Here is a 288,358-nt window from a genome sequence, read left to right as displayed (position 1 = left end):
GCACAGTGTCTTAACCTGTTGCACCACAATGCCAGTTTTAAATTCCACAATTTTTCTGAAATGCAGTTGTAAATAAAAATAATAGTGTGTCATGTCACATCTAACCTCATAAGTTTGCTGTGTCACTCAAATAAGATGTTAAATAATATATGCAGAACTAAAATGTATTGATCATTTATTATGCAGTCTAATTGGTTTACTTTGATTCATTCATTAACCCTAACCCTAACTCTTGCATAATGTGGGTTAATACTATTTTATAGGCAAGGAAACTGAGGCAAAGACAAATTTTTAAACATTAATTAATTAAAGTTTTATTTAATTTATTGGAAAGGCAGATTAAATTTATGGAGAAAAGAGAGAGAAAGATTCTCCACCTGCTGGTTTACTCCTCGAATGGCTGCAACAGCAGGAGCTAAGCTGATCTGAAGCCAGGAGTCAGGAACCTCTTCTAGGTTCTCTCACTTGGGTGCAGGGTCCCAAGGCCTTTGGTCATCCTCCACTGCTTTCCCAGGCCACAGTCAGGGAGCTTAATGGGAAGTGGAACAACTGAGACGTGAACCAGTGTTTGCAAGGTGAAGATTTTAGCCATTGAGCTATTGTGCTAGGCCTGGCAAAGAAAATTTGATCAAGGTTATATACCAGTAAGAAGCAGAGCATGCATTTCAATAAAATGCAACACCAAAGTGTAATATGTTTATTATTTTTCAATGAAAATGATAATTTATTATTTTATTAGATTTTAGTAAAAAATCTAAATTAGACAAGCTTAGTGACCCCTTGGGTCTTCTGTTAGAAGAGGGCCTGGAATTGACGTGCTGTTTTATGGTGTTGAGGAAAACACTCTTGCCAAGTGGGACTCAGATCCGTCAACTTCCTGTCTGTATTTTGTTTTTTGGCACCTCAGTGTCATTTCACACTTCCTGTCTTATTTTGCTGTTGTTTCTGTAATTCATTCAGTCTCAACACATTATTAATTTAAGGCCAATCAGGGAGTTCTAACCTTGAGGAAGCAAATGGCTTGACTTTGTAATGATATGAAAGAAATGAAAAATGCTCTCAGTAGATGCTTTCCTCTGCAGTTCCCGTTTGTTTTTGTTGCTGTGAGCAGTGCTATGTTCAAATGACTGGGTTGCAGAGCAGAGAGGGGCAGACACCTTGTCTGTGATATTTTGAGAAAACCATGAAGGAAACTTTCACCGTGTCTTTCACTCTGATAAACAAGAAACAGTTTGGTTATGAAGAAGATGTGAGGTGCTGGGGGAAGTGATCTTCTGTTCCCCCTTTGAGTTTTTGGTGGTCACTTAGAAAAGTTGTAAAAGGGAGTCCTGTGTTGAGTAAGATAAGGAAGCAAATGACTTCAGCAGTTTAACTGAAATAAGCCATGACTCCACTTAAATCCAGTGTGGGAAAGACCAGACTACCTTCTCATCAGCCTTTTCAGTGATCCCACTCTTTAAAGGTCCTCTGGTCTCTCTGCTCCAAACCGCCTGGTCTCAGCCCCCTTCCTTACCTGCAAGTACAGTGGCCTTGTTGGGAGGCCTTCAGAAGTCATTCCTCACCTACAATGCACTCCCTCAGTGGTTCTCCTTCCCCTTAACCCCCATGCCCCTTTCCCTGAGCAATCCACAGTTCCTGTGCTTCAGTGCATGGGTTCTCCAGCCCAGTGTTGTTTGTGGCATGTGTTCTGGCCTGGGACTGTATCCCTCCACACACCCAAGACTCAGGCCCATTCAGAGTTTCCCAAACCAGGTTCACCTGCCCACTAGGCCAGCATGTTGACCTGGTGCTCTGCCCTCTCCAACCACACCTCCCCACCTAGCACCTAGGGACTAAGCACCTAGGAAAATCCCCAGGCTCGCTCTGCCTACCTGGATGTGAGCCCCCAGATCCCCACATGCCTCCAGTGGCACTATCCCCTTGGCCTCCTGCCAGTCCGCAGCCCAGGCCCCCATGACCTGGCTGGTGTGGGAATAATGGCGGCAGCTGGAGGGAATAATCTCAGACTTGTTTGATTGCTAATGAAGGTTGTTCATCGTTTTGCCTCCATCGTATTTTTCAAACATTTGTTTTATAGTTAAGATGCAGTCCCTTTGCACTGGTTACGCTATGGCCTGGGATGCCTGGGTACCACATCAGAGTACATTGATTGCCTCTCCAGGGTCAGTTCCTGATTTTAGTTTCCTTCTAATGTAGACCCTCAGGGGAAGCATTGATGGCTCAGGGAGTTTGTTCTCTGCTACCCACATAGGAGATCTGAATTGAACTCCTGACATCCAGCTTTGGCCCTGGTCCAACTCTGGCTAGGCATTTGGAGAGTGATTCAGAGGATGGAAAATCTTTTTGTCTCACTTTCTCTCTTAAATTACAAAAAAAGATACGTCTATGAATATCCAAATACTCTCTTTTGAAAATGCTTTACAGAAGTATAATTGGCATAAAATGTACATAGGTGACATGCACACATGTGTCCATGCCTATAAACACCCAGCTACATGAACATATCTATATAACATCTACATGAAAGCAGGGGCACCAAGGTGGGGCTCTCAACTCTGCAAGTGCAAAGCAGCTGACAAATATCAATAGCTGTATTACTAACACATGCTGAATATTCCCAATGTAAATTCTCTTTCTAATATTAGTTAAATTGGGTGCACATTATCTGTATGTTTTTTCATTCCATGTTCTTTGAGAAGAATTGTTTTTAAAAAAATGTTTACCTGAGAGGTGAGAATAACACAGAGACAGACAGAGATCTTCCATCTGGTTATCTGCTGCTTCATTCCATAAATATCTGTTATATCTGGGTTTTGAATTGGACAAGAGCTGACCCCAGGATTCATGAACTCAATCCAAATCTTTCTAGTGGATGGCAGAAATTCAACCATGTGAGCCATCAGCATTGCTTCCCAAGGACTGTATTAACAGGAAGGTGGACCTGGGAATGAGGTAAGCACAGAACCCAGGTACTCTGGCAAGGGATATTGGCATCTTAACCCTTAGCCTAACCACAAGTTAAATGGCCTTAAAAGTTTTTTTTTTTTTTTTTTTTTAAGAATTCTTACATCAACTTGTCTGTCAAAATAGCCCTGTAAACTATTTTCTTCATGTTAAATGAAAGAAGAGTGAAATACAGGGAGGGTAAATTGTGTGATTTAGATTTTTGAATTCCAGTTTTGTGTATTTTTCATTTTTCTATGCTTACCTACTCTGAGTTTATAGACAATAAAACTGAGTCCCAGTGAGGCTCAGTGATAAATCCAGATCACATGGTAACTTAACAGTGCTGTTGGACCAAAAGTTTCCTGACTGACATTCTTGCCCTTATTTCATGACTCTACTTCTACTTCAATGAAACCTTAACAATGACAGCAGCCTGTATAAAAAATGGAGAGGAGGAGAAAAGCTTGTTGGACTTAAGCTCTGAATTGGGAAAGCAGACATGTCATTTGCAGAAGTCTTCCCAGGTGTTTATCTCTTTTTAGATTTATTTGTTTGAAAGACACATACACACACATACAGAGAGAGAGAGAGAGAGAGAAAGAGAGAAAGAGAGAAAGAGAGAGTGAGTGCATGAGAATGAGCATGAGAGCGTGAGCCTGTTAGTTCACTCCCTAAATGGCTACAATATTCAAGGTTGGTCAGGCCTAAGCCAGGAGCCAAGAATGCCATCTGGATTTTCCATGTTGTTGACTTTGGCCATCATATCTGCATTCTTAGGTGAATTACTAGGAAGTTAGATGAGAATTAGAGCAATCCGATGTTGAACCAGCACTCTAGTATGGGATTCCACTGTTGCAAGTGGTGGCTTAATCAGCCATGCCACAATGCTAACTTGCTGAGTCTGATACAACTATTAGTGTCATCACACCAGTGATAAAGTTATGATTGTCTACAACCTGAATGGGAGAAAAAAAAAGAAACATAGCAAGAGGCAGGAGCATGACTGAAAGCTCAGAGGAATCCTCCAGGTCAGTCTCGGTTTGGCTCTGAGCCACAAGCTCAGTGGCCTGTTGAGCAGGGCTGCTGCACACCTGACCTCTGGGCAATCCTTTCTTCTTTTGCAGGAATCGGGAAAGGGAGCTAGGGAGCTGTAACTTTTAACAGTACACCTAGACCTGGCCTGAAACCCATTATCTCCTGAGCAGCTCTTATAGTTAGGGCTCTGGGGTTGTACATGCTGGTGGAGTGAGAACATGTTATTTCCTGGTCTCCATTCCTACTTTGGGGAATTCTAATGAAGATTTGAACATTCTCAAAGGAATGGATCCTGGCACAGAGTTTCCTGGAAATATAAAAATGTCACCTGGGCTTGGTTGAACTTATGTAACCCTTTCTGGAGCAACTTAGCTTGAAAGGAGCTTGGGGAGTTTTTAATTCAAATTTGAAAATCGTTTACTTCTTAAACTTTTGCAAACTTTTATGCTGGTAGTTCTGCAGCAATTGCTTAAAATTCTCCAGTGCTACAATTTCTAGGAAGCTAGCATTTCTTTATGAAACCTTTTGAAAAATGAATGGTCACCTGGATTCCAGGATGATGATGATGATTTGCTATATTCTGTTACTGCCAGGAAATACTGGGGTTAGAAAAATAACTGTTTGGTAGGCAATTAGAATTTCATGTTACATTATACAATTTTCTGGCATTTAAAAAATATGGAGACACTTTTACTGTAGAAACTAGAAACAACTGTCAAAATCTGAATCACAGATTTTGTGTGAAATTGTGTCTTATTCTGTTTCCTTCAAGATGAGGTCTTGACATGCAGCAAGGACAACTTGTAAGGTTAAGAAGTAACTCAGGACATACACAAGGCTGAGGGAAGACTGACTACGTAAGGAAAAGATTCTGAGAAGGTGGAATTCTTTCTTTCCATTAGTGGTGTCTGTTTTTGGTCTCAAAACGACCTTAGGGAGAAGGAGTTCAGAGATTACTCAGTAAAGTTGTTGGGGTTAATTGACTTAGGAAACAATAGATTTGTCACGTGGAAGCTCTTGAACTCTTTTGCAAGCTTTAACCCAGGGAAGCTAGTCGGGTGCCAAAAAGAAAGCAGGAACATTTAACAGACATGTTTGACATCCAAGAAACATCATAGAATGGTAGTTTAAATCGTGGGGATGTCTATATATAAAAAGAGCAAATGAATGGTTACAATGTTTGAATCACCAGAATACCCTAGAATTTCTCATCAGCAGCTCAAATAAAATATCCTTATTCTCAAAGCAATTTGTGGAGATGATTTATTAGCTAAACTGGGAATTACTGAGAGTGAGAGGAATGGACTGGTGAATGGTAATTACATAGACATATAAATAAGATCTGTCATTTGGAAGGTAGGACAATTGGTGACTCTTATGTATCTCCCCCAGCTCCTTCCTCTAATTCATTCAGATTCTGGTGTGCTCTGGGTTTTTTATGTCTTTCCCTCCTAGCTGGTTTGTGAGATTTATTCTGTTTTTCAAGAGGAGCTAGAACATCAGTGACTGTCTGTCAATAGGGTCAGCCTGATAGAAACTCAATAGTTGTTCACATCTCCTCTCTCATCAGCATTCCTTTCTCTTTTATGTTTCAGAAGGAAGACATTTGATCCGGAAGCCAAGCACTTCAGGATCCATGAGCACACCAGGTACCTAGATCTGGTTTTCCAAATACCATTCTCCAACAAAAGGAACCACTACTGGAACATTTTGAACAGTTAAAAAGATGTGGTTTTGGAGTATAGCCCAAAGTACAAAAAATATATACATGAGCATATATAGATAATAAAACAATTAAATGAACAAATTAATTGTGAGAAGGAGAGACAGATTTGCTTTATAAAAATCTTGCAAAAGGTATGGAAATGTAGTTTTTTTTAATCTCCATGGAAACGAAGATAATTCTGCCTCTGCTCTTCCAAGCTGTAATTTAGTGTCTCATTTCTAGTAAGTAAGACATAGAAAGTTAACTATAGTGGTGAAGCCTGATAAGCATTACTTTTTAACCAGTACAGCTAAGGCTTACATAGTAAGTCATGATGTGATGACAAAGGAACTTCATCTCTGGGATTCTTCCCAAAGCACCATTAACTAGATGTGATATGGCATGCTGAATTGGATATTGATGAACCAAAGATATTAGTGGAAAAATGGTAAGCCCTAATGAAATCTGAAGTTCAGTGAGTACTAATTTACAACTGTTAGTTTCTTAGTTTGATAACTATGGCATTGTAATGTAAAATGATATTAATGGGGGAAATTGCCTAAGGGGTGTATGTGAGCTCTCTGCACTATCTGTGTAGGTTTTCTTTATATTTAAAATGATTATACAATAAAAATGTAATATTATTATTATTTTTTGATTTGACCATAGTAGCTATCTTGTAGGGGTGTCCCCTGCAGATACCTAGCATAATCTGGACATACTGTCAACACTGGATTATAATCTAATATATTCAACTAAGATTCATGAGATTCTGCTAATTTAAGCAAGTAAATGAATAAATAAATTTTAGAACTGAGATATTCTGTATGTTATATTGCCAATTCATGAATGTAGAAGGAACAATGGATTTCCAAAATCATCAATGGATACATTTGATTTTAGTCAAAAGACCAAGAAGTCATCAATCAATTGATGCTAGAACTAGTGACTGAAAATTTGATGAAGTACAATGTATTAGCATAATCTTGAAGTGTTTAACTACAGAAGAGGCGCACAGAGAAAATAGGAACTTATTGTTGAAGAAGCTGGATGGGCATCCATGAATGACCATTGCCCATGAATGACCATTAATATTGCTCAAAGTGGTTAAACACAGACCCCATGTTTCTGGAAATGATGTGCTGCAGTCACTTTATCACGTCTGTAGTTTTTCTGTTCCCAAAATACATAACTGGAGTCTAATTATGGAGAAATGATAGACAAACTCAGATTGAGGGCTATCTCCAAAAGAACTGGTCTGTCTTTTTCATAAATATCAATGTCAAGAAGCATAAAAAATAGCTTAGAAATTGTTTCAGATCAAAAGGGATTAAGCAGACATGACAGATAAATATATTTTGTGATATTAGATTGGATCCTGAACTGGGAAAAAATAAATAGCTAATAAAGGATGTTACTGGTATAATTGACAAGATGTTAATGTGGACTATGGACAGGATGATAGCATTATATCAAAGTTAATGTTCTTGAGTTTGATAATTATTCTAGATTATGGAGGATAATAATGTTCTTACAAAATACACACATATTTTCAGGAAAAAAGATGTCCATTGCTGCTTTATGGAGAACAGTATGTAGGTAGATAAAAGTAGAGGGGAATTAGGAGATTATTGTAGTAAAGAAGGTAGAGGACAAGCAACACTCCCATTGGATGGTTGTAGAAGTGATGAGAAATGGCTGGGTTTACTTTGAGAGCAGACAAAGCGATTTGCTGATTAGTGGGCTGTGGGTGAAAGAGAGCCAGGGGTTGCATCTGTAAGAATGGGATGCTCATTGAACTGAAAGAGGAAAATTGTAGAGGACAAGGTTGGGGAGATCTGGAATTTTAGCTACTACGTGTGCAGCTTGATCTGTTTTCCTAAAGTGCGGCTCCGATAATCTCATTTTCCTACTGATCATCTCATTTTTTCCAGTAGTTGAAATGTTACCACCAAAGGATTCAAACTCTAAACTTGGCATTAGAAGTCTTTAACTTGATCTCATTCAGAGTTTACAAGGGCATTTGTTTCAACCTAAAGAAAACTGGTTTCTCTTGTTAATTTTTCTCTTATTGGTGTTTCCTAAAGTAGATGCTGTTAGCTGCTGTTGGTTTGAATGTTTGCTGTAAATTGTGCTTGTGGAAATGTTTTTATTCCAATAGTTTAATGTCAATTTTAATGCATATCAGAAAATTATACCACTCATGCATTAAACCTGTGGCTTCATGAATATTATTATTCATACAAGGCATACAAATAAAGTATATTGGTTTAGAGACAACATAAATAAAAGTGTGTAAGTTATTATACAATTAAACTATTAACATATGGTCAAAGAACCATACTTAAAGCTACTGAGAGGTTGTACATAAAGCCAGAAGTTTGATAAATATTACTCTTGGACTTTAATTTAAAAAACGATTTTCAATCTGTGAAATTTTAAACATGCCCTTCAAAATGCAGAGAATCTTACAGTCATTCAACTTACACTGGCTTCACATCTAGGTAGAAGGACCTTCTGGCTTACCACAGTCTACTACAGTTCAGTAAACCGAAAGAACCCTTGGGAATTCACTGCCAAAAATCCCTGCTTCAAAATGAAGAGCTTTGAACATCTAACAATTGAACTTGATGAAAAGATAATTATAAAATTATTTAAGCAGAGATGATACTTGTAGAAGGATAGCATTTCAGTTTTAAAAGGATATATTTAGACAAAAAATTATCACAAATGGCTGATAGGATTTTTACCTGTCATTTATGTTTTGTAATGTAGTTACAGTTTCAATATGATATTATTGGGAGAAAGGCACCCTTCCTCTTTTCCATGCTAAACCCACTGGGAAGAACAACGGATGTGGAGTCAAGTGGTTTTAAGACTGTAAGGTTCTAGGTCTATGTCATGGTATTTGAAAATTTATTTCAACCCTTTGAGTGTTTCATTCATTTTATTTCTCTCGCTCTCTTTTTTAAGATTTAAATATTTTTATTGGAAAGGCAAATTTTACAGTGAGCAGGAGAGACAGAGAGAAAGATTTTCTATCTGCTGGTTCACTCCTCATGTGGCCGCAACTGCCGATCTGAGCCGATCTGATGTGATCTGATGCCAGGAGCCAGGAGCTTCTTCTGGATCTCCCACACAGGTGCAGGGTCTCAAGACTTTGGACCTCTATTGCTTTCTTAGGTCATAAGCTGGCAGCTGGGTGGGAAGTGAAGCAGCCAGGATATGAACTGGCGACCTTATGGAATCCTGGCAGTTGCAAGGTGAGCATTTAGTCAACTGAGCCATTGGGCTAGGCTCCATTCCTTTTCTTAGTATAGTTTTTTTTTTTCCTTAGTATAGTTTTAGAGACCTAATGACATAAAGATAGCTTTTATGATTATGACAGTGGTCTCTTCTAGAAACTTTCTGCTGTCTTTGGTTGCACCGCTTTGGTTACTTATTGTTTTGTAGTGTGTCTGATTCCTTCATCCATTCTATCCTAGCCCATGTTTTTATTTTAATTTTTTTACACTGATGCATGAGAGCATCACCTGTGGATATGTACCATGTCATTGGTGAAGGAGAAAGAAGTCATAGAAATTTCAATCTTTGTCTTGAAAACCTCTTGCTTCCAGGCAATCAGCAGATTATTCTCAGTTGGTATCTGTTGCAAATTTGGAAATAAATACATCCTGATTGAGAAAAGGGGTCATGTTGGGGAAAGTTCCTCCTTACAGCTGGCAGAAATAAAAATGTATGGAAATGCATAGCATTAATTTTCCTGGCATGCTTCTAATAGGGAAGCAATGGGATCCTTTTTTGGGAATAGTCATGCCTTTGGGAAAGGAGAATTTCCTCAATTAGAGAACATAAAACAGTAATGAGAGTAGGCATTTGGTAAATTCAGGAAATCAACTTGAGCTTGGGAATTCTAAAAAGTAAGCTTGTTTGAGTCATTGAGAGAGGTTTTTTAAGACTGAGTAAAAGAAAACTTATTTTCAGTTTAAAAGTTTCATTGAACCAATTCAAAGTGGAAAAGTGAAAAATCTTTTTCATGAGATTCTTGCTAACTCATTTACATATTGCAAATAAACTGTCTATTGGCTAATAGTGTTAGAATGTTTGGACCTCTGTACAATTATTTCATTTCTTCAACTGATTATGAGTATTCCTTAAATCACTTCTTATAAAGTATGATGAAATAACCATAAGCCAGGTTGAATTTCCTGGATTAAATCTTCATCTGTTTTCAATTAGAAGGTACTGTAGTTAGCCACTAACTAAAAATTTTTTTCAACATACAAAATATGGCACAGAAATGATTTGTTATGGTCTAAACTCAGTTGAGAGTTCTCCTTCTTGGTTATATTTTGATGTCTTTGAGAATCTAATGAAAAGCCTTTGATAGGTATAATTTCAACATAAGAAATATTGCTGGGATAGCCAACTGGCTTGATTTGTCAAAGGTTATCTTCATTTAGACCTGATCCTTCAAGTTCAGTTTTTCCAGTTTGAGGAATTAAATTCTCAGGGACAAACTTTGGGAATTTGACTTAACGTGTTTAGAGAAGTATAGTTATTGGAACTTTACAAATAACATGTCTAATCCAATCTTCGATGTTTTCCACATCTAGTCCCTCACCAACTCTTGTTTCTTTTTTTCTCTGAGCAAATGGAAGTCTTCCTGTCTCACCTGTGGGCCTTTCCATGATTCCACATCCATCTCAGGTTACCCAAGTCACAGCTCTTTCATGTGACCAGCCCCACCGTGGACAGCCTCATAAATTAATCTTTTCTTTCTATTCTTTTGAATGTGATTTCCCAGGGTGATCAAATACTTAACATGGTGTTTGATGTAGGCCTGCCTCTGGTTGGAAGCACCCTTCTGTCTTCTTTAGTCCTTATGATGTGTCAATTCTTATTCATCTTACATAGAGAGCTCACATCATCTTCAAGAATCCCTCATAAGCTACAAAAAGCAGAAATTCATGAAAATAGGATGACTATGAGAAGACAATATTAAAAGAGGACTCTTCCTTTGTTTATTTTGGCTGATGCTCCAGGACAGAGAAGAGTAGTATAGGTGGCAGAGCAGCTGCAAGAAAACTGATTTTATTACCTTCTGCTCATCATTCACTTAAAGGTTATGAAAGATCTTGATGAATATTGAAGGGCATAGTGGAGAGTAAGAGCTCCTGTTGCAAGGCTGTAATATAATCCTAGTCCCTCCCTCTCCCTCATCAGGGATGGGAAGACTGTGAATCTCTGTGGCTTAAGCCAAGTGAAAGTGGCTCAGAGGGATGGGTATATGTTTCCAAGAGTTCAGAAAAAATAAACTCTGCTGTTAGACATCTACTTGTCTTAGAATCTAGTACTGCATTAGTAGAGTTTGAGATATGGTAAATCCAACAGATTAGAATATGGTTATCATCATAAAGGTATTTTAAATTTACAGTTTTCCATGGATACATGCCGCATCACAGGACAGCACATGAGGAAACACTGAGTTGGATAGGAGACTGAGGTGGGGTTGGGGCAGAGGGTTTTATTATGGTTTCTGTCAAAGGAAACAGAGATGGGGTAAGCAGGTTTAACATGGGCTGACAATAATTTCAGTAGGTAGAGAGAGAGAGAGATAGAGAGAGAGAGAGATTCTTTTTACTGGTTCATTTCCTAGATTCCTGCAATAGCTGGAAAGGGGCTGGTCTGAAGCCAGGGTGTATGTGAGAACTCAATTCAAGTTTCTCAGATGGGTGGCAAAGACTCAGCTCTGAGTCATAACCTGCCAAGAGTGTGCAATAGTAGGAAGGTGGAATAAGCAATCAAACCCAGCCAGTCTGTTTTGGGTCATGGGCATCTTTATGTCACTTTAGTCTTGAGGCTAAATACAAATACATGCCCCTTGCCAAAGTTTGCTTAAAGTCCTGTTTATATAGAAAAGCATCCCCAGGGCTGAGGGAATTAAAGTTAAATTGACAGAGTATGTGCCTTTTTAAAAAAAATTTATTTTGCTTATTTAAAAGACAGAGTTATGGCGAGGGAGGGAGGGAGAAGGAGAAAGGGGAGAAGGGAGGATGAGAGAGAGAGAGAGAAAGTCTATGTCTTCCATCTTCCATTCACTGGTTCATTTCCTAAATGACTGTAAAAGCCGGGACTGGGTTAGGTGAAAGCCAGGAGCTTTATCTGGGTCTTCTGCTTCCATTGCTTTCCCAGCCATAGTTACCAGGAAACACATCAGAACTGGAGCAACCAAGACACAAATCTGCAAGTGGTGGCTTAACACATAGTATCTGATCTTAAAGTGTCACCAGTTTAGTGAGATGGAAGAGCATATTAACCCTTGCAGCAAACTTGCCTCTTCCAGATCTCCCAGATGCTGGGTTATCCGCTCTTCAGTCCTCTTTTTCTGGTCATGAGTTATGAGCCCAGATGTATTGACTTCCTGCAGACAGTCTCTGGGCACTGTCACAGCAGTATGGCTACTTACTGGGCTCCTGTGTCCCTGAGAGTTAGCTGGGAAACACTGTCAACTGAGGCTGATTAACCTTATCTTCCTGGTCACTATGTGGAGATATTAAAATCTGTACCTTGGAAAATATATCTTGACAATATTACACTAGCTTTTCTACCTTTGTCTGTGACTCCAATTCCATGATACACTTAAATAGCAGAATGTTAAACTTGTAACTTAGTAAAGGACTATACTAGTATAATAATATGGGGGAAAATGATGGGAGGAGAAAAGTAGAAGGGAGAAAGGAGAGAGAAAGGGGGGAATTCTTATACCTATGAAACTATATCATGGAAAATAATAAAAATAATTAAAAATGAAATCTGTTGGGCTTGTGGACAATAAATGAAATATTTCTTAAGTGTGTATTGGAGTATCTGCATATTGAAGTGCTTCTTTAAGGCAAACTATTATTGAATCAGCTTCTTTCTCCACCTCTCTGTTCTCCGTCCTCATGTATTTGAAACCTACTGGATGGATTTCAAATTCTGGTATTCCGAAGACCAACTCTACGGTTAGATACTTCCTCGAGGAAAGAAATGTAAAACCACTCTTTTAAAAAGTAAACTAAGGCGTAGTGTTGATACCATTCTTAATAAAACTATTAAGGTGGATGCTAAAAGAATTATTATTATTTTATTTTGATGGCCTTCACACAGTTGATTAGGGTTCGAAGGGTCAAGGGCTACGGGAAAGTTGGTAAGAAAGTTATTTCCACATTCTCTTTTTTCTTTTCTATATCTGGGGAAAGGGGGAAAATAAAGGGAGAAGCCACACAACCATCCCAGGGACCCCGATATGGGGCTTGCTACTAGGGCATTGCTTAAGTGGTTTTGGATAGTTAAACAGTTCTGAATTGCTGCCGATCTTGCCATTCCAAGCACAGTGAAATCTCCAGAATTTACTGGCTTACATAGGCCACCATAGAGTCTCTACTTGCCCAGATTTTTGCTGCCAACACTTGGCTGGGGTAGTTGATCAATTTGTTCTGGCCTCTGTGATGGTACCAAGTGTCCTCTGCAGGCTCCAGTGTACTGCCATATCCTCCATGTGCACCTGAATATGCTGTTGGTTTATCCACCTAAACCACTTAGGAGGCCCAGCTCAGACACAAGCACTCCACAGTTGGACCATGGAATCTGCAATTCTCTTCATGATTGGAGTTCTGAGTCCAGCAGTTCAGTTGGGGGGGATCCCCAAAGAAACTGTCTGAAGTGATCCCAGACCAGATTCTTGTGTGTGCTTGCAGTACAGGGTCCAGCCAGACTGTTGCTCCAATCAGCTTATGTGTTAAAAGAATTTTGAAGAATTAAGCTGGAAAGGTTGATAACTGTAGTACATTTCCTTTTCTTTTTAAAGATTTATTTATTTTTATTGCAAAGTCAGATATATGTATATAGAGGAGGGGAGACAGAGAGGAAGATCTTCTGTCCTTCGATTCACTCCTGAAGTAACTGCACGACCAGAGCTGCGCTTATCCAAAGCCAGGAGCCTGGAGCTCTTCCAGGTCTCCCATGCTTTGGGTCATCCTCTACTGCTTTCCCATACCATAAGCAGGGAGCTGGATGGGAAGCGAGGCTGCTGGAATTAGAACTGGTACCCATATGGGATCTTGGTGAGGACTTCAGTGCTAGGCCACTGTGCTGGGCCCTGTAGTATGTTTCTTATGTGTAACTATGCCAATGAGAGTAGGATGTGTCAAAGACATGTGATTTCATTTTTGCTCTGTGCCTGTTGTCCATGAAACTTATTATAGCAGGTATTTACAACAGCTGGTCAATGTGGTGAAATGGAAAAACATGTGAAAAAATTTTGAAAAGAATGTGATTATTTGGCATTCTTGTATCAGGCACTCTTTACCTGTCATCTGGCATATGATAATTAGTTTCCTCAGGGGGCCTTGATGATGTTAGTCTGTTTTTTAGTGTAATCAGGAATAACCTTGCCTCTCCAGCAGATTCTCTTAGGGTAAGAATTGTCTCTTCTTTTTATTTAAGACATTTTCTTCAGGTGAGTATTTGGAATAGTGGCTGAGACATTATTTGGGACACTTCTCTTCCACTTTGGAGTACCTGGGTTTGGGTTCCAGCTCCAGGTTCAATCCAGCTTCCTACTGACACACAACTGGGAAACAACAGGTGATAGTTCCAATAGTTGGGTTCTTGCTGCCCATATAGGAGACCCAGATTGAGTTCTAGGCCTTTGGTTTTGGCGTGGCCCAGCCCTGGCTGTTATGAACTTTTGGCTAGTGAACCAGCTGATGAAAAACATCTGTCTGCCTCTTTCTCTTACAAGTAAAATAAATAAACAAAAATTTAAAGAGCTTCTTTTTTTCCGTAGGATAGGTGCTTGGTGCGGTAGTTGTCTGTGGGATTACTTGTGTCTCTCCTTTGGGTATGTATGCTTGAGTCTGGGGTTTTCTCCTGACTCCAGCTTCTTGATAATATTCATCCTGGGCGGCAGCAGGGGATGGCTCAAGTAGGTGGGTCCCTGTTACCAATGTGGGAGACTTGGATTGAGTTCTTGGCTCTCAGCTTCTGACCTCCAGTCCAGCTCTGGGCATTTGGGGAGTAAAGCATTGGATGAGCTTGCTTTCTTGTGTGTTATGTCTGTATCTGTCTGCAATGGAAATTAATAAAATAAAATAATTTGGGGCCAGTGGTATGGCTTGGCAGAGTAAGCTACTCCCTGTAGTATCATTATCTATATATGTACTGGTTTGAGTCATGACTGCTCTACTTACTAACCATCCAGTTTCATGCTAATGGCCTGAGAAAAACAGTGTAAGATGGCCCAAGTTCTTGGATACACATGAAGGAGTATGGGATGCTCATGAGCCAGAAGACGCTCCTGGCTTCAGGTTCTGGCTTTTGCAGCCATCTTGGGGAGAGAGCAAGAGATGGAAGATCTCTGTCTCTCTTCCATCTCTTTTTGTAGCTATGCCTTTCAAATAAATAAATTTAATTTTTTTTGTATACTGTAGCAATTAAATTATTTAATAACTATTCTCAAATTACTTAATACTCTTAAATTTAAATTATTTAATAATTTACTGTCTTGATTCTTCAATAAAGTTTGAAGTAAGCTTATAACACTACAAGTGTCTCTTTTTATATATTTAAATATAACTATTTTAAAACTAGTAATCTGAATATTTATTAAATAGTTCTGCAGATCCCTGCATTCTTTTTATTTTTATGGCCTGTTAGAAATCAGATGTGTAAATGGCATCTCTTTTCAAACATGTCTCAGAATTTGGACTCACATAGACTCTGAGATGTAGAAGTAATATTGAATTTCAAATTCTGAAGTGAAAATGTGTGCCCACTGAGGATTCTTCTGGGTTTGTTTATAGAAAATAAATATTAATTTTGTGTAACTGCATGAATTTGCTTCATTTTCCCAAATTACCACCGGCTTGCTGAACAGAAGGCAAATGCCCTTCTATTAGTGATTCCTGTGTTTCTTTCAGGCATGTCTTTAATAGATTCTTGTATGAATATGCATATTTAACTCTATGTATTTTAGATATGGGTATATACACACATGTTTCTATGAATTTATTTATGGTATCAGTTTACACTGAGAACTTTCTGATTTTTAATTGTCCAAGTGTGTGATCAACTTGATGAGACAAGTTATGTAAGACATAATGTAAGGTCAAGGCTTGACTGATTCTACTGGCAAAGCATAGCAAGCCACTTTCATATATAGACCATTTGTTATATTGTCATTGAAAAGGCAAAATATTCAAATGTACACAGTTCTGCTGTGGCTGAGTGGATTTATGTACTGCAGCAAGCTTGAAGGAAGCTGGCCAAAAAGCTTCATGTTCTCATCAGAACTGGGAGACCATGAAAAATTGTCTCATGTTAGCTCCCTAGGGCAGACAAGGAGGTGAGTAGGCCATGGCCTTGTGGCAGCATCTTAATGCGGTTCCCATATTCTTCCTATTCTAGAAGGCTCATGCGACAATCTGCAAATAGAGTGAGCTGTGACTCAAGCTTTTTCTTGTGTGCATGGCCACCATGAAGCTGATCTCTTAATACTCTGTTTGGGAAGAGGTTGTCCTCTCTGAATCAGGTTGTAGCAGAATTCATTCACTCCATTTGGAAGGCTCTGGATTGTCCTGCTTGCCTAAATTTCTTACAGCTGCTTGGAATCCATAGTTAATTTTTTAATGAACAGGTCTCAGTTATTAGCCAGAAGAGTTTAGGTCTCACTACACTTGACCCCAAGTTGGTGCCTAAGCTAAGATGTAGAACACTTTCTGAGTGCTTTGCAGAACACTTTGTTGTACAGTGATTTAGTTGCAGATCACAGCTAGTGATTGACAGCTAAAGCTTCACAGTTGGACAATCTTGCCACTTCCTGGCAGAATGTACTTGAGTGAGTTATTCAACCTCTGTGTTTTTGCATTCCGTCATGTATATGGGCATGGCAGCATGAGAAACTTGTATGATGTGTCACACATAGTGTGTGTAGAATGGTGTCTGATACATGATCGTAACCAACAAAGGTAGTCTTATTTGTTACTATGAACATGTTGTGGTGCTGAGTTCTCTACTGAGAACTTAGGAAGGACATAGAAACAAAACTTAAGCATTGTTTATATGCCGTTTGTTTCACTTGCCTTGGGCGAGCAATATAAGTTGCTTAACAGTGGGCATTGAAATGTCTGTTGCAAAGAGGAATCACTGACCTTTTGTCCTTTGGTTGTAGGTTATGTTTAATAACAGCTCTGATTTCTCCTGGAGACTTGTGGCTGAAGGTGGAGAGCAGAAAGCCACTTACGGAAAGCCACCATTAAGAAATGTGTCTATAACATCTTTTTGTATAATGCTTTTGGCAAAGGACCACTCATATACCTTAGCTTTGCTTTCATACTCCTGCCTGAGGAGTGCCTGTACAACTGGTTTGATCATTTTGCCTGAAACAACTGGTCATTTCATACCCTATTGGATTCTTGCAGAGGACATTAAACACAGGTGTGAGAGGATAGAGGGTGAAGAAAGCACAGCCGTTTTCCAATTAGCAGCCCCTCGGTTCCCTGAAACCCAGTCACATGGAGTGAACCAGACACCCCTGTCTGGAGCTCTATATTCAACTCAGGATCCAACTCTCGGTGGAAAATTAAAAACAAAGTCATTATTATATATTAGATTTATTAAAAATGCAACTATTATCCAGAGCCTGTGGGCATGTGTGGAAAATGCTGTAATTAAATTAAATTAAATTAAATTAAATCCAGCAGTTAGAAGTAACATTTTCCACTAAGGAGGAGGAGGAGTAAGAAAAAATAAACCCATCAGAGAATTCCAAACCAGAAAAGCACAAGTGGCCAGGATTCTTCTAGGAGAAGGAAGATGTTGTAACTGTTATTATTATTGATGCCCTGAGATAATGGAAAAATAATATATAAATTTGGAACAAAGATTGTACTTTCCAGGCATTGGGAAATGAGGTTAATTGGGAGGAAGGTGAATGACATTAAAACCAGAAACGAAATTGCTACTATTATAGACAGTTTATTTGCAGCAGTTATCTAGAATAATCTTTCAAATAGCGACTATCAGATCAGTGGGAAAACAGTGCTGTTTTCAACACTGCCAAGATCAGGGAGGGTGAAATTGTCTGCTGGCAGATTCAACTGTCATGCTTTATGTCTGCAGGAACTAGGAGTATGTTAAAATAGGTGATGGGTGAGGCCAGAGTTTTAGTCCTGTCTTACTGTTGCCCGTTCACATGTGGTTTGCATATGATTGAGAAAAGAAGGCAGAGGGTTAGCAGGATGAACTCTATATTTCCCCTTACCCTCCAGAGTCAAAGGCTCTTCCAATTCATTGGGTTGTTGGATCAGAATCTGTGTTGCTTGACTCTTGGCTTCTCCTGCAAGATCAATGTTGGATACAATTGCTGCTTTTTCACAAATTTGACAATTCTTGGATATGTTTTTTAAACAAATGAAGTGGTCCATCAAAACCGCTTGGGCAAAACCCTTGTAGTGTGTGCAACACCGGGATCCTGTGTCCATATGGGTGGCAGTTCCCCATACTGGGCAGTTGGCAGCCTGGCTATAGCTTCTCTCCTTGTTTCCCCCCTTCTTCAGGAAGAAGAAATAGAACACTTGGTAGGATCCCTAACCTTTGATCCTTCCCACCCTAATCAACCATGTAAACATCATAAAAAATAAAAATAAAAAATTAAATCAACAACAGAAAACAAACGAAAAAACAAATGAAGTGGTCCAGGGGTTTGAGGGTGAAGTTGGAGTATAGTTAGTACATCATAGACTGCAGCTCCCTAAATCATCTCATGCCCAGAGGAATCCCCTGGGAAGAACAACCGAAACAACTGCTTTTCTGGAGGTTGGTGGCCACTAACTGTCTGACCACCAATAATGCTCTGTTAGTTTTCTGTCTGACAGTTCTCCCATATCTGGGAAATTTATCCTTCTGAATTCTGCTAAGGGTGTGTCATTGTTCCCAATTGGTTTGTTCTGATTTGGTTGAGCTCATTGGTCACTTGTAATAACAGGTTCGATTGATTTATACTTTGTTAAGTAATCTAGATTAAGTCAGTGAAAATGATTGACCCATATGGTTGAAGTTCAACCTAGGTTGTTCCCAGGAGAGCCAGGGATTTTAATTGAAACCCTGAGGTTCAGAAACGACAGAATTCTTATCTTTCAACCTGACATTTCCACCCCCCTGCCAAGTCTTATTTTTGATGTAAAGATAGATCCACAGAGAGAGAAGGAGATGCAGTGAGAAAGATCCTCTGTCCATTGGTTCACTCCCCAAGCAGGTTTCGATGCCCAGAGTTGAGCTGATCAGCAGCCAGGAGCCTGGAGTCTCCTCTGGGTCTCCCATGCAGACTCCACTGCCTTCTCAGGCCACAAGCAAGTTGCTGGATGGAGAGTGGAGTCAGGACATGAGCCAATGCCCGCATGCGATCCTATTGCATGTAGGATGAGGATTTTGGCAACTGAGCCATTGCTCTGGATCCTCAACCTGGCATTCTTAGGGGATTCTCCACCAAGATTGGCTTTGCTTTGCTCAGGAGAGAAGTCTTTGAGGATTTTTGATGTTTTGAGAATTTTTTTTCTAATGGTGAATTCATTGATTACAGGTCTGAACTAATAAGAACAGCAGGGTGAAGAATTCTGGAATCCAAATCAACCAATCCTGTCATCAGCAAGGCTCGTTGGTTCTGCAACAGGGCTATGTTTGTCTCCTGTTGTGAACAAAGACTTTCCAAGTTTATATAAAAGCAGCTTGCTATTCTCAGCTGCCTTGGTGCCCCCAAGGGATGGATTGGAGAACTCAGGGCTATGTTTTATGATAACACAATTTAAATGAAACACACTCTTGCTTTCTTTATATGCTTAGAGCCTGGGTGTCAAACATCAAACCTTGAGTATATGTTCTATTCTTGTGTAAATTTTCATAGGCATTACTTAGAAAGTGAGGTAGTCTGGTTGGTAACCCTGATCCAAAACAGGTTGCACAGAGGATTTTAATTTTTCTTAAAATTTTTGCACAATAGAAGAAGTCAAGTATTAGAATATGAGGGGAGGGCCTGACAGCGTGGCCCAGCGACTAAAGTCCTCGCATTGAACGCACCGGGATCCCATATGGCGCCAGTTGTAATCCTGGCAGCTCTACTTCCCATCCAGCTCCTGCTTGTGGCCTGGGAAAGCAGTCGAGGACAGCCCAAAGCCTTGGGACCCTGTACCCATGTGGGAGACCCAGAAGAAGTTCCTGGATCCTGGCTTCAGATTGGCATAGCATCGGCCATTGTGGTCACTTGGGGAGTGAATCATCGGATGGAAGATCTTCCTCTCTGTCTCTCCTCCTCTCTGTATATCTGACTTTCCAATAAATAAATAAATCTTTAAAAAAAAAGAATGTGAGGGGAATCAGATACTTTGCAGTCATATTTAATCAGCTTGGTCTTGATCTGTAAAACCACTCGAGAAGCCAATTGGCCGTTTGATGCACCAGTTAGTGCAGTGAAAAGAGCTGGTTCTTCTATATCAATTATCAGTTGAGAGTTTGGCAATTTTCAAAATCTTCTTTGTAGCATGTCTCCTGTTTTTTTTTTCCCTGAGAAGACCAGGGAAAATGAATTCTGTTTCTTTAATTTTTTTGTGTGTATCTATTGCCAATAATAAAAATGGGAAAGAAATAGAAGTGTGACTTGATGGCTGGATGCTTGTTTGCTCCATTTACTCCTTAATGCCTTTATGAAGTCGGGTTAGAGGCTAAAGTAACAAGAAGAGGACTATTATAGAATTGTATGCTGTTTCTAAGGATGTGTGTAATTTTCAAAAAGTACCAGTAGTTTTTTTGATTGTGATGTCTGCATTTCTGACTCTATCTCTCTTTTCCTCTTCTCTCCCCGGTCTGTGTGTGTGTGTGTGTGTGTGTGTGTGTGTGGTGGTGTGTTGAGTTGGGTGGAGTCTGAAAGAGCACAGCCTGAAAGCAACTGTGTGTCTGACCACTAAAGAGGGAAGGCAGGAGGGAGTTGGTATGATTTGAGAAAAATTAATATATCTGTGCAGAGAAGAAAGAGTCAGAATGTCCTAGAATTCCATGACAAGCTCTGAATGCAGTAAGGGAAAATAGGCTGTTACCAGTCCGTTGGCTTTGCTGTCATTCCTGGTGATCCAGTCTCAATAAAGCTTTTAGTGTATGATGGTAGTAGAACATACAAATGTTACTGACACGTCTTCATCCTAGATGTGATTGCATGTAAAGTGGTGTCTGTAAGGTGGAAGGTGGGGTTGATCCTAATCTACAGCAAGAGCACATTCTAGATGTTGTATGTGTTAATTTTGTGTCATTCAGAGGTGATAACATGGATTTAAATATGTTCTCTCATTTCATTCCTCAACTCTGTAAAGGAGAAGGGAAACAGGAAGGAGTATGAATAGATCTAAATTTGAATTCTAATTGTGTTGTGTTTTATTAGATTGACCCTGAGCATGTTGCTTCAGCTGTTTCAGTTTTCAGTTCCCTTATCCATGAGTTGAAAATAACAACAGTGCCTACATTATTTATAGTGAGGATTAAGACACGATTGATCAAAAGGAATAATTTTAAATTTCTAACCATTATGTACAGAGGAAAATATGATTTATGTTATATTTGGCATACCTGGAGGTATACACAGAGAGATACATTATAATTTTAGCTGAAATTTAATGAAACAATGCATTTTTATTATATGTAATGTATCCTGATGTTTTATCTTCTGTTCTCTTTCACATTAAGTAAAGTTCTCATCGCAAGTCAGCAAATTAATTTTAGATTCCCACAGTAGGTCATGACCCATAGTTTTGAAACACGGATCCAGCACTTAGCACAGTCATTGATCAGTAAGCAATATGCCTTGCTCTGGGGAGGGAATGATATCATGCAGTAGATTTGCTAAGGCATAATTCTTCAGCCAGTGGAAGTTTTAATAAAACAGTAAAAGTTTCTTAATGAGGGTAGCAAGAAGTTGGCCAATATGATAAAAGCACTTTCTATTCCTTTTGACTAAGGCACAAAATAGAAGAAAAAATAAAAAAAATTAGAGAATTTAAAAACAAAACACTATTCTTATATTATTAGTGGAATCAAAATTTCTTAACCTAAATATGAATTAAAAATGATAACTATTGAAAATTCTGGGCAATAAATATTTAAAGGAAAGAAAATGCCAGAATGTTGTTTATATTTTATTGCTGCACTTTTAAAGATTTATTTTTATTGGAAAGTCAGATATACAGACAGGAGGACAGACAGAGAGGAAGATCTTCTGTCCGATGTTTTACTCCTCAAACAGCCACAACAGCTGGAGCTGAGCCAATCTGAAGCCAGGAGCCAGAAGCCTCTTCTGGGTCTCCCACACAGGTGCAGGGTCCAAAGGCCCTGGGTCATTCTTGACTACTTTCCTAGGCCACAAACAGGGATCTGGATGGCGAGTGGGGCTGCCAGGATTAGAACTGGCACCCATATGGGATCCTGGCATGTTCAAGGTGAGGACTAGGCTACCGTGCCAGGTCCGATTCCTGTACTTTTAACAAAAGGCAGAAAAGGTGTGGCCTACTGAGTTTCTTTCCTCTAGATAGCAATAGAATATTTATTTCCCCTCTCTTCTTTAGAAACAAGTAGAAAATTAATTTAGGATGGAGGTGATGATAAAGTTTGTTGGTTTTTGACTGCTGCAGTGACAAACTACCATGAATATAGAGGTTTTTAAGAGCACAATGTACCTCATAGTTGCTGTGGGTCAGAAGACAGGGTGCATGGCTCAGTAGGCTCCTGTACCCTGAGAACCCTCACAGACTGATACCCACATGTTGGCAGGGATGCTTCTCTGACATCTGTATGGATGGTTGCATTTACAAGGGCTGATGCCTATTTCGTTTCCTTGCAGTTACAGGACCAAGATTCCTGTTTCGTGCTTGCCTGGCAGCCAGGCCATTTTTGCTCCCAGAGGCTGCAATTCTTCTTCTTGTTTTCTACCCAGCTTCCTCTAGCCAGGTTGGTTGTGTTCTTCTTGCCCCTTGAATCCACCTGACTTTCCCTTTGGCCAGCATCTCTGTTATTCCAACTGAAGAAATTATTCCATTTTAAGGGCTCATGCAGTTAGATTGCAGTCAACCAGATAACTCAAGTCAATGTACCTATTTTTAGGTTCATGATCTGCAGAATCTCTTTTGCAATGTGATGTGGCATATTTGTGGAATCCAGGGATTAGGACAGACACTGGAAAGAGATTTAGACACAAGCAAGTGCACAGAATGGTGAAAGCTTGAAACCAAATAAGGTAGGGAGCAGCGGAAAGGAGACACATAAGAGGCTCTGGCCAGTGCCTTAAAATGTTGGAATAGCCATCATTGGAATGAGGATTTTTTAAAAAAGATTTTTATTTATTTTTTATTGCAAAGACATAGATGTACAGAGAGGAGGAGAGACAGAGAGGAAGATCTTCTGTCTGATGATTCACTTCCCAAGTGGCCGCAATGGCCAGAGCTGAGCTGATCTGAAGCTAGGAGCCAAGAGCCTCTTCCAGGTCTCTCACGTGGGTGCAGGGTCCCAAGGCTTTGGGACATCCTCGACTGTTTTCCCAGGCCACAAGCAGGGAGCCAGATGGTAAGCGGGGCTGCCGGGATTAGAACTGGCACCCATATGGGATCCTGGTGCATGCAAGGCAAGGACCTTAACCATTACACTACTGTGCCAGGCCTGGAATGAGGAGTTTGATCTGTTCTTTTTGATCCCAAGGATAAAACTAGAACTCCCATCTTAAAAAAAGAAAAAAAACACCACAGTTGTAGGGTGATAGATTTCAGGTAGGTGTCACCTGATTTTCTAACAATCAGATTTTCAAAGATTACTTTATCCCTTTTTTTGTGTGTGTGTATCCAACTTTTTAAAAATTGTTAATAACATTGTATTATGTGATACAGTTTTATAGATGCTTGGATTTCCCCCCTCCTCCTACAACCCTCCCCCCATGGTGCATAACCACCGTTCAAGTTCAGTTGAGATTCCTTCATTGCAAGCACATACCCAGCATTGAGTCCAGCATCTTATTGTCCTGATAACATTTAACGGCTTCTTGGGGGAGGCCTTCCCTGGTCTGAAGGCAAAGATAACAGAGTAAAATCCCTTTGAAGAGTCCTTCAGCAACGAAGGTGTTCAAGAAGGAACAGGCAGAATAGAGGAGGAATTCAAACACAGTTCAGGGGCTGGACTAGGTGGCCTTTAAGGTTTTAAACCTGGAAATGCTAAGATTCTGTTCATTAGACATTCAGCCTATTTAGCAGACATCCCTAAATCCCCTAGCATTTGGAAGAGAAGGCAGTGGGAGAGATCATTTCTCCTGGCTCCAAGTACATGCATGTCCATAGAACTGGAAACACTTTGAAATGGCCTCTGCATCCCCAAAGGGAAGCATCATAGAATGTTGGACTTGTAAGTGTGTTGGGAGATTTAGTGTAAATTTTAGGATGATAAAACCCTTCTAAGGTCACACTGCTTGTTTGTGACAGAGCAAGAACTAAAACCACCAACTTTTAAGTTCACAGTTTTCTTTTATAGCATACCTCATTGTCATTCGTATTCCTTGTGGTTATTTCTTCAGCATCTAACTTAAATTTGTCACTGTGTATTTGAATTCCAGTGTCCTACCCTTTCTACTGAGAGTGATGAGTGCTTGCTGATTTTCCTGGCAATATACAGTCTTTTGTCTCTGGTAGCTGTATGTTGTGTTATCCTCTGCTGGTTGGAGTGAGGTCCATGTCACATGTGCACTCATCTAAAGTTAGCAAGAATTTTGAAGAAGAAAAGGCAAAGTTAGCAGTTACTGCTGTTTGCAGTTATTTCTCAAATACTTGCTTTGGGACCAATCTCAAAGTCTGGGATCCACATGCCTGTAGCTTTCATGTGGATGGCTCCTCTCAGAGCACAGATTGTGACCTATTTCAAAACTCACTGATGGCGTTGTTCCTACCAGAGATACTGTGGCCAAGTGGCCAAGTCACCAGAATCCAGAATTTCAAATGGTAGCCTTAGAGCAATCATTTCCCTGCTTCTCAGTGTGACTTTGTGATTGACACTGACATTCTAGAACCCTGGAACCTAGCTTTATAATAATGCTTGCACTGCTGTGGTGTCAGATTGGACACCTTGCCTCCGTCTCCTCCCCCTCCTGCCTCTATTTGGGTGGATCTTTTACTATTTGAAATATGCATGATCAGCTAAAGCCATGGGTTACTGTTAGGGAAATATTTGTAGAAGTACTCTTAGTCCAAGCGTTGTCTTCGTTATTAAGCAAGGAAGGGAATGAGATGCCGTCTGATGCTCATTATATCAGGATTCCCTATGGTGTAGGCAACCCGTGGCTGTAACTCTCCAAAACCACAAGAGGGCAGGAGAGTCTAAAGAATGATAAGAGGATCCACCATGGAAACAAACCGTTTCTGTAGAAGCCCAATCATCAAATGATCTGCAAAACCTGGCAACTCTCAAGAACAGTAAAGGAGGGCTTCACATTAAGTGGCTAACTTGCTAGCCAGACCGTCCATAGGAAAGCAGTGGACTTTTGCATGCAAGATTTGAAAGTTGTGTAGAATATGGAGACGTACCTGACCTGGTTTTTTTTTTTTACAGCTTTTCCCAGTGGTTGGTGACTAGTGCTCAGCATTGGCCTCTTTATTCAATAACAGCTGTCGCTCTATTGAGAAGCTGTCCAGATCTCCCCTTCCAGCTCTCACATTGCCTTGCATCTACGGTTCTGATAGATACAGCTCCTTTGCTTCTCTCTCTCTCTCTCTCTCTCCCTCTCTCCCTCTCTCCCTCTCTCCTCTCTCTCTTTTTAAAACTTCATTTATTTTTACTGCAAAGTCAGATATACAGAGAGGAGGAGAGACAGAAAGGAAGATCTTCCATCTGACGATTCACTCCCCAAGCGGCTGCAATGGCTAGAGCTGAGCCAATCTGAAGCCAGGAGCCAGAAGCCTCTTCCGGGGCTCCTACATGGGTGCAAGGTCTCAAGGTCCTGGGCCGTCCTCAACTGTTTTTCCAGGCTGCAGGCAGGGAGCTGGATGGGAAGCAGGCCCACTGGGATCAGAACCGGTACCCATGTGGGATCCTGGTGAGTTCAAGGTGAGGACTTAAGCCACTAGGTACTGTGCCGGGCCCTCCTTTGCCTATCTCTTCAGTATTTGTTTCCACGACTGCTTAATTTGAAATATGGCTCTTTCAGGGTAGCTACTTTGCAAAGATGCAGTGATTTTATGCATCTCTCCTCCTCTTCTTCTTCCCTCCTTTGACTCCTTTTTTCATTTTTATAGGTCGTTGAGCCAAACACCAGACCAGACATTAGGAGGGACATGGATCCCTGTTCTCTAGGGTTATAGGTTAGATCAACAATATTTCCATTAAAACTATGTGCTGCAACATAATTAACATAATATCTCTATGATTAACAATTGAATATATATTGAAATAAGCAATAGAGTTATGTAAAAGGAGAAGGAAAGATACACTTCATTTGGCCCATATTGGGGGTTAAAAAACTTTTGGCTGTAAATATTAAAAAAGATGTTTTTAAAGAAATCCATGAATTATAAAACAGATGGCTTATTTCTCATTTAATTGGGAACGGGCAGGTGAAAGAGATTTCAAACCTGTCGTAAAATTCAAACAGTTGAGAGTAGTCATGTAGTACTAACGCAGCTGTGCCAAGTGCGAACTGGAATGAATGGCCAAGCACTGGGATTTGGGGCCAAATAGAACAAGCTTCCTTCCTTACCTATGTAGGATAGTGAGCAAAACTATTCATCTTTTAGAACTCTCACACCTTTTTTAAATTAAAGAGTTTTAGAGAAATGAAATGGAAGACTGTTGATCAAAGGTTACGGATCAATCTCATACGCTAGAGAACTCAGTGGAACAGAAGCTGTTACTGTGCTGGTGATCATTTCTAAAAAAGATTTATTCTATTTTTATTGGGAAATCAGATTTACAGAGAGAAGGAGAGACAGAGAAGAAAAGCACTTCTATCTGCTGACTCACTCCCCAAGTGTCCACAACGGCCAGGGCAGAGCTAATCCGAAGCCAGGAGCCAGGAGCCTCTTTCAGGTCTCCCACATGGATGCAGGGTCTCAAGGCTTTGGGTCATCCGCAGTTGCTCTCCCAGGCCATATGCAGAGAGCTAGAAGGGAAGTGGAGCAGCAGCGATTAGAACCGGCACCCATATGGGTTCTTAGTAGATGCAAAGGGATGACTTTTAGCCACTAAGTTACTGCACTAGGTTCCCATTATCTTTTTCTTATTTGATTTTGTTTCATTCAGTGGCTTCCTGCAGAGAACATAACCCTTGGCCAAGTTGACTGAAATTCCCAGGAACCACAGCAGATTTTTCTAGGAAAGCAGTACTCCTTAGCTGTTTTGGAGACCTCACAGGCAGCTCAGGGAGTGTTAGTCCACCAGTGTCTGTACCTGTCTTGTTGGAGACCGAGACTCTCAGGTCTTGGGGGGACCTGGATGTCACCAACATCCTGCACTATCCTCTTCGGATTCAAACATTTATTACAAACTCATTGTGAATCTTCTTTATCTGAGCAGATTTCCTCTTCCTGTTTTATCTTCTGAAGCAGAAGCGTTTCATAAGAGGCTTTACTGCCTCACTGATGGCCAGTTGACCCCAAGGAAACTAAATAAGTAAGTCATTTCAAAGAGAAGCACATCCTTTAATCCCATTTCACTTGTAGAAATGGAACAACTAAGTTAGCTTTTAAAAATAACCATGATCGGGCCCGGCACGGTGGCGCAGTGGTTAAGGTCCTTGCCTTGCACGCCCGGGATTCCATATGGGCACCGGTTCTATCCCGGCAGCCCCGCTTCCCTTCCAGCTCCCTGCCTGTGGCCTGGGAAGACAGTCGAGGACGGCCCAGAGCTTTGAGACCCTGCACCCGCGTGGGAGACCCGGAAGAGGCTCCTGGCTTCGGATTGGCATAGCATCGGCCGTTGTGCTCACTTGGGGAGTGAATCATCGGACGGAAGATCTTCCTCTCTGTCTCTCCTCTCTGTATATCCGCCTTTCCAATAAAAAATAATAAAAATAAATGTTTAAAAAAAAACCATGATCATAAATGTATTGGCTCTCTGAGGCTTTGCAAATGTCTTTTCTTTTCTTAAAAAGTGATTTATATTATTGTTTTTATTTGAAAGGTGGGGTTACAGAGAGAATAAGACAGAGAGAGAGATAGCTTCCATTCACTGGTTCACTCCCCAAGTGGCCACAATAGCTACAGCTGAGCTGATGCGAAGCTAGGAGTCAAGAGCTTTCCCTTGATCTTCTGTGTGGGTTCAGGGGTCCGAGGACTTCACTGCTTTCTGTGGCCATAAACGGAGCAAGAGTGGTAGCAGAGTAGCTGAGACATGACCTGGTGCCCATATGGGATGCCAGTGCTGTAGTTGGAACCTTAGCCTCTTATGCTGTGGTGCCATCTTCCGCAAATGTCTTTTCTAGAATTGTGTGGATTCAGAGGTACATGAGGGGTTCAGTACAAGTTGGAGCACTAGTCCTGTGGTCTTTTGTGAAGTGGAATGCCCTCTAATGCTGTATGGGTTTCTGGGTAGCAAAAGTAGTCAAGTAGAATATTTGAAGATTTCTTGGCTATTGCAGGCTTTTTTAGTTTGAGTGGGAGCGTGCCAGGTTTCAACCTTAACGGCTGGAATTTATTGGCGATTGGAAGCTGCATGGCTGCTGTTGACTGTTCTGGACTACTATGAACAAGTACGAAATATAGTCTTTCCTCTTTTACTGGGTTTTCCAACATATGGCAAAACTGGGTGTGTGGCTTTCTGATCTCCAATGAAGAGTAGGCTTTTCTTTGGCTAGCAGCTCTTGTGCGTAGGAAGTTGAATGCCCTTTTCTCTTGGGAAAGATTGACTTAGTTGTCAGAATGAGAAATTTCAGCCTGGAAGGGTGGGGTCCCCAGGGAGCAGCATGAATGAGAGGCAAGGATCGAAGCAGGAGACTTGGGCACTGGTAAATTTAATGTCTTAATATTTACTAGGGAGCCTAGAGTTTAAATTTGTCATGCATAATGTGTTTGAACCAAGTAAAGGTCAAATGGCACTCCACAAAGCTGCGTGAAAGAAGGCTTTGTAAAAATCTGATTTTAGAACAGTGCCAGAAGTATGTTTTCTTTTTCTTTCCAATTGACAAATAATTGCACATATCCATATATGTGAAGTACAATGTAATGTTTTGGCGTTGAATCATCACACAGCATGGAGTAGTATAAGCGTGGGATGGCAAATGATCCACTCTGCAGGTTCACATGTGACTTCATTTCAGAAAACAGTCTTATTAGGCACCTTCATTAATGTAACTGATTTGAATATCATTTTTACTTTTATTTGGACTTGTTAAAGTTAATTTTATTGATAGTTTATCTTAATACAGTACTTGTTTAGGTAAGATCACAGTGAAAATAATTTAATTTCAGTAATTAGGGAATTGAGTTCATATGTGTCTTCTATTTCAGAAATATACTGTATTAAAAGCATCTGCATGAAGTTTCAACCAAGGAAAAGAGAAGGGTTTAAAGTATGGAATGGGAGTGTCTATTATGGGAATCTGACTTTATTGTATTTGGGAGCTGGTGAAGGAATCAAAGGAAGGCTGTTAATTGTCTGAGCTGATGGTAAACCAAAGTTGCTGTTGGCAGACTTGAAAGTTTGGGAAAATAACGCTGGACTGCAGAGGAAAGCCTAGGACACACACCTACATCTTCAGTGTTGACATTCACAACTGAAGAAGATCAGATAGGAGCTGGAAGAACTGCTGGTTTAACCATAGCCTCATGCCAAGCAATATTTCATCTGCAACAGCCCCTGGTACCTTCACTAAGCTAGTGACACCTGACCACTTTTTACTTTTGTGCTCTGAATTTTAGGCAAATTTTTCTTGGGGTAAATCCTACACTGCATCATAGGGTAGAGGGAATTCTGGAAAGCTTAGTCCTAAACTATCTGCACTCAAATAGCTCAAAGCCATCCTAGTGATTACATTTCAGATATTCTTGGATGAACCTGTAAGCAGAATCTACCACACAATATATATTCAATTAATTATTGAATGCATAAGCAATTTGAAGAATGATACTAAACTTTATTAACTCTTCATATCCTGATGATTCTAGTTTTGGGGTTTAGCATAGGATTTGACCATTGGTTGATGCCTGAAGAATATTTACTGAATAAATTCCCAAATGATGTGGATGAAGGAACAACGAGATGGGAACGAGGAGGCTTTGGAGTGATTCTGGTTTGGCTACTCCTTAGCTGTGAGGACTACAGCAAATCATGCCAGCTTTGTGGCCTCTGTTTGGGTTAAGGGAATCAGATAGGAGATTTTACAGTTCTTTGAGTTTATCAGGTTGTTTTCCAACTAGGGAGGGAGAATCGTCCAAAAATTTGGTGCTTGATAAAAAGAATTAGCACATGTGAGCCATCATTAAAAAGAGCAGAGCTATGAAAGGGCTGAAAATTGCAACTCCTGGAATCCGGCCATTGTCAGTGTGAGGACCAACTTGAAGGATGCTGGATGGGAAATGGCAAGATCATTGCAGAAAAAGGGGCTCTGAGTAAGCTCAGGGCCAACTTTGCTTTTTTGAATATTGTGCTTCAGGATGACTTTGCTCAAAGAAACAGCCTAACTCAATTGCAGCATGGGTTCTCAGTCATGAGAGGTTTTCTGCTGGGCTAATTTTCTCTGTGGAGGATTCCATGTCCTATGGCAAATGCTAAATCCAAGGCTTGCTGGGACACATGCCCTAGCTTGCAAAGTGTCTCTGCTTGGGCACCGGTTTCCTAGAGCTGTCCCAGCTCTGCCAAGTCTGCTCTTACACATGCTGTTTGAACACAGTTGTTTAATGGCTCTAATTTTTTTTTTAACACCTGATGCAAATAGGGCAGAAAACTCCTTTGCTGCATTTTTTTGATGCCATTTCTTTAATCAACTATTCTGTTCTTTCTGATTGTATGAGATATAATTCATAGTTTTTGGGTATTAGGCAAGAAAATCCTGCAGCTAAGGCCCTGGTAAATAAGAAAAACATGGCAAATGCATCATCTTTTTAGTTAGAATAACCATTTACCTCATGCATTCTACCCCCCACCCACATCCCTGAACCTGGGAGGGATGAAGTCCAATTAAGGCTGAGTTCTAGTTTTTCTAGAACTTAAAATCAATCACCAACTCTTTACTGGGCAACTATTCTGCTGTTTGGCTAAACCAGGGTTAGGAGATTCCTGAAATAGATGTAAACATAGCTTTAAAGAACTAATCATCTTCTTGGGACAAGAACAAGACAAACACCTTAATGATTAGGAAACAAAGGTGTATGAAAGGTGGTTGTAAAATGGTAGGGCTCCGGGAATAAGTTTTACAAATCTGTGTGATTTGTGGGGAAGTTTCCTGTGTTTTGCGTGGCACTGGGCTTTTTAACCGTAATCAGGAAGGAGGAGAGGCATTCCAAGATGAAGTTGGGAGAGACACAGCAGGGATTTAAAGCAGAAAGTGAGCAGAGAAAGGAGTAAAAGGGGTGTTGGACAGATGTAGAGTAGGACTTTCATATATCTATATCTGTATCTATATGTATATATCTTTTAAGATCTTTGTCTAATTAATAGAATATATTCTTTACAGCAGTTTGAAGCTCAAAGCAAGATTGGACAGAAAAAACAGAGGACTCTAACATACATCCTGCCCCACCCGCTCATGATTGCTCCACTCACTGTTGGAATCTCTCATCACAGTGGTACAACTTTCTGTTTTTGAATTCATCTGTCATTGATATTACTAGACTTTTTAAAGGCAAAATGTTGGATGGGAGTTTAGGAGCTCCCTGGCACAATCTCGATGGGACATACGTTTCTGTTGTTGGAGAACATTTTCTTTGCAAGAATTTTTATCTGAGATAAATGTTTTATATTCCTGGCCCAGAATCAAATTTATCCTGTTTTTTTTATAGTGCACCCTCTTGCTTCTTGTTTCTTTTTCTGCTAGTAGCCTAGTGTCTACTGATTGAGGCTCTAAAAGGACTTTGCAATGAACTGAAAAAAATATATACCTCTCCTTTTTTTGTTCTACAAAATGCCTCTTTACTTTCTGCCTTTCCATTATCTCATATAGACTTTCAAAAAATAAAACACGCACATAAAGATGAACAGTGCTCAGTATGCTGAATGGATCATGGAGTCAGGGTTTGATCATTAAACAAGGCTCTGTGGAGGAATTAAGCTGTTTGACGTATAGCTCCAGGCCTGGTGAAATAGGTAGTATTTCATTTCAGTCCTTTGTGGGATTCAGGCTGCCAATATCTGGACTTTGAAGTGGTTTCCCCTCCTATGATGTTACTAGATTCCCTTGCTAGGCCTGAGGAGGTGATTCTCATACTCATTTTCCTTGCACTAGGCATTGGGGGTTTGCCAGCCTAGAAATCTGATTTGTCTGCACTTCTGGTTTCCCGAAGTTCTCTCCAAAAGGCTATATTTCCTATACTAGATAATCTGAAAAATAAGATTATGGTACAGTCTACTTGAACATGTGTATTGCATGCACCGAGTGGGAGGGTGTGGTGTTGGGGGCGAGGGCTCTAATTTTAACTCTGAATTTAGTTCTCCTATTTCAACTCAGATATGAGCGGCTTTGCTATTAATACCATATTATTTTATTATTTATCTATTTTTGTATTTACTTCACCCACACGGGTAATAGGGCTTTTTTGATTTCTTCATTTTCCATTGGAGGACATCCACCTTACCACTTTTCTGGTTGAAGAAATGAGTGTTGTGTTAATTGAAGTCATAGGATATTTTTCACTCCAGGGTGTTTCCAGAAGTTTCCAAGTTGAAGTTTTCTGTCTACTCCTTTTCCACGCTGAAGAGCTGTGGTAACTAAAACACAGAATAACAAAAATGTAATCTATAGGTATGGAAGTGGCACTCCGGGATCTGATTAATGTGTGGAGTCCTTGTTCATACACATGAGGAACTGCAGGTTGTTTTGATTCTTTGTTTGCGTATGATTCTTCCCTTTTGTGTGTGTGATTATTATACTTTCTAGTTGCCGTTTGTTGTTATTGATACGTAAGGAAGTGTTAACAATGTGGAAAAAACCAATAAATAAATAATTGAAACCTCCTATGGAGGTTTTTCTGAAAAAATAGAAGCAGGCCATTTTTATGTTACTTTATTTTTGAATAAAATCATATCCCAGAAAGCTATGGATTTTCAGCACACTGGTTTCCTATGTAAGTGCTATCATTGAATTTCATCATGATGTTTTGTCTCCAGTCTGAGAAATTATATAGGGACAGCTGTGTGAAGCCTACTGTGGCTAACAGAAGGAAGTTTTAGAAAATGTTATTTTACATCAGAGACCTTTTAACCAGGACGACATTGAGAACAACAAAAATTTTCTCATCTCTCAAATATATTTCTTCTGCACTGTGGCTTCTTTGGAGAAACTATTTCATAGCAGATATAAATAAAATTTAGTTGGATCTGTCTCTGCTGACGTGAAATTATTGTAGTTTGCACATGTGATTTTGATCTTAAAGTAAGTGTGGCATATTTTGAAACTGATGCTTATGGTACATTTTTTTTTGTCAAAAAATCTTTGGATCATTCATAATCATGTCCTTAATTTGTTGCATCTGATCACTGAATGTTCACTTGTAGCTTACAAAACAATCTGGGGAAAGTAATTGGCATTTGTTTGAAAATAGTTTATGGTTTGAAGTGAAATTGGGTTTGTTCTTCTGTCAACCTACAGCATTCTGTCTGTGTGTGGAAGAGGCCTGCAAATTCCTAAGGAGTTTGATTGCCTGGCAAGTGAGGTATAGGCACAACTACGTTGTCAGTAATTGATAATGGACTTGGAGATGTTCTGGTTGTTCTGCTCTGGTGAGTGACTATATAGTAGAGTGGGGGTGGGCGACAATCTCTGGTTTTAAATCTGAACTCCTGCACTTCTTTCAACTTTAGCCTTTATGCCCAAGGTGCAAAGGTGGGAGCAGGGAAAAGAGAGAACAACTTTTCTCCCCTTATTGTTAAAAGAGCCGGAGTCAAACAAAAAGGCCATAAAAGATGAGAAATCGTAAGCTACTGTGCACTTTGAACTCACCAGCCTCTTATGAGCAGCCGAAGGTGACAGTCTTTGTCATTGCTGAGAAAGTTCTTGACTGCACAGATGCTTTCTCTTTTCCCTTCATGTTCACCTATTTAATTCTTATTTCAAAAATCACGAACAGTTATACAGCAAGTTCCCAGGAGCTGAGTGAAAAGCAACCAGGCACAGAAAGGACTGCCAGAACATGACTCACATTCTCAGCGACTTGACCTCTGAGCAAGGAGATGAATAATGTAATGGTGCCACACAACCCGAGACCGCATCATCCTGTTGGAACCCAGGATGGCTGAGCTAGTGGTCATTATCAGGGAAAAGCTAGCCAGGTGATGCAGCTGTGGGCGTGGTGGGAGATGAAATGACTTAAAAACATTTTCTGTGGCCTAAAGTACATGCAAGCTGCCGTAAAAGCTGCCCTTGAAAGTTAGATGTATATAAAAATTTGCTTTGTGATTAATGTAGTAGACTGGTTTTACCATAATAATTTGCTCTGAAGAGTCTCTGTAATAGAAATGATAGCACCAATAATTGAATTACATTGTATAGTCCATAGTGTACAGGCATTGTCTTCTCTTTAATTAGCATAATAGCATATTCTATTTAATAAGCCCATATTATTTACCAAGTACCATATTTAACACTTGGCATATATGACTTCATCCATGCTTTGTTTCTGGAGCATAAGTTTGCCAGAAGGGGGTTCTGTGGTGCGGGAGCCATATTAAGCTCTGTGGAGTAGAGATCATGTTTATCTATTTACCTTCATTGCATTTCTAGAGTCTAGCATGGTGCCTGGTATTTAATAGGAGTTTTTGACTGAGCGTAGATATGACTTGTTCATGGTAGTATAATGAGTAAGTAGGACAGCTAGTGTGACAAATTAGAGTTAGCATAATTGTAGCTAGACAAAGTCTATTGTTTTTATAATGTGAGAGAGAATTAAGGTTGCTTGATGTCATCTTGGTCTTTGAGCCTTGCTGAAAAAATATTAAGTCTTGATAGTCAGCTGATTTCACTGTAATGATACGGTTCTCAGCTCTTGCATAGAGACTTTTTACCTCTTTTCATCAGCTTTGTATGTTGAGCATAGCAAATGCAATCGATGTTGAACACATCATCCATCCTGGTCTTTTCTTCTTTTCCAGTTAAGCTTCTATGGCTATGCACCTTTTGTTAGTCGTGACTTCTGTGTCAGTGGGTTCAGGGGAGGGAAGAGATATTTTTATCTTTGCTCTTTCAGTGAGATCTGAGGTGGTTTCAAAGATAGAAATAAATGTATTATATTTCTGATGAATTTTCCCTCTCATTCTTAGTTTGATCAAGTAATTTTAGATAAAGACCTATTTATGGCTTCCATTTCTAGTCTTGGAGATCATTCTAGTTGAAGAAAGGTCGTCAAAATTTTGGAAAACTGACTTCATAGCTAAAGAACTATTGAGTTTTAAGGGAGAGTTTTGCTACCTTTGTTTTTTCACTTAAATCAACTTAATTAAATAATTTAGCTAATAGCAATTGATTACTTATTTTTGTAACAATGCAATGATAAGTGCTGAGATATAAAGACAGTAATAAATGAATTTGCTTTCAAAGACAAGAGGTGGAGATGGACTTGTTGGCAGATTACTGTTGCATTTGCTGTGTGAGACTCTGTGAGAGCGTGTTCAAAGGCCTATGGATGCAGAAAAGGAACAGATTCAAAGATCAGTAACATGAAACTAGGGGAAAGTCAAAAGGAGCAAAAGACTTCTGTGTGTGGGGAGGAGAGGTGATTGAACATCTCTACCTGGTGAGAAATGGATAAAAAGGCTCAAATCCCACTGGCAGCAAGCTCAAATCCCACTATGCCTCATCACTTTGATCAAGCAGTGCTAAATGTATTGTTATGGCCTGTTGCATGTTCATGGAAAAGCACAATTTTTAACTGACCTGGATGCCCAAATGAGTCTCAGGTGGAAAGCCTAGAGCATAACTCTTTCTTCTCCCATTGATGGTCCACTGATGCATGCACCTTCCTTGTTCTCCTTACAAGGATAGAGAGTCTTTTTTTCTGCCAAGTGTTATTTCAATATTTTAACATCATTTGTGTGATGCTATAAATTAATATACCATAGGCTTATTGCAATTTTGAATCCTCCCTGCTGTTATCTCAGCAGGGCCAGGGCAAGTAAGTTTACCAGCTTCCTGTGCCCTGTGGGCTGGATGTTCCCCACCCTTGGTAGGTTCTGAGGTACTAATTTGTTTTTAATCACTAATTTTTAGTCTGAGATAGTACTTCTTCTCCTTGCAGCAGCTTCTTCTGTTTTATTATTTAACTTATAACTGAGATGATCTTAATTTTTCTGAGAATGTGGTACAAATGTTAGTGGAAGCCTAAGAACAAAGACTGCTGGGTAGAACTGGTAATCTCTACTTGCTACTGAAGAGTAGAAGATCCCTAGAGAACCATGGACTCCCTGATCAGCTTTCTGCTCTTGAGTCCCAGTTTTAGTTTGACTTCTCTGGTGAAATCCATGACCGTTCCCCTTCATGTTAAACCAATGCCATGTCCAACAACACTAATATAATGGATTGTTTCATTATGAGAAACTAAGGGCAGGTAGCTGCCACTCAGAAAGCCTGAAATGGTAAAGTTGGGGGATTGGGTTTTGAAAATGAGTCACCCAAACCTTTTCTTTCCAAACATCTGCAGGTTGTTAGCCTGATTTATTTTGAATTAAAAATCTTTTGGAGCTGACTGATGGCTTATTTTAATTCCCAGCTGTTAAAAGTTTCAGCAATTGAAATTAGGGGCCATGCCATTGCTTTTGATGTGGTGGGAACAAGTTCAGGATTTAGGTACACCTGGGGGACCTTCCCCTTTGCATCATGACTCTTCATGGTTTTATTTCCTTCTGTTTAAGAGCTTGGTCCTTTGAGCTCATTGCTTATGATCTATCTGCTTGAAGCTTATAGAACTGAGGGCCAAGGGAATTTAGCTCACATTCCAGCATGTGTGGCATTTTTCCAGCACATACTGCTTTATGGTTCTTTTAGATTTTTTGTGAGACAAGTTGGGGAGTAAACAAACACATAAATAAGCGAATTTGTATTTAATATTATCCACTAATTTCCTGAATTATACTGAAATAAGCTTGCTTCTCAGAGCTCTGGCATGCACTAATGCTTTCAAGATTTCACTGCACAGTTTTGATTTGGTAAAGTCCATGCCTTGTTTCCCACTTTCCCCCACTTGTGAACGAGCACCTTTTCTGCTGTAATTTTGACTGAGGTTTCACCTCTTCTCTTCTGATTCCTCCTGCCACAAACATTACTACTACTATCTTCTGTTAACCGCCACCATGAAGCTGCACCTGGTCACTCCTAACTCCTCCATCCAACTCCTAACTGCTTTCATCTTTTTTATTGTCTAATTTCCCTAAAGAATTACTTGTTCTATCAGCTATTTCTTCAGCTTCTTTTTATGTCTCAGTTTTTTCATATGAATTGTGACTCATTTCACAGCACAAATGACGTTGGGCTCTCACAGGTCATTCATGTTTTTTTTTTTTTTTTAAATTTTTGGTGATCTTTACATAGTTGATGAGAGTGCAGAACGTTAAGAGCTGGGAAAGTGGGTAAGATCATTATCCCACATTCTCTTTTTTTCCTTCCTGTATTTGAGGGGAAGGGGGAAGATAAGGGGAGAAGCCACACCCAGCCTCCCAACTATCCCAGGGTCCCTGATGTGGGGCATGCTTTGAGGACACTGCTCAAGTGATTTTGATAGTTCAGCAGTTCTGAATTGCTGCCAATATCACCATTCCAAGCACGATGAAATCTCTCCAGAAGGCTGACATAGTCCACCTTAGAGTCTCTGTTTGCCCAGATTTTCTCTGCTAACACTTGGTTGGGGTAGTTGATCAATTTGTTCTGTTCTCTGTCATGGTACAAGATGTCCTCTGCAGGTTCTAATGTACTGCCATATCCTCCATGTGCAACTGGCTGTGTTGTCCATTATTTCGTCTCAGCTGCTGAGGATGCCCAGCTCTGACACAAGCATTCCATTGTTGGACCATGGAACCTGCAATTCTCTCCATGGTTGGAGTTCTGAGTCCAGTGATTCAGTTGGGGGGATCCCCAAAGAAACTTTGTCTGAGGTAATCCCAGACCTGGTTCTTTTGTGTGTTTGCCAATGCAGGGTCTGGCATAGTTTGTCACCCATCAGCCTACATACACACTGGTGGTTGCAATTGCTGGGTCCGTTCTGTCTTCAGCCTTGTCCTCTACACAAACCAATGGGTGTTGCAGCCCAGCCGGATCCGCCCACACACATTTGGCCATGTCAACAAATGGGAGCTTTAGCCTAGATGGGACAACCCGCAATAATCCCCACCAGGCCCGCCCCCTGCCCTGGTTCCCATGCTTGCCAATATATACAGCAGACTGGTCCAATCTGTCCCACATCCCAATCAGCTCTCGTGCATGTCAATGGGCACTGAAGCCTAGTTAAACCCAGCCAGCCCCACTATCCAGTCCACATTGGTGCTGGCAGGTGCCACTCTCTATCTAGCCATGCCTGCCTCTAATCCTAATTTCTTTTTTTTAATTTTTTTAAAGATTTATTTTTATTATTTTTTCAATGGAAAGGCGGATATACAGAGAGGAGAGACAGAGAGGAAGATCTTCCGTCCGATGATTCACTCCCCAAGTGAGCGCAATGGCCGATACTATGCCGATCCAAAGCCAGGAGCCTCTTCCGGGTCTCCCACGCGGGTGCAGGTTCCCAAAGCTTTGGGCCGTCCTCGACTGCTTTCCCAGGCCACAGGCAGGGAGCTGGAAGGGAAGCGGGGCTGCCGGGATTAGAACCGGCACCCATATGGGATCCCGGGCGTGCAAGGTGAGGACCTTTAACCACTTGCGCCACCGCGCCGGGCCCTCTAATCCTAATTTCTATGCTCACCAGTGGTAGTGGCAACTCAAAGGGGAAGTGCCTATTGTTTCCCTAATGGGCCCACTCATACTCCCGAATGTTGCACTCTGCAGGTAGTTCTGCAGTTTAGCTTGACATCATTAGCCTCCAGTGCCAGCATCTGCCAGCTGATGCTGCAGTAAAGCCCAACCAACCCACACCCACTCTGGCTTATGCTTGTACCAGTAGCAATAATCAACCCAGCTAATACTTTCCCCTGATCCAGCTAACAAGCAGGCATGCAGATATTGTAGCCCTGCCCAGTCTGGTCTGTCCCCAGTCCCAGCTCTTACGCTCACCAGTTGGAGTACTGGTCCAGCAGGGGAATCCCATGCAGTTTCCCTACTGTATATGTTCCCCACCCTCTGGGTCTCATGTGTGCTAGGTGAGTGCTGTGGTACACAGCCTGCCTCACCTCGGCATTTACCAGTGGTATGGCCTGGCGCGGTGCCACCTCAGTTCTAGCTCATGCTGGTAAGCTAGAACAGCCTATCCCAGCCCCAGCCCAGACAGTACCCAGCCCCACCCTAATGTAAACTGGCTGGTTATGCGGCTCGACATGGCATTTCCCACACACCATTCTGGTTCTTGCATTTGCCAGTGGGTGATATGAACTGGCCTAGCCTCACTCACCCCAGACCTGAGCCAGATGTATGCCAGTGGGTACCATTACCTGGTCTGGGCTACTCTGTGTCTTGGTTCTTGTGCTCACCTGCAGGGACTGTGTCCCAACAGAAGAGTTGCCAAGCTCCTCTATCTCTTCCAATGCCAGATATCATGCACACTGGTGGGTTCATGGGCCAGTCCTACATAGTCCTACTTAGTCTACCTCATGTCCTAGCAGGAACAGTGTCCTTTCCTGACTGGCCTTCAGTCTTTCTGGGTGATCCACACCCATACACAACTCACGCATGGCTCAGCAGGGACAGAGACCTAGCCCAGCTCATCCTATACCTATCCTGGTTCTCACGAACTCCAGTGGATACTGGAGTCTAGCCCAGTCTGGCCCCACCCCAGACTCAGCTCGCACCCATGCCAAGGGAGACTGCATTCTCCACTCTGGCTCTCATGCTCACCAGTGGGAACCACAACCCAGCTAGGGCATCCCCTTAGCTCCCAACCAGGCCTATTTTCTGCCACAGATGTCGTGCGTACCTGTGGTTGCCCTGATCCAGCTTGGCATAGCTCCTTACCTGTCTTGGCCTTTGCCTTTGGATGGTACAGCCTGGCCTGACCTGACCTGGCCAGCCCTTGGTCCCAACTCTTGTTGGCTGGTACTGCAACCTGGCCCTGCTCTGTCTGTTCCCACGCCTTGCTCTTGCAAACTGGCAGTTATGGTAGCTTAGCCTAGAATGACCTGCACGCCATCCTAGTTTCTGCACTTGCCAGTGGGCTAAGGTCCGCTAGGCACTGCTCGTTCCGCCCCCTCCAAACATAGCCCACACACTTGTTAAGGATAGCTACCTTGCCCAACCTGTCTGACACCCAGGCCTGGACCATGTGCTTGCCAGTGGGAGCTGTGACTAGTCTTGAGTATGTGCCAGCTGTGACCAATGAGGAAGCTGCCCAGGGTCTGCCACTTGGCTCACTCGCAGACCCAGATCTTATACATGCCAGTAGGTTTAAGGCCCCCACCCAGCACAGCCTGTCCCCTCTGTCCCAGACTTTGTATGAGTTGGTGGATCATGTGACCCGCCCCACACCCTATTTTAGGGTGTACATGCGGGTGCTGCAGCCTATTTCCAGCCCCAATACTAGTGAGTGTTGGCAGATTTCATGGTCATACCTAGCTCAGCCCTTCACCACCCCAACTGTTAAGCTAAACAGCAGGACTTGTATTTCCACAGGCTTAGGCCCACATATCCTAAGATAAGATCTATCTCTGGACCTGGTTCTCTTGCATGCTGGTTGGTGTAATTGCACAGGATAATGTGACCCATCCCCTGTTCTGACACTCACAGTCAGGTACTGGGATCTAGTTCTGCCAGTCAGGCCCCCAGCCCTAGCTTTTATGTGGCCTGGCGTGTGGTGGTCAGTGATGTTCCTTGCTTGACAAGCCTAGCTCAGAACTCCCATGTGGGCTGGAGCACCGGTCTGACCTATAAAGGTCTTCTGGGCTCTCCCCTTCAAACCACCAGGTCTCAGTCCTCTCACTTACATGCAAGTACAGTGAACTTGTCACTGGGAGTCCTTCTTGAGACATTCCACACCTACATTTACTGGTGGCTTTTCCCAGGGATGTCCCTCAGCAGTAATTCCTCACCTGGGCGTGAATCTGCAGGTCATTGTTCCCTCACTTGTTCGATCCCCCAATCTCCCTGCAAATCCGCAACCCCATGTTTCAGGAGTGGACCCCAGCAAGCCCCTGAAGTTGCCTACGGCACCTGATGAGCTTGACTTCAGGCAGGCCCAGCCTGGAGCCACCCCTGCTGCAGCCATCTGGGCAGGTCATTTATGGGTTTTTAGTTGACTCTTAGTCCTCTGGTTACTTGACTTCTTTACTTATTCCTTGACCTTCAGCAGATGTGTTACGGAGAATTTTAAAACCTTGAATAAAATGACAAGTTTGGGTACTATTTCAAAAAGAACTTATACCTTAATTTGGGATGCACTGGGAATTCATACTGTTTATTTCCTTTTTTTTAAAAGATAGAAATAAAAGATATATTGATTTTTATGAAAGAGTTACAAAGGGAGAGAGGGAGAGAGGTCTTTCATTCACTTGTTCACTCCCCAGATGGCTGCAACTGCCAGAGCTGGGCCAGGCTGAAAGCAGAAACCAGGAGTTTGATACAGGTTTCTCACTTGGGTAATGAGGGCATAAACACTAGGACTGCTATTCCTAGGCCATTGGTAGGGAGCTGGGTCGAAAGCGAAGCAGCTGGAACCAGAATTCGCATCCATATGGGATGCTGTTATTGTAGGTAACAGTTTAATGTGTAGAGATTGTGCTTTGATGCTGTTTTGAAGATTATCAGAATACTCTAGGTGGAGAAAGAAACAGATTTTGGTTTAGAATAATGGTAAAGAGAATTGAATGTATGACAGATACTGGAGAGATACTAAAGGAGTCAGACAAATAAGGAGGATGATGAAATGTGTGGAGGGAATGCAGAAATATCTATCTTGAATCATAGTCATTTTTCACCTTTTTGGTTTATATTATTTTTATAAATATTCTTTCTTTTCATTTTTCTTTATTGAACTTCACATTTAAAATCAAAACACTTTTAAAATGTCATTTTCATCAAAATTTTATTGTTTTTGTCAGGTAGATATTCTTCAGTCCATTACAATTCTGTAATATTCTCCCTTTGTCTGTATAGCCCTGACTTTCAAATGAATAAATATTTTAAAAAAAAGTGGAGGGAGGGATGGAAAGAGATTATTTTTCCTTGTTCATTCTTCAGCAACACCTGAACTTGGTCAGGCCAAAGCCCAGAACTGGGAATTCATTCAGGTTTTTATAAACTGACATTTTGTTTTCATATTTTGTGCTTAATTATTATAGTTATTATGGATATCTGGGCTGGCTGCTAGTACATTTTCCCCAAAATAAGAAAACCAAGATGCATCAGCATACCAGAACAAGTTCATGATAGGATCCCGGTATGGCTGTATATACAAGGATACAGAAAACTAGCTCGCTCTTTCTTTCTCTCTCTTTCTTTCTTTCTTTCTTTCTTTCTTTCTTTCTTTCTTTCTTTCTTTCTTTCTTTCTTTCTTCCTTCCTTCCTTCCTTCCTTCCTTCCTTCCTTCCTTCCTTCCTTCCTTCCTTCCTTCCTTTCTTTCTCTCTCTCTTTCTTTCTTTCTCAAAGATTTATTTATTTATATTGGAAAGTCAGATATACAAAGAAGAGGAGAAACAGAGGAAGATCTTCCATCTGCTCATTCACTGCCCAAGTGGCTGCAATGACCAGGGCTGGTCTGATCCGAAGTCAGGAGGTTCCCCTGGGTCTCCCACACAGGTGCAGGGTCCCAAGTCTTGGGCTGTCCTTGATTGCTTTCCAAGGTCACAGTCATAGAACTGGAACACGAACCGGTGTCCATATGTGATCCTGGTGTGTGCAAGATGAGGACTTTAGCCACTAAGCTACTGTGCCCGGCCTCTAGCTATTCTTTATTATGATGTGTCAAGTGTATTAACTTTGGTTAATTTTCCTGATCTTATATGAGTTATATGAAATAATTATACTCACCCCAGGTTTACACAGGAAGAAACTGAGTCTCAGAAGCTAAGTTCCTTGACCACATTGAGGATGGAGTGGTACAGGCAAAATATAAATTTGACCCATGTGTGCAGAATCTGCTATTTGTTTCTCCCCTTCTTACGCTGCTGTGATGCTTCATTCAGGGTTTTTGGTGCTGTCTTAGCATTTTGTTATTGTTGTTGCAATTACAAAGTACCTGATGAGGATATGTTATAAAGAAAATTGTTTTATTTTGGGCATGATTGAAGACCAAAAGTCCAAGACCGGTTGGCTTCATCTGTTTGGCTTCTAGTGAGGACCTCTTATGACATGTCTTATGAAATGGTGTAGAAACAGAAGGGTCAAGTGCATGGGTGGTCTCACTTGCAGGAAGCCACTTTCCTGGAAACCAAGTAGCATACTTGAAAACTTTACCAGTTTCTTCCAAGGGGTGATGCCTTGAGTGAACTAACTACTGCCGACTAGGTTCCAGCTCTGAGACGTCATGTCACTTCTCAACAATTTTGCCACACTGAGGTCCAAACTCTAGTACATGAACCATTTGAGGGACATATTCAAACCACATGTGAAGCGTAGTACAAACCAAGTGAATCAAAATAGGGTTTGGACAGTGAAAACTTTCTGTATGATTCAAAATTTTGAATGCATGACATTAAACATCCATTCAGATCAAATAATATGCATCAAGAGTGAACACTGGGGCCCGGCAAAAAGCCTAGTGGCTAAATCCTAGGCGTGCATCTGCCGGGATCCCATATGGGTGCTGGTTCGTGTCCTGGCTGCTCCTCTTCTTATCCAGCTCCTTGCTTGTGACCTGGGAAATTAGTGGTGGATGGCCAAGGCCTTTGTACCCGAGTGGGAGACATAGAAGAAGCCCCAGGCTCCTGGCTTTGGATTGGCTCAGTTTCAGTCGTTGCAGCCACTTGTGGAGTGATCTACTGGACGGAAGAACTTCCTCTCTGTCACTCTTTTTCTCTGTAAATCTGCCTTTGCAATACAAAATAAATATTTGAAAAAAAAAGAGAAAGGAACGAGCACTAGAGTAAACCATGGACGTTGGGTGATAATGGTATGTCAGTGTGGGTTCATCATTGGTAACAAATGCACCCTCTGGTGGGGATGTTGGTGATAGGGGAGGCTATGCATGTGTAGGGGCCAGAGGCTTATGGGATATTTCTGCACCATCCTCCTAATTTTGCTGTGAACTTAAGACTACTCTGAAAAACACTATGAAAATAGGTTTTTTGTGATTCTGATGGGGAATAGACTTCTAAAGTTATCAGTAGTTGATTGGTTAGTAGATCAGCTCAGTACATGGCTTCTTGGATGGTAATTATGTAAAAAAAAAAGGGGGAGAGAGAGAGGGAGGCAGACAGAATGAAGAACTGAAAGAACTATTTGTTCTTGAAGGGCTACAGTATTGTAATAGGGAAAGTCAGTGAGGGGGAAGGATTAGGGAGGAGGGAAAATCTCAGAGGCTATGGAATTGGATCATAAAATAAGTAAATAAAAATAAATGAAAAATAATCAAATAAAGAGAGAAGTAGAAGTGCTGACATTGGAGAATGCAGTTAGGAAGCTTGTTGGGGTGGGGATGGGTAGCGGGTGAAGGAAATGCACAGAGAAAAAAAAAAGGAGTTATTCAAAGAGTTATAACACCTTTGACCAGCACTGACTTTTTAGGCACAGTTCTGAAATTTCTCTTCCTCTCTCACTCTTTCCAAGACTTCATACTCCTGCAGTTACCCTAATGCTAACCCTTCCTGTTGATGGGCACACCCATTTACAAGGCAGCAGACACCAGACGTGAGAAGCTGACAAAACTACTTTTTAGATGGTTGTTCTTATGCGTTACACATCATGCTCCTGGATAAAGGGTTCTGGTCTGAGAATTTGGTTTCAGAACCACTGAGAAAATAGAATAACTGAAGTGGTGAACTGAAGAGGGTGGGAGAGTCCTCCAGAAAGCCTCATTTGCTCTTTAAATTTGTCTAATGATTTGCAACAGTGGGATTATCTCTGGGGCAAATGTGATGGATTCTCCTAGGAAACTGACTTCACCAGATTGTTCTTTTGAAACTGTTTCTAGCCAGGAGACAAGTGGCATGAATCTATTTACAAAGAGCATCACCTCTGTGCTTGGGATTGGACCACAGACCCCACTGCCATTTTCACTGTAGTGCAACTTAGACATTTGTTCAGGGGTGAGCGCTCACGCTGAGTGATTCTCAAAGCTGTTAAAGGCATTTATCAGGCTTTTAACTCTAGGTGCTCTTTCCCACAGTGCAAATGCAAAGACAAGGGATCCTGGGCTCTCTTCCCCAGTCTCAAGATGGGAATTCAAGGGGAAAAGTTCACCTATTCTTATCCCACAAAAGAAACCTGATTCATCAGTTGTCAAGAAAGGGAGCTTTGGAGTCCACAAATAGGGCAATTGGTCAGAGCTTATCAGTGGCACCCATCCCCCACGTATCAGGGACACAAGGGATGGTGATGGGAAGGCAGTTCAGCTCCTACTTCAGGTACACAGGCTGTTCTTTCCGAGGAGGCCCATTTGCTAAAATTCTCTTCATTTCCAGTAAAGATGTAGCATTCAACAATCATTGTCCTTTTCACTTTGACAGGGTACTTCTTGGGATGGGGAGGGCAAAGAGTGAGTAAAGTAGCCCTAGTAAATTTCCAGTCACTTCTCTAAGTGCCTTTCTTTCAGCACAATATTTGACGATGCAGTTTTCCTTCTTGTCCTTTGAACTGTTATTATATCTGAGGCCTGAGCTTCCTTTCAATCACAAATTAAAGATATAAGGTGGGGCCTGGAAGAAAAGTGTATTTGAAAGTGTTGTTCCATTTGTATTATTAGCAATTAAAACTTTTTGTGGTCTCCGCCCTAATTACAGCAGCTGAGGCCATGAAGCCACCCTGCTGTGAATGAGATCCAGGCAACCAGTTAGGACAGCCATCACATGAAATGAGTGCTGTTAGATCTCAGTTCCCCTTTCCACGGCTCACTGAGCACAGCCTAGGCTTCAGTGGCAGCACGTGTGAGCACGCCCATTCCCACCCTCAACCAAGGCACATACTGAACTCATTGCATGTGTGAACCACACTGCACTTTTGGCCTGGGAATGTCAGAGTAAATCTGGCCATGTCTTGCTCTCTGTAGCAAAGAACTTGAGGCTTCTCTTTTGCTGCAGTAAAAAGTACTTCCTTCTTCGTCCACATCTCTCCACCCCTGTGAAGTTTGCAGTATTGTTTGGATCTGGCCTCTTGGGAGAGGTGAAATATGGTTTCACTTTGGAACAGCTGAGGTTTGCTCATGGAAGCAGAGATGCTGAAGTCACAAGCCTGTGTTGTGGATGATGCCAGCATTTCTTAGTAATGAGCTTGCTGACACATCCCAGGAGAGGAAGTTAGATTAGGGCAAGACAACCAAATGGAATTGTTTAAAAGCTGCAAGGAGATTAAAAAAAAATAATAGTTACTCTTCATTTAGGGGTAGGGTTTTGTGAATTAATCCAGGGGGCAGTGTGGAGTTAGGGCTCCCCAAACTATACATGAAAGGTTTTGTGTCAGAGGAAGTGGGGGATAGAAGAAACTGTGTAGGCACCAGACTGTGATGAGCACTGCTGGCAGAACTGAATGGCCCCCAAAACCTTTATTTAATAGTTAAGAATTACCTGGCATTTGGGAGCAAAGGCTAGTCAGGGTTAGCCATACAGTGGAGGGATGTTGGCTGGTGTTCATATATAGGTGTGCGGTAAGGGCAGGAGAGTATCTTGTACCCAGCAGTCACTCAGTAATTAATTATGTAATAACTGAATGAATGCTACATGGAAATAAACTTTGCTTGAACAGGCTATTGCTCCACAACCATTGAAAATTGTCTCAGTTTTGATGTACACAGATGTTCTCTGTTTCTTAAAGTTCTGTTCAGGGATCATATACTCCTGGTAGGTATGAGGTGTGGCAACAGTCATAGGTGGCTTGGGAAGAGGGATTGGTAAGCAGTATTTTGTCCCTACTTAGTGCTCCAACACAAGCCTTGTTTCTCTATTTTTTTTTTTGAGTGCAGATATTGATTTTTTTTCTCATTTCCTGTAGAGCTGGAGTAACCCCAGGTAAAGAAAGCTTTTGGGAGAGCAAAGCAACTGTAACTCAAAACAAGTTACTGGCATGAGAGACTTCAAGTGGTGCTTTAGGTTTAAGAAGGGAAGGCTGTAATGGTTGGTGTTGTACCAGGATAAAACCACGTATATAACGCTTCTTCTGGGTCTCCTATGTGGTTGCAGGGGCTCAAGTACTTGGGTCATCATTTGATTATTTCCCAGGTGCATAAGTGATAAGCTGGATCAGAAGCTGAGCAGCTGGGTCTCATATGGCATGCCAGAATGATTTTACATGCAGTACCACAATGCCAACTCTGTGGTAGAATCTTTAGTGATAACGAATGACATGGAGAAGGCACATGCTCCGGTCATCCTGATGCAGGGTATAATGCAACTGGAGAGGAGGTCAACAATTCATAGCAATTTTACGTGTGGTACTCCAAAATAGGAGAATTTGGTGGGGCAATGTGTAAGAGCTCCTACATTACAGCAATCTACAAATAGTTTGATAAGAATTGGGAGAGGATAGAGAGAGAATTAACACTAAAGATTATTTTCTCCATCTGAGAAATGATGCTTTGACAAAAGGTTGACTTAGTCCATGTGACTTTTCCTCTTCACTCTCTGCTTCCTGTTACCTAGATCTGGGCAAGCGAGTTCTTCAGTCTGGGCAGCAGTTTGGTGTTTCTAATTCAGCCTTGGATTAATCTGCTGTGTGTGCAAAGCTGAGCACAGTACCCGGGCTTCTTTGACTTGTGGCAGTATCCTGAATGATGAGCTGTAGATAGCAGCTTGAGGGGACTCCTAACAAGAGCTGGCACATGACTCCCACATCACGGAATTTCCTTTCTCTCTTGCCAATGGATGTGACAGCTCAGGATAAGGTGCCTGGAGGACCAAGAGGGCAAATGTGACACAAGGCAGGAGACTGCCCCAAGCCTGCCAGCTGGTTTGTGTTTCTTCATGGGACAGGAGCTTTCTCTTCTAGGGTAGATAGTCATTAAGATCTCGACACTATTTTATGGATCAGTTTTCACTTTTCCAGATGCAACAAGAGGAGTTCTAATTACCTTTCATACATTTTGATAACATCCCTTGGGCCACAGAAAGGGGTAACTCACAACAGATAAACCCTGCTTTTGCTCCTTCGTCTGCAACATGGGGGTGTTGAGTGATGCCACAGGCAGCTGGAAAGGCTCATTTATTTGACCTAATTATTCCCCTTGTAGACCTGACTCATCATGATGGGCTCTTCTTCAAAGGAAATGAGAGCCAGATTGTCTCCTTGGCAGCAATGGAAAACAAATGCTATCCACAGAATGGATGTTAGATTAAAAAAAGGTGCAACTTGCCTTTGGGGCCAGCTGATATTTAATGATGTTACCAAGAATAGAGGACTGGAAAGAGAGCAGTGTCAACTTCTGACATTCTAGCTTTCTAAAAGTGTTCTTAATAAAGTTAACTTACCCTTGGATGCCATGGACAAAAGTAACCCAAAGAAAAATGGAAGCCTTGGGCTGTTTACATTAATTATGAACTGGATTTCTATGAGTATCATGATGGGCTTTTCACATAGGGACTTTATTATTTCTTATTCCTCTTGGATACTTTATTGAAGAGTTAAAATCATCTCTCTTTTTTTAAGGAGTGGGAAGTAGAGTGCGGTTGATTCTACTGTTACCATTAAGCAAATGAAACACAGCATGAAACTAGCATGCAACATTCTCACTGTGAAGCCTTAGAATAAACTTCATTAGCTCAGTAGTGCATTTCTGGATGTTGCAACTTCATCTTTGATCATCACAAATTACCCAAATAAAATGTGGATGTGCTGGATATAATCTTTTATGTTTTCTTTAGTCCTACCTTATGGTTCTACAGTTCTGGTTGAGAATGTCAGTACCAAGAATGCAGGAAAGATGTAGATTTGGCTGATAGATTCCTGTGGTACAGTGTGACACTCTATGTTTTGCAATTCCTGAAGTCCTGGACTGGCTGATTTCTTGTTGACAATGCCATTCAACAGCAGACCTGTTTCTGAAGCTTTAAAGAAAACTGTGCTTGATCTTGGCCTGGATTTTGTCTTGGAAGAGGGAATCCCATGAATGACTTGTCAGGTTCCTGTTATTCACTCTAATCTCCAAGACTCTAACCAGTCATGCAGGTGCATGCAATTGGCATTCTGACACATGTATGTGAGTTTTTCATCTGTTCCCCAGAGTGGAGGCTAAAGCCTGAGGTTCTTTTTGACATGATTCTGAAAAAAACTTGTGGATTTGTATTCCCTTATGCTTTGCAATAACAAACCAGTTTGGTAGTGTGGCCAATGTTTACTTAATTGATGGGATAACATTTTAATATAAAAAAAGAAAATATTCTTTTTGCGCTCCACACAGGCAAGATGTGGTTTTCTCTTCTATAGTACTGAGAATTTGGGGTGGGAAAGAAATGAAGGAAATAAAAAGAATCATTTTTAAAAAAGATTTCTTTGTTTTTATTGGAAAGCCAGATTAACAGAGAGGAAGATTTTCCCTTAAGCTGGTCCACTCCCCAAGTGGCCTCAAATGCCAGAGCTGTACCGAACTGAACCTAGGATCCCAGAGCTTTGTCCCGGTCTCCCATGCTGGTGCAGGGTCCCAAGGCTTTGGGCTGTCTTCAACTGCTTTCCCAGGCCACAAATGGGGAGCTGGATGGGAAGTGGGGCCTCCAGGACTAGAACCAGCACACATATGGGATCCTGGCCCATGCAAGGTAAGGACTTTAGCCGCTAGGCTACTGCACCAGGCCAGTAATCCATTTTTTTTAAAAGGACTAAAGTGATGGATGGGAATGAGCAAGAAAGAAAGTCAAGTAAGGTGAAAGAAGAAAGATAAGACATGTGGTTTGAGACTCAGAGTCAAGACTTAGCATGTGTTTCCTTTGCAATTACTTAAAAAACAGATGATTAGTTGTGAGGAGCAACTGGTTTCTGGTGTTCAACTTCTCAGGGGATCAGTCCATATCATTTGCAACTGTTGGGGTAAGATACAGAGTAGGCTGTATCTAACAGAGATTATTGAGCTTCATGATGTCTTGGATTGGATTTCACAGAGCTATTTAATAGCCCGAAAAAGCTGTTCATGAAGAAAAAAAATTTTACCCAAGGATTAAAAGGGGTTGTAATCTGTGGTGGCCGCTTCAGATACTCTCTATTTAAACAGTTCCAATCTACCAGCAAGTGAGCAGCCTCCAGGAATCTGCGGAGAGAATATGCTGCAGACCACTTAGATGAAGTGGCACTGGAGGGAATTAGTGCTCTAACTTTTCCGTATCTCCAGGATGGGTACTTTGCAGTCCAGAGATTCCTGACCCTCTAATACTACCTTGATAGGAAAGTGACTGAAAGTGCCCTACTCGAGGAAAAGAGCAGTTTTGCTCAAAATTGGAATGTTAAATAATTTGTCAGTTTGACTTTGTTTGTTTCTCCAAAGCAGAATCGTTCAAGGATTTTGTCCAGGATTTTCTGTTAAAACACAATCCAAGACAATTACAGTAAGATAGATGCATCCGAAAAGCTGAGAACAGCCTCAAAAGTGAGAATTTAGCTAGAAGAGACCCTAGTACTGAACACGTGCACAAATTTGGCTTGCTTTCTAGATGCACATAGTGCCTTTACATCTTTTTTAAATGGAGACATTTTTTGAAATGCTTTCAAGTCCTTTGCCAAATGAATTGTTTGCTAAATTAAAATTAGGACAAAAGATCTAACCATATGAGGTCAGGTTAGAGTAAGCCTTGTTGTAGTACTGAAACTGGAAAACGTAGTGACTGAATCTCTCTCTCTCTCTATATATATACAGATATAAATATCTATATTATATTAAATATATTATATTAAATATAGATATATTTATCTTGTTTAAAGAGTTCAGCTTTTTAGGTCAGTTCTTTTCCAAGTAGTAGCATGAATACCGAGTGTGATTGCATTGTAGCCAACTAATCTGTAACCATACTTCTTCAGTTTCTCTTGTAAAGGGAGAAAGGAAGGAGTGGCTGCAGACTGATTCATAAATACTTTAGCCTAGAAATACCCATGTTCCTTTTATTCCTGGTCTTATGGTTACCGGAGTTGGAAATTTGGTTAGCTCCTGGGAATGTGGTGAACATATCACACTTTATTAGTCAGAGCTTGCTAAATGGTGTTGTGATACCGTAGGAAAGTAACTGTTGTTTTCCCACCCTTTGCCCCACCACTTCAGTGCATAATGGTCAACTTCAAAATGCCAACATCTGACTTTCTTTGTTTAAATTCTGCCTTGGGGAGTGATGGTTTTGTTTCCCTTACAGAAGGTTCTCAGTGGCAGAAAACTTTCCTATGCCATGGTGGAATTAATGTTTAATAAGAAATAAAGCAATCATCCATGAGTTTATACCATTCACAGTTCTGTCTCCCTCACTAGATTTTAGGTCATCAAATCCAGTATTTACTCAACCAAGGGCTGATAGGACATGGTGTATAAATATATCAGATCTTTTACTACTCAGCTGAGATCAACTGAGGTATATTTTCTTTATTTTTTAAAGATTTATTTATTTTTATTGAAAAGGCAGATTTAGAGAAAGAAGGAGAAACAGAGAGAAAGACAGTATGTCTACTAGTTTACTCCCCATATCAGCTGGAGTTGAGCCAATCAAAGCCAGGCTCCAGGAGCTTGTTCCGGGTTTTCCACATGGGTGCATGGTCCCAAGGCTTTGGGCTATCCTCACTACTTTCCCAGGCCACAAGCAAGGAGCTGGATGGGAAGTAGAGTGCAGGGTAATGAACCAGAGCCATGGGGGATCCCGGCGGTTGCAAGGTGAAGATTTAAACACTAAGCCATCATGCCATGTCCTGAGATATATTTTCTATGTTGGCTGCTAGAGATATCAATTGGATTAAATTCCAGTTGTCCACACTGGTGAGTTACTTCGTAAGTAATTGTTGGTTCTCTTCCCTTTCTTGTCTCATTTATCCACTCCCTTGATAGTCTTTCTGGGGATTTCATCTAAAATTAACTATTTGTCCTTGAATCTTAATGTCTGAAAATTGAGGAAACCCATCTAAATTGTTCTCTTATCTCTTTCTTTCTGTCTCTCTTTGACAGAGAATAATTTATACAAATATGTCAGGGGCACTGGTGAGGTCTTCTTACTGCATTTGTAGAATTGCCTGGGGAGCTCTAAATAAAGAAGTAAAGAGACACAAATGAGGGGGAGGGAGAGTGCATGTAATAATAGAAGGACTCGCCTCTATCAACACAGACAGCTTGGATTCTATTGTGGAAGTTTTGACTACCTGAAATCTTGGGAAAAAAAGATTTTGTGAAGGCTATCTAAGATGAGCACCTCCTGGAAAGTCAGTATGAAACCTGGGATAACCAGGGCATTTTATTTTTTAAAAATTTAATTAGGGTCCGGCGGCATGGCCTAGCAGCTAAAGTCCTCGCCTTGAAGGTGCCAGGATCCCATATGGGCACTGGTTCTAATCCTGGCTGCTCCATTTCCCCTCCAGCTCCCTGCTTGTGGCCTGGGGAAGCAGTTGAGGACGGCCCAAAGCTTTGGGACCCTGCACCTGTGTGGGAGACCTGGAAGAAGTTCCTGGATCCTGGCTTCAGATTGGCATAGCATCGGCCGTTGTGGTCACTTGGGGAGTGAATCATCGGACGGAAGTTCTTCCTCTCTGTCTCTCCTCCTCTCTGTATATCTGACTTTCCAATAAATAAATAAATCTTTAAAAAATTTTAAGTAAATAATTAATTATTCCCTGGTACAGTTCCATAGGCTCCAGGATTTCACTTCCCCCATTTCTCCCCCCATGAATTTCACCCCATGTCTTTATAATAGTATATTCCTTCTTAACCAGTCATAAATACATTATTCTACTGTTTAAATGTATCCTTACATTGTAGTCATGGAGAATGACACAGTCCAGCGTCCAGTTGTCAAGATGCATTCAACAGTTTCATTGGGGGTCCATCTTTGGTCTGGAAGTAGAGGTGCACACTGCATTGTATCTTCATATCTGGATGTGACAGTTCCTCCTACACAGTTACTATACACTCCCTTAAATGAAAAGCCATAAAAGAAAATCAACAACAGAAAGAAAAATGGAAAATTTACAACATGAAGTTAAATAACATGCTGCTGAATGAACAATGTGTTGCTGAAGAAATTAAAAGAAAATCAAAAACCTTCTTGAAGCAAATTATGCTATTGTGTGACCTATGAGTCAGTGAGGGAATTAATAGAAAAACAAAACCTGTTTTAAAATGCATGAAAATAAAAACAAAAATATCAAACCCTTTGAGATGTAGCAAAAACAGTGTTTAAAGGGCTACTGATCTTGTATTTTGCATGAAGGTTGCCATATATAGAGAGAATATGATAATTGTTCATTTGACATTGACTTGTTTCACTGAGCATAATGTTCTCTAGTTGGGATCATTTGGTTGCAAATGGTAGAATTTCATTCTTTTTAATAGTGGAATAGTATTCAATGTGGTAGGTGTACCACAGTTTCTTTATCTGCTCCATCTGGGTTGTTTTCATGTCTTTGCTATTGTAGATTGTGCTGTAAATATAGGATTACAGATCCCTTTCTCACATGTAGATTGCATTTGCTTTGGATATATTCCCAGAAATGGGATAGCTGAGTTATACAGCAGGTCAATTTTCAGTTCTCTTATCACTCTGCATACTGACTTTCATAGTGGTTATTCTAGCCCACACTCCCCACCAATTTTTTTAAAAAATATTTTTGTAATTTTCCATGATATAGTTTTGTAGCTATTGGATTACCCCCTTTCCCTCCCCTTCTTCCTCGTCTTTACAAATCCTTTCATATTTCTCTTCTTTTTGGGATAGCCAAAGTGTCTTTGGACAAATGTGCACTCAACTGTGGCTCTTCATCCCTGTGACGCAGGTCTCAGAGTCCGGGCTGGGTCAGACACAGAAGAGCTATAGCTTGCCATTAGTGATTCTTCATCTCTCCTGTTAGTGTCTTCTTCTTACTCTTTTTTAAAAAAAGATGTATTTTTTTTATTGGAAAGTCAGATATACAGAGAGGAGGAGAGACAGAGAGAAACATCTTCTATCCACTGATTCTCTGCCTAAGTGGCTGCGATGGCTGGAGCTGAACCGATCTGAAGCTGAGAGCCAGGATCCAGGAGCCAGGAACCTCTTCCAGGTCTCTCATGTTGGTGCAGAGTCCCAAAGCTTTGGGCCATGTTCGACTGCTTTCCCGGACCACAAGCAGGGAGCTGGATGGGTAGCAGGGCTGCCAGGACACCTGCCCATATGGGATCCTGGTGCATGCAAGGCGAGGACTTTAGTTACTAGGCTACCATGCTGGACCCATGTCGTTGTCGTCTTCTTCTTCTTCTTCTCCTTCTTCTCCCTCTTCTTTTTGTGACTTCTTAGACCCCAGAATCAGATAATGCCAAAGTTAACTTATTGGTCAAATAAACCAGAACACTGTTTTTTATTATCTCCCCAGTGAACCCATGAAAAACAAACTAGGAAGACATGCAAGTACTTCCAAAGTTAGTATGTTGTGGTGCCAAGAGAGGGTGGGGTCTATTTGCTATATTATGGCAGTAACATTTCTGTATTGATTTTGGAAAGGCGGAGAAGAAGGGGCTAGGACTTGGGAGTCAGGAGATGCAGAGATGGTCTCAGTTAGTGGCTCACTTACAGGGACCTTTAACAGTGCTTTCCAGTTTTTGGGCTAGTCTAAGTGTGTGGGAAAAAGAGACTTAGGACTTGGTAATAACAGCAATAATTATAGTATCACGATAATTTTCCAAGCACTTAGTCATTTCCCAAAGTAGCTCATGCTATAAAAACTGTGAATTCTGGAGCCAAATAGCCTAGGTCCAATTTTCAGTTTGAATCCTAATATAAGATTTGAGGTCGTATGCTAAAATTTTAAAATACTCTAATTAAAATACTATTAAGATAATATTTATCATATGTAATGTTAAGATTTATATGTATATATGTACATGAAACTACACATATATCCCAGTCTACACAGAACTACCTCTAATATATTCGTGGTGTACTTTCTAATTCTTAAATGTGTCTCAGTTTGCATTTTCATCACTTAGAAGACTTAATATTGTTATGATGTCAGTTCTCTATAGGTTGAGCAATAGAATCAATAAGTTATTGAACTCCCTGACAGTTTTTTTGTGGAAATGTCAAACTGACTTTAAAACATATGGCACTATAAAAGGCCAGGAAGAGCCAAAACAAAGAGCAAAATTGGAGGACTAACAGTATCTTTTGGGTAAAAATATTATAAACCCGTAAGAATCAGTATTTTGTGCTATTGATGTAAAGATAAAAGATATATGGTTATCCTACATTGTGCCTCTAATCATCTCATGTGATGACATCTTAGTAGTGGCATAGTTCCAAGAACTCTCATCTACCCCTGTCAGATTCAAAATGTGTTATGCCTCTTAGTTGTGTTAAGTATAATCTTGGCACAAATATGTCAACAACTAAAACTCTAAAATCAGAGTATCCAATTGGCTGTTTTTTTTTTCCTGCATGGCAAGAGTGACAATGAATTATCATTGTCTTGTTTGATAAAGCAATCCCTAGGAGAGTTATGTGGCATATGTGCTATTCTATTCTATTATTCATTTTCTTTACTCATGAATGCATCCAAAAACATAGATGGTCAATATTCATGTATTGAGCATGGCATTTTGGAATAGTCTAATTTTTAAAGACTAGTTCTAAAAGCTAGTTAGAGAGGAGGCAATTTTAGTAGCTTTAGAACATCCATTGCTGTAAATTAAATACCAGATAGGAAGTGCTTAGTACTATTTTTCATGCATGCCTAGTCCTCCATAATTTCCCCTGCCTGAGAACACATTAAAGCCCTGGACAATCTCTGTGCAGGTTAGGAAAGGCTTTCCTGGAAAGAGAGAAAAGCATGTCAACCCTGTTTTACATGAGCAAATCTCATGTAGAACTGGAAAAAGAATAGTGAAAGTATATTGTAGCAAAAAACCTAATGTGTTCGTTTTGCTATCACTGCCAGCAATCTTGCAAGATGCTTGAAGACATAATCCTAATTGCTCTTTGTTGTCAGACACTGAGAGGTCAGGGCTTGGGTGGAGTAAGGAAGGAGGAGGTGGTAGCTTTGAAGCCTTTTGCCATTATTGTGAGCAGGAAGTGAATATCAAGGATATTGCTCAGGAATTCTCTCTGCTAAGTTCTCTATCCCTGTGGCTTCCTGTGCATGTCTTCTGTACTGTTCCCTTTCCCAGGAGGCGGTGGGGGGAGCGCTCTGAATCCATTCAGTAGGTGAAGATAATTAACTCAACTGGTTAGGTTATGAGGCCAAGGAAATTCTCTGAGCCAGTTCACTCTGCACACAAAGCAGTCTGTCCAAGTTCTCATACTGCCTCAATGATTCCCATCAGCTGGCTTGAAAATATATGCTGTGTAGGGCCTGAAACACGGATGGTTAAATAACAGGCCCATTGCCAGTCCTGGGGAGTTCCCCTTACAGGAGGTCCTCCAGACTTTAGAAACCGCTCATCAGATTCTGAAACTGTTCATTAATCTGGCAGTACTTCACTTCAAGGCCTGGTGTTTATCTTGAAGTAATTTATGAGTGACTGAGGATTTTGCATTGTTGTAAAAATTAGCTGTTGATAGTGTACCAGCCTACTTGATAAATGATTCCTTGCTTCAGTCTGCTGGAATGCACTCTCAACTCCATGGGACTTAAGGAGGGAGGCTATGGGCCAGCAAATGGGGGCTTCAGAGGTTGAGTTATTCACTGAAAAACTTTCATGGAGTGCCTGCCAGGAGTCAGGCACACTTTAAGTACTAGAGATCTAAATATTCATTATTTCCACAAATGTTCTTGTATTTTTTGTATATTCAGCATTTTGTTGGAGCTAAAGACTCAATAAAGTGAGACACCATCAATACCCTCAAGAATTTCTGGGTTTAGGACAAAGGATCTTGAGTTTTTCTGTATCATAGATCCATTTGGCAGTTCAGTAAAGCTGGTGGAAGCCTTGTCAGAACAATGATCACAGCAGGCATAAAATAAAACACATGAGATTACAAAGGAAGCCAGTTGTAATACAATGCAGTTGTCAAAATATTTAACAAGTACATCAGTGGTAAGTGCTAAGTATTGAACATATAAACCATGGTCTATGCCTGCTCACAGCTCCTTTTAAGGGAATTTGCCCCAGTTTAGCTACTATTACAGTCCCAAAAAGGTATCTATTCTCTAACGTACAGCTGAGTAAAGGCATGGAAGCATGAATATGAAGGTTACTCTTCCTGGTCAATCAATTGAAATGCTCTGACCAATGAAAAGGTAACTGCCCTATCAGCGTGCATTCTTAGGCATGTTTTGCTGGGAAGATGTACAAACTTTTTCAAAGGCATGGAAATGAAAATGAAGAAATATTGGGAGTTGTAGTCATGAATTGTCTACAATAAGGACGTGGAGAATGTGAATTGATGAATTAGGCAGATGCAACAAAGAAATAAAGGAAAGAATGAATAAGTTATGAATGGGAGGAAGGGAGTTGGTCTCCTCAGTGGGCAATGAAGCGGAGGAGCAGAGTAGCTAAATGGAGTCAAGGGCAAAGCCTTGGAATGCAAGCCCTGAGCCTTCTCTCTATCTCTCTTTATCTTTAAGATCATATATATATATGCACATGTGTGTGTGTATTTTTTTATTGAAAAATCAGATAAATAGAGAGGAGGAGAGACAGAGAGGAAGATCTTTTGTCAGTTGATTCACTCCCCAAGTGGCCACAATGGCTGGAGCTGTGCCAATCTGAAGCCAGGAGCCTCTTCTGGGTTTTCCAGGCAGGTGCAGGGTCCCAAGGCTTTGGGCTGTCCTTGACTGCTTTCCCAGGCCACAAGCAGAGAGCTGGATGGGAAGCAGGACTACTGGAATTAGAACCAGTGCCCATTTGGGATCCATGAGATGGAAAACAATCTTCTATGAAGAATTGACCTGGAGATGAGATTTGAAAAAGGAAGTAGACTTGCTTGGCCAAAGCCAGAAGCAATGCCTTCCAGCCAGAGGGAACATGAGTTTGGAGAGGAGTGTGTGACAGGAATGTGGAAAGGAAGGGGAATATTTTTTTTAAAGATTTATTTTTATTATTATTATTTTTTTAATTGGAAAGGTGGATACACAGAGAGGAGAGACAGAGAGGAAGATCTTCCGTCCGATGATTCACTCCCCAAGTGAGCGCAATGGCCGATACTATGCCAATCCGAAGCCAGGAGCCTCTTCTGGGTCTCCCACGCTTGTGCAGGGTCCCTAAGCCTTGGGCTGTCCTTGATTGCTTTCTCAGGGCCACTGGCAGGGAGATGGAAGGGAAGCGGGGCTGCTGGGATAGAACCGGCGCCCATATGGGACCTGGGCGTGCAAGGTGAGGACCTTAACCACTTGCGCCACCGCGCCGGGCCCCAAGGAAGGGGAATATTATGAGTAAGCCTGGAGACAGAAGAGGACTATTAGCCCAACATAAACTGATAGAGTGTCCACAATGGGTATGTGCTCTTCTAAGCAAGATAAATGGCCAGGAACAAAATGGACAAAAAAAAAAAAAACTCCATCTTCATAGATGGAGCAGGTTGTAATATTTTCTGTATGTTATAATAAATGTTTGGGTTGTGAAGAGCCTTGAAAGTGCTCAGAGTCTAAGAGTGGCATAATCATGTTTTGATTTTAGAAATATCAACTGTAATATAATATGAGAAATGGTTGGGAGAGGACAGTTGAGAACTAAGGAGGCTCTGAAGGGCTGGTGTAAGAAAGAAGATGCTGTTCTGAATTTGGATAGTAAAGCAGGATGGAAATAAGTGGAGAGATTCAAGAGGTATTTAGAAGGTACCGTGGACAAGATCAGATCGTGGATGCATGAAAGTCTAGAAGGAGACAAAAGTCTAAGATCAGGCTTCTGGCTTCAAGGATTGGATGGATGGTGGTGTTATTTATTTTGCTGGACAAGGCAGGAGAAACACATATTTTGGGAGAAGAATTAAATCATAGCATTTCTATCCTTGATGTTTATGCCTTATTGAGAAGATAAGCAAAACAGAACTAGACCATCAGCCAGTGTACCATCAGAAAACACTAAATGCTGCTGCACTGACTATCTTCAGAATGGCGACTTAATACAAGAAATATATATTTTTTGGTTTTGCTACATTTCTAAAGCAAATAGGGAAGGGAAACGGATCAATCTCAACATAGGTTCCATTGTTATAATATAAAAAAATAAAATGGAAGAGAAGCAGTGAATCATATACTGGTTTTTGAATCTTCTGAGAGACAGTGATTTGTGACATTTATGCTTACATTTCATTGACAAATGCAAGCCACAGGGTCACACCTAATATCAGGAACGTGGAGAAGTGCAATGATTCCATGTCCTGAGGAGAAGGACTGTTTATTCTTGTTATTGCAGTTCAGTTGGTTCTTTGATGGCTTGATTAAGCTGTTGGCTGTCAGATGTCTTACTGTAAAGTTCTTTTCATCATTGAAATTAATAAACACATTGTAGAAAATTATTATGAATTTATGTAAACTTCTCATTCCTTATCAAGCTTCCTTGATTAACAAATTGATATTTGAATGAACTCATTATTTCCTGTTTACTCATTGTCATTCGTTATCATCCATTGCTATCATTATTTACTCCAATGCTCAGTTTGTCTCCAAATTGACCATCAGAGATGCCTGCAATTTTTATATATGTATATATATTTTTTGTTGTCATGACCCCAAACATACTTTGAGCGTTTCCTCATCTCTTGCTCCATGGTCATCTAAAAATTCCCTTGCTCCAGCTTTAGTTTTGGAGCTAGCCATGTCCCTAAAGACTCTTGAATATGTTTAATAGAGAATAGTTTTAGAAATGAAGTTCATTGTGCTGGAAATGAAGTTCATTGTATACAGCTTGCTTTTGAATGTTGGCCTCCTAGGCTCTTGCCATGGGCAGATCTAAAGGATCTATCTATCTCTATCTATCTATCTATCTATCTATCTATCTATCTATCTATCTATCTATCTATCTAGATGCATATACACAGCTGTGTATATGCACATTTATATCTTTACCTACAGCTGTATTTATCTATTACAGATGTTGGCAACCATTAGTTCACATTTATGACTCTAATTCCAATTCTGACGTTTCCTGATTTTCACTTTTTCCAAATCTATGAATCCTTTGTCCTACATAAAGAAAGTTGGTTCTCCTAATACATTTTGCTGTTTTATCAGCCATTGTATTGTCTTGTTCCCAAAATCCCATGTGTAACTGAGCTGTAACTGATTGTCACCACTATCCCCTTCCTCGCATTGGAGCCTTTCTAAGCTTGGACTGCCTCTTCTGGATACTCCTCCTCATGCTGGTGCCCTCCTCACCTGCTTGTGCTTTGATTGCTTTACTGCAGGTTGATGGAAACATTGCATCAACAAAGATGCTAGCATGGTGATATTTCTATATTCTACCAGGTGTCTTCTTGAGCACATTTTCACAGGGAATACATGATCTGAGAATATGTTACAGCCAAGAAAGAGTTAGCCATCCCATTTTTTCTTGATTCCCAGTTCTTTTTCCCTTCAAGTCACTGGCACCAAAAGCCATTAATGGAGTCCATGAAAGGTTTCTGTGGCTTCTCTTTCTCAGCTTCAGCCCCAAATGAATTTATTTTGGAAAGTAAATGTTAGTTCATTTACCCATTTCAGAGTTATCTGAAGTTGAAAAAATGCTATTTTTCTAGCTGTTCATAATGTTTTCAGATTTTTTTTTTTGTCTTCAGACTACTCAAAAGCAGGTTTGTTTGGAAATTCCAAACTTGGCCTCTTCAGTACATAATCCAGAGAGCGGAATGTGTACTTTGCCTTGTTTGAAGAAATTTGGTTTTGAAATAACAAAGTTATGGGTGTTTAAAAAAATACTGCCCTGTGCAGACATGATCGGTTATTTTCCTTAGGCCTTAAAACATGTCCTGTATTGTGAAGCTGGTAACTTTCACGTGTAACATACACTTAGTTGATTCAAATGTGAGATCATTTTATAAGCCATGTGTGGGAATTTGGTTGAGGCATCTTTTCCATTTCCACTCAGGAAGTTCACTTGATCTTTGAATCACAGGGAGTTTTTTGGCCTAGAGTTGGTGTATATATTCAGGTATTCAGTAAATGCTGAGCTGATGTGAACTAAACAGACATATTCCTATTTGACCATGCATTTTCCTTAGCTTTAAGTTGCTAACAATGTTCTATATTGGTACGTATTGGCAAATTATGATCCTAGGGGAAAATTCAGGTTGCAACCAGATTTTCTTCCATGCTCTGCAGGTTAAGAATGGCTTACATTTTTGAATCAAAATGAAAAGCAGAGTAGCATTTCACCGTGTGAAAGTCATATGAAATTATAATTTCAACATCCATAAGTAAAAAGTGTTATCAGAATATGTCATACTCATTCAGTGTGCACCGTCTCACACTATTTCTTGTCATGAGGTCAGAGCTGAGTAATTCCAGCAGATACCCCTGTGACCTTCCAGGCCTAGGATATTTATCATCTTGCCTTCTACAGAAGCAGTTTGCTGACTTTAACCTAGGAGATAGAACATGTGTGTCTGTTTATCTTAAATATCTGCTGTTAGATTTGAAACCTAAACTCCCATTTTACTTTCAACTTATGGCTTACTTCTTTTGAGATTTGATTGTATCCTAACCTAATTTCAGTAATGAACATTACTGTGATAAAAGTACTTATAGACTTTTGATTTTATCATTCAGTCCTTTTGTTAACTGTTTACAGTTTCAAATTAGATGATTAATAAAGAGAATCCTGAGTGAAGAGATCTGGATGGTAACACCCATTATATTTATCTCTGAGTTTGTTCCTAGTTGTGTTAGTTTTGCCTTTTCAAGTTCTATATAATCTTCATGAATGTAGGAAATAATTTCCTTCCTTCCTTCCTTCAAAACTTCTTTTGTGGTTTCATGTAAATGAGTTGTGGCACAGGATTTGGAATCCCGGTTCTCTGATGGCATTGAAGCTGTATCAAGCCCCTGAATACTACTGGGGATAATCACATAACTTGTGAAAAGAAGTCCAATAATCCTACTAAATATCTCCAAAAAGTTTTCTTTCCTATTGTCGCCCTCAGTTGGTTAGCTCATTACACACTGACAGACTTCAGCAGAAAACAGATGAGTTAGGTCCATAACTGTGTCCAGTGTAATTACATCTGTGGTTACACAGTGATTCAGATCATCACCTAACAGTGAGTCTCTTCCCTAAAGACGATAGTCCCTATGCTTTTCTCCAGGACGCTGCTGCCTCTTGCCTTCTAAAGGACTTGGCTCCTTATTTACTGTTTGTCTTCACCACTAGATGTTTTCTTCTTTGTAAATCCAATTAGCACATATACTCATCTGAAGAAGAACTCTTATTTACTTATTTATTTATTCATTGATTTATTCATTCATTCATTTTTTTTTTTAATTTGAGAGGGAGCAATGAAAGAAAATATTGGAGACAGAACACACCCTCATCAACTGATTCAGTCCTTCATGACAGTAGTGGCTGGAACCAGAGTCAGGAAAAGCAATCCTGGTATTCCACATGTGTGGCAGGAACCTAATCAATTGAGCCATTACAATGCCACCCAGGGTCTCCTGGAGTCAGGAGCTGGCACTAAGACTAAGATCAAATGCAGGCCCTTTGATGTGGGGCACCGATGTTTTGATCATTTGGAAAGGCCTGGTCCAGGATCCACCTGCTACAAGTCCTCCCTTTCCCCAGCACCCTGCCTACTTCTTCATGTTTTTGCTACTTTTGAGATCATTTGTTGAAACCACTGACTGTATTTGTTGCCCATGTATTCTCCTGATTGAGCCTCAGCCTGTTTATTATGAACAGACTCTATTTCCTATCACACATGACACTTGCTAAAGTCGCCAGTGACTGTCTTGTTCCCAATCTGTTTGATTGCCAGACCCCAAGCCCCCACCCCTTTGCCTATCAATGGTAGCATCCTTTCCTCTCTAGGATTTGGGACACACCATACTCTCCCAGTTGCCTCCCCACCCCCATCCCTTTTAGTCTTCTTGGGTGATTTTTGTGTTAATCATATATTTTTTTTACTTTGTTTTGGTTCTTTGGCATCTGGTGCCTTGCTGACTTTTGAAGGATTCAGGATTAGTTAATTTCTAGAGATAACTTCTTATTCCAAACTGTGTCTTACATGTGCAAACCAATGAATACAGGGTCTAAATGCTCAAATGCCTCCTTTGTGATCCCTGTCAATTAGCTAAGACTGCACTGGATTCTCAGATGCAACTCCTATACTCCAGGGACAGCTGAAGTTATTGCAAATATTGAGTCCTAAATCTGCTTACCGTGCTGTTCTCATCCCTACCCATGGGCACAAAATTATGGTTCTTGCTCACCACTTCTCCTCACTGTTAAGGATTTTCTCTTGTATCTAATGACCAGTCTATGATAGGAAAAATTCTAAAGTGACCCCCAAATAAGCATGCCTTTTTACTGTCCTATACTCTTCAGTTCAGAGGTCTTGGATATGGCCAATAGAATAAGGTGATTGCAAAGGCACAGCTACTCTTGTTAATCTATTACTTTCCATCTCTGATTTAGGAGATTGGAGGAAGACAGTCTTCTGTTAGCTTGGAATAAGTCATCTGCCTTCTTGTTAGAGGGAAATGCAAGGGCCTTTATTAGGCAGCCAACACTCTTGGCTGACAGTCAACAAGAAATTAGGGACCTCAGTTCTGCAACTTTGAGGTACGGAATCATATCAACTCAGTGAAGTTCATGAAAAGACTACAGCCTGGCTAGTACTCAGTTGGCAGCTTTGTGAGATCTTCAGCAGAGGACCTAGCTAAGCTGTGCTTGACTTCCTAATCTCCAGAAACAATGAGATAGTAAGTGCATCTAATATTTTGAAGCTACGGGCTTTGTGACAGCTTGCTACACAGAAATTGAAGGCTAATACGCAATTATTGGATTCTGTTGTATTTAATCTTCAGAGCATATGAAGAATTCAACTACTTCTCACTGTGGCCACAGCAGCCCTCGCCTAGTTCATGGTGTTTTATCTTCATAATGTCACCTTTCTTATCTCTGCTAACCTTATTTGCAGTCTTGTCCTCCACTCATTCTTCACCAGTTTTCAGAGATTTTTTTTTTAGAACCTAAATCAGATCATCTCACTGTTATGTGCAGATCTCTTCAAGATCTGACCTTTGCCTCTGTCCTCTGATCTGGCTGTTCTGCCCAATGAGCCTGTTGTTCATAACACACGCCAAACCTTGACTCTGCACTTAGAACACTTTTGATGGGCTATAAAATGTGACTTTCCCCCTCAGTTTCAGTGTATCTGTGCTCTTCCTGCATGCCCTTTCTGATAGTAGGCACTTCTAATCATCACTCTTACCTGTTTTCTGACTTTTCTTCTTAGCACTATTGCTGCCAACTGACAGTCATTATACACTCATTTTCTTCATAGGAGAAATTAATGACTTGTCATTTCTAAAGCTTAAGCTCCACAATAGTTCTAATGGTGTTTGTCAGAAAATTAGTCTCAAAAATGTGCTTTCCAGTGAGTTTGCTGGGTTCTCTTGTTCACACCCTTGCATTTGTTGTGTCTTCTTTCCAGAATATTTTCCCTCTTTATCATCATTTAATTCTCAACTCAAGAAGCCCATCCTTGCCAGTTTTCCTTTCCTTGTTTTTTCTTTTTTTAAGATTTATTTATTTATTGGAAAGTCAGATATACAAAGAGGAAGAGAGACAGCGAGGAAGATCTTCCATCCGATGATTCACTCCCCAAGTGAGCGCAACGGCCGATGCTATGCCAATCTGAAGCCAGGATCCAGGAACTTCTTCCAGGTCTCCCACATGGGTGCAGGGTCTCTAAGCCTTGGGCCGTCCTCAATTGCTTTCTCAGGGCACAAGCAGGGAACTGGATGGGAAGTGGAGCTACCGGGATTAGAACCGGTGCCCATATGGGATCCCGGAGCATTGAAGGCAAGGACTTTAGCTGCTAGGCCATGCCGCCGGGTCCCCTTCCTTGGTTTTTTAACTGCAAATGCATTTAGTCTACTTAGTCTACTAACATAAGAGTGTTGCAATACAGTTCATTATAATGTACAAATTATTTTGCCCTTTTGGTTGTGGGGCTGGCCAGACCCTGTGCTCACTGTCACTGCCTAGGTAGGGGAGGAAGGATTGTACTGTAGACCACTAGCCAGGGAGGACCAAACTCTAAATCCAAGATATAGTTTCTATTGGAAGTGCATTGTTTTCACATCAATATAAAGTGGAAAAATAGTTAAGCTGAAGAGAGGGAAGGGAGGAATGCAGTATTGGGGGTAAATCACAGGAGCAAGGGAAGTATGATTATCTTCTTGAGTTATATATGTGGAATGCATAAAATCTGTCCTATTTAAATTAAGAATAAAAATTATAAAATAGTAAGTGTTGGCAACGCCCGCATCGCCACGTACCCCAAGCCGAGCGGAGGGACAAGGGTTATGAAACAGACAAGACAGACAACACACACAACACACCGAGGCTCATTCTTGTGAAGTGAAGCCTTTTATTCAGAGTCGAACTGCTCTTATATAGTCTGCTTGGCCCCTCCTAGCACTTTCCCAATGCTTAAGCAACACCTAAGCTCCCCCAGGATGTGCAAAAAGGGGAAGCAGGAAAGAGGGAAATTGCAGTCAAGCCAGGGGCTAAATGTATCAGGCCATGATTGCCCTTCCTGTTACACCTTGAGAACCAAGCTAAGCTGTGGAGTTTCCCTTTGGAAGACCCAGGCCTATAAGTAAGTTGATGCACTGTAAGTTAGGAGTCATCTGCAGTGTGATAGCATCTGTAGACAGGTTGTCAATGAATGAATCTGCTTGTATTTTAGTAGACACTTAAATTTGAATGCGTGTATTTTTATGTTAAAATATTAATTCTCTTTTGATTTCTTTCCATCATTGGAAGTGTTTTTAGGTGCTGTCAAATAGCTGGGGACACCTGGGATTGTCCTCAAGGTTGTACACAGTTTATAGATTCCTGCTCTGGTACATTCCCTCTTTTATCTTCATGACATTGAATTATCTTATTATCTTATTGAATTATCTTATTTATCCATTTATTTTATTTTTTCCCTCCTTGAACAAAGCATACTTGACATCTCGGGCAAGGGGCTCAATTTATCTTGTTACAGGTGAGTCTCCAGAATCTATCTGATATGAATAACCTGGTGATAAAGGAGACGATAAAGCAGGGATCTCCCTCAATAAATAGTATCAGAGACTTCTAGGTATGAAACTTGACACAGGGAAGGCAAGACTGTCGGCAGCTTTACAGTCAAGTAGATTCACTCTGGGGGTTTACATGGACCTATAGGGAAATGGATCTTGTTAGGTTGATGAACATATGGGGTGCAGGAAGCCTGGCTGATGGAGATATGGGGGAGAGGGATCCTAATCTGCCAAGAACAGAACTCAGGTTTAGATCTTGAGGAACCCACAGGATGGGGCTGAAAGATGGCAAAACAATACTTGAAATTTTAGATCTTGCAACATATTAGAACTGACCTGGAAGCACTAGATATCTGCTGAATAAGGGGTGATTTTGCTTTATTTTATTTCAATATGTATTATGTACCAGGATCTTATGTTAGCTATAGCAGACAAAGAGATGACTACAATACAATTGCATTGTTAGAACTAGACAATAATGGATGGAGTAATAGACACTCTGGTGACAGTATGTCCCAGGATCTGTCAGAATGCCTATCATAGGCCAATATATGGGTAATTTTGGAACAAAAAGTTTTATTGATTAGTTCTGTGTTTTTGGTCTCAATCATTCATTGATTCACCCAGACTTTATTAGGCAGTTGGCATGTATTAGGATAGGCATCTGAACTTTTGATGCTTTGTAATATAATATAGGAGATAACCTGTAATAATGAAACCCAGGGAACAAATTGGGCTTAGCATATGACAAGGGCATACTAACGTGGTCTAAGTGTCTTCTCAGGGCTATGGGAATGTGGAGATGACATGTGTTCCCATGGGGTGTGATGAGTCATGGAACACCATGGAGAGGTCTTTGCAGTTCATAGGAGTGATGGACATGGGCTGGCAATGAGAAGAAGTGAGGTAATCCAGGCCTGAATCACTTGCTGGTTAATTTCCTTGTTGGAAGGGTTTTGCACAGTCAAGAGTCATCTCTTGTCTGTTTTCCTCTGTTGGAATTGCACAGCTTTTGATCACTGTGTGCTTTTGTTTGTGGCAGTTGAAAGCCTATCTTTGCAGCTGAATTTTAGTCAGAGAGAACCTTGAAGGAGCTGAAGCCTGGTTTTAACTGTGTTAACCATGGATGTGTGTGAAATAGAAATCACAACACCGTGGCTGTCCTGGATCAAATTGTTTTTATGATTCGAAAATCCACATTTTCCTCTTTGTGTGGTGGGAATTTGGATAAATATTAATTTATCAAATGCTTGTTGGGTGAATTCCAATTGTACAGTATAGGAAGAGGGCCAAATAATAACATCTATTGCTGGAGAAATTGCCATCTAAGGGAAAGAAATAACAAAAGTGGCAAATAAAATTCAGTACTAACAAAGTACATCACATCAACTCTGAAATCAGAATGCTCTGGGGTTGTTTTGATTCAGTCATTTATAGCTGTCAGACTTTGGAAACTGTTGAGCTTGGAAACAAGCTCATCTTTATGTGGGTTTGACTTTGGAGTTTAAAACTACTTAGGCTAGATCACAACGAAGAGTGATACTAGTGGAAATGCATCTGTTTTTCTAGTCTTCTGAATTAGCTTCTTTAATTAATTCCTAAAAATGATTTATTGTTTTCTAAAATGGAAATAACAATATAATTACTTCATGATATACATTTGATAAGAAATTAGAGCAATGTCTGCTTATAGTAGTGAATAAATGTTTATTATTATTATTACTGCTATGACAGAGATACTTTGAAGTGCAATTAATGTGTATGGGACAGACATCTACCAGTGAGCTAAGGATTGATAAAGGTTTTCTTAGGCATGAGCACACATTAACTCTGGAAGGAGAATATTAACGATAACGAAATTGTATTGAGTGCTTACCTTAGGCTGGGTGCCTATAATCTGAGAATTTAACAATGATATACTTATTTAATTCTCACAGCCACCTTTTGAAAGATGTGCTAATATTATTTCCATTATTACAGATCAAAGAGAAGTAGGACTTAAAAAGACAGAGAGGGGACTTTGGAGAAAGCATTTTGGACAGTGGTACAGATTGAAATATTCAAGCATATGGAAGAACAACAGATGAATGGAAATTAAAACAGTACAATATAGCTGAAATAAAAAAGATGTGTGTAGGAGTGATGGGAGAGGAGGAAGTTGGAGAAACAGCAGGTCAGACTATTGTGTCATCTGAAAGATTTATTGTACCTCCAACTGAATATAGTGCAGCACTGGCTCCAGCAAAGTTCTGGTCATCCACTTCCTGTTGAATTGATGGGAAGCAGATGACATGGGACTGTTTGTCACTGGAATGGGTGCTCCTTATGACTAGAAATGCATTAGGTTTTTCTGGGGGTGCGGTAGGAATTAATTGAAGAAGCAGTGACTGACTTAATTGACTTCCAATCCTCCTAGCAGATATAAACAAACACCCAAAGATGCTTTAAACTAAAACACAGAGATTCATGCAAAAAGGAAAGGAGATAAAGACACTAAATTGATATTGAAGGGAAGTAATAAAAAATCATGTCTATGATTTAGGACTGAGGTTTGAAAGTGACTAGACCCCTTGTAACTCTTAGGAACCCTAAAACGTCAAATCAGGTGGGTGATACATTTGAGCACAGAAATTAGGTCTTGCTTGGTGCCTGGTTCAGGTTACAGCTCATACTGCCCTTCTTGTGTTCCAAGAATCACTGAGAGGCTCCTTATTTCTCTTTCCCGGTCCTCTTCCCTGTACACCACTGGAGAACTTTCATTAACAGCATCTGCCACTTATGACTTTGCATTAACATTGTTTCTTCACTATTTCTCCTTCCTTCCTCTGGTTTTGTAACATTTCTGGACATAGCATACAAAGTTGAAGATACTTCAGTTTAAGAGAACTCAAAAATGGAAAGCATTGATGTTTTTCCTTTATGAGACAAAAATATTCAGGATTAGAAGATACATATACTAAATGAGAGTTTTAGGAGAGCAAAGATGATGGAATAAAGTGAGGACAGATTTAAACAGACAGAAGGATTCGCTGAGGAAATACGAGAGGACAGGCCAATGGCAGAGGGACACCTGGGGACTGGGGGCATGGGGAAACATCAGAGATGGCAGAGCGCTGTTGCAGTTACCAGATACTTCGGCAGTGGATTCTTCTCTTTGGGGCCAGTTTTTAAGCTGTGTTGCCCACAGGTATACAGGTCAACTTTACTGATCCCATTCAGTACTTGATTCATCACTTGCAGCTGCCTATGCCACTCCCCCTAGCGAGTTTTAGTTCCGGGTTCTTTTGACAACATCAGTTGTAAATCAAGAGTAGTGGAGATGATTCTAGCCAATTCAGGAAATTTCCCATGTCTTAATAATTCTGGAGCTAAGATTATGAAAAAATGTTATTCTCAGGAATAACCTAATAGTCTTTCTATGTCTCTTTGCTGTTTTCTTTTAATAAGAATCCAGTCTGTCTGCACTAGGTATCCAAATGTGTATTGTGAAATTAATGCATGATGCTAATTTCAAAGCAAAGTGAGCTATAGTACACATTGATGTTATTTTGGTATTTTCACATATATTTCACTTAATCCTCACTAGAGCATTTGACAATAATTTTACTGTGCTTAGGAAGCCAAGATTGATACGCTTGCTAAAAATCCCCAATAGCACAGGTAGAACATGTTCTGAGCCAAGTCTTGTATTCAGATGTGCTTTCAAAACCCAAGGTCTTTCCAAAATAATACTGTAGGCAATATGTTAATTAGTTTCTGTTTGCGTTTTTCATATCTATTTTATAGGCATACAATCTGTGGTTTATGAGTAGATGACACAATATGTATATAAAGTGAAGCTTACCATATTCAATTTAGAATTTATCCTTATTTTTTTCTCCCTAATTTGATCTACTTTCCTGCCAATCACCCTAGGGCAGTGTTTCTCAGCATTAGTGCTATTAACATTTGGAGTTGGAAATTTGTAACAGGTTTATTTTGTGTATTGTATAATGTTGAGCAAAATCTCTCTCTGGTCTCCACCCCCTAGATGAAAATAGTATCTTTATCATCTCTATCAGCATAATAAAAAATAGTAAATAATATGTTCTCTGGGGGTAAAATTATCCCTGTTTGAGGATCTCTGACTCATTAATTTTTATTTCAGAATTTTTCATCTGTTAATTTTAGGTTGATTGTCTTTTTCTAGTTTTTCAGCTGTTATCAGTTTTTCTAGTTGAGTTATATATTTACTGTGTTAGTTTTGCTTCTTATATGTGTATTTTGAGCTATAGATTTGTCTGTATTACTTTAGTTATATCCAAAGTTTTTTTTTCAAAAAAGTACTTTTTCCCCTTTTTAATATGTAAAGACTTATAACTTTCATTGTGATTTCATGAGTTATTTAGCTAAATGTTATAGAATTTTTCTACATTAACCTTTCAATTTTAATTTTTAACCTTCTTGCTGTCTGATCATCTTTATATATCAATAGCTTAATTTACATGATTTTATGTGGTTAACTTAATTTTAAAATTTTAATAAATATCTTTGCCTAAATACACAAGTATCCACCTCAGATAGTAATAGAAGATGTCTGAGACTTCTCCTCTAAATTACTACTGTGTTTAATGCAGATCGTGTTATGGAGCAAGAATATAGTTTGTTTTAATTTCCCTTTCAAAGGCTGTATTTTTTTTCTTTTGGAAATTCTCTTGACTTATTCATAATTAAATTTATTTTAATTAAATATTTTAAAAGTTTTTTGAAATACAGTATACATACTAAGAAATGCACCTAAGTCTACAGATGAGTTTTTTTTTTTTTTTGGTCATCTCAGCATCACACTCATAACTAATATCCAAACTAGGAAAAAGCATTAATAGTTCTTCATGAGTTCTCAGTATATCACTCCATTTCTTTTTAAAAGTGTGTTAAATAACGACATATTGTAGTTGCAAGGTATGATTCAGTGAAACACTATTTATGGCTATATATTGAATGATGTAACATCTGCATAATTTTTATGTTCTTAGTGTATATTAGCTACCACAAATAAAATAAGACATGGGAAAAGGAAATGGTATCATCAAATCCCAGAGTTATATGGACTGTCATGTTTATAGCAGTTCAATTTACCTATGTGATCCACTGAGATGTTCAATAACTGATAACTGAGTAATAAAAATGTGGTATAGATATGTATGATGAAATATCCTCAGCTATTAAAAAATGAAATCCTGAAATTTACAACAGAATGGATGCAATCGGAGAACAGTATGCTCAGTGAAATCAGCCAACCCCCAAAAGACATTTTTTGTTTGTTTGTGTACTTCTCTAGGTCCTAGCTTTCTCTGAAGTCATGGACTGCTATTTTCCTCTACTTTTTTTGTGGACAGGAAAAGAGAGGCCGTTTTGACAATCCTGAACTTTGCTTATAGCTCACCCAAGAACAGGATTTTTCTTTGTTGATGACTGGCATAATTTGGCTTGTGGAGACGTTATGCCATGGAATAGGCAGTATAAATATGATTTAAGAAATGGTCAAGGTAGCTTATACATTTAGCATTTATCTATGTCCCTAAAGGCAGACTATAATTTGCATAAAATCCTAAATATCACTTTATTAGATGAGTATTCCTTAGCTCCACAATAATCAATATTCCTGTATTACATGTTCTTGTATAATCTCATACTTTTCTTTTGCAGTGCTTTCACTATTCTAATTAAACATTATGATTAATGCATGCTTCCTCTGTTAGGCAGTGTGGGTTACAGGGAAAGATCAATGCCTATGATCTACTATTGAACTACTGGTGTACTGTACTGTGTGCTAGGCATACACAGGACACTTACTAGAGGCAGTGAAATTTCATTTTCATTGTTTAAGATCTAATGAGAGGGATGGGTTAGTATGTTTTTTGAGGGACACATCATTTGAGCCATACCATACAATCAAAGCAATATTATAATGGGGCACTTTAAAATAGTATTTATTCTGTGGTAGATTTATTTATTTTTTAAAATATTTTTTATTGATTACATTGTATTATGTGACACTGTCTCATAGGCTCTGGGATTCCCCCAACCCCTCCCCATACCCTCCCCCCATAGTGGATTCCTCCACCTTATTGCAGCATTACAGTTCAAATTCAATCTTGTTCCTTTCTTTTCAAGCATAGAGTCCAGCATCTTATTGTCCAGATAAATTCAGCAGTTTCTTGGGGAGACCATCTCTGGTCTGAAAGCAGAGCTGGCAGAATATCATCCCGATCAATTAAAAGCCACAACATAACATCAACATCAAATTACAACATTATGGAATTAATTGACATGGTATTGAATAACAAATATGTTAAAAATACAAGTTCTTAACCACATCCTGTGACCACTTAATTGACATTTCAATTTTAATTTATACACAGAACCGGCTGCTATACACCTTAAAATGGCTATAGGGTACTATTCAGCTGTCTTGTGTCTATTTTCATTTTAGCATTCAGCAGTTTATAGTGTTGAAGCTTAATTTTGCTGAACTTGGCAGATTTTGGGATAGTCTAAACAGGCTTATAACTCTAACAAGTCATATGTCAACAGTTGAAATGCAGAACAGTTTTAGGAGGGGTGTGCAGAGAAATCTTCAATAGTCAGGTAGATTTAGAGTGCCATTATAGGAGTATCTTTTGACTAAATGTCCCAAAAGAGAAATGGAATGCTTCATGGGATGTTAAGAAATATGAACAAAATTGTTGGAATGGAAAGATGAAATTTTCTTAGCATTGGAATGGTGCACAGAAGCCAAAAAAAAAAAAAAAAAAGAAACAAAACAAAACAAAACAAAAAACCCCAAAAACAAACGAACTCCAAATAGAAACAATCAAACCTGGTAGGCCTGTCATTCAGATCTGAGCCAAAAGAACACACTTAAGAGAAATTATTCCTAAACCTCTATGTTCTAATGCAGGGGAAAGGTTAAAGTTAGCATGTGTGGCTTCCTTTACACAGGGACTAATCTAAAACAGATATTCTCCAAAGGTCATTTCCAGTGTTTCCTGGCCTTGGGCCAGATACTTCAAAGCTCCATTATCAGTGACTTGTGGTCCCTGTGTTGGGAAAGTTGGGCGATGCTCTGAAGCAGTATCAGCTTGGATCACCGTTTCCTCTCAGTGCAAGGTCAGAAGAGCTTAGGGCTGCCCTTAGTCTGTTCGTCGGCTGAGTTGCCAGTTCTCCCTGTGCATGCTGGAAATTATCTTCAATTTCATCATGAATTAGGATGCTACCTGACAGGAAGCAGAGCTCAAAGTGGCCTCTCCTGGCTGATTGATGATTCTTCGGCAGAAATCTGACTGTCAGGAACGACTCATCTTTTAAATCAAAATATTTCATAAGAGATTCCATGTATTTGGCTTTTCTGTTGTTCCTAGTTGAGTATAGCAGTTATCAGCCCTGAGCACATATGTGGTACTAGGTATTACATGACATGAGTCTTCAACAAGTTCATAGAAAATGTGTATTATAAAAAAACTTTGCACAAATGTCCTTTTTTATATTAAATTAAGCTTATTTTGAAATTCTACTCATATACCATATTATTGAAGTACCCCCATTTATTAGCAAGCTCGTAAGACAGGGGACTTTAAAATCTCTATTTTGAAAATATAAAGATTTGTGGTGGGTGTTTAATTTTGCTCTTAAGATGCTGGTTACAATGCCTGCATCCCATTTTGGAGTGCTTTGGTTTCATCCACTGCTTTGGCATTTGACCTTGCTATTTGCCTGTTAAGACTCTGGGAGACAGTGATAATGGCTCAAGTAATTTGTATTCTGCCACCCATGTGGAATCTCTGGATTGAATTACTGCTTTAAAGCCTTGACCCAGGCCAGCCCTGTTTATTGTGGGAATTTTGGGGGGTCTGAACCAGTGGATGGAAATGCTTTCTGTTTGTCTCTCAGAGTATGAAATCAACACATGAGTTATTTCTACCACCATGTTTATTACAGGTCAATTCACAGTAGCTAATATTTGGAAGCATCCTAGATGTCTATCAATTGATGACTGGAGAAGGAAATGTCACACACACACACAATACTACTCAATCATAAAAAGAATGAAATCTTGTATCTTACACACACAAAAAAAATTCAAATGGAAATCATGATGCTTAGTGAAATAAGTCCATTTCAAAAAGACAATTCTATGTTTTCTCTGCTGTGTCTCAGTTAATACAGAAAACAGAAATATGTACAGGAATGAAATCGTCACTTTGAGATATAATTGTCATTTTTAGCCAATCTTTATACTCCAATGGAAATGTGTTCTTCCTATTTTGTTGACTATTATGATTAGTGGTCATTTAATTCTGTGATTATGGAGTGGATTGAAATGTTGACTTAGCAAAACTGATTAAAAGAGGGAAGGAAGGGAGGGAAATCGGGGTGGACAGGGAAGTGAGAGAAGTGTGGTTATCTTTTTGGAATTATACTTATGAAAGACATAAACTCTGTTCTCTCTGTATTAATGGAAAATTAAAAAAAACCAAAGAAAATATGAGAGCATTATACACTTGTTTTCCCAGTTTCTTGATCCTCCCTTCATTTCTGAGCAACAGAAATGAATTGCAATGCTGAACTTCTTCCCATCTAAAAACTCCTACAAATATACTCTCTGCAGTGCCTGACTTGAATGAGGCATAAAGATGGACTGCATCCATGTAGGAGATCCCCAAGGTAGACCAGGGTCTCAATTCTGGACCTGGTCTCAAAGTTATTCCAAGGCTATCGGCAGTCCCTGTCTTGGCTTGGAATAAATATGAAGTTACTGGTACCAGTTAGGATCCAGCAACTTGTTCTGTTGTTTCTAGGACTGATTGATTCTTGTTTCAGTGACCAGAATGGAGAGGGGACAGAAGTAATGAGTTAACAGGCACAAATCATGTGAAAAATTGGTTCACACCAATTGCCACATCAATACCACCCAGCTGTTTTCAATCCCTAGAGGTTGGTTTGCATGTTCTGCAATTTTATATAATATGATACAAATTCATTTTTGTCTGGCTTCTTTCATATTGGATTCATTTATGTTGTAGCATTTTGCTAATTCTTCCATTGTTGTTATATATTCAATTGTTGATAGACATTTGGATTATTTCTAGCTTTTAGCCACTATGTTTTGTTGTGAACATATCAGCTAGTATGAACATTCTTGCCTAAGATTTTTCATGGACATACAGTTTTACCTGAATTGGAGTGACTAAATTATGTTGTCAAAGAATGCTTAAATCTTTATAAGACTGCAAAATTATTTTCCAAAATGCTTATAGCAATTTGTATTCCTATTAGTTTCTCCAAATCCTCACCAACACTTGGTAGAGTCTATATTTTTACTTTGAGCAATTTTAACACATATGTAAAGATATATTTGTATGCACATATATAATATATATTTGTATACTTTGGTATACTTATAGAATACATACCTATGCACATATGCATATAGTGACTTTATCTTGTATTAGTGAATAATGGGTTGAGCATCTTCAAGTACTTTTTTGCCATCTGTACATCTTCTTTGGTGAAGTGTCTATTCAAACCTTTGCCCATTTTAGAAAAAGATTTTGGTGCTTATTTTTTTTCCCTTGTTACTGAGTTTTGTGATTGCGTCATTGTTTTGGAACCAAGTCCTTTATCAGAGATACTATTTGTAAATATATTTTCCAAGTGTACACATTATCTTTCATTCTCTAAGCAATTTTTAAAAGTAGTATTAAATTTTTTTAAATACATTTTTATTTTGAATTTTGAATTATGTGGTACAATTTTGTATAAGCTGAGATTTCCCCCCCAAACTTCCACCCCTGACAGTTTTCCCCATTTTATAAAGCAGTATTAAATTTTGATAAAGTCCAAATTATAATTTTTTTTCCTTTTTTGGATCTTGTTGTGGTATGTAACTAAAAAATCTTGCCTAATGTAAGGTTATAGAAATTTTTCTTCTATGCCTTTTTCTAGATGTTTTATAGTTTTAGGATTGAGATTGGGGACAATGAGCCATTTGAGTTATTTTTTTCAAGTGGTTTGAATTATGAATAAAAGCTGTTTGTTACTTTTTCACATTTAAATGCTTAATTGTTCCAGCATCTTTTACTGAAAATGTTTTGTTTTATCCACTGAATCAAGTTTTTGGACTATTGTAACAAATCAGTTATTTAGAGGCAAGTGTTGGTTTGAGTCCCAGCTGTGGCTTCTGATTCTAGCTTCCTCATAATGTGTACCTGAAGTGTGTCGGGTAATTTCTCACGTAGCTTGGTCTTTAGCATTCATGTGGGAGATCTAGATTGAGTTTAAGGCTCCTGCTTTTGACCTGGCCCATCCGTGGATATTATGGATGTTTAAATCCATAATATTTAATCATTTAAAGGATGAATGATTTCTTTGCTTTCTCTATTTCTGTGCCTTTCACTTATTTAAAGGCACAATGATAGAGAGAGGGAAACACGCATGAATACATGCACACACAGATCAAAATATCCTCTATCAGTCAGTTCAATCTCCAAGTGCCTGCAATAGCCAGAATGGGGTAGATCAAGGCCAGGATTCAGGAACTCAATTACTTAGCAATTGCCATCTCCTCCCAGGGTTTGTATTAGAAAGAAGAAGAAATCAGGAGTCAGAGACATACATTTAAATTAGCCACTCTGGCAAGGAATGCAAGCCTTTACCCTAAGCACATTGGATATTCAATCCCTTGTGCCATGAAAAGACTTATATGGAAATCTAGTTCTTTTCATCTAATGCCTGGTCTTAAGCATAAATGAAGATATTGAGATGCTTCCAAGCAGGCCACCAGGTGGTGAGACTTCACATGGTGGCCTCTTCATGGAAATAGGCTGGAAGTTAGAAATGAGGAAGCAGCATGGGGTATTGTCCAAAGTCGCAAGCCCACCAATGTTTGTGAAGAAGCCTTTTAGACAACGTGTAGAGTAGGCCAGTGTGTAGGAACCTTGACATCAAGCAAACCAAGGCAGGCTAAAACCCCAGGTTCTTTGTGACCTAACGTAGGATTTAATGAAGTATTTTGAAATTTTGACCAGTGTGAAGGGGTGGAAAAGGCCTACAGTGTTGAAAGGAAAGTTGTGCACTGCAAGGACCAGTGGTGGGAGTTAGGATTACATTTAGATGGCTCTAAGGCAAAAGAATAAGAAGCTAAGGATACAGTTTGAGGCTGCACAGCTATTCATCACTTCAAACTTGGAAATTTGCTTTCTAACAGCCGAAATTTCAAGCTGGTGGTTTTGGCTCTGATCAGGAAAGCTCAGATTCTTTTACAAGATCTCATGTCTTCAGTTGCAAGAACCACTGCCATTGTCAGTACTTCATTTGATAAATTCTATACCCAAAGCTTATTTGTATTCCCTTGTCTGTTAGTGATGACCAAGGGTGTTTTTTGATGAATTACCCTCGATGTTTCTAGGCAGTTATGTTCTGGATCTTGTTTGTAACTGGCTTATGAAAGCCAGTCCTGTGCATCTCTCCTCAACCTTATTTGGCGCCATAACATTGATGAGTTGCAGTGGATTGTGTTGGGAGTATTTACACCACAGAAATTGACAAACTGCAGCTGAAAACTCCCGTCCTCACTCCATTAATGTTTGGATGTTAAACACTCACAGAACTTGTCAGTGCTTTTCCCACTTTTAAAGAAAGAATTGTACTACAAAATTTTAAAAAAAGCCAAACTAAAAAATGTTTTTTCTTATTGAGTGACACACACACAAAAAGAACAAAACAGCTACAGTTGGATAGTTGTTCACTTTCACTCACAAAACCTGGAAGTCTTTTGACAAAGATATTAAAAGTGTTTTTTGGGATTTTCTAGGTTTCTTTGCCTCAGGTTTATTTGAATGTTTTTTGTAGTTAGAGAACCTTGAACTTGGATGTTAACTTAGTATCTTAAGACAGGGAACAAAACATATTACTTAAATTCCCTAAGCCTCAGTTTCTTTACCTCTAAAGTCAGAGTAAAAATCATTTCAAATGCAAATGAGCTTTGTAATTTTACAGTTCTAAAACTGCAATCTACTATTTTTATAGAACTTTGTTCAGTAGGTTATGGAATCATTATTCTATTTGAATGGTAAAATCACCACAAACTGTTTACTTTTTCTAGAATACATGGATATACTTTTTTTTTTTTACAGTTATGAAAGCATTGTACAATAGCCAAACATTTGACTGACCAAGCCCTTCCTTTTCTGAAAAGTTGCAGAAATATTTTGAGTCGCAAATGAGTAATTGTTTAGCATTGTCATTTGAATCCTGGAAACTGTGCAGGCTTATCCTACTGCTGATTGTCAGTCTGTGCAATGGAGGATAGGGTTGTATAAATACACAGAGTTTACAGGGCGATAGAAACAAGAAGAGAAGCTTTTACAGACTCATTTCCCTCTTCCCACACCCAGGCCCTCTTCAGACTGAGCTTCCTTCGTCAGCCTCTTTTGGAGTATGAGTTGCTGATAATGACCTAAATACAGGACTGCTCTTCAGTGGGAGTGCCTGCTATTGATGAAAGCTGTGTTACCAAGCACACCAGTTCAAAGATTTCTGACTCCCTTCCTTATCTTTGGAACTTCTCGTTGCTCACCATTACCCACACCCTTCTTCACTCCAAGTACTTATTTGCAGTAGGAATTCCATTTCATCATTTCTGTGTTCTGGATTTGTCAATTGTTGATCCTCATCAACAATTGCTTTAAGCACCGCCATGTTCTGTTTTTATTTCCTTTGTATTTAAAAGGACAATATAGGTCTTGCTGTGGCCTTACAAGTATTTTTGTGGGTGTGTATTTTGCACTGAAAACTAGGTATAATCTCTTCTATGTTTGCCAACCATCCAGCCTTTGTTTCCTCGGGAAAGAAAAAGAAGGCAGTAACACTTTGCTCTGGATATTGTGTGGTTTAAATGTTGAATCAAACTTTAAGTGTCCCTTACTAGATGTCCAACACTTCATAAATGCTTAAAGCTATCAGATTCCTCTTTTTAGTTTACCTCATTATCCTAAGTTTAAATTTGTTGCCTAGTAGTCACTTGACATACTCTTACGGGGCGAATGATAATAACACCCATTTGAATAGAGAGTGTTCTTCCATTGTCTTGGTGTTTCCCTTAAGATGAAGGATTTATATCAGCAGAACGTGATGTTCTCATGACTGTCTTGGTAAGCAGTGTTTGGTTGGAGAAGAAGTCTGAGATAGGGAAGTGAGAAATTATGAGGAATTATCTCAGTCTGTTTCTTCCTTTTGGGTGTCTGTTTTTGTGGGTGTGTGGCAGGAAGATGAGGACAGAGAAGAGGTTTGGATACTCATGAACACAATCTGTCTTTCTCTTTTGTGCTGAAAGTTTTCCAGGGGAAACCTACCACACAAAAAGACTATTTTTTTTTCAGCATTACATGTGCCCATTTCTGGGATTTATTAATAAGGAATTTATTGTTGTTGCTTACACTGTCATGTGCAATCCATAGTCTCTGATATAAAAATAGAGGTGGCATTTTTGTCTCCATTTACTACTTGTTTTTAAATTTATTCATTGTTTATTTTATTGAAAGGTAGAGTGATGAAGGAAAGGAAAGACAGAGGGAAGAGAGAGAAAGAGAGAGAAAAAGAGAGAGAGAGAAAGATCTCCCATTTGCTGGTTCAATTCCCAAATAGCTAGGGATAGGCTATTCTGAAACCAGGATCTAGAAATTCCATCCAGATTTTACTTTGGTGGCAAGGATCCACATACTTCCATCATCTACATTCTTTCCAGTCAAATTAGCTGGAGGCTGGATCTGAAGTGGAAGAACTTGAAATAACATTGGGGTGTAAGATGTGGGCTCTTAGTAGGCACCTTACTTGCTGTGTCCCATATCTATCCCAATATACTATTTTTGTGCCTCTCGCTTGGATTTGAATTTGGGTTTGTAAACATTAACCCTTCCTTCCTTCTTTCCTTCCTTCCTTCCTTCCTTCCTTCCTTCCTTCCTTCCTTCCTTCCTTCCTTCCTTCCTTCCTTCCTTCCTTCCTTCCTTCCTTCCTCCCTTTTTCTTTCTCTCTTTCTTTCTAAGGGTTTCTGATGTGCTCAGCAGTCTGTCTTTTCGTTTACATAACATGAAACTCTACCAATACAAAAAATATCCTGTTTGTCTTATCCTGTTTTTAAATTATATTTCCTGTGAATTCGCAAGTGTTTTGGAAGCAGTGGAGGCTACCCACTCATATGTGATTTTTATGTTGTAAAACACCATTTATTTCCTTGTTTTATTGGAGATAAATGTTTTTCACTACATGTCCTGAAATAACTTGTTTTTAATTTTTGGGTGCATTTCACCAGTTTGATCTATTAAAATCTTTATTCCCATGTTTTAATCTTTTTTATTGATTATTTTTCTACCTTATATCATTGTTATGTAAATGGAAAGATGGAATGTGATTAGAGACAAAATCTATCAATTTCTGAGTTAATAATTTAATGCTTGTTTGGATTCATTTACCTATTTTTCCTAGTTGTGATTGAACCTGTGTGTAGGCACACAAAGAAGATAAAATGGGAAAGAAATGATGATTATATGAAAAGCAGATATAATAGCTATAGCAACCTATGACTGGGATTGGAGTGAATGTGTTTTTTTTCCACGCCAAACTGGATTTTTATAGCCCAGTGAATGCTGGGATGATTGGTTGTTTTGTTGTGACACCCATGGGAATGAATCACTACCAATTGTTGGGAGGAGTGCAGTTGGTCAAATACAGGGGTATATCAATTCAAAGGGCCAGTCTGTATTTTGTGGCATTTTAATGGAAATAAAGACTGCCAGTTAGCCTCTAACTGAGTTGGTGTACACCAGCCTAAAGGAGAAACATGGCAGACACACTCTCTTTGGAGTTCTGCTGGGTTATGTCTGATTGCAGTTTTCAGAACTGACTCTGGAGCAGCTGCAATAATATGTGCTGCAACTTTTCTTTCAATGCCATGATTCTAGTCACTTAGTCACTGTTCACAGAATTCAGCCACTTAGATAATGAGATGTCAGGGGAACACCAGTTATATGAACTCTTGACCTAACCAATATGTTCAGCATTTTTTTTTAATATTTGAAAGAGCTACAGAAAGAGAGAGGGAGGGAGGGAGACAGACACACACACACACACACACACACACACACACACACACACACACAGAATATCTTTTTATCTTTTGCTTCACTCACCAAATGGTTGCCACACTCAGTGCTATTTAGGCTGAAGACAGGAGCTAGGAGTCTCCTTCAGGTCTTCCTCATGGGTGGATGGGTCCAAATAGTTGGGCTTTCTTTTTTACCAGACTACAAGTAAGGCAATCTAGGTTGAAAGTGGAACAGCTTGGAAACAAACCAGCACCCATATGAGATGCTGGCAATGCAGGTGAAGCTTTGCCCTACTGTACCAGAAGCTACCCCCCAATATGAGTATTTTTTTAAAAAAAAGTTTTTTTTTTCTTACTGGCTTTGCTTATAGAAAACCAATAAGAATGTATTCCCAGGGTCTTATATGTCAGTTTATTAGTTGATTCAGTGTTTATTTATTTGGCACTTTTTGGATCCTGTCATTGGGGTTGATGATGGGAACATGAAATCAAAGAACTGTGGCTCTTGATGGAATTCACAGACTATGGGGGTGGGGAGATAACATGTAAACAAATAAACCTCAAACTCTACAAATGAAGAATAAATTGCTGAAGTAGGCATTCAGCCCAGTGGTTGAAATGCCTGAATCCCACATCAGAGGAACTGGGTTCAATTCCTGGCTCCAGCTGCTGATTCCAGTTTCCTGCCAGCATAGGCCTGGGAGGCAGGCTCATAATTGACTCTCTGACACTCAAGTGGGAGACCTGGATTCTGTTCACAGATCCTGGCTTCAGCCTCAGCCCAGCCCTGATCTTTATGGGCATTTGGGGAGTGAACTGGTGAGTGGTAACTCTCTTTCTACCTCTCTCTCCCTGAGATAACACAAAGAACTTTTTTCTCACAGGCATGAGACAAGTATGATGTGGATTTTTCCAGGGGAAAGGGTAGCTAGCAATGCCCAGGACTCCTAAAAACTGCTTATGATTTGGATATTAGTAGAAAATGTGCCTCCTGCTTCATCAAGTTGTCTCAGTCTGAGAAAAATACATAGAATTAACTGGTGTGAAGGGCTTGTTGGGAACACAAATTATTATATCAGTAATCACTGCAAAGTCTAAGCATGTCAGTAGAAGACAGATACTTGTGCAGGAATCATCTAAAATGTATGGTTGAGCTGGATTATTGTAGTGCTGAAGGAATTTCATTTTTCAAGTGTATTTATAAACCATGCACATGCTTATCTCAGTGACCTCTGGCAGATAGCAGAGGCTAACACTAACTCTGTGTGTCTGGGTGTGGTGGGGGTTGAGTTGTTTAGGCACAGGAAGAGTAATGGGAGATTTTTATTCTCTAGATGCCTCTTATCAGATACAGAATTAGAAGTATCCTGGTAAATCTGGCACTAGTTAAACATCCTCTGAATTATAGGCTCCCATGGGAAAAACCTACCCTTGAGGACTTGGTTTTTTAATTTGCTCTAAAAACTTTAATTGCTGTACTGTACAGTTCCTGAAAGTATCTTGACGGCATGAATTAATTATGAAGATGGTGCAAGTAGCAGTAAAGTTCTGGGGCATTAGGTTATTTGAGTCCTTCATTGTGAGAGGAATCATTGGAACTTTCGCTGAAAGGATGCTCACATGAAGGAAGCACTGTTTCCTTCCAAATCTACAAAGCTTACCGCCAGTATTACTTGCAAGTGTAATACATGGAAGACTTTCTGCAGACTGTATTGCAGTCAATGTTTCTATAAGGAGCTGTGGAAGATGGACATGGTTGTAGAAATGTGGCTGGTCATTATGAACATGGAGGGCAGGGTATAACTCTGTGATTGATTGAAGTATTAGGTAGAAGGAAGAAAAATAACTTTACCAAGCACCTAACATCGATGTGGAAGCTGATGTGGTGGCTCAAAATAGACCAGTCCTCTTCCTGCTGCCCTGGTATTCCATAATGACACCTGCCTGAGTCTCTGTTGCTCAGTTGCTGATCCAGTTTCCTGCTATGGCTTGGAAAGCAGTGGAGGATGGCTAAAGTCTTTGGACTCCTCCACTCAACCGGATAGCCCTGAAAGAAGCTCCTGGCTCCTGGCTCCAGATACACTCAGTTCTGGCCTGTGTGGCCATTTAGAAAGTGAAATCAACAGATGAAAAATCACTCTCATTTCCTGTTTCTCCTTTCTCTGTAAGTTTTCTTCTCAGATAAAAGTAGATGAATTTATAAAAAAGAGATACCCACATAAAATCAATTAACTCAAATGATAGCCAGTTAGAGCCTTGCACCCATTTTCCTGACAGGGAAGCTGACAAATTGATAATTATTGAATTGAGTTACAGTCAGAAGTAGAAAGGACATCACACAAAGAAATAGAACTTGAAATATAAACCCAACTCCTGTTTCTGTGTGATGGTAATCTTGGATAATTACTTAGCCTCTAATTTCTGTGTCATGTCTGAGGCAAATAATTTGAGTAATAACAATTCACCTAGTTAATGATTTATTTTTGTGTTGCTTGCCTCATTTGTTTCCCATCTAATACCTGTACAGTAATTGGAGTATTTGACACAGAACAGTGGAATGTGCTGGAGTTTTGGACTCAAATATTGAATTTCTTTTTAGACTGTCCATTTGAGATTCAATATCATTTTTGGTAAATGGCAGCAGTAATGCCCATCTTGCAGCATTATTGTGAAATATGAAAGAGTTATATATATCTAAGTATGTTAAAAAATGATAGTTCCTTTTCAGAATTTACAGAGAGGAGAGACAGAGAGAGGGATTTCATTTATTAGTTCACTCCCCAAATTGCTGCAGTGGCCAAAAGCAGTGAGCTAGAGCAGAAGTGGAGCAGCTTGGATTAGAAGTGGTAGTCATATGGGATGCCAGCACTTGCAGGTGGAGCACTAGTCTTTTAAGCCACTGTGGTGGTCCCAAGATTCCTTGGCCTTCTTTGAAGAGTGTCCTGGTTCCTTGGACTCGTTTGTCTTACAAACTTTCCCTCTCATAGAACGTTGGTAGCACTTGAGAAATTGAGCTGTTAGAATTTCACCCAATTGGAAATGATCCCATTTTGATTATACCTGTTATAATATCTTGATAATATCCTGAACTACCATCTCTTTGTCTTCATTACTAGTAGCAGGAAGAAAAGCTATAGCTCAAAAGGAACCACAAACATCTTGAAAGTTTTCTACACTTAGCTTAGTTATTATCACCTCTCATGGAACAAATCCTTAGGCAAATTTTGGGAAAATGGCCACTGAAGTGGAAAAAATGAAGAAAAGGAACAAAATGAGATCAGTGAAAACGAATACAGTACAAAGTAAAGTGATGATAGTTACAGGGAGTGCTGTGATTGTGGGTTATTTTCTGAAACCCCAAACAAGGGATTTGGAGAGCTGAAAAGCAAATCTGTGTCTTAGGGTTCCCTGAGAGCTGTGAAGGGAAAGCTAACATCTGCAGCTATTTTGGAGAAGGTCGCCTATTAAATAAGAACTTCCAGCTCTGGATTCATGTGGGATTAGCGTTCAGAGCCCTGGTCTCCATAGTGCAACGTGCTCCTGCCGGTGTGGACTGTTGAAGACTCTGGCATGAGTTTCTTTTGAAGCAATTGGAGTATGATCTTTTCCCCTTGATCTGCAAAGATGTAACTAAACACTGATCAGGAGCTTTCCAGTACATCTGAATAGGATAATTTTGTACATTTGGATGACAGCTTCATTTTAGGTCTGTTTTGTCGCAAGGGATGACCTCAGGGGCCAAGATATGACCCAAAGCCCATGTAATCTTTTTTGAGTAGATGGCATGGTGTGGTGGTGAAGGTCTAAGAAGCTTGGTGTTTGGATTTGAGTACATAGTTGACGCACTAGTATCGCTGGTGGCTGTTTCAGGATTCCGGGTGTAGAAGACTGGTGGAAACATGGCTTCAGAGTTAGGTATGCCTTCTCAAGACATCTTCTAGATAACTGGCTAAGGACAAGTGAAGTATTTTGGAACTTGTCTTGTTTAAAGAAGAGGGAGATAATAATATATATATATTTATATATATAATACATAAAAAATTTTTACTTTTAGTTTTTAAAGATTTATTTTATTTTTAGTAGGATATCAGATAATTATATATATAATTATATATATATAATATACATGTATATTATATATATAATATATATATAATATATATATTATATATATTATATATATAATATATATATTATATTATATATTATATGTATATTATATATTATATATTATATATATAATTATATAATATATAATATACATATATTATATATATAATTATATATATATAATATACATATATATGTACAGCAGAAGTTCGGCAGAAGAAAATTTTATATATATAATATACATATATATGTACATGTATATTATATATATAAAATTTTCTTCTGCCGAACTTGGCCAGAGCAAATACCAGATGTTGTTATGTTACTAATCTCCAACCAGAGAATCATGGAAGGAAGAGGGTCACAGGAGGTGACTAAGAGTAGGCACTTTTTGTTGCCTTTGTATTTTCTCAGGAAACTGTCTTCACATGCAAACTTTTAAGCACTGTACAAATGAAGTGTAGATTCCAAGACAAATCCAGAACATGGGGGAAATGAGGGGCTTTAGCAAAAATTTTTTTGCCTTTCTTCTCATTGTCAGTGTCAGTGGTTTGACTTTTGTGAACTGCTTTGGAGTGTTGTTATACTTGTTTTTGTGGGTAAATACATTCCAAGCTGCAATCGAAACATAAGTTGCTTGTGTTCTGAGCACCATTGGTTCTCATGGAAGATTTTAATTGTGTTAGAAATCAGTACTTTTTATTTTTATTTTTGGTTAATTCTTAAGGCATTTTCTATTGTGTTAGCTCAGGTGCTGGGTGGGAATCTCAGGGTGGAATCAGGCCTATTGTCAGTTTACCCTCTCCATTCTGCCTCCTGTTCTGTCTCCCTCTTCTTCCAGATTCTGAAGTGGTTTCCTGAGTAAACAAGCCATTTCGGAAGGTTGCGTCTAGGCAGCCTTTTAAAATGATAATTCAAAATATTTTTACCAAAGAAAAATATTTTTAATTTTTTTTACTTTTAGTTTTTAAAGATTTATTTATTTAATTAAGTTTTAGTAGGATGTCAGATATACAGAGAGGAGGAGAAGCAGAGAGGAAGATCTTCTGTCTGTTGCCTCACTCCCCAAGTGACCATAACAGCCAGAGTTGAGCCAATCTAAAGCCAGGAGCCATAAGCTTCTCTTGGGTCTCCCACATGGATGCAGGGTCACAAGGATTTGCGCCATCTTTGATTGCTTTCCCAGGCCACAAGCAGGGAGCTGGACAGAAAGTGGGGAATCCAGGATTAGAACCAGCGCCCATATTGGATCCTGATGTATGCAAGGTAAGGACTTTAGCTGCTAGGCTACAGCACCAGGCCTGTCAGTAAAGAAATACTTTTTTAGTAATTTTTTGTCCATGTGTAAATTCAGGCTGTCAGATGTTTTAAATATACCACTTTCCATTTTCTCCTTATTTTGCCAGTCATAGGTGTTGCTATTAATTTTGTCACTGTGATATGTCTTTGATCCAATTTTCATGTCCTTACTAATAAATTGCGGCCTCTTTCCCCCGATTAGATATTTGGAATTATTATTTTCTGTTTTTTAAAAAAGATTTTTGATAATTTTTTGCTAGCTTGTTTTGCTGACAACCAGAAACAACTTCTTAAAAATAACTAGTAGGCACGAAAGTTTTGAATGTACCCTGCATTTGCAAATAAATAGTCTATATCTGGGTTTCTAAACTTGTTAAAATAATGCCATCTAGCCCAATGCTATCTTTTTGTTTGACAAGATTTGGTTTTATATTCTATGTTGAAGCCATTTATCAGCATGAAATTCAGTCTTATTTTCAGCTTGATATATACCCTGCTATGGCTTCATCATCATTTAAATCATCTACCCCTTTCCTGCCTCTGCTTCATTTTTATTTCTTATATATACTGATATCTATTGCTGTCTTTCCAAATGTGTTCCAGTAGTAGACCAGTCTACTTTCACCACTACCAAATCAAGCTGATTACAGTGGTTTTATGAATGTGTGACATATTGTGTTTCTTTCTTATGGTTTGTACTCATTTTGGTTCTTTTTAGACGTTTATTAATTTGTATAAACATAAATATCCCAAATGATTGCCTAAGAATATAATTTAAATTGCATTTTATGTATGTGTTTGGGGAAGATTTTAATAATTTATTTTACTTATATAAAGGGAACAGATTTTGTGCATTTCATACATACAGTTTTAAGAACATATAGAAACTTCCCACTCTCTACTTCCTTTCTCTCCTACTTTTACCCTCCCTTTTCCTTCCTTATTTTTCTTTTAATTCAGTTTGTCTTATAATCACAAGTTTAATCTTGCACTAAATGAAGAGTTCAACAAGTGGCAGTAGAAAAAATGTTGTTTCTCAGGAGTATAAATGAGGGCAATTAATAATAACCAAATTGTTTTATAATGCTAAATTATCCAACAACCAAATTGGAGATTCACACAAACGAAAGGTAAGCAGCTTATTTCTCCTTCTTTTCCATATGTTAATAACCTTGTAGACATAATTAATATTTATCAGAGAAGAAGAATTTGTTTTTATGATAACGTTCAGCAGCAGTTTTTGGAAAATATCAAATACTTTTATTATGTTGAGTTCTTTAAATTGGTTAGAGGCTTATACCAAAAGGTTCTGCTTTGGCCTGAGAATTTCTTCTCTGTCTCTTTTCCTGTGTTTCACAGGAGTCCCTCATGCTTCTAGCAGGACCTATCTGTTTGGATACAATGACAATAGTTCATTTAAAAAAATTACTGATTTGGGCCTGGTGTGATGGCCCAGTGGCTAAATTTTCACCTTGCATGCGCTGGGATCTGATATGAGCACCAGTTTGTGTCACGGCTGCTCCGTTTCCCATTCAGCTCTCTGCTTGTGGCCTAGGAAAGCAGCAGAGGATGCCCAAAAGCCTTGGAACTCTGCACCTGTGTGGGAGACCTGGAGGAAGTTTCGGGCTCTTGGTTTTGGACTGGGTCAGCTTGGGCTGCTGCAGCCTCTTGGGGAATGAACCAACAGATGGATGATCTTTCTCTGTGTCTCTCTCCTTCTCTCTGTAAATCTGACATTCCAATAAAATATATAAGCCTTTAAAAATATTACAGATCTTATTTGAGAGAGGCTCAGAGACAAAAAGAGGGAGAGAGAGAGAAACGGAGAAAGAGGAAGGAGAGAAGAGGGAGGAGGAGAGTGAGCGAGGGCTTTCATCTTTTGGTTCATTTCATAAGTTTTTTTTTAATTTTTTTTTAAAGATTTATTTTTATTATTATTTTTTTTATTGGAAAGGCGGATATACAGAGAGGAGAGACAGAGAGGAAATCTTCTGTCCGATGATTCACTCCCCAAGTGAGCTCAACGGCTGATACTATGCCGATCCGAAGCCAGGAGCCTCTTCCGGGTCTCCCACTCGGGTGCAGGGTCCCAAACTCCTCGACTGCTTTCCCAGGCCACAGGCAGGGAGCTGGAAGGGAAGCGGGGCTGCTGGGATAGAACCGGCGACCATATGGGATCCCGGGCGTGCAAGGCAAGGACCTTAACCACTTGCGCCACTGCGCCGGGCCCCTCCATAAGTTTTCAGAATCCAATAATTCAGTCCAGATTTCCCATGTAAGTTAAGATGGCTAACCATTTACCATGATTTGCTGAATACACTGAACTTTGGAGTGGAATTACTACTCAGATCCACACACTCTGATTTGAAATGTGGATATCCTAAACAATATATTAACTACTGGACCAAAATCCTAATCCTAAAATGATTCTTAAGCATGATTGTGTATCAAGATCACCAGTGAAATTTTACATGCATCAGTGTTGCTTGACTTCTAATCTTCTTGTCAGTTGAGTTCGGCTCTTGTGTTGCTTTGTAGAGGCATTGAGGCAGCTGTCTTATTTGGATACCAGTAATAGGTTCTCTTGCTGGTGGGGTAGAGTCTACTAGGGAGCCTGGCAAGAAGGTAAGCCTGGTATACTCAGTACTGTGGCTCCCTCTTTGTGAGGATCTTGAGATGGCTACAGCCTCAACTGAAGGTCTCTGCTGCTTCAGAATGGTTTCCTTTAGATGGTATGCAATTTCTGGATTTGGCAGCCTCTTCTTCCCCTTATTCCTCTGACTTGGGAGAATGGCTACCTGGTTATCTTGTAGTTGGTCTTTAGCATTGCAAAGAATTCCTTTGTAATTAAAGCCTCTTGGCTGCTCCATGTCTTGAGTATGTCACCTCATTCCCATTGGAATGTTAATCGTGCTCTCTATCCCCTTTAATTGCAATGCTCCTGATCTTCCTAGAATTTTATATATTAAGGAAAAATTGTGAAAATGACAGGATGGTGATTAAACTTTGGAATAGATGGTTGAAGTATGCTTCCCAGAATTTCTTTTCTTTTCTTTTCTTCTTTTTTTTTTTTTTTTTGAAATTCAATTTGTTCCTCCAGTTAGCATGAGTGTGGGTGACAGTTTTCTTCTGTTGGCCATCCCCAGTGGAGAACACTGCATCCAGCATTATGACACCTTGGGCATCTAGTTAAATACAGCGTGGGATCAAAAACTAAGCCTTCCTTCTCCCATATGGGGTTGACTGAAAAACCATTCTGCTTTCTGAGGCCTGCACAATATTGGTTGAGGCATTTGTTGTGTTTGTTCAACTTTTCCTCCTGCCCAGTATTTCTTCCTATATCTCCCTCTAGCTGTTGTTTCTGAATGTTCTATACACAACTCTGAGTCAGAGTCTAGTTTCTCTTGAAGTTCAACCTTGTTTCTTCCTCATTCCCTCCAACACTATTCTTCTGGATCAGTTTCCACATTTTTTCACCTCCAATCTAAAGGAGCATACTTGGGGATCTATACTCTTAAAGTGATTTCTAACACAAATGAAGGAATGATACAAATATGACAGTCAAAAAATGGTGATGATCCTAACCATGAAAATATATGCAGGAATGAGTGAGGTGAGGTGTCTTTTAGGGTCTTCTTAGGATTGGATATCAATTATATATAAAACCCATGGATATGTAATTCCTTTATATAAATATTATACCTGCATATAACCTACATATTTCCTACTTTAAGTAATTTCTAGATGACTTTTAGTATAATATATATGCTGTGCAAATAGTGGCATTGTTTGGGGGAATCATGATTAGAAAACTGGCAAAGATTTGGAGTTTTTGCATGGAACACTTTTAATTGATAGTTGAATCTGTGGATACAGAACCCATGGATGGAAATGAACAGGGGTGATTATGTGTAATTCTGTTCGTAGAACTAGTGTAAAGAGGAGATTTGGGAGTCAGCATAACAATGATAAAAACAAGTAGATGGAAATAGTGGTTCACTGAACTATTTGGGGGTAATTTAGAAGGACAGACTCTCACATGGTGTGTTTAAGATGTTAAACTAAATATGGTTGAGTGCATGCTGTCACATAACCTTTTTCAGACCAGTGTAATCCAGATATGCAGACTGACTCTTTGCTTTGAATAATGCATAGGAGCAGCAAGGATAAATTCCATTTTCAAATTGAAATTTTGCTTTCTTCCTGGAGAGAGAATTCTGGAAACCAGTGCTCTTCGTTCTGTAAGTGCTTATGGAAACTTTTTTAATGGAAATTATGTGTTTTGCCCTTTTAATAGCATTGAATAGGAAAAACTACAGCTTTCAGTTTTAAAGAATCCAAAGCAGAGTAGATCCAACCCTCTGTTGGTTTGGCCAGATTTTCAGGTTTATGACCAAACCACCAATTTGTCACCAAAAGCAAATGGGTAACACTGGACAACTATAGTGTGCTGACTATTTGCTGGAAGGCAGACAGAGTCCCTATTCACTGATCACTTGGAAGCCTTTGAAATCCTCACTCAGAGATAAAAATCCTTCTAGAGATTTTTCTCAAGAATTTGTTTCCCGAGCAGAATATAATTGGCCAGTGTAAAGGGGGTTTACACTGCAGTGTGGGCTTGGTTGAAGAAAACTTTTATTTTATTTTCAGATTTAGTGAAAGACTGGATATTGTGGCTCTGAATAATAACTTGAATAACTTGAAAAGCACAAAATATTGCTGAAAGTTAGAAATGAATGATTGGAACTATGTCTTTAGAATGAACATTAGCTGTATTTCCCCTTTTCAATTGCCCTTTTATATGGTATCTAATTGCTGAGTCTTTTGTACTTAAAATTTAAAAAATCTGCTTAATATTTTGGTGGTGATTTAGACAAACAAGATGATTTCTTTAATTTGCTTTTCTATAGAAGGAATTCAGTACTTTCAATAAAGGAAATGAGTTATCAGAACTTCAACCTTTCTATGATCTCACTCGTTGGCATTTACTAAGGGCATTTTTTTTCCAAACATGTATTATAATCTATTGCTTCTTCTTCACAAGGTTTTAAAGCTTTGATCAAATATTTTAACTCATGACAAATAATGTTCATTTACAATAATATTTACCTATTTTCTCCCATACAAATACCCTAAGCCTCAAAAATTGATTTATTTTCGACTTATAATACAGTGCAAAGTAATGTGCATTATGAAAATAACTTTTGAGTGAAGGAATGCATTTATATGATGCTCTGTAAGTTACATATATATATTGTTATTTTGGCTTTTATTTTTCCAAAAAAATCTAAAACTTTAATTACTGTATTATTTGAAAGGCGGAGAGACCCAGATGAAACAGTGGAGAAAGAGCTATCTCTTACCTTTCCATCTACTGATTCATGTCCCAAATGCCTGTATTGATTGGGGTTGCGCCAAGGTGAAGCTAGGAGCTGGTAACTCAGTCTGTTTGTCTGACACTGGTGGAAGGGACCAAACTGCTTTTATTGTTACCTACTAGCTTACAGAGTGTGTATTAACAGGAATCTGGAATTGGGAGCAGATTTGCAGTTATGATATAGGATGTGAGTATCCTAAGCTGTCTGAATTATAATGCCAAATACACAGCCCCCACTTTTTTTTTGTAGCCTATTATTTCATATAAATGTTGCTGGTAGGTATCACTGCTAACTGAATCAGCATATGAAAACTCAGAGCAGTTTGGTGTTATACTTGTGGTCACATGGCTTTAGGAAACTAAGCAGTGACTCAAATTGTGGCTCGAGGACCAGCAGGACGAGCATCACCTAGGCACTTCTTAGAAATGTGAATTCTCATGTTCCTTTGCCAAACACACTTCAGATAGTAAACTTTTTGGGTGATGTCCAGAAATTCTTCTTTAATAAATGTTCTGGGTGCTTATAACATAGCTAACATCTGAGAACCGGTGGTATAAAGGAAAAGTTTTCACTGGACCTTCTTGATACAAAATTTTATTATTTCTACATTACTGTTTGACCTCTAAACACTTAAATTTTATGTGTTAGATCTTGATTAGACTTTTAATGCCAACCTGAATCTATGAAAAGTACTAGTTTTGATCTAAAATTTATAATAAATGCTGGAAGTATTTGGTGATAAACTAATGATTCTATAAATAAATTTGTTTGGTCATTAGTCTCCTGTTTGTTTTGCCTTTGTTATGTGTTGTTATTAGGACAATAATAGCTTTAGGAACAAGTTAAGGAAGTCTTCCTCCATCCTTTATATTTTAGCAGGGGTTGTTTAGGATTAATATTAATCATTAAGAATTGAGTGGAATTCTCCAGTGATATCATCTAATCCTGCAGATTTCTATTCTGCGTATTTTCATCTTGTGCATTTAATCTCCTGGATTGTTCGAGGCTTTTCATATTGTATCTTTAATAAGGGTGAATTGTGGCAGTTTATATTTTCTGAGGAATTGATCCATGTTGTCTAGGCTGTTAAGTTTAATTATGAAAAATTGTTTATGATTCCCCCTTCTTATTCTTTTGATTCTTGTAGAGTCTGCACTAATGGGTTCCTATTCCTTTTCTTCATTTCTTGATTTGGTAATTTGTGTCTTCTTTCCTCTTTTTTTTTTTTTCAGTCTCAGGTTTGTCCATTTGTTAACATCCTCAAATAACTAATCCTTTATTTAAATGAGCTTTTCTTTATTTCAACTTTTATATTTCATTTATTTTTGCTCCTATTTTCATGATTTCTTCTGCTCTCAATTTTGCTCATCTTCTAGATTCTTGAGCTTGGAGCTATGATAATTGATTTGGGACTTTTCCTTTGTTATTATTATGCATGTTGTGCTATGAATTCCATGTTCAGCATTGTTTTAGCTGACCCCCACATATTTTGACATGTTGTGCTTTCATTTTAATTTGATGTGTTTTTGAAGTTTTGCTCTGAGACTTCCTTTTTCACCTATTTCTTATTTAAAGTGTGTTGTTTAGTTTCAGAGTGTCTGGAGATTCTCTTCTTGTTTTATTATTGATATCTACCGTGATTCCACTGCAGTCATAGGATTGATTCTCTAATTTTAATCCTTTTTAACTTGTTGAGGTTTGTTTTGTCCCAGAATATGATATGTGTTGATATATGCTCCATAGGCACTTAATATAAATGCATATTCTACTGTTGTTATCTTATTGTATAAATGTCTTTTAGATTATATTGCCTAATGGGACACTAGTCTGCCATAATAATGTGTCATAGACCAAGTGGCTTAAATAATAGAAATTTATTTTCTTCCTGTTTTGAAGACTGGAAACTCAAGATGAATATGTTGACAGGTTTTGTTCTCAAAGGCCTCTCTCCTTGTCTAACAGATGATGGTCTGAGTGTCTGCATTTTGAATACTTTTATCTTTCATTTTATTTGTTCTATTTAGATTTGATGTAATTATTGACATATTAGGACAAAAACCTGCTATTTTGCTTTTTACTTTTAATTTCCACTTTTGATTCTGTACTATCTTTTCCCTGCCTTTATGTGAATTACTAGAATATGTTAAAGTTCGTTTATTTATGGAATTCTCAAGTGTATTTCTTAATTTATAAGTTTTTAAATGGTTTACCTATATATTACATTATGTACACATAATGTGTAATAATCCAGTAGTGCCATTAATTTACCAGAAAAGTGAAGTATAGACAGTTTTCTCTTTTTATACTTTTACCTTTCCTCTCATCTTTATAATTTAATCATATTAAGAATTTCCTTTACATACATTTAGATTGTATGATATATAAATCAGTGTTTTAGTTCTTCTTTGGTAGTCAAATATAATATAGACATATAAAAAGAAAAAAATGGTCTGGTTACCTGTATTTTTGCGCACTTTGTTGCTTTTCTTCTTTTCTACTATTCCAAGATTTTTTATGCCTAATTTTTGTTTAGAGAATATTACTATTAATTATTTATTAATATTTAATAAAGTACCATTTGTTGTTTATTAATATTTAAGAAAATTACTATTTATTAAAATATGTCCATTGGGATTAGTTTCTCTTAATTTTACCCTATTGAGTATGGCGTGTTTTGTCCTTCATCTGTGAAACATATTTTACTGGCTATACAATTATATTTATGACTTCTTTAAACATTTTACAGTTGAGGGCAGTGGAGCATTTATTTCAACAGGGAAACTGAGGTTGACTTAATATCAGAAGGAAAGCACTCCTTGGCTTTAAGTTAGTAGCAACGAGTTAACGGCCACAAGTAAAATCTCAAGGAAATTGTTGAGATTGGACAGTGTTGCTTGCAGCCATTCTTAGATGGCATGTGCTTGAATGAGCTTCCTTGGAACTGGCCATCAACTTTATGATGTTTCATTGACTTCTCAGAGAGCACGTGAATGCTTTCTGGGTGAGGATGGGCTCTGGCCATGCTCATTCTATTGTCAAGTTCATCTGAGAAATCAAAACATCATTCTGGCAGCCTCAGCTTTCCCTTGAGCTTTTTCACCACATCAAGAACATTCCTAGCATTTTCAAATATGAGGTTATACTCATTTAAATCATAACTTGCAACAAAAATGTTGACATTTGCATTTATAAAATCTGCACCTTCTGGAATCTCTCTTTTCTTGCTGATGAGAACCATCTGACTTTGGAGGCATTAATTCACAAAAAATGCCTGGCAGCAGAGAACTACCTTTTAGATATTTAGGACTCATTTTCACAGAGTGATCATGTTTTACTTTTTGGGATATTTGTCGTTTGAAATGCCAGCAGTTTGCTTAGTCATAGTAATAATCTCCAAGTTTACCTTTAGGAAAAAGGTTTTGAGGGAACAGAAAGAAATCACCTTAGTTTTGAAAAATGATAGATATGTTTAAAAATGATGACTGAGGGAAATGAATATAGCAGCATCCAGGATGCCTGGGCTAAGGACACTTGGGAATTTCTCATCCTCCTTTCAGCATGATATGCTGAGAATTCATCGATGGCTAAGCCCTATTCAAACTGGCTTTTCATCTCATAAGTAAGGCAGGAATAAAAATATATTAAGTATTCAAAGTATTATTAAAAAGTCTCCCAGGAATTAGTGGGTTCGCAAAAGTAAAAGATTTCTTGAAGAAAGTTATTATTTAGCAAGACTGAGAAGTTGTAATGATGTCCTCTAAACCAGAGTTTTTCTGAGTGACGGGGTATGGATTAAAGGTGTGTTAACGTTGTTTAATTCCTTAGCCTCCAGGATCTTGACACCTCACTCTATATTCTAGCATATTGTATAAATATTGTCACTTTTACATGTGTATGATAGGATGAAAAGACAGGCAGATGGGGAGAGTAAAGAGCATAAGGAGGTGTCAGATGCAGAAGTCTAAAGTATGAATGCTTGTGAATTTTATGGACATCAGAAGAATTTTGGACAGCCGAGAGCAATGCTCAGATCTGCATGGTTGGAAGTTCACTCTTCTCAGGGTATGCAGATTGGATGTGGTTAATGGGATATTGGAAGCATGAAAACATGTTGAGGACTGGTTTACTAGACTTGTGGAATACTGTTAAGCTCTGAATGCAGAGCACCGGGGATGGAGAAATAGAGATGAACATGTCATTGAAGGCATGCTACTCAAGCCCATTGCAGTAGTCATGGTGAGACTTGGAGGTGTCCAGAACTCAGGCAGTGGCATTCAGGATGGAGAGAAACAAATGACTCTAAGAGACAGTGAACTGTTAGAGTCAATACATATGACAGTGCTTTTATTGGTGTGGGAAGTGAGAGACAAAAGTGTATTTGTGGGTTTCTGCCTTGGGTGTTGGTTGGATGATTATTTCATATTTTCTGAAGTTGAAAATATAGCAAAAAGAAATAGTTGTGAGAAGAATGTTGAACTTGTGCTTGTGGCACTATAAGTGGGCATGTTCAATTTTTGTGTAGAACTGAGTATAAGCTATGTGCAGGTGTAGATTTGGTACACATATATCAATATACCTAATATGCATGAAGACTATACAGGGGAAGATGAGAAGAGAATTGAAGGCAGAATTGTGAGCTTATTAGACCATGGGAGAGGGGCCATTGTAGAGATACCATCCACAGAGGGAGGGAAAGAGAAGAAATATCTTCAGTCAACGTCACTGACAACACTAAAAGAGAAAGATTGTTAATATCAAGGAGAGAAGGTGGAGACGCATTGTGTGTTGAATCTTCTATATAAAATGATAGGCTTGGTCTATGAAATATGAAAATAACTCATTAAGAAATGAACTGGTAGATATGCAAGTATCATCAAACATCCTGCTGGACTCTTATTTGTCTTTGAATGTATTCTTTCACTGTTCCTCCCTCTTTTCTGGGTACAGAATACGTAGGCTAAATATCTACAACTGTTTTTACCCCTAAGTTAGATTTATTGAAATCATAAAATAAATAAATTACTAAACCTATTGAATTCAATCAAACAATAAATTCTTCCACCACACATAATCAAAAGCTTATTGACTACCAATGTATAGGATTAGACTGCATTTCCAAGTGTCTCTCCAATAGATTGCTAGATTCTTTTCAGTGGGGACACAGGTCTTGAAACCTTGGAAGGATGTTTAATAAATGCTTCCACTAACTGGATGTCATTGTTGATGATTGATTGAGCATATTAGTTCTGATTGGCCCTCTCTTCAGTCAACACATAGTGATTATGTATCTGTCATTTGTAAGTCATCGTCCAACATTGTAGTGCTCAGTAAGGAATAGAAATTCTGGCTTCCTTCCAGCATAGCCCACATTCACTTTCATTCATGGACCCTCATGATGGCTCCAGCTCCCATTACCATTTCCTTCCTTTCAACTCTTGTTGGACTTTGCATGCTCCTCTAAGATCTAGTCTTAGCGACATGATGGCTCGGAGACACAAGGATTCTGCAATTCTTTCACGACAGAGCTTGGCAGGTTAATTTTAAATTAATCAAAGCCAGATGGGTTTAATAAGACTTGCAGAAAGGTTTAAAAAAAAATCCGGACTCACCAAAATGTCCACCAGCCTGGAAACATTTTGATAAAGATAACAAAGGTTTAAAAACTCAGAGAATATTTTGCATTTGTAGGCTAAGACTCAAAGCCTCCTGATGTAACTACACAAAAGCATTGATCTTCCCAACGTAATCAAGCATTGTGAATCCTACACATGGGTTCATATCTCTCCTGTGTGGTGTAATCTTGTTGTTAGTAAGGAAACAATTCAGTTTTCACAGGCTGTAGGAGTTCATCTATCTCATACAGGTTTGGTTCACATGGAGTTACAGACGAGTTTACTTTTGGGGCCTCCATCTCTATGCCTTTATGCCTTATGCCTTCTTTCTCAGGTGCTATCGTCCTCTGGATTCTCAGCTGCCAGGATTCTGCCTCTACACCCTTTCCCTGGGTGCATCTTCCATCTCCCTTCATCACAGCTTGTCTCAAAGCTCTACCTTTTACTTCTTGAGGAGATATCTAGGCATCTAGATATCTAGTCTAGTTTTTAACCATGAAGAATGATTTAGTGTGTTACTCCTGTCTAGGATATTTAGGATACTTTGAAGAAGTTATAGAAGAATGAAATTACATGAGAAGGTATTTTGGTACAAGAATTTTTGAAATATTTGCATATATTTTTCATAATACACATTTTCCATGAGCTTTTTGAATATTTCTCATATACATGAATTTCAGATGTTTTGCATTAAAATAAATTTATTTTGATTTAATTTTCCATGATTTCTAAATTCTCTCAAAGATACCTGGAATGTAGGATTCTAAATCAAAAGAATTAAACAAATAGCATTTCAGGTACTAGATGGGGAGACAAATGTGGACGGTAGAGCTGAGATTGTACCTATTGACTCATATTTCCTGAACACTAAATACATTTTAATAAGTTTTTTTCTATGATCCAGAGTGTCAAATATTAGTGAATGGCTTTGAAATAAATATGGAAAAATGAGATTCAGAGGGTTGGAATAATTTTTACATAATGTTCAATGTAAATCTGTTGCTTGCTATGATTTTGTTCTTGTTAATCACATGTGCTGCTAATCAAGACTCCATAATATCAGGTAAGCATGACAGGTTTCCTACAATACAGTGATCTGATTAATATTTATTACTTGTATGCTAATTTGTATTTAATGATGCAAATAAAATCTGGTTTAATGACAAACTGTCTCGACTTCCATTTTCTACCTTTTCTATTCATGGGCACTTCATATAACAAACACCAATATGAGAATCAAGATGGCAGAATAGGGTAAGGACACATTTAAATGGACTGAAAAGCATTTAATCAAAATGAAGCAGAGAGGACACATTCCAGGAAATAGGAGAGGACAGAACAAAGGCAGAGGGATACCTGGAGACTGACAGACACAGGAAAGCAGCAAAAATAAAGGTGTGGTGTTGCAGTGACTGATAATCCAGTGGCATTCAGCTAATGGCGATCTGAACTCCACCAGCAGATCAGGAGCTCCACCAGCAACAAGATGGGAAGGGACTTTCACTGGAAGCTTGGGAGGTGAACCCAGACAAAGAACTGTCCGTCTTGCTGGTCCATTTGATTTGACCAGGAGCAGAGACAGAGCAACAGATCCCTGATGGATAGTGCAAGAACAGGGTGGATTTCACAGCACAGTCAACCACCTAGAGCTGAATTGGATGCCATTTTGCCTAAGGAGGCAAAGGCAAGGGAAAGGACTGGGCATAAACTGAGCTCGGAGTGAACTCATTTTTGACTTGGTGAACTGCATCAACATGGCATTCTACAGGTTCCACCCAAGACAGGTCTGGGCAGCCCTCAGATCTGATGGCTAGCAGATCAGGAACTCTAATAGTGGCAAGTCAGGTGCCATTTTGTACACTGTGGCAAAAGTTTTATTAGGACTGTAGGAGACAACAGTGAACTGCGCATGTGCTGAGCTCACAAGAACTCACTGAGCTCTGTGGATTGCACTGGTTCCACAGAAAAATAATACCACCTGTGGCACCGTATGGGTCAAAATAGGTCTGTGTGGCACCCAGACCTAATGGCCAACATGTTCCGGCAAGATCAGCACCACCAACAACCTAACTATATAGGACACCTGGTGTCTTCCTAATCCTGGGACCTGCTCCAACTGGAAGTGGGAGAAAGGTTGCACAGACAATGGTGCAACCTCAGCACGATAGCACAGGAGATGTACTGTGGTGAGCCAGGAGTTGGGGCTACAGAGACCATGGTGGAAATCTAACATAAGAACCTAGACCTGGAACTCGCTGGAGGGAGTGGCACAAATGGCAGCAATCAAAGAGCTGTGTACCAACAACAATAAGTAAAATCAAACTGTAGACCTGTGGATGACACAGCTCAGAAACCTGCTCCAAAGAGAAGACTCTGATAACCAGAAGTAGAATGACCAAGAGCAAAAGAAGACACAAAGGCACAATGAATATTACTGAAGACTCCCCTGTGAAGGAGCAAAGCCTGTGCCAACTGAGTTAACTGAGGAAGACATCGAGAAAATGGAGGATACAGAATTCAAAAAACTCATTTTAAAGCTTCTGATCAACAATGAGAAGCACACACAAGAGTTCAAAGAATTTAAGCAATATGTTACACAAGAAATAACAGCAATAAAGCAAATCAAAGGTGATATATCAGAATTTAAGAACACAGAAGAGCAAATTAAAAGTACAGTGGAGAGTCTCCAAAATAATGAAGCAAGCAGAAAAAAGGAATGTCAGAATTGGAACATATTTTCTTGCACCAGGGGGAAGCAAACAAAAAGCTGGAAGCAGAGCTGGATCAGGTCAAAAAAAGCATTCAAGAATTGAAAGACACTATTAAGAGGCCAAATATAAGAGTTATGGGAGTCCCAGAAGGTGCAGAAAGAGAAACTGATTTTCCACATATATTTAATGAAATAATCAAGGAAAATTTCCCTAATCTAGAGAAAGAATTGGAAAACAAGATCCAGGAGGGGCACAGAACTCCCAACAAGCCTGATCAAAAGCTAGCTTCACCATGACACATGATCATCAAGCTCTCTTCAATTGAACAAAAGGAAAAGATCCTTAAATAAAAAAATCAACTAACATATAAAGAGATGCCAACTAAACTCACAGGAGACCTCTCACAGGAAACTGTACAGTCAAGAAGAGAATGGAGTGGCATATTCCAGATTCTAAAAGAAAAAAAAAATTGTCAGCCTAGGATAACATATCCAGCAGAGCTTTCTTTTGTTTCTACTTTTCTTTTTAAAAAAGATTTATTTATTTTTATTGTAAAGAGGAGGAGAGACAGAGAAGGAAGATCTTCCATCTGATGGTTCACTCCCCAAGCGGCCGCAATGGCTGGAGCTGAGCCAATTCAAAGCCAGGAGCCAGGAGCTCTTCCGGGTCTCTCATGCAGGTGCAGGGTCCCAAAGCCTTTGGGCCATCGTTGACTGCTTCCCTAGGTCACAAGTAGGGAGCTAGATGGGAAGCGGGGCTGCTGGGAATAGAACTGGCGCCCATATGGGATCCCGGTGCATGCAAGACGAGGACTTTAACCACTATGCTATCATGCACCGGGCCCCAAAGCTTTCTTTTGTCTTTGAAAATGAAATAAAATTCTTCCAGAGTAAAGAAAAGTTAAAAAAATTCACCTCTTCCAAACCTGCCCTACAAATGATATCAAGATGTTCTTTTGACAGAGAAGAGGAATAGCATCCAACAAAACCAAAGGCACATGTGAAGAACATCTCAGTAAAATGACAACAGAAAACGAAATCAATGAACAACCAATTCCTAAAATGACATGACCAAAATATCACCTATAGATATTAACCCTGAATGTAATTGGCTTAAGCTCAAACATCATAGATTAGTAGACTGTATTAAAAAAAAAACATCTATTTGTTATCTAGAAGAGACACATTTCATCAACAAAAGTCAGTGGAAGCTATATCTCATGGATTTTGATGTTTTTGTTGTTAGGTTCATCTCTTCAAAATGCGTTCTTCTGATTAAATTATTCAGTGACTCATAGATCATACAGTAGCATCATTTTCTTCAAGAAGTTTCTTCATTTTCATTTATTCAGTGACACATTAGTCATTCAGTAGCATATTATTTAACTCTATGGTGTTGTTTGATTCTTTTTTCTTCCTGTTGTTGATTTTGTTTTGTCCCTTTTCATTTAAGGGGATGTATAATAGCTGTGTAATGGAGACTGTCATGTCTAGTAACATGTTACTTAACTTCATGGCATTGTAAATTTCTGTTTTTCTTCCTATTGTTGATTTTGTATTATGACTTTTCATTTAAGGGGATGTACAGTAACTGTGAAATGGAGACTAACATATCCACATGTGAGGATACAATGTAGTATGCATCTCTACTTCCAGACAAAGATGGACTTACAATGATATCGTTTACTATATCTTTACAATAGCATGCTGCATTCTCTGCCATTGTCCATGCCCGCAATGATGGACATATGACTGTGTATGAAGAACTGTTCTTTAGTAATGATATAGAGAAACTAGGTGGGGAAGGGGGGATTTGGTGAGGGTATAAGGGAAATGTCAGAAGCCTATGGAACTGTGTTATAAAATGATAATAATAATAATAAATAAAAAACCAAACACCAATATACTTAGTTTCTTCCTGTAACTCATTGTGTATTGTCTTCTTTTCTTTCTTTATGGGCTCTGTCCCTCCCTCCTCCCACAGGAATGTGGTATGTGTGCTGTTACAGTGTATCACTGGTTCTGGCACCATTGGGTCCAATCAGAGGATGGATAAGTTCAAAGGATGCTCCTTTCAGAAGCAAAAACCTTCACCACGTCCTCTTCCTGTGGTTTTTCTAGAATCTACTCATTTCATCATAGTAACCAGCCTGACTCAAATTTGTTCTTGGATAGTGTTCACCAGTTATGTGAGCCAGTTCCACAGATTACATTGTGTGAATATCCTCCATTTACCTTGCTATATACAGATGTTTACTGTCATTATGGGGTAGTCACTAAGTGGAGAAGTTAAGTGTTCTGCATGTGTTTTCTGATATAATCCTCACCACAACTCTGTCACCTATTTATAAGAAGAATAATTTACTTACTTGTTTGCTTAAAAAGCAGGGAGGAGAAAGGAAGAGACAGAGAAAGAAAATTTTTCTTCCATTGTCTCATTCTCCAAATGCTCACAATAGCTAGGGCTAGACCAGCCTGAAGCCAGGAGCCAGAAGCCAGAAAATACACCCAGGTATCTCCCATTTGGATGGTAGGGACCCAAGGACTTACACCATCATTTATTTCCTTGCAAGGTGTACATTGTTTGGAAACTGGATCAGAAGCAGAGTAGTTGGGACTTGAACCAAACACTCAAATTGAGAATATTCTTCTCGAGTGATGGCTTAACTGGTATGCCGAATGTACACTCCTAATAAACTATGTTGAGAGAAAAGTGTAGGATAACTCAGAATTTGTATGATCATTTCACAGTCTAAAGTGATATTTTTGAACCTCTAAAAATTTTGCTGCACTGTTTGTATTGCTTCTGCCAATTCAAGGATGACTTTTCTCTCAAAGTTTGACTACACATACGAGATTAAGCATACTGTGACAGAACCAATGTCACTGGTTCCCAGCTACTCACTAAGATATTTTATTTCTCTCTCAAGTCACCTTGGATGTGGACAAGAGAGTCTGACTAATGCAAGTGAGGGAAGTGTGAGCAGGAGACATGTGTATTGTTTCTGGGAGATGGTTTACGTTCCTTCCTCCCTCTTCTGCTAGTCTGCTTGCTGCAAGAATTGGTTTGCAAGATGGTAGAGCAGCATGCTAGAAAGAGTCAGAATCATTGAATCTCCACTTGCGGAACTGTGAACTCTAAGCAGATTGTGATATGAATGAGTAGTGAATTGCGATTTTGGGGAAAAAAAGTTTATTAGAGGGACTTACATTGGTTAATGCTTCTAACATCTATATTGTGACAAAATGGCTGGCGACCATTAGTGTATATGTTTACTCTTTATTCACACCTTTGAGAGGTTCAGAAAGTTCATGGAAAAGTGAGTCATCTTTTAATTTAACCTTTGAAGTACTCTTACTTCTTGAAGCATAATTGTCATCTTCATTGTCACCATCACCATCACCATCATCACTATTACCATCATCGGTCTGGCTGTGATTCAGCTAGGATCCTATGGTTTTGATGCCAAGTCAGTTGTAGCAGTACTTAGCATCTGCCTCTCTGAGCTATGCTTGAGGGCAGTAGGCAAATTCTTTGGTTCTTTTAAAAGTAGCACGTTATTACCTTAGAGCTCCGCATGTTCCATGTGCTTTGAACATTCTTTTCTCCTAGAATTTTGCTGGATGCTCATCTATATATCACTCCGATTACATATCAGTTATGAACTCCTTGAGTTCTGACAGCTCAAACTGAAGTTCCTTTCGCACAATAGCTTTTTTTTGTTTTTTTAAGATTTCTTTATTTTTATTGGAAAGGCATAGATATACAGAGAGGAGGAGAGACAGAGAAGGAAGATCTTCCGTCCGATGGTTCACTCTCCAAGCGGCCGCAATGGCTGGAGCTGAGCCAATTCAAAGCCAGGAGCTCTTCTAGGTCTCCCACATGGGTTCAGGGTCCCAAGCCTTTGGGCCGTCCTCGACTGCTTTCCCAGGCCACAAGTAGGGAGCTGAATGGGAAGCTGGGCTGCCGGTATTTGAACCGGTGCCCATATGGGATCCCGGTGCATGCAAGATGAGGACTTTAACCACTACACTATCACACCGGGCCCAATAGCTATTCTTTTAAAAGTTAATTAATTGATTTTATGGTGCAGTTCCATAGGCTCTGGGCATTCCCTCTCCTCTCCCACCTTTTGGTGTCCTCCTACTGATTTCCCCTATATTATTACAATTGTGAAGTTCTTCAAAAATCATCATAAGTCAATCATTCTGGTTTTTAAGTGTATCCTGAGATTATTGATGTGAAGAATGACAGAGTCCAGCATCCTATTGTCAGGATACAGTTAGCAATTTCATTGGGAATCCACCTTTGATTTGGGAGTAGAGATGCTTACTGCATTGTATATTCACAACTTGATATGATAGTCTCTGTTATACAGTTCTTCTAGATGACTATATGTGCACACGTGTATATATATATATACATATATATATATGTCTCTCTATATAGAAATCTTGTATTTTGTATGAAGATTACAACATATGATATTTATTCTTTTGGGACTGGTTTATTTCACTAAGCATAATGGTCTCTAGTTAGGACCATTTGGTTGCAAATGGTAGAACATCATTATTTTTGATGGCTGAGTAGTATTCCATGGAGTAGATGTACCACAGTTTCTTTATTCATTTTTCTTTTGATGGACATCTGGGTTGTTTCCATGTCTTTGCTATTGTAGATTGTGCTGCTGTAAATATAGGATTACAGATCACTTTTTAAAATATATAATAGCTATTTTATATTTTTTTAGTTCTTATGTAAGATTATCTTGTTTTCTTATAAATTATGTACCTTTTGGTCCATTCCCCACACGATCAATACTTCAACTTCAGTCCTGGAAAAATGTTTGGAAATAATAGGTACTTACTAAAATACTTGTTGAATGAATGTGTGAATTCATGAACCTTATGTGGTAGAAGCTACTGTTGTTTTACTTCCCTTTTTTAAAAGACAGTGCTGCCTATTATAAGAATTTATCTGTGACTGAAGTGAAACATTCAGTTCAACCATGTAAACTTGTCTTATATAAACAATGCTAGACATCTAGATACTTGGAAATGTTAAAAGCTTAGAAAATGCAGGCCTAGCTACTTGACAAATGAATTCAAACCATTTGGATGAACTTAGTACCTAAAAGCATTAAAAATTTCTTTGAAGCACATTTGAACCATATTCACCATTTTAAATGTCTGAACTCTACAAATACTATTTTCTTCCCAAATATAAGCTTTATTTCTCAGTAAACTAAGTTTTGAAAATGTACACACTGTGATTCTCTCTCTGAGATTCATCATGTTTATTAGCATATGTAAGGCCCCAAGAAGTTCTGTGCTTAAGAAACCTGTTTAATTTTATTTAATCCAGCCTTTCTCAATTTATTTGCCCCTGGGATTCCTTTTTCCACATAATGTATTAATATTTCAAACAAAAGTTACTGGGAATGCTCCAGGGTATGCTAAAAATTCATTGTGATTTTAATGGTTGCTACAAAAAGTTTTCCTGCTTAAGTTTCCAACTCTTTTCTCTGTACAAAATTATGTCATTTTATTTCGCAAACCTTGGGCACCCGAATGGAAATAAACTATGCGTTGTTATATATCTACAGCTCTGTCTTGTTGAAAGAATTGTTTATTTATTTATTATTGTAGTCTGCCAAATGGATCATTGATGTGGTCTGACCAACTTTTCTATCATGCATAAAGATTGCCACATCTGTGTGATTACTATATTTTCTTTAAAAATGTTGCACTCACCAACTATTTTCTCTTATCTTAATCCAATACCACAGTGTGGACAGACTTTTTTCATAAATTCAGAAATGAAGTGTTGATGGAGGTATAAGATTATGACTTAGTTGTAAGATCATCTTAGCAAAAGATGTCTTTTCTTCTTAGGGACTTTCTAAATTTGAGATTCTCTATTATTCAAGCAATTGTCAGTTTTGACAAATCTGTTTCGTATATGTGTAGTTTATATTTGTTGCTGAGGCTTATGAAGGAGGTTGAGACTTGTCCCAGTGGAGACTGTTGTCTGCCTGGAGAGAAAGCACAAATATTCACTGAACACCTAGAGTAAACTTCAATCAATAAATGGACGTGTCTAAATGCAAAAGAAAGAAAAATACCTTGATTTAATTAGATTAATGATGTTGTTACATCTGTACAGAACTCCGAATTACTCAATTGCCTTCTGTGCTCAATTTGAATACTTGAATAATTCTTGTGCTATAATGTGTAAATATGTTTGGACCTGTTAAAGCAAAGTTAGAATGTTTCTTTCCATCACAAACATTGATTTGCTCACGGTTTTTGGCCTATTTTCCTTTGCAAATATGTAAGATGACTTCTCATTGTTAAATCTTACTTTCACCACTTACTAATAGGTTTTGATTTCTTTTAGTTAACAACTAAAGTAGTATTTTGGGGGGTCTGGCTCAGTGGCAGACTATCCTCCATAGGTGGTGTTGGCATCCCATATTGGTGCTGGTTTGTGTCCTGGTTGCTCCAGTTCTGATCCTGCTCCCTCCTAATTGCCTGGGAGAGCAGTGGAGGATGGCTCAAAGCTTTGAGAGCCTGTACCTGTGTGGGAAACTTGAAAGGAACTCTTGCTTCTCAGCTTTGAGCCCCTGCGGCCACTTGCAGAGTGAACCAGCAGTTGGAAGATTTCTCTGTGTCTGTCTCTGGAACTCTGACGTTCAAGTAAAATATGTAGATTCATTAAAAAACTATATTAGTATCTTAACTTTCATTTCTCTCATTCTGCATGAACATATATGTGTAGTTTAAAAAATTATTTTCAAAGGACTTGCCATAACCCTGTAAAGTTGGGGAACTAAAGAAAGATGGTGGCAGGAGATAAATAGTCTGAGCTTACAGAGATCCAAGAGTTTTCTTTGGACCTGTAGTATAAGGCAAGGGTGTTAGCTGTGAACATGATCCAAGAAGCCATTAAGCAAAGCAGGCCTACTCCATGAATGAAGGCTGGGCAGGAGACTCATTCACTGGAATATGGGTCGATAGCCATGCCTCCATAGGATCACTCAGGGTAAGCCATTGCATGAATGCAACTGGGAGGCTACAGCATGTTACTTGGCAGCCTTTGAATTGTGTCAAATGCGCACATAAGAATGTGAACATCAAACCATACCAAGAAATGGAGGTTATTAATTTTCTCCTTGTCTTCCCCAGATTGTTACCTGCTCTGAATTGTCTTAATTTTTCATGATTTTGGTAGAAGGTGATGTAAGTGGGAGTACAGAAAATTTTGAGGATTTTCATTTAAAGAACAGCTATTTGAAATTGAATTTTAAGTTAGATTGTGTTGCATCAGGTTCTGTGTTTCTGAGTTGCAATAAAGGATCCAGAGTTGAGATCAATAGTAGAAAAATGAGTTTCCCTTCAGTAACATTGTTATAACCAAAAAACAAAACAAAACAAAACAAAACCCTCATTTTCATTAGAACATAGGAGTGTTCCCTTCAAATTTATCAATATATGATATGAGCTGCTCCAGTCCATCCTGATTCATGTGTTGGCTCATATGTTGGTCTTCTATTGACTTTTTTTGTCAACAAAGATGAATCCTAGGGACAGGCATTTGGTCTAGCAGTTAATATGCCTGTGACCTCCGTGTCAAGGCCTGGGTGTGAAGCCTAGCTTTGCCTCCTGACTCCTGACTTTAACTTGCTGGGAATGAAAAGCCTGAGAGGCAGTAATAATGGCTAAATAATTGCATATCTGTCACACATGTGGGAGACCTCTATTGAGTTTCCAGTGTGACCCAAAGCCACCTGTTGTGGGCATTTTAGGAGTAAATAGGCACACAGTATCTCTGTCTCTTAAATAAGTAAACAAGTAAATAAATATGTAAAATAAATAAAGGTATCAATACAAGAGTGTAAGAACAATGGAAAAAGTGATTCTGGTTGTTCATTTGTGTGCAAAGAAGAAAACAGTGAGAGCAAAGTGGAAGGAGGAAAGAGAGGAGATCCTATAGGTTTATTTTCTCCAGCACATCCCTCTAGAGGGGTTCACCAACAAATTGTAGAATTACTACGTCTTTCACTTACTCACTTATGAAATTTGCTTCACGATAGTACCATTTGGAATCCAATTTTATAGATAATTTTCATAAATGATCACAATATGCTAGAAATGAGGTTTGGCTTTCACACATACTCTAATAAATCCCAACAGACAGTTAAAAATCTTAGGTCCCTTGATGTAATTTCAATAGCTATAAGGTCAAGAGTGATAGAATCAAGACGAAAAATACATGCCGCGTAAATATGATATGGCTCACTGCATCTTCTCATCTTTTAAAAATATTCCTCTAGTAGTATTGGTATTTCTCTCAAGAAAACAGTAAATGGCATTTAAATACTAACTTAGAGACAAGTGCATTTGGAGATATCTCATCTAGGAAATACAGTCAAAATATTTCATAAGAATAGTTTGCTAAAATTTTTGGAAAGCATTGTCTTTTGAAAATGTTATTAACAATCTGGGATGCATTTATAGGCAAGGTGGGAAGGGGAGATACAGGAGTCCATGAAAATCTTTCTTAATTCCGTGGGAAGCATATTACATGATATTTCTCTTCCAAGAGTATACACATGCTAGGTCGGTTGCTCTGCACATGCAGAAGTGGACAGGATCCAGTACACCTGGGAGGCAAACGTTTGGCCTTGGAATTTATGACTACTTTGGATACTGTTTTTCTCATTTTCAGATGTATGAAGGGGTAACAAATACTTGAATAGTTGTAATCTACGTAGTAGGATTTCAGCTGGAGAATCCGAGCTACTTAGCATAGATGTGTCTGGGCATTTCTTAAGATGATAAACGGGGTAGCCACAGTCTTATTTACAATGAGGGATTAGGGTAAATGGAATACAAATGACCTGCATCCTTCCCATCGGGTACTTCCTCTGCATGAAAAATTTGAACCTGCCCTCACTGAGGGCGGGAATATAGTTTCCCACTTCTGCTACCCGAGCTAATCTTTTGACCTGTTTTAGCCAGTCAGATGAAGTTATGGCAGTTGTAAGCTTAGTTTGAGCACATCAAGAATGTTTTTACTGTTCTTGAAATTGCTCCATTACCATTTCAACCAGCCTGTCACAGCCAACTGGGTGATACATGAGCACATGGCGTGGTGGCCCTTGACTGCAGCTGACAATCAGTCGCCCCCAGAGAGATGCAATCAGAGATCAACCCACGTCCAGCAAGTCGACTCAGTTTCATAACGCGTGTTAGATGAAGATTGGCTCAAGTTAGAGGAAATATCTTATTGAACAACAGACTAAACATTATTTTTAGCCACTATTTTTTTCAAAGATTTATTTATTTAAAAATTTATTTTTATTTATTTATTTATTTTTATTGGAAAGACAGATATACAGAGAGGAGGAAAGACAAAGAGGAAGATCTTCCATCCAATGGTTTCCTCCCCAAGCAGCTGCAATGGCTGGAGCTGAGCCAATCCGAAGGCAGGAGCCAGGAACTTCTTCTAGGTCTCCCACGTGGGTGCAGGGTCCCAAAACTTTGGGCTGTCCTCTGCTGCTTTCCCAGGCCACAAGCAGGGAGCTGAATGGGAAGTGGGGCTGCCGGTATTAGAACTGGCACCCATATAGGATCCTGGCATGCTCAAGGCGAGGACCTTAACCACTAGGTTATTGCGCTGGGCCCCAAAGATTAATTAATTAATTAATTATTATTATTATTATTATTGGAAAATCAGGTTTAATGAGAGGAGGAAAAACAGAGAGGAAGATTTTTTGTCTGCTGATTCACTCCCCTAGCGGTAGCAATGGCTGAAGTTGAGCTGATCTGAAACCAGGAGCCAGGAACCTCTTCCAGGTCTCCCACATGGGTGCAGGGTCCCAGGGCTTTGTGGGCCATCCTTGATTGCTTTCCTGGGCCACAAGCAGGGAGCTGGAAGGGAAACAGGGCTACTGGGACACGATGCAGTGCCCATATGATATCCTGGGTGCAAGGCAAAGACCTCAGCCACCAGGCTACTGCGCCAAGCTCCCAGTCACTATATATATATAAAAATGCAATACTTCAGATGATATAGATGTCAGGATGTGTCCTGAAAAGCAAGGATCCTGAAGGTAAAGATTATAATTATTCACTAGCTAGGTCGAAGATAGCAGGTCATTTCAAACTGGAGGATAAGATAAAACAGTGGTTTGCCAAGTGTGATGCTGGGGTCAGCAGCATCAGCATTGCTTGGGAACTCAACAGAAACACAGATTTTAAGTGATACTACTTACTGCATCAGAACCAATAATCTTCATCTAAAAAGGCCTCTCAGTGATTCTGATGCACTTGGAAGTTTGAAAACCATTGAACCAGACAAAAAAGGGGTGAGAGAAGCATAACATTTCTTAATATTATTCCCCTGAAAATTCTTCAGGTGATTATTTATGATTTGGTAATCTAAGTAACCATGTAATTAAAATTTTTATGAGCGATGGGGATTTCTAAATGTTGTTTTAAAGGCAAATAATTTCTTTTCAACTTGGTGCCATTTAAATTACCTTGAGTCTCAGAAATTTATAAGTGGTCTCAAAATTTAAACTAATAAGAATGGTTAAAAGTCAATCTCCAAAGTACTTAAAAAAAATACCTGGGTGTTGCCACAAAAATGCCTATTTCTAGCACATCACTGTGGATGCCTCCACCCTCATCACCAGCTGGTTCCTCTTTGTGAAAATCCTTTATCTCTATTAATGACAACCAAGGGTTTTTTCTTTTAAGATTTATTTTTATTGGAAAGTCAGATTTATGGTGAAAAGGTAAGACAGAGAGAAAGATCTTTTGTCTGCTGATTTACTTCTCAAGAGGCCACAATTGCTGGAGCTGAGATGAGTTGAAGCCAGGAGCCAGGAGCTTCTTTTGGGTTTCCCTCTACTGCTTTCCCAGGCCGCAAAGTAGGGAGCTGGATGCGAAGCATGTCCTCAGGGATATGAACTGGAGCTCATACGGGATCCAAGTGCATGTAAGGTGCGGATTTAGCCACTAGGCTATCACACTGGGCCACTAACAAAGTTTAATTTTAAAGGAAATGTTCATTTGGAAGAAAAAGTGACACATACACACAGTTTATTTTAATCAATTGGTTACCTTCCAAAAATGAACCCAACAGCCAGGTTGGGCCAAATCAAAGCCAGGAACCAAGAACTGCATCCTGGTTTTCCCACATGGTGACAGAAGCCTAAGGCAGGGCCATCTTCTGCTACTTTCCCAGAAGCATTAGCAACTAACTGGATTTGAAGCAGAGTAACTGGGAGTTGCCATGTATGGCTCTAATATGCAATATCGGTGTTGCAAATGGCAACTTAAATTGCAGCACCACAATATCTGTCCATAACTAGTCTTATCAAATAGGAATTGTTATTTACTTTTAGATATGAAGAAGCAGAATGATTAGAGGCATTCAACAATTTGCCAAACATGCCAGTTAGAATCTCTGACCTTCTGCTGGATAGAAGGTCTTTTTTTAAAAACAATTTCAGTGATGAAATAGCAAACATTTAGTAAGTAAGTTTTTTTTTTTTAATCCAACAAGAATATAACAGCCACACTTTGTTATGTTTGCTAATTTCCATAGTGTAAATGTTTATACCATGGTCAATTTCAAACTACCATCTTAAAGACACCATGAAATTGGCTTTTCTATTGCTCTGTGAGTTAGCTCCAGGGCACCATTCTAGGGAAACAGGAATGGAGGCTGCTTTTTTTGTGTCCAAATAACATATTAATATTTTAAAATTTCTCTTTAAAGTAATAATTTTCACTTGTATTTTAAAACCATGTTCAAAACAGAGACTGAGATCGTTTTGCTTTAAGTTTCAATTTTAGCTCCAACTTTATATAGAGAAAATATATTTCTAAAATCAGCTGTTGTATGAACTTTTGAGAGATTTTCATTGTACAGAGTCAGAACTGGGTACAACCTTAGGAAAACATTTGGTTTGCAACCCTTGCTTTAGGCAGATACAACTAATCTGACTAGTTATTTTGTCTCCTTGAAGATGTCTTATTATGAAGGCTTTTCCACATGCCTCAGTATTCCAAATGAGTATCTTAACATCTTTAAGAAGACTCTTTCTTAGACTGATATGAAAAATCTCCAGCTGTAATTTAAGCCTATTTTGTTTTGTTGCTACAGAGACAAAAAGCCATTGATTGGCATTCACCTCTTAGAAACCCTTCTGTGCTGACAGAAGACGTTAAAAGATTCCTTTAGTATCTAATTCCACCTTTTTAAAAAATAACCTTTCATCATTACATAAAGAGGAAGATTTCTAGCTCAGCAGGATGTCATTATTGGCCCTCTGAAAGTACAGTCTTAAGACCTCCTTCTCAAATTTCTAGACAACAATGTCCTGGCCAGTCTTTGACCTCCCCACTTCTTGATTTCATCCCACTATTGAACTTTTTAAAAGTTGTGGTAACAGCATGTAGCATGAGATCTCCCCTCTTAACAAATGGTTCAGTGTTAACAGTGTTGTTAACTGTAGCAACAATAATATACCATAGATCTATAGAACTTATTCATCTTGTATAATTGAAACTTTATGTTTGTATTTTAAAGAGCAACTTGCATCAGGCATACATTTCTAGTGATGTAAATGGATTCTCACTCATCTTTCATTGCAGCTGGATTCATTTCGAACATCTTTGTTGTAATGCTTTTAATTAAATAGGAAAAGTGATACTGTCTTTGACCAACATGGTGAAACTGTATCTACACCAGAGAGGGAAATAGTTTTTTGTGTACAGCAAACTTGACTGTATATGGAAAGGCATGAGAAACCTTAGAACAAGTTGAATTTTTTCAAGATTTATTTTATTGGAGAGGCAGAATGAGAGAGAGAGAGAGAGAGAGAGAGAATGAATGAATGAATGAATGAATGAATGAATCTTCCATCCAGTGGCTGCAATGGCTGGAGGTGAGCAGACCCAAAGCCAGGACAACCAAGGCTCACAAGTGGATACAGGGACCCAAGGACTTGAGCCATCCTCCCCTGCTTTTCCAGGCTACAAGCAGGGAGCTGGATCAGAAGTGGAGCAGCTGGGGCATGAACTGGTGCTCATATGGAATGCCAGTGCTGCAGACAAAGGTTTAACCTGTTAAGCCTCTGTGCTAAAACCCCAGATTTTTATTCTGAATGCTCTTCTCTGCATTCTCATTTCTCCAACAAGACTCAACATTTGAACATGCACAGGCAAATTTTTTACTAAGTGTATAGAAAAAAGGTATTAAAAAGGGTATCATTTTGATATCTCTTAACACCCTCCTACCAACCCTTTCTATCTGAACATTGATTTTGCATCTTTTTCCCCCTGTTTGCTGTGGGAAAACCAAATGCAATTTCCAACTTCATTTTTAGTAGAAGAGGAAGATCTTCTGGGGAAGTTTAGTTCCTGACTTTCAAATGACCAATAGTTATATTCTGGGGACAAGAAGCAGTAGAGAAACCAGTGTTTCTTGTAGGATAAACAAGTCTATTACAATGTTGGATAGTAAAAGACATAACAGAGGGCAAAATGAATGTTGGCACTTCTCCTACTTATTCGGCGCGATTCTTCCCTTACTTTACTTAGTTGGACCTCAGGAAATCATTTAACTTTTCAATACTTTCATGTATAAACTTAGCTCAATATTATATACTGTGAAAGATAAAATGAATTGATTTAGATATTATCTAGTGTAGTTTCTGGTACATAATAACTATTTTAAAATGCAAGTGTATACTCTATGCTCAGAATGCTTAGGCCTCCCAGGATAAATAATAGAACTTTAAAAAGCTCTTGCAAAATGGAATTGAAAGATAAATTAATTTGAGTGCAAAAAATTTTGAAATCCATGCATGGCTTTTAATCTGTAATATGCACATGTGTATTTTCCATGGCACTGGGCTGGATTTGTATGTGTTTTCCTTTTTTTTTAAGGCTTATTTATTCATTTCAAAGGCAGATCAACTGTGAGTAGGAATACAGAGAAATCTTCCATTCACTGGTTCATTTTCCATTGGTTGTCACAGCTATGGCTGGACCAGGGTGAAGTAAAGAGCTGGAATCGGTTACATTTGGGTCTTTGCTATGAGTGCCAGGGGCTCATTCTTTGCTATTTGCCCAGCAAGGAGCTGAACCAGGAGATGAAGAGCCAGGACTTGAGCTAATGTTTAGGTATGGATTGCTGTTGTTGCAAGTGATGGTTAAACTTGAGGTGCCATGTGCAAACTTAGTGTTTTCCTTTGTTGAACAGAGACATTTCATTTAACTCATGGGTCTCTTTGCCCTCTCTGTCAGCTGCTGACTTTTTCAAGTATTGTTAAAATATTGGTTTTTCAGGTAATTTGAATATAGAAAACTTTTTTTGCAGCAGAAAAATGGAATTCTTATTCTATCTAAGCCGTTTTAACTCGATCGTGACAAACTGAATAGAATTCTATGTTAGGTTTCTGGGTAGAGTTTTAGGGAAATCAATTTCCGATTACTTCTGCCCTCTGAAACCTTGAAATGCAAGCCAGATTTAAGGAGGCAAAATCAGTTTACCAAGTATATAAGAGGCAGTATCAGTGTATAAGATAGGTAAGGTATGCTTCTGAAATTCCAAAAAGAAAAACTCATTCCTATACTGCCTGGAATGTAAATATTAGGTAGGTAATTTATACATTAATCCACTGCAGTAATTTATACCACAATGTGAATAAATTTTATAAATCTTAATATCTTTTCCTGAGAGCTAGGTCTGATGGAAGGCATACATATGTCTACCTGGGGAAAGAGATGAGTAGTTAGGCAAGCTGCACAAGTTCTGTTCCCAAATAATTCTTTTTTTAAATAAGATTTGTATATTTTTATTGGAAAATAAATATCCATACAGAGGGATGGAGATACAGAGAGAAAGGTCCTCTGTGTGCTGTTTCATTCCCCAAATGCCTGCAGTGGTGGAGCTGAGTCAATCTGAAGCCAGGAGCCAGGAGTTTCTTCCAGGTTCCCACCTGGGTGCAGAGTCCCAAGGCTTTGGGCCATCTTCAATTGCTTACCTAGGACACAAAAAGGGAGCTGGATAGGAAGCAGAACAGCTAGGACATGAACTGGCACCCATATGGAATCTCTGCTGGTGCAAGGTGAGGATTTAGCCACTGAGTCACTGCACTGGTCTTTATTCCCAGATAATTGTAAGAATAAAGAGCAGAGGTTATATGAGGTTTATAAGCCCTTTTTTTTCTTTTTGCTTTTAGAAAACAAAGTAATTACTCAGTTATTACCTGTTCACCATACAAGAGAAGGAACAATTCACCTATATTACAATAATGTTGTAATTTGTCACAATATAGATTCTTTATTTGTGTGATTGATACTGGCTACTTAATTTTCTAAACCCTCATTATGTGATTTTAAGCAACTGTGAAGTTGTATAAGGATAGTTTTCCTTAACATAATTATTCATAAACAAACAATGATAACTCTAGTTTTTCCACCTGCACATGTAGCTAGCACTACATATTCCTGATGTCTGTTGTAGTCACCAGTTACACTTCAGATTGATAGACTTGGACAAACATGATTTGTAACATACTCTCACCTTGTTTATAAAGATACCTTCCTACACAAATAATTTTCTCACTCTTGTTTGCAAACTGGATATTAAAAAATATGACAGAAACTCATGAAATCATGAATCTTTGATATTAAACTGTTTCAGAGACTTGCATTATGTTTGGAATTTTTGCCCAGACAGCAGTTTTTAGATGTTATTGCCTCATGCATACACAAAGAATAGCTATGTTATACTGATTTGCTGAAGTATTATATATAATTTTATGTAACTGTTTATATCTTTCTCAAATTTTGGAAATGTTTTGTTATTATTTCATTGAACAGATTTTTTAGATCCTTCTGCTTTTCTATTTTTTCAGGTATTTCTAAGACTCATATATTTGCTTGTTTGATGATATCCCGTATATCTTGAGTACTGCTTTAGTTCCTTGAAATTTTTTTTTTTAATTGAGTTGCTCAAAAGACTTGCCTTTTGGAATTTCTTTTACCTCAGCCAGCTTATTGTTAAGGCTATTCACAGTATTTTTGTATTTGTCTACTGCATCTTCTAGTATTTTTGTTGATTTCTTTTCCAATATCTCTATTTGCTAAATTTCTTCATCATGTCATATTCCAATTTAATGATTTAATTTAGCTTTCTCTGAAATTTTTTAGTGACCTTACAATCATTCTTTTGGGTTCCTTTCTAAGCATTTAGGCAATCTCCTTTTCTTCTCAGTCTGATATTAATTCACTACCGCATTCGTTTGGGGAAGTTGTATTGGACTTCTTGGTTGTGTTTCATTGTGTTTTTATATTGATTTTTGTGCATCTGGGGAAACTTGCTCTATCAATAGTAAAGGAGGTTTTGTTGATTGAAGGATTTATTCTTGGTGATGTGTACTGAAGTATTGGTTTAATAGAGTGCTTTATCTTTAGTTTTGGTCATAATTTTACTTTGCATATGAAAACACCATGTTATGTGCCTTAAATAGATATGATGCATATATAAAAGAAATTAATAAAATGTATGTCCATTTTACAAAGTAAATATAATTTTATAAATAAGGATTATAATATCTTTAAAATATTATATAAGAGTTAATATGCTTATAGTATTATAATAATTATACAATCCCTACCCCTCAAATCATGCTTGTCAATATCCTCAAAGCATATTGACATTTTGTGTAGCAAAATATAGTGTATTGTGTCCGAGGATTAAAAAGATAACCTTATCAACTAATATAGAAATTGGTATAAAAATTGTGGGAAAACATCGAATTAACAGTCTGTGGCATTTACCATTTGGATTCCTGACAATGAACAATAGTAAAATTGGTATTTGAATCTGGAAATATGAAAACTCAGTATATTCAATGACAATGTGTTTGGCAAAGCCATTACTCTGTGAGAGTTTAGAAGACAAAGTGTATAGCACTAGGGGAAGGAATTGGAAAATAAGATATTATTAAAGCATGTTGATTTGTTGCTAGCTTCGCTTATCCAGTGTTTCAGAGAAAGAGATGATTCCACGCAAGAACTGATTGGTTTTCAAATAGAAATGCAAAACACAGAGAATAGAAATGTAGTGCTTTAAAATCTTGCCTAAGTCAGTTACTTCTAGTTCTCAAGCAGTCGTCGCTGGCTTAATGAAGACCTCAGTTGTGTTGCAAAGATGAGACCACACTGGGAGATTCTCTATCCATATCTAATAGTCTCAAAAGAATTGCCATTAAAGTGAGAGAAATGGATTTGTCATAACCAGTCAGAAATGAAGCAGGTTGAGAATGACACCTGGCATGCAAAATTGGAGCATCTTCACCAGTACTAATTAAAATCAAATGTCTGTGGAATGCATTCATTTTTGAAGGAATTTTATCATTGACAAAATCATGAGTCTGGGCTTTGTTTTTAGTTTAAGAGCTCTTGGGCTGCCAAAAAGTGTAAGGAAGGCAATGAACTGAAAATTGGATTGTCCCTAAAGAGATCACGCTCTCGTGTGTGCCTTGGAGGATGACACCTGGGAAAGCGTCCCTTGGAGAACAGACTCAGAATCAGCATAATCCTTTAACCTAAGTCTGAGCACGGTAAAAATCTCCCCCTAAGTTTAGTGTTTCATAAATCAATGTTAAGCGTTCCAACTGTTTTGTGACTCATTACCTTTCATAGCACCCTACTAGCTGAGTTTAGTGTTTTTGCCGCCTTTCCAAAACATGCATATTCATGCTGAATATATCCTTCTGCTGCTCAGTTTTATTAGGACAATGAAGCTCATTCATTTCACATTATAATTCTAAAATACAACATGGCTTTGAAATAATAGAATATTTTTATTTTATTTTTCAAGGTTTACTCTGCATGATACAGTTCCATAGGCTCAGGGTTTTCACCTACTCCCGCTGACCCCCGGCTTCTCCTATATTACTACAATAGTATAATCCTTCAAAAATAGTCATAAGTCCATTATTCTATTTAAGTGTATCCTGACATTGTGGGTATGGACAGTGGTAGAAAGTCCAGTATCCTAATGTCAAGATAAATGTAACAGTTTTATTGGGAGCCCTTCTATTATTCTCAGATGTATACTGAAATGCATGCTTCTCCGTATGCTCATCTTCATTATATAGTTCCTCTAGGTGAATACACAGACACACACACACACGTACATATATATCTGTTAATCTTGAACTCTATTTTTTAAAGGTTTCTGCTGAATAATAGGCTGTCTCCCTGAAAAATCATGGCAACTACTCTCTTTTCTCATTTCATCAGAAAAATTTAGTTACTTAAATAATGGAAGTTCATCCAAGACAAGGACATTAAGCATCATCCACTGCATATTTCATGAATCTCAAATGTAAAGAAGTAGAAATCTGTCCTTAATGGAACAACGAGTGGTCATATAAGACAATTAAAAGGGAAGGCACATTATGTCTGATTAGTTGTCTCATAATTGAGCATATGAACTGAGAGTCATAGGAATTTTTAAAACATTTTTGTTACACATCTGGGCAGAGTTTTAAGAAAGCAACTGTGCACAGAAATAAATGTTTTTTTTTTGTTGTTACTTTCCATATTAATAAGTATCTTGGATATTATTTCAAAGCAATTAGGTTTTGGAAACACATGTTGATAATTTCTCGCTTAACAAATCTCATATACTTGAGGACAGAATGAAAAGAGAGAAACTGCCTAAGAGGAAAATCATGGTAGACATGTATTGGAGGGTCTTATAAGCAATGGGAAGTGATGCTTGCTAGCTTAATTTAGGCAAAAGGGATACTTGTCAGAGGGTAGTTAGTTATCTTGAGAACCTGGTGGTGTGGCATCTGGTCATCCTTTCCTTCAGCAGGAATATTTGGAGCATTTTGTAAACTTTCTCTCTAGAGAGACAGTTTTTTTTTATTATTAAAAACAAATTTACTTTTTAGTTTAGGATGCAGAAAAACAAAAAGAGCTCAAATACAACAATTCATTTCCCAAATGTCAGAAACAACTGAAATGGCCTGACTGAAGTCAAGAGCAAGGAACTCAATCTGAGGCTCCCACCTAGGTGGTAGCAACCCAACCACTTGAGCCATTGTTGTTGCCTCCCAGGTCTATATTGTGAAGATGTAGTCAGGAATCAGGAATCTAAGTCAGGCACTGGGTGAGGGGCAAGGATGGCTTTTCTTTTCTTTCTTTTCTGATCTGTTGATTTATTTGAATGGGAGAAGCAGATGGAAAAGGAGAGAAAGAACATCTCTTTATGGTGATTCATTGTCTAAATGACTGTGGCTGGGCCAGGCAGAAAGAACTCCATTCTGGTCTCTCATGTGGGTGGCAGGGGTCCAAGCACTTGACCATCTTCTGCTGCTTTCCCAGGAGCCTTGGTGAGGAGCTGGATTTTATGAGTTCTTGGCTTGCCAGGTGACAACTTCGTCTGCTCTATCTCAGTGCCTAGCCCCTGACATGGGTGTTTTAACTGCGAGGTGAAGTATCTTCCTCTGGAGAACTACTTTTAACATGGAGCTCCAGGACCTAAGGTCTGTGTTTCCCTGTACTACCTTTCAGATTCCCAGGCGAGACAAACTAATTTTCTAAGGATATATTACTCTATAATGTGTGTGTGTGTACAGTATTAGACAGCTACTGCATTCATGCTGTTCACAGGGTAAATTTCCTGAATTGTTTTAGCCATCTTTTTGCAAAGTTCTTCAGGGCATTTTCAGCAGCCAGCTTCTTTTCTTCAGAATGCAATTTGGAAAGTGTTCTTAAAATGTGGTGCTGCAGCTGTGGCTGAGAAGTGCAGAAGACTTGGGAGCTTCCTCCTTTTGATGTGCTAATGGAACTTCATCTTCTATTATCTTCCCTTAATAACAATGTCAAGTTTGTAGTTTATTTTGAAGTTATAGTCAATTTACTATAGAAACTTTCCTTTTTGTGCCTTCTTTCTTTCCCTCACTGTCTTCTCATCTTTTTCTTTTCCTTTTTTAATGCAAATGGATTCATCTGGACCTTGCTTCCCTCTTTGTTTTACTATGGAGTATAATACAGAACCATAAAATAGAAATTTGTATTTATTACATTTCACTGATGTTTTGCACTCAGTATTCAGAATCATACAGACTTTAAAATCTGAAGTTCATTTTTTAAAATAATGAAGGTTTTGTTATAAAAGCAACTCTTTGTGCATTTCTAAAGCCATGGGAAAGACTGAAATTATTTAGGAAGAAATTTAGTCCGTTACAATCCTGATTCTTAGAGACAAAGCAATACTTCAATGCAATCCTTACTTCAATGTATGTAGTCTTATTTGGGTAACAGCACCCTCTAAAACCATCATATTTTGACTTTCACAGTCACCCTGCTCCTCGTTGCCAACCCATATGATATTGAAGCTCCTCAGGGTTCACCTAGTTTTGCAAGTCTCCTGTGTTGACAAAGTGACTCCAGAGAGACCCTCAGAGTCCATTGACTCATGATCTTCAAATACCATAAGGATAATGGGCAAGCAGAGACATTTAACAATGAATCTGTTGTTCTAGCTACACGAGGCAAGATGACCAATGTCTGAGTATTTTCTTTCTTTAATTGATGGATTGAGATTGAATTCCATGATCAAGAAATTCACGAACTGGTAGGTACCCATTTTTTGTATTCTTGTTTGTACAACCTGATTACACACATTAAGGAGTTATCTCCTGAAGGAAATTCATCAAATTAGTGAAAACTCCATTATTTTCAAGTTAGGTTTAAATCTGCCATCTCCATGGCTTTCAACAGAGAAGACTAGGTGGTGTCTAGAGCCTGCCATCAGATATGTTGTCATCCTCAAATATTCCTGCTTAGTAGATGGAGTGTGATTGACATGGCATTACATTATGTAAAACATGAGACCCCCATGATCCTTTAGTCATGTATAGGACACAGTGCTGTTTTGTGTGTGTGAGTGAGAGAGGTTAATGGGATTTTCTTTCATTTGTACTCTGAAAAACTGATCTTAAAATGATGGCTTCTTTAAATGGCAAGCTGAAATGATTATTTGCCAGAAAAAACAGAGCTTGGTTGCTTGTTTTCCATGAGCATCTGAACACAGTCTACTGCTTCCCAGGTTTTCATTCACAGGAAGTTGCATTGGAAGAAGTAGAGGCAGGATGGAAATCCAAGTGATCCAATATGTAATGCTGATATCCCAAATAGTTGCTTCACATACTGCACCACAATGTGTGCTCCTCTTTTCTATACAAAGATCTTGGAAGGAAGATGAGAGAGAATGGGTATTTTGGTGTTTATGAAGAGAGGTAGTATTCTTGTTTTCTTTATGGGTTGGCAAGCATTCATTTAGTTTGAAACTGGAGGAGGGCAAGATTGGTTTTGGTCTCTTGGCTGGCTAATGGTTGTGCAGCATTCATAGTAACACCCCAAGGAAGCTGTGAGTGTGCTGCGACGCACGGGTGTGTTTGATTTGGGTTATGCATTTAGAGTTAGGTCCCCAGATTTCACCTGGAGATTACTGGAGGTGGGAACTGAGAATATCCTGGGGCAAAGAGTGGCAGATGCTATGAAGCTATATTTGGAAAGAAATCATCAACACTCTTCCAAAGGAGCTCATTTTTTAAAGGATCTCAGTGATTCTCATGGATTCATTAAAGGGGCACAAAGTTTAGAGGAGGATCTAGAAGCTTTAGGCTCTGAGGCTAATGGTGATGTAAGAATATACTGTGGCTAGAGAAGATACTGGGAACATGGGCTTTCAGTGATTCCAGTGGAGGTGTGGCTGCAGAGTGGAGGCAGAACATTTCAAGAAAATTTTGTAATCCATGCACACGAGGGTTCCTTAAAACTTCCGTGGGTACTGTATGCTAAACAAAATTATGCATGGATCTCAGCAATTTCACTGTTTGGTTCTATTTTCATGAACTTTTTGTGGTACCCTTGTGTTTCAGTAGCTACTTGACAACCTGAGCCAGAGAGGTTCCTTTTGGTAAACATAATAGCCTCTTTTTTCCTTAAAGCTCTCCAGAGAAAAGTGATGATTTCCAATATCTGTCTAGGATGTTACTTTAGATTCCCCAAGAAAGGATATTCTGACTCAACAGTTTCTCTTTTCTATGAGCTGTGTAAGACCCTGATTTGGAAACAAAGTCCCTATGATCCTTTTTTAAAACTACTGTTTATTTAGTCCTACAATAAGGAGTACATACAGTTTTCTTTGTTTCAAAGAAAACATGTTGTAATTTATACCAATATATCCTCATATAATAACACCATTTTCAAGACAGGGATTTGCCATTGTGCTGTTCACTTCTCTTTCTTGTTTTGTACATGAAGAAACTTGAGACTTGATCTATTGTATGCTTCAAGATGATAGCTGTCATAAAATATACCAGTGTAAGTTTTCCAGTTGTTCTGGTAGTCTTTCAATACTTTTAGGGATTGATTCATGAATCATCAATCATGTCTAGAACACTCTAGTAAGCTCTGATAAGAACATATAGGAAATAAAAAGAAATACTTTGCCCTTGGAGTTCTTAGACTAAAAAGGACAAATGCGATATCAGAAAGCTGTTTCTCATGCTCACTTGTGTCTTCTTCAAGTTTACATACAATGAGATGGTATTAGGAAGGTGTATCTTTGGGGATAGGTGATGAATGGGAGTAATTCTCTTAAAGAGACCAAAGGACCTCTTAGCTGTCTTTCTAGTGTGAGAATGCAGGGAGAACATTCACTATGTGTAATTTGGAAGAGGATCCTGCTAGAACCCCAAGTACTGTGAGAAAACAAAACAAAACAAAACGAAAAGAACCAAAAAACTTCTGTTGCTTGTAAACTACCTAGTAAATAATGCTTTATTATAAAATGAAGAAGACTCTACTGCCAAATTCCCTACCTCTGAGAGCAGATTCAGGCAAAACTTGTTTACATAAATTAAAGAAATCATCATTATTAGAGTGTCAAAGGTAATTTGAGTCCTCAGTGGCAAGATTGCCTAGTGGCTAAGTCCTTGTCTTATATGCAGAGGGATCTCATATGGGTGCCAGTTCATATGCTTGCTGGTCCAGTTTCCATTCAGCTCCCTGCTTGTGGCCTGGGAAAACAGTAGAGGATGGCCCAAAGCTTTGGGGCCCTACAGCCGCATCAGACTCAAAAGAAGCTCCTGGCTCCTCGCTCAGGGTAACCTCAACTTTGCTATTGTGGCCACTTGGGGAGTGAACTACTGGACAGAAGATATTTCTCTCTGTCTCTCCTTCTCTCTGCAGATCTGCCTTTTCAATAGAGAAATTAAAAAAAAATCTTAGAAGAAAAAGTAGTCATGAATTTTTCAGCACTGTATTAATTTTCCAAATTAAGACCTTTTTGGATCAAGTGAGCTAAGGGCTTTGATGTAAATATGGAGAAAGGGATTGTATTTTTGAATTATTGTGTGTGTGTTTGCACATGTTCTGCCTTTGACTATATTCCAAAAGCAACTAGAAATGATTTTTGTATTGTTTTCTGATTTTACTCAGATTCACAAATTATTTAAGAGTAATTGTATGCAACACCAATTAGACCTGCCAGTAAGTATAAGAAGGAAAATACAGTGATGTCCAAAATTATAAAAAGCGAAGACCAGATTTTAGGCACCTTGTTTTTCAGTTGTGCAAATTGAGTTAAAATGAGTGAATTCATATAAAGAACCAGAAGAGAAAAGCTTCCTTGTTGCAACTTGTTCTATTTCCTCAAGAATATATGTAGTCTAATTTTGAATGTGTAGTGGCATGCATTTATCAGACTTTTTTTCTTTTGAAAATGAGCACATTAGTTTATTTCATCATTATTTCCAAAACAATTTTAGGTAGATGAAAAGTGTTGGTGAAATGAAACTTTATAAGGTTGTATGATTGCTTCATTTGCTTTCTGTTGAAATTTCTTTGGCTTCTTTTAGGAGGTTTATTTTCCATCAAGTCGTTAACTGGTAATTAATCTAAAGAAACATTTTGAGTGCCTGCTCCATGTTAAGCACTATGTTAGGAATAAGGAATGTGAAAGTGAATAGAACTCAGGACCTCAGTCTTGGTTTTGGATGGTGTAGAGAGGGGGCCTGGTAAACTTTGCTGCTTGGGTAATGTGAAGCACTTCACAGAGTTGATACTAATTGAATTAACAACAAATTGAAAGGATGAGTACGATTCTTTGAGGTGATTAAGGACAGGGGAGCATATGCAGGAGGGGAACAGAACGTACAAGTGCATAGAGGAATTGAATTGCATACTGTGAATCAGTAATGGCAAATAGTTTGGTGTTTCTGAAGCATGGTATACAAGGAGACGAATTTTCTTATTTCATATTAGTGATCATAAAAAATTATGTATTTGTGTCTGGGTTATTTCATTAAGCATAATATTTGCAATATTTATCCACATGAGTTAGAATTTCATTCTGTTTAGTGGATAAAGGACATTCCACCGTTTGTATATATCACACTTTGTTTATCTGTTTTTCTGTTGATTGATATTTGGGTTGTTTTCACTTTTTGGTTATTATAAATAATGATATTTGAGCAGTCATGTCAAAGTATCCAAGTCCCTGCTCTCAATTCTTTTGTACCCATGACTAAACATTTTTCTGTGTATCAGCTTTTTAGAATTCTTAGTGGTAGATAAGTCAGATTCAGTTAGTCTTTTAAAGGCATGCAAATCAAAACAGAGATATTAAGAACCATAAAGGCCCAACATCATTTATTCGGTTAGACAATTGGGAGGAGAATTTGTGCCTCCTAATTTACCCATTGATTTTTCCACTACCCATTGCTATTGGTCCCTTGGTTGATGCATTTCTGAGGTTGTATTAAACTGTTGTAGCTTGTTACTCTGGTAGTTTCTGAGGAACATCTGAGGAGCTACTTCCCGGTGATAAACCACCCTATCTCCACCCTATCTAGTTGCATAACACAATGCCTTCTGGGCTTCATGCTAATAAGAATTTCAGTGTTTGTTCTTTATAACTGCTTCTATCCATGTTTTAAGATGTTGCTTAGACTAAAATAATCTTGTGATCAGACATTTCTTAAGCTAAACACACCAGTGTGGAGCTGACAAGCGCAACCTTTTCATTCATGATCTGAAAACAAGTAAGATCACTTAATTCAGGGCCTGCATTGCTCCCATGTATCGTTCTAGAAGCTTGTAGATCAAAAACAAACGATAATGAACTACACTTGTGTTTGCATAGTACCTAGAATTGCTGCTTACATTTCTTAGAATTGTATTTGGTAATTACCAGAATTATAAGGACAAATGGCCAATATTTCTGATTTTGTTTGGTCCCACTTGGCTTCACATTTGTTTTGGTTATATGAAGAAAAATTCTTAAAGAGTTTTGGCTAAGCTTTCTGTGCTTAGGTTGCAGCTTGTGCATACATTGGGTTAATTCCTGAGTTTTGGCTAAGTTTCCTGTGGATGTAACCTGTTTCCAGGTTAGCATGAATCCTAGATCATGGACCTCAGAAGGGGAGCTTGTTCATGCTTCTGCTGCTGTTCTTACAGGGGCTGGGCACTCTTGGCTTCCTGTGTTGAGCAAGGGCCTTGTTTATTCAAAGAGAATTCCCTCACCCTCTCCCATGGGAGTTTGGTTTCCATCTGTGACTGGATCATGTTGGGAGTTATCTTTTGAGTTTTGGCTACTGTATCAGCAAACTCTGTTAGCTAATTGCGTTTTTGTTTAACTACGGACCCAGAGGCCCTTAAAAAGTTCAGATCTGACACATCAAGGGGAAAAAGAAAAAGCATAAACAAGCATGCTGGGAACTTTCTACTGTGTGAGGGCATGGATTCCCCAGGGTTCTTGGCATATGTTGCACACCAGGGCTATGGTGAGAGGTAGCCAAGTTTGGCCAGGAATTTTGCCTTCAGAGGCATGATCTCTGATTTAAGCCACACACTGAATCAGAAAGGTTATCTTTGCTGTCTCTGAATCCAAAGCAGGGAGGGCCGATCATTACTTGGCTCCTCCTCCATGCAACTCTTCCCCTTGTAATGATGCTCTTTGTTCTGGGGAGAACATATCTCAACTTCACCCTCTTCCTTGGGGAGTTTGAAAGTTCTCTCTGATGCTTTGGGGCGCTCTGAATCACACCTGAAGCTGATGGGTTGTTGACATATGGAGTTTTAATTAAACCAAGCTGAAGAAGGAAGCATCTGGAAACCAGGGCTGGGTGTTAGAAGGGCCTGGGTGGTGCTTTTTTGATTATTATTATTTTTTTTTCAGAAACTGTGTTTATCTTTTCTGCCAAAAAAAGTTGGAATAACATGAATAACCAGATTGAACTTGGTCAAAATGTTGTGTCAAGAGAGATTTGTTTTCTTTTGTGAGTGTTACAGGCAGTACTTGAAAGAGCTGAAGTAGGGTATGGTCATGAAAACAGCTGTTTGAAGGGTACATTACTTCTCTGTCTCAACAGATCATCTCTCAAGATTGATGTTAGCAGCCCTAAGGGAACATAGTAGATGACCATCAAGTCTAGGGCGGCCCAGAAGCTGCTGCTAGGGTTATGTTTTCCCACTGGGAAGTTCTGACAGATGACCATTACAAATAGTTAGTGTGGCAAAAGATAATTCCCTGCCTCACATGGTGACTGTCATCCTAAGGAATTTAGTCTGCTGTTGCCTTTGACCATGAAGCACAAATGGTAACCTCAGCATGGGTTAAAATAAGATTGTTACTAAATTATAAGAGGAAATCAGAGTATGCCTTCATTTACTAAGCATTTATTCTGCAGGCCCTGCTGGAATACTGGGACTCATTCATTCACTATTTTTGCCATCTGCTGGAGATTGCTGTTGGAACTATTGCCTCTCTTACCTGCCCCTTCCACCACCAAGTGAATAACCCTATAAATTCTCTGATCAGGTGCAGTTTGCTTTCTTAGTACAGTTTTATAGGCGCTGGGGATTCCCCCCACCCCTCCCATAACCCTCCCCCCATGGTGGATTCCTCCACCTTGTTGCATAACCATAGTTCAAGTTCAGTTGAGATTCATTGCTTGCAAACACATGCCTAGCATAAAGTTCAGCGTCTTATTGTCCAGATAAGTTCAGTGGCCTCTTGGGGAGACCTTCTATGGTCTGAAGATAGGTCTAACAGAGTAGAGATCCGGTCAGTTAAAAGCCCCAACAAGGCCTCAGTGTCAATATACAACATTATGGAATTAATTGACATAGTAATGGGTAGACAATATGTTAAAAATAATGCAAGTTCCATTCTTCGAAACATCTGGGTTGAGACAGTATCAATGACAGGTTCAGAAAATAACCAACAACCAAACAAAAAATTACAGGTTAAATCAAGGCAAACATGTGGTATCTAATCTTTTGGGATTCACTCATTTCCCTTAGCATTATAGTTTCCAGTTGTGCCCATTTAGCCACAAAGAACTGCATTTTGTTTTTTTTAATAGCTGAGTAGTATTCCATGGAGTAGATGAACCAAAGCTTTCTTATCCAATCTTCTGCTGATGGGCATTTCGGTTGCTTCCATGTTTTTGCAATTACTGATTGTGCTGCAATGAACATAGGGATGCATGTTGGTTTGTCGTAAAACAGGTGTTTTGGATATATTCCTAGGAGTGCTATTGCTGGGTCATATGGTATGCAGATTTTGAGTTGTTTGAGTGTTCTCCAGACTGATTTCCATAAAGGCTGTACCAATTTGCAGCTCCACCAGCAGTGGAGTAGGGTTCCCTTTTCCCCGCATCCTCGCCAGCAAGCGTCGTTGGTGTTCTTGTTTATGTGGGCCAATCTTACTGGTGTTAGGTGGTACCTCATCGATGTTTTAATTTGGATTTCCCTTATTGCTAGGGAGCTGGAACATTTTTTCATATGTTTGTTTGCCATTTGGACTTGTTCCTTTGTGAAATGTTTGCCCATTTCCCGTGCCCATTTCTTGAGTGGTTTGTTTGTTTTGGTTTTTTGGTTGTTTTGAAGTTCTTTGTATATCCTGGAAATTAGCCCCCTATCGCCTATATCGTGTGCAAAGATCTTCTCCCAATCTGTGGGTTGCTTTTTTACTTTGTTGATTGTTTCCCTTGCTGTACAGAAGCTTCTTAGTTTGATGAGGTCCCATTTGTTTATTCTGTTCTCAACTGCTATTGCTTTTGGTGTCCTTCTTAGAAAGTCGGAACCTACTCCTAGGTCTTGCAGGGTATTTCCTACATTTTCCTGCAAGAGTTTGAAGGTTTCTGGATGTAGGTTTAGGTCTTTTATCCATGTAGATTGGATCTTAGTGTATGGTGATAGATGTGGGTCTATCTTTTTGTTTCTACAGGCTATCAGCCAGTTGTCCCAACAACATTTACTAAAGAGGCCTTCCCACTTGCTTGAGTTGTCATTGGTCTTTTTGTCAAAGATTAATTGGCTGTATTTGTGTGGGTTCCCTTTTGGTGCTTCTATTCTATTCCATTGATCTTCCTTTCTGTCTTTGTGCCAGTACCAGGCTGTTTTGATAACCACTGCTCTATAGTATGTCCAGAGGTCCGGGATTGTGATTCCCCCTGCTAACTTCTTATTTTTCAGGATGGTTCTAGCTATTCGTGGTTTTTTGTGTTTCCAGATGAACTCTTGAATCATTGTATCCAGTTCCGTGAAGAATGTTTTGGGCAATTTGATTGGAATTGCGTTGAAAATGTATATTGCTTGTGGTAGTATAGACATTTTAATGATATTGATTTTGCCTATCCAGGAGCACGGGATGTTATTCCATCTTTTGAGGTTTTGTTCAATTTCCTTTTTAAATAGTTTGTAGTTTTCTTCGAATAGGTCTCCTACGCTTTTGGTTAAATTTATTCCCAAATACTTCATACTTCTCTCTGTTATTTTGAATGGTATCCTGTTGGTTAGATCTTCTTCCATCTTGGTGTTATTTGCGTACACTATGGCTGTTGATTTTCGTTCGTTAATTTTGTACCCCGCCACTCTGCCAAACTCTCGTATAAGTTCTAGCAGTTTCTGTATTGAGTCTCCTGGTTTTTCTATGTACAGGATTATGTCATCTGCATATAGTGAAAGCTTGACTTCTTCGTTTCCTATACGTATGCCTTTGATTTCTTTTTCTTGTCTTATGGCCTCTGCAAGTACCTCTAGGACTATGTTGAATAGCAGTGGTGATAGCGGGCACCCTTGTCTTGTTCCAGATCGCAGTGGGAAGGGTTCTAGCTTTTCTCCATTCAGTATGATACTGGCATTGGGTTTTTCATAAATTGCTTTGATTATGTTGTGGATTTTCCCATCTATGCCTACTTTGGCTAGAGTTTTTAGCATGAAGAGGTGTTGGATTTTGTCGAAAGCTTTTTCTGCATCTATTGAAACTATTATGTGGTTCTTGTTTTGCAGTTTTTGGATGTGGTTTATAACATTTATGGATTTCCGAATGTTGAACCATCCCTGCATTCCAGGGATGAATCCTACTTGATCCGGATGAATGATCTGTCTGATGATTTTTTGAATTCTATTGGCTAGGATTTTGTTGAGAATTTTAGCATCAATGTTCATCAGAGAAATAGGTCTGTAGTTTTCCTTCTCTGATGGTTCTCTGTCCGGTTTTGGGATTAAGGTGATGTTAGCTTCATAGAATGAGTTTGGGAGGGTTGCTTCCTCCTCTATTGTTTTGAAGAGCTTGTAGAGGATTGGGGTTAGTTCTGTTCGGAATGTTTTGTAGAATTCTGTAGTGAAGCCGTCTGGGCCTGGGCTTTTTTTCGTTGGGAGATCTTTGATGACTGTTTCAATCTCTGCCTCGGTTATGGGTTTATTTAATTCTGCAGTTGCCTCCGGACTGAGTTTTGGTAAGTGGTGGGAGTCCAAGAACTTTTCTATTTCTTGGTGGTCCTCAAATTTGTGGGAGTACAGTTCTTTGTAGTAATTTCTAATTATTTTCTTAATGATTGCAGTGTCTGTTGTTATGTTGCCTTTTTCATCTTTAATGCTATTGATTCTCACTTTCTCTTGTTTTTTTTTGGTCAATCGGGCCAGTGGAGTGTCTATTTTGTTTATTTTCTCAAAAAACCAACTTTTTGATTTGTTGATTTTATGTATAGTTTTTTTGATTTCTATTTGGTTTATCTCCTCCCTTGTTTTGATGATTTCTTGTTTCCTATTGTGTGTGGGACTCTTCTGCTGCTGTTTTTCCAGATCCTGGAGGTGTGAGGTTAGTTCCTGTATTTGGCGTCTTTCTTGGGCCTTGACATGGGCTCCGATTGCGATGAATCTACCTCGTAGCACTGCTTTGGCGGTGTCCCACAAGTTTTGGAATGTTGTATCAGAGTTTTCATTGGTTTCCATAAATTTTTTGATCTCATCTTTAATTTCTTCTCTGACCCATTGTTCGTTTAATAGCATGTTGTTCAATTTCCAAGAGTGCCTATACTTCCTGGGGAGTTTTGAGTTGTTGATTTCCAGTTTCATCCCATGGTGGTCTGAGAGGGTACATGGTATGATACTAATGTTTTGGAAGTTGTTTAGATTCGCTTTATGTCCTATCATGTGGTCGATTCTGGAGAAGGTGCCATGCACCGCTGAGAAGAAGGTATAGTCTGTGGACTTAGGATAAAAAGTTCTATATATGTCTACTAAGTCCAGTTGTTCTATTGTTTGTGTGAGCTCTGTTGTTTCTTTGTTGAGTTTTTGTTTCGTAGACCGGTCCATTGTTGTTAGAGGTGTGTTGAGATCGCCTACAAGAATTGTGCGGGTGTCTATGTCTTCCCTTAAGTCTGTAAGTAATTGCTTTACGTAAGTAGGTGCATTAAGATTCGGTGCATAAACATTAATGATGGTGATTGCTTCTTGATGGATCATTCCTTTCACCAGTATAAAATGGCCTTCCCTGTCTCTTTTGATGTTGGTTAGAATGAAATCTATCTCGTCTGAAATTAGGATAGCTACCCCAGCTTTTTTTTCTCGTCTATTGGCGTGAAATATCTTTTTCCATCCCTTCACTTTCAGTTTCTTTGCATCCTTTCTGGTTAGATGCGTTTCTTGTAGGCAACAGATGGTTGGGTCTTGTTTGATGATCCATTCTATTAATCTCTGTCTTTTGATTGGTGAATTTAGACCATTTGTGTTGAGAGTTAAAATTGAGAGGTTGCAATTTTGCCCTGCCATGTGATTGTGTTGTGTGTGTGTTGTTGCCTATGTAATTGTCTTGTTGGTGCGGCCTTTAGTTTGGAGACCTTCTTATTTGCCAACTTTGTTTGTGATTTGCCTCCTTTTTGTCCGGGACTAGCGCATTTCTAAGGAGACTTTGCAGAGCTGGTTTTGTGTAGACATATTCTTCTAGTTTTTCTTTGCTATTGAAGTATCTGATTTCGTTCTCATATACAAATGAGATCTTTGCTGGGTAGATTATTTTTGGTTGACAGTTGTTTTGTTTCAGGACTTGGAAGATCTTTGTCCATTCTCTCCTTGCTTGTAGTGTCTCTTCGGAGAAGTCAGCAGTGATTCTGATGGGTTTTCCCCTGTATGTGATCTTTTCTCTACTTCGTACTTGTCTCAGGATTCCTTCTTTGTCTTCATTGGAGTAGAACTTGAGCACCGTGTGTCTGGGTGAAGATCTCTTTGGATCATGTCTGTTGGGAGTTCTCTGTCCATCCTGTATGCGGGGTGGATTCGTGTTCCAAGTGTTTTGGAAGTTTTCCTGTATAATTTCATCGAGCACTGCTTGCATCCCAGATTCTCTTTCTACTCCCTCGGGGAGGCCGATGATCCGAATATTCAATTTTCTAAGGTAATCCTTCATCTCTTGCATCATTTTATTAGTTTTGCTGAGGTTTGTCTCCAGCTGTTTAATTCGCTGGGCACTTTCATTTTGTGTGTCTTCTGTTTCAGAGATCCTTTCCTCTGCCGCATTTATTCTGTTGATGAGGCTTTCAATCTTATTATCTTGGGCATCCAGTTTGGTTTTGATTTGTTGTATTTCGGTGATTATGCGGTTCTGGAAGTCTTCCAGCTTTGTGTCCACGTCTCTGAGAGATTTTAGCATTATTTTCATCAATTCCTTTGTTGGTAACACTTCCATGTCTTCATCTCGTATCGTCGATATTGATAATGGCTTTTGGCCCTTGTTTGGTGGGGTGCTGGCTCTTTCATCTGGAGCACAACTCTTTCTGGTGGTTTTTCCCATTGCGTTGGTGTATTCTGGTGAGGCAAATGGACCCGTGTGTTGAGGGGCTGTCAGGTGCTTTCCTGTAGAGATTGGAGCCTGTAGGCGTGGTGTTGCCGGGCGTGGTAATTTTCAAGGCACCGTTGGTGCGTTCTCAGGGCCCGGGGCTGTAGAGCACCACCTTGGGGGCCCAGTGGATTCCAGGCACACTCTGGGCACCTCTTCTACAGGTGTGACACCCCAGGGCGTGGCGGGATGGAGGCGCTCTCTGGGTGTGCTCCCTTCACGGGAATCCGCAGTGCGTAGAAGGTTTTATGTGCTTTCTCCCTGCGTTCTCCGTGTCAGGGACTGCAGGGTTTTTCAGAGCCCACCTGGTGCGTCTCCCACACACGGGACTGTGGGTGAGGCACTTTGCAGGCGTGGCTCTTGTGCAGTGAATCCACCACTCGTGGTGTGTGGGTGTTCAGAGCCCCTGCTCCCGTGTGGCTCCCCCACTCAGGCCCTTAGCGGAGGAGTGGCCCAGGCGCCCTGTTATAATGACTTCACGGCGGCAGGTTCGCACCGTGTCAGTTTGTTGCAGGAGTTCCCCTGACACCTGACACCTGCGCTACGGAGGTGCTGCTGCTGCAGGCGGGGCGCCCAGCCCGCTCGGTGCGGCAGAGTCCTGGTGGTTTCAAGCACTCACCAGGCAGGATGTGGGGGACTCCAGACCCTCGCCAGCTACCTCTGCGCACCGAGCCGCACTGGTCCCCTCAGCGCAGGGACATCCGATGCGCCTTCCCGGGGCCCCCTCAGCCACCAACACAACACCACTGTGCCTAGTTCCACACAGACCCAACAGTTTCGGCCGTCTGCTCCGCGTTCTGAGGCTGGGGCCTCAGCGGGGGGCAAGAAATGCGGAGGCTGCCACGTCAACCCCCAGCTCACCAAACGTCCGGCCGCTGCAGTCTGCCTCCACCGCTGCCGAAGGCCTCCCGCCGGTGACGATCCCCCTGATCTCCCCGCCTCCGAGCTGGCCGCGTCTCCCGTCCGGCCGTTTTCAAAAGTGACTCAGCAGGTCTGGAGTGGGATGTCGGTTTCTCTGCCTTTGCCCTGCTCCGTTCTCGTTGTTCTTCCGAGTTGTGTGGATCTTTTTGGCTCCACACTGTCCCAGGGAGCTTCACGGACCTCTCCCTGCGGTTCCCTGCTGTTCCTCTTTGCTGCTTCTGTAGCTTTCTATCCCTCTCTCACTAGACTCTCCCTCACAGCCCTCCTCCTACGTCGGCCATCTTCGCTCCAAGCCCCAGTTTGCTTTCTAGTGGGAGAGTCAGACAGTAGACAAGTAAACCAGTAACATAATTCGAGGAAGTTATATGAAGTCTGAGGAAAAGAAAAGTGAATATGCCAAATATGCCTGTTCATGTTTGCACCAAATTTTTAAAACATCTTGTTGGAAAAAAGTCTTTATTGGAAAATCAGACATACAGAGAGGAGGAGAGACAGAAAGAAGTTCTCCAGTCCAATGATTCACTCCCTTAGCGGCCCCAACAGCTGGAACTGAACCAATCAGAAGCCAGAAGCCTGGAGCTTCTTTCAGGTTTCCCATGTGGGTGTAGTGTCCAAGGCTTTGGACAGTCCTTTACTGGTTTCCCTTGCCACAAGCAGGGAGCTGGATGGGAAGCAGGGCCGCTGGTATTAAAACTGCTGCTCATGTGGAATCCTGGCACGTGCGAGATGAGTACTTTAGCTGCTAGGCTACTGCACCGGGCCCAACCAGAAAAATTTGATGAGAGCCCTCCTTGAACCTAGCACTGTGCCAACTGCTGAGGAGCAAAGATAGACTTAGTGTGGGAAGAGGGCTATTCAGGAAACAAAAGGAGTAAAAGCAAGACAGGTCTGCAAGTAGGGCTGGGCTTGGTAGTACTTTGGATGGCACGTAAAGAGGGAGCATTCCCGAGGACCTAAAATGCAAGCAGCAAATGCAATGAGACTCGTTCTCTCTCTAGTGTGAGGGTGGGACAGAGAAGCAAGATGGTTTTAGATGGGAAGTACAGTATATTCAAAGGAACTGAAACAGAGCATATGATAAAAGTTGAGCAGGAACACCAAATTTAGCTATGTTTTTGAAAACCTACATAATGTATGACTCAAGGTGAGGTTGGAGTCAGATTATACATGCCTCAAAGAGTGTGACGCAATGTCTAAATTTGAATTCTTGTATTTACTTCAATTGAAAGGTAGTGACACATAGAGATTCAGAGATAAGCACCATCCTCTATTTAGTTCTCTCACTCAGGTACCCAAGTACTTGCGCCATTGCCTGCCATGGTGTACCTTAGTGGGAAGCTGATATTGGTAACGGAACCAGAACATGAGCTCAGATACTCCAAGAGAGGATTTGGACTGCCTAAGAGATAGCTCAAGTTTTATGCCTAAGGTCATCTTCGAACTTGATTCTAAGGGAAAGGTAAATACATCAAACATTTGAGCTAGGGTGTAACAAGATATGATGCTCACTACCATTGCTTTTGCTACATTGTGGGACTAGACCGGAGGTGGGAAAGGGTGAAAGGTGGAGACCTGCACAGAGGCGTTTTAACTGAGCTGGATGAGAGGGCTGGAGGGAATACACCCTCTGCCTTGCACGCAGTGAATGCTTATCTGTGCAGTTCCTGCTTTTGACCATATTCTTACTCTGACACTACAACTCCTCGGTCAGTCTGAGTTTAAAAAGTAGCAATTGTACAATCCTCACTGAAAATATTGCTACATCTTATTTTCTCTGTACAAGCATTGTGGGAAGGGTAACACACAGAACAAGACGTGTACAAATCATTTTCAGATCCAATTTTCCACTTCAGTTGTGAGTGAATGTTCTAGGTGGTACAATGGAAAACAGGTGAAATTTAGAAACAGACAGACCTGTGCTCAGCTATCAGGCCACAAAAGCTCTGGTGTGTTGTGTTCCAAGAAAGTGAGATGATATATGTACAGTAACTAATGCATCAATATATTCAGGGGATGGCTGATGGCTGCGTCTTTTGATTTCTTCCTAATTTCCCTATTCCTTCTTCTAAAAGGTATGTCACTTTTCTTGGCTGTCAAACTTTCAAAAGATGTTCAGTTAAATGTTCTTTAGTTATTATAGAAATGTTGGTAGGCAGAGAATAGTTAATAACTAGATTCTGACCATCAAATTCAGTGCAGGTATTAAGCTAGTTAGTATCCTGGCATGAACTTATTTAATCTTTCCTCATTGATGCCTTGCCAAATTTCACATAACTCACAATTGGGGACAGTGGAATTTGAATCCAGGTAGAATCATTCTAGGGCTCTTTCATGGAATTTTATGCCTTTGCTAGATTTTTGTCTGCTTAGGAATTTTTGCTAGATGTGGGGTGGGGAGTATTAGTACTGTTGATGATCTTGGTGGAGAGGTAGGGAATCCCGGGGGAGGTAAGGATTCTGTGTTTATGAGTTCACGGAGGTATGGGCCTGATTTGTGAAAAATAGTTTTCTTTCTTAAGTGCACACCATCTGGGTCACACCTGGAGGTGCTTGGAATTTTCCAGAATATAGATGATTCATACAATTATTTTCTTATAATGTCTAATCTCCCAAAGGAGGGAGTGGAGGGAAAAATTCATTTATAAAGATCGGTTATGCTTTCAAAGGCATCTTAATTTGGTGATTTGGAGAAAGCCAGGCTGCTAATTGATTAGCTTGTTTCTTGACCCACTAATTGAGCCTTGGTCTTTATTCACATGGTTCCCAGGCAGTTTTGGCTTCAGCTGTGTGTGTCCTGATCTAAGCTTGCCAAAGTCAGATGCTGTAGGGTGTAAAGCTAACAATCTGGCAGAGCATCTGGAGATGTGATGCAGATACTGTTATGGAAAAATGAGGACCTTCCCCACCAATTAGAGAAGATTGCTTTGTTGCTTTCCCTATTGTTAAAAATCTTGTTCTTTTAAATTGCCTCCATCGTTGCAGTTTCAAAATGTGAGATTTTTTTTCCAAAAAAGAAAATTGTACATGCTTAAATATTTATATTACAGATATTTTTTCTCTCAAGTTAGTGCTGAGTAGTGATCCAACTCAATAGTCCATCAGACTAGGCTGAAAAGAGTGAACTTTCACCTGTGTGTTAATTACCTTTTCATAGAAATGGGATCTGTAACATGGTCTGAAGGGAGGGAAGCAGGGTTGGCAAAAGGATTCCTTATTGGCCATCTACCTCTGCTGAGCTCTTTGGTCTCCTATGCCATTCCCACGAGGGTAAGTCATACCCCGTGTTTCCCCCAGTAGCTTCCTTCTGGGTTCACAATCTTCAGGGTGGTTGACTGCGTAAGTGTCTTTAAAGGTACTAGCCAAACATAAAACAGTAAACATATGCTTCCCATTCTCAAAGCTATATTGCGACTTTATGAATAGAGGAAAAAGTTATCCTGACCTTGTGAAGTAAGAACAAACTATCAGGCTTTTTTTTTTTTTAATGGGAAAAGTGCCCTTTGCCCTGCAAAATTTTGAGGACCAATATGATAACACATATAAAGCATCAAGCACAGGTCCAGCCTTCAGTGAGTGAGTGTAACTGTTAAGTTTATACCTCAGTGTATTTTCATATACTTTTATGTTTGTCATCTCCCTCGCTCCCTCTCTTCCCTTTTCACATCAGCTATAGACCGCACACACATTGGTCATCATTTATCATATGAAATTTTGTAGAATTCAAAATTCAAATTCAATGTAGAACACTGAAATTGAGCAAATGGGACCCTATTACCCATTTAGGAACGTTTTTGAATGATGAGAACTTATTGCTATGTTCTGCATGGAGTTAGGAATGGAACTAGGTCTGTCTCAACTCTCTGTCCTCCAAAACAGTCAACAATGAGAAATAGACAAGCCAAGGAAACACATATGTCAAAAGACAGGAAGCACTTTCCAAAGCAGAGTTCTCAGAGACCAACACTATGAACCTAGAAGTGGTTGAGCTCACAGAGAAGTAAAAAATATGGCCAAGATTAGGTCTACCATCTTGCTCCCTGCTGTCTACTTCAACTTTAGATCTCTTATTTGGTTAAAAAGTTAAGTCACAATTCAAATTCAGGAGTCATTTTTGCTCAGAATCATTTTGCTGCTGAAATGAATGAGTTAGAAATTGGGATGGGGTGAGATGACCTCTTATTTTTCCTCCAACTCTGTGATTTGTGTGATTTTTATGAGCAGGATGAAAATGATGCCATCATATGGCATTTACTCTTTTGAAATTTTCCCAAGAGCCACACAACTTGAAGTCTATTTATTCAATGCCTTTGAAAGCTGGGTAGTCTTTAAACATGTGTCAAGACAGCCTGGCGTAATGCCTGTATATTTTACAAAGAGGTTGGTGGGCTTATTTGATTTAGCTCATGTGAGAAGTTTAATTGTTTTTTTCTTCCTCTTCCTTGGCTGGCAGTGACTGTATCTAGTAGAATAAAGCTCTCATTCCTAACACACAAGAGATGGCAACTGTGCATGGCTTGTGTTTTCTTGAGGTTCCCAGTGGACCATGTGTTTCACATCAAGTGAGCAAATACCTTTTCAGCTGAAAACCTTTCAACAGCCTCAAGTTTCCAGACCAGACTCTACCTCTGGGCTCCAAACAGATCCAATTTTACTTCATATTGGTTCACCCTTAAGACTGGCATAATAGATGCTGATTCATGAGAGTAAGTTCCAAGCCCTGCTTGGGGTTATGCCTCAAGTCTTATACCCATTGTTATGACAGCCTATCCAAGTCTTGCCATCCTGTTTTTGGGGAGCAAGCTTGGGGTGTATGATAACCTGAGTGACATGGTAAATGATAACGAGAGACCCTGGTACTTTCCAAGAGCCCATCAAAGTAGGTGTGACTAATATTTGTATTTTACAAGTGAGAAGACAGGCTTGCGGTGATAGCCACTTGCTTAAAGTAGCAGAGTTACCATTGGAATCTTTGTTTCTCATGCCGAAGTTGAGACTCTGAATATACATTCTATACTGCGACTCATTTAGGGATCTTTAAGATCATCTGATCCCTTCCACATGAGCTGGAGTCAGGCCTTGTGGTGGCAGGTGAGTTGTTCAAGGTTGGATTGCTGGCGGCACTAGCCCCAGAACAAAGACCACCTGTGCTCTTTCCAGCACAGAGCCCTGGGCAGGGCAACAGTCTGCACTGCACACGAGTAGGATGTCTCTGGCCAAAAGGTAAGGGAGCCAATATTTTTATTCTAAATCATAAATGAATGGACAGATCCTGAAACAAAAACAAGTTAAAAATCCTCTATGTATATGGGATCCTGAAAGTTTTCCTGGTCCATTTCCTCAGGAAAACACAAACTCCTTTTCCAGATCTTTGGAGCAATTCACCATCTCTCCTGGCATTTCAAGCTTTCCCAGTGCTGGTCTCCTCTGAGTCCTCCAACCCTAGCTCCTTTCTGTTTCTGATTGTTTTGCTGCTCTATTGCCAGCTCCCCCACCTGTCTTTGTAAGTCTGGCCTCCTCTGTGTTCCTCAGTTTAACATCCACCCTCAGTTTTTCCTGACATTCCTTGGTGGATGCATGTCTTATGCCCCTCTTATTGTTTCACTTACTCATTAATTTACGTGCTTAATATTAATCACTCTTGCTACATGATAAATCTGTGATGTCAGGGCTGTGCTTGTGTAGTTCAAGACCTCTACCTTGGCATGTTTGCTGAACAATTGGTTGGCTGGCTGGTTGACTAGCTGGATATCTGCATGAATACCTTTCTATCTGCCAAACCCCATTTATTCACTCGTTAGAACAAGATGGCCAAAAGTTTGAAGTGTACTAATTTAAATTTCTGCTTAAGTAGTTCATTTAATTTATACATACTTCATTGTCTTAATTTTGTTTTCAAGCCAAATATCAGGTCAATTGGCAAAATTTCAAGAAAATGGCGCAGAAAGCAAGCATTATTTTGAGAAAATAAGGTAAAGGACCAAAGATAGAACCAGGTTTTATTGAAGGTGGAAAGGCATGTCTTTGTGGTATTGCAAAAAATTTTCTTTTCCAAATCTTGAGCAATTAAAAAACTAGGTTGAATTAATGCTTACATAATCTGTCAATAAGTTAAAATCCTTCTGTTTAGATCACATATCACTACCTCCTGATGCCTTGGGTGCCAAGCGCAATGATAGATAACTACACTAATGCTTATAAGACTATCTTCAAACTATATTTTAGTAATGACATAGAGGAACTAGGTGAGGGGGGAGGGAATAACGGAGGGGTAAGGGACATGCCAGGAGCCTATGGAACTGTATCATAAAAGAATAATAACAATAATAATACAATGTAAAAATAAATTTTAAAAAAGACTATCTTCAGACAGGAAATGTGAATATGCATTTTGGAATAGAATTAACTTATATGTATTTTGTAAATATAAGATAAGTGATAAATACATTAAGAATGATTATTGAGTGCTTATCATGTGCCAGGCAACGTATGGCTCAGTTTTTAATATTATTTAATTCTTACAGTAACTTTGCTTGAAAAAAAAATATTTTCATTGTATTTGAAAGGCAGAGAGAAAGAGAACAAATTAGAAATAATATTTTCCTACTTGTTCACAATTGCTTGCAACAGCAATTCGATTTGGATCTACCATGTAGATGGCAGCAGCCCAGCCTCGTCAGTCATCACTTGCTCTCTCTAAGAGTATGCATTAATGGGAAGCTAGAATCAGAAACAGAGCTGCAGCTCTAAGTCAGACTCTGAAATGGGATATGCGCACGTCAAGTAGCATTCTAACAGCTGTACCAGATGCCCACTCCCACTATAAGTGACCCTTTAGAAGTAGGTACTTTTGCTGTTTCTGTCTTATAGACGAGAAAACTTAGGCTAGCCTCATTTTTTTTTTTAATCAAAAAGAGTCAAAAGAAATGGTCAGTTTGCTCAAGGTCACATAGCAAATTAGGTGCAGAGCTAGCATTCCAAGCTGGTCTATTGGAGTCCAGAGCTTTTGCATCTAAACTCTGCCCAAAACACAAGTTCATCTCACCTTCCTTTTTCCTGATGATGTGGGATGGACCCCTACGAAGCAAGGCTGGTTTACCTGGTGACAGGTTGAAAGTGAATCACAGTAAGGTAGTCTGCCTGCCTTGGGGCTTGTCCCTCCTGTGATTATCAAGCTGTGTGCGTCCTGGGGAACACTGTAGTACTCTTGGGGGACATGGATTCCAAGAAGAACACAGGATTGAGTGGCTTGCTAATGTTCACAGCTGCACGGGAGTGGAAAGAGATCAGATCCATGTGTGGCTCTAAACTTCCTGATTTGGTGTTTGAAGGCACAGCATTGAACCTCCACGGTCGAATTTGCTCATTTAAGGGCAAGAGGACTGATGACTTAGCTGAGCTGTTTTCAAGAATGAAATGGAATCATGCTTTTGAATGCACTTCGTATACAACACTATTTTATAAATGCAAGATTTATTTGGGATGGCCTGTGCAAGTGAAGAATTCAGTACATTTGGAACCAGGCAAAAATGACCAGTTGGTATTTGATGACTGACTTGGCATTGAGAGCCTGACAGTCCTGAGTTCTACTGGCTTTCATCCAGGCTTGTGTCAGGGTTGACCCCAGGCTCTTGGCATTGTGATCCTCACTGTGCCTTCCATTGTTGAGAAAGATAAATGAGGCCAGGTACAATGTTTCCAAACATCTGGAGGGTTTGCCCATCATAGCTTACTGCTGCGGAGCATGAATTGTGTGTTTTAGTCCTTTTTACTAACACATTTGCATTCATTCAAGGCAATGGCCTCAAACGTGAAAGTTGTAACAGCAGTAGCTAAATGTTCTGTCCTTTACTGACACTCAGCCAAGCCTTGCCTCATGATCACACCGGAAAATTACCATGGAGCAGCAAGTCTGCTTGGGGAAGAGAAGAAACACTCTCCATCATTTCTGAGTCATCTTTCTGCCTTACTGGTTTTGTTCCTTCTCATGTGGTACATTTATAGAAATGTTCTTGGCTTGGGGAAACAAGCTTCCCTGAATGGAGAGATGCCTGCCTTCGTTAGGGGTGTTGAGTGGCTCAGGCAACGCTCTAAAGTGAGAGATGAATGGTTTCAGATTTTGTGGTTCTGAGAGTTGGGGAGTATGACTAGCTTAGAAGGAGAGTTGTGTGAACCAATCGGACTGGACACAGAATGCTTCCCCTTTGCAAGACCAGACCAAGTCACTACTGACTTAGTCTTCATGTCACTGTTTATAAAGCCTTTGCATTCCTTGGCAGGAGACTATGTAGGCAAATCACAAAATGAAACAGAAATTACATAAAATCTTTACTCTGGTGGTGAGAACTCAACTTTCAGTGGAGGCCTTGGGAAGAGTTGACAATGGCCCCAGGCCTCATCATTGTCATAACACTCTCAGAAATGAAAGGGAGACTCATATTTTGCCACTCAGAGCATTGGGGAGGCCAAGAGCTCTGCCTCTGCGCACAGGCAAGGCCGTTCATTATCCCATCAGACAATTGTCCTGTCAGACCACTGACCCATCCAAAAGTTGTAAATGCAGAAAGCAAACTGCAACAGAGTAGCCTGTGAAGTGTGCTGCTGGACATGTGTCTGGTAACAGTTCATCTCAAAGTATTGTGTTTATTTTGAATTTCCAAGTTACCCACAGCAAGCTGCCCCTTACCCTGAGACAGTGCAGAAGATGTATGCTCTTACAGGCTATCAAGAATACATCTTCTTCAAAATAAAATGTTTCATCAGTTAATTTCTGAAGTCTGGAGTTTTCTTTCAATGGGGCTTCCAGGGTAACTGAGTTATGTAATCCTTTTTACCTACACATCTCTTCAGGATCAGCATCGTGGGGTTTGCGCACATAGATGCAGGTAATTGTGATCCTGGCTGTTAGGCAAATGCTTGCAAGTTATGAGAGCTGAAGCAACAGATTGGAAATTTGAGAATATGGCCATTTGTGTATACATGTACCTGTGCATAGCATCAAAAACAACCGAATAAAATATAGTAAAATAGGCACCGTGTTATCCATACTGATTGATATATATGTATATAATACCAAATGTGTGACTGAACAACCTATGAGCATTTATGCTTTGTTGAGGTTAAAGTATTATTTATTTGAAAGAGGAAGACATATACAAACAAGAGATTGGGTGTGGGAAGAAACATAGGTCTTCCATTCTGCTGATTTGTTCCCAAAAGACCTCAAAAGTTAGGCTTGAGTTAGACTGTAGCCAGGAGCCTGGAAATTAACCACATCTAGGCTAAGTATAGACACAGCACATTAGTTCTAATTTAGTTTTGTATTTGTGCAAAATTCATAACCCATGTCTTTTTTCGTTGGATATGACTGATAACACCTGCAGCATTTTTAATACTGTCACACCCATGTGATACCCCCACACTTGAGGAAAGGGATGGTACTTGCCTGCTTATCTGGGGAGAGAACTGAACTCAAAGGGCATTGCCACCCATCTCCAGATGATTTTTTTTCACAGATTTTGAAAACTTTACGTAGTTCAAATATTTAACTACAGTTTCAAGGTATTTGTTGAGGAATGAGAGGAGTAATATGCCACTCTACAAAATTAAACTGTTGCATACACTTATGTATGTTTTGTTTCCTGAGGCTGTGCACAGATCTGTAGGTATAAAAGTGGAATTTTGAGATCACTAGGAATTCCATGAGGACTTCCTTTTTGTTCCTAGGTCGGCTTTTGGCAGTATCAGCGTATGATATTATGTAAGCTTTTTGTATTTGGTAGGAATTATTTATAAATTTGTTACATTACTTGAGGTTTAAAAATTGTTTTATTTAATTTTAGTTGAAAATCAAAGAGGTGGAGAGACAGAGAGAAATCCTCCATTCACTGCTTCATTCTCCAAATGTTTATAATAACTGGAGCCAGGCGAGAATGCAGTCGGAGTGTAGAGCTCAGTCCGGGTCTCCCGGGGCAGTGACAGGCACCTGAGTATTTGATCCCTCACTTCCACCTATGAGAGTATGCATTAGAAGGAAGCTGAAATCAGCTGGGACTCATTCATTCTAATTAGGAGGCAGTCACCTTAAGTGACATCTTACTTGATGTGCCAAATGCTTGCCCCATTATGACTTCTAAAGAAAATCAGGTATCATTAGTATTTTATCAAAGTGCTGCTATATATAGTTAGTTTTGTGGTCTATTTTAAAAGATTTTAAAATTTTTATTGCAAAGTTAGATATATATAGAGAAGGAGAGACAGAAAGATCTTCCGTCCATTGATTCACTCTCCAAGTGACCGCAATGGCCAGAGCTGCGCCAATTTGATGCTAGGAGCTAGGAGCCTCTTCCGGGTTTCCCATGTGGGTGCAAGGTCACTTGACTGTTTTCCCAAGCCACAAGCAGAGAACTGGATGGGAAGCAGGGATGCTGGGATTAGAACCAGTACCCATATGGGATCCCGGCGCATTCAAGGCAAAGACTTTAACCTCTAGGCCACAGCACCTGGTCTGGTCTATGTGGTCTTTAAACACTGATATCTATATACAAATCACAGTATCTGGGTTTATTCTGCATGATAAACAAGCAATGAGCATTTAGTGGGTAAAGCGGGCAGTATGAGAAGTTTTACACAATTCCTGTCCCTAGCAAACTCACAGGCTAGTGGAGGAAAGAGCACAACTGCTTAGTTCAGAGATGGTAAAACCCAATAACATAGTGAGAGGCCCTGGACCATGGCTGCTCGTATCTGAGCCTTTGCTCTGGCATTCACCAGCGCTGTGATCGTGGGAAGGCTTCCTGATGTCACTGCCTCAGAGAGGGTGAACATGCACATCATGCTGCTTTCCAAAGTTACGAATTAGCACACACATGGCAAGCTGACAGCAGTGTCTAGCATACAATAGGAGCTCAATAAATATGAGCTGCTACTGTTACCACTCAGGATTATGTGGGTAGTAAAGCAAAAGGCTGCATTCGCCTCCGAATCTCTTGAGGGGTGGGAGCACGATGCAGATTCTTGGACTCCTCTGACTTTCTGATTTACCAGGTCTGGATGGAGCTTCGGGATTCTGCTGCTTCAATAAGCACCGTGGATAACTGCAATATAAGACGTTCGTGGCTTGCACTCATGGAACTGCTGGCGTGCTGTAAGCAGAGGCAGCACCGCAGGGGAGAGCTAGTTTTTGGTATACACATTTGAGTTTTGAAGGAAGAATAGGAGTTCAACAGACAGAAAAATCAATAGCAAATATACAGACTTACATATCATCGTGGTGGATACGGAACGTTACTTTTTCCATGCCTTTGGGGAAATACTAAACACATGGGTGGCTGGGAGAAAGTGATGAGTGTTCTCTTTAGAGAGAGGAGGTAATTTTGAGAACATTTGATCATGTAATTAAAGAATTGTAAGTGAATAAATGGATCAAATTATTTTCTGATATCACTTTCTTGAAAATGAGGGGTTTATAAGAAGTTTAATTTTGAAGTTAGTCATGGTTCTGATAGTTGGAAATAGTCCCAACTGGTAACTGTAATGTCCCAGTTCTTTTTTTTCTTTTTAAGATTTACTTATTTTTACTGGAAAGGCAGATTTATAGAGAGAAGGAGAGACAGAAAGAAAGATCTTCTCTCTGCTGGTTCATTTCCCAAATGACCACAGTGCTGGAGCTGAGCCAACCCGAAGCCTGGACCCAGGAGCTTCTTTTGGGTCTCCCACACTGGCACAGGGTTTCAAGACCTTGGTCTGTCCTGCTCTGCTTTCCCAGACTACAAGCAGTGAGGTGGGTGGGAAGAGGAGCAGCCCGTACACAAACTGGAGGCCATATGGGATCCCAGTGCTGCAAGGTGAAGACTTTAGCCACTAGGCTACTGCGCCGGGCCCTGTAACGTCCAATTCTACTCTGTATAACCAGTGCTCAACATTTCTAGGGAACTTTAACTTCGTTGCTGCTGATAGAGAATATTACAGTGTTGAGGTAAGAATAAGGATTTGAGAGACTCTTGTCTTGTCATATGACTATCTTCCAGAAAATGCAACTTTGATTCATCTGAGATATTCGAGTACCTTGGCGATAGGGATAGTTGAGGAATAAATAGGTAATACATTTGAGTCCTGTTTCATAAAATGAGAAAAAATTCTTTGCGAAATCAAACGTTGTTGCTTTCCCTGTTTTATCAGTTCCCATAAAATTGTGTTATTTGTGACCTAGGTTTTTCTTTGCTGATAAATCAGTTTAAAGCAGCATAAGTAATTTTCTCTCTTTGTGGTTTTAAATCCATAGGTGGCAACAACAGAAAGATGTCATGTGAAATCTAGCCTAACATTGCTTTAGAGTGAAAAAAAAAAGTTCAAGGACAACTGTTTGTGGATTCCACAAATTGTTTAATCGGATGATGGAAAGGAAGGGGGATCTTTGGGAAACGGTGTTTGTTGGCGTGCAGGGGTTCTTTGAAGCAAAGGAAAGGAAGGAAAATATAACTGGAAACAGATTAATCAACATAGATATTCAGGGTCAGTTTTCTTTTTAAAAATTGGCCTTCTACAGTTCTGTAGATATTATACATTTATCATGATATCACTGGAAAATATACTGCTCTAAGAAGCAGTTCCATAATCAGTAAAAAAACTGCATCTGATTCCGCTGTCCTGGGAGGACTGTTGAGGGTGTCCTGTCCCTGTAACTGCTGCTGAAAAGGTATGGGAACGGATCTTGGGGAGGGACAGGGAAGCCTCTTTTGCTCCTGGCAAGTAGGTGGGGAATTTGCTCAGAGACACTGTGGGGATCAGACTGGAATGTCTTGTAACATTTTCCCTCTGTGGTACAACATCCAGAAAGTACTGTGGAAAAATGTCAATGATTTTGGGCTTATGGATGTTTCTGAGAGAGCCTGTGTTTAGGTAAATGTATGAAAGATGCGACAGGGAGTCATGATGGGTGGCCCAACCCTTTGAAACACAGATGGCCTTTTGTAGATCGGAGGATCACTGAATTCAAGGCAATCCCCGGCTTGGATGCTTCTGTAAATATACATTAGCTGTTAAGCAGACCAGAAGGTATATCCACTTTTATTTTTTCCTTTTGGAGAAGAATGTGTGAGAGAAAAGCAATGAAACAAACAAGCACAGAGCACTTTCTTGTAGTTCTGATTTCTTTTCCTTTTGACGTAGTTTTAAACTTTGCAGTGGTTCTGTGTGAACAATATGGAATTGCTTGCTCCCTCTGAAGAGAGAAGGCTGCTGTCTGAAGCTGCCTGTTGCTGCTTCGTTGTTTCTTTTTTTTAAGAAAATAGCTTTATTCTTAACTTTTAGCTCCCAATCAATTTACAGATGTCCTTTTGCTATGATAATATAGCTTTGAAATTGTCCAATCAGTTTTGCTAGCACTCACAAATACAGGGGAGACATTTAGCATCTACTAAATTTCCCTACATAAACTTTTCTTTTAATGTCACTGTTTATAAAAATAATTGTAAGTAGACTGCATATATATATATATATCAGCAAAAAGGCAATGGAGTGAATCTCTTGGAACACTAAATGTTTAATATATAACATTATCAACATTTATATGATTCACATCAAAAGGATGACACCCTAAAACGTTCTTTTAAAGGGTAGATTTATCAGTAAAACAATACTTCTTTATACACTGCAGGAAAATTTAATCTGTGCTTAGTTATTGGCTTAATAAAGGAGGATTTTTCATTAGGTTTTATTAATGAATCACGATTAAGTCACAAATAACAGCAAATGATTAATTGATTTGTGGTCTAACATGGAAAAAAATTGTAGAAAATAGTTTGATGAATGGCAGATGCAACACACTAAAACCAAGTGGCTGACTCCTTGCCTTCCATCCACCTGGATCTCCTATGAGCACAGGTTTGTGTCCCAGCTGCTCCGCTTCCCATCCAGCTCCCCTCCCTGCTTGTGGCCTGGGAAAGCAGTAGAACTGGCCCAAAGCCTTGAAACCCTGTACCAGCATGGGAGACCCAGAAGAAGCTCCTGGCTCCCAGCTTTGGATCAGCCCAGCTCCAGCTGTTGGGGCCACTGGGGGAGTGAACCAGTGGACAGAAATTTTTTCTCTGTGTTTTTTCTTCTCTCTGTAAATCTGCTTTTCCAACAAAAATAAAATAAATCTTAAGTAAAATACCTGTTGATTATGTATACCTTGTGTGTGAAACTGGCTTTCCTTTCCTGTTTGACTGACAGTGCTCTCTGTCCCGTTCACATAAGAGAAGAAATAGTGTTCAGGTTTTGGCACAATATATTATCATTAGAATAAACAGTATTATTTTCATGGTATAGTAGATGGTTAGGATTAAAGTTTTACTAAGCCTATTGGTGAGTGATAATATTGCACTTGATTAGGAGACACTCCTACAAGAAGCAAACTTTATCGACTTAATTTTGCTACTTTCCATCGTTTTCAACTGAACTGACAATCACAGTGTTGGCACGACTAGGGCTGTAACCCCTTGTTAGAATCAACTTCCAAGTGTGCACAAGTGTGTGAAAGCAAGAGTGCCTACGTGACCGGCAGGGGGCGCTCGAAGACTAGCGACGCAACGCACGGGTCGTCCTGAACGGAGGCAACAGCAGTTAGAGACAACCCCCTCTTGGCTTTCTCCTTTTTGTTAAGTATGAAAGGAAAGCGAAAGACCTCACGAACAGAAACAAAGGGTGCCGAAGAACCTAATCTGTGTAGTTGAAGAACTTAAAAATCTTCAGAGAACCCGAGAAGAAGCCGAGGACTACATAGTGTCACAGTCAATGTTGTTTTGCAGCTGACCTGACTTCACATTCCTGCCTCAGGAATTAAACCTCAGATTTAATCTGGAGGAATTAAACCTCAGGTTTAATCTGATCCTATTTGCCATCGTTGTGGACTGCCTATGGGAAGGCACCTGGCCACTCTGACGTCATCACGCTCCATAGGAAGGATGTATTGTCAGTAGTCCATTAAGTGCAAACCCGGGTTCAGTCCAGGTCCCTCCGGTGTGTGACAGGAGAGTCCCATCACTCCCTTTGCTCACAGCAGAGGAGCTGAAGTCAGGAAGGACACCTGGTACTCAGCCCTGCTCTACCCCAGAGGCCTGCCCAACTCCTCCGGTCTCTCAGCAGCCTCCAAGCAGCAAGTTTATTTCTGTTGAGATAATAAGAAACCAGAGGCTAAGGCAGTAAAACATGTTAATTCCAAAGCAAGATTTTTAGTGCAAAATTTTGAAAGAAATGGGGCAAATGTGTTTCGTCTGTTGTTTCTGGAGTGTGGATTTCTCTGATTAAAAACTTTCCATAGTTCATTTATGTCTTAATATTGGGAAGACCAACAATTTATTGAGCTTTTACCCTATGATCAATAAAGGAGAATTTATTGGCAGTTTTCTTGTGTTTTATTTTTGTTAATGACTTATTTAGGAGTTGACAAGAATTTCTACATCAAGCAAAAATATTGTTTGGAAACTGTCAGATTTTTCTTGTGTTGGCCCTTTCATCTCAGAGTAAAGTTTAAATATGCTTTTCAGGGTTGGAGGTTGAGTTGGCTCTAATGAGAACCAGGTTGTCCATGAGGATAATACAAAGTGTCAAGCTGAATCGCATTAATTGTCCTCAGTGATGGGCAGAGTTGCACTTTGGTTTAACTAAAATCTAAGAAGGAGATTGATGCAGCAGGAGATTGAAGGTAGGCAGAAAATCAGCCTGTAGTGCTGTGCTGTGTTCCACTGGAGGCAGAACCAGGGAGGAGCTGCGCAGTGGCTATCTCAGCCTCCGGCTCTGGGTGGGGACCTCTCGAGGCAGGGGTTCCCAAAACAGTAGGTGGAGTGGTTAGGAAGTCAGTTATGTCAGAAAAAGGAAAGTAGATTGTGCCTCAGGAGATGACCAAGATGTTATTTCAGGGCGCCTAAGTTTTATTTCACACAAGAAATGGAATGCCGAACAGATTTATTTTGACATATCAGTGTGGCCCGTTTTTCTCTGTGTATCTGTGCCAACGATTTCCTAAGTTCCTTGAGGATGTGCGTTAACGTCGTCTCATTTCCACTGTGCCTCCTTACATGGCGACTTCTGCAGTAAGAGGTGTTCAAAGTCAGGAGTTGAACTGAGCAGTCGCAACACTTTTTTTCTCTTCAGTGAATTCGCTACAACTATAGAAACAAACAAACCTAAGAAAAAGTTGCTGCATGAAGTCATAATTTGGCCTACATGAGGCACTGAGTCCATTTCCTGCTCTGATGACTGGATACTCATCACCAACTCCATCTAGGCTGCTGGGCATGGACTGCACCACTGGGAGAGACACTGTATGCTGTTCAGATCATCCACGTGAATGTGCCAAGCACCAAAATTAGCACATGCCTCTGATGGCTTCTTAGATCCCCTTTTCTGAGTCTCAAGAACGACTTATTGTTAGTGCTGATGCTGCTTTGGGTTGGGAAGAACAGGTCGATGCTAAGGATGAGGACCTGATAGCACACACAGACAGTGTTGCCTTTGGAAGGACCTGCTCGTTGCTCATGTTGATGGTGGCGTTAGAACAGATGATTGCACGATGTGGTTAGAATCTCTGGTTATCTGTTTATGGTTAATCTCTCTCTCTGAGAGTTTGTTTTAAAAAAAAGTTTCAAAAGAATAATTTGAAAGCCATCAACATGAGCAACGAGCAGGTCCTTCCAAATGCAGCACTGACTGTGTGTGCAAAGCTAATTCTATTAGGTCCTCATCCGACTAAGGGCCACCCCGGTATGGACCGTCACTCAGGATGTGAGAGCGCCTTAGCATAGACTTGAAGTGATTTAACTCACTATATCACAGCATCTGTTCCAGAGTCTTTGTCTTCATCTCTAAATGAGAGCCCCTAACATCTAAAAGTAAGTGATTTGTTATCTAAGTTCTCAAATGCCTCAAGTATATTTCCGAACGGAGGTTAAAAACCACACTCAGTTTTCGATGAAGATTGAGGCTTTTCTGAATTGCTGAAATAGAAACACTAATCAGCAAATAGCAGTAAAGACACTGAAAACAGACCTTTGTGCTCTTGAACTTTCGTTTCTTTTGTTCTTCTCTCCCTGTGTTTTCTCCTTAATTTCTGTTCCCAACACACCACTTGATAATAGGTTAATATGTTATTCTGAGAATATTTAATTGTTATTAAGGAGCATATCTATACACTAAGAAATAAAATGTAGAATGGGAATTTCAAGCCTTGGTCAACATGACGAACATTTTTGTTCTGGGTAGTATGATCTTTTGCATTTTGTTATGATCCAATTCCTTGGTGGGAGTGGCATTCTGTGTAGTGGTGAATCTGCCCCTTGGGTTGCTTGCGTCTCATACAGAGCACCTGTTCCCGTTCCATTTTCCAGCAGATATATTCTAGAAGGCAGCAGGCGATGGCTCAGCGGCTTGGGCTCCTGTCATTCACACGGGAGGTGTGAGCTGACTTCCCTGGCTCTGACTCTGGCCCGGCTGTTGCAGGCATTTCGAAAGTGAACCTGTTAACGGGACATATTTTTTTCTCTCTGCCATTCAAATAAATAACGTAAATAAAGATTAAATTTGTTGTTCAAGATAATACTTATACCCCATTAATCTGTAGAATTTTTAAGTGATCTACTTCACTGTTTTTTTTGTTTGTTTATTTGTTTGTTTAGAAGGTCTGTAAGGAAAGAAACGTATAGTTACTATATACATTTAACTCAATATTTGTAAATGACAGATGGTTATGAGCTGAGAACCATTGCTGCCAGAGAGTCAGGATGCCCAGAGACAACATCCTTGTTCAGGGGGTTCGCAGTCTGGGGATAGAGTGACAGGTAATCACACACACACACACACACACACACACACACACACACACACACATTGATAACCTAGAGGCATCGGGGCTGACAGCAAAACAGGTTGTTGCCAGCTTGGACTACTTGGCTTTCACAGATCCCACCACTTCCTTCTGGGATGAGAAGACTGCATAGGTCATGCCAAGTGTTTCCCAAGCAGCTAAGAATTTCCTCTAGGGCTACGTATTTGTTGGTGGACAATGGGCTAGGTCTGTCTTTTTAGGATGCGGTCAAACCAGAATTATTTTTATAAGCAGGAAATTTTCTGAAAACATGAGCACAATTATGAAGTCACGGGGGATAATTTTTGTGACCTCTGTTTAACCTTGGGGCTATTTATGATTTTAAACATTTTCATCGCCTAGGTGAATGGGGGAAAAGTCTTCAATTTCTACTCTTATATCCTCCATTATACTAATTGCAGGAAGAAGGTTTCTAACGTCCACCATTAAACACAGTAAAGAAACTCTATCCTTGACATGAAACAGTACACCAGGTCTATGTAAAATTGAGTTACACACTCACCGGATTGTGGCCTTTATTTGAAGTTGTCAGCCGTGCTATTGTGAGTTAATGTTCTGAAAGAATAGATTTTTTCCCCCCTAGGTAGTAAAGATATTTCTGCAGTCTTATTTGTTAACTATGCCATCATTAAACAGAGTTTGTGGGTGAAGTTATTATATTTTGGCATTTGTACTTAATATGAATTTCTATTGAGAATCTTTAAAGAAAATACAGGAACTAGGCAAATATCTCTTCTTTGGAGTACAGTCCGTGGGTTCTCATGTGATGCTCTGAAACTGTAAGAGGTAATGCAGGCAGGAGACTACACTGAATGACACAGGACTCAAAGCACCATGGGATTCAAGTTAGCTCCAGCAATTTGGTGGAAAATAAAGCTTAGAAAATATCCTGTTTCCTACTTAAGTATTATGAAAAATGTTCTTTTATTTTGACCAGGAAGATATTAAGGGGGTTCACCCAATGAAACATAGCCCTTATATATGTAGGGGCTCTTGAAATTTTAACTGCAAGAATTGTCAAAAACATTTACTTTTGCTTTGTGTTTCAGTTACTAAAATAGAAGTTTTAAACTTAGGGGTAGGTGTTGTGGTGTATCGGGTTCAGCCACTGTAGGAATGCCCACATCTCACACCGGAGTCCTGCGACTGAGTACTGTCTCCAGTTCCAATCCTGCTTCCTGCTAACGTGCATGCCTGGGAGGCAGAAGATGGTTCAGGTTCGTAAGCACTGGCCACCCATGGGAGACAGACTCTATGAGAGGTTGAATTGAAGAAAGCTGTTGGGGCAAAAAAAAACCCAAACAAACAAACAAACAAAAAAACGTATATGCCTTCTTTTACCACTTTTAAGGAATTTTTTGTGCCTTTGTGAAATTAACCTTCAGTTAGGAGTTCCAAACGGACAAAATTAATAGTATTTATGATTTGAGGCCTTTTCTTATTGCCTTCAGATAGGGCTCAGGCTGAGGATAAAGAAACGTTAAGCACTTGACATTCTAAAAAGCAAAACTACAAATCAAGACCAGCCATATCTTTTAAGTTTATAGGTGATGTAGTTCTTTCTGTAGCTCTACTATCATATATATATATTTTTTTTCAAAGTCAGACTTACAGAGAGGAGGAGAGACAGAGAGCAAAATCTTCGTTCATCAATTCACTCCCCAGGTAGCTGCAGTGGCCAGTGCTGCACCAATCTGAAGCCTGGAGCCCAGAGCTCTTCCAGGTCTCCCACACGGGTTCAAGGTCCCAAAGCCTTGGGCCATCTTCAACTGCTTTCCCAGGCCACAAGCAGGGAGCTGGATGGGAAGTGGAGCTGCTGGGATTAGAACTGGTGCCTATATGGGATCCCAGCATGCAAATCAGTGACTTTAGTCACTGAGTTACTGCACCAGGCCCTATCATATTTTTAAGGTAATCTGGCAACATATACCACTTGCACTCAACTTTTATTGGCCAGAATTAGTCATTTGATTAGCCCGAGAAATGTGAAAGAGTTCAAGGGGATTGTGAGAATATTTTATCATTGCAATAGTTGTTGGTATACTTGGATGGGCAGAGGCTTTCCTCACTTTCTCAAAACCAAGTGGTTTAAGGATCTAAGGATTCACTGGCAGTGTCTGAAGGAAACAGAAAGAAGATATACTAGGTAGGGTGGATCAACTGCTTAAGCAGCAGTTCCATTGAAATGTTCCTTGCTTATAAGCAGAGAAAAGACAGTCACTACCAAGTGGTGACAGGGCAAGGAGAGGAGAAAGCATTGGGGTACTTCGTGCTTGCATTGGTTAAAAAGCCAACGATAATGGGGAAACAAGTGGAAGCTCAACTTGTTATACTATGGCTTGAATACTGCAGTAGAAAGCACAGGAAAATGGTGAAATCTTCTGAAGGAATCTTTGAGGCACCAAAAAAGTGCTTTATCAGAGCAGAACTAAAGGTAGTAATTGAGGAATAAAGAAAAGCAGTCATGAATTGAAACGCCCACAGAGAAAGGCTCATTTAGCAAATTGACAGGAGCCTGCAACCTCACTTATTAACATTATTAATTCATGGTTTTGTGAGAGGAAATCGAGGATTTGACTCTGACTTAAACATTTGAGAGATTGATGTTGTGGAGTCAAGGTAAAATGGGGTTGAGCCTGTGGGACATGAAAGCTAGAAGGAAGTCTTTCACCTGAACACATTTGGGACTAGTGTTGACACCTGGTTGGCTTAAGATCAAATTGCTGCTCAGTATTAGAATAATTTTGGCAATCTTTGGAGTAGACTTAAAAATAAATTCTCTAATTCTTGTTTTTCAGATATGGGCTAGTTATTAATTTAGCTACAAAATGATTAGATTTGCACGTAAGACCAACCTTTCTGCGATTTAGAGGCTACTTTGAAAACAGTGGCTTCAGTTTTCTCCAGCTCTTTTATACCAAGACTGCACATTGATCAGAACTCTCTTTGTAATCAGAGTGCCCTATAATTGTGACTAAAGAACAAAAGAGCTTTTCTGTATATTCTAAACATGACTGTGCCTCTAGGATTACCTTCTATCACTGCTCTGTTCTCTCCCTTTGAAGCAGGACTTACTCTTTTTTTTTTGTCAAATCTGTAAACGCAAAGCCAATCCAGTTCTCCTGAGCATTAGAGAATAATGCACATTTTATGAAAGATGTCACAGTGTGAGAGAGGACATGGTGGCTCTGTATCAACATTTAATAAAATTGTCAAATAATTTGCGCTTTATAGGGCCCCATCTGTCATCAACTCTTGCTGCTTTTCACTGCTGGGACCCTCTCAACCTGCATCTTCTATGCTGTGCTGGCTGTCTTTTCTCCCCTTCCAATTCCATGACCCCTCCTTGTATAAAGCAAGTGAATTTTTCTCTTAGCATTTTTTACCTTACATTCTCACACCATTGTCTTTAAGAGGAAGGCTGTACTTCGAAGGCAGTTTGTTAGGAAGCAGATTTTCGAAATGCGGAAAGAGATTCTAAATAATACATTTTGCCTGAAATAACATGTTTCCCAATCATACTTGTAGGCTATAGAGTACTGTTCTATTTCAGTTCATCAAAAGCAGTTGACATTGATATATTTCCCTTGCTTCTGGAATTTCAGTCCTTACCCCCAAGGAGTGGCATCAGATATAACTTGTAGAGAGCTGACTTGGTGAAGTTGTTGGCTCTCCTTGGGCTGATCTTATGTTGAGAGAGTGTCTCCTCTACCATATCAGATTTACATGGGTTACTAGGCTGCCCTGCTAGTAGCCTTAGTCTCTTTTAGCCAACCTCTCGTCTTGTTGATTTCTCACTACGTGAACTGTTCATTGTCTTTGTAGCTCCCAGAAATCAATCTTTTTTTTTTTATTGTTGTTAACATTGTATTATGTGATACAGTTTTATAGGTACTGGGGATTCCCCCCACCCCTCCTGTACCCCTCCCCCCGTGGTGGATTCCTCCACCTTGATGCATAACCACAGTTCAAGTTCAGTTGAGATTCGTTCCTTGCAAACACATATCTAGCATCAATCTTTTTCCCTGTGATTTCTTAAGAATGTGACTCCCATTTTAGCCCTGACAGCTGATCTCATTTAGTTGCGTAGTTGAAGTCTGGTAGAGGGAAGTTGGTAGGTTTCTGCCATTGCTGATCTTAGATGCTATCATAGCAACTTTCATGTACTGACTAATGTATACCTTTGTGTCACTACCAGAGGAGAGATCTGGCAGAGTTTCTATTTTTAGCATCTGGTCATATGTTAAGTACCATACACCTTGATTTTTGCCTGAAGTTTTCCAAAAGTGCAGATGGATACAATTCTGTGAAAGTGTCAGTGCTTTATTTAGCTCATAAAACAGCAGGCGTTTTGATCTCACAGTCTAAAATCATGAGCTCTTGAAGACCTGGGCATTGGTTTTAGTGAATCAGGAATGCTAGGTTCTGGGCCCTCTGTTAGCCACAGAGCTGGTGAGGGAGCCAAGGTCACTGCCCAGCAGTAGCCTTTCCATGGACTCGGCTGTTTTTACTCATCACCCTGGGTGTTTTTAAAGGGGCAAATTATATGCTATTCTTGAATTTTGGGATTCTTGTAGATGTTGGGTATTTGTCTAGGTGTTCAAGATCTTACTGTGTTCTCAGGCACTCCCAGGACAGGCTGGTGTTTGTCACATACTACAAAGGATACCTCTGCCCTCTTTGCCTGGAATATATTGATTTATCTGTTTGTCCAGTCAGTAATTAACCTTTCCAAGAAAAAAGGGTAAAACACAGAATCTGAGGTGAGAAAATGGGATGTGAGTCTCAGATCCAAATTTACTCTTTGTTTCCTTGAGAAAGTCATGCTACTTCTCTAAATGTAATTTTCACTAGCAGTAAAAGAAGAAGCAGTGTTTTACGTATGGCGTTGCTCAAACCCTGAAATGAGGAGAGATACAGCCAAGGGCTTTCTAAAGTGTAAAACGCTTGCAAATGGGAACCGATTTGGTTCTCTAGCAATAAACTTATAAGATTGAGAATATAGAATCTGCCCATCTTCAATCCTTTATGAAAAAGGGAGGACAGAAATAATAATTTGTTATTTAACACTGAAATTTCCTAATATCTTTCTCATCTTCTTTTTAAGTTTTAGGTATTTTTGGATCAGCCTATTATGTTTTGATAGATGTATATATTGTATAATGTGCAAACTTATATCCTCTGAAACATTAAACATTTTTAATGACCAGAAGATATTCAGAAGCCTATCATCTAGTTATTTTCATCATACAGAGAAATATGTACTACATCAACATTACCTACAGTCATCCAACTGTGCAATAAGGACTTTTAAAAAAATCTTATTCCTATCTAGCTGTAGTTTAGTATCTGTTAGTCTATCAGCCCATATCTTTCCTCTTCATGACAACTTCTGATAACATTAAACTATTTTACTACTATGAGATGATTTTAAAAAACATGGTGAAAACATATATTTAGAATTAGCCAGCAGGACTCAGTTTAGATAGTCCCAGTTTTTTTTTTTTTTTTTTTTTGGTGACAGAGCAACATAATCAGAAGCTAATCAAACATATGTCCTCTCTCCATCAATCCACATCAAGTTACTCACTTTGGTCACATCAACATCACCAAGGTTCTTTGATCTGGTGCTTGTTGGCCTTGATATCCACAGTGAACAAGCATGTGTTGTTGTCTTTTGTTTTCTTCCTAAAGATTCTGGTCAGGAGGAACTTGATGATGGCATAATGGTGAAGCTGCTTTCTCCTGAGAGAGTGCTCTTTTGAGAATATTGAGCTGCCAATGGGAATGTAGTGTGTTGGGTCACCTGAATGTGGATGACATGTGGATGACATGTGGGTCTTGTCTTTTCTTTCTTTCTCTCTTGTTTGTTTGTTTGTTTCTTTCTTTCTTCCTTCCTTCCTTTCCTTTCCTTTCCTTTCCTTTGTTTTCCTTTCCATTCCTTTCCATTCCATTCCATTGAATATCTCTCAGAACTTCCTTCTTGGCCTTCAAAGCCTTTTCATATGCTTTTGCAAGGGGCATGAGTTTCCTCTTTTACCTTCCACATCATCTTGATACAAAATTACCTTTTAAAAATTAAGACTCCATATATAAGTTAGATCATATGTTACTTCCCCCCTCCCATTCCTGGCTTATCTAACACAATGACCTCTGATTGCATTCGTGTTGTTGCAACAAACTTTCATTCTTTTTATGGCTGAATAGTGTTCCTTCCTATTTATGTGCCACATATTATTTATCCACTTACCAGAAGATGAACAGTCAAGTTAGTTCCATCTCTTGGCTGTAGTGAATAGTGCTGTGATAATCATGGCAATACAGTTGTCTCTTCAACAGATACATTTCATTTTCCTTGGTTATAAACCCAGCAGATGGGATCGCTGGATCATATGGTCCTTCTATTTATATTACTTTTCTTTAAGGAAGCTCCATACTGTTTCTACACAGACTACTTATTTGAACACCTATCAGAGCATGCAAGAGTTTCTTTTTCTTCACAACCTTGCCAACACTTGTTATTTTTATCTATTATTACTTTTATACTAGCCCATCTAGCTAGAGTGAATGATGGCTCATTATGGATTTGATTTGCATTTCCCTGATGATTAGTGTTATTGAACATCTTTTTTTTCATATACATATTGTTCATCTATATATCTTCCTGTGAGAAATGTCTTTAGGTCTACTTTCCATTTCCTTATTTGACTTTTTGCCATTGTGTTCCATATTTCTATCTTCTTGAATGTAATTCAGCTCTTTCATTTGGGGGGGGAAGAATTTTAAATTTTAAATATTTAAAAATATCATCTTGAACAGGGGAAGTTATCAATCTTCATCATGGTTATCCAAACAAACATTATATGTTAGGAAATTAACACTATATAATGCAGTACTCACTTGGTCACTCAATTATTACACTGAGAAGCCACTGGTGTTATATATGTCTCTAAATATTTAAGAGATGAAATTATGTTCTTACAGTCTTAATGGTTACTCGTAGGAAAGCCAGTACACATAAAATAATTAGAAACAAGAAGTACTTGTCAAATAGTCAAGAAAATTTGATTAACAAAGCTCTACGGAGAGTACTTTAAAGGCCATCTTCTTTATAAATTCCATGCATTTAAAAACAATATCACCGAAATTTTGTATAATTTAAAAATTCATGCAATTATGATGTGCCATTCACAACCCATTCTCTGTTCTCTTGGGTCTCTGCTTCTGTCATTAATCTTTACAACATGAATGAACTTAAAATTTCTGCTTGCCTTACTTATATTTCATCTTTAAAATCTCCCTCAATTTCATCTTTTTATTTTATTCATTTTGATATTGAGCTTGAATTATTAGTTTCATGTCCAAAAAATCAACAAGCAAGGATACAAAGAATGAGAAGTACAATCTTAAATTTCTAATTTTCTCTAATTAAAGGCATTTCTTCTTAGCTACTCAAAGAGAGGGAAGGGTTAACAAATTGCCTGGTTCCCTGCTCTTGGCTCAGTTTCCTGTAGTAACCTAAACCCGAAAGAGTCACACAGACCTTTACTCATCTTTTCCATCGTTTATATTTCTAGTGCCTGAAACAATGTCCTTCAAATGAAAGGAGCATTCTTGGCGAAAACAGACACCTGCTGTTTGAACTTGAGAATCCCTTGGTTTGATTTAACAAAATAAATATCTTAGGGAAGAGAAAGTTCCAGGTCTAAAGATGGCCTAGGTAGTGCTGGCTCCATGAAGTACTAGCCAAGTCATTCAGTATAATGGAAATAGATGGTCTCTGTAGGAGGGAAATAGGAAAGAAGTAAGAGGGAAGCTCTGGATGAGATCATTATTTAAAGTCACTGTGGTTTGGCCTGAGGACCAAGAGCTGGACTCCCTAGCTGGATGCAGGAATGAATATGTGGGTTGCTGTGGTTCACTCTTTGGAGAGTATTTCCTAATTCAGTCACTGTTCAATTTTGCTTCCAGCAAGTATCAGCTATATACCTTTAGAAATTAGGACATGTTGCCTATAAATAATGTAAGTTCAAAATGCTGTCTTACTGTCAAATATAGGGAGGAAGGAAGAATAGAGTATCTGACACTGATATAAAGAAGTTCATTTTGACTCATACTCCTGGAGGCTGGGAAATGCAAGAGCGTAACACTGATGAGGGTTTTGTTTTGTTTCAACTCATGACAGAAACTTGCAGGGCGAGGGGTCTGACCTCCTGCGATGGCTAACCCTCCCTGGCAAAATGCTCCAACACTCGGTAAAGATTTCTCCCTCATGACTCAGGCACCTTCTGCTGACTCCTGCCTGCAGCAGGGCTGCATTGAGGGGTTACGTTTCCAACATGCGAACTATGTGGGACACACTCAAACTGCAGCACTAGCTTACTAAGGAAGGAATTGTTTCAGTGAAACTAAATACATATCTAAAGGTGACAATACAAGTAATTGGGAAATAAAATTTAAATCCCAACTAGGATGCCTGATTTTACCTTCCAAAGTGGACCCTACACAGTAGCACACTCATGTTCTGTTAAGATTTCTGTCAACATTCTATTTACTAGTTAAGTGGCACTGGCATTTGTTAATGGTGAAATAGAGTATTACTTTGAAATTTAATAATGATGAATTAAATGTGATGTGCATTCTTTCAAATTGTGTGCATGAAATCAAATTTTATTACTATTTTGGGTTATAAAATTTTAAATGTAGGCATTTCAGTTCCCATTTAATATGATTAGCATATAATACAATATGATGATGGTAATGACAGAAAAAGTCTAAGTACTCTGTGTGTGCGTGTGTAGATGGGGCAATCAGGGAGAACTGACTGAAGCTGATGGAGAGATATCACAGACAGCAGAAAAGTGTGGAAAGAAGTAGAATGTGATAATGGAGAAATGAAGACAGCTCATTGTTCCTGGTGAAAATTGAGAGAGAATCAATAGAGGAAAGAGGCTGCAGATTTTAGACACAGGAAGATTTAAATCAATGATGCTAAAGAACTTTTGTTTTATTATGAGGTTGATGGAAATGTTTTTCCTGAAATAGCCCCTAATGCACATCTCTTGTTCTTGGCATTTACTGTTTCCTAGAATACCACTTCATAAAGGCCGTCCTGAATAACCAATATACACTGGAATTTCTATTTCAAAAATAAATAGGAATATTCCTTTGAAAGGCAAATCAACAAACACAGAGAAAGAGAAAGGGAGAGAGAGAGAGGAAAGAGAAAGAAAAGGAGAGGGAGATCTTTTATTTTCTGGCTTTTCCCCAAATGCACACACAGACACACGCACAAAATATTAAAGAATAAACCAGGCTGAAGCCAGGATCCAGGAACTTCATTTAAGTCTCCTGTGTGAGTGACACAGATTCAAGAACTTGAACTTTCATCTGCTGCTTCCTACTGGTACTAACAGGAAGCTGCATTGACAGTGGAGATGGGACTTTATCCCTGCAGGTGTCCCAAGTGGCATCTTAATCCCAGAGCACCACGGTACCCATGTGGGTAATTAACTTATTTGAAAGCAGAGTTCCACAGAGAAAAAGAGAGAAAGAGATCTTCTTTCTTCTGGTTCACTCCCTAAACGTCCATAATAGCTGAGGTTGGGGTTGGGGCTGGGATGTTCCAAAGTCAGCAGCCAAGAGCTTCTTCCAAGTCTCCCACATGGGTACAGGGTTTCAGTCATTTGGGCCTTCTTCCACTGCTTTCCCAGGTACATCATTATGGAGTTGCATAGAAGTGGAGCAGCCAGGACATAAAGCAGCATCCACATAGGGATGCTTGCAGGTGGCAGCCTAAGCCTGTGCCAGATTTGGCCTATGCTAAAATTCCAACCTGTCTAAATTTTTAACTTACATGATTATTGGTGACACTAACATAGATGATGCTGGAGTAATGAGCAGTTTATGGGATCTTATGCTCAAGTAATTGATATTATGACAACTTTAATATAATCTGGCAGAGATGTCTACCAACTGAATTGCAGTTATAAGCCTGAAATATTGTGTTAAGGGGATGATTAAGTAAAGAAGTAGAGTTTGAAGCCATTTTTAATCAACTTAAAAATAGTCATAGTAGAATATGAAATTGATTTTCAGCATAAAAAGAAAAGCATTTCTAGCAGCAGCTTTGAATCTGAATTTCTAGCAGTAACTATGAATCTGAAACCCTGGGTTAGGGAAACATTGATAAAGAAACAGACTTTGATATCATTGGTATTCAAGTTGAAGATAGTCTTATTAGTGTGAAAGTGGTTTTGACAAATGGCCCAACTTTCATGGAAGAGGGACGTTTCTACATGCACATTTAAGTAGATTTGAGAAGACAAGAGAATGTCAACCTTTTGATCATAACAGGGTCCACCAGAGTGAATAGTCAACAAGGAGCAGATGTCGACTGTTGTGAAGAGGTTCATAAATCTGTATTACACAAGAAAAAAGTTGATAAAGGATGGAGGATGATTGTGGCAGTTGCCAGAGGAAGTAGCAAGAGAGCTCCAAAAAATGAGGGATGACAAGACTCAGAAAACAAGAGATAGGAGTGAGATATAAGTTGCTTTTCAAGGATTAAAGGAATGGGAGGCAGGTTGGAAATTATTAGCCTCAAGTAGTTTACTTCGGTATGCAATATTTTGTTACCAAAATTGACTACATATTTTGGACTGTAGGTTTGGCTTAGTCTCAGAAGTATGCTGGGAACCTATCTCAGGATGAGGTTTACCTTGGCTCTTTTAAGTGGCTAAGTAGGCACAGATTGGTTTCAGGCTTCATAATTGGGAAATCAAAGCAAGCATCTATATTGCAATAATTTATCATTGTAAATTATGAGCATTATGTAACAATTTGTATATACAGATAGCTATCTTAACTCCACCCTATCATAATTAGCGTTGTTTCTTCAAAATATGTCTTGTCTTTTAGTATTGTAAAAAGGGGCTTGTGCCATGGCTCAACAGACTAATCCTCTACACTGTGGCACCAACACACTATATGGGTGCCAGTTCATGTCCTGGCTGCTCCATTTCTGATCCAGCTGTCTGCTTATGGCCTTGGAAAGCAGCAGAGGGTGGCTGTAGTACTTGGATCCCTGAACTTGCATGGGAGACCCAGAAGAGGTTCTTGGCTCCTGGCTTTGGTCAGCTCAGCTCTGGCCATTTAGGCCATCTGGGAAATGAACCCTCAATCTCTCCCTCTCTGTATATCTGCCTTTTAAATAAAAATATAATTATATATATATATGTTATATATATATATATTTAAGGTGGAAAATAGTGCTGCTTCTGGTGGTGGCAGTGATAACTGAGATTAAACTAATATTTGATAATAGTATTGATACAAAATACCCACTAGCTGGAAAGAAATTCTTCTGAACTTTTATTGAATCTTAAAAAGTCACAGTTTGCTTTTGATTTGTCACTCATTTTTATCCCACAGATATAATGTGCTACTAACCTATAACAAGGAAAACTGCAGTGATGGTGCTATAATGCCCTTAGTGTGTTGTAGACGGCTGTGGATATGGTGGTCTAAATGAACCTTGCCTCCCACCATTCATGCCTTTCTATATAGCCTCTTCCTACAATGAGCCCAGGCTTAGTCACATAACACATTGTTCAATAGGATTTTAATGTGATAATGCAGGAATAGACTCGAAAAGTGCTTGCACAGTGGAATTGATCATATTGGAGTTCTTCATAAGAGTTAATTACCACACTATGAAGACACTCAGGCTAGCACTAAATAAGAGACTATGTGGAGAGAGATTATGCCATGTGAAAGGCAATGTTGAACAGTCCAGCTGATTGTTCAGACAACTGAAAAAAACATAGATGAACTTGGATATACCAGAGAGGGAAAGACTGCTTTGTTCAGCTCCCTTAAACTTCATAACCATGAAAAGTAAGAAACTGTTTTCAAATCTGCTAAGCTTGAGGCTGATTAATGATGCAGGAAAGATAACTGATAGAATCTTTCCATAGATAACCTATGTCATATAATTTTATGAAGATAATCTTTTTAAATTCTATTTTAATATTGCCTATATATTTGGGAGACATGCCTGCCCATATGGGTTCTGATTAGGGTGGGGAGGGTCTGGTATGGAGGAAGGTAGGTGGGACACATGTTTCAGACTTTTTGTTTTTTGTCCTGTGTCCACATGGGAGGAAGGAGAAAGGGCTGCTCCTTGCTCTCAAATTACGTAAGCACCCGGTGATGGGGAACATTCCCTGATGATTCCTCAGGGACCCTGATATGGAGAAGAGTGTTCTAAGGGAGTTACTTGAGTTGTCTTCATAGCCCTGAGATGTTGTCAGTCTCGATGCTGCAGGGTTGAAGAAATTGTTCCAAGGTCTACTGGCTGACAAAGTCTACCTTAATGCATCTGCAGACCCAGGAAATTATGAAGATAATCTGTGTCTGGGGAATCACTGTGATGTGTCAACTAAAAAGTGACTTGTTATGTCTTTTTGTTTTAAGGAAAGGTTATCTCTTCTTTTTCTTCTGAGGAAGAATACCAAAGGTGGTTTTTGTTGTTGTTGTTGTTGTTGTTTTGTTTTTTCAGAATCATAATTTTATTATAACCAGTTTTAATTCATCTTTATATTTCTTGTTTCACTACACATTCATATGCTTGGATTTAATTATTGTTTCCACAATTGTGTCATGGGATAGTTCTTGGTCAGATGACTACTGTTCAGAAGTGCCAGAAAGATGTTTCCAGTATTATTCTAGGGATTCCCATCAGGTCTCATTTAATGAAACTATGAAAAACAACAAAATGCAAATCCAATACCCTATGACCCATCTATCATAACCCCGCCCCCTGCCTACCCCTTAACTCCCTTTGCTCTTCCAAGAAGGACAACAAACAGATCAGCCAACATGTGGACCTTATAATCTCTGCTATTTTAACTTTTTAAAGACTCATTGTAACATTGGCAAGCAAGTTAGACTCTGCAAATGCTCTTCTGATTGCAAAACACACAGGAGCTTACTCCTGACTAAATTACTGTTCTTCCATGCACAATGATTTTTTTTTTTTTTTTTTTTGCAAAATGGGATTAGGACAAATGTCCAGCACCTAACAAATTCCCATTATTTAGTCCACACTTTTCTTCTCTATAAAAGCAAAACGTTTAATAGGAAAAGCTAGACAAAGTTAGAGGATTTCTCATTACATCATTGCAAATCTGGTTGAAATATATTTATTAGTAGGCTAGCATTTGTTTGAGGCCAAAGTGACCATTATGCCATGTCATAGAATTTCTTATGTTACAGAAACACTGTATCTTTTTTTTCCCCTCAAGATCAGTCTTCTAATAAACTATACTTTTTATGTAAGCCAGTCATTTCAAATTCACCAATATTAGAACAGTGTTCTCTTTTAGGCTTGAAATAATCTGTTCTGTGTACAATCTGACTATTCTTTTTGAGTTATCGTTTGTTATAGTCTAATTCCAGGGTTTAACCCAAGTACTTGATTGGTTGTGATAGGCATGGTGATGATGTCTATACGTTGCTGGCCATTTTCCCAGATCAACTGTAGTCACAGATCTGAATCCTCTTGGAAAGATATTTGAAAGCCTTCTCTATGAAGGTTACCAAAGGCAATGACTGGCTGAGAAGAATTCTTTCATAAATGTTCTTGCATTGTTTCCTATCATTATTTTTCTAGGAATAGAGAAGAAATTACCCTGAATTGTCACTCAGAAGATGATTTACATAAAAACACTGTATAAGTAAAGACAACTTAATTTCCAAGAAGTTCACCTGCCCTTATTTTTAACATAAGCTATTTGTCTTTGGAATCCGTATTTCAGGAAAAAAGAAAACAAAGGTTCTGAATGAATGATTCTTTTTGAACTCAATGTGTCATATTTTTTCATAACTGTTAAAATGCTTATTTTGCAAAATTCAATTACCAGGAAATTCTATTGCTTGAGAAAACAGTCATTCCCCTACTGTACCCCATTATGTTACCATCCCTGGAAGATTCTTGATACCAGTTTGAAGTGGAATATCTTGTGATTCTTTTGTGTATAAGGAGGATGTCCTTTAAAAAATGATTTATAGCAAGACGAGAGCACAACAGTAGGCTTCATGTGAATATAAGCCAAGTGGTATTTCTATTGCAGTGACCTTCGAGGACTTCATGTGACTAAACTTAACAGACTGTAAAACTTGGACTTAAGATATTCAAAGTGGAGGGTTGTATAATACATCTGTCATCTGTGTTGGAAAAACCTCTCCAACTGTTCTCCGGGCACAGAAAAATAATTTCTAAAGGGCGAACAAACTGCGGAGAATGTTTAGGCTTACTGACATGGAATTTATATTTGATTTCAGTGGGCAATTATACATTTGCTCCAACTCTAGGAAAATCCAAATTATCCTGATTGGTATGTCTATAAATCTAGAGGTCTCAGAATTTAACAGTTACTTAAAAACTCTCATGGGTCCCTCTCATCCATACACAACATGGTAAAGGGTGCTTATCAGCATTTTGGGAGTGTCTGTGTGATTCTGTGGTGTCGAATGATTGGCCATGAGGTGATGTATGCCTTCAGTTTGCTTATATACATTGTGCGGTTGGCATTCCACTTGAATGGAGTACATATATTTGTTTGAGAAGGGTCCTCTGCACTGTTATTGGTTACCAAAGAAGTTATTTAACTTGCTGTTAAATTGAGGCATAATTGGAGCGTTTATTAGGTGTTTGTGATAATATATATGTTAACAAATACTATGATAGTTTTAAACAAAGTTTTAATAGATTTCCTAGTGGGCTTAACACTGCTTCCTTTAGTAATGTAAAATATAATTTTACATTGCTCTAGCCTAGAGATTGCCAACTATGTGACTATGGACCCTAGAGAGGCATTTTAATCATCAAAATGGAGGAGGTCCTACTGCTATTTAGTGGACACAGATCAAGTGGACACTGCAATGTTAAGCACAGCTTTCCCTTCTCTCCCTCCCAATGAAGAATAATCTGATCCAAATGTGAATAGTGTCATCAAAGTAGAGAAGCATTGCTCTAGACCTTTGAAGAGACAAAGTTGAAGGAAACTAATTAAATTTGATAAACATTTAAGAATTAGAAATTTGGGGTTTGAGGGGTCAGATACTCTGGGAAGTCTGTGGAAGGGCAGCTTACTCATAAAGATTGTAATTGTGGCAAGCATTGTGATGCCGCAGGTTCAATAGCCGTTTGGCATGTCAATATCCCATGTCAGTAAATCCTGTGGGATGGGGTTCTCTCTCTGATTGCAATTCAGCTTCCTGCTGATGTGTCTGGGAGGCAATAGATGATGATCCATGTGTATGGGTTCCTTATTCTCACATGGGAGTTCTGGGTTGAGTTCCTGGTTTTGGCTTCCTCCAGAAATGACTGTTGAGGCTTTTAATGAATAAAGCAGCAGATAGCAGGCCTCTCTGTCTCGTTCTCTGTGTCATTCAACCTCAAACGATTGAATGAATGAATAAATAAATAAACAAATCTTAGAAAAATCATAATTTTTTTGCCTCTTTTCCTTACAAAGGTGAAATAATCCCTTAGAAATAAAAGTAGACCAAAATAACAGAGCTGTTGTTAATTCAGATTTTGTCTCATGAGTGAGTGGTAAGGGGGCTGGGAAAAGTGTTTTGGTCATTCATAGCACTCACAGATAATAATAATCATTTATGTCTTCTTTGGAGGTGTCTGGCTGAGTAATCAGAACTGCTTCAGCATTCCTTCTGATAGCTCACTTGGTCTTCAAGGTTGGGATCATGCAGGAATTAATCTTATTCTTGCCATCTTTTTTTGGCACGGGGGTGGGGGGTGGTGGGAAGACAAGAGGGAAGGGACTGCAGGGAGAGGAAGAGTTCTCTGTGTGTTCAGGTATGACATTTCCTACTGATTAAGGCCGCACAGTCTATTGTTTTGATATTTATAGAACGGTGTAAATGTCTCATGGTGGCATTCTGAGGGCTGTCGAACAGTGTAGAGCCAGAACCCTGTGCTTAGTGTATGAAACAAGCTGAAAAAACTCTATTCCAATGATGCATATTCAAAATTGATTTTCCTTTATAGTTGGGTGTTAAGATTTAAAAATACAATATCACAGCTTTTCCGTAGACAGGAATGCCAACTGAAGATCTAGTACAAAATATATTTCTTCACATGCAATTTCCTCTTTGCACAGAATCTTAGTTTAGTTTTAAACCACAGCTTTTCTTGCTAGTTGAGTGGCTGCATGATGGCTGGAGACAGAAATCTTGGTTATATCTAATTTTGTGTTCCCTGAATAATGGATAAACAGAATGTATGTTGAGAGACAAAAATCATTATTTTATTTTATTTTATTTTGGGGGGTGGGTAAAAATAACCACACTGTAAGACACGATCTTCTTATATAAATGAGTTTGAATTTTAGATAGAAAGACATACTTTTGCAAAGAACCCTTTTCCCGTACCTCACATTAGCTCAGACAACCTGGCTACACACTTCTTGAGACATTTTCTTTCTGGATCTCTCAAACATTCCTTACTTTCAAACAATTTGAATAATTCTTTGCTGGAAGTAATTGCATTCTTACAATAAAAGGTTAAATAATTCTGGGTTTCCTGTGAAACATACTTCTTTTTAGAGGTTCAGTTATTTATCTCAAAGTCAAATTTAGAGGAGAGAGAGAGAGGAGGGAGAAACTATCTGGTAGTTCACTTCCCAGATGGCCACAACATCCAGGGCTGGGCCAGGATAAAGCCAGGAGCCTCATTCTGGTCTCCTACGTGACTGGCAAGGGCCCAAACACTCAGTCCACATTCCACTGTTTTTCCTAGGCCATCAGCCAAGAGCTAGATCAGAAGTGGAGCAGCTGGGACAAGAACCAGTGTCCATATGGAATGCCAGCATTGCAGAGCCTGGCTTTTCCTGCTATGTTGCAGTGCCAGCTACACAAAGCAGAATGTGGTCTGAAAGTCCCCATTATGTTTTACTGAATTGTCTGATTTAGCTCCTACACTTTGGTTGGTTCATTCATGTGAAAAGTTGTTACAAGCAATCTAAGTTCTCTTCTCTGCTCTATTCTCACAGTATCCTGGGTCCATAGCTTATACTTACAGCTTTGTTTTCATTTATTATTCTTAATATGTATTTTCCATGGAATACCATGAAGTGAACGTAAGTAAGAAGGGAGGGACCAATGTCAACCATAATTTTTACTTTTATATCCAGTGTATTTGAATGGGAAAAAATGATTAAGTATTTTTTTCTTTCCTTCTTGGCAGGAATTTTAGGCAGACCTTTTTGGAAGTGGATCTTTTAACTTCTGGGGAAGCCTCCTCATTCTGTTGATGTTTCTGTAGCTTAGAAGTTTGTGGTCTGAATTTGAATGATATTACAATTAAATAAATGCCTCTCTTGCACTTACAATGATTGCAAAACAATTTAACTTTTACTCACTCTTATGTAATTTACATTTCAAATCTCACTGCATTTTATGTAATTCCTAACACTAACACACTTTCTAAAATGTTTTTAAACATGTGCATCATTCTTAATATTTTTTACATTTTGCAAAATAAATATCTTTCTACGACCACATCATATTTTTCTAAACTTGTATAAGCCAGGTATGTTTCTTATTTTTTTCTTCCAATTTCTGCTTTTTTACTTACTAGGTAAATCAGCTTGGTCTCTGTGATGTTTTTCTGCTCAAAGTTTTTTTTTCTTTGAAAGATGCAGACAGAGAGTGATGAGGGAAAAGGGGAGGGAATGGGAGGAACAAGGTAGACAGAGAGAGATTTCATCTGTTGTTCACTTCCCCAAATGGCTGCAGTAGCAGGAGCTGCTGGAGCTGAGCTAGTCCAAGGCCAAGGGTCAGCATCTTCTTCTGGGTCTCCTACATGGATGCAGGGGGCCCATGTCTTTGGGTGATCCTTTGCTTCTTTCCCAAGCGTCTTATCTGGGAGCTAGACTGGAACTGGAGAAGCAACAATGCGCACCTCGCCCCATGAGAAGCTGGTGTCACAGGTGGCAGCTTTACCCATTATACCAGAGTGTCTTCCCTCTGCTGAAGTTTTTTCCTCTCTATTATTTATAGCAAAGGAGGATCTAGAAGCTTGACTTCAAAACAAGATTTCTTTCTTCTTGGAAGGCAGATGAGATCATGCAAATGTAAGGATGGCAATATAAATATAAATATAGCATGCCATATAAAGCAGCTATAATTCAGAATGATGATTCTTGGTCACTGAGCACAACTGAAATTTAAATAAGAAGGATGAACTCTTCTGGTCTTAAAAATGCGTGGCTTAGTCTTCAATCTGTCACTAATCTTGATTTCCCCCCAATTTCTCACTTGCTTTCCCACTGCCCTTTTTGACCATATGTTTAGGTTGAAACTGCTAGCCTATGTTTGGTGCCTCTGTTATTAAGTTTATTTTGCCTTCATCATGTTTCGCTCATTGTGTTCTGTCCTCCAGTCATTGAATTATGGTTCAACCCACGGATCTCCATCTTTTTTCTTTCTTTTTTTTTTTTAACCTCTCGGACTTCTTGTATTTATGAAGAAGTCTTCTCATTCCATTCTGTTCTATAGAATCAACTCCTGTTTCTATAGTAAGTCTTGGTTAGATATTATTTCCCCCATGAAGTGCTTTCTGGCTCTCCTAGACTGAATAAGACAATATTACAAAACAGTCTTCTATCATCCTTTATAGTTGTTTGACTTAGGAAACACAAGATCTAGATTGTTTTGCTCAGTGTTACATTGTGCATAGCATGGTATGAATTAGATGCTTGTAGCATATCTGAATTGTGACTGAATGCAGAAACTAATATTGATTTTATATCTATCTATCTATCTATCTATCTATCTATCTATCTATTTATCTATCTTCATCAAGCCCAAATGTCCTTCAACTGGCAAAATTCCTTGATTGGAGTGAATCTGAACACGAGCCATAGTGAATTGTGTTTTTGTTCTTCATGACCATCTGACATTTTGTCTATAAGCTGCTAATAAGGACTGTGATGATAAAGCTTATCTTTTGTGTTGTTGGTTCATTTTTTATTGCTACAATAAAATGCCTGAGTCTAGATACTGTATGTAAAGAAAATAGGTTTATGTAGCTTACAGTTTTGGAGGCCCAAGAAGGTGTGCCTGTATTTGGTAGGCCCATAGGAGGTCATTCTGGCAATAAAACAGTGTGGTAGAGGGCAGCATGACAAGAGTGCATGTGAGAAGGAGAGATCATGTCAGGACAGTAGGCAAGAGAGATTCAGAGGAGGTACCAGTTTATCTTAAACACTCTGCCCTTGTGGGACTGCCCACAAGAGAAACCACTCCAATGAGAGCATTAAGTGCTTCCCAAGGCAGAGTGCTATAACCTAATTACCTTCAATTAGTCCCATCTTTTAAAGGCTCCACCATCTCTGAACATCACACACACTGGGAACTATGACTGCGGTAGATGGACCATGGGGGCATACACTAAAATCGTAGCCCAACCATGGTATGTGCCAAACTTTATCTTGGGTGCTTCACATGAATTACCTTATTTAACATTTATTTTTGGTAGGCTTATAAAATAGATACTATTACTAATTCCTTATTTTTGAATAAGGAATTTGTTACTTGGTAGTAGTAGTGGGGCAAGGATTCAACCTAGGTTTTTACATTTACATTAACCAGCTTATTTCAGTGTATTGGGATTGTTGGAGTTATTTGGTGTATTACAATGAAAATTATGATAATTGTGAAATCTCATATTTATATGTAATGTGAAAACATTACATTTGTTCTTCAGAATGGCGCTGCTAGTAATATACAGCAGGCTTTACATTTTTCTTTAAACTGCTTGTAAAATCTAAGACAAGCTAGTTAAATTATATCTGAAATCAACCAGTTAATGAGAAATGACTAGAACTTCAGATCTCAGTTGTCCTGACTTGCTGGACATCTTTGCTGAGATGATTATTCAGCACAATATTTAAAGTGGCTGTTTGGGATATGCTGGATTCTGTATTTGAGTGCATGGTTCAAGGTCTGGCTTCTCTACTTCATATCCAGCTTTCCACTAAAGCACATTCTGGAAGCAACAGATGACTCAAGTCCTTTGGTCCTTGTCATCCGACAGGGAGAGCAAGATTCATTCAGGTCTCCTAGCTTTAGCCCAGGTAAGCTCCTGTTGAGGTTATTTGGGTTTTAACTCAGCAGGAGGAAGATCTCTCTCTACCTTTCAAAAAATAAAAACGAAAATAAGTCAACTTTTTAAAGAAACTCCTGTTGGTTTTCTATGGCATTGAGAATGAGCACCGAAAGACTCATTGAGGCAACTAGAGCTCACCCTTCTGGCCTCATGTCCCTGAACTTTCCCCAGTGATTTCACCATCAGGCAGTCCAGACTACCTGATATTTGTTTTTCACATGCTCAATGTACATTCAGAGCTTAGGTCTGGATTTACAATGTGTTTTGACAGCCAAACAAGGGAGGTCAGACGGATGGCAGGTTTTATAAACAAAGAAACTTTGCCTGGATTAAGTTAGACAAGTGAGATGTACAAGTTGCAATGAAAAAAAAATGGAAATATTCTGTTCTCTGATTCACAGAATCTGAATAGCTTGTCCACTCTGCAGCTTTATTATTCAGTTTGAATTTACTTATTCTCATAGTCAACACTCCTGAAGGTGGCAAAAAGAACAGTAACATTGGGGAAGTATAAGGAGGGAAAATAGCTTAGTTCTTTGGTCTATAATTGAAACATCCTAAGTTCTCAGACACATTAATAGACAACATCTGCTAAAATGAAGAGAAAGAGTGAAAAACAGGATATGAGGCTTTGGGGATTAGAGGGAAGGGTATCCAGCTCGGACGAGGCTCCCATGACTGGGCTGACTGAGGCCAAGTGACTTGGTTAAGCAAAATAAAAACAACTGAAAAGAAACCATTGAACTGAAACAGAATTAATTTTATTCACTTTTCATCGTTCTCTTTTAGCTAAACAGATGATATACAGAGACACATAAAATGATTTTGGGTTAAAATGGAGAGTCAGGACACTAGGGAATTCTGTTCAGGAAGGTAGAGTGTAATTTTTTTGTAACCTTCCCTCCTTATCACGAAGACTTCTTGAAAACTAAAACAGTAAATAAAAGTGAACATAGCTTTTTCACAATCTTTAGATGACTACTAAATCAATGAAGATACGTTAATGATGTTTTTATTGGTTCTAAAGAAAAAACACAACAATAAAAAAGTAAGCTATGGTTTCCTTCTCTTAAAAACTAATGTAGATTGAAGTTTTATTTACAGTCTGCAAAGACTGAAGTCCCCATGACTTTCCCCTTGCGCCAAGATGGTAGAATGGCAGGCTGCTGTTACAGAATATTGGGAAATTAGTAGGTGGAATAACTTCTACATCTTCTTCTAGGAGATACACCTCACTGAAGATCATTTGGAGGAAATTGCTTTCCATTATAAGGAGTATTTCTCTCAGCTCCTCAATTATGGTAGCCTTGCTTAGACGTGTGAAAATGGCTTAACCAAGTATCAGCAGATTTTTCAAAGGGCTAGATAATAAATATTTTCTGGTGGGTTTTATGGTTTCTTTCTTTCTTTCTAAAGATGCATTTACTTTTATTGGAAAGGTAGGTTTATAGAGAGAAGGAGAGACAGAGAGAAAGATCTATCTGCTAGTTCACTCTGCAAGTGGCCACAAAAGCCAGAGCTTGGCACATGCGCACCAAGAATCTAGCCACTAGGCCATTGTACCATTGCACCTGGCCCAAGGGTTTTATGGTTTCTGCAGCAACTCCCTGGTTTTGTCATTGTGCTGTAAATGCAGTTGTAGAATGTGCTTACCTGTTCTCCAAGGAAACTTTATAAAATGGGGCCTTAGGTCAGAACTTGATGACCTTAGGTTTATGCTAAACATTTCCTAATATTTAAATGAAGGAATTAATCTCTCTCTAGGTTCCAACATAGGTTTAATTGCTACCAAAGCTCATCCAGTCAAGTTTATTGGTTTAAGAGGCTGCCTATTTACAAAGTGGTTAAAATAACTGCTTTCTGATTATAAAATATTTTTTGAGAGGGATGGTTGTTTTGTTCCTTGGCTTTAAAATAAATGCTGCAACCTCACTATAATGTCTGAACATTGAGTAGAACCCAGTCTAATGCAGGCTGGTCTTGAAAGTTAGGAACGGAAGGGCCAACAATGTCTCATTATAGGGTGGTATTACCTATGAGAAATAAATCTGAAAGGTAGTTTTTTGAACAGTAGTGTTCCCAACAAAGAGGGCTACTTTCTTAGAGGCATGGAATTTGAAGACAACATTATTTTTCTTTCAAATGTTTTTGAATAGAAAAGTGAACAGACTATATTGTATTTCAGACTTTACTTTAGCCTGTAATGCTTGGACTCCACCCACGTGGTTAATAGTTTCCTGTACTTGCTATAGACGAGTGATCACCTCGTATTTTATTTTCTCCTTAGGGATGGGATTAACCCTGGTTACATTCCTCCTAAATTCTTATGAACAGTTGGACCCCTAGATGTATTCGGGAGATCAGTAACACCCTAAGTGCTCCCAGGTGAGCTCCCTTTAGCAGGTGTACTTGCCTCTGGATACCTGCTACCACAGAAATCTCATTTAAACTTAGAGGCATATTTTTGGGGGGAGAAACATAGTTTTGAAAGCATTGGCTGAGAGACGTTTTTTCTTTTTTTTTTTGCCTTCCCCCTTCTCTCATGACTCTGTAACTCGATGGCATCATTCTTCACTATTACTCACTCTTTTCCCCCATTTCCAATGACAAAATTATTACAAAAAATTAGAAACACAGAGTTCAGCAGATCATTTGTTTTGTGGTTCACATACCACCCTAAGAGTTGTGAACATATTATTAATATTTCAAATTAGAATTTGAACTTCATAGGTATTCCCAAGTTGGGCCATTAAGTAAATACTTTACAATACAAATTGTGCAGCTGGCTGTGGCTTGCTAATGGTTTACTGTCCTGCCTGTGGCTACATCCCCTCAGGTTACCATTGGCACATCTGTTTGACCTCTCATCATATAGCTGTGGATCCAATCCCTCATTTTTCTAGACTCCACTAAGCTTCAAGGTGTGGCTAGTGTTCAGTTATGGATGACAATGACTGGAATTGGGAGAGCAGTTATTCCCTTACTAAGTGCTGTAATAGGTGCTTGGGCTTTTTTTTTTCTTTTTTCCTTTTTATCATTTTGTTTCTGTGGCTGAGTATCCAGATAATGAAAAAATTGGATAAAATGACAAACTTTAAAGCTGAACTCTTAAAAAATCTATTTCATTAGATTACAGAATATACAATGTAATCAGGTGTAAGATCTTAGGACACAAAGATAAAAATGGTTCCTAAAATAGCCTTATTTCTTCTAGAGTTTCTTAAGATTGAATTAGTTTTCTTTTTGATCTCCTCCACTTTGATTCCATTGGCCCTTGTTGAAAGGAACATCTCACATATGTAGACTCAGATTTATCAACTGAAAAGACCTTGAGTGTTTTTTACTCAATGTCTGTGAATGACTTGGGAAAATTCATCCAAAGACATCTTTGTTGTTTAGTGAAAAATAAATGTCTTATAATTTGTTCATGTATCAGCTACTTGGCCACTGCTTTCTTGAGCTGCAGGACGCATCATTCTGCGAACCCTGGGAAATATTTTGTCCCCTAAACTTGGCCCTGATGACTTATAATAATGTCCTTTGGGTCCAGGAGTGGTCTTGTGTGTTCAAAGTGACTCATCTTATTAAAAGGATTGCAAAAATGTTACAGTTACAGGGCTCCCTCCCTTAGTAGGAAAATGGGCTGATAATCTCTAACCACAAGGGTAACAGTAGCATGCAAGAGGAAATTCAACATCAGAGAAGAGAATGGAGCTGACCCAAGAGGATTTCCAGTTTGACTGGAAAAATTGTTTTCTTTGATGAAAAGTAAGGCCAGGATAACAGCATGGGATAACCTTCACTATTAGATCATATCTTTATGCAAATAAAATACAAAATGCAGATTTTTTTTTTCTTTCCATCCTGCTAGTATTTGATGTAGCAATAAGTAGATAAGGGAGAAACTAGTTTTAGAATAGTACAGCAAGTTAATAGAAAACTGTTAAAATCTACCTCTACCTTCTTGTGATCTATAGCTATAGAACCCTAAAGACACAGAGTAATTAACAGTAGCTAAAAATGTGCTATAATTATTTTATATATGACAACTTCTTTGCCTTTCTCTGTCCTTCTCTTTGTACTGTATAGATTTCTGCCATGTTTGGTATTTTTCATCTTTTATTTGTATAAATGTTTTATTTGGGGATAATTTTGGATTTACAGACAGAATGTGATGATAATACAGAAAATCCCCGTGTATTCTATTCTCAGCTTCTCATTTTAGCATTTTGCATAGCCACAGTACATCTATTAAACCAGGAAATTAAATGGTACATTTCTGTTAGTGAAGAATTAAATTTAATTCAGATTTCACCATTTTTTTTCTACTAATATCTTTATTTCAAGAATCTAAGTCAAGATATCATGTTGCACTTGGTGTCTTCCTCAGCTGTTTGAATTTTCAGGTCCTTTTTCTTTTTTGCCTAGCTGAGGATGTAGCTGTGCCTCCTTGTGCTTTCCTTGTTGGAAAGGAGACATCCTGGCTCTTTGTAGAAGGAATCTGGATTTCTCCTATCTCGTGTTGAGGCACATGCCAAATGAATCAATGATTTGTTTTTGTCCAAAGTTAATGTCCTCTAATAACTATCTCATATTTTTTCAATTGTAGAGAGTATCTTTTTTCCTCATATACCTTGCTCTCTATTCTATTCCAAATAGATACTACCTTTTCCTGCTGAGGAAAAAAAAAGCAGTCACAAGGAGAAATAAGATCATCTCCAGGGATGCTGAAAACCTGAAACAGCTGGGACGGTGAAAATGAAAGTGGTTGTTACATAACAAGTGAGTGTTTTGGGTTTGCAATTCACAGAGCACTCATGAAAGCAGGAATCATTGATTCACAGTATGATAAAGAGGCTGAAAGGAGCTGGAGAGAGATCTAATCTGCCTTGGGTGCTTTGTGGAATAGAAAGCTAGGGCCAGGGGAGGAATAGCTTTGTTGAAGTGCCAATGGGCAGAATAAGTTAGAATCCATATCCTTGCACCCTGGTCCAGTGCTTCACACATCACTTTTGCTAATAAAAGCCCTCCCACTGCTGTGGGATTAAGTTTTGACAGGTTAACGAAGTCATTTAAAACAGAAGATTATTTAAAATGGTACAAATAGTTTGACTATTTCATTATAAAATACATAAATGAGCATATCATATTTAAAAAGAAATTTATGGACAAGGATAATTTATATTTTCTTAGTATGAGTCCAGGAATTAGAGCTCATGTTGTTGTCTTTGCATAAGTGTTGATTTTCAATTGGATTTTTAAAACACTTGACTAAGAATAGAAAGTTACTCAAAAAGCTGTAAGTGAACAGAATTTCAGATTTTAGAAGAATTACCAGCCTATAGTTTTCCAAATGGAAGAATATTTTAAGGTATTCACCTGCATTAGCTGTTTTCAGGACATATTAATATTCTGGAAATTTTTTTCTCTGTAAATGTTCTTTATTTTGCTCTCTGTTTCATTAGTTTATACATTGAACTGTAAAAACAAATTCATCTTATGTAAATGTGGTTACATCTGGAAACAGATGGTTTGCCTGCCTGCAAACTAAAACTGATCAGCTTCTTCTGGGTGTCAGTGAGTGTCTTACGGAACAAAGAGAGTGTGTAGATTAATCTGGGAAGTCACTTGGATGGAAAATTAGCTGAGATATCTTCAGATTTCCTAAGTTCCTCTTGTCTCCTGCAGAAGACTTCTGCAGATACTCAAGTCTACAGGTTAATGTCTTCTGTGATGTCTTTTACACTCCCTGCCATCTAACAAAAGCTTTTTTGTTTGCTTAACAGAACATATGCTTTTCTTCTTTTTAAATATTTATTTATTTTCATTTGAATGTCACATGTATAGAGAGAAGGAGATACACACAGAGAGAATCTTCCATCCACTTGTTTACTCCTCAAATGGCCACAACAGTCAGAGCTGAGCTGATCCAAAATCAGGAGCCGAGAGTTTCTTCCATATCTCCCATATGGGCAGAGAGACCCAAGGACTTGAGCCATCTTCTGCTGCTTTCATAATCCATAAGCAGGAGCTGGGTCAGAAGTTGAGAAGCTGGGACTAGAACTGATGGGAGGCCAGCGATGGCATAAAAAGGATACGCCTGTTGAGCCATTGCACTAGTCCCAGGCGTGCGCTCTTCAAGGAGCTTTTCTGTTGAATGGCTCTGTGCTAGGCACATTAAAGAATGGCCTAGATAGACCCCCACTACAACTCTGTGAAAGCTGACATCTAACAGAAAAATCAAGGATCACTTGCTGGTATGTTGTGAATCATTCCTGTGGAGAAGAATTTGAACTGCACTTATTGATTTGGGGTCTTTGAAGAGGAATTCTCTAAGGTTTCTAGGCAAAATTCTTTACTACTTGCTTTCTTAATAGGATGAATTTATCTCTGTCCTGGATTTTTGGGCCTCAAGACACTAACCGTATTTTAGCTACAAACTGACTTTATTTAAACCATTTGGGAGAGAGAGGTATATCTTTTCCTATGGGGCATTGCAGGAAAAAGAGACTCTGTAACTTCTCATTATAGATCATCTTACTGCCTTATCACTCAAGCCTTGAAAATGACTTTTGTGCAATGGTAAACCCTGCGGACACAACTTAAACATCCTTTGGTTGGTTCTCTGTGGACACGGAGCATCATTATTTATGTACTTTATTATTTACTCCTTTTAGAAAGAAATCTCAGTGGACTTCAGAGCTATGCTAAATCACTCTCCTTTCTGTAGGTAAAACACCTCTGACTCATTTAACATTTCCCTGCAAGAACTCTTTCCCATCCCTTTCATCATGCTGCTCTTTTCTAACTAGCAGAGGATGTGCATAGCTGTGTATTAATTCATGCTGAGGTTTGGAAGTCTGTTGATAAACAGGTTGTGTATTGGACACACAGAAATTTCACTTTAGATATTCTCTTGCAACACATAGTAGTAGATAAGGCAATAGAAAAGGCGGCAGGATGCTGCATTTACAAAATGTCTTGCAAGAAACTTTAAAAAGGTGTTGTTTTGTAGGCTTAAATGTTGCTTTTAAAAATAGATCAAATGGTTTAAATATAATATACTGTTCCTTTAATTTGCAAAAACTTAGATTTTCCTCTCAAGTTTAAAATGTTTCCAACATGGAACGTGGCATCATAAAACTGCAGTTTCTAAAAAGCATGCTGACACTATAAAAATTAATAGTTTTCTTGGAAGTGGAATCGTCTCAATTCTCACAGTAGTAAGATGAAGCAAGAAAAAGTATCCCTTTCTTTCATCTTGTAAAGTTGATTGACTTTCTTGTCTTAATTTTCCCAGATGGGGAATTTTGGTTAGAGCGCGCAGTGAATGCTTACCACCATACATTCTGTTAGCTTGTTAATCAAATGCCTAATCTGTGTCTTGGAACTCCTGAGGTAGTAACTGCAAGTCCCTTGCTGAAAAAGAAAATGACCAAATATTCAACCTTTAGAATAGTTACTTAAAAGCACTTACCCTACTTTTCACATTTTCTTAAATGTCATAGGACATCGTGATCACTATTTTCTTCCATAATTTAATAGTCCTTTCTTGCTATTCAAGGTATTAATGAAAAACCCTGAACAGAGAAGAGAGATTTGTTCGTAGACATTTTTTCATGGACATTGAAAAAAAAAGATTTGAAGGGAATGTACATGAAAGAGAGTTGATTGCAAATTAGTAATATATTTCAAACCCAGTCCTCGATGTCTTTGTGTCTTCTAGTCTTTCAGAAGATTACTTCTTTATGACCAAGCACTGCTCTAAGAAAACAAAAACAAAAACAAAACAATAAAGCCAAGAAAAGTAAGAAAAACAAAGCAGTTGTCAAAATGATGTTGACATATTATTTTTAAAGTAGAACTTTATGGTGGGATGTGGAAGTGTGCCCCTGAACTAGTCCGTTGGATGCCCGAGAACCCCAGAACTCATACACTATCAGCAGACTGAGCATGCTAGCAGGAAGCAGACTTCTTGCGTGGGACAGTGGCTGCCTCACTGGCCAAGCATGGCTGGGGATGAGCAGCGCCTCCCTGTGACTCCTTCCTCATTAGTTGCTTGTAGTTGAGCATATCCCCTTCCTTTGTTAATTTTCTGATTGTTAGAATCCATTCCTGAAAAACATGTTTACTGCTTTGATGCCACGGTGATTATTACTTCATTTCCTTGTCAACTATCTTTAGAGGGGCTTTCTTTGGTTGCCTAGAGTCCTGGTCCCCTCAGAGGGGTCATCCACAGTGGGAGCTTCCAACCCAAGCGTTCGTGTTTTTATATGTTTAAATTGGAGGAGCTATTCTTAAGAAGATCTGGATAACCCCTTGGTGGAGAAAATAATCAAATCTCATATCTGAAAAATTTGAAGATTGTCTAGGACATAGGACTGTATGAATCTAATGATAAAACAGAGTGATGATTGCTCATGCACCTTCTCAAAGACTGCAGGGATGAGAAGCCTTAAAGCTTAGCTTCCCTCAATTTTCTCATCTTCAAGCCAAGTTACCCAAATTCTTATAATGTCAACACATTTAGATTAGTTCCATCTTCTATTTCTATCCATTAGAAACCATTTTAGTTTGTGATGCTGCTTTTAAACTATGTATATAGTTTAGAACGTATTCTGAGATTTTTAAAAAAGATTTATTTTTATTTGGAGGCAAATTTATAAAGATAGGTAGATACAAAGAAGGAAAGATCTTCAATCTGTTGGTTTATTTCCCAAATGGTTGCTGTTAGCTCTTTTGCGTAGATCTTAGTACTTTTTTCAGGTCAAGTTTGCCAACATAAGCCAAAATACTGCTCATAGTGAGATACCTACCTAAGGCGCTCTTTTATTCTAACAGGATAGGGAAGGGAGCTGAGGCAGAAAGATGGAGAGAGAAGATAGGGACACATGTGGAGGCCCGTTTTATGTTCTTCAGATGAATCTTGGAGTCTGCCAGTTGGTCCATAAGGTCTGTGTGCGGGCCTCAAGGGACTGGTGGTTATGTCAGAGCCACAGGGAATTGGTATGTGGATGGAGATTAGGAAAAGGCCTCCGGAATAAGTGGATGGAGTTGTAAGGTACATGTCATGAGGTTACAGCATATTGTTGGAGAGGAGGAGGGGGCAGGCTTACACTGTTACAGCAGCTTGCTTGGCAATCGGAACAACGTGAACTTTGTGAGCCGTGGGAAAGGGAAATCGGAATAATATGAGACTAGGTCCAACATGCAGGGTCTCATCAATCTCTGGAGCAATAGTTGAGTGACTCCTCTTATGCTAGATGTATCAAGGGGTGTCCCTGAAACAAAGGAAATAACACTTTCTCTGGATTCTGGATATAACACTACAAAAAGAAAGGCAGGGTCCTTCCCTAGATATACCCAGAATCCTCCCTGGAGATTCTGAATTGGCTGGCTTGTAGCTGAACCTCAGCATTTCCCTGCATCAATGATATTATAAAATGCTGTGGCAAGGCTCAAGAATGTATGTGTTTGGAAACTGAGAAGTTCCTTGTGACTGGAGTGTGGGGTATAAGATGGGAATCAGTGGAGATGGGCTGAGCAGGGGCCAAATCAAGGAGAGACTTGGATGCCTCTGATAGTTATAAAAGTCAGGAAGCATTTTAGAAAGCAATAATGTGAGTATCATAATTTTTTTTCTGTTTAATTTTTGAGATAATATGTTTTTAAGCTACAATATGGTCTAAGGTGTAATGCTCCAGTAAGTATAGATTCCAACAAATAAGAGATAAAAAGGCCATGGTTCATCTGAAATATAGACAAAAGCTATAAACAGTAATCAAATGAAAAAATATCTGTTTCACTCACATACAGTACATTTAAAAATTAGACACAGCTCATTGAAATTATAGTAGTATATCATTTTAAGCAATTTGCATGACTAAGATTTAAAACAAAGTTTGACAAAACACTGTATTTGTAGGAAAACGGATACACATAGGCAACACAGACTTTTTGTTCCGCTTTTTTTTTATTTTTTAAAAATAGCTTCAATATATAAGTAAGAATATGTGGTATTTGTCTTTTTGGTTTATTGTTCATTTTACTCCTTGATGTGATCACTTTGAAAGTTTACTTGTAGAATTCTAGATGTCCAGGAACAGGTAGGACTGGACACAGAAAACAGAGATGATCTAGGGAGATATATATGGTGTTGACCTTCCTGCAATGGTTTGAGATAGAGGTAAGCACTTGATCTCATTCTGACACTCATGGTACCTGAATATGCTTGGTCAATTCAGAACTTTTCAATTTTTTTTCCCCAACACATTTACTGATCTCCTAATTTGTCAGATACTTGTGTGTGTTCGAATTTAGAGCTGTAAACTTGTCACCTTGCTCTTGTATTCAAGTCCCCAGCTCCTGCCCAATTATCTGTCTCTGCCTACATTTCTGCTCTGTGTTTTGCCCACCCTGACTAGGCTAACACTGTGATCCCCAGTAAAGGCTGTGATCATTTTAATGGGGAGAGACAGAGAGCAAGAAAGACAATGAGAGAGAAAGAAATGTTTTTCATCTGTTGTTTCACTGTTAGTGAACTGTTAGTGCTGGGCCATGCTGAAGCCAAGAACCTTGAATTATAGCTGGCTTTCTCAAACGGCTGGCAGAAGTCTAAGCACTTGGGCCATCTTCTGCTACTTTCCGAGGCGCACCATCAGGGAGTTGGATTAGAAGTAGGGACACATTGTGAGATGCCAAGGTTATTGATAACAACTTAACTGGCTGCTCTACAAAGCCAGCCCTGTTGTTGCCCTCTTATCCCATATACTGGGTTAGTATTTGACTATGGGGAAAGAAAAATGTCTACTCATCTGCATACCTGTACAGAAAAAATGGAAATTCAGTTCCCCTTGGTGGTGGAAGTTTCAGTAATCTATAACGGAATCTCATAAATTTAGTACGTATAAGAGGATAGTTTTGAGTATCTTCTGGGATTTGGAATTTAGGATAAGAAGAGTTAATTTGGAAAATCAGCCTGCCTGTTCATCTTCTTCTGTGTCATCTTCATCTTTGAAATCAGAATTTTGCTTTAGAGACCCAATTCCTATGGATTTGATGTTGTTTTTTTAGGTCGTAATAATTGGCTAATGGGTTTCAAAGAACAGTTCTCCATAGGGTATTGGAAGCAAACCAAATGACTATTATTTTCTTCTTACTGTCCCTTTAAGCTAAATTCTCAGGTTAGTTTTTGATTCTGACTATAAGTAGGTTCCCAACTTTCCAGATATTTTGAGATAATAAAAAGCTGTTAGTCACTTTTAGCCTCAAGAGACATAATTGATCTGTGCTTTCCAATTTAAGACTCAGCAGGACAATAGGAAAAGCAGTATTGTTGTAGTCTGCAAAGACAACAGGACAGGAGTCATTTAGCTTGAACTGCTGCTTCCACATTGAATTGTCCTCTCTGGGGGAGGACTGAGCTTCCTGTGTGGTCTTAGGATCCACTGCTACAGATTGAATTGAAGAAGAGATGCTCTATCCCTCATCCTCAACAAAGACACTTTCTAGAAAAAAATTTTTTTTCTTTTAACTTCAAACATTTTATATGCTTAAGGTTGGTAGTGTGTCAGAGTTGACCTGGCAAGTTTCAAAACCACATAAGCTATTTAGCTTTTCATGGTCTACTTAATGGTGGTGGTGTGAAGGGGGTCGGATATAGGGGAGAAGTGATGATTTGTCCTTTATCTAGCATTTGCTGTTTTCTTCTTGTTCTATTTTGGGAAGCACTGTGAAAGTTATTTATAAGATTCTGTTAACAAATTACTTTTGGCCAATGGTAAATATAAAGTATTTTTATAGATGTGAAATTTATTTACTTTGTGGAAATTTCATGAAAAAGCAAAATAAAAACTGGGACAAAGGTAAACTGGCATGCAATATGTGAGGCCAGAAGGAGATTACTGGTGGAGTCTGGACTGAAACTCAGATCTCCTGGTTTTTGCCTGATTTAGGACTTAGGCTGCTGGAATGGGAGAATAATAAATTCTAAAGTGGACACAAAGCCAGCTTTACTCATTCATCACTACCTTGTGACTTCTAACTAAATTTTTTAACCTTTCTGATCTAATTTCCTGTATAGAATGGAGAATCAATTCTGAGTTAATTTCTTTTTAAAAGATTCACTTATTTATTTCAAAGTTGGAGAGAGAACGAGAGAGAGAGAGAGAAAATTTACTTTCTGTGGGTTCACACCACAGATGGGCAGAATGATCGAGGCTGGGCAAGGCTGAATCAGGAAGCAGGTGCATCTTCTGGGTCTCCCATTTGGGTGGGAGGGATCCAAGCACAGGAGATGTTAATGGCACTGATTTGTGGCCACCATGAATGACAAGGACATTAGTATATTCTAATGCCTGGTAGATACTTTCATCTCTTTCCCTTTCCTGAGAAGTCTATCCCCTCTGTTCTGATTAGATTTTAGGACTGTAAATATAACAGCTAATTGGGGAGCACAGAGAAAACAGTTACCTCCTGTCATCATCTGTGTGTCAGCAGAGAGTAGATGTAGTCGTGTTACAATTCTGGCTCTCAGTGATATGATAGCTGGCACCAATGTGAGTTAAAAATACCTTGGACAGAAGAAAGGCCTCATGCTACATTCCTGAGAAATCATTTTAGCTTCACTGAACTAGGAAATAAGTGGATGCTGTGAAAAAAAAATTTACAGATGCTTTTTCAGAGTTATTTTATAGAAAAGAGCTGATTATCAAAGACATGGAGATATCTCATGGCCATTGTACAAGATGGCCCATATCCATAACCAGTTATACTTTTGAAGATAATCATCTTGTTATGATGTATTAAGAGAAAGGCAAAGATATTTTCTAATGCAAACCATAAATTTAACTTCTGAGCACCTGTCTTTGAATGCTGGTGTTGCTGCTACTTCGCATTTATGCCAACTGATCTTTAGGAAGGTGTAACAGGATTGTGAAAAGATCTTTCTTGCCAACCAAGGACTGTCATTTGTTCCTTCAGTGTTGACTACGTGGCCTTTGGTGATAATCCAGTATTTTCAACACCATTTCAAAAAGATACACCTAATGTTGAGACAGGGACATTTCTTTAATTCTGTGCATATTATTGGTTGGATGTTTTATGTTTATTTGTAATATTTATTTTCACTCCTTATTAAAAATACTTTGACTACTGATACTCTGGACATGGTTGAGATAAATTAGAATGAATTGCTTCTGTAGGTGGGCCAGATCAGGGACTCTCTTCCTTTTCGCATGGTTCACGTGGATTGTAGTATGTGGGAAGTCACTTTAGTATAATGGACATAGGCAAAGGAAAAAGACACCAAGTAGTTTGTGGTATAGGATGGAGCATTCTGTTTATTAATAGAAAAACCTAGACTATGTGGCAATTTTCTTGCAAAATAACAGAAATTTATAGAAATTAGAAGAGTACAACAGGACAGTTGTACTGAAGTTTTTTCATTACCCTGAACTTTTTTTCATTACCAATAAATGTAGACCATAATCACATGCTTGCCAGATTTTTTCATCATAAACATATTACTTATAAAGCAGTATTTGGAAATTTGGAAAGCTAGTGAAAATATAGCTACATTTTTGGCATTTAAAACAGCAACCAGCGTTAGCATTTTGCAATTTTTTTCTCTTTTTTCTCTGCCAGAAAAAAAAAAAAAACAGTTTGGCCAGAATTGTGTGGGTTGATGTCCTCAGTAACACCAAGAAATGATGTAATAACTGCCCTAATAAGACAATGCTGCGTGCTTCTAGTTTCTAAGGAAGGTAGAGCATCAACAAAGAGATTCTTAATGTTTTAAGCTCCTTGCCCAAAGTGGCCCTCTTTTACAAGTCAAGCCTGTTTGATAGACCTACTCTGAGCTTCCCCCTGCTGTGTTTTATGGCTCCCTCTTTTAAAATAGCCTTCCTGAAGTTTCCCTTCTTGAGTCTGCACACTGGCTGCCTTCTAACCCCTGTGGAATATCATGAAATATCCCCTGCATGCTCCTTTAGCAGGAGAAACCTCCTCCCTCCTGACCACACACACAACCAATTTTTGGAAGGGTCCTAATTTGAACTCTTGAATGCAAGCAAAGCTATAATTTTCATGAATTAAAGAACTGGTAATCCCCAGCCTCTGACTGGTGAGCACTGCCTTCCTTCCTGCAAGACTGACTTCATAAACAAAAAGGTCACGTTCTAAAAATTCTAGGTTTATGGTTTGTGTTCTACAGAAAACCTAAGATGCCATATTGAAGATCAGTTATATCACACTCTTAAAATTAACCTTTAGTTACCCTGATACGTGAATTTTATAGAACTTTATTGGCCTTGTGATTTAAGTAAGTTACTAATTATATCTTATGGGTGTTGTTGGAGGCTTTGGATTTTAGTTTCATTGATTCCATTCAGGTTAAAATTTTCATGCAAGACTTGTCCAGCTGGATGAGTTTAGGTGTGCCTGTGCTCCTGTGTCACCAACCCCACCACATTCAAACTGCAAAACATTTCCAGTCACTCAAATTTCCCTCAGATCTGTTTGAAGTCAGTCTTCATCTATATCCCATCTTGATACTGGACAATTACTTATATTCACTGTGCCACTATATATCAATTTTGTCTCTTCAGGAACATTTTATGAATGCAGTTATCCAGTTTAGACTCTCATGTATTAAAAAAAAAATCCATATAATATTTAAGAAACATTTTGTCACAAGAAATTATCATCATTCCACGGTAGCATTCTATAATCAAAAGAAAGTTTTGCAAGCTCATGATAACCACAAAGCCAAAAAATTATAACATACTTGAAAAAAAAGTAATAAGTAAAATATCGAAATGTACTCTACAGAAAATAACTTAGCCATAAATAGGATTTTAAGAGAAATGAAAGAAATTACAACTTTAACAATCAAGATGGCTGCAATAAGACTTTACCTGTCAATAACTATCTTATATAGAAATAGACTTAATTCTCCAGTTAAACTATATGTAGGAACCAAATGAATACAGAAATAAAACCAAAATTCATTTCACCTCACAATTTGTAGTTTGACATTGTGCTTGTATGTATATGTTCTGTTTTAGTGTTTTATTATGTGTGAACTTACACCAGTGTTTTTACCTATTTATGTTTGATTACTCCAGCACTTTCTTTTGAAAATACAATCCTTCTGTGTGGTCCAATTTCTGGGTCCCTTTTAACTTGTTATTCCATTGATTTATGTATCTATCCCTCTGATTATACCACACAGATTTGATTTCTGTGGCTGTGAAATAAATTTTGAAATCTGTTCCCTTAAACTAGCTAGTATATTCTTCATTGCAAAAACTGTTTTATCTGTTCTAATTCTGTTGTCCTTTTTGTAAATTTTAGAGTAGTTATAAAAAGCTACAGCAAATCTTGCTGGAATTTTGATAGGATTATATTAAGCTGGAATATGGAATTGTGGAAAATTGTTTTTTAATTAATGAAGATGATAAATTATTCCATTTATTACTTTTTTGATGTGATTCATAAGTATTTATAGTTTTCACTATATAAATCATGTTCTTTTTAAAAAAGATTCATTTATTTTTATTTGAAAGGCAGATATACAGAGAGGAGGAGAGACAGAGAAGAAGATCTTCCATCCGATGATTCACTCCCCAAGTAACTGCAACGACAGGTGGTGCTGCACCGACTCAAAGCCAGGAACCGGGAACCTCTTCCGGGTCTCCCACACGGGTGCAGGGTCCCAAAGCTTTGGGCCGTCCTCGACTGCTTTCCCAAACCACAAGCAGGGAGCTGGATGGGAAGTGGAGCTGCCGGGATTAGAACCGGTCCCCATATGGGATCCCAGTGCGTTCAAGGCGAGGACTTCAGCTGCTAGGCCATTCCGCCGGGTCCAATGGTTTATGTTTTAAAATAATTCTTATTAGGAATGGATGCTGATAATTATTGAAAGTCTATAGTTTATAGTCTTTCTTCAGAAAGTTTTGTCCTTTTGACAAGAGTTGTTATTTCCAATTCAATCTGATTCTCTTGAAACTTGTCTGTAAAGTGTTTTAGGGTGAGTCTAGAATAATTTTTCTTTAAAACCAACTTAATTCTTATGAAGCATACTTCCTCAGGAAGCCTTGGTAAATAGTCATGTGGTTAGCAATGGCTCTGCTTTCTGGCTAACAGCAACTCAATCCCTCACTCATAGATTCCAGGAACTATTTAATCTTTTACATAGCCTAATGTGCAAGTTAGCCTAGTACACATTTATTTTAAAAGACAAGCAATCAAGAAAATGTGATTCCTAACTAACATCTAGGTAAATCATATGTAGGTTTCTGGAGCCCGCTCTGTACACCGCTCTTCACATTTGGTCTTCAGCATCTTTGAACTCTGATTTCTGTCTGCTGAGTTTGGTGAGATAGTTGTGTTCTGCCATATCATTGCATTTGCTTTGCCTTGGAAGCCACCAGCCAGAAAGAGAAATGGATCAGAGAACATACCTCATTTGTTTCCCTGCTTTCAGGATTCATAGTTCTGTGCTGTGCCTGTTTTCTTATGTATGAAAATAGTTTTACACAGGACAAATTTGATTCCAGTTATTGTATCACCATCAGAAGTGATAGTTCCTAGATTAATTCCAAACATGATAGATTTAATCATCCTACTTGCCCTTTTCTTCTTACAGTTTCCCTTAGCTTTCCAGAACTTAACCCTCTCAAATACATCCACAAACCTTTTAGGATACTTAGAGTGGTAGATAAAGATCATTCCTCCTCTTTATCACCATAATCACTTTCCTCCCCAAGTTAGTTGGACATATCTTCCCGAGGCTGTGGTTTCAATGGATAATGTAAAAAATTATATCATCTTCCTCTCATTTGAGGGGATAAAAGTCATGTGACTTTTCTCACTATAGTACCTAGTGTTTCCCAACACAACCATAGGTAACTCTAATCTCTCACTCTCCTTGCTCCCTGCCATGAATGTATGTGGGTTAATTGAATAAAGGGCCTGTTAGATCACGTCTTGCTGGGCAAGTGAAAAATGACATTCTCACCAGATGTTTTAAATCTCCGAAATGTTTCACTTGGGCTTTGTCCCTGTGGGCATTTTAATACTGTATCAATAAACTTAATCATGTAGTATGCTCTTGGTATTTATCAAAAAGGGACTTGAGTTAGCATGTTGTGAGTTGATCAGTATCTGGAGTGAGAGAGGTCTCTCAGAAGAATGTCCCCCCTATCTGTCAGAAATGCAGATCCTTCAGTCTGAAGTGAATATGCAAGGCATAGTTCAGTGTGGCAAAAACTGGTGCCAAGTGGAATACGCTTCATTCTCTAGCTCTCTCATGCCTACTCCTTTAAGTTTTTCCCTAAGGCTGCTTAGCAAAACTGGAATTGATAAAGTGGTCTAGTTTAAGTTGTATGTCATCATTGAAAGAGGCAAGTTGCTCCCTAATGATTATTCTCCTAAATCAACCCATGAAGTCTTGGAGCAGGGTTTCAAGTTCTTAAATTAAAGGCTGACACAAAGTATAAAAGAAAATTTTAAAGAAAGTTTAAGGAAGGTGTTGTTTAAGTTTCAAGCTGGATAGTACAATGATAATAGTTGGGTTAATCAAGCCTTTTGGGGTTTGATTAGAAAATACAAGGAAGCTAATAATTTATAAGAACAAAATTATGCCAGTTGAATGAGAACCTCATTGAAATCTATTGCTTTTAAAATTATAATAAAGTAATGTTGAGTTTGAAGCATTTAACAGGAAATATAATACAAATGTTGTAAGATAGCTCTTTTGTTTGATTTTTCAAATAAATAAAGGGTGTTGTTGATTTTATCAAGACAACTTTGCCTGTAGGACAATAACAAGCATGTGTTTTACCTCCATGAACATATGTTTGCAATTGCAACCATGCAGTTTCTCAAGAGGGGAAAGTTTACAGGCCTATGCAATGAGATTAGTACTTTCATATCAGAATCCAAGCCAATAAGACAGGAAGCACCTAGAGCCTTCTGAAAGAAGCAGTTGATGGACCAGTCAAGCATGTTGGGAAGCATGGGGAACCTAGACTTGTCATTTCTTACTTCAAATTTTCTCAGAAAAGCATTATTATTTTGACTGCTAAGGTTAGCTACTTCACAAAATTCTTGCCATTAGAAACATTCAGAGCATCAGCCTGGCCAGGGATCTCTCCCTGCCTCTCAGGCTGACAGCCTGGGCACCAATGGTGCCAGGCAAAGCCCTAGAGGCACCTGGCAGCACACTCTGAGGACTTGGGAGTATGGGCTTACAGGTAGCCTGGGGGATGGCTCAAAAGAAGGCAAATGGGGAACTGAGGGTTCATGTCCAGGTGAGGAATTACTAGTGAGAGACTTCCATAGACAAAAGCACTGTACATGCAGGTAAGTGAGTGGGCTGAGACTGAGCAGTTTGGAGGGGAGAATGGGAGAAACTTTAAGGGTCAGACCAAAGTACCAGCACATAGCTATGGTAGTTAACCTTGAACATTACCAAACATCACTCACTGCCACACACTAAAGGTAGGAAGGCAGACATACCTGGCAGGGCAAGACCACAGTTCCCACCAGTGAGAGCTGAAACAGGGAATGGGTAATGTTAGGCTGGGCCATGACAATAACCAGCACGTAAGAGAATCAGGTCTGGGTGCAGAATCTGTAGGGGATATGTGGACTCAACTCTGTGGAATTGCAATCTCTGTTGGCATGTGCAAGATCTGTGGCTGGGAACAGCTTGGTTAGGGAGCTAAGGGGACATCCCAGCTGGGTTGGGTTTCCCACTGAAGAGTGTGAGAGCAAGAATGGAGCAGCAGGCTGGTCTGGCTGGACATGGGTGCAGCCTCCCTTGGCATGGGTGTGGACTAGGTCTGGGAAGTGCCAAACTGGGCTAGACTCCGGTACTCGCTGGTACTCATGAGAGTCAGGGTGGGTGTAAAATGGACTGGGCTAGGTCTTGACTTCCACTGAACCTTGTGAATGCTATTTCTGAGTGTGGACCAGGTATGGCTGGGTTATAATACCCAACAGTAGGAACTGTGGGTTTGGGCCAGTTGGTCAAGGACACTATTCCTGCAAAAACAAGAGGTGCACAAAGTCATTCTGGGTGAAGCACTCACTGGTGTGCATGAGATCTGCTACTGGGCAGAGGCCTGATAGAGGTTCTTGGGAAATTCCTTTGTTGGGATGCAGTACCTGCTGATGAGTCCATGAACCAAGGCAAGGAGCAGCCCAGAATTTGCCAGGTTACAGTACCTGTCAACATACGTGTGGGTCAGGTTTGTGGGCTGGCCCGGTTTATAGCATCCACTAGCAGATCTAAAAACCAGGAAAGGGTGCAGGAGGGGCTGGGTTGGGCCACAACACCAGGTGGTTCACATCAGGGCCTAGACAGGGATCTGGCTGGACTGGGGTAGGCTATAGCACGCCAGGAGGAACTGGAAGTAGGGGCAGGCTGTACTGAGCCAGGCTGAAATGAGGTGATCCATGTGAGTCTGGGTGCAGGCAGTAGTACTGGGTCCACAGGCCCTGGGAATGGGAGATCTGGTGGTCCCAGGTCATCTGATCCAGATCCTTTGGCCTACCTACGCAGTAGATGCCGGGTCCATTAGCCCTGGAAGTGGGGGTTCTAGTTGGTCCCAGATCTCCTGAGATGTCCTTGGGCCTGCCTGCACAGTGTGTGCCAGTTACATAAGCCACAGGTGTGGGGGTTCTGGCAGGACCCTTGTCACTTAGCCTAGGTCCTTGGGCCCACCTGTGAGAATAAGTCCTCCTCAGTGGAAAAGACAAAGTGATATTTGGCAGCCCCTGATGCACATGGAGAATATGGCAGCCCATTAGGCCTGCAGAGGACATCTGGTACCATAGCAAACGAAGAACAGAATAAATTGAACAACTACCCCAGTCAAATGATTGTGGATTGTTCCTGGATCTCCGCTTGCTTAGCCCAAATGGGAGGCCATAGGCACATGGCACACTGCGCTCTTGGCTAACTGAGACTCCAAGATGGCCTGTTCACTTGGACATGCAACAAGAGTGATGGTCTACACCCCAGTCTCCCTTCCCTGTCTTGTTTGAACTGTGCTGGGACTTCCTTTGTAAACAACTTTAGGAAGTCAAATGTTATATTGATCTTGCTCTTTAGCAGGAAAAAGCTTACCCTAAGACACAGCTTCCTGTGCTGCTTATACTTCTTGGCCTTTAACTTCATTGGAGGGTCCAAAGAGATAGATATACCTAACTACATACCTACAACGTTGTTGTTGAGTGGAAGTACTGTTGGACTGCCCTCTGCTGCCCAGTGTTTCTGTTGCAGAAGAGCACTGTCACCTCACCCCTTGGTGGTCTTGGGGCCTCCTAGACGGAAGACATCTGAGAAACGATGACAGCAAAAATCTGGGCGAATGGAGACTCTGAAGTTGACTATGTCAAACAATGGACATCGGGAATGTTTCCTCGTCCTTGGATGGGTGAAATCGACAGCATTTCAGAACTATCCAAACCGTTTGAGCAGAATGCTTGGAACATGCACCACATCAGGATCCTGGGTTCACATTGGGTGGCCATTTCCTATGCCCTGGTACTGGGACAGTTGGAAGGCTGGGTATGATTTCTCCCCTTATCTTCCCCCTTCTTACAAAAGTAGAAAGAAGTATAAGATTTGGAAACCACCTCTCTGTGAGCTTTTTTGAGGAACTTTGCTGTCTCTAGCTCAAATGTTAGTGCCTCAAAGATGTTTTTGCCACTGTATCTAAAATAACCGCCTTTTTCTATATCTCCTTGCTTCACTTTATTTGCTTCATGGCAATATTACTACCTGAAATTGTGCTATTTTAAAGATCTTCTTTCTTCCTTATTAGCATCTCTAAGGATGGACTTTGTCTAATTATAATATTCCATGAAAAAATACTGTCATATAAGGAAGGAGTAAGAGAATCGATGGAAAATATAAAATAGTAAAATTTCTACTTAACTGTGTATCCCGAAGCAGAAATCAGAGTTGATAGTATTACCTGATTTGACAAATTAAAATGTGGGATACCTAATAAAATTTGAATTTCAGAAGACAGATTTCTAGTGTACAAGTTTTTTTATGCTGAAGTATGTTTGAATATGCTTATTTTAGTAGAGTACTATTTATTTCAAATTTGAATTTATCTAGGAATGATACATTTTACTTGCTAACCCTTGTAAGATAAGATCAGTGACATTCTTTTTGTTATCACCTGCCTTTTTGTTGAGGCTGCCATGTTCATGGTATCAATGAAATGTAGTGAAATTATTCAGACTGTTTGAGGTTTCACATCATGTCCCAAATAATAAGAATACTTACCATATTCATTCCTTTTTATCTACTTGACATTAATGTTTTTTATTTGCATAATTTTAAATGGGAAAGAGACTGATTTTCACATGAGGCTTGGGATTGTTTCCCACATTTTGTATGTAAACTTGATCACTGGTGATCAATTGCTTCTCCTAAGATTTCTGTCTTCTAGGCTCAAGGTTCCAGATGAGCTTTCTGTTTATTGATTTCTTGCTTATTGTATTGTTTATTGCTTATTGTTGCTTATTGCTCTAGGGCTTTCTATTGCTTTGACACTTCCGAGGCCTGTTCTTGGTTTTATATCTTTCTTTAAAAAAAGTTCTCCCAAAGAGATTGAGCATGAGGGCCCTGGTGCTAACTGCATTCTCAGCAGCTGGAAATATGTTGTTCCATGAAGGGATCTAGGGCCCTCATGCTCAGTCTCTTTGGGATGATCTCAGGTGCAGAGAGCATCCTTCACTTAAAAACGCACTGTTTTGCAGATGGCCCATATGCAATGATTGATGGAGCAGTATTTTGCCCCAAATACAACAGTTGTCATGGGGATGTGCAACTTGAGGTCTCCCTGTGAAGTTGGCTGATGCTGCAACCTATCATAATGTAACTTATCCCTTGGCTCGGTCCTGTTTTCAGATGAGATCGGGCGTGTTCAGGGTTGTATGGCCATAGACTCGGTCCTGTTTTCCTTCTCCTTGTCACAATGTTGATCTCAAGTGAATGCCCTAAATAGTTGTTGTTGTCTCAGGTCTCCTTCTGGACAAACCAGTGATGGCATTGTTGTGTTAGGCTAGAGGGATTTTTGTGGTGTTTAAACTGGTAAAGAACATAAAAGCTTGTGAATTTTCCTTTTTTAGCAGATGCGGTATTCTGAGAAAGGGATTAGCATCATTAAAAATGGTGGCCAAGAAATATGATTCTTGTTGTTGTGTTGGAAACCCTGGAAGTGTAAGGGGCTAAAATATAAAACAGACTGGGAATGCATTTCAGGAGTCTAGGAATGAAATCCACAGGCTAACACACACTTGTAGTTGGAAGGGAAATATGCTTGTTATTTTTCTAGGGAGAATTGGAAAGATGTGGTGTCAACCTGGTTGTGAGGGTGAAGAGAAGCCAGCTGAGTAAACACTGATTCTCAGGTTGAGAGCAGGGAAATCTGAGAGTTCCACAAATGGTAATGGATTAAACGGGAAAAGGCTCAATGAAGAAGTTGTTAGCCTCCAGCTTTGACATCTCTAATTAAAAATGTTGATAAGCAATTGAAAAGGAAATTTATTCATCCTGGGAGCCATCTTAATTGTCCAACCATATGAAGGGCTGGCATGTTCAGTAGAGCAGGCTGCCATAAGCCCATGGCATCATGCCCAGTGTAGATGAAGGCTGGGTCCTAAGCTCTATGAGGCTGCAGATGAAGGCCAGACTCTAGGCTGTATGTGGCTGCACTGGACAAGAGGAAGGCGCGCCTTTCCTAACTAGCACAAAAGTGTTTTGGGAGCTAATAGTTCTGTGGCCAGAGCTCAAAATCAGGGAAAGATGTGAGGTATTTGGTGAAATAAATGAATTTGGCTTAGACCAAAGTGGAAAGTTCATGAAGGGGTAAAGAATTTCATAAGTTAAATGTCTTTAGGGTCAGAGTGTAGGGAAGTTACTTAATCCTTCTGAGTCCCCTTTTCCTTATTTGGGTAGTGGTATAATTTTCTTCTCTCCACTTTCTCACAGTCACCTATACCAAGATAGAGTAATTGCAGTAGATATTTTTCAAAGTAGAGAAAGGAGATAGTAATACTTAACATTATGATGTGCTGGAATTATGCTAAGCAGTGATTAGATGTGGCAGTGGAAATGCTTACCATGTGGCCATTTCACTCTGAAACTGGATAAGGCAGATTCCCTCTCCCCACCCTGCCTCTTTTCTCTCCTTCCATCTTTGCATGGGTAGGCTCTAATTATTCTGACATCATCACAGAAAGGAAGCCAGATGGAGCACAGAAAGTAAAGTTGTCTTCAAGAGGAACAAAGGGAACCCTGGAAATACCAAGGAATAAAAAGTACAGATTAATGAGTTTGGTTTGCAAATGTGGTCTGAAGTGTTTCAGGGAGGGTCATGCTCGCTTGTTGGCATTGCTGGTCATTAACAGTGACATGGATGGTTTGCACCTGTTTTTGTCCAGTCCATAACTCTACTGTTAGAAATGATTACATGGCAGGAACATACTTCAATGAAAAGCAGAACACCAGGCATGGCGTCCGTTGGGGGTTGACTGGATGTACATGTCCTATGCTCAAGTCAGTAGTTCTTGCTTCCAGTAACAAGGTCCGGTTAAGGTTCTTCCAAGAGAACAGTTGTAGTGTGAACCCCTTGTTGTGAGGTAGATCCTTGCTCATAGCTACTGCTACATGTATCATTTTCCTCTACTAGGCCATTGGTTCTGAAGAATAGGTTGAGAATCTAATCAGAAAATCTGAAATGCTCCAAAATCCAAAATTTTTTGAAGGCTTACATGATACTAGAAATAGAAAACTCTGTACTTGACTTTGTGTGAGAGGTAACAGAAAAGATGCAGATATACTAAAATTACTATATGAAATGACCTGTGGATTATGTGTACAGGAAGTATATGAAACATAAGGGAAAATAATTTTATGCTTAGACTTGGATTCCCTCTCTAAATATCTCAAGCAAAATTCTCCCAAACTGAAAAAAAAAATCACAAATTGCAAAGACTTCTGGTAGCAAGAAGTTGGGTAAGTGATACTCAGCTTGTATTATAAGGTTTAGTCCTGTGAATCAGTTACTATCATTAGTGTACAACATAAATAACTAAATTAACATAAATCAAAATCTGCCAGACTTACCTTGCCATAACTGAGGTAGATGTAACTGTTTTTGGTAAGTTCTCTTCCTTCTAAATTCAACTTGTTAATTTGTTTCTATTTTCCTCAGAGATTCATTGGATATAGGAAAGAATCATCTTAAAATGCATTTTTGATTGTATGGATTTGGAAAGTGTGGGAGAGCAGAAAGGAAATGAAAATACCCTGCAATACCACTTAGTAATGATGACAAATTGTCAAGAAATTTTTACAAATTGAATTTTATTCTATAAGTAAAACTCGAATGTTCTCCCTCTCTTGGCTCAATATTTTATAACTCTTGATGCACAGAGATCCTGGTGTGGACCATATACGCTGGCAGACATGCTAATAGTTATAACATCAGTGTTACAAATGGAAGGATGATATTGGTGGGTGTACATAGTGTTGTAGGCTCAAATCTGTTTTCACTGCTCTGAAGACAAAGCACTGTACATTCTACTTTGGTTTGTAAATATACATGCAATGAAATTTTTCAAAATCTTGGCTTCAGCCTAAATAACAAGGGAAGCTGACAACAGATAGAGTCTTCACATAAATTATTTAATCTGAATAGTGCTTTTACAAAATTGGTGTAGTAATCTACATGGTACTGAGAAGAGAACTAAGTCAGAAGAGACTAAGTATCTCGAGTAGTCCAGCTCTGCCTTTGAAAAATGCTTTGCCCTTGAGGCCTTCATCACAGTCACCACTGCCTCTGTCTGCATCACCATAATCTCTTGTTTGACTTACTGTACAACTCCTTCACTACTACCTCCACCTCGGCCCTGTTACAGTGGCCAAAGTGAGTTTTCAAAGATGTAATGCAAATCCTGTTATTCCTTTGCTTAAACCTTTCACTGACATGTTCCTTGTAGTAAAATCTAATGTAATTCCTACAGTTGATAAAAGCCTATTTCATCTCTCTCTTCTCTATGCCCAATTATCCTGTTCTTTACTACTTTTGGCCTTCTTACTCCCTGAACTTAGTGCCTTTATTTTCCAAACATGCTTTATGTTTTCTTATTCCCATTTCTGCTCGGATATTACCTGCTTAGATATTACCTCTGATCACCGTCCAAAAATAGTCTTTCCACAGGCCTTCTTTTTCCTGCCTTAATTGTTTTCATAGTCTTTATTATCGTCTGATGTTTCTTCATTTGTTCATTTTGTATCGTTTCCTATAAAAAACAGAGCTATACAATAGTAAGGAGTGTTTTTTTTATTTATTGTTGTGTGAACATCCCCAAACAGAGTCAGGCTCTCTAGGGAAATTTTGTTAATGGATGATGGAAGGGAAGGAGCCAGAATTCCAATGCCTGCCTTCATCACGGATATAGGCACATTTTCCTCTCTTAGGCAAGCAGGGAAGAGCATCTGTAATAGTGAATTCGCAACAACGAGGTGAAGAGGGTGTCTTAAACATAAGTAACCTAGGTGTTGGGTCAGAGGATCCTGGCTGTACTTACTGTGTAACTTACAGTTTGATTTTTCTCATTTCTAAGATGGAGTTCAGGATCTTTTCTTCAGAATTCTATAGAAGAGTTAGATACTCTAAGTTTAAAAAAGGTAAAGGACCTATTTTCTTCACAGGGTAAAGACCTAATCATAACATTTTTGGAAATCAAAGTAGTACCACATGGTTTTAAGAGATCTGAAGTGAAAGACAGGGGCAGGCATTCCACCTAGCGTTAAGATGCCTCTGTCTCCCACCAGAGTGTGTGGGTTCAGTTCCTGGCACTGGCTGCTGATTCAACTCTGCTATGTAAATTCTGGTTTGAGCTGAAGTAATAGGGCTGTTGCCACCCATGTGGCTCTGGCTCCAAGCCCAGTCCATTCTGTTGGCAAGCATATGGGAAGTAAACTGACAGATGGGGGCTCTTTTGATCTGTTTCCCTATTGTGTCTTTCTTTTACCCCTCTTATTTTAAAAAATCACACACACACAAAGCAGAAGTTCAGCACCACAGATTAGGACTCTGCATCATCAAGGAGGGGTCAACATCTGCTGATACATCCTTGTAGCTTCAGTGGCACTACTGGCACTCTGATATGGCTGATTCTAATACCAGGAGGCAGTGAGAGGAATTCGCACAACTTCGGAAGCAATGAAGGTAGCTGTTTGAAGCTATCCTTTCCCCTACCCTTCTTCCTTAGCTTCATCTAGCCATGAGATTCATGTCTTGAGTTTAGCTTGTGATGGTTGGGAAAAGCAACATGGATGATGAACAATATTGTACATAATTTGTAAAACACATACATGTCAAATACTGCATTTAATTACACACTGTCGATTTTCATTGTGAGAACCCAACTCTGTTGGAATGGTGGGACATGAGACATAAAGACAAAAATAACGAGATACTGCATTTATTTTATTTTTTTTAAAGATTTATTTATTTTTATTACAAAGTCAGATATATGGAGAGGAGGAGAGATAGACAAGAAGATCTTCCGTTCAATGATTCACTCCCCAAATGAGCCGCAACAGCCGGTGCTGCACCGATCCGAAGTCGGGAACCAGGAACCTCTTTTAGGTCTCCCATGCGGGTGTAGGGTCCCAAAGCTTTGGGCCATCCTCGACTGCTTTCCCAGGCCACAGGCAGGGAGCTGGATGGGAAATGGAGCTGCCGGTATTAGAACCGGTGCCCATAAGGTATCCCGGTGTGTTCAAGGCGAGGACTTTAGCTGTTAGGCCATGCCGCAGGGCCCCAGATACTGCATTTAATTACATACTGTCTGATTTCATTGTGAGTTAGTACCCAACTCTGTTGGAATGATGGGACATGATACATAAAGAGAAAAATAGTGATTCACAGCTCATAAGTGATGGCACGAGGATTTGTATCCATGTCTGTGTGACTCCAGGAAACTTGCTTTGTGATCACACAAATCAAAATGATGGGATACGTATACTTTAATGACTGGATGTGGTGCAGGATATGGAGATGTTGGGAGAAGAAAGAATCTAGAATGATTCCCAGGTTTCTGACTTTAGTGGAATGCTGGAACATTAGAACTTTACAGAGAATAGGGACAATCTGACACCAAGAAACAGTTCCAGGTTTTAATTAGTGTTAAGATAATTTTTTTTTTTTAGGTTAAAAGAAAGCTTGAGTTGGAATTACAAGAATTCTCTCTTTAATCCTTTACTTGGTTTTGCCTATAATAATCCAGCTAAATTGTGGCTAAGAGAACTATTAATTCAAAATTGTCTTGAATTCAAAATAGTCAAACTATTAAGCTAATGAATGAGCAGCATTCCTTTTACTCCTATATTCATTGCCCCAGAGTCTTTTTCCCAGTGGTCACCATGTATCGAGTTTTAGTAGTGAAAACTTTTAGGTGGTGGTTACAGAAAGTCAGAAACGTAGGAAAGTCAAGCATGCCAAAGGAGTCTTGCCCTATTAAGGAGAGAGAGGTCTGTTTCTGATTACTGATAATTATAGATAAGCTGGAGCCGACAGTCATTTTCTGACCACAAACTCAAATCAATCAATTAAAAACTGCATGTAGCTGCACCACGGCTAATCATTCCCAGGCACTTGAGGATGATCCATTAAGTCCTACTTCTACTATGTCATGGTTACTGTGTTCCATCTGTGCCTCTGACAGTAGATCAAGTACACACCTCATTTTATACTCTCCAACTAATCAAGAATGTTCACAGTGTTAGCCTTCCATCCACTTACTTGAAATCACCAGCCTTGCAAAAGAAGCTTGGCAATTGAGTCATCATTTACTTTTTGGGACCCAGGTAATTACTGGCAAAGGGAAGCAATCATCTCTGAAATGTCCGAAGCATTTTGCTCATTTCCCTGCTCGCGGATGATAACAGATTGATAGTTGGGGGGTGGGGGGGGCGGGGGTTCTCCTTGCAGTGTAACCCTGCGAGACATAAAAGCTATATTGTAGAGAGGGTGTTGAAGGTGTTTGGGCCCAGTAGCCTCCAAAACAAGAGATATTTGGGGCAATGTGAACTGACTACAAAATCAGATATATGGAAGAGGATAGTGATTCTTGGTCCCTCCAGATGTATGAGATTCCTAATGAAACAGATTTCAACACAGTTTACTTCAACTTTTATTCAGAAGTTGCAAACTGGTAGCACAGGTTAAAACATGCTAGCGATTGTGGCTTGTTGGTATCACAGAATATTTAAAACAAATTTGAATGAGTTGCTATCATTTAAGAATCAAGTAATAGTACATTTTAGATTTCCACCCTTAAAAATAACAATAAAAAAGGGAAGATTCAACAACACTGAGCTCCTGGAGACTGACCTGGAGACTATTTCCTTTGGAAAAGAAATATAGTTTCCAGTTCAGCACATTCCTTGTACCTGTCTTTGGAATTGCATCAGCATCCTTTCTTCATGTATGTTAACTTCCTGGCTCCTGCAGCTCTTTTGAGTTTATGGCCTGTGCTAACTACTAAAGGACCTTATGAAGCAGTGAGCATCTTGATGGGTTCCAACAGTTCAGGGAACATTTTGACTGGAGATAAAATTATGTCTTTGGACGCTAGCAACTGGGCCTTTCCTCTAGGGAAAGCTCTTTAAAGTACCCTGCTTTGGTTGTCTTCCAGCTGTGTCCCACCCACACAGAGAGCAGACTGTGGAGTTCACGTGACAAATCTTCGCAGACACTATGCACTCTAGAAATTCAGTACTCGCTCCAGATACTCAGGGTTTCCCCCTCAGTAGTCCTTGTGAGGATGGGCTGTATTTTGGTGTGTATACCTCTTTAGGTAAGTAGAATGGGCGTAGGGTGACTGTCAGGCAGGCTGATTGCTTCTGGTGCTTAGATATATGAGGTTTTGAGACATGCATACATGACCCCTTGTGATTCAGGAAAGGAATTAGGCTGGGAAAAAAGTTGCATGGGGAGCTTTTGTTATCCTTTTGGGACTTGTCCTGAACTAGCAATCTTAAATGCCATGACTCTAACATTCTGCATGTTTCAGTAATGATATGAATCATATACTTTTGAAAATCCTGTTCAGAAAATAGTTGGTCCCAAGAGAGGAAGGTACATAGCAATCTGAAATACAGTATCTTTTGTTTCAAGAAGAAACAAAGAGATGCTCTAGAGCACTGAATGTTAATTCTCCCTGTTGGGAAACAGTGTCCTAGAATATGGTATTGTAGCACCTATACTAGAACATATAAGCACAGAAAACATACTATTCCAGTCTGCTTGAACTGTTGCTCATTTGTTATTATTTGATCTATTTGATCTATTTTTTGTAATCATAGATATCTAGGTGGTAACTATTTCATAGTTGTTTTACCTTCTGTTGCTGAGCACCTTTATGATCAATAACTGTACCTTTAGGTCTAGAAGAACTGTTTGCAAGAAGAATCTTTGATATTATACGGCTTCCTTTGCTCCTAGTCTTTAAGCAAAAAAAAAAATCCTGTGATACAACATTGTTTTCCAGATACATATAAAATTCTCATCTAAAGACTGTCCCATTACAAAATGGTGATTTTATGATAGTATATCCTTTTTGATGACCTTTGTATTATTTTCAAAAGACACTAGTCAACTGGAAGAACAGATCTGATTACAGTTATTTAGGTGATATTCACCTTCAGGCAAACTGATGACCTGAGTGAATTGGCCAGCTCTTAATTCGGCCGAATATGGCCAAACTAACTGGAACTCTAAACATAACCACGGGCAATCAGCATCACACTGTTACTTACAACTTCCAAAAATGAGAGCTATGCTCCCACGCCTTCAAAAATGCCCTTTTCCAACACTTTTCCTTTATCTCTGATCATTTGGCCATGCTTAAAATCACCACACCATCAAGTAAACTTGAATATTTGGCTACAAATCACAGAGTTGTAGAAATCTTAATAGCAAATGGACAGTCTTCAGTGTCCATAATTAAAGTAACACAAAACAGATATCTGAAAGTCATTTCTTGGATCTCCAACTTATACATGTCATCTAATATGACCTTGGGAAAAATACCGCCCTGCTTATGGTGGTATTGACTTATTCATCTGTTGAAAGGACTGAAACTTGTTATGAACACACAATTTACACTTGGGCGTTTACTGCAAGCCACTCCTTTGAAAGACTTTATTCAATCAAGATTTCAAAAAGAAATTATGATAATTTACTATTGTTTTTATTGTTCATTATTATCCCAAAAGCTGATGTCTTTGGAAAACATGTTAGAAATCCATCCAGCTATCTTTCCATCATTTTGTAGAAACAGGGAATTCCTCTGAAAACTGCAGAAGGCTAGCACTTCCATCTTGTTTCACGCGTGGGTTCTTGTTTGGGCTGCACATGGAAAACTATCTGGGACATTTTTTTAAATGCTAGACATCTGAATTCACTTGTCTGCATGTGGCATGGGCGCGCCGGAGCTTTGAGATGCTCCCCAGGGTCACTGGAGTGCTTCTTAAAACTGATTGCTGGACTGCTTATTTAGCGAATCTGAGGTAGACAGATGAATTTGCTTGTTGATTCAGTTTCCAGGTGAGTTGGTAGGGCTCATATTGTGAGTAACACTGTGGTCGTTTTGGCATTTTTCTCTCTTGTGAACAGAACAGGCAAAAATACTGAGAACAAGTGAACTGTGAAATGCTCACCTGAGCCTTCTAAAGAGGATAGCAGAGCTTATAAGAGAATGAGTCATAAATGCCGGGTTCTATTGAAGGAGGTGCCAAACCAGTAAACAATTGCTCTTGCCAAGCCAGTAAACAAACTCCTGAAACCCTATGGGATTGTTTTAGTAACTGAGATGTCAACACAAAGCTTAATTTATGTAGGACAAAAATTAGAAATGAGCAAAAATGGAAAATCTGATCACATGGACTTTAAATATTTGAATTGGATTTGCAGTCTGATGATAACTAGAAACAGGCAGAAAACAGGGACGAAGTTAAGAACCGTAAGGGAGGAACATGTTTATTATCTAATCATATGGGGATCTTGGTCTCGGTGTATCCACACTTGAACTGTGGTGCTACAAAGATTTATAGTTTCGTTTTTGCTCTGAGGTTGTTTGGTGACACTGGGAGGTCACCAGTTAACTCCACTTGCTGAGGAATGTGTTTCAGCACTGAAAAGTCTGCCTCCTGGAAAACCCCTCAGCCATTTATAAGCTGATCATCTCTAAAACGAGCGAGAAGCAATCTGTTTATCCCATTTTCTGCACCTATGAAATGTGAACAACACTTACTTCACGAGTTGCTGAGAGCATTAAAAGCAATAAAGTACAAGGGGCACTTTAAAAACTTCGGTGCAGCACATCTCACCAACAAAGATTAGCAGAAACTATATAATGAATTTGATGCTTTTGTTTTTATTTTAATTTCTTCAAAACACTTTTTTATTCTCATATTAAATTCTTCACTGACTCAGAGCAGAGTTGCATCATTTTCTTCAAGAGTTCCTGATTTTCTTTTTCAGATCTTCAGCAGCATATTAATTATTCAGTAGCATGCCATTTAACTTCATGGCATTGTAAATTTCTATTTTTCTTCCTGTTGCCGATTTTGTATTGTGGCTTTTCATTTAAGGGAATGTGTAGTAACTGTGTAATGGAGACTATCATATCCAGATCTGAGGATACAATGCAGTATCAATGTAGTCTACTTCCAGACAAAGATGGACTCCCAAAGAAACTGTTAACAATTTCTTGACAATAGGATGCGAGACTGTCTGCCATTGTCCATGCTTGTAATGATGGACTTATGACTGCTTATGAAGAACTAATACTATTGTAATAATATGGGGGAAATCAGTGGATGGGATTTAGGGAGGGGTAAGAGAAATCCCAGAGCCTATGTAATCAAATAATAATAATTAAAAATGGCAAAAAAGAAACTGTTGAGTATCGACATGGCTTCTTTTAGTTTGGATACTTCCAGCACATATTTGATGGTGATTAGGAACTTGCTGCTCCCTTCTCAGATGCCTCACTTTAGGAAGGGAACTTTCTCTTCTAAAGAGATAGGTAAGGTAATACTGAAAAAAGAGAGCTGCAAAGGATGATTTCTAACAGGTACTCATTATGATGCAATCACTCACCAAAACAATTCTGAAGACCTGTGGTGTAGGCTATAATGGGATTCTACCTGTATTTGATCTTGCAACCCTAAGTCAGCAGCTAATTAGACTGCATATTTATCCTTTTCTCCTTCTAAGTGCCTATTAACACTCAGCTGCCCACACAAAAAAGGCCTATGCAAACAGCAGGCCTGTCCCTTCTGGTGGCTTTCCAGACCTCCCTCACACAATTTTCTTAATTATATCTTCCACTATCCCCAGCTGTACCCCTGGAGCAGCTGCCACTAATCCTAAATAAATATTTCCTGTTCTCCTTAGAAACAATTAAACCTAGCCTTTAGCAAACCTTTGGCATCTGAGGCTCACACGGGGGACAGTGTAGTAGTGCTTTTCATCCTTTAGACTGAGCAGAAACTGATATTATTTTGTTCTTATTCAAGTGCTTTTCCTTGAAGCAGAGTCACTAGCATTCAACCCTATAGGCAGCATTAAACAGATCTGTCCCAACACATGTGTGTCAGTTCTGGGTTGAGTGGTATCCCTAGGCTGTGTTTCCAGAGGCCACAGACCTGGAGTTCAGGAGGCCTGTGCAGTACCTGAGTTTTCTCTGCACTTCTACCTTGCTAGTAGACACTGATCGTCTGAAGCATTGGTTATTAATCTTGGCTGCACTTGACAATTCCCTGAGAGTTGTAAACATGCTGATATCTACATTTACTCACAAGCTATCTGATTGGATTTATTAAAGAGATATGATCATTTGAAACTATTAAAATCTCCCAGGTAGGGTCTGGTGTTATAGGCTAGTGGCTAAAGTCCTCGTCTTGCACATGCTGGGATCCCATACGGCTGCTGGTTCTAATCCCAGTGGCCCTGCTTCCCATCCAGCTCCCTGCTTGTGGTCTGGGAAAGCAGTTGAGAATGGCACAAAGCCTTGGGACCCTGCATGTGGAGGACCTGGAAGAAGATCCTGGCTCCTGGCTTCAGATCAGCTCAGCTTCCACTGCTGCAGCCACTTGGGGAGTGAATCAACAGACAAAAGATCTTCCTCTCAGTCTCTCCTCTCTGTGTATCTGACTTTCCAATAAAAAGTTAATAAATTAAAAATATATATATATCTCAGGTATTGTAAAAGCAACAAAATCTGTGTGTGATATATGAACTCTTCTCACCCATCTTCTGGTTTTCTGTCTTGGCCCATTTTCCCTCTCTTGTTCCCTGATTGTCAGCAAGTACATGGCAGAAGAGACCAGATCACCCTTGGTTGTTGGCCTGCCTCTGTTTCAAGTTTAGCAATAGCCCAGAGGAAGAAAATCTTGAATTACCCCCATCTGTCAACTTGATCTGTATGAGCCTTTGCTTGAATACTGTGGCACACCTCAGTACTTTCAAAAAAGCAATCTGACTTTGAAGGGATTCCCATGCTGGCAAGAAACGCCAATGTTTCCATGGTCCCAAATACAATTTCTAAAATATAATCTTGAGAAGTCATTGGAAATTAACATTCTTCAGCACCCTGTCACATGTTCACATGGTGGAGACCAAAATGAGGCATCGCCCACAGGTCCATGATGCCTTCGTGTATCTGACCCATCATAGATTTTCCCCAGCAGCCTCTCAATTCATTCTCTGAAGCCTCCCTTGCTGTGCTGCAGGGCCAACTTTCTGAGGCGCTTTACTTTTTCCCCTATCAATAGGAAGGCAGTGGACCCAGAAGGGGTACACATCTGCATTGTCTGTACGTGCTAGGAAGCTATGTTTAGGTAGTTCTGGGCGGTTTCTCTCCCATCATATTTCAAAGGCCTCTGAGCCAGATGCTTTATTATTATTTTATTTAAAAGGCAGAGACACAGAGTTCTCCCATTTGCAAGTTGATTCCTTATCCACAGCAGTCAAGGCTGGGCCAGGCCAAAAACAGGAGTCTGGACCTCAACCTGAATCTCCCTTGGGGTGGCAAAGTCCCAATTATTGAAATCATTTTCTGTTCCCTTGAGGTGTACATCAGCAGCTACCTGCTTGGGAAGCAAAGGAGAGAATACTCAAATCAAGCATTCTATTATGGGATGTGGGTGTCCTAAATAATGATGTTACTGCTGCACCAAATGCTCACCTTTCCCCCTCTAATTCTAGCCAGTCTTTGAAAGGTGCCCTTAAAAAAGAAATATCAAATGGTAGCAGTTCTCTCAGTGGCTGCTCATCCATCATTTTGACTTTGTTCCATTTACAATAAGCACATTCAATTTTCCCTTTAATTAAGGAGTTGAAAAGCATGTGATGCGATAGAGATACAGCCAAATAGGAATTCCAGGCAAAATGTATGTGTCCCTGACAAAACAGCAACTCAACTATTTGTTTTTTCCCTGTGTTCCTATGTGTGGTCTATGGCAACATTTTCAGGAATCACAGGTGGTAACTGTTGAACCAAATAGTTCTCCATGTCTCCTGGAGTTGGGGCTGTCAGTCAGTCAACAGCATTTATTGAACCACACTTATTACTGAGCTGTGGAAAGCTTCAAAATAAGTCAACAACACCTGCATTAGCCTGCACCATCATTCCTTTGAGTTAATGTGAGTGTGTGGGTGTCTATATTCCATTAAACATGTATGCTTCATGCATCTACTGATTCCACTACCCACTATTGTGCCTCTGCTAGTGCAAATTCCTTTTAAGAATCTAAAGGGGTTTCAGAAATGAACAAAACAGTCTGTATTTACAGACCCTGCATTATACCAAATAGCGGAAGGAGGAAGCAAGCAGTTTCAGTAGAAGCTCAGTACATGCCATGTAATATTTAGGCATTTTACATTGTTTAGGTTTTTTCTTTAAATTGCACAGCAATGCTTTGAAGTAGATGTTTTACATTAATTTCTGTTTTTTGCAACTGAGTGGTTAAGGGGTTTAAGGTTAAAAACCTGAGTAACCTAAGGAGATACTGCTTGGAGTGGTGAAAATGGGTCTGGCATTTTCTATCCCATTAGTGGTCAGGTGCTTCTACAGGACCTAAGATAGAATACAAGTGTCCGAAGGCTTTCTTATAGTCCAAGGAACCCAAACACTTATTAACTTTCATTAATTGGTCTTGCAAAGGCAAGAGGAAAATAAGGGAACTAAGAAAGAGAAAATAAAAAATCTGAGATATCACATGTTGAAGGTGGGCTGACAGCCACTGCACCTGTGTGCTTGGCTGCTCTCTCATCTAAAAAGTTGCTTAGCACACCCAAGTGGATTTTTCCCTGTTACCCATTAAAACCTGCTCTTAATCTTTCAATCAGTTTACAAAACACTCTAATAACACGGCTGATATAAAAACTTCTTTTCTGAGAATACTGCAAGAGTTTGAGGCATGTTTTGGATGCTTGCTCCTTCTCAGATCTTTGAAGACAACACCTAGGAATTCCCCACAGGAGTGGGGAAAGGTCTCCCCACCATTTTTTTCAGAGCTCACCGAAAAATGTCCTAGAGCAAAGATACACATGGGATTTCTCTAGATAGATTTGTTACTGTCCATTATGACCATATTGGAAAACAGAACCTCCTCATGGTTGTGTTTTTTGGTTTGGAATCAGAATGTGCTTTTCTGATCCTGAGTTCAAGTCAATAATATGAATATATACATATCTAAATTTGTTTTGAATGGCAATTTTCATTTACAGTTAGCAAGGAGATTCAAACCCTCAGTTTCTCAACCCCCTACATCCTTGTGCAAAAATGACTTCCTTACCCTACATATGCTCCATGTGCATCCCATGTACCGAGCGCTTCCTTTATGACCTCTGTTTTTAGTTACTTTTCTTTTTGCTGTCTGTAATCCAGCTTTTTTTGTCTCCTTTCTGTCCCGTGTATCCTCCAGGCATGTTCCCTCAGGGACTCTTGCTAGCTATCCCCTTATCAAGTGCTCCTACCTCTAATACTCATCTGGCTCTTTCAGTTTCCTTAGTCTTTCTCAGAGAAGGCTTCCTCTGATTTCGCTGTTGAAAATGATACATTTCTTTCCTCCCTATTCTCTTTAAGGCATTACTTTCCAAAGAGCCCATCACCTTCTAACAACCTGGTTTATCTATTATTTATTCAATAATTTTGAATAAAATGTAAGTTTCATGAGGGAAAACCTTAGGTATCTTATTCATGGATAGATGGATGCTGAATAAACACTTTTGAAAAATTCTTTGATATTAAAAAATACTCAAGTCACTTAATAGTGAATGCACTTGGCTTACAGATCCTTTTTTTTTAATTTTCTTCCTATTCCCATATTATTTCTCCAGTGATTTGTCTGATTCTCCCCTTTCCTCATCTCTGTTCATTTATCTACTTATTAATTTGGTTGATTAATAAAAATTGTATGTATTTTTGATAGAAAGTGTCATGACATGAAATATGTAGGCCTTGTGGAAAGGCTAAATAACTCTAATTAACAGATGCATTGCCCCACATAATTATTTATTTGTAATTAGAACACAAAAATTAATTTTCTTAGGGATTTTCAAATATAGGATACATTGTTCTTAACTATAGTTACCATATTATATATCTCTTGAATTTTTCCCCTGTTTAACTTGAATTTTATATTCTATGAACATCTCTAGTTTACAACCATATCCTTTCATATAATTCCTAATAACCACTATTCTATGCTCTTCTTCTTCATTTTTATTGGAGAAGGAGAGACAAAGATCTTCATTCTCTGGCTCACTCTCCAAATACCTGCAATGGTCGGAGCTGAGCTGATCTGAAGCCAGGAGCCAGGAGCCAGAAGCTCTTCCAGGTCTCCCACATGGATGCAGGGTCCAAAGGTTTTGGATTATCCTCAGCTGATTTCCCAGGCCACAAACAGGTAGCTGCATGGGAAGTGGAGCAGCCAGGACACAAATTGAGTCATATGAGCACATAGTTGTGTTAGCACATTTTGTGTTAACGGGATACCTAAATTGGGTAATTTATAATGAGCAAGAATCTACTTGCTCAGAGTTGAAGAGATTAGGAGGCCCAAGCTAAATGACCTGGGTGTAATCAAATGGATGCCTTCCTGGTACCCTTTAGTGGAAGGCAAAAAGGCAATAGAGGATGAGAGAGGGAGAAGAAGCAGATACAAAAAGAATGCCACTTTTGCCCTATGATTAAGAACACACTCTTACAGTAATGAACTTTCTCTTGAGGGCAGATTCCTTTTAAAGGCCTTGCTTTTGTACTTTCTTGGGTATACATTCAAATCATGACATTCCATTCCTGGCCTCTGAAACTCAGGTCCTTCCAAGCATAAAATACTCTAATTCCATCCTACTGCCCCTCAACCCTAAAGTCTTAACTCTTTCCTGTATCAACTTCAGAGTGTAGAGTCTCATCTGTGAGATGTATATAAGAATCAAGAGTCATGCTGAGGCAAGTTCCTTGATAGCTGGGAGACTATGCGATTAACAAGGTACATACTTCCAAACTACTGTGATGGACAGGAATAAGGTACACATCCCCACTCCAGGAATAAAAGGGTAACTAGCCCAGTACATCTGGAGCCTGAAAGGATGAACAACATTAAAACTTCAGCTTCAGAATAATTTTCCTTGGCTCCATGTCCTGCCTCCTGCACAGTCTGGAGTAGGGTTTGGACCCTAAGGCCTTGGGGAGCTCTGTCTCCATGGCTTTTGGGGGCTTGGCCTGTGCAGCAGCTCACATGGGATGGAATCTTGTGTTCACAGTACTTTCAGGCTGGGGCTGCACACTGGGGGTAACATAGTTCTGAAGTCCCAATCATGATTTCTCTTCTATGACTCTAATAGACATTACCTTAGTGATGACCGCCTATAGTAGTTCTGTCCCCTGACAGGTTTTTGCCTGAGTCTCTTGCCAATGCATCTAGCCTTTCAAATGTGGTTAGAGATGGCCATGTATCCACAGGTTGTGAGCTTGCTGCACCTGCAAAAGCCACACTAACATAGACGCTGCCAAAGTTTATAAGTTACACCCTCCATTATGCAGGTAAGAGCTACATGTGGGACCATTGTAGTCCCAGCTGATGATGAGATGGGGAGTCCAAGGGATGTAGTACAGAGATCAGGGACTACACACTTGAGGCATTACAGGACAGTGAGTGCCAAGCTTTCTTGAACACCAACTTAGAGTCTAGCTTGTCTTGAACATTAATGAAATGGTTTGAGGTCTTTCTCCTATTTTCTTAATGAAGAGCACCTGGTTCGTGTCTAGCCATGCTAATTTTTTGCAGTCTCTTGGCCATACCTGTGATAATTTTCTCCCAAACAAGCCTCATTATCTTTTACACAGCCATACAGGTGATGTTTCAAATTTTTGTGTTCCACTTTCCTTTTTTCTTTTTCTTAAAAGATTTGTTTATTTATTTTTTTAACCACTTGTTTATTTATTTTTTTAAAAATAATCTTAGTTGATTAGGGTACAAATGGCCAAGGGCTACAGGAAAGTGGGTAATACCATTGTTTCCACATTAATATCATTTTTCCCCCCTGTATCTGGGGTCAGGGGAGAAACAAAGGGAAAAGCCTCATCCAGCCTCCCACCCATCCCAGGTCCCCCATGTGAGACACATTCCGAGGGTCCTGCTCAAGCAGTTTTGATAGTTCAACAGGTCTGAATTGTTGCCAATCTCGCCATTCCAGTCACAATGAAATCTATTCAGAATCCACTGGCTGACATAGTCTCTTCATGGTTGGTGTTCTGAGATCAGCAGTTCAGTTGGAGGGATCTCCAAAGAAACTTCATCTGAGATGATCCCAAACCTGGTTCTTGTGTGAATTTGTCAGTACAGGATCTGGCACAGTCTGTCGCCCCAATCAGGTTATACACATCCTGATCGTTGCAATTGCTGGGTCAGTTCTGTTTCCAGCTCTGTCATCCACTTGAACCAATGGGTGTTGTACTCCAGCTCACTCCTATCAACTTTATGCTTGGTCCTCACAGAAACCAGTGGGAGTTGCAGCCTAGCTGGGGCGACTCTTCATAACCCCCACCAGGCCTGCTCCTTACTCTGGTTCCCATGCATGCCATTATGTACCGCAGGCTTGTTCAGTCTGTCCCATATCCCATTTAGCTCTGGTACTTGTCAATGGGCATTGAAGCCTAGTTCAACTGAACCAACCTACTACTATCCAGCCCACAAACATTCTGGGGGCGAATTCTGTTAAGTTAAATGCCAGAACCACCTGGAGAGTGCATAATCTGGAAATTGGAGTGGCCTAGTAGGGAGATAGTGGGCACCTCCCTCGTGGGTAGCCACTCCCACTAGAGAGCACAAAAACCAGGAAAGAGGCAGGGGTGGCTAGACAGAAAGGCACCTGCCAGTATGTTTGTTTATTTTTTGTTGGAAAGCAGATTTACAGAGAGTAGGAGAAACGGAGAGAAAAAGATCTTCCCTCCACTAGTTTACTTCCCAAATGGCTGCAATGGTTGGAGCTGAACTGATTCAAAGCTGGGAACCAGGAGGTTTCTTCAAGTCTTCCATGTGAATGCAGGGTCCCAACACTTTGCCCCATCCTCTACTGCTTTCCTAGGCCACAGTGAGCTGGATGGGAAGTGGAGCAGTGGACATGAACTGGAGCCATTAACTATGGGATGCCAGCAATTGCAGGAGGACGAGCCAGTTGAGCCATTGACCAGCCCCTCTTTTAATTATAACTGCATGTTTAAATAATTTCCCTCTTTACTCATTTACTGTGCAGGAAAAAGAAGTCATGTAGTTCCTTTGATATTTTTCTTTAGAATTCCTTCTGTAGCATATCTCAGATCATTACTCTCAAATTCTGCTCTCTGTAAAGCTATAGAATGTGGGCAAAATTAAGCAGAGTTCCTTTGCCACTTTATAGCATAGTGTCCAATATCTTATTCCTTATTTCTGATGTCCAACAGAATTTCCTTAATCATGTGAACTTCTAGCAAAATTCCGATCACAACTACTTAAGTAATCTCTAGCTTCAGATATGTTCCAAGGCTTTCCTCTCCTTAGTCTTTACCAGAATTACCCATAATGATCAATTCACAGTCGTACAGGTTTTTTTCTTGCTGACTTGCCAAAATTTCCAATCTCTTCCATGTTCAAAGCCACATGTACACTTTTGGATATTTGTGATAGCAACACCACACTCTGCTAACAATTTTCTGTCTGAGTTTGTATGATGCTACAATAACAGTATACCTGAGAGTACAAAATTCTTAATGAAGAAAAATGTATTGGCTCATAGTTCAGGAAGCTACGAAGTTCAAGAAAGGTCAAGGGCCCCATCTCATGATGCTGCTATTTCTGCCTTATCACATGGTACAAAGGGAAATAAGAGATTATCACATGGCTGGGAAACAAAAGATTTACCTCGTCCTTTTATAAGGAATACACTTCCCCTGAAATGAATCCACTCTTGAAAAAAAAATGGCATTAATTCATTTGTTGTCTAACAGCTTTTAAAATTTCCACATTGTAACACTCTTGCATTGGGGATTAAATTTCCAAGATGTTATTTTGGGGGACCAAATAAATCAGAGCAGTTGGAGATATACAGGCTGAGTTTGGAATATTTTGTAATGCAATGAGGCAAGGAAGTATTAAAAGAGCTAAAATACTCAGTAATCAGCCAAACAAAATAAAAAATATTTTCCCAAACAAAAATTCTACATTGATAGGGCATGTCAAAGGAATACAGAAACCAACTGGTATAACTCCCATTGCCAAAACTGAAGCATTTGAAAAGAAAAAAAATGACAATATTGAATTATAACACAAAATGCAAAATAAGTATCCATGAGTCCATACTGGTACAATCAAATCACTAAACAAATAAATAAGAGAGAAGAGACAAATTTACCTTGCAGAGAATTTTAAATATCTTGTAGATAATTCCGTCTTCAAGCAAGAAATACTTATTCTGCTACTTAAGTGTGGGTTGGTTGCACACAGCAATTTCCTTCCAAAGAGTATGGCTTGGAAGGGAGGAGGGGGAGAGTGACTACAGTGGAGACACTTGACTAACATGACTCTAACTTGGTGCCCAAAATCAACATCAAGTCATAAATCTTGGTGATAGTATGTGCTTGTGGCATGATGTGATGAGAATGGCACTTTACCTCTGTGGTCTTCTCCAAAACCCACAACCACTGTCTAACCAGGAGAAAAACATCAGACAAATCCCAGTTGAGAGTTGTTCTATAAATTACTAAACCAGTAGTCCTTAAAACTGCCAAAATCATTAAGAAAAAGTAAAGAAGGAAAATCTGAGAAACTGTCACAAGCAAGAGGAGCCCAACGAGCCAAGACAGACCAACCAAGTGCAGTGTGGTCTCTTGTGTGGATCCTGGGACAGAAAGCACCACTAAGTAAAAAGCTAAGGACATTGGAAGAAGCATGGACTTTGGTTAATATCCTACCCAACTTCATTAGTTATCATAATTGTACTATACTAATGCAAGATATTATTAGTCAGGGAAATGTTAAGGGGAAAACGTGGTATAGGTGGGAATCTTTTGTACTTTCTACGATTTTTCTGTAAATTGCCAAATGTTTAAAAAAAAAACTACTTAAAAATACAGAGCCAATCCCAAATTAGAAAGGCAGAAAACCATTATCATATCTTGAATGTCAGTTCCAATTGGAAATGTGCCAACTTTCTGAAACTGATTACACTGACAGTTATATTAATCTCTGGATACCAGTAAGAGCAGAGCTCCTTGACATTTAGAAGTAAAGTAAATGGTGATTTTTTTTCCACCATGTTTTCCTTTGCTTTTGATATCACAGCCTCAGGATACTCTTTAGTAGCACATTTATTTTCCAGAGAGTGGAATATTTAAAAATTCTACATCCTTTTAAACTTGGTATTGCTTTTAAAAATAACTGTTATCACCAATCTATTTTAAAAATGTTTTTTTCAGTTGGCTGTAGAATTCTTATTCCAATTTTCTGGAAGAGTCAATTGCCTCTATATGACCCATAATTTGCACTTAGGTATAATTTTAACCTAGCGCATTTGAAGCAAATTGTCTATAATTTCCTAGGTGAAGTTTGTTCAGAGAATATTAGTAGTAACATGGAAGCCTACAGTCTTTCTTACAGTGCACATTTTAAGCTGGAACAAAAGACATCAATTGAAAAACAGAATTGAGTGAAAATTAATAATTAGTTTGTTATGGTTTAAACGCTGGAAAAAATCCACATCCAAAAAAAAATTGTTCTATTACTTAGCATGTGATTGTGGCTCAGTTGTTCTCCTTTGATCTCCTATCCTCAGTACTTTGTTTCTCTGGAAAAACAGTAACAAATGAGTGTTAACAATATGAGGTGCAGCCAGGCTGAGACTCTTTTTAACCATCTATTTTAACTTTACCTGAGGAAAGCAACTGTGGGCTTCCTTGACTTTTCCAGGATGTGTAAATATTATGAAATAAAAATACAGGACTCTAAGTGCAGGATTCTGTTAGGGTTTCATGCGTGAACTCCTGAACTTTTTAACCTAAGGTCAGGACATTTAACTGATTCAAACCTTCATTTTTTATCTTGTAAAATAATTATGATGCTGTCTTTCTTGAGTATGTCCTGCTTGTTGGGAGGAAAAAATAAGATTAATTCAATAAGCAAAATTCAATATAAACCACAAAAGGCAAACAATAAGTGAATGATTATAATGATTTCAGTTAGTAGAATATAACTTTCCTTGCAGTTTTAAAAATAGTCACGTCTACAAAATTATTTCAGTTATTTTAACCAGTTTAGAATATCTGTGTCCATTGTACCTTGTTTACTATTTCATCACTTCCCCCACTACTGGTCCCTCTCAGACTCCTAGATTGCCTTTCTGTCCATATAATATCTTCTTTTTTCTCAATTTCTTTTGACCATTAATTCTTTTCAGTCTGTTGACCTGCTTTAAAAAAATCTGTTTTAAAGTTAGATACTGACTTTATCTTTCTGAGGTTAAACTTCCTTATCAACCAATGAAGATATATAGCAATGCTGACCTTATTGAGTCAGTTGGGTAGTTAAATATTATCTCTTTGTATAATTGGAGTATTAATAAGATTCTTATTCTCATTGAAGCCTTAATAACAATCCAAATTATCTTTGTATGATCAATGAATGGGTTTTCTTCAAAGGCCTCCCAGGTGCTGTGTGCTCTCTTGACTGCTTCCTGGACAGGCTCTGGTTATGAATCTAGTTGTTTCTTTCTGTTGTTGTTTTGCTTGTCTGTTTTTCATCTCAGAGAAGAAATGCCCTGGACCTCGGAGTGTAGAGATAGAGATCATGTAAGACAGCCATTTTGATAATGGTAGAAAATATTCATCTGGATCAATTCTTATTGAAATCTTTGTGTGTGTGTGTGGTCAGGCTTGGATTGGCCCATGCAGAAAGAGCATTTCATAAAAACAGTTGAGTTGGGGTTCAAGGAACTGTCCATTTTCGAACCTCTCCTGGGCTATGTTAAGCCTGCGTGCAGCCTGGGTAGCTGGCTGGGCATGGCTCACAGAGGCTCCGGGACATCAAGGCTTTTCAGTGCCTCTTAGATCCTGCAGAGAGGACTGGCTTTCTTGAGGGCCCTGCTGCAAAAGCTTCTATCTCTCTCACTTGCTGAGGATTCTCAGAATAAAGGTTCATAGAAGAAGACTTTTCAGTAACTGCCTGTGGAAATGGCGCCTGTGTGTGACAGCCACGCCCCAGAGATCAAGGTGGAGCAGAAGTTGTTATTTGCAGGAGGAAAGGAAACAGATGGGGATGGGAGGAGAAGAAAGAAGAAATGGCAAATGAACATTTTCTGACTGTGTGGAGTGTTAGAGTAGGAAATCCTTATTGTTGTTACCTTTTGGTTCTTTGATTTTCTTATGAGTTACTTCTGCTTCCTCATAGGAAGACAAGGGCAGGTCTTTAAGCTACTATTTTTTTGTTTGTTTGTTTGTTGTTTCCTGTGGAATTTTGTACATAAGGTACACAATACCTACTCAAGAACTTAGAAAACCCTTGAAGACAAAGTGAGGGATGCACAGCTATTGCTTAATGAATTCCAGAGCTTCTACTGTGTAGAGAACATCCACGCTTCCTCTTGGGCAGGGGAACCTTGAAAAATTGTTGCATCATTTTATAAAACTGGCAATTGTGGTGGACATTTCTGGAGCCTCTAAGAAGTGCTTCTGAATGAGAAGATCTTTGAAATATTGTCTTCTTCAACTATCTCTGCCTGTTGAGGGCTATGAGAACTTTTTCTCTGCTGTGTTCTTTTCAATATCTCATTCTTCTTGATAAGGGGAAGTCAGGAGTGGTATTCATCTATGGATATCTTTGGACATATTTTTGGTCAATTTTTAGTTTCTAAGATATTTACATTTTTTAACCTGGTTAGTAGACACCAATGTGATTATTTTTAGGTTGTCTCAAGGTGGGGAGTCTGTGACATGCATCAGTACCTGCATATTACTTGCATTATATGTGTGTTTAATTTATTTCGCTGGAATGTTCCATGCTTATCCAACCAGGTACCATAAATCTCTTCCAGAATGTCATAGCTTGGGTCAAGTTCAGGACTATTGGACTCTAAGGACTATGCAGATCAGCCAGACACTGTACTTTGTCCTTCTACACCAACTCAACCGGGAGTCTGCTGCAAGTTAAAAACATACCCTGCTTCTCATTATTCTCCTGGTTTTCTGTCTTCATTTTTGGTACTCTGGGGAGCAGTAGGGGGCAGTGATTGCTAACTCTCAGTAACTAACTGGGAGGAACATGAGGAAGCCTGAGAAATCTCTCTGTAAGCGAGATGAGACACAGAGCTAACCTGGACAAGAACTTTTAGAACATCAAACAGAGTTGCATATAAAGCCCCAATATTTGTAAAGTCAAAAGCCATTTTCTTTTAGAGAATGTCAAATCATCCAGTAACCAAAAGGTGGCACTCCTCATCCACTATTTATTGCACTGTAAAGTAAGGCCATCTCAATGTGTTCTTCTGTTCCTTCTATTTGTTGTTTCATAATAAAATATTATACCCTCATCTTCTCATGGTAAAACACAGCAATAAAATAGGCCTTATTCTCTGGGTTGATTTGTGTTTTGATATATGCCAGTCCTTATCCCTCTGGGTGGACAAAATATAAGGTAAACTGTATTTTCAGCAGAACTTGGCTTATAGCTCTGGGTGTATCTGTAGACTCTACCATATAAGTGAACACCTTTGCAATAAAATCATCTCTAACCAGATCCAAGGTTTTAATTTGTCTCTAGAGTTTGCTTCTCTCAATTTCATAAACCATGAAAACACAGCTGGAGCAATTTACAGACTGTGGAAAAACTCTTGAGTATTTTTGCTGAAGTACTAATTCAAGGATCATGCTTTGTTATTTCCTGTTTCATTGTTGTTTGTGCAGCTAGTTAATGGGCAATGGGCTGTTTCAAATTTGCCTGGCCCCTCAGTACACTTGCGTGCCTCTCTTGTCAGGGCATGACATGGATTGGGTGCAAGCGTGACAGTAAAACGGCATTGCTTTGAGTAGATACACATCACTGAGAATGAAATCAGAACAATTTACAGAGATCTGGGTTTGTGCTCTTTGAATTGTGTGAAGGCAGGGCCCGAGGCTTTAAAAAAATCAGATCCTATTCTGCTAGAATTTTCCAGCAATCCAGAATATGTTTGAGATATACTTTCAAATTCAAAACTGTGCTAGTTACCATGAAGTAAGGAAGGGACTGATGGTTTGTAAGATATTAAATACAAAGGTACAAAATGTGATGGAGAACAATATTCCAGCACTGAGCAAGGATATAAAATGAGAAGAACAACTTCAGTGATGCTCTGCTAACCCAGGCTCTGGTAATTCAGAACACTGTCATTTAGAACACAGGTATCAGATCATATTTAAGTTAAAAGTTTCAGAGCAACATGGGAAGTGTGAATATTTGTTACAAAGTGTGAGAACTTAGAAAAATTATTTATTTGAAAGGGAGAGTAACACAGAGAAAGGAGTAGGGGAACAAGCTCTTTCATTTACTGATTTACCTCTCAAATGGCTTCAATTGTCAGAAATGGGTCAAGCCAAAGTCAGGAGCTCAAATATCATCTAGGTCTTCCCCATTGAAAGCATAGACCCAGATACTTCAGGGAACTTCTGTCGCTTTCCCAGGCTCATTAGTGGAAAGCTGAATTAGAAGTGGTATAGTCTGGGCTTAAACCAGAGCTCCCATAAGAGACTACGGATATCCAGAAGTGGGTTAACACACTGAACCATGACACCAGTCCTATGCAAGGTGCAAACACATTTATCTATGTTGAAACATACAGGAGTCTTAGGACTTTAGTTTCATGGTATAACAGTGTTGTGCTCAAAAATCTTTATACACTGTGAGGATGATGAGTGGAGAGGGTAGGACCCGAGGGAAGCAGGCTCACTGAGCTTGCTGTGATGTGGTCAACATAACTCTGCAGGCGTTATCACTATGCATACTCACAGGACTAAGGATTTCTCTGTCACTTTGACTTACTGATAAAACATAGAATTATATTTAAAATTATCTGTTTATTGAGCTGAGGCCAGCAGTATGTTCAGAAAGGTAGTGAAAGGGTGCAATTACATAAGGAAGAATACATTCTGGTTTCCATTGTATGGTAGAGAGACTATTTCAAAATTGCTGGAAAAGATCTGAAATGTTCTTGTCATAAAGAGATGGTAAATGTGAGATAATAGGTGTTGCAAACACTTTCAATTTGGTTATTGCACAACATATACATGCATCAAAACATTGAACTGTACCCCATAATTACATATGGTTATATGTTGTTACTTAAAAATCAAAATTTAAAAACTGTTTTAATATTCTTATGGTAAAAATGATTACATTAAAGACAAAGTCATATTGAGAAAAGGACAAGATTGGCTTATTTTGAATATCTACCACTTGCAAGGATCTGAACTATATCTAGAATGTAGTAATGAGCAAGTATTCCATTAGATTATATATTTCATACCTTTGATGGTGACCAATATGTGAAACACCAACATCTTGCTATATATTTGTGAAAAACAAGTGAATTTTAACAAAACTGATCTGAAAAACTTAGATTTTGTTTAAGATCAATGTCTCTGTAAAGAAGTTACTAATGAAAAAATATGCAGCAGCACATCAAGGTTGATTTGTTGTTTGGATTTTTTGTGTTTACAAACTTTGGATTTGGTAGAATTTTGGTAGTGGACAGTGGATTAGTTTAAAGAACATGCAGAATATGAAAGGCTATGCCCTTCCTCTCTCTTTCTAGAACATAACTGTACCATGAAAATTATCTTTCAGACACCTCATCAGCCTATGACTTCCAGGAGCATTACGTTGGGGAAGGAAATCTCATTCATCTTGATGTGTAAAGGAGAGAAAAAAGATAAATTGAGTTGCTCTTGTCTAAAGTGTCTTTCATATGTTTTAGGAGATATTTCTGGAAAAATTCTCCTGTACAAATTTGATCCCAAGTTTTGTAGGTTTTTTTCCCCCTCTTTGCATGTATGGTAGCACAATTTTAACAATTATACCTGCTTTAGTCTTCAACATAGTCACCCATCAATTTGTTCAGTATTCTTAGTGCATTTGTCATGTTTATTTTTTCCATTAAATTTCATATATAAAGTTAGGTTTTAGCTTAAAGAGTTGGCTTCTTTGGTTAAACTACATAGAATCTCAGGGCAGGGCTGGGGTGTTGTATGTCTTCAGAATGCCCATTGCTAGATCACAGTTCTTGACATGTGCTACAGAGTGCACAAGGTTTCAGAGTAGGAGATGTTCTTTAATACACTAGGTGAGAGCTTTAAATAGTTTCTTCCCCCTTTTGTATGAGCTGATGTTGAATTTTCAGAATGCCCTTAAAGTGAAAATGTCTGGATCTCTCCAACATGAACATATCCAAGTGTTACAGAAATACAAAAGCAACTGCTCAGTGAATATTTTTTTTTTTACTTTTCAGTCAGTTTTCATAATCGTTATAAAATCTAGCCTAATCTCAGGGCACCTCTGATAGATAAAGGATTAATGTTATTCCTGCATGGCAACCCTTGTTCATGCCTCGTTTCCAGCCGTTCCAACTCAGTGAGATTTAAGAAAGAAATTCCCATATTCATGCCACCACATTAAGTCCCAATTATGCCTCTCTCTCTGTCCCTCAATTAAGTTTTTTCTTCTCTCTCTCTCTCTTTTTTTTTTTTAACTTCACATTGACAACCATAGATTTCAGCAAACACAGCGGTCACTCTGAATTATATTTTGAAATTATATACTGCTCAAAAGATTAATGAAGTGCCAAAGCTGAGCCAAGAGAATCTTAAGCCAAACCTAGTTAACAAAGTCAGCCTGCTTTCAAAAAACTCACACATTGATTTGAAAACTTAAACAAAAAATTATTTCTGGATGACCTATTCTATTACTTAAATTTTGTTGGTGATCATGATTAAGAGTCTACTCTATGTATTTTTCTGAGCCAGTAGTCTGCCTACATTGTCCAATTGTTTTTAAAACTATGGAAATTTCCACCCAGGGTGCATTTTCCATGTTTGCTTCCATCAACATTTCTCTACCCAAATAGTTTCTTCTGTGGTTCAATTTTTCCATCTTTTTAATATAGTGGGTTGATCCTAGCTGTAATTGTGCATAGTTATATACTGACAACCCACATAAACAAACATCAATAAGCACAATCCTTTGATAGAGTGAGGTCATCACAGTTGGGGTTTTTTCAAAAGCAAATGCAAGTGGGCAACTTGGACACCTGTGTTAGCTCTTTTTAGTCCTCCCTCCTTTTTCCCTAGATGATGAAAGAATTATCTGTGCTGAAGGTGAAATGCTCTGTTGACACCAGCTCCCCTAGTCCCAAGCCTGGAAGATTGATTTCATGTCAACTTGTTTAGATTGATCCTGAGGCCACCTGGGCATTGGCTGTCAGGAAGCTCAGTGCTTAGCTTAAGCAGTAGGCAGCTATCAAAATAAGAAAAAGAGAGAGAGGGAAGGGGGAAAAGCAAGGGAGAAAGAGGTAGAGCAGTCAGGCAAAGACTGTCAGACTTAACATTGGCACATATTAAAGAGCTACAGAACTCTCTTAGGTTGGCTAATGATGCCATTACCATTTGTCAGGTGTAGATTCAATCTGGAGGGAGAATGGGACTTCTGTATGATCTTGAAGTGATATTCTGAACAATTCAGCTGCTGTTCCCCAGTTAGATCATATCCCTCTCCTTTATCCACCACCCTTCTCCAGTCTCTTCTCAAATAAACTACAGTTCCTTCCATCTCACATGAACATTACATAAATCATTTTCCCACTTTTCCTCATTGTGACATCATGCGATTGTCTCTTTAGCAGCTCATGTATGGAAGCAGCTGTTGGAATGATGTCTCACATTGTTCAAACTTGTTTTTAGTATCAGAGGATTTGGAGTTTGCATTTTGTGTGTTTGCTTTACGTTTATTTATTTACTTATTTTGTAATCAAAGCAGTTTTTTAAATTTTATACAGGGAACAATCTTTATGCATTGCATCATAGGTACAGTTCCAAGAAGACAATCCTTGCTCCTCTAGTCCCCTTCATTCCCCTATCTCACTCTTGTCTCTTCAGCAGTAGTTGCACAGACATAATTTTGACTACTTAGTATTTACAGGTATAATTGGTAATCATAATATTTAATATGTAAAAAGTAAAAAGGATATCAAAACTATATTTCACTGCATATAGCATTGGTTAAAAATGACAGTCATATCCTAAAGTGACTATTTCATTCATATACTTTTTTGTGCATCCTATATTAGTTGCCACATATCAGAGAAAGCATATATTTGTCTTTTTAAAACTTTCTTCTTTGGCTAAGCATAAATGGTCTCCAACTACATCCATTTTGTTGACAAAAGACAAGATTTCACATATTTTATGGCTCAGTAGTATTCCATAGTATATATGTACCACGTTCTCTTTCTCTTTCTTTCTTTTTAATAGAAAGTGGATGCCAGCTGTGATATTTTAAAGTGTGTGCATAAGGAGAAGGTGGCAAAGGTAATTTGTTTCTGAGTTTATAAAGCAAATTTTCTAATAATTTCATCCTAGTATTAATAATGACACCTTTCCTGAGTTGCTTTCTCATAAAGAAAGGTAAATCCAAGCTCTGCTATGATGAGTTGGTTCTGCTTGTTGATGGCTATTGACTAACCTAAGGCCCTGGGCCTTGCTGTGGTTCTTCACTCTGTTCTGTCTCCTATTTCTGTCCATATTCTCTTTCCTTTTGTTTCTTACAAATCTTCTGTATCTTCTTGAAATCACCAACCCATATCCACAAATTCCTGGAAATGATTTATTTTCCCCTTTGTTAGCTGTGGGATGTAACTAAAGAGCCGTGTAAATACTTAAAACTTTATCTTCTTGCTCATTGCACTTGAGGGGCTGTCATATTGGAAATTCAGCTATATGATTGAACAGATCCAATGGCAATAAACTGGGATTACCATTATACTAATTAAACCCAAACCATGTCTTTTTGTTGTTCTATATGAATTTCAGGAAAAATTATACGGGGCTTTCAGATCTTCCCAGAATCCAGAAGATACCTTAATTGGGTTTCATATTTAGAAAACATAGAACTTCACAAAATTTAGATTACTCTTCTGTCCTTTATGAAGACTACTGAACTGTTTAAAGGAGGAAAACATGTAGGTCTTTAATGATGTTACTTCCCTTGTTACTTTCTTGATGCATCCAATTCTTGTAAAAATGATAATTATTTAAAAATTTAATTTCTTTTTATTATTATCATTTTATGATGCAGTTCCCTAGGCCTTGGGATTTCCCTTATCCCCACCTCAATTACCTCTACCCTCACTGAGTTTCCCTATATCATTACTATAGTGTAATTCTTCATACACAGTCATATGTCCATCATTGCGGGCATGGACAATGGCAGAGTCCAGCATCCTATTGTTAACATACAGCAAAAAGTTTCATTAGGAGTCCATCTTTGTCTGAAAATAGAGATGCATACTACATTGTATCCTCACATCTGGATAGTAATGATAATCTCCATTACACAGTTACTATACATGCCCTTAAATGAAAAGCCACAATACAAAATAAACAACAGAAAGAAAAAGAGAAATTTATAACACCATGAATTTAAATAACATGCTGCTAGATATGATAGTCTCCATTACACAGTTAGTATACATCCCCTTAAATGAAAAACCACAAAACAAAATCAACAACAGAAAGAAAAATAGGAATTAAAAATGCCATGAAGTTAAATAACATGCTTCTGAGACTAATATATCACTGAAGAAATGAAAATGAAGATCAAGAACCTTCTTTGAAGAAAATGATGATACTGTATGATCTATGAGTCATTGAAGATTTTAATCAGAAGAAAGTTTTGAAGAGGTGAAACTAAAAAAAAAATCAAAATCCATGAGATACAGCTTCCACAGATCTTTGTTGGTGAGATACATCTCCTGTAGGCAACAGATAGATGGGTTTTGTTTTTTGTTTCAGTTTACTAATCTATGACATTTGACTGATGAATTTAAGTTATTTACATTCAGGGTCATTACAAATAGGTGATAATTTGGTTCTGTAATTTTAGCAATGGATTGTTCATTGACTTAGTCTTCTGTTGTTATACTGAGATGTTCTTTGCATTTGCCTTTGGTTTTAGTGGGCGATATTCCTTTTCTCTGTTAAGAGAACATCTTGAAGTATCATCTGTAAGGCAGGTTTGGAAGAGGCATATTCTTTCAACTTTTCTTTACTGAGGAAGATTTTTATTTCCTTTTCAAAGACAAAGGAAAGTTCTGCTAGGTACGATATCCTGGGCCAACAAGTTTTTGCTTTTATAATCTGGAATATGTCACTCCATTCTCTTTTTGCCAGTAGAGTTTCCTGTGAAAGGTCTCCTGTGAGTTTAATTGGCAATCCTTTATATGTCAGTTGGTTTTTTTCATGTGCACATTTAAGGATCTTTTCCTTATGTTCAGTTGAAGAGAGCTTGATAATCATGTGTCTTGGTGAAGATCGGTTTTGATCAAGCTGGTCTTGAATGCTGTGCCCCTCCTGGATGTTATTTCCCAATTCATTCTTTAGATTAAGTAAGTCTTCCCTTATTATTTCATTAAATAAATTTGTAAACCCAGCTTCTCTTTCTGAACCTTCTGGCTCTCACATAACTCTAATATTTGGCCCTATAACAGTGTTTTTCAATTTTGAATACTGTTTTTGGCCTGATCCAGCTCTGCTTCCAGCCTTCTGTTTGTTTTCCCATGGTGACAGGAAGTATCTCCTAATTTTGAGATTTTTTTTCTTCTGCTTCTTTCATTCTATTTTGGAGACTCTCCACTGTACGTTTAGTTTGCTCCACTGTATTCTTCATATTCTTAATTTCTGATATATCAGTTTTCATTTGATTCGTTTCTAATATGACATATTCCTTGAATTTCTTGAATGCCCTATTTACGTGCTTCTCAGTTTTGATACGAAGTTTTATAACAAGTGTTTTGAATTCTGTATCCGCCATTTTTTTGATGTCTTCTTCAGTTAACTCTGAGTTTGGCAAAGTGTTTTGCTCCTTTGCAGGGGAGTCTTCAGTAATATTGATTGTGCCTTTGTCTCTTCTTTTGCTCTTGGTCATTGTATTTCTGGTGATCAGATTCTTCTCCCTGGGGCATGTTTCTAAGCCGTGTCACTCAGAGGTCTACAATTAAATTTTACCTATTGCAGTTGGTACATGGTTCTTTAGTTGCAGTGAGTTGGGCCTCTCCCTCCAGTGAATTCCAGATCTGGGTTCTTATGTAGATTTCCACCATGGTCTCTGTAGCCTCGGCTCCTGGCTCACCAGAATCCATCTCCTGTGATTTCATGCTGAGACTGCACCATTGTCTGTACAACCTTTCTCCCACTTCTAGTTGGAGTAGATCCCAGGATTAGGGAGACACCAGGAGGCCTATATAGCTAGGTTGTTGGTGGTGCTGATCTTGCTGGAACGCGTTGGCCATTAGGTCTGGGTGCCACACGGAACTATTTTGACCTGTACGATGCCATAGTCATTGTATTTTCTTGTGGGACCACTGCAATGCCCTGAGCTCAGTGAGTTCTTGTGAGCTCAACACATGCATAGCTCACTGTTGTCCCCTGTAGTCTGAAATTCTTTGCAACACTGTACAAAATGACACCTGATGTGCCACTACTAGAGTTATTGATGTGCTGGCTGTCAGGTCTGAGTGCTACCTGGACCTATCTTTGATGGAACCTGTAGAATGCCATGTTGTTGCAATTCACTGAGCCAGAAATGAGTTAACTCCCAGCTCAGTTCATGTGCAGTACTGTCCCTAGCCTTACCTCCTTAAACAAAATGGTGCACAATACAGCTCTAGTGGTGCAGACTGGGCTATGAAATCCACCCTGTTCCTGCATTGCCCATCTGGGATCTGCTGCTCTGTCTCTGCTCCTAGTCAAGTCAAAAAGAGAAGCAGGAAGGGCAGTTCTTTGATTTCACCTTCTGAGCTACCCTTGTGAAATTCCTTCCTACCTGCTTGCTGGTGTAGTCTGGCTGCTGCTGCAATTCAGATTGACCCTTGCTGAATGCCCCTGGAAAATCCGTCACTGCAACAAAGCACCGTTGTGTTGCTGCTTTCCTGTGTCAGTCTCCAGGTATCCCTCTGCTGTTGTTCTTTCCTCTTGTTTTCCTGGAATGTGCCCTCTCTGGTTCACACTGGTTAATAGTTCTTTGTCTGTTTAAATGTGACCTTACCCTATTCTGCCATCTTGATTCTCGTCAGGATAGATTGTTTTGAAGTCTTTCCTTGCGTGTTCAGGCATTTTGACAAATATTATCCTGAAAAAGTCATCTGATTGTCTTGAACTCATATAGTGGCATGCATTTCACCTCTCCATTATAAGGTAATTCTGAAGCACTGGATCACATAATGTATGCTGTGCATGTGCACAGCTTTTGCCCACGGCCAGCACTGTGGTGGTTGGAACATGCCTCAGAGTAAAAGATGGCTTTGTGTGGTAGCTTGAAAGTAATTTTACAAATAAGACCTAAGGCACTCAAAGAAACTCTCCTGAAGAATACCTCAATATATCTGTTTTATAGTAGCACTCAGAAACAAAATGAAGCTTATTCACACAGGATCTGGCTAATATAGATGATTAGATCCTTTTAAATATAACTACATTATTATTTGTGTGAGTTAGCAGCTGGATGTTTCAGTATATCCACTTCATGAACACAATTGTTGAAGGTGACATATGTATGCAACAAGGGGAAAAAAAACTGCTTTCTATGCAAAATACGTAATTTTCTTTAAAGTTGTTTTGCCATACTCTCTCAGATTTGTTTTGTATTGTTTTGCCAAATGTCATTGCCTTCCTAGAAAGATGACCAAAAATATTGTAATTTCCAGATACTTTTTCAAATTCCCCTAGGGCACAGATAGGTAGAATGAATATGAGGAAAAAGGAGGGAGAAAGAACTTGATTCATTATTTAGATTGTTGGGGGTCCCTTGATGTTTATTTGTTGAAAAAAATTCATTCTAGTAGAAAAAAAATTCATTCTAAACTTTCTCCTTCCTGGTAGACTTTTGAAAACTGAGGTTTCCCTGTTCATTGTACATGTATTTTAATAATATATTAATAGTATATTAATATATATTAATAGTATATTAATAATATATTTAATAATATATTTGATTTTTCAATATCAAGCCATTTCACAAAGAACATGTTTATTTTGAATAATTACCTGTGATTACCTTTTGTCCATAATCATGTGAGTGCTTCTGAGTGTGCTATACATTAAATCCCTTCCACTTCCCAAGACTGTCTTTATTCCTTGCTAAGTCTTCCTCTTTGCCTGCTTACTGGCAGGTTTGCAGAGAGACATACAGCTGTGAACATGTGATATGTCATGTTCATTTTCAAAGAATAAGTTTTCTTCTCCCAGTGCCTTGAGATTTCTACCAATGATGCCTGTAAATTAGATGATTTGCTTTTAATGGTCTCAGTGGCCATATTTCCATTAAGTAGAATTATGTTTTTGAAAAGAGTCATAGACTCATTTCAGTGAAATGAATGATTATTTTAAAAACAGTTAGCTCTTGCTATTTTTCTTGTCAAACTGGGTTTAGAACTCTAGAACAGGATAGGCATGGAATGATTTGGAAAATTCTGTAAGGGTAGCATTGGCTTTCTCACCATTCTGTTCTATAGCTGAACACTGAGTTGGAAGCATAACAGGCTAGGAACCTGGTACGTAAATATAAGTGTAGATAAACAAATAATGTTGAAAATCATATGTTAGCTGAGTTGCAATCATCTAGAGAAAAATGGGCATAATGTTTGCCATTTCTTCTGCTTTCTTTGGGTCTTTTCCATCTGCTTTGGAGCAGTAGGCAACAGCATAATTTTCTTTCATTTCTATTATCTTATGGAAAATGATTAAAGAACTAAACTAATATAAAACATGTATAAAAATCAACCTTAATACTTACAAAAAGCCATCAAGGCTCTAATTGTAAAATAACTCTGCCAATGTGAAATAGTAAATGCCATTTGTGTGTTAGAAATTGAATATTCCTCTAGGTTGTTTAGAGCCCTCTACTCCAAAATAATTGTTTGTAGGAGGTACATGTTTTTCAACACTGCCTTTCCAATAAAATTCCCAAAAACAACAACAAAAAATTCATGATTCTTACTCAATGTTCATCAAATCCAGAAACGTAAAAATAGAAAAATGAGTATCACCCATTTTCCAACCATCCATGAATTACTGCCAACACTTTGCATGCCTGTCCTTCTAGTTTTATCCTGTAGACAAACATAAGCATCTGTCTATCTACTTTTTTATCATTACCTCTTCTAGCTAACATACTGTGCACATGCGTTTTGACTTCATACCCCCAGCAATGTATACATTTGCCTATTTTAATGACTTTTAAAATATTTCCATATATGACTATTATAATTCAGTTAATTAACCCTCTATATTGGTAGACATCTGGATGGTTCCAGTACTCATACAATTTTAATATTTTTTAAACATTTGGAGAAATTCCAGGCAGCACAAGCAGGAATCGATTGTCTGAATCAGAGACTCAAGGAACCATTGATAATTTGATTTGATGCATTATACATTAGAAAATTAAAATATGGTAATTTGAAACATATGAAACTTCCAAAAAAGTAGATTTGTCATACATAAATTAGAAATTCAGATTAGTTATTTTATCTGTTATCTAGATATCTAAGTACTTCTAAAAATATAATTATAAAATATACAAATTATGTAAGAGCTACAAAGGAAAGAAATGTAGCTCAAAAGCCACACAGTACATATTTAGGAAAATAACCTGGGAATCACAACTTTGAGCTTAAGTCTATGATTATAAATTCAGAAATCTGCTCTGAAGAACTTAGATTAGTTATTGCCACTTAAATTTATTTTAAGGTCTAGTGATACATTTTCCAATGTTCTCCGTTATGCATGGTTGGGGAGGTTGTATACTGCATTTGGATACCACAGTTCATGTGGGTTCTAGTAATATCATAGGCAGTGGAGACTTTCATGTCTATTATGATGAATCCTAACAAATGGTAATATATTATGATGTTACAACAGACAGAAATACAGTATATTCAGTAAGGGACATCTATCTCCAAATGGCAGTATCTCTGAATATTTCCCAAGCCCATGTCCCTTATTTCCATCTTATTGAAATTCTGTATGTCAACTAGTGTTTTTTAAAATAATTTTTTCATATAATGGGAACAATTTTGATGTATTTCACAATACAACTTTAGGATTATAGTGATACTTCTCCCCCTACTGTTTCTTACCCCTGTTCTCCACCTACCCTGCTCCTCCCTTTCCTTTCTTTCCCTCTAGGCTTGTACCTTGACATACCTTATAGTTCACTCCTCAATCACAGGGTTAACATTACATTAGGTAAAGAATCCAATAACTAGGGCCCGGCACGGTGGCGCAGTGGTTAAGGTCCTCACCTTGCACGCCCGGGATCCCATATGGGCGCCGGTTCTATCCCGGCAGCCCCGCTTCCCTTCCAGCTCCCTGCCTGTGACTCGGGAAAGCAGTCGAGGACGGCCCAAAGCTTTGGGACCCTGCACCCGTGTGGGAGACCCGGAAGAGGCTCCTGGCTTTGGATCGGCATAGTATCGGCCATTGTGCTCACTTGGGGAGTGAATCATTGGACGGAAGATCTTCCTCTCTGTCTCTCCTCTCTGTATATCTGCCTTTCCAATAAAAAAAATAATAATAATAAATCTTTAAAAAAAAAGAATCCAATAACTAGCAAATGGAAGGAAAATGATCTTATGTTGTTCCTCTAGAGTATGGACAAAGGCTGTAAATAGTAGTTTTCAAAATGTCAATCTCACTTCTATAGATGCCATTTTTTGTCTTCTTGGTATTTATTGCCACAGATCAAAGAAAGCAAATGATATTTATCATTTTGGTACTGGTTTATTTCACAAAACATAATGGCTTCTAGCTGCATCATTTTGTCACACAAGAGAGGATTCGTTCTTTATTATGGCTGAATAGTATTCTATAATGTATGTGTCACATTTTCTTTTTATTTTAAAGATTTATTTATTTTTATTGGAAAGCCAGGTATATAGATAAGAGGAGAGGCAGAGAGTAAGATCTTCCATCTGCTGATTCACCCCCTAATGGCCACAATGGCTGGAGTTGTGCTGATCCAGAGCCAGGAGCCAGGAGCTTCTTCCAGGTCTCTTAAGCAGGTATAGGGTCCAAAGATTTTGGTCCATCCTTGACTGCTTTCCCAGGCCAGAAACAGGGAGCTGGATGGGAAGCAGAACCACTGGGATTAGAACCAACACCCATATGGGATCCCGATGTATGCAAGGCGAGGACTTTAACCACTAGGCTACCGTGCCCGGCCCTCTTTTCTTTGTTGAATAGATGTGTCATATCTCTTATCCTACTTTTGTTGAGGAAGATGAAAAATGTAATGGGATATAGAAGCCATTGATAATTGGTGTTTCAAATAAGCACATAAATGAAATTCCTCAGAATCAGTTTTGGTCATATAATGTGGTTGAATATTTCTGCAGTTTGTTTTCCTGTCCATAGCACAGGGAAACATTTCCATATTTATTTGTTTGTCTGTTTGAAAGGCAGACTCACACACACACACACACACACACACACACACACACACACACGCTCTTTTGCATTTGTTGGTTCTCGCTTCAATTGGCTGTTATGGCCAGGACTGGACCAGGCTTAAGCCAGGATCCAGGAACTCCATTTGAGTCCCTCAGGCACTCTGTTCAGGTCTCCCCTGAAGAGAACCAAACACTTGTGTAATTTTCCACTGCCTTCCCAGGTGCATTAATAGGGAATTGATTCTGAAATGGAGCCCATGTCCTTATGTGATGCAGACATCATAGGCAGCGATAGCTTAACCACTGAGCTAATATGGCAACTGTACTTACTAAAATTCTTTTCAGTTCTCAAAGATCGTTTTCATTCAAGATTGTTGCAGTGTGAAATGTTCTTTGAAAATTGTTGATCTATTTGCTCCTATGTATAATGACTCTTTATTAGAATGAATTAAGTTATATATGCATGTGGGTCTTTACAACATTCAGAATATCATTCCGTAATCTTCATATTTGAACTTGGTAATTAGAATACTGCAAAGCCAGAAACATCAGTTACCCAATTAATGTGTTGGAGAAACAATGGCTTAGAGGTCAAGCATCTTGTCAAGTGCTGCTAGTCATGAAGATGTAGAGACAGAGTAGGCAGTCACCCTGTCAGTGACCATTGAAGGGTCCCACAGTGGCCTTGCTGGTGGGGATAATCAGAAACCACCATTTCTGATTGTTTAAGCCAAATGGAAATTTGCTCTGCTTTTGAAACTACAGGAACACATCAGTATGTCCGATGAGATAGATGTTTTCGTTTTTGTTAGAGTGGCCCCTAGTCCATCCTTCTGGATCCATGTTTGGACTCTCTTCCTCCTTTGTTCTCAGATGTTTTGGGAATACATATGTTTCCATTTTCTGTTCCACCCCCCAATTTCCTTCTCAAATACACACACACATACACACACATAACCCCATGCATTTGAAAGCTAAATGAGTCTGCCTTTGATTTCAGTGATTTGAATTCAAGATCATAGAACAGTAGTCTACTAATTAGCATTATTAAGTAAGACACCTCTTTCCTCTAAGTATTTCTATTGTGCCTCTCTATTGTAGTCTAGACCAACTTTATATTATAGTGCTTTACATCTAGGCGAATTTTAAAATTCACAAAGAAAAATCATATCTTCACATTAACATCTAAAATAATTTCTTGTTGGACAGGGTCGATGAAAATTTAGCCAAAGGTATTGCGTGGGAAACAGGTACTGTGGTGTAACCGGTATGGCTGCCACTGGGATGCTGGCATCTTGCTTGCGCTGCAATTGGAGTCCTGCTGTTCATCTTCTGAAGTTCCCTACAAACAAGCCTGGGAAAGCAACAGAAGAGGGCCTAACACACACAGGTGACTCAGAAGGATCACCTGGCTCCTGGCTTTGGACTGACCAAGCTTTAGCCATAGCAGCCGCTTGGAGAGTGAATCAGTGGAAGGAAGATCTTTTTCTTTACCTCTCTCTAGCTCTGTCTTTCTAACAAATAAATAAGTAAATCTTAAAAAAAAAATAGAAAAGTCACTTTATTTCAGCTTTGCAGGGGTGGTCACATGGTCACATAATGTGGAGACAAACCATTTTTATAATATGAAATATAATGAAATTCTGTTAGATCACGATGGTTCACTAACCTGTCAGTGCTGGTGGTAATGAAACACGAAGTCTTCCTTTTACATAATAATAAAAAATGATTGGTTGAATCTTTCTGTTGGGAGCTGGTGGAGGAGGTGAGTGTGCTTATTTACATGTTAACATTACATGGTAAAGAATGAAGGACTGGTCAAAGCTAATGCAGCAACTGTGGTAGTCTGCAAGGATTAACAAATCAATTTGCTATTTCTATCCATTGCAGCTTTATTCTTTGCCTTGGAAATGCGAGGGTTATTTCAGCCCTTAAAGGTTCCAGAGCAGGGCTGTTCATTCAGCTTTCTGAATGGCTGCATAGAACAATAAGATTGTGCAACAACTGGGACACGTCAGTGGCTTCATCAGGGGATAATGCCAGCTATAGAAAGCTCTTTTCATCTTTTAGCAAGGCCCATTATTCCCATGCATCTCTCCTCTATGCTTTATGAAAAGGTTTGTACAGTAAATAATGACTGACTATGTAGTAGTTCTTTCTTCTTTTGCCAAGCTCTTTTTAGCTTTGGCAGCAATTGTGTTTTCCCTGTCATCATCTAATGTCTATTTATTTTACATTGCTACAAAGCCAGTGAAATTCCCTTATAAATTCCAGGTCTTGAAGATGAAGCAGCAATCTGACTCCTTTTTATTAAATGTCTCCAGTGTCCCCTGGTTTTTCGAATTATGTTCAAAGTGGTCAGGCGTTTGAGGATCCTCTGGACAGGAATCAAATCTGTTGGAAGGATGCATTCTGAAAGGCTGTGACATATGAGATCCTTAGATTTAATTAGGAAACAGTATCAAAACTCAGATACTCTCTGGGTGCATTCAGGGTCCTCACAACTTTCTGCTCCCATCCAGGCAACTTGACCAGATTCCTCCTTCCCTCTGGCTCCTCCTCCCACCACACATACAATAGGCATTAGGTATTCAGAGCCTAGGGCTATTACTCACTGCTGGTTCTGCCTTGCAGCAGTTTTCTTTGTCAGCACTGCCACTGCATGAAGGTGAGAACAAGAAGCTCTGAAAGTGAAGGGAAAAGATAAAAGGATAAGTGTACAGTCGAAAACCAAGGCTCTTTAACTGCTCTGTCAACTCAATTTCTCTCTCTCCTCAGCTGTGTTTTGAAGACGGATGGGCATAGGTACTGCTAGTACAAGCGAGCAGCCGTGGTTTCCATCTGGGTACCATTTATTAGCAGATAGATTTTTCAGGCTAAAGTCTCCTCCAATTGTTGTGGTTAGAGAGGGAAAGTGAGAGGCCTGCTGTGTTTGCTTCCACCTCAGATGTTATTGTTCCAAACCAGGGCTTTGCCAGGGTTGGCTCCTTATCAAAGAGAAGGGAATTGATTGTGGGTTGAGCTGGGTGGGGAAGTAAGTTGATGAGAGCTGGTGGAGTTCAGATACAAAGCATCTCATGGAACACATTAAACTTTTGATTTACCTAGTGCATGCTTCTCATGTTGCCTGTCATCCCTCTCCTCCAACACTATGGGACCAGCAGGAAAGAGGGTGCTCTTTGGAGAAGTGATATGAACATTTCTCTCTGCATGGGTGCTAAAGTAGCTGGCTGAATCATAAAATAGCTAGCATTGTTTTTTAAAAGTTATTTATTTATCTTTACTTTAGTTGAAAGAGAGACAGAGAAAGAAGGATGACAAGAGAGCGCCTACCCACTGAATCATTCCCCAAATGTCCACAACAACCAGGACTGGGCCAGGTTGGAGATTGCAGCCCAGAATGCAGACTCCCACATAGGTGACAGAAATCCAAGTACTTGAGCCATCACTTCTGCCTCCTGTGGTACCTGTCAACATTAAGCTGGAAGCTGGAATTGGATCGAGAACCTGGACTTGAGCTTCGAGAAGGAATGTGGGCATCTCTGGTTGTGCCTTGCCAACCATACCAAAGGCTGACTCATGAAGCTCATTTTTAGTTGTGCCTATGTCCCTTTCACTTCTCCAGCAAAGTTGACAGTGATGTGCCTGTAATAAGTCAGCAACCATTGCCACCAACAGGATCCTTCTAGACAAGACATTCTAAAATGTTGCATGTCCAAAAAGATCTTACGCAGACAATTTGATGAAAATCTTTTGAAAAAAAAAAAGCAGTTCACTAATTTTCAAAAATTGTACATTCCCGCTTTTTAGTGTTGAATGGTTTAGATTATTGTGTTGGAGTGGATTTGCCTAACACTTTGCTGATCTGTAATTTTTCAACCCCGTGGTAGAAGCATATATACCACTTGTAGTGTTGGAAGATAATTTGGAACTGAAAGCTGGTGATTTTTCATATGGTAGAAATGTTCCTCAAAGAAGAAACAGCAGCAATAGTGTATGCAAAGGCCATTTTTACATATCATTTAGATTTGAAACTTGAGGTATTTCACAAGTATCTGTAAGAACTACCAAATTGATTGAAAGGAGATTATATCTTTTCTGGCAAGGGAATTTCTTTTGTTCTTGCCAATATGGAGATTTTCCAGGGTTGGCCCAGATGCTTTCATTTTCTTAATGTACTCAAGGTCAGTCTTTTTTTTTTTTTTAAAGATTTATTTTTATTTTTGTTGAAAAGTCAGATATACAGAGAGGAGGAGAGACAGAGAGAGAGGAAGATCTTCCGTCCCTTGATTCACTCCCCGAGTGAGTGCAGTGGCCAGTGGTACTCCAATCTGAAGCCAGGATCCAGGAACTTCTTCCAGGTCTCCCACATGGGTACAGAGTCCCAAGGCTTTGGGCTGTCCTCAACTGCTTCCCCAGGCCACAAGCAGGGAGCTGGATGGGAGGTGGAGCTGCTGGGATTAGGACGGGTTGGAATCCTGGAGCGCTCAAGGCCAAGACTTTAGCAGCTAGGCTACCTCTGGGCCCAAAGAGAGTGTTTTTCTCCTGAAGGCTAAGCCATTTCTGAGAGCCATGGTCAAGGTTGATTTTATTTTGTCCCTTATTTCCCCTTCACCTTAAAAAAAAAAAAACAAAACTCTAAAACTTGTTGGTGCTTATCATGAATGTGCTTGTATGTTTGATTGTAGCCTGGGGTTTTGAATGGAGAATTCCCAGGGGTGGGAGGGGTGTTGTGATGGGATAAAGGTGAGGGAGTAGCAGAGATATAAACAGACCACCAGGGACTGTGCAGCCCAATGGAGAGATCCCACGGGCTGTATACATAGTTTTTTTTTTTTCTTTTTTTAAAGTAACTACACTAAAATAACTAAAAAGAAATTGGGACAATTAATTTCAGCAGCATAATTTATAACTAATATATCCAACACAATATCATTTTACTTATAAGTAAGATAAAATTGTTAAAAGGATATTTATCTTATTCCATTGTGCTAAATCTTCAAACTGGTATATTTTGTTACAGCATTTCTCTGTTCAAACTAGACATATTTCAAGTGCTAAGCTTTGTGAGGCAAATGACTGAAAAATATCAATGTGGAGTAAATAGGTACAGAGGCTTTTACTGAGCATTTCCTATATGAAAGGAATTGTGGCAATTAATAATCATTGTGGCTAGCCTTCATAACAATCCTTTAGGGTCACTATTAGTTTAATTTTATAGAAAAGTAAAGTTGATCATAAAATTTATTGTCCAAACTGTGGCTCTTTTAGAGTTATTGACCAGCTTTTATTAATTACCAAGGGACAACCAATATATCCTTGAGCTGACTAGGAAAAATAGAATGAATGGTTACCCTGGATGGGAAAACAGTCTAGAATAAGTTAACTAATTACCTCAAAATCACAAAACTAATAAATAGCAGCATGATCTAAGATTTAAAGTCAGATCTGTTTGCCTGAAAAGTCCAGGCTTGGAGTGTGTTCCTGCAGATGTATTAGAATCCTCCCTTGATAGTTTGGTTAACCATTCTAACTTGGAAACGTTGGTCTCAAAATCTGTTTTGGCAGCATGGTTTCATGTCAAGCAAGAATACCTCTAAGCCAACTTCTGTTCTTAGAAAGGCCCTTTGGGGGTGCAAAACATACACAAAGAATGACTATGTGCCCACTATTTTTAGTGGCAGTGGAACCCACTTTAGGCTCTTTAGCTGTGTCTGCTTGGTTTCAGGTGGCCAGTTTGGGGTGAAGAAGGAGAGATGGGGAATTACAGGTCTCCAGAAATATTCTATGAATACTTTGGTTGGTCGTGCTATTTTCTCTGTTCAGAAACATATTGGAATCTGTTTGAAGATGAGATGTCAAGAAGTAAACAGAAGAAATGACAATATTGTTTGTTACTCTGGGAACATATTCATAACACTTACTCATAACACTTCTACCACCATTCTACATTCTTTGAGTTAACAGGATACCTTATATAAGTTGCATAACTATTTGTCTTCCATTAGCAGTAGAACACAAAAATGTGACCAAACATTAAAAAATACCAATATTCTTCTACTTTGGTCCCCAGGAATCAAAGCTGAAGACCCGAGTGGCTCTCCTTTTGCTGCTGGAGTAGTATATTCTAGGACTCTAAAGAGAGATCTGAGCAGAATGGTATAAAGCAAGCTTATTGTTTATGTTGGACATATTTCAGAACAGCCTATGACTTTCTCATGAGTGGTATAGTATCAAGTTTTGTATTCTAATTGGCACTTAAAAATTTGGTCTTTCTCTAAGCTGAAACAGCCAAGATTCTATCTGTTCTTTGTGTTAATTATTGATAATGAGTGTAAGAAGCACAAGGGCCAACACTGACCAAATTCAGATTGTCCCCTGATAGAGTGGGGCTGGGTTGCCATTAGACTGGAAAACTAGATTAGATTCACTGACAAGCAGCAGCTGCTAGGGCGTTCCCAAGTTATGCTCAAAGGTGGGCCTGCAAAATGTTATTGAAAAGTACCCCTTGGAAAAGAAATAATCTTCATCATGTTCAGTCTTTGTAGCAACTCTTGGGCTGGGGGAAAAAATAAAATAAAAATTGCATTTATAGGCTTGGAAAAAATAGGGGAGGATTATCTCCCTCATAAAACCAACTTCTAAACCTGAAACTGTATTTCTTCCAGGCTAATATTTTAGTTTATCTTTGATCATTATAAATTATTCTTTTTTTTTTCCTTTCTTTTTAAAAGCAGTTGGCAGTCTGTTCCATTGGAGCTTAAATGGGCTTATTTATTGAAAAATACTCAAAAGTAAAAATTCTAGAGTGCTTCCCATTACACTCATCTGAACCCACCAAGATCGTTGCATGTAGCTGTCTGTGTAGAATTATGGGCAGAGTCCAGGAACCAACTCTGGCTTCAGATTCAACTTTCCATGGCTCTTTGTGCCAAATACGTTTGCTTACTCAGATCTTCACTTGAATCATAAGTGTGTGTGTGTGTATTTTGATGATTCCCAGTTACAAGGACTTCGTGGGGAAATTTCAGGAGGAGGTGCCACAGGTCACAGGAAGGGGGTTAGAGGAGTGGGAGGGCAGGTGGTCAGCCCCTGGAACCATCTTTCCATGTCTGGAGAGAGGTTCTTCTCGGTGGGATACCTGGAGTACTCCACTCTCACAGTCTCCTCTCAAAACATGGATACATATGGTGTGATGACGAAGGGTAATTTCAGCGGGAGAGTTATTTCTAGAATCAGCCTGGGTCCTTATGAGTTCTCAAAACATGACAATTCTTTCTAGAGACTAGAACTGTGGTGGATAATATCTCTCTTCCCTGCTGTCCCTACAGCATCTCACGCCATACCTTTCTGGGATGGCCAGAATTAGAGGGTTAGGCTAAGAAACCTAGCAACTCACTTGAGTAGTAATAGTAATGATAGTAACAAAGTGCCAACAATGATAGAACGCTCACAAACATTTAAGGATTTATGATTTGCAGAGTATTTTCTCATTCATTATCTCATCTGAGATAATGGATATTCTGTCACAATCCCTCTGCCTTAGAGAGGACTTGCAATGCACTCATTCTCAGATCAAAAGAGGGATTTTCCTCCACCCCTTGAGGTAAGGGTGAAATGAATCTCCAAAGGGATTAGCTTGGCCACCCTGGGAGAGTGAAGAATCAAGGGGAGAACAATGGAGATGACACCATTTTGTGATGGAGCTTGGCTTCTTCCCCACATATTTTTAATTATACCATTGGGACTTGCGGAGGTGGTTGGATGATCACATGCCCTTTGAATGCTGTATTGTGTCAGAAACATAAAGCTGCTTCTTGAAAAGTTTGTATTGTGAAATGTCAAATTTTTGGCATGGATAATAATTTGTCAAGTGGGGTTATGTAAGCTGAGCTTTCCAGCATGGCCTCCTCTTGTCTCACACTGGAGAAAGCACAGGCCATCCACATCTGGGTTGTGCTTGGTTTCCAGAGATGTGAACAATCACGCAAAGAAGAAATGCTTGGGCAGAGAAATTATACCATCACAGAAACCACAGCAGGGCATGTGGTAATTGACTATGCTCCTAGACTACCAAAAAGAAAAAAGAAGTTGATTGTTAATTGTCAGTTAATCTAGTGAGGGATTGGTTAGACCATTTTTATGTCTTGTTTATGGGGCGTTAGTTGATTAACTGCATTCCTTATTGTAGCCATCTCCTTTTTCCCTTCAACCAAATTATTCTGTTATTTGTTGAATAATATCCCAGGCAGAGCTTCCGTGCTGAATTAGTGAGAAGAGTAAGTTATGTAGAAAACATAGTAAAATCAGGTAGACCTAAGGAGCAAGTACCTGGAGGCTAGTTTGTGTTGAGTTTAGTGAAAATAGGACGATAATAAAGTGAGAAAAGTCATGGGCACACTTTAAAAAATATTTTATTTTTATTGGAAAGGCAGATTTACAGAGAGAAGGGATACAAAAATATTCTCTGTACACTGGTTCACTCCTCAAGAGGTTGCAGCCAGGAGCCAGGAGTTTTTCCAGATCTCCCATGTGGGCTCAAGGGTTCCAAGGCCTTAGCCCATCCTCCACTGCCCTCCCAAGACACAAGCAATGAGCTGGATGGGAAGTAGAGCAGTTGGGGCACAACCAGCATTTGCATGGGATCCCAGTACATGAAAGGCAAAAATTTAGCCACTAAGCCAGCATGTTGGGTCCTATATATTCAGTTTTACAAAGGACCCACAGTTGGTCTTTTCCCAAAGTATATGCAAAAATAAATTCCTAGTTACTTTTTGTTGCATTGTTCCCAGAAGTACACAGAGTAGAAATGAGCTTCTAGTATTGTTCCTTGGGGGTAATTTCATCCATCAAAATAATCTAGGAGCCTTGTAAAAGGTAGAATTGCTCTCTAATCATGTTGATTCATCTTTTATTATTATTATTATTATTTTAGATTTTATTTTTATTGGAAAGGCAGAAGTACAAAGACAAAGAGAGATAGAAAGATTTTCATTCCACTGGATCACTCCCCAAATGATAGCAACAGCTGGAGCTGAGCCGATCCAAAGCTAGAAGCCAGGAACTTTGTCCAAGTCTTCTACATGGGTGCAGAGTCCCAAGGCTTTGGACCATTCTCTTCTGCTTTCCCAAGCCATAAGCAGGCAGCTGGATGGCAAATGGAGCATTTGGGACATGAACTCATATGGGATGCCAGTGCCGGTAGGTGGAGTATTAGCCAGATGAGCAATCGCCCTGGCCCCAACCTTTTTTTTTTTTTTTTTTTTTTTAAGATGTATTTATTTTTACTTGTAAGGTAGTGATCGGAGAGGGTTGATGGGGAAACAGAAATCTTCTGCTGGGGCCCAGCATGGCCTAGCGGCTAAAGTCCTTGCCTTGAACGTCCAGGATCCCATATGGGCACCGGTTCTAATCCCAGCAGCTCCACTTCCCATCCAGCTCCCTGCTTGTGGGATAGGGAAGCAGTCGAGGACTGCCCAAAAGCTTTGGGACCCTGCACCCGCGTGGGAGACCTAGAAGAATTTCCTGGATCCTGGCTTCGGATCAGCGTAACATTGGCCATTGCGCTCACTCTGGGAGTGAATCAAGGGACGGAAGATCTTCCTCTCTGTCTCTCCTCTCTGTATATCCACCTTTCCAATAAAAATAAAATAAAATAAATCTTTAAAAAAAAAAAACAAATCTTCTGTTTCAGAAAACTCTTCCAATTACCCAGGAGCCAAGCACTCCATCTGGGTCTCCTATATGGGTGCGAGGATCCTGTCAAGTATAGCACTATCATCTGCTGCCCTCCCTGGCACATTAGCAAAAATTTGGTTCAGAAGTGGAGGAGTTGGGAATCTGATTTTGGCAAGCCAAAATGGATGCCAACATCCTATTCCACAGCCTAACCCACTGTGCCTGCCTCCAAGCCTACCTGACTCCTGTTATGTTTTTCTGCTTTAATCATTTCTTCAAGTCTAATTCTGTCTTTGATTGGGCCTTCCCAATGGCTGCTCATTCTTTTGTATTCACCTTCTCATCTAAATTGACCTGCTGTTACTTGCTGTGGGTCTTCCTGTAGCCTCCATTTGCATAAATCTTGCTCAGGCTACCCTCCTCTCCCAGCAGCTAGCCTCTGCCTGAGCTGAGTCTGAATGCTCTGGTGGCAGCTGAAGTTACTCTATCCTGAGTCACAGATTTCTGTCAGTCACTGTGCCCCTCTCGCTACCATAAAGGGAAGGATAAAGAAAAGATGCCAGCTGTCAATTTTTAAGTGACAGGCAAAAACATAAAGTCATAAAAGAAAATGTCTCTTTTCTAATCACAGTTATTCAATCTGTTTTTGTTTGTTTATTGCTTGAATAATAATAAAAATGATGAATAAATTCATCGTGGGGTTAGAATCATATATACAGAGTTGGCACTTTATAAAGAGTGAAGTTTAACTTAATCTAATAGAAACAAAAGAGAGACAAGCGAAAAAAAAAAAAAAAAAGGCCTGGGAACAGAGTAAAAGCAAAAACCACAACTGTGTACACTGAGAAAGGTGGATTTGGGTTAGAGCTCGTGGTGTTGGAGGCAGATCAATAATAGTGAAGCAATGCTCCCCGGCAGATGACCGACTTGAGATGTGTTTTGAAATGAGTGGTGTGATTTGGCAAACACGAAGTCTCGTGCACAATCTAAAAATCCATTCCACATTCTCAGTGCCTTTTACAGGGTGTTCATACTAAAACTGGTGGGGTGTATTTATTTTCAAGCAAAATTCAATTTAAAAGCAGCAATAATTGAAAACATCATTTTGAATGACGTGGTTCTAAAATCAGGAAAAAAAATGTTGACAGCCCATCTGAATTTTTGCCATTCACTCCTCCTTTGCTGCAGAGTAACCTCTGAAGAATAAAGTTTGTTTTTTATTTGAGACATTTCTTAAGTCCTGTTAAAAGTGTGCCTGGCACGATAGCCTAGGGGACCAAATTCATTTGCATGCGCTATGATCCCATATGGGTGCTGGTTTGTATCCTAGCTGCTCTACTTCTTATCCAGCTTGCTGCTTGTGGCCTGGAAAAGCAGTAGAGGACAGCCCAAAGCCTTGGGAACTTGTACCTGCATGCGAGAACCAGAAGATGCTCTGGGCTCCTGGCTTTGGATATACTCAACTCCAGCCACTGCAGCCACTTAGGGAGTGAACTAGCAGATGGAAGATTTTTTTCTATGTCTTTCTGTAAGATCTGCCTTTTTAATAAAAAATAAATCTTAAAAAAAATAATGAAGGGTGTGCTTGCACGTTCAACTAAGCCTAGGGGGCCAGAGACCCACCTGTCTACAAATGATTCTATCCTTCAATCAGTTGAAGGCCCACTCATCAAGAAATTTCTTCCAAGGCACTAGCCATTCAAGACATCAAGAGACAGCAGTGCTGCCCTGCCCTCATCCTCATAGAACTTTAGTTGCCCCATCTATGTGTAATAGGAAGGAAAAAATCCTTGTAGTAATCCTCAGCTCAGTGGATTTAGGGCATAAATTGTCTGCCTAGTTTGTGAACTTTGTCCTCGTATTTCCTAACTTGATTTGTAGAATGTCTGCATCTTTACCTTAGTTACCTTTCTTGTCAGGATAACAGCTGGCATTCTCATGGATTGCACAGTTATCCAGTTGTTCTTGCTGTAAAACTTGGATTCAACCATGACCTCTTTATCCCCCAAATTAAGTCTGGACAATTAAATTCTGTTTGTCTTCTTCCTAGCTCTTAAAGTCATCTCTCCTTTCATCAGCACTTATGTTGTCTTTCTCTTGGATTGCTCAAATTACCTTCAAATTGCATTCTTTCTTCTCCAGTTCTTCTCCAGTTCCCTGCTTATGACCTGGCAAAGTAGCAGAGGGAATCTTAAGTACCTGGGCCCCTGCATCCTTGTGGGAGACCGATTCTGGCCATTGTGACCATTTTGGGAGTGAACCAGTGGATGAAATATTATCTCTCTCTCTCTTTTTCTGTCTCCATTCTGTGACGCTTTCAGATACAAATAAGATAAATCTTGAAAAATCTTCATAAAGCTTATGAGCTTTCCTTCTATCATATTGATAGACTATTTTTACTCTCAATGAAGGCCTTATACATCAGAGGACAAGAACCTCAGGAATCATCTTAGAAGTCTTCCTACCACAGGCTTAATATAATCATGACATTAAAAAGTGGAAACTTTAGGAATTTGTTATCTAGTCATAGGATGTGACACTGAAAAAACTATCATTAGCTATTTGATTAATTTTGGATAGTTTTATGCTGAAAGAAGAATCATAATTGTGTCTTCTGTGAGTAGTTTTTATTCTGGGTAACTATCATCTATTGTAATTCATGACCTACGGAGTGAAAGTAAGTGGAAACCATCTTAGTTGTGCTTAGAGTCCTTTCAAATAGGTACAAGTCTCAGAAGAGCGACTTTTTTTTTTTTTTTTTTGATGATGATTACATGTTTGATCAAGGTGGGAAGGATTGAGAGTTAGGGGGAAAGTGGGTGAAATAATTCTTTTCAAAGTTTCTGTTTCTTCTTCTTGCCTCTGGGGGAAGAGGAGAGATAAAGGAGGAAGCCACACCCAGTCTCCTGCTTGACCCAGGGATGGGAAATGGCCACCTGATATTGACCCAGGCTTCTGTTGTGGTACATGTTCCAAGGATTATACCCAAGTGATGGATAGTTCTGAAATGCTGTTGATTTCAATGATCCAAGGATGAGGAAACTCTCCCAATATCCATTGACTGACTTAGTCTACCTCAGGTCCCCATTCACCCAGGTTTTTGTTGTCATTGTTTGGCTGGGGTAGTTGTCCAGTTTGTTCAGCTCTTTCCTCTGCTATGGCATCCAATGAACTGCCATATTTTTCATGTGCATCACTGTCTGCATCCAGTGCTCCACCTTTTCTACTTGGAGGGGTCCTAGGACCCAGACCAGGCAAACTGAGTCCCACTGGATCCCCTACCTTTGGGGCTCATGAGTCTGGCACCCACGTGAGGAGTAGGTCCAAGAATCGGTCTCCAGGTGACCTGAGGTCTGCTGGATTCCATGCCTCCAGGGCTCACAAACCTAGCACCTACCTCGCAGGCAGGCCCCAGGACCTGGGCCAGGTGACCCAAAGCCTGCCAGATCCCCTGTCCCCAGGGCTTACAAACCTGGCAGCTACCTCACAGGTGGGCCCCAGGACCTGGGCCAGGTGACATGAGCCCTGCTGCATCTCCTGCCCCATGGGCTCATTATCTCAGTACCCACTGACCCCAGGCTGGCATGGCTCACCTCACCTCAGCACTCTCTATTATGTTGTGCAGCCTGGCTCAGTCCAGCCTGCCTCCAATTCCAGTCCCTGCTAGTGGGTGCCACAGCCTCGCCCAGTCCAGCCAGAAATGTGAACTGGCTGGTTTTGTGGCCTAACCTGGCCACCCCCGCCCCCTGCAGCTGTCCTGGTTCTCAGATATTCCAGTGGATGTTATGAACTAGCCCAGCCTGGTCTGTCCCCAGACCTGACCCACATGAATGCCGGCGGGTACTGTAACTTGGCATGGTCTGGGCTGTTCCTTGCTTTGGTTCTTGCGCTCACCTATAGGGACTGTGTCCCAGGGAAGGAGTTTCCCAAGCTCCTCTATTCAAATTTCTTCCAGTGGCAGATCTCATGCACAACACTGGATCCTTGGCTTAGGCTGACTGTCTACCTCTTGTCCTAGTAGGAACAGTGACCTTGCTCAACTGGCACACACCCATTCTGGTTCTTACTGTTGAGCATTGCAGCCCAGTCATGCTGGTCCATGCCCAGACACAGCTTTCAAGTGGTTCAGCAGGAGTCAAGACCTAGCCCAGGCCATTTTACACCCACCCTGCCTCTCACAAGTACCAGTGGGTGCTGGAGCGTAGCCCAGTCTATTGCTCCCAAGATCCCATTTTCACCCATGCCGAGGGTGGTTGTAGCCATATCCAGCCCATACTCAGCTGAGATGTCCTCTTTGCTGCCTGGTCAAGCCTATTCCCATCCACAGCTCTTGGACATGCCAGTGGAGATTGCAGCTCCACAGGTGAGAGCCCACATATCCCCCAGAGATTCTGCTATCAGACCCGATTCTTTCATGTGCAAGTTATTGTGGCCAATCCTAACATCACTCGTTGCCTTTCTAATTCTCACTGGTGAGTGCTGTGACTTTGCTCTGCCAGGTGGACCTCAGCTTTAGCTTTAGTATATGCCAATGAGTGTCATTCTGTGATAGTTGATACTAATTATCCCAGCTCAGGTCTTCTACAAGCGCTGGTACTTTGGCCTGACCTTTAAAGGTCCTTCTGTTCTCCCCACCTTCCAAACCATTTGGTCTCAACCTCTTGCTTATCTGCGCAGTGGCGTTATCCATGGATGACCCGCAGTAGTAATTCTCACTGGGCTATGAGCCCGCAGGTCATTGCTCACCCCCATCTACCCTGCAAATCTGTACTCCCAAACCCTGTAGTATGCTGTGGGTAGCCTGAGGGCTTCACCTAGCGCCACTGGTGCCTGGGCCACCCAAACAGCCATCTGGCCCAGGTGGGAGAGGTCTCTGGCCTGCATGGCAGCCAGAGGCCACTGGAGCCAAAAGTAACATTTTGAAACATCAACTTTTCAGGGTTTTCTTGAGCAGGCCTTAGCAGAAGCAGCACTAATGGTCAATACAAGGGTAGCCCCTTGAATGGAAATCTTTACTAAATAAAATGTGTCGATCCCAAATGGATTATGTCACTCACTGGGCCCAAGTTCACTGCAGAATACTCGAAACATCTGCACTTTCCCATTCTTTGGTATTATGTTCCAAGTGGAAGGCAATTGGGCATTTATGTATTTGCGTTTGAGCAATTTGTACCTTCTGTTCTTCTCTGAGTAAAAAAAAAAAAAAAATCTTATTGGTTGTTTTTTCCAGCATAGATTGATGTTTTTGCTCTATGGTAGTGAATGGGAAAAGTAGTTTGTAGTTGCTCACCTGAATATGTGCCTAAAGATAAAGACCCATAATTATGAAATAGAGTGAGAGCTTCTCTTTCTAGAGTTCAACTAAGACATCTTTGCTTACAAAAAACCAAAGACGTTATTGTCTAATTTCTTTCATCAGAAAGCTCACCAAATATTTTGGCCCTAATTTCTCTATTCTTTAGAGCCAGCTAGAAAACATCACAAGTTACAAAGAAACACTAAACCACTAAATTATTCACAGAGATTTAAGCACAATTTTTCTCTTGACCCAATTCTTTCTATTTGCCCCCTTTATTCTACCTAATCAGATTTTATTTATTGTCTTAGAAAATGAAATCTTTTAAATGTTTGTGCTTGTTGATATTCCCCTTTAAGATTATATCCACTATGTCATGCCAAGAGACACTATTACTGACATGCTGTGTGTGTAAATATTTCAGTGTATATAATACTGGGTTCAAATGCTGATCATCTAGTTCAACTCTGGAAATTTTGATCAGAACACCTCTGAATTAGAATGAGTTACCTATCTAGAGTATTGAGAAATGGCTTACTGAGAAAAATTAATAATGATTGTAGAAGATAAATAACTAGCACTTATTGATTATTTACTATGTTAGGTGTTCTACCCGCAGTTTTCATACATTATTTCATTTTAACTGTATACCTTCTAAGAAGTAGGGACTATCTTTTCCATCTCTGAGTAAATAAGTTTTTAAAGTATCCTTATGCACTTGAAAAGTCAAAATATTATTTTTGTGTGATAGTTGTAAGCATATCCACTCATCATTACAGGTCTTGGAAGATTTTCCATGTTAGAAGGTGCTCTGTGAACCACAGAGCCCCTTGCACAGTTGCTTGGAACATACTGCAAATGAATCCATTTTTAATTTTCTGATTTGATTAGATTTTATCTTTTCTACACCTATATAAAATTCACCACTCCAACAATCATCAATTTGGTTTCCTGGTCCTTTGTATAGTGAGTTGGAAGGGTTTCAGCAGTGTCTGGTTCTGCCTTTCTCTGATAAAATCATGCCAAAAAGTTCTATGGTTATCCAAATTTAATTGAAATAACAGAAAGTGCAGGACTCTATTTCATTATAAAGCTTTGTATGAAACTAAGATTCCCTATTCTATGTAGTAATTGTAAATGTGTCCTTTAAAATTCTTGATCTGAGTTTTTCCTTCTACTGTTATTTTTAAAAAATATTTATTTATTTTTATTGGAAAGGCAGATATACAGAGAGGAGGAAAGACAGAGAGGAAGATCTTCTGTCTCATGGTTCACTCCACAAAGGCTGGAGCTGTGCCAATCCAAAGCCAGGAGTCTGGAGTTTCTTCCGGGTCTCCCACGTGGGTGCAGGATCCCAAGGCTTTGGCCTTCCTTGACTGCTTTCCCAGGTCACAAGCAGGGTACTGGATGGGAAGCAGAGCTGCCAGCATTAGAAGCAACGCCCACGAGGGATCCTGGCATGTTCAAGGCAAGGACTGTAACCTCTAGGTTACTGTGCCAGGCCCATCTTCTATATTTCAATGTTCTGTTTCTAAAGATAGGCACCATTCTCTCTGATCTCTACTACATTACCCATCTAGTTTAAGTGGTGTAAATTCATTCTTGGCATTAAGAAAATATGTTTAAGTTGAACTTCTTCTGATGGCCAATCAGTGGCAGCAATGTTTATGTGAAGGAGAGCACGTGACTTAGAAAACTCCCTTTGCCTTTAAGAAAATAAGGATTTAAAATATTTTTGCTGCTTCATTTTGCCATTTTGTAGTAAGCTATCAAGTTGTTCTTTAAGCTGATGGTGGAGTACATGTGTGGAGTTCAAGGATGGAAGAATGGAATGGGTGGAGAGGTATTAGGGGTATTAAGAGGTAAAGTGATTGAATTGGAGGAATTTTATACCTCTGATATGTGACATGGAAGAAACTCCCGGAACTCAAAAGTTCTACACAAACAAATGAATATTTCCCAATGGGGGTGACAACAGCAGGAGTTCTTCCAAAAAAATTGTAAAGTATCCCCTGGGAAGTGCCATCAACCCCACAGCTTCTTGCTTCTCCACCCTGTGGGCTCACAGAATTGAATTTGTATTGTGTAATTATTTGCTGGATTGAAGGATATGAACTCTGGTGAATTGCATCAGGAATTTCCTAAAGGTCACTTTTAGGACTCTGTAATAACCAAGAATACCATCCAATCATACATAGTATTTGTGTATTTAATTTGTATTCATTTGGTTGCCAGAAAATATGTATTTATGTGTATATACATGTGCATGTGTGTATGTGTTTGGTGGAAAACAAGATACAGGGGTAGGTACACATGTGATGATGAAACATTGTAAAGATCTACCAAATGTCCAGGAAGAAGTTTTAAGTAAGTATGGCGAAGACACAGTTCTTGACTCGTGTCATTCTGCTGATCAGCTGAGAGCTCTTTGAAAAATCACTTTTCTTCTCTGAGTCGTAATTCATTGATTTCGTAAAAATAAGAATGGAACTGAAAATTCTCTGAGGTTCCTTCCAGTGCTATAGAGAGATAAGTTTTATTCTGAATGGGTTATGAAATCCTGACAGCATAGACAATACATACAACTTATTCCTCCTCCAAAATCCAGGGCATGGAAAATAGAGCCTGACTCTAGTAACTATTGATTCTTTTAAATCAATAATTTATTTTATGATACAGATCCAAAGTTCCTGAAACTTCCCCTCATTCCCTCCACTGATTTCTCCTGTTTTATCACAATAATATAGTCCTTCAGAAGACAAAAACTATTGATTCTTTACACCTTAATGTAGATGGGATTTTATTATTTTTAATTTTTCTGTAATTTATTCTGCTTCTTTTAGTGTCTTTACATTTTCCTGTACCGGTCTTTCTTTCTGTACTCTCTCGACTTTCTGAGACCTTGGTATCAGTAGGTATTACTTGCCATTCTTTATGTGATCAGGGATATTTTGGGGAAAAAGTCATTAATAAACTTATAAGTATCTATTTGATTGCTTTTTAATTTTTTTTAGCCTATACTGTTTAGTTTTTCTGTACGGAGGGATAGGTCAGTGAGAATGTACTCTGCTCCACTTTTGTAAATATGAAATTATTGTGTCAGAAGAAAAGGAATACAGCATATTTAAGAGTAGCAGAGTTTCCAATAGTGAAATCATCATCCCATCCAACAGAGCCAGTTGGGTGTGTTTGTGTTCACAGCACTTGGGCCTGCTAGTTTCTCCAGTTCGTGTGTGGGTGAAAGCTGCACAGGCTTTGTACTGCAGTTATTTATGTATCTTTCAGAATCCATCAAAATTTCACTGAACTAATAAACTCAAGGCAGACATACTGTAGGATTTGTGAGGCTATGAATAGCACCCTTTGAAAACTCCAACCTGTTTTGCAGACAGTCCGGGGTGGTCGAAGGTTGCCCAGATCATATGTGTGAGAATAGTGCTTTCGATGGACCAAATTTTTCTCTGAGGAAATACAGACTAGCTCATTGGGTAATTAATGTTCATTCCGAGGAAGGGGAGAATTTTAGTTCAAATGCATCATTCCATATTTGATGCAAGTAATGACTTGGTACATTGAAATGAAGAAAAAAAAGAAATCTCTTTTTTTTTGATAACAAAGTTATCTTGCATATGAATATGAACACAAAGCTTAGGTGTCCAATGATGAAAATTATTTACCAGAATGTCAGCGATTCTATTCACCAGACAAAGAATATGTGTCTGTTAAACACCCTTTAAGGGCCATGCATGGGCAAAAAAATTCTGCGTTTTACCAAGATGAGAACTTTTAAGTTACTAGTTACTAATTGTAGAACTTTACATATTTGGCTTTATTTTTTTTTGGCTCTGGTGAACTCAGAATTTATTCACAAAATATCAATATTCTGTCATGTATTTATAATTAGTGTTTGATATGTCATGCATTTTTAATTAGTTGTTTGATATGCACAAAAATTGCCTTCTTGGCAAGACTACAAGTGGCTTGAGGGTTTTATTCTCATTTTCCTATTTTAACAGCTGCTGATTTTGGCTACCTCTGGACACTGAAAAGTTTGGTTTCAAGAAGCTGGGGTGCTGACTGTGGCTTAGGTTTCCAGACTTTTGAAGGTGCATGCTCTCCGGGTTCAGCAGCTAAGTTGAAGAAGACACAGCTCCTCAGAACAGGAATGATCAGGGCAGAGTGCAGGTTTCCCAGGTAAGATACACCTTAATTCTAATGGACTGGCATTATCAAAAAATGAGAAGAATTAAGAAAGAAAGAAGGGAGAGAATGGATGAATGAAGGGAAGGAAAATGAAGCTTTAATTTATCAGGAAATAGGTAATGGTCTGAAAGTTTTCTGACCCTCTAGTACCCCTGAGAATCAGGGAGCATTTTCAGTTATCCCACCTAACCACTATGGTACCTATCATTTTCCAGTAGCACATCTCCCATGGAAAATGATAAATAAACCTTGTTGCTAGAAGTAACTGTTTTCTTACTCATCAAAGAGCTCCTCTGCTCAGGAAGTTGCCTGCAAACAACATGAATAGCATTTGAAACTCAAAAATCTAACAAAACAGACACCAGGAACTTTGTTTTCCCTAAGAATAACAAATGTTTGGAACAGAATTCCTGGCCTGACTGTAAGCAGCACAGAAGCAATTAGATGCTGCCCTAGGGGGAAGAAAAAGAGCTTATTGGAGAAGAATGGCCTCAATGGACCCCACTGACCTTCTCCTGTTCCCTGAGTTTCTTACCATCATATGAATACTAAGTGAACTTGAGACCACTATCCACCAGGGCATAGCTCTGAGCTTTTTAATGTTCTCCGTCTGCTACTTCCATATGGTAGAATAATTCTCCAAATATTTAGTCCTGGTATATTAACTGGCCATTTTGGGTGGGAAGGGACTGTGAGGTTTATAAAGCAGTTGATAAAAAAAAAAGCGCCTTACCCCATGCTTAAACACAATATACTTTTCACAGACTGGTGGAAGCACAAGGCATTACCCAGGTACTGCCTGCTTTAAAGGCAAAGCTGGACTAACTGCCAACACCAGGTGTAGCACTGTAGATTTTGTCTTACACTTCTAGAACAGATCATGATCATTACAACTTTAGGGTGTAAGGTTTTTTCTATGTTTTCTTTCCTAGTAAAGAGTAAAATCTATTGAGATGTAAATTCTAAGCAAGCTGGGTGCCCCACTCCTGCCCTGGGTTCTGAGATTTAGTAACCAGACCAGAGGTCAGTTTTGCAGGATGCTAAGCCCCCAGCAGAATCTGACTTATAGTGAGATGACACGACCTTATTAGATGGAATCAATCAGCCTTTCCTCCTCATCAGAATGAAGCTGCTTAACGCTCCAGACGGAAATGTTCATTCCTATCCTCCAGAAGTTTCTAGTAGCAAACTAGGCTTATTGATATTTTTTCAAAATGACAGGGCATGGATCTTTTCTATTGCTCCTGAGAAAATGAAAAATAGGATGGTCTATTGGCCTTACCCATGAGAGTCTTGCCCTGCTAATTTTTATACTGTGCATACAGAGAAAAGCCATAAGGACAGATACAAGTTCTATCACTCAGGAAGTTGATTTTGTCATTATCTTATCCAATTGCATTTTATATTTACTGTGTTTTGGCTTGTGACATTGACTGAGGTTTAAGACTGAATGCACTAGCGGGAGTCAGATTCTATCCTGTTGAAACTTGGTGTTTCAGTAATTCAGTGATATTTGATGAAGGGATTAACCTCTCCAAGTTTGGAATTTGCCTACATTGTATGAACTAACCCTTGCAGAGAGTTTTCATAATTTACTGAACACAATCTCTGGAAACACAGCAATCTGCTGACAATCCATGCTGGCTACTTACAGTTTAAAAAGAACAAAAATCAGGTTGAGTAACTTGTCTAAATTCATACAATAAATTTGCATTTGAGCTGATAAGAGAAAGCTAGATTTTTTAAATATTTTCACTGTGCCAAATGTTGAAGTGATTGGCTCTAGCAGTGTGAGGCAGGACCAGACAGAATGGATTACAAAGAGGTGCCAGCAAGGCAGCAGGCTGGGCTTTGGATCTGGAAAGTAATGAAATAGTTGAGTAGCAGGGTTCCTCCAAGGCTTAATACAAAAGGACAACCAAGAATTGTTCTGAGGGTCACCAGAAATGTGAGCTCTGAGGGCAGAGCTGTGTGGGAAACTGGAAAGCACTGAAATCCAAAGAAGTGACTCAGTCTCAGGTTGGCTCACGTTTCACTCACTGTGTTCTGGCTGAGGAGGTTTTTTTTGTGTTAACCCTGCTAGTGATCATTTTTATGATTTTTACCTACTTTTTTTCATTGTGTTTCAAAAGCATTGAGGCAGAGATGGAGAGACAGACAGACATTTTCCATCCATGGTTTACAGGACCCATCCAGGCTGCAGTCAGGAGCTCTGTTACCATTCTCAGTCTTTCATGTGGGTAATATGGTACCAAGTACTGGAGCCAATGCCTGATGCCCCCAGTATGTGCAGTCAAGGCAAGCTGAATTAAAAATGGAGGCAGGGTTTGAACTCAATCATTCTGATACGGGTTATGGTATTCTAAGCAGTGTCTCAACTGCTGTAATGTTCATTCGTGACCCAATCAGTTTGGTTAGTGAACTGGATCCAGCACACATCAGAAAACTTTGACAAAATCCTAGAAGTGATTTTCTATGTACTTTTGAAAGAAAATTATATTCTGCACAAATCTGATTATAAAGCAGGTATAAAAGAAAAGTTAGTGATCAGGAACTAGCATGGTGGCAAAACTAATTTTCCACCTTTGGTGCTGGCATCCCATATGGGTGCCAGTTCTAGTCCCTACTGTTCCCCTTCTGACCCAGCTCCCCGCTATGGCCTGAGGAAGCAATGGAGGATGCCTCAAGTTGTTGGACCCCTGCACCCATATGGGAGACTGAAGGAGGCTTCTGGCTCCAAGCTTTTGATTAGCCCAGCTCTGGCTGTTGTGGCCATCTGGAAAGTGAGCCATTGGATGGAAAATCCTCTCACTCTCTGTCTGTCTCTCCCCGCCTCCTGATAATTCTTTCTATTAAATAAATAAAATATATCTTAGAATAGAAGGAAAGTTGGAAATTAAAGCTTTGATATTTGATTGCATTTATGTTGATGTGACTTCTGTTTCCAACATCTCTTCAAAAACAAACATAGGAGCACAAGAAAGATCATCATTGTTGTCTTTCTAAGTCTACTGTTGTTGAGTCATCATCTTGTTGAAGATCTTTGCTCTGGGAACAGAATAGAAGGAGGTCGTTAGAGATTCTTTTTTGTTCCTAAACAGCTGAAATGTTTATGTGCTGTGTTGATATTATATATAGTAGAGGCTGCTGAATGTAGTTAGTCTCATATTTTATACTTCCACAAGCATGTTAGATTTTTCCTCCTATGTCAGTATTTTCTTAGATGTGAACAAACTGAAATCCAAAGACAGTACAGTATTGTCTGAGATTCCACAATAAATTGCTTTCCCCAAATTATGTAAAACTTCAGCCCATCTGTGGGATTAGGCATTGTTCTGTTTAGGCAGGGAATCTCCAGGGAGGCTCCTTGAAAACTTAATCTGTGTGTTAATAGCCTCTTCAACTATTGTTGAACTTCAACTTTTGTTCACACACTCTGAGATCTAAGTAAATGGATAAGATTGATAGTATTTCAGAACTGGAGTGGGTGGGAGTTATTTAGAATCACATTGGAATAAAGCAGGAACGAAACCTCTGAAGAAAATATTTTTGAACCAATGCAGTGGATATGTTGATCTTTTAGTTACAGCCTTGGCTATGGAGAGAAAAATTAATTCATAAGTGATGCAGTTGAATGAACCATGGAGGAAGCCCCATGGGAAGTGGGTGTGGAACTTGCAAGGAAGTGCTTTTCATAAATTAAAGGAGAGGGAATATTTCATCACATGGTAGGTTTTCTGTTAAGCGCACTACATAATTTGTTTCAGTTCACTCTTTTGGCACCCAATTGACTCTTCCTCCCCATCTCTAGGGGCTGTAAAGATCACAATTTCCAAAAAATCACGTGGATTTTCTTCAAAGTCATACCAAAAACAAGTAAAAAAAGGAGTGATTTTCTTTTTGGCTTTAAAAGATGATGAAATGCATAGAATTTCCTAAGTGCTTAATTCATCATCAGCTGTGGTCTGAACATGGGCTCCTTAGACATAGTGTTGTTAAGGAGAGAGGTGATAGATAGCAATGGGTAATACAGTGTATTTTTTCCATGTGCAGATCTGTAAGATACAGGTTAGATTTCTGCAGTGTGTCTGTGAATGCATGTATGTACTTTTGGATTTTATTATTTTAGACTTTTTACTTAATTACCGTGTTGTAAACTACTAAACATCATATTATAGCTGATCTTTAAAAAGAGCATTGTAGATCTACCTCAGATTTCTTTAACAATTGCATGGCAGGTGGTTTCAAATACAGCCGAGATTATGGTAAAAATCTAAATTTCTCACCATGACTTAATTCTTGGTGATTTGTGCCTGGGTTAGGTCTCCATTCTCACCTCCCATCAGCACCCTTCTTCTTTACTCCTTACCTTCTCTGGGATCATGCTGTCCTTCTTCTCTACTTTTCATACCTTAACTTTGGAACTTCTCATCGTGCCTTTTTTCTTGCTAATTAAGAAATTAAATTGGGAAGTTAGTAGTTCAGTAAGGCCCTCTTTACAAGTCCCTCTGCCCATCATCTTATACAAACTTGACCCAACTTCTCTCAAATACTTTAAGTTCCACTACCCTTATTTTTTTCTCTCTAGTACTGACAATTATGTGACCAGATTTTTAGGTATCTGTTGACATGTTGGTTGTTTGTCTCTTCTATCAGAATGTAAGTCCCATGAGAGCAGAGCCTGTGCCTACAGTTTCTGAAACAGAAATTCATTGAACAAATGAATAGAAGAAAAGGAAAAAGAAATAGAAAGATGAGAAATTGAAGGAAAAACAGCAGAGCTATGTTAATAATACATAGCCACTTTGTATCCTGCCTTGCTCAAAAAGGTTCTAGTTAACCTAGTTGACCTCTTTTCATCTTGGTTTCTAGAATAATTGAGTTATTTCTATCTTGCCTTTCTCTGCTTCAGTAAATTTACTCAACTAATATTGAGAAGTATTTTGTTTTCCTCAGAAGCATCAGCTTGCTTTGTTCACAAGTATTGATTTATTCGTTTTATGGTTTTATCTTTCATTAAATTTTGTCATATTTAGTAGTCTAATATGAATCTGTATTGATATCCAAAGAACAGCATATTCATGGGTTTGGACATAAAAATTTGAGAAAAATTGCTAAGAATAGCGAAAGTATTGTGAATAACAAGTAGGCTGGTGAGAGAGCAGGAGAATGTGGTGAAAGGGGAAAGAGAGATGGACTGGAGGCAATGTGAACCCTTCCCTTCCCCTTTCCCTTGATCCCCTAATCTTCAGTAGAGCCTGCAGTGCTCATGAAAGTTTCTGTGGAAGTGGGGGAAGAAGCTAACGTATCTGTTTTGATGTTTTGTGGAAATGTGTGTGTGAAGGAGATGACTAGGCAAACATAAATTCCTGGACATCTTCAGAAATATTATGGGTACAGTGGGGCCAGACAATCAGAGAGAGTGAGAGAGAGCTAGATCAATCTTCCACCTACTCATTTACTTCCCAAATACTTGCAACTCTCAGGTTTGGGCCAGGCTAAAGCCAGGGCCTGAAAGTCAATCCAGGTCTCCTGTATGGGTTGCAGGAACCTAAGTATTTGAACCATCATATATTGTCTCCCAAGGTGAGCATAAGAAGAAAGCTGGAATCAAAAACATGGCTGAAACCTGAACCCAGCATCCCTCACCCACTAAATCTGGAATGTAAATGTTCCCAGAGACAATTTAATCTGTTGTGCCGAAATCCAGTCTGTGAGTTAGATATAAGTAGATCAACACAAAACAATTGAAGAAAACTGAAATTTACACTCTCTCTTTTAGTGGCTAAAGGAAATCTTCCTCCTTGCCTTTAGTAGTTTTGCTGAAATAAATTCACAGTAAATTAATAGAAGACAAGGCATACTAATTTATTAACACGCATAATAGCATTCCAAGAAGCGAAGTGACCTATAACTCAATGAGATTCAGAGACTGTTATTCTTTGATTTATAGAAGACAAGGAAGTAGGAGTGTTGGCAGTCTTAGAGAGGAAGTAAATTATTTTTAGATTCAATGAATAGATTCAAATAGTAGAGAATGTTCTGGGACATAGTTCCTCTGGAATCTAGGGGAGGAGATCACAGATTCCAGGAAGGTGAGAGGTAGAACTTCATTGTGAAAGATTGTCTTAGTATGCAGATAAAATCTCCTAGGTCATGTCAGAACTTCTCAAAGAAGAATAAATGAGAATCCTATCTGAGCACGATGATGACTTTCAGTCTCTTCTTTCCTCAGATTGCTAGTCTTTCCTGCTTGCATTGTGAGTTTCATAGGGAGGGAATCTGAGACAATTATATTTATTTTGGAAGAGGTTTCTACAGCCAGGTAGGGGGATTCCAGGCAGAGCCCCTCTCTGGTTTTGGGGATGAAACAAAAATAATGTTAGAAGGTCATTTGTTATGAAGAATCTTCTGAAGTGTTCCAAAGTCTTTGTAGTGAAAGATGACCATCAAGCTAAAGCACTGTATTTTGGATGTGGTTTTATGATCTCCGACACTGTTAAATGATAATTCAAAATCAGAATAATGTCTTTCCTTATTCATTTCTGTTTTCTATTCTTACATCCTTGAAAATGGGTAAGGAGATTATTGGTTAGGCTTTTTTTTGGTACCAGAGGGGGTAATAAAATTCCATCATCATAGAAGAAAACTTGAATGGAGACTTATTATGTGGTCTGATTTGCTTTCTGCCTTATTACTGATATTATTTTGACTCTGGGAGCCATGTCTGTTTTTCCTCCAGCCAGTTGTGAAATTTAGATTTGTTTTCTATTACTCCATGACTGGCAGAGTCCTCAAAAGCAGCTGATGAATCTACTTGGTGTAGATTCTCCCGTTTCACTAGGGAGCTTTGCTGATCCCAGTGTTGCCTTCCAGAATTTCATTGTTCTTTTATTTTTTGTTCAGACTAAATGTGTAATTGGATATGAGATCATTCTTACAGGTTGATTATTACAGGTTCTTACAGGTTATTATTACAGGTTAACGTATTTATTATGATCAGGAGTCTGGATTCTCACAAAACATTCACATCATGTAATAATGCATGAAAGAATCAAAGAAGGGGAGAAACTGTGAGCTCTGAGTGTACACCATGTTTTAGGGAACTCAGACAGAGAGAAATTAAGACCATATAGTTGATTAGTGAAGGCTCCAGAGTTCAAACCCAGATTTGCTTTTTTCTTGCCTTCTGTTGTGTCTTTTGAACCACTTGTATTATTTAATCCCAAATCATGTAACTTCTCTAGATTTTACATTATCATTTTAAAAATGAACAAAGTGGGACTGGGTATAAGATGTGTATATTCTCTTCCAGTTAAGAGGAGATATTCTAATTAATACTCTAGTTAGAAAAAAATAAATATTATAATTATATTTACAAATATTTTTAAAGATTTATTTTTTTTATTGGAAAGGCAGATATACAGAGAGGAGAGACAGAGAGGAAGATTTCCTGTCCGATGATTCACTCCCCAAGCGGCCACAACGGCTGGAGCTGAGCCAATCTGAAGCCAGGAGCTTCCTCCAGGTCTCCCACGCGGGTGCAGGGTCCCAAAGTCTTGGGCCATCCTCGACTGCATTCCCAGGCCACAGGCAGGGAGCTGAATGGGAAGCGGGGCTGCCGGAATTAGAACCGGCACCCATATGGGATGCCGGCTTGTTCAAGGCGAGGACCTTAACTACTATGCTATCACACTGGGCCCCTATATTTGCAAATATTCAGACTGTAATGTCTAATCTTCTATTGTTGTTTGTTTACTAGTAATCCACAGATCCTCTCCACACAAAGCTGAGGAGAATGCAGACCGAATCGAAAATTAATATAGGCATATGGGCCAAAAAGCAGTTTATTATAGGGATTTATGTGCTTACACAATTAGCAGAAAGACTAAAGGGGGCAGAGAGTAGTGGGTCAAGATCTACCACAGGACTATTCCCAGTTGTGGGCAAAGCTTCTGAAAGCTACTCTTTCCATATCTGCTTCTTGAAATCAATTATTGGTTATCTGACACTGAAACGCCATGTCTAACCACTAAAATGATCTCTCAATAATGACATTGTGATGGGCTGGCTTGTTATCAGGGACATCAATATAAAAACAGCATTCTGTATCTAGTATGTCTTCCTGGCAGAACCTACCTAATCTGTATCTGAAACCCTGGTCACCAACGACTGTGTGTAAACCTCAGTTTGCCTTGCTGTGTAGAATAGAAGGGCTTAATGGAGGATATGGAGCAAAGACATGCTTGCTGCTACTTCCCTTAACTTCCAAATGTCATCTGCCTGTCTGCTATTCAGTCTAGCACAACCAACTCCGAGAATTCTGTCAACTTTCAAACTCCTTGTTGTTTGATTTTCTGTAGAGCATTATTAGCAAAAGTTATTTTTCTTTCCTAGATAGACTAACCTAGAAAAAAAAAAAAGACTAACCTGTTCCATGGCAGGTAAACAGAAAGCTCATGTTTTTTGGAAAGATGTGGTAACTTCACATTGTTACTATACAGCAGGAAACAAATTTGAAATGTGATCATCCATGAATATCACTGGTTATATTTGCTGTATTATAACAGCTAAAAAATTCAAGTTTTAGCAAATTTAGGAATATAGAGAGTTCTGGAGATTTTTTCACCTAGTAGGAGAATTTGAAGATAGACTTCCTTCTTGGGTGGAGAATAAGCTGTTCTGACCCTGACATGTGGGTTATGTTACAAAGCATAGTTGTTCAGTGCTGCTAGAAAAAAAATGCTGATTCTGCAACTGAGTGTGGCCTGCAAGAGCTTGTCCATGTGGAAGACACAAGCTTACTGCTTAACCACTTTTCCCTTTGCACAGCCGTATTCTCTAAGAGGCCACAAGTACAGCATGTTAATTCAAACTTTCAAAACCATGAAACCACTGAATATCTCAATATCCGCGTATGGACTCTCATTTGCCTACCCTGTGCTAACAGAGAAACATTTGGTTTTAAACAAGACTTTATTTAAGGGGAAAAAGTGTATAGCATTACATTAGAAAATGTAATTACTGAAAAGATAAACCATATGTTGTAGTCTTTGTTTTACCTTCTTTTCACTAAAGCCTGCCTTCAAGAGTTCATTTGGAGGTATATGGAAATTCTACTAACAGTGCTGGATATGCCAAATGTGGCTTGTTCACCAGTCACGTGTTCATATTTTGATGTTGATGCTGGCAATATATTGTGTAGTCCAGGGGATGATTTTTCCTAAAAATGAACACAAAATATTAACTCAGGGAAGCAGCCTGAGGCTCCATGCATGTCTCCTTTTCTTATTGTCACCTTTCAAGAGATTGAAGAAAGAGGAATTTTTCAGAAGGATTTAGAGACCTAAAATTGGAAGTGGAAATAAATAAAGAGTAACAATTCTGTTTTCTGGTTTCTTTGACTTTAGATTAAATAGTTCCTGTCCATCCTACAAAATGTAAATAACAAGATTCAGCTCTCAATGATGCTAAATCAAAAGGAATCAAAATATTTTACAAATGTTCATTTTGAAATTTTGTAAACAGAATTAATTACCTTCTCCCAAAGGAGAAAAAGAAAGTCTAACAATGACACTCATTTCCTAGTGTTGCAAATTTACCTGGTAATTTGAATATTTGAGTTGGATTAGAGCTACCATTCTCCTACAAGTATCAATGTCATAATGAAAGCAAGCTTTTTGCAAGTTTCATCATATGAATGGATATTTATAAACAAATCTGTATGAACAAGCCAACATACAATCTATTCTGTAAGCGTGGTTGAAGCATAGAAAATGATACCCCAAAGTATGGCATCTTGGTATTTGAATACTTAAACCAAACATGGCTCAATGGCCTCTGAAGCAAAAGCTCTCTGACATTCTCCCACTCTCCTCTTTTTCTGTCATTTCCTCTCCAGAATTAGTCCATGGAAACCAGAGTCCCTCTTCCCAAGTACAGATCACAGGAACTAGAACTCCTCTCTCCCAAAGCACACCAGGATAAAAGGTCATTCTGTCCCTTCTTTTTTTCTTTTCTCTTTGACTACCTCATTCCAGATGGTCCCTGCTTCATTCCTAGGGGAAAAAGTAATGCTCTACAGAGAAGCAAAGAAGCAGCCAAATCAATAGGTCTTACTGTGTCCCCATCACCCTACTTCCACCAGATCATCCCCTTTTATCTAATCACACACACACATATACAGCTTTCCTTGGCTCCTTAGGTCTTCGTTTCTGAAGATTCCTCTGTCATGAGAAAGATTGATTTAAATAAAGTTACTGTTTTTTTTATTGTTAACTGTTCTTTTCTTTTGAATTTTTTTATTTTGAAAAGAGAGAGAAGAGAGAACGAGAAAGAAAGCGGTATTTCTCATCCTTTGATTGAGTTTTTACTGGATCACAACCCTGAGGCTGGAGCAGGCTGAAGCTGGGATCCTGTAACTCAGTTTGGACCTCCCGGTGAGTGGCAGGGCTCTAGACATTGCGCTATGCTCTGCTGCCTCCCAACAGTGCTTTAACAAAAAGCTGAAATTGGAAGTGGAGCTGACACTTGAACCCAGACACTCTGATAGGAGATGCAAGAGTCTTAAGCAGAATCTTCACTGCTGTACGAAATGCCTGCTTCAACTAGTCTCTTTTTAATAGGAGTTTTGTCTGAGATCCCTGCTTGAGTGTGTAGGACTGCTGCACCTTTTTGCTGGTACATACTCTGGTTTCTCTTCAAATCGTATAAATATTTCACTCATTACCTTTTTGCTGGTACAGCTCAGTGTGGTTTTCAGTTTGCACTAATTGTCTCAACACATCCTGCAGGAAAGCTTAGCCCAGAGAATAGGAAGCAACATCCATGTCCAGCTTCTGCTATGAGTTTAGCAGAACTAGAAATCCTACTAAATCAGTGCTTGGAAATAGGACTCCTGTAAGGCAAAATTGTTAAGAGACTTTTTTTTCCTTTTCTTTTCTACATTTTGTTTATTTATTTAAAAAGGAAGAGAGAAAGAAAGTGAGTGAGCGAGAGATCATGATCTGTCTATATGCTGGTTCACTCCCCAAATGGCTGAATGGTTGAAACAGGTGAGCCAGGCAGAAGTCAGGGGCCTGGAGCTCCTTCTGGGTCTCCCATATGGATAACAGGGGTCTGAGCACCTGAGCTGCTTTCTGCTGCTTTCCTAGGTGCATCAACGGGGAGCTAGATCCAAGGGGAGCGACTGAAACCATAACCAGTAACCATACAAGATGCTGGTTTTATAGGCAGAGGCTTAAATTGCTACACCACGACACTGGTCCTGTGTGAAAATCTTTTCAAATAGATTAAAATCTTACTAGTAATTTTTAGTAGAAAAATGTATCTAGCTTAGAGATATCCTTTCTGATTGATTTGTGGAGTGTTCCATTATCTTTGAGCTATTTTATGCTTCTGTAGATATAAACAAACTTACAAAACACTGAAGATAATTCCTGTAATTCTTGTATATATGAATGAAAACAAGTTTTTCTAGTGAATGTCTAGCTGATTTCTTTTTCCTAAAATAGATGAAGCTAGTTTGTGCATGCTAAAAAAATTCATTTGTGCATTACCGATGGGTTTTTATCTGGTCTCAGAGGTGTCCTTTGAAAACATGGTAACTTCTTTTTTGGATTTCTTGTAAATTAATGAGTCAATATTCTTTAATATTTCTTATCATCTTACTTTCATAAGTGTCATGATTGTGCATCCCCAGCTCACAGATTCTTATTAGATGAATGAATCACTAATATGTATCCAACTTCCCATCTATATATCTTTTTTTTTTTAAGATTTAATTTTTTTTTATTGGAAAGACAGATATACAGAGAGGAGGAGAGACAGAGCGAAAGATCTTCCTTCTGATGATTCACTCCCTAAGTGACCTCAATGGCCAGTGCTATGCCGATCTGGAGCCAGGAGCCAGGAACTTCTTCCAGGTCTCCCACACGGGTGTAGAGTCCCAAGGCTTTGGACTGTCTTCGACTGCTTTCCCAGGCCACAAGCAGGGAGCTGGATGGGAAGTGGAGCTGCCGGGATTAGAACCGGTGCCCATATGGGATCCTGGAGTGTTCAAGGCAAGGACTTTAGCTGCTAGGCCACGCTGCCGGGCCCCCATCTATATATCTTAAATATTTTTACTTCCATGAAGTATTTAACTCATTCACTGTATCTCATGTGTACTTAAATTTCACTAACATGGGCCTAATTTTAATGTTCACCATTTTAAGTACTGATTATGGCATATTAATTCTAATTATCAAGGCCTCAGGGGTCGTGTGTTCTTTCAGATATGATACTGGTTGGATTTTCAGAGTATACATTTTCAGTCTGAGGAATTGTCTTCCCATAGGGCTCAAGATTAAACTAAATAATACATAGATAATGTCATAATGTCTATGATAAAATAATTTTTGAAGATTTATTTATTTAATTTGAAATACAGCATTACAGAAAGGGAAAGGTTGAGGCAGAGAGATAGAAGTCTTTTGTCTGCTAGCTCACACTCTAAACAGCACAATGATTAGGGCTGTGCCTGGATACTGCCAGGAGACAGAAACCTTATCCACATCTGCCACATGGGTTCAGGGGTCCAAGCACTTGGGCCATTATCTGATGCTTTCGCAGGCACATTAGTAAAGAACTGGATTGGAAGAGAAGCAGCCAGAACTTGAACTGACACCCATATGGGATGGCAGCACTGAGATAACTTTGCACACTACATCACAGTGTAGGACCCTGATAAAGTATTTTAACATAAATTAGAAATAGCATAGCATTGACCTTTAAATATATCAAAAATTCTTTAAAGTTGAAAATTTCAAATAATAATAATACATCAGGTCACATGGTGTTTAAGCACAAAGCAGATGTTCATGAAGATGAAAAATTGATGAGATCTCAGTTGGGTTGAAATTAGTTCTGTGTGTGTGTGTGTTGAGAAAGAAAGAATGACATAAGGTAGATGGTAGGTAACTTACATTTAATGAGACTGCTTACCCGTTTGAATGTCACTGCTAACCATTTCAAGTGAATTTGTGAATCAGTCAATCACAGTGGGCCCAAAACAGCCAAACAATATTTCCAGCCAGGTTAGCAAAGAGAAAAAGATCAAGGGCAGGTAATTATCTCTTTCAGTGGATCTTCTCAGTGATTAGTATGATAAGTGGGGAGGAGACATTTACACAAAGATATTTGAGTAATGGTAGAGAGACCACAGCTTGCCTACAGCCACTGAGAAATTAATTAGCATATGGGAAGAGTTTCCCATCCAAAGCCATGAGACAGTCACCAGTTTTTTTTTTTTTTGAGAAAAACATCATGTTTCAAAGAATTAATATTGGGATTATGTAAAAGAAAACCCAGGAAATTAGTACCATCTACAAAAGTCATATCATTGGCTTCTTGTCCTTCCTGAATCTCACGTTGAAAACTACTCCTGCTCCCGCCCCCAGTGTGTTGATGAAAATTGGAGGTGTAGCCTCTGCAAGGTAATTGAAAGTCCTCAGGGTGGGGTCCTCATGGAAGGATTGTTTTTGTAAGCAGAGGGAGGCTCTAGCTGACAATGTTTGCTTTGGACATCACTAAGTGGATGTCCTCTGCCATGTTATGATGCAGAGAGCAAGCCCTCACCAGCAGTCTGTGCCATGCTACTGGACCTTCCAGCCTCCACAGCAATGAACTAAATGAAACGTGATCCTTTACAAACCACCCAGTCTCAGGTGTGTGTGTGTGTGTGTGTGTGTGTGTGTGTGTGCGTGTGTGTGATTTTTTCCAACAGAATATGAGTTATGATAGACAGTGAATGTTCTATTGTGACTCTTAAGAAAGTTAAGGCCCAAGTCCTGAATTTTAAGCTAGATATTTTGTCCAGTTGTAGACGTTGAGAACTGACCATTCTCTGAGGAAAGATGTCCAATTAGCTTGATTCATTGAGAAATGTAGTATGAGCTGGAATTGAGGCAGTAGTTAGACAATAGATATAAGAAATGGGGTAAAAGACGTATCTTGGGAGTTTGGCCAACAGGTTTGTACATACTCTAAAAAGGGTGCTTAAGTACAAAGTTCTTTTATCTGCAAGTAATTTGCAATTTGTTGTAGAAATTTATTCTTGTCTGCCAGAAGTTCATGTTATACTACAATTTTTTTAGTTTGTATAGAATTTGAAAAAGATAATCAAGTTAAAGAAAAGTAGTCTTCGTTCATGTTAAGAAGCCGTTGAATAGAAGAAATTGATAGACGTTTACTGTCTTCACAGATCTATCAAGTACCCATCCTAAATGTGACTATAACAGGGCTGTTTCTTTGGTCAGTCAACTCTTAATTCCACTGTATCTTCTTCAGCCTCTGTCCTTTAGGTATGTTTCCCATATGTTTGGATGTATATATTCTAAGCCAGCAGTAGTGTCCTCCTGCTATCACCAAATACCTTGTTAACTTCTGTTCATCCCTTCAGACTTTACCATTCACTTCTTACTGGAAGCCTTCACTGATCTACAGCTGTGTGCCACTTTGTACATATTTCTATGAGGGATTTATTGCATGGTATATAACCTAGCTTCTATTTTTTTTAAGCCAATTTTGTGAACTCTTTGTGGGGAGGAGCTATGTTTTATTTCTAGCACCTTGCGCTATGTGTCTGGAACATACGCTCCCAGCAAACATAGACTGGAAAACGGAAGATGTGAACTGTAATTTAGGGCTCCTCTAATTCAAATTTCCTTCCTGTATGGTGCCAGATAGAAGAATTTTCCTCAAGTACACTTAAAAATGGCATAGGAAATATCACTAACATTATCTCTTGTGTGCAGAGTAACTTGCAATTACCAGTGTCTAAATTAAAATGGAAAATGAAAATCATGAGGAAGGAGACATCAAGGCTGCTGTGTATTTCCTACTCTAATGCCAGTTTTGAGCATGTAGGTCAGGTGGGCACAGAACCATTGGCAAGGCAGAGGAGTTAGGCTGTTTGAAGGATGCTTTGTTTTTCACCTGTGAAATAGTGACCTAGGAAGAAATATTCAAAGGAGTTGAGAAATAAACTTGTCACTTATACCTGTATAGGAAAGACTGTTCCTTTGAAAACTTATAATATATATTTGTCCTCCTTTAGTTTTATGGCCAATTCCATATTTTTTGCCTGGCCTGTAACCCAATCTAAGGTATAATCTTTGGTCTAAGCGTACAGAGAACCGACATTATAAATTCCCACTTCAATCCAGCTCTGATTCCCAGTTGTCAGAGATGAACACAGCTTGAGTGAAGAGTGACACACAGTGAAGGCTTAGCTAACATATAGAGGAACAAATATCCGTGAAACAGATTATTTGGATAAAAGCTACAAAATAAGTATGTCTGAAATGTCTAAAGATAAGTGAGCCCAACTTCCATTAAAGAAGACCCAGCAAATGGGTTGCAAAAACTGAGACTTTGTTATATTTGGAACTGATCAGTACAAAATTAAAACCCGCAGCTCTTTTTTCAGGGGCAAACGTTATTAAACATATTAAAGCAAAAGAGCTTTTAATTTAATTTTTTTCTACATGAAAACATTATAGGGATGATATGGATCTATAACAATATAAACGTATAAATTGCATTAATACCTTAATCTCATAATTTTAAAAGAATACGATTTTATTAATGTGATAACTTGCTTAATCATTTTTTTCCAACTCAACTTTATGCAAATATTTATTAGGTCATCAAAGTTTATACTCTCAGCAATTTCAGTTTCAAATGACATAATTGAAAGCAACAGTAGTTCTTTTGGCAGATGCAAGATTATTAGTAATTCTAAAAGTTCAACTTCAAAAAGAATCCTCATGCTGCTGCAGCTGTTACAGGAACTTATATAAGGTGTGCAAACATTGAGATAAATTTCTGATATACAGTTTAAATATATATTTTATTACATTTAGAGCCCACAAATATTAAAGGAATTTTTTCTTCTAAGAAAATGTATCTTTTTATAAAAAAATATTTACTTTTTTTTGAAAGGCATACTTACAGAGAGAGGAGAGAGACAGATATAGAGATCTTCCATCTGCTTGTTCTCTCCCCAAATAGCTACAATGGCCAGAGCTGGCAGATTCAAAGCAAGGGGTATTGACTTCTTCTGGGTCTCCCATGTGAGTGCAAGGGCTCAAGGACTTGGGCCAACTTTGGCTGCCATCTCAGGTACATTAGCAGGGAGTTTGATGGGAAATGGAGTACCTGGGAGTTGAACTGGTGCTAATATGGGATGTTGGCACATAAGCAAAGACTTAGTACATTATGCCACAGCACTGGCCCCAGAAAATTGATCTATTTGTTCAATTTCATGGAAGTCTGAGTTTAATTTTAGGTGTAAATTTATGCAATGACATGTCATTTTCCCCCCTGAACATTTCCTGTAACTTGGGGAGGTCATACAAATGCTACAGATGACTTCATGATTTTCATACTATTCAGAACAGTTGTTATGAATTATGCTGCAGTACACCCAGTTACAGAGAAAAATCAACTTTACCATTACCATCCTTGTTAATAATTAGTCTATTCCAAGCTTCACATAAGAATAAGAATAATATACTTGTGGTTTGCACAGTGACATGGTTAATCCTTCACGTGTACCCCTAGCATCACATGAAACACTGGTTGGGGTCTTGTCTGCTTCACCAACAATACAATTCCCTGCCAATGGCCTGGAAAAGCAGCGAAGGATGGCTCAAGTCTTTGGGTCCCTGAACCTATGTGAGAGACCTGGAAGAAACCGCAGGCTCCCAACTTCAATTAACTTAGCTCTGGCCCTGACTACCATTTGGGGAGTGAAGTAGCACATGGGATATTTCACTGTCTCTTCCCCTCTGTGTCTGTATTTCTGACATTCACATAAAATAAATCAATATTAAAAAAAACAGTATCTTTTACTGCTGAATATGCTATGTTTCAAGTTTAGTTCTATCTCTAGGTCTATGGATATTTGCTCCACAATATTGTGGAATTTTCAAAACTAGATAGCTTAAAGTTTTGAAAAATTTCAATAACTCCTTGAGTGCTTATTATTTATTGCATTCCATGTGTACAGTTTTGTGTTATAGCCTACCCACAGGCAAATACTGTCTTCATGCTCAGACTGATACAGATGCCACAGAGACAGGCTTTGGACACAGCTCTGGTCTTGGCAGTGCCCGCTTGCAAAGCCCTCATTTTCCTTGTGGGCAGTGGAAGCTGGTGCCATATTTGGTTCTCACTATTCCAAGAACCTCAACCTGCACAGATGTGTGCTTACACCTGCCATATCTGTTGGACTCATGAACTGTTGTACCATTAAATTTCATTAAGGACAGGATCAAAGATACAATTGTTTAAGACTTTGAGTCAATGACAGCACATTCTTCAGCAAAGGATATGGCCCTTGGGGGATTGGACCCTACACAGCTGTGCTGATGTGCACCCAGAAAGCTGAAATTTTAGTTTTCCAATAATTTTTAGAAGTAGGTAGAATAAATGTAATTTACCTTGGTGAATGTTTGAAAATAATTGTATTGAATGATTAATTTATTGGCCTAATCCCAAATTAAAGAGCAGCAAAGGTAAATGTGCTGATAGATCATTTGACCTTAAATTGAGATTGTTTTAGATTATTTAGGCATTTCAAGTATTGCCGGAAAGAGCACAGTTTTTTGTTTTTAAAACTTTTGGTGTCTATCAAAGTTACCTTAAGTCTATTATGGATTCTGTATGTGATAGATGGAAAAACAGACATTCTCGGGATTCAGTTCAGCCTTAAGTGCAGTCCTGAAGAAACACCACTTCGTATGTGATGCATATGCTGAAACTGAAAGACAGTGCGTTATTCACAATGATGATCTGTTTTATGCAGAAACAAAGTAATGTTAGACAAGTCTTTTGTCACAAATATGTACACATATGGAATTATGAGTGCATATATAATATTATATGAATATGTAATATTTTAGATAACACATTTTTGGCATGTCGGTTGTAAAGAATATATATTTCATATAATCTTTTTTTTTTTTTTTAAAGATTTATTTTTATTATTTTTTTCATTGGAAAGGCGGATATACAGAGAGGAGAGACAGAGAGGAAGATCTTCCATCCGATGATTCACTCCCCAAGTGAGCGCAACGGGTCGATACTACGCCGATCCGAAGCCAGGAGCCTCTTCCGGGTCTCCCACGCGGGTGCAGGTTCCCAAAGCCTTGGGCTGTCCTCGACTGCTTTCCCAGGCCACAAGCAGGGAGCTGGAAGGGAAGCGGGGCTGCCGGGATTAGAACCGGCGCCCATATGGGATCCCGGGCGTGCAAGGCGAGGACCTTTAACCACTTGCGCCACCGCGCCGGGCCCCATATAATCTTTTTTTAAGATTTATTTATTTTTGTTGCAAAGTCAGATATACAGTAAGGAGGAGAGACAGAGAGGAAGATCTTGCGTCCCTTAATTCACTCCCCAAGTGATTGCAACAGCCAATGCTGTGCCGATCCAAAGCCAGGAGCCAGCAACTTCCTCTGGGTCTCCCACATGGGTGCAGGGTCCCAAGGCTTTGGGCCATCCTCGACTGCTTTCCCAGACCACAAGCAGGAAGCTGGATGGGAAGTGGAGGTACCAGGATCAGAACCGGCGCCCATATGGGATCCCAGTGCTTTCAAGGTGAGGACTTTAGTCTCTAGGCCACGCCGCCGGGCCCTATTTCATATAATCTTTATGTACATGTGGAAAGATCTAATATGTAGGCTGGTAAATATTTACAACTTATTTATAAAGTTGGTCTTCAACCAGTTTTATGATAATAAATTCTTCAGGCTGTATAATGGATCACTATCCAACCTGGCTGTTTCTATCATTACTTGACACTACCAGATCTGAGGTTGGGGAAGGAATGAGTTACATGGAAAATTTTTAGATTTTACTCCTCAAGATGATTTCATAAAAAGGTACATTAGAAATGGTTTTTGAGAATCTGGATGATTGAAATGATATTCTAACAGCACTGTTGGAAGCTTTGGATGGAGCTAAGTGAAGCCAGTTGGATGAAGAGTAAACTAAACTCATTCTTTCCAAAGCTTCATCTATCAGGATAGAAAACATAAGGGATATGTCTTCACTTTTAATATGATATGATAAACATAGGAAAGGAACAGCATTGATTTTGTTTAATATTCCATGAAGGTATTTGAGCAGGACAGTGTTCTATTGTTCGATAATAGAACAGTTGTCTGTGCAATTTCATAGTACTGAAGTATGTCAAGAAATGATCATTGCTTGGAAAAGTAGAGTTTGAAGAACATGCTTTTGCTAATAAATCATAAAATGTAACAAAATATGGCGTGACTATGTTAAACAAATATTTACATTTGTAAACAGCATTTGAGTCAAAAGAGAAACATACACTCTTGTTTTGTTCTGCATGCTACCCCATATTCATGTAAATACACATGCTCAGACAAACTTCACACATGTATAACGGATCATGCTTGAAGAAAAGGAACACATTATTGCATGTATTTAGAGGATTAGATAGGGGGAGTGCAGTTATTAAGATTAGGCTACTCGAGCAGGTGTACAGAATAGAAGTTAAGATACTGCTTGTGATAGCCACATTTCTTATGCAAGAACCTGACTCAAGTTCTAGTTATTTCATGCTTTCTATTCCCCTTCATGCTAATGTGCCTGGGATGCAGCACATGGCTTAGGTTACTGCCACCTCTGTGGGAGAATGAGATGGAGCTGCTGGCTCTGACCTTGATGCATTTGAGATTTAATCCAGCAGATGGAGGGTCTCTCTCCTTCCCTTGGTTTCTCAGCCATTCTTCCTTTCAAGTATAAATGCTAAAAAGTCCATGAATGTTTAAATGTTTATCTATCTATCTATCTATCTATCTATCTATCTATCTATCTATCTATCATTAACAGTATTGTTTTTACCTTTGTTCTTGTGATTCCATAAGATGACAGTTCCTGTGGATGAATGAAGTCAACTCAATACTGTAGATGCTGTGGTGGCACATCAGGTTAGTGAGGAAAGGTTTCTAGAGCATAAGCACTTTGACACCTTCTCAAGGGGTCTAATAATGTAGATAGCTACTGAATAAAGATTGAATATCATATGCAGTGTGGATGTGCTGGAAAAAGTATGATTCATGTCCTGGGCAGAATGGAGGGAGATGATATAAGATTTCATCATGCTACTCTGAATGGTGTGCAATTTAAAGCTTACAGATTGCTTTTTTTCCCCTGGAATTTTCCATCTCATATTTTCAGAGTATTATTTCCTTCTGATAAGAGAAACTGATAGGAACAATATCACAGGTGAGAGATGGCTACGTTAGTGTTCTTTACACAGTGAGTAGGCAGGATGTGTGTTCCAAGTAAATATACTGAAATTTCTTTCGAGAAAGCAACCTAAGCATTTCTTTCTCTTCTTTCCTCTTTGGACGCTTGTCAGGACAGACATTCAAAGAGGTGTAGTCAGTTGTTTTTTTCTCCTAGTGGTGAACATCTAAGGATCACCATGTCATTCACATGGTTTTGTGTCTTTGAATTCTGAACCTACTTTCCTTCAGGTCTGAGTGGGCTATTGAGATGTGGAATGGGGTCAGGGTCTGGGCAGATCACACCTGGTAGATCAACAGCGTTTTCTTTGAGTGCTGTTGGCAAGACCTTATCTCAGATGACGTGGTCAATTAGTAAACTGCCAAGAAGAAGTGTGATTTTGTAAAATTAGATATTGTATGAAGGAACACAATTAATTCCAGACTCTCAGGCAAGAGTCATGAAGTAAATTGAGTCATTGTTCTCTTGGAATATCAGATATATCATCTGTTTTTTGAGCAATGTCAGGCATGGTCAGTCTGTCAGTTGATACTCCAGGTACACACTTGCAAGGTCAACAAGGCCACCCAATAGTTACATTTTGTTTTAAAGGAGAGAAAGGAGCGATTTACCCTTCAGGCATCTATTTTCTCATATTAACCTTAAATCCCATTGCCACATTAAAAAAATAATTACAGAGTAGATATGACCACTTTTTCCCTTCTTCTCACTCTACTGAAAATTAGCCAAATATATTCACAATGAAAGACCCAGAAGGAAAATGGAAACACATTTTAGGTTCTTTTCTTGAAATATTTAATATTTTATGGGAAGGTGCTAGAAAGATTTTGACATAGTAGAAACCAAGAGAAATCTTTTTTTTTTGTATTTGTATTTGTTCAAATTACTGAGAACATGCTACGAAAAGAGGAAAAAATAAACAAATTGAAAGACGTAGAGTTACGAGAACTGATGCCCATATTTCACGGGCCCAGCCTTATGTAAGAACATCATAAATGCTATTTTACAGACATAATGAGATTCACTTTCCCATTGTGTTGGACCTCAATTCTCCTTGTATTTCCTAAAATAAGTTTCCAGGCTAGTCAACAACAGGTCTCTCTAATTCTTTGCTCTGAAAGCACTGCTTGCTTCATATAGGTATATTAACCCACAAATTTTTCATTTTCAAAAAGATTCATTTGTTTAAAAGGCAGAGGGTATGGGAGATGGGGCTAGGTGTGGAGAGCATTTTGCTGGTCTAATCTCCAAATGTCTGCAATAGCCAAGCTGGACTACCATGGGGATTTCCTGTATGGTGACTAGAACTCAAGCACTGGGGCCATCTTCTGCTGCTTTCTCAGGCACATTAGCAAGACGCTGAGTGGAAGTGGAGTGGCCTGGACACTAACTGTTACCAGTATGGGATTCCACTGTTGCAGGTTTGGCTTAACCTGCTATGCCATAGCACCAGTCTGTTTTTTATATATAATAAATTAAGAAATTGGATTAACAGTTCAAGGATGGGCTGGAGAAGTTAAATATGGATCAAACTCAAACAACGCTATAATCCACCTTTTCGGTAACTTCGAAAATTTCTCCAGTGATACTTGTTAAGAGAAAAAAGTTAAAATGTGAGAAAATGGATGTACATCATCATCATTAGAAAAAGGACTTCGTCTCCGGATAGATGCTTTATGTTAAAAAGGAAGACTCACTACAAGTTTACTTTATTAAAGAGTGGAGTTCAACAATATGACATCTCAGAAAATTGCATAAAAACATAGCAACTAATGCTTTGTCCACTTAAGCAATATTGGTTGAATATCTATATATGGCCGATAGAGTACTGAGCACTGATACAGCAGAAGGCTTCTTACATGGAAGAAACACGAAGTGCATGTGTAAACAGAGTAGAGGCAGCTATTTTATTTGCATAGAGTAAGAAACCCCTCTGAAGGAGAAAGTGAATGGCTGTTAAGAATCAGTCAATTACGTGAAGACCAGAGAAAATCTGATCAGATCAGGCAGAACAGCCCATTCACACGTCTTGTAGAACAAACAAGTTGACGTGTTTGAACACGCTGAAGGCAGCAGTGTAAGTGAAGTGAGTCAGTCACACAGAGAATGCACTTAGATGAGTGTGGAATCAAAGTATAACTATGTGTGAGGGACCTGGTTAGCATTTTGGTTTCAATTTTAGTTGCAATTGAAAGTTCTTCAAGAATTATAATCAAGGTATCACAGGATTTATGTTTTAAAATCGTCATGCTCTCTGAGAGTTTATGCACAAGAGTGGAAGCAGTAAGACAAACTATGAATATTGGAATGATCAAGAATATAGGGCCCGGCGTGATAGCATAGTGGCTAAATTGTTGCCTTACATGCGCTGGTATCCCATATGGGTGCCAGTTCATATCCCAGCTATTCAACTTCCCATCCAACTCCCTGCTTGTGCCTGAAAAGGCAATTGAGGATGCCCCAAAGACGTGGGACCACACCTTTGGGAGACCTACAAGAGGTTCCTGGATCCTGGTTTCAGATTGGCTCAGCTCCAGATGTTGGCAGCCACTCAGGGAGTGAACCAGCTGACTGAAGATATTTCTGTTTGTATCTCCTTATCTCTGTATATCTGCCTTGCCAATAAAAAATAAATGTATCTTAAAAAAAAAAAAAGAAATAGGCAAGGCTATAGATTTTGTGGAATGGGATTTGAGAAGCAATTGTAATAAACACATGTAAAATGTTTACATGTTAAGTACTCTCTCAAGCTGCATATTTAGAATATGTCTCTATTTTGCAGAATAGCAACTCAGTGAAGCCTTGTAACAACTCAGTCATGATATCATTTTATAGCTGAGATGATTGACGCATAGGAAGCTTGAATGATTTGCCCTTAACAGTTAAATCGCTGAGTTGAATTTCTATCAGCCAGCCTGGCTCTAGAATCTGTTCTCGAAACTGCTGTTCAGCTATGGTAGAAGCCGTGGAGATGGAGAAGTCTGGATAATGTGTTAGTGCCTTATCACCACTCTAACAAGTGACCACAAGTTTACGGTCTTATATTTCATGAGTTTATTACGTAATAGTTTTAAAGATCTGGAGTCTGAATTTAGTTTTACTGGTCTAAAACCAAGGCCTTGATGGTCTGGACTTTTATGTGAGAGAAAAATGAATAGTGTTATTGAGGCTCTTTAGTATTTACATACTCTATTATTTTCCTAGGTATATTTTAGTTAATTTATGATATATTTTTAAATTAAATTTCACTAGAAGCTGCCTCTATACTTTGAATTCCTGTGTAGTGAATTACAACTTAAAATGAGTATATTTTTATGGCAAGTAACTGAGACCCAACAAACCACAGTGTATTGAATGTCAGCCAATCACAGGTTGCCAGTGATGAGAGTCTATTCTATACACCATGCCCATATAAGGTAAAGGCTGACTGTAACCAATTAAGGTATTTCTATAGTCTTAAAAAGTATCTAGATTTAATTTACTTAATTTGAAAGGAGAGAGAGAAAAAGGAGACATAGTCCATCTGCAGGTATACTTCCAAAATGCTAATAACAGCCCGTGGCACCAGGCTCAGCGCAGGTCTCCCACAGGGGCTCAAGAGCTTGAGGCAACACTAGAGGGAGCTGAATAGAGGATGAGATGGGACTTGAGCCCAGGCATTCTGATATGGGTTATAGGTATCCCAAGCAACCTCTTCTACAACAAATGTCTGCCTCTCAATCTTCTTATCAGATGCTAGAAGTGAGATTCTTCCAAACTAAGCCAACATACATGCCACTGGCATAGCATTAGGCAGCAGTAGATCTGTACACACTAGAAAGTGTATGGTCTTTGTGTTTATTTATATATATAATGTAAATATATTTAATATATATTAGATATTAAATATTAAATTTAATATATTACAATAATATGTTAATTATATGTTATGGTACAGTTCCATAGGCGCAAGGATTTCCCCTCCCCCACAATCCTCACCTCCAATTGATTCCCCCTATATAGTTACAATAATATAGTCCTTCAACAACAGTCACAAGTCCAGCATTCTGCTATTTAAATGTGTCTTAACATTGTAGGTATGGAGAATGGTAGAGAATCCAGCATCCTATTGTCAAGATATATTTAACAATTTCCTTGGTTGCCCATCTTTTATTTGGGAGTAGAAATGTATGCTGTAATGTATCTTCAGTTCTTGGTATGCTAGTCTCCATTATACAATTACACAAGAGGAATGTTTATACACACAGACACACATATCTTATTTTGTGTGAATTTTGCCTTATATCAGAGTGAACACATGATATTTGTCCTTTTGGGATTGGCTAATTTCTCTGAGCATAATGTTCTCTTGTTGGGACATTTTGTTGCAAATGGTAGAATTTCATTTCCTTGTAATGACTGAGTAGTAACCTATGGTAGATGTGCCACAGTTTCTTTATCTACTCCTCTTTGGATGGGCTTCTGGGTTTTCTGTGTCTTTACTATTGTAGATTTTGCTGCTTATAGTTAAAGAAATATAGGTCATGTTCTCATATGGAGATCTCATTTCCTTTGCATGTTTTTCCAGAAGTGGGATAGATAAGTCACATGACAGATTTATTTTCAGTTGTCTTAGTACTCTCCATTGTGACTTCCATAGCAGTTGTACTAGCTTACACTTCACCAGCAGTGAAGGAGGTACCTCCCTTTCCACATCCATGCCAGCAGGTGTTGTTAGTAGAGTTCTGAATGTAGGGCAATCTCACTGGTGTTAGGCAAAACCTCAGTGTAGTTTTTGGTTTTATTTCCCTGATAGCTAGGGAACATGAGCATAAGCAAATAACCCTGTGAAGAAATGGATAAAGGAAATCAACAGACATTTTTCAAAAAACAAATTCAAGTGGCTATTAGCTTGTGACCTTTGTTAAACTATGATAAAACCAAAGCTTTGGCCGTAACAAATTGTGTGCCTGTATTGACTGAGAATATAAGTTAAAAAAAAAAGATGCAAATGGAAAGACCCAAAGTGTCTGTGTATTTTTAGTTGTTCTAGCAAGGCATTTCAAAAAACATGCCATCATAGAAAAAAATATTTGTTAAATTGGAAACAGAAGAAATAGAGATTGTTCAAAAATTTGTAGTTTCTTTTGTTTGGAGAAGCTAATTCTTTCTGTACCTCAACAGAAGGAAGTAAGGTAGTTGTTGCATTAAATCTTGAAACAAAGACTCTCCAGGGAGGCATAGCTTGGGCAAACAATAAGCCAGGGTATGGCCTTCTCACCTGGGCTGTTGCTTTAAGAGACCTCAAGGTAGCTATCATTCAAGGAGGAGGCATATGCCAATTAGGAAACAATGAAAGACAGCAAGAACAGGAGTGTTTGGTTACTGATACATGGAAACAACTGGAAGTAGAAGCATCTTACGCTTACTGAGTTTTGAAGGAATTGTATTCTTAAAACAATCATTTGAGCTGTTTGATAGAGCATCTAAATTTCACCAGTGGGAAGCAGAGCATGAAAATTACACAGTTGCTAAGACACCATGGTTCCCATTACTTACTTTAGATGAGATCTTGAATCTTAATAGACTAATATGATCTTTCTAGAGTATATTGCCAGTGGAATCAAAGACAATGATCTGTAGTTCCTCCTAGGCAGTAGCACTAACAAAATTCAGGGATTCTTCATTTACCAGAACAGCATATTCAAAGTTCTGCCCCTCAGAATTCCATGATTCTTATGGTCCAGTAGCTGAAGTATATCTCTCATCCTTCCTCTTTGATTATTATTATGACATTTTATTACAAAATAATTTCAAACATCCAAACACAGAGTTATCTTATAGTATGCACTCAGCTTCTCATAAAGTTAACATTTTGTATAGCTGTAAGAAAATAATCAAACCTAAAAATCAACATTGGTATAATAGTACTGAATCTGAATCCTGCTTCCTATTGAGTTCTCATGTTGCCTTTTGTCTTCTTAGAATACATGAAATTATTCAGTGTTGTCCTCATGCCCTTAATTTTTTCTGAAGAGTATTTGTTAGTGATTTTGTAGAACTTTTGTTTGGATCCGTCTAATGTGTTTTTTCAAGAGTAGAGTGTGGCAATGTTGCTTGGCAAGAATGCCATAAAAATTATGTAATCTTTGCCAATCCTATCAGTGATATATGAAATAAATGTTTTATTACTGGTGTGGAAGACTTGATCCTATGATTATTGCAGACAGCTGGGATATTACTGGTGCCTATATGGATTGCAGGAATCACAGGCAGTGATTACCCACTAAGCCATGAGGTTGGTCCCTGTATATTTTTTTCTTATTTAATCTGCTAGCATAATAAGATGCGTTGGTTAATTTAGAAATTTTGAAGTATTCTTTTATTCTTTTTTTACTTCTTTTTAATTATTATGATACAGTTCCACAGGCCCTGGAATTTTCCCCAAGCTCTCTCTGCTCCCCTCCACTGAATTCCCCTAATTTATTATTATAGTATAGTTCTTCATAAAAGGTCGTATGTCCATCATTGTGGGCATGGATAATGGCAGAGAGTTCAGCATTCTATTGTGAAGATATAGTTAACAATTTCATTGGGAGTCCATCTTTGATCTGGAAGTACATATTACATTGTATCCTCGTATCTGGACATGATAGTCTCCATTACACAGTTACTACACATGCCTTTAAATGAAAAGCCACAATACAAAATCAACAACAGAAAGAATAAGCTAAATAAAAACACCACGAAGTTAAATAACATGCTACTGGATATGATAGTTTCCATTACACAGTTATTCTACATCCCTTTAAATGAAAAACCACAAAGCAAAATCAACAACAGAAAGAAAAATAGGAATTAAAAATGCCATGAAGTTGAATAACATGCTACTGAGGCTAATGTATCGCTGAAGAAATGAAAATGAAAATTAAGAATCTTCTTGAAGAAAATGATGCTACTGTATGATCTATGAGTCAGTGAAGAATTTAATGAGAAAGAAATTGTTTTGAAGAAATGAAACTAAAAAAGCCATGAAAATCCATGATCTACTGATCCTTTTTGGTGAGATATGTCTCCTGTAGGCAACAAATAAATAGGCTTTGTTTTTTAATCCAGTCTACTAATCTGTGACTTGATGAATGAGTTTAAGCCATTTACATTTAGGGTTAATGTGAATGGGGGGTAATTTGGTCCTATCATTTTAGTAATGGGTTGTTAATTAATTTAATATTCTGTTGTTACTTTATTGAGATGTTCTCATTTGCCTTAGGTTTTGGTGGGAGCAAATAAAATTGCTTTTATCTGGTAAGAGAACATCTTGAAGTATCATCTGTAAGGCAGGTTTGGAAGAGGCATATTCTTTCAACTTTTCTTTACTGAGGAAGATTTTTATTTCCTTTTCAAAGACAAAGGAAAGTTCTGCTAGGTACGATATCCTGGGCCAACAAGTTTTTGCTTTTATAATCTGGAATATGTCACTCCATTCTCTTCTGACTTTAGTAGAGTTTCCTCTGAGCGGTGAGCTGTGAGTCTGATTGCCATTCCTCTGCATGTCAAATGATTTTTTTTCATGTGCACATTTAAGGATCTTTTCCTTATGTTCAGTTGAAGAGAGCTTGATAATCATGTGTCTTGGTGAAGATCGGTTTTGATCAAGCTGGTTTTGAATGCTGTGCCCCTCCTGGATGTTATTTCCCAATTCATTCTTTAGATTAAGTAAGTCTTCCCTTATTATTTCATTAAATAAATTTGTAAACCCAGCTTCTCTTTCTGAACCTTCTGGCTCTCACATAACTCTAATATTTGGCCCTATAACAGTGTTTTTCAATTTTGAATACTGTTTTTGGCCTGATCCAGCTCTGCTTCCAGCCTTTTGTTTGTTTCCCCGTGGTGACAGGAAGTATCTCCTAATTTTGAGATTTTTTTTCTTTTGCCTCTTTTATTCTGTTTTGGAGACTCTCCATTGTACTTTTAATTTGCTCCACTGTATTCTTAATTTCTGATATATCAGTTTTCATTTGATTCGTTTCTAATATGACATATTCCTTGAATTTCTTAAATGCCCTATTTACGTGCTTCTCAGTTTTGATACGAAGTTTTATAACAAGTGTTTTGAATTCTGTATCCCCCATTTTCTCGATGTCTGCCTCATTTAACTCTGAGTTTGGCAAAGTGTTTGGCTCCTTTGCAGGGGAGTCTTCAGTAATATTGATTGTGCCTTTGTCTCTTCTTTTGCTCTTGGTCATTGTATTTCTGGTGATCAGATTCTTCTCCCTGGGGCATGTTTCTAAGCCGTGTCACTCAGAGGTCTACAATTAAATTTTGCCTATTGCAGTTGGTACATGGTTCTTTATTTGCAGTGAGTTGGGCCACTCCCTCCAGTGAATTCCAGATCTGGGTCTTATCTTAGACTGCCACCATATTCTCAGGGACCCCAGTTCTTGGCTCACCAGAATCCATCTCCTCTGATTCCATGTAGAGCCTTCACCATTGTCTGTACAACCTTTCTCCGAATTCCATTTTGAGCAGTCCCCAAGATTAGGGAGACACCAGGTGTCCTATATAGCTAGGTTGTTGGTGGTGCTGATCTTGCCCAAACATATTGTCTGTTAGGTCTGAGGTCACATAGACATAGTTTTGACCCTTGTGATGGCAAAGTTGATGCACTGATCTCAGTGGTTTGCTCTCACTTCAGCACATGTGCTGAAGTTGTCCCTGCAGTCTTAAAAGCCTTTGCCACACTGTACAAAATGGCACTTGATGGCCCACTACAAGAGTTATTGATGTGCTTGCTGAGGACTATCTGGTTATAACTTTGGCAAAATCTATAGAGTGCCATGTTATTGCAGTTCACTGAAGCAGAAATTAGTTCACTTCCAGCTCAGTGCATGCTCAGTCCTTCCCATAGCCTTTGCCTTCCTTCATAAAATGTCACCTGATTTGGCTCTAGGGGGCAGTCTGTGCCATCCACCCTGTTCCTGCACTCCCTATCTGGGATCTGCTGCTCTGCCTCTGCTCCTGTTCAACTCAAATAGTCCCACAGTATGGGCAGTTCTTTGTCTGGGTTCACCTTCTGAGCTCCCAGTGGACTGCTGTTCCTGCTTTGTTGCTTGTGGAGTTCGAATGGCTGCTAGTGGAGTTCAGATGGCTACTTGCTGAATGCCACTGGGGTATTGGTCACTGTAGCACCACACCATGTATCTTCACCTTTCCTGTGTTTGTCAGTCTCCAGGTGCCCCTCTGCTGTTGTTCTGTCCTCTCCTATTTCTGAGAATGTGCCTATTTTTGCTAATATTTCTGCGTCTGTTTAAACATGTCCTTTTCCTATTCTGCTATGTTGATTCTCTCTGAAGTATTCTTTTATTCTTGTGGTAAGGAATACTTGGTTGTGACATGCAAGCTCCTTTACATATTGCTATAATTTATTGTATAATATTTTGTTTAGAGTTTTTATGTCTGTGTTAAGGAGAAATATTATTAGCTTGCTTGGTTTTGATTTTAGGTAATACTATATAAATGAATTGAAGAGTGTTTATTCCTTTTTTCTTGTAAAGATGTTGCAAAAGTGGTATTTTCTTAAGTGTTTTATGAATTACTTGTATAAAATTTTATAAATAAAACAGAATGTATTTAATAGAGGCAGGATTATTCAAGTTAGTTATTTCTTCTCAAATGAACTTTGCCAGTTTCTGTACTTCTGAAAATCAATCCATCTTTCTGCATTATTTAATTCATGGTTATAGAGGAAATTGAAGGGTTTTTTTCTTACCATTACTTTCTAATTTTATTCTGATCAACTCTTTAAATTAAGAATTATTTAGGAATGTATTATTTAACTTCTAAATATTTAAGGGGTTATCACATATATATTTATATATATTGTATACATTTTTTTCTATTGATAAATAGTTTAAAACATGTGTGATTCAAAAATGTACTTTTTGCATTATTTTGTTGTGTTTCATTGGTTATTGTCTGTCTTACGGTTTGTAATACAGTCTGTCTTGCTTAATGTTCTGAGCGTTATTGAAATAACTAATGTTGTAAGTTTTAAATATTACACATATTATTATCGAAAGTCTTTCTGGGGTTTATATTGCTCATTATTTTAGTAGAGAAAGCAGTAAGGAATATATTTTGGTTAATGCTATGGCTAGTGGAACAAGCCAGCATAACTAAAGAAGGAATGCTATAATTTGGAGAAAATGAAAGATTTCTGCTTCAACAGGTTTATTTTACATTTTCAGTGTGGCTCTGTCAGGTTTTGCCTCCTTTCTACATAGATCTCAGCTCTTTTTTTTTTTTTATCCAACTAGGAATACTCAATCTCGACCTGACACTGAGTCTTGTATGGGCCCTCAGAATTGATTTTGAGTTAGAAAATGGTGAGATTTAAACAGTATTTATCCATCACTAATGTTGATCTAAGATCCCCATCACTGTGATTCCAGGAAACCTACGTTTGGGTGTATTTCTACTTTGCTGAGAATCTGCAGTCAGAGAATACTGTAGCAGGACCCCTAGTGAATGTGAATGATATATGTACCCCCGGGAATATTCTGCACTCAGAAACTGCAATGTTTTGAATCAAGTGGTTGAATTGGCAAAGTCTGCTGTGCTCTAAATACCAGCAGCATCTCTGAACAGCAAACATTTTGGAGTGATCCATCTGGGAAGCTCCCAGCACAAAAATACATCTGTTTCCGTTGTTGTAGAAAGATAAACCAGACCAGAGTCAAGACACTGTGGGAGAAAAATTACTTGCTTTGGCCTGCTTACTGTTTCCAGGCTTTTTGGAGGGAGAAATGTCACAAAAGTGTCAAATGGTGAGGACAGACTGGGATACATTGTGGAATCATACTAAATGTTTTTGGTAAAGAATAAAAATGGAACTTTATCAACATTACTGAAAAATACTCAGCTGATTATTTATTTGCTTTTAAAAAGATTAATATTTATTGAAAGGCAAAGTTACCAAAAGAGAGGGTGAAAGACGGAAAGAGAGAGAGATGATCTATCACTGGTTTGCTTTCTTGGATGGTTGCAATGGCTGGGGGCCAAAATCTACTTACTTCTTCTTGTCTATATTATAAAATTTAGAAGAAAATTAAAAATTCATATTTGCTTTGTGTGCTGGCTCTTTGGAATTTCTCATATATAATACGATAATTGGCCTTAGTATTAGTCTTGTAATGGGGCACAACCATTGATGGCTTGCAACCGCTTGTCAGGTTATAGCAGACAAGGCTCGGAAATAGAGTTCCTGCATCCTGCCCTTGCTACCTCCTCTGGCACCATTCAAGTTAATTGAAGGTGTGAAAAGTACACCCCGCCCCTCCTCCCTTCCCCACCAGTCATAACTGACAGAGTGAAAATTACTCCAGAGGCTCCGTGCACCTGGCCCCTCCTGCCTGCTATTATATTGGATTAGGTGACCTATAGGAAAACTTTGGGATTTGGTAACTCCCTCTCTGCCTGAAGCCTGTTTGTTCTGCATGGCTCTCAATCTGATTGGAGGATGAGAGCTTAAAAATCTCTGACTTTGGCAGCTGGGCTCAGTGGCTCCTGGAGTGTAGCAGGAGCTGCTGTCACCAAGCTTGGTAAATAAAGACTCCTCCTAACATCCTACACTTGGGTCCAGTATGATCTCTCTTACACTCTGCAACAGTCTAGTTATGAATTTTTCTTTTCCATATCAAATTATGTTGGGTTGATTAACAATAACTGATAATTTGGCATTTTCAACCTACACACTTTCTTGAAAACCATTTGCTACTTAAAAAAATATTTGCTATTACTTCCCTGAAAATAGATTGTCTCAGTGGATTTTTAACTGAATTAACTGGAAAATTTGGCATGATAAAGTTAGAAGTTTCCAGACAATCTACAAGAGTAATGTTATTTTTTCCTTGTGGAGTAAAATTATGAACTTCCAGGCTACAAGTAATCTTTCAAATCACTTTAGCCAAGAGCAATCAGATAAATGGAGATCCTGGTTGACATTGGACCTTTTTGGAAGAAAGAGTGAACCTTTCTTACTGTTAACTCTGCTGACTGTACATTGGCCAAGTCCACGTTGAAGCCCTATTAGTCATATGTGACAGGAAAGCACACACTGTAGCCTTGGCTTTCAGGGTGATGTATGGGCATCTGATAGGCTATTTGTTTCCCTCGACAATTCCCAGCACCTACTTTCCACTCAGTATCAAATAATCAAGGATCCACAGGATGGGGGGTGCCTGTTTATTCAAGTGATGGATTTGTGTTAAACCCCAGGATCAGTGGGAACTAATGAATCAGCCAGTGGAGGCATACGCCAGCCAGAGGCAGCCTCTGGCTGCCAACAAAACCAAACCACGTGCTGTTCCTCTTACCTAAACAGCAGGGCTATGGGTAAAGGCCTTGTAAAACCTGGAGATGGCTAGACTCAGGGAGTTATGTGTGTTTGAAGGCTCTCCGAATCATCTCTCTCCTTTTTAAATGGTTCAGTATTGTGCCCCTCCCTTTCTTTTAGCCATGGATTCAAAAGAGATGAAAGCCTGTGAATTTTTGACTAGCAGGGAAAATGAATGAGGACTCCACTTGGAAAAAAAAAAAAGATAGACTCACTTAGCTTTTCCAGTAAAGCTATTGGGCATTGTGTATTAAGCTAAAAGACGTTGCAAATGGCACAGAATATATGATCAAGATGCTCCTAGGCTAGCTGGATTCTCTTGATATGCATGGAAAGGTTAGTATTAAAGCTTTGCTAGAGGAGAAGAGGAGAAACCCTTCCCAAATAGACTCAGATTCCCTGTCCTATGGCATGAAACCTTTTAATATATATATCCTTGTATTTACTTATTTGTGGGGAATGCTGAAACCACAGAGTTCCTGTTTGCTCTGTTTCTTAGGGATAAAGTTATTCTGTGGTCAGAGACACCTAAGACCATTAGGCACGCACACTACAGATCTGAAGAAAGGCTATTTACCTTGGCTTCCAGGAAAAATATTGACCAGGCAGTAAAAATACTTTCCTTGATTACTCAACCTTGTATTTTAAACCTAAAATTACAGGAACTTTTCTTTTAGTCATTTATTTTTAGCTCCCTTATTTTTCCACCTTGTTGGTTTTTTGGGGGGCTCACTTTTTAAAGCATGGTCTGTTTATACTGACTGTGCAAATCGAGGAATAGCAAGGCCTTTAAAGTATTGCCACTGTTCCCTCTGACTAGTTTTCAAGCTACACGGGGACAAGGGAATCTCAGCTTCTGGGGATAAATGGGGAAAGGAACATTTATTTTGAAGTTGAAAGAAACTTAAAAAATTCCTCTAGCATTGGCATTCGGGAAAGGCACCTTATTAACCATTCTGTATTGCCTTACCTTTTGATCAAAGGTCAAAAATAGTTGCAAATTAGGGGTGGGGAGGACAGGGTCTGACCAGATCGGTATCATACAGAAAGCCTTCATTAGTCCCCTTCAGAGTTCTAGAAGCAAGAGATGCAGACCATTAATTCACCCCTGACCACTTGCTGTAATCTTCTTCCTCATTATCCCCATCCCTTATTCAGTCTCCTTTTTTATTCTCTGCATTCTTTCTAAAATTGTGCTATAGTAGCTTGGTACATGACAAAGACATTGCTTTGGATACTCGCCTCCCGTATCAGAGAGTCTGGGTTCAAGTGCTAATTATGCTGCTGATGCAGCTTCCTTTCATTGCACACCAAAGAGGAAGCAGATGTTGGTTTAAGTGCTTCCCACATATAGAGATCTGAATTCCTGGCTTTGGCTTGACCTTGGCTATTGTGGGTATTTGGGAACATTTGTTGGGAAGAAAGATAGCAAATAAAAAATGTCTGCCTCTTTGCTCTTTAAATAAAAATAATTAGATAATTGAATGGAATCTTACATTTACTTAATTGCTTATTCATATTTTTAATTTAACCAGATTATAAACTGCAGGAAATCAGAGGTTTCTCCTTATAGTCCTGGCATGTAGATTAGGGGCAGGGCACAGGCTAGGTACTCAAGATTGATTTTATTGCTGATTGAATAAGTTCAAGTTCTATCCATTGACTGGTGTTTGTATTGTTCTAATTATACATTCACTACAGTGTTCATTTTTGTTGGGCATAAAATCAAATGACACTCACTACATTTTGGGAAAATTGTTTGCTGACATTATCAGTGATGTTGAAACCAATCTCCAAAAAGAACCATATAGTTGTCTGATGAAATGAATGAATTATGCCAGTACTTTCAGTGTTTGATGGGTCCTTTCAAAGTTCAGTAATTTTCTTTAACACTTCTGCCCAAGGGCCCCCCACAGTGTTTCTGGTTCTTTAGCCTGCTAGTTTGGATTTTATATATCACTGCATTTGCCTGCTTTATATCCTGTCATAAAAATGCATATACTTCAGGCTAAGCAGCCATCCAGAGCAGGCAGAGGGCTTTGACTAAGATAAAAAGAATTATTGGGCCATCTGGCTGTGAAACATAACTGCTTGCTTCTGGAATGAATAAATGAACCTCAAGAGAGAGAAAAATGGATAGTTGGGTTATAAGGAAAAGTATTGCTAGTTAGCCTTGGAAACTTAAAGGGAAAGCCTGCACAAAGTAGGCCAATGCCCTATTATCTACCTGGGGTTTAATTAAATTGTAGATTACTCATCTGAAATTTATTCTCTGCATCATATAATCTCAAATTTGGAAGAGTCCCAAAAGATCCGATAACCTTTTCCTTAACATTTAACACATTTTTTGGACTTTCTCCTCTCATTGACAGCTTTGGAAAAAACCAAACATGGGCCACATCATTAAGAAAGCAAATCTATATCAGGGATTAAATGGCAGCTTTTAATTCACTCCAGTGATATCTGCCTTTGTAGCCATGGGTATATCTGTTTAGTTACTCTCATGTGCAGTAAACATGAGAAATAATGACTAATACCGAAATGATAGGGACATTCATAGATCATTCACTATGTTTCATATTCCACACTCAGTTTCTTTGCTTTCTTCATTACTACAGCCAGCCTGATAAACACTCTTATTATTGTTCCAGTTTACAACAGAGGGAACAAGGTTTGGATAAATTAATTCTGACCTGTTCACCAGAACTTGAAGACAAACCTCTAGAGTCCATCTTAGATGTTTCCAGGCCTAACAATGCCTGGGAAGTTGTTTATAGGGCTTACAAACTACCATTACCAAAATGAGTCATTCTCATTCAGCTTCTAAGACTTGGCCACCTCTCTATTTTCAAATCCACAAATGTTATAATTTCCACGAGAAACCTCAGAGGTCCCATTTCTGGCTCAGGAGAGGGTTAACACACTACACCCAAGAGTCTCCCAGTACTGGGCTTCATTCATTTTCCAAAATATAGCATGTTCTGTTTATTAGTCTGCTCCACATCGTTAAAGGAAACCCACACAACAACAGTTAGCTGAATCCCAGCCATGTGGTGTTGCTATGACCTTGACCTCATCTCCCTTTCAAGCTCTTGGATTTGGTCAATTCCCAGACCAAGGTTCTGTATAGAGAAGTCTCAGTAAAAACAAATGAGGGTGTTTCAGTGGCCTGCTTCCACAAGAAATTAAGTGCTCTTTTCTGATATGTCTCTTGACATCTATTCACTAAGCATTAAAAACAAAGTTTTCCAGGAGAAAATGAGTGGAGTTTTGAAGTAGCCAAAGTTATTTGCTAAGGGGTCAGTAGTTGGGCCTAGTAGTTACGCCACTGGTCAGGACATCCAGATCTTTTACTGAAGTACGTGGGTTCAAGTCCCAGCTATAACTCCTTATTCTAGTTTCTGCTATTCCAGATCCTGGATAGTAGCAGGTATTGGCTTGGTGAGAGACCTGGATTGTGTTTCTGACTCTTTGTTTTAGCCTGTTCTTGCCACTGCTGCTGTAGACATTTGGCTGTGTGCAATGCACTAGTGGATGGAAGATCTCTCTGCTTTTTAAATAAAAATGTTTCAATATTCAAACAAGGCTGCATCCTGTTAGTTCAGGCATGCCAGAGTGATTCCTTAATCTTGTACATCTCCCTTGTAGTTATGTCTGTTTACATTACAGATTCATACCTTTAAGATCATTTTGCTTCTGTTCTTAGAATCAAATTGCAGATGTCCTTGGCTAGGTAACACAGGGAATATCTGCTGTCACTCACTAGCATGCTTTTTTGAGAAGTTGTATCTTAGAGTCAGTAAAATTTGATTTGGAAAGAGGACAGATGTGAGAGTATATTCGACTCAAAGGAGCCAAGTTAGTGGAGATGCTCTAGTAGAATGGGTTTATAGTGACATGAGATAATTGGCACCTCTAAGGTGGGCACTGCATTTTGCAAAGAAAAGGTTCTTGATTTTCTGGCTTTAGAGCCCTTCTGGAAGTTTCCTTATTCTTCCCAAATTCAATCGGCCTAGGGACTAAATGTATGCAAGTTATGACTTTCACCATTGGACAATAGGAAGGTGATCCTAAAAATTCATTAAATGTAAGAGAGAAATGGGTAAATGGTGTATTCCAGGAGTACAGTTAGGTCTCTCACCTGGGTGGCAGAAACCAAATAACTTGAGTCATCATTGTTGCCTTGAAGTATTTGCCTTAGAAGAAAGCTAGAGTGAGGAGCTGGAGCTGGGACTTGAACCCAGAGATTATAATATGGAATTCAAGTGTTTTAACTGCTAGGCTAAATGAACACTCCCACAGTGTCCTATTTAACCAAGAAAAGTAGCTACAGACACCATTAAATAGAAGGAAAAAATGTACAAGTGCACAGCACTTATTTTTTGAAAAGTGCCCTGATACTCTCTGCTTTGTCTGATATTCATATGAAACCCCTAATAAAGAGATGCTTTTTAAAATCTAAATACAATGTTTATTGTGATATTATTGATATAGAATTTTCACACTCTTGAGTGTATGGAAAAAGACTTTTTTTTTTTTTAAAGATTTATTTTTATTATTTTTTCATTGGAAAGGCGGATATACAGAGAGGAGAGACAGAGAGGAAGATCTTCCGTCCGATGATTCACTCCCCAAGTGAGGGCAACGGGTCGATACTATGCCGATCCGAAGCCAGGAGCCTCTTCCAGGTCTCCCACGCGGGTGTAGGTTCCCAAAGCTTTGGGCTGTCCTCGACTGCTTTCCCGGGCCACAGGCAGGGAGCTGGAAGGGAAGCGGGGCTGCCGGGATTAGAACCGGCGCCCATATGGGATCCCGGGCGTGCAAAGCGAGGACCTTTAACCACTTGCGCCACCGCGCCGGGCCCAGAAAAAGACTTTTAACAAGTATATAATCCACACTTGAATCAAGGTATAGAAAAGTATTGCTTTTGCAGAATGATGTCTCATGTCTTTCAGTTATCACACTCCACTGGGCAACCCAGACAGCTATAAAGCTTCCACTGCAATAAGACAGTTTCATCTTTTCTTGAATTTTGTAACGTGATGCACTCTCCTTTTTTTCACTTGCAGTTACTTTCCCTTGGTAGGGTGAATGCATGATTCATCCATGCTGTTGCACCAGTCAGCGTTTCTCTGGGGAATGAACTACTTTCTTCCATTTTACTGAGAAACAAACTAAGAGAGAGGGGTAAACTATCTGAATGTCTTGGTTCACATGTAGCCTTGACTCCCACACAGATTTTATGCATCCTGTCTTGTTTAACATGATGCTGCTCTTGGTGCTGAACTAAAAGGAAAAAAAACCTTGATCCTATGCTGCTAAACATGAACTGCATAGCACTCAAGTGTAGCTCTGAACTGGGAGTATGGCAGAGGGAAAAACCTTTTCTGCTGTAAAAGTTGTGAGGTGTGATGTTTAGATAGGCGCCATGTTTGTTGCCCTGTGGAGGAAATTAAAAGAAAAGAAAGAAAGAAAGAAAACAAAGAAGCCCAAATCTAGAGAAAAAGTAAAGGTAAGAGTCATGGAAGGAAGTCCCAGCCATTTGAAGCTCTAGTTCCTTTTTAAGAACTTAAATATTTGTTTCAAGTACAGAGTGATAGAAAGAGGAGAGAGAGAGAGAGAGAGAGAGAGAGAGAGAAAGAGAGAGAGAGAGAAATATTCCCATTTACTGTTTTAATCCACAAATGAGTGTAAAAGTCAGAGTTGGCCTGGGATGGAGCCAGGAGTTTTAAAAACCATTTCTGATCCCTGACAAAGTAGCTGGCACCAAAATTGGCTACTGGGGTCTGCATTGTTGGGAAGCTGGTGTCAGGAACGGGAGCTGAAAGTTAAACACAGGGTCTCCTTAACTGAGATGCGGTATCTTGATCCAAGCTCAAGTGTTTCCACCCTTGTTTGGTTTCCAGGGCGAGCAGCAGCCTTGTCCTAATTGTAATGCTTTTTAACCTTTCATTTGATGATTTAAGGTCTACCATTAATTTGCCTCTAAGTTTATTTGAATTGGATTTCTTTAATTTGTTATCGTAAGTAACAGATGGCATCTAAAAAAAACTTAACTGGAACTAATTATTTACATAAAGTTACCACATCTTGTAAATAACCCCCAGTTTTATTAGCAACTTTAGCTGAATATTCTGCAAAGTCTTGTGCTAGGAAGAATGACAACATTTAGTTGCCTTTTCTATAAGCTTTG

The sequence above is a fragment of the Ochotona curzoniae genome, unplaced genomic scaffold (genome assembly GCF_017591425.1).
Source record: "Ochotona curzoniae isolate NIBS_2020 unplaced genomic scaffold, NIBS_Ocur_1.0 contig_430, whole genome shotgun sequence".
NCBI lineage: Eukaryota > Metazoa > Chordata > Mammalia > Lagomorpha > Ochotonidae > Ochotona > Ochotona curzoniae.
The sequence above is the reverse complement of the archived record's forward strand: the minus strand, read 5'-3'. Positions refer to the sequence as shown.